The 238,087-nt window shown below is 43.2% G+C and overlaps 2 protein-coding genes and 1 pseudogene across 3 annotated transcripts in view; 2 read left to right on the top strand and 1 right to left on the bottom strand.

The window, feature by feature from the left end:
- Positions 1-11,777: 11,777 nt before the first annotated feature.
- LOC103283489 (lysosomal-associated transmembrane protein 4B-like) lies at positions 11,778-12,538 on the bottom strand (annotated as a pseudogene).
- A 27,455-nt stretch (positions 12,539-39,993) lies between these two features.
- CHN1 (chimerin 1) lies at positions 39,994-191,108 on the top strand. 2 transcript variants are annotated; one of them, XM_054723345.1, is made up of 14 exons: positions 39,994-40,238; positions 40,367-40,561; positions 78,099-78,137; positions 81,941-81,996; positions 83,890-83,921; positions 86,875-86,988; positions 115,330-115,618; positions 141,427-141,504; positions 165,045-165,129; positions 176,109-176,282; positions 177,047-177,124; positions 182,627-182,764; positions 188,885-188,990; positions 190,238-191,108. In XM_054723345.1, exons 2-14 carry the CDS (start codon positions 40,543-40,545, stop codon positions 190,407-190,409), a joined length of 1,380 nt encoding a protein of 459 aa, XP_054579320.1. In that variant the 5' UTR covers positions 39,994-40,238; positions 40,367-40,542; the 3' UTR covers positions 190,410-191,108. The 2 variants fall into 2 exon arrangements, with proteins under 2 accessions (XP_054579320.1, XP_008136758.2); XM_008138536.3 differs by lacking the exons at positions 39,994-40,238; positions 40,367-40,561; positions 78,099-78,137; ... (2 more) ...; positions 86,875-86,988; positions 115,330-115,618 and adding an exon at positions 118,343-118,421.
- Positions 191,109-223,954: 32,846 nt separating this feature from the next.
- The window catches only part of CHRNA1 (cholinergic receptor nicotinic alpha 1 subunit), an 18,032-nt gene continuing 3,899 nt past the window's right edge, over positions 223,955-238,087 (top strand). The window contains exons 1-6 of the mRNA XM_008138537.3: positions 223,955-224,088; positions 230,012-230,157; positions 230,264-230,308; positions 231,644-231,753; positions 234,254-234,449; positions 234,923-235,160. Coding sequence (XP_008136759.1) covers positions 224,046-224,088; positions 230,012-230,157; positions 230,264-230,308; positions 231,644-231,753; positions 234,254-234,449; positions 234,923-235,160 — 778 coding nt within the window. The 5' untranslated portion in view covers positions 223,955-224,045. The remainder of the gene's footprint in view (positions 224,089-230,011; positions 230,158-230,263; positions 230,309-231,643; positions 231,754-234,253; positions 234,450-234,922; positions 235,161-238,087) is intronic.

Here is a 238,087-nt window from a genome sequence, read left to right as displayed (position 1 = left end):
CGGCGGCCGCCCAGCGCCCGTCCCAGCCGCGCGGCCCTCGCGCGCCTGGTTCCGCGGGACGCGCGCACCGCGCACCGGACGGAGGCCCGGGCGCCCTTTCCGTGCACCTCCCGGCGGCGCTAGACTTCAGTAGAGTTGACTGAAATGAAGGGATTAAGAAGTACAAATTGAGAAGTTTGAAAAAGATGGCGGCAGAGGTTAAAGGCTGTTCTGTTGCCTCGCACCCAGCGAAATCGGAGGGGATGAGGTGTGGAGGCGCGTGGGTCTGGCTGGTGGCAAGGGAAAGGGGCTTTTGTTCCAAACCTAAGGGAGATTAGCTCTCCATCACCCTGAAACCCATCTTCTGGCGAACCCCGGGAGACCCAGATGCCTGCGGGGAGAGGCGGGACTCTTGCGGAGGTGCGCCCAGCAATCAGTGTTTGCTGCGCTGGAGTGCGGAACGAGGGGACTTAGATACATGGAAGGCAGAAGGACCAGACTCACAGCCATTGAGGCTCGCCGCACCATGGCCTGTTGGCGCCCTGAGACCCCGCCCCGCCCTGGGACCCGCCCCGCACGTTTTGAAGACCTGCCCTGCAAGTCTTGCAGGCACACCTGCGCCCCAAGCAACGGCTTATGCATGTGGGTGGCCTGCCCTCTGGCAGCGGACCAGATGATCTGCTGTTCTAGTCGGACTGCTCCAGGGCCACTCAGACAGGAGGAAGAAACTACAGTTTTTGCTGTAATCCTTGCTGAGTGCCTAAGGCAGTAGCTGATCTACACCCCATTGGAGACCCAGAAACGAGGGCATCTAGTGGTCTGTGGGAGATGACACCAGATTTCAACCACGTGCATAAGGGACACATTCAACGGGAATATTCAGTGAGCGCCAAAGCTTTGCTGCACCAAGACCCGGCCCATAAACGTGTCTCCTGCACAGCAACTCTTCCTTTATAGACAAAGAGAGCCCCCCCAGTGACACCAACAACAATCAAGACCTAACTATACAAAGGAGGACCAAGATGGAGGCATAGGGCGGAAGCCTGATTGTTGCCTACCACAACAACTTTGAGACTACGACAAGAGAGCAGAGCAGACACCATCCAAGACCACCATAGGGCTGGCTGAGTAGATGCTCTACAACTAGAATAAAAGAGGGGTATGTGGGATGATGCTGATGCCGGTGACACAAAGACCACACTTTAAGAACTACGGCTCAGGCGACATAAAAGAACTATGGCTCAGGCGATACAACAGCGGCCTGGAACGTGCTCGGCGCAGTTCCCCCGGCGGTCTCCGGCTGAGGGGACGGCTCCACTGGCAGCCAAACACGGACAGATGAGCCCCTATGAGACATGGGGTGGGAGACTCCGCGCTTGCTGACCTCTGAGTCCGTCAAGAATCTCAACGCCCCGGAAGCGGCCAGGTGCGCATGCTCGGCGACCGGCCACCGATGCAGACCCAAGGGCCGACGCAGCGACGCCAGACTGGCCCACCGCCATGCACCGGGTGCACCGGAGCTTCGCCGAGCCGCCGCCCGACAAGTTCTGCAGCAGCCATACTGGAGCTCTGGAAGGATGGCCAGGGGAATTGCTGAGGGGGGATTGACCGGCAGGAATTGGGATCGGGAAGATGGGGCCCCGCTGAGACCCAGGTGCGGGCGGGGTTGCGCGCCTCTGGGCTCGGGTGTGGTCACACGCCTCTGGGTATAAGTGAGGCCTCAAGTCCCTGGGTCTAGGTGAGGCCACATGCCCCTGGGTCCAGGTGAGGCCGGACTCCGGGTCCGGGTGAGGCCAAGAGCCCCTGGACCCGGATGACGCTGGATCCCGTGCCCGGGCGAGGCCAAGCGCCCCTGGGTCTGGGAGAGCCCACACACCCCTGGGTCCAGGCGAGACCATGTGTCCCTGGATCCGGGTGAGGCCGCGTGCACCTAGGCCCGGGTGAGCCCAAGTGGCCCTGGGTCTGGGAGAGGCCAAGCGTCCCTGGGTCCGGGTGAGACCATGTGTCCCTGGATCCGGATGAGGCCTCGTGCACCTAGGCCCGGGTGAGCCCAAGTGGCCCTGAGTCGGGGAGAGGCCAAGCGTCCCTGGGTCCGGGTGAGACCATGCGTCCCTGGATCCGGATGAGGCCTCGTGCACCTAGGCCCAGGTGAGCCCAAGTGGCCCTGGGTCTGGGAGAGGCCAAGCGTCCCTGGGTCCGGGTGAGACCATGTGTCCCTGGATCCGGGTGAGGCCTCGTGCACCTAGGCCCGGGTGAGCCCAAGTGGCCCTGGGTCTGGGAGAGGCCAAGCATCCCTGGGTCCGGGTGAGATCATGTGTCCCAGGATCCTGGTGAGGCCTCGTGCACCTAGGCCCGGGTGAGCCCAAGTGGCCCTGGGTCTGGGAGAGGCCAAGCGTCCCTGGGTCCGGGTGAGACCATGTGTCCCTGGATCCGGGTGAGGCCTCGTGCACCTAGGCCCGGGTGAGCCCAAGTGGCCCTGGGTCGGGGAGAGGCCAAGCGTCCCTGGGTCCGGGTGAGACCATGTGTCCCTGGATCCGGGTGAGGCCTCGTGCACCTAGGCCCGGGTGAGCCCAAGTGGCCCTGGGTCTGGGAGAGGCCAAGCATCCCTGGGTCCGGGTGAGACCATGTGACCCAGGATCCGGGTGAGGCCTCGTGCACCTAGGCCCGGGTGAGCCCAAGTGGCCCTGGGTCTGGGAGAGCCCACACACCCCTGGGTCCAGGCGAGACCATGTGTCCCTGGATCCGGGTGAGGCCGCGTACACCTAGGCCCGGGTGAGCCCAAGTGGCCCTGGGTCTGGGAGAGGCCAAGCGTCCCTGGGTCCAGGTGAGACCATGTGTCCCTGGATCCGGATGAGGCCTCGTGCACCTAGGCCCGGGTGAGCCCAAGTGGCCCTGGGTCTGGGAGAGGCCAAGCGTCCCTGGGTCCGGGTGAGACCATGCGTCCCTGGATCCGGATGAGGCCTCGTGCACCTAGGCCCGGGTGAGCCCAAGTGGCCCTGGGTCTGGGAGAGGCCAAGCGTCCCTGGGTCCGGGTGAGACCATGTGTCCCTGGATCCGGGTGAGGCCTCGTGCACCTAGGCCCGGGTGAGCCCAAGTGGCCCTGGGTCTGGGAGAGGCCAAGCGTCCCTGGGTCCGGGTGAGATCATGTGTCCCAGGATCCGGGTGAGGCCTCGTGCACCTAGGCCCGGGTGAGCCCAAGTGGCCCTGGGTCTGGGAGAGGCCAAGCGTCCCTGGGTCCGGGTGAGACCATGTGTCCCTGGATCCGGGTGAGGCCTCGTGCACCTAGGCCCGGGTGAGCCCAAGTGGCCCTGGGTCTGGGAGAGGCCAAGCATCCCTGGGTCCGGGTGAGACCATGTGTCCAAGGATCCGGGTGAGGCCTCGTGCACCTAGGCCCGGGTGAGCCCAAGTGGCCCTGGGTCTGGGAGAGCCCACACACCCCTGGGTCCAGGCGAGACCATGTGTCCCTGGATCCGGGTGAGGCCGCGTACACCTAGGCCCGGGTGAGCCCAAGTGGCCCTGGGTCTGGGAGAGGCCAAGCGTCCCTGGGTCCGGGTGAGACCATGTGTCCCTGGATCCGGGTGAGGCCTCGTGCACCTAGGCCCGGGTGAGCCCAAGTGGCCCTGGGTCTGGGAGAGGCCAAGCGTCCCTGGGTCCGGGTGAGACCATGCGTCCCTGGATCCGGATGAGGCCTCGTGCACCTAGGCCCGGGTGAGCCCAAGTGGCCCTGGGTCGGGGAGAGGCCAAGCGTCCCTGGGTCCGGGTGAGACCATGTGTCCCTGGATCCGGGTGAGGCCTCGTGCACCTAGGCCCGGGTGAGCCCAAGTGGCCCTGGGTCTGGGAGTGGCCAAGCATCCCTGGGTCCGGGTGAGACCATGTGTCCCAGGATCCGGGTGAGGCCTCGTGCACCTAGGCCCGGGTGAGCCCAAGTGGCCCTGGGTCTGGGAGAGGCCAAGCGTCCCTGGATCCGGATGAGGCCTCGTGCACCTAGGCCCGGGTGAGCCCAAGTGGCCCTGGGTCTGGGAGAGGCTAAGCATCCCTGGGTCCGGGTGAGACCATGTGTCCCTGGATCCGGGTGAGGCCTCGTGCACCTAGGCCCGGGTGAGCCCAAGTGGCCCTGGGTCTGGGAGAGGCCAAGCGTCCCTGGGTCCGGGTGAGACCATGTGTCCCTGGATCCGGGTGAGGCCTCGTGCACCTAGGCCCGGGTGAGCCCAAGTGGCCCTGGGTCTGGGAGAGGCCAAGCGTCCCTGGGTCCGGGTGAGACCATGCGTCCCTGGATCCGGATGAGGCCTCGTGCACCTAGGCCCGGGTGAGCCCAAGTGGCCCTGGGTCTGGGAGAGGCCAAGCGTCCCTGGGTCCGGGTGAGACCATGTGTCCCTGGATCCGGATGAGGCCTCGTGCACCTAGGCCCGGGTGAGGCCACGTGCCCCTGGGTCTGGGAGAGGCTAAGCGTCCCTGGGTCCGGGTGAGACCATGTGTCCCTGGATCCGGATGAGGCCTCGTGCACCTAGGCCCGGGTGAGTCCACGTGCCCCTGGGTCTGGGAGAGGCCAAGCGTCCCTGGGTACGGGTGAAGCCAGATCCTGGGTCCGGGTGAGGCCGTGCGCCCCTGGATCCATCCGGGTGAGGCTGGGTCCCAGGCCCGGGTGAGACCACGCGCCCCTTGGGTATGGGTGAGGCCACGTGCCCCTTAGTCCGGGTGACGCCGTGCCCCTGGGTTCGGCCGAGACCAAACCAGAGGGAGTCGGACCTCCGTTACCACCATTGGTCCACCATCCAGAGCTGAGGGGTCAGTGCTGACATGTACACATAAGGAACAATGGACATCGAAATTGGGTCTCAAAAGAACTGTTGGTCCAGGGGGAAGCTCGCTACAGATTGATTCATTTGCCTGTCAGCATAAATATTATTGCTCGTCTCACATTCAGTTCTTATTAGTATATATCTAGTGACATATGATCTCGTTCATCTAGAGGAAATGATGAACAACATAGACTGAGGAACAAGAACAGAACCAGAAGCAAGGAGGCATCGATCGGACTATCGGGCCTCAGAGGGAGGATAGGGGAGGGTAGGGGGAGGGTGGGGGGAGGGGGAGAGTTCAACCAAAGGACTTGTATGCATGCATATAAGCCTATCCAATGGTTAAGTTCAACAGGGGATTGGGGCATGCGTGGGGAGAGGGGTGGGATGGGAATGGGGGGATGAGGACAAATATGTGACACCTTAATCAATAAAGAAATTAAAAAAAAATAAAATAAAATAAACCCTTTTGCATTATCCATTATCATTGGTAGGATTGTAAATTGGTGCTGCTACTATGGAAAATAGTATGGAGGTTCCTCAAATAACTAAAAATAGGATGGCCATACAACCCAGCAATTCCACTTCTGAGCATTTATCCGAAGAAAACAAAAATACTAATTCAAAAAGTTATATGCACCCCTATGTTTATTGCTGCATTATTTACAATAGCCAAGATACTGTAGCAACCTAGGTGTCCATCTTTAGGTGAATGGGTAAAGAAGTGGTATACATACATACTGAAATATTATTAAACAATTAAAAGAATGAAATACTAATATTTGCAACAACATGGAAGAACCCAGAGGGTATTATGCTAAGTGAAACAAGTCAGAAAACAAATACTGTATGATTTATCTTATATCTGAAATGTAAAAAACAAAAAAAAAGCAAATGAGCAAAACAGAAAGGCACCTGTGTGCACGGCGCGGGGAGGTTAGGGGGGGATGGGTGAAAAGGTGAAAGGGAATAAGGAGTACAAACTTCCAGTTATAAAATAAGTCATGAGGATTTAATGTACAACAGGGAATATAATAATATAATAACCGTATGTTGACAAATAGTTAATAGACATAATGGTGACCACATTATAAGGTATATAAATGGAAACCTATATTGTACACATGAAATTAATATAGTGTATATCAATTATACTTGAATATTTTTAATATGTTTTTATTGATGTCAGAGAGAGGAAGGGAGAGAGAGAGAGAGAGAGAGAAACATCAATGAGAGAAACATCAATTGGCTGCCTTGAACCTGCAACCCAGGCATGTACACTGACCGGGAATTAAACGTGCAACTTCTGGTGCATGGGATGATGCCCAACCAACTGAGCCACTTCGGCTGGGCCTTAATAATAATAATTTTTAAAAGGACACAAAGAATAGAATAAGAAGTCCCTGCATATCTAATTGCAATTCCAAAAGAAAGGAAGTAAAAGAATGGGAGAGATTAATTCAAAGAAATAATGACTATTAGTTACTATAAATAAGACCTGAATTCTCAGATACAAGAAACAATTTACATAAAACTAAGCCTCTATCTAGACAACATCATGTTACTGTTTTAGAACACCAAAGACAAAGGATCTTAAAAGCAGAGAAAATAATAAAAAGTGACAACGGACTTAGAACAGGGGTCAGAGGAAAATGTAATAATATCTCCAAAGTCCTGGAGAAATGTTCATAACTGTTAACCCTGGATTATTATCTCTTAGTGTTTTTGAAAATTTCCATAGTACAAAAAGAGTGTATTTAAAAATTTGTAAACACTGATGGGAAAAATTATAGTCAACCCAAAATTCAGGTTTAGTCCTGTTTGGCCTTTGACATTCAAACCATTTAATGTCTTATTCTTTAGACCTTAGGAGCTAATGGCTTCTTCAACTCTGCCACTGTAGTCCCCTCCCACCTGGGCAGAAGGGACTGCTTCTCTGAGCTCCATACTTTAAAGAGTCCCTCTATCACTTGAGATCTGAGGCTCTCAGCCCTAACAGAGCACAACACAACCCATAACCAAATGATACCAATTCCCTTTATATTGGCAACTAGATAGACATTAAATTAAAATTGCAATAAAAATTGCAGTAAGTTTGATATTCATTAATTATTTTATTTTATGTTGTCATAGATTACCATTATGGTTCAATATAATGTTTTTTGAGAACAAAATTACTTTTTTATTTTTGCATTTATATAATTTTCCATTTTGATGAAATTATAATTTTGTATAGTTTGAATAATTAAATTTTCTTTTAACCCTTTATGTCACTACTGCCAAGAGATTTGGTCAGTACAGTTGGTGTATTACCTTCCTATTTCACAGATGAGGCAATGGCTGGCGAGTGCAGCGGCAGCGGTGGGAGCCTCTCCTGCCTCCACGGCAGTGCTAAGCATGTCCGACTGACAGCTTAGGCCCGCTCCCCACGGGCTCCTGGACATCCCCTGAGGGCTGCTGGACTGCGAGAGTGTGCAGGCCGGGCTGAGAGACCCCCCCTCAAGTGCACAAATCTCATGCACCGGGCTTCTAGTATATACATAAATGCTTTTATACCCTGATACCAGACCGCTAAAATGTTATATATAGGTAGGCCTATCCAGTAGCCCTCAATTCAAGGTGTTCTTTATTCCCTTTCATTTTGTGTGCAAACTAGCCAATTCTTATTCTAAACATTGCTTCTCAGTGTGCCAAAGTAAGGGGAAAACACAGAGAACTCTTGAGAGTCTCAAGCCAGCAATTCCAGAGATCGCAAGAAGAAGATATCATTGAATACTCCTTTCTTATGGAGGCCTCCCTAATGAGGTGCAACTATGTGTCTGCAAAAGTAAGAACTACATGCTACATACTACATTGAGCACTTTACATGTATTATCTCACTTAATCTTCACAACAAATGCACAAATCGGGTTCTATTTATTTCTTATGTTTTGTGAATTAAAACACTGAGGCTCTGAGCAGATAATCTTCTCAAGGGCACACAGTTAGAAAGTAACAGCTGGGATTCTGTAGTGGGGTAATGTTTTCATAGTGAACTATACAATTTCTATTTCTTTACCCTACCTCTCACTCGAACCATCAAGCAGGAATCGTTTTCTAGGTGCATGACCTACAGAGGAACAATTGAGATAGCATTTTAAAGCCCGTGGTACAAAAATAGTAATGAGAGGCCTGGCTTTCTACTGTAAGAACTAAGCACTTTAATGCAAAAAGGATTCTTGCTGTGCCTCCTAGCACTGAGAGGTAAGCTTGGAGAATTAATCACAAAGTGTACCAAGACCCATGGAGAAGAAAAAATGCAAAATGTGAATATAGGCCCTGCTTCCTGGGTTGGGGAGGAACTTAGAGGGCGTTGGGGGGATGAGTACTCAACACATGAGGGCCTGTTCCTTGACCCCCACTTTGAGGTCAACTTTATGATGCAAAGGAGTGACGATGACCAGCAGATAGGTTTGGAGAAATTCAAAGCAAACGGGGTTGTTGCTGCTTTCCAGCGCCTGGCAAAGAGAGCCGCAAGCGCCCTGGGGACGCCTTGTGTTTGCAATGGCGCTAAAGCAACCGGACCCCAGGAGGTGGCTTAGCCTGGACTAGACCGATGTTTAGATGAATGTGCCCCAGGGCAGCTTCGAAGAGGCCCAGACTCTCCAGAACGGGGCAGGAAATGGAGCTAAGGGCTCCTGGACCCCAAAGCAGGGGCACGGAAGTGCTGAGAAACTTGGCAGCCTGGAAGAGTTGGAGGGTCAGAACTAGGGTGTTTGAGAGGACCTGAGGCCGGACTCACCAACATCAGCGGCAGAAGCCGGTGTACAGTGACCAAAGGCCAGGGGGCCCTAGCACACCAGGGGGACAAGACCTCCGGGGGCACCAGCAAAGCAGGATGACAGCTTCCTCGTTGCTGTTATGTAATTGGAAATTCCCTCTGAGCCCAAACGTCATTTGGGAAGGAGCGGATGGAGGTGGCAAATCCCCTGAAAGATGGGCCGTCCTGCCAAAACAACAGCACTTGGGAACTTAGCAGAGACTGTGCTTAGGAGCGGGGACTTAGGGGAGGGGGAGGTGAGAGTCTAGGCGTGGAACTGTCAGGTCACGGAAAAGGCCCTCGTGCCACATGCCCTCCAGAGCTTTGTTTTTCCTGCTTGGTTCCTTGGTGTCCAACTTGCTGACCTTTTAAACGTATTTGTAACCAAGAAACCTGGCAGCTACCAAAAAAGGAGCTGAATGCTGGCTCTCGGCAGACAAGCAGGAGGTGTGCAGCGATCACCAGGAAAGCCGGCTCTTGCACAGCCAGGATCGGCAGCCCCCCGCAGGCCAGCCCGAGTGCTGGGCTGCAGAGCCTGCTGTGGCAGTGATGAGGTGTCCCCGGGATCTGGGGACAGGAGCTCAAGTCTCACAGAAGGGGAGAGTGGGCAGCAAGCACTAAAGTAGCCAGAAGAGCTCTAGCCGCCGTGGCTCAGTGGATAGAGCATCGATCGGCCTGCGGACTGAAGGATTGCAGGTTCGATTCTGGTCAAGGGCACATGCTTGGGTTGCGGGCTCGATCCCCAGTAGGGGGCATGCAGGAGGCAGCCAATCAATGATTCTCATCATTGATGTTTCTCTCTCTCTCTCTCTCTCTCTCCCTCTCCCTCCCTTCCTCTCTCCCTTTCCCTTCCTCTCTGAAATCAACAAAAATATATTAAAAATAAAAAAATAAAGTGGCCAGAAGAGACCAAGAACAGAAACTAGCTGAGGCTGATTAGCCGACAGGGTCACACTCCAGCACAGTGGGGAGCTGCCACTAGTTGTGTTACCCTGGGCACTTACTGCACTCTTGTCCCAGGAATATCTTCTCAAGGGTCCCTTTATCTCCTGCATTATTGCTCAGGAGTTAAAGTTGCAGGTGGCAGCATCGGAGTGGCCCAGCTGCCCGTGCTAACTCCCAGGGGATGGCGAGAGGGGTTACCTGTCTGCTTCAGGTGCTGTAGTGGGAGATCATTCCCCACCAAGACTTATGCAATGGAAGACTCTCCCAATCTTCTATAATAATAAAAGGGTAATATGCTAATTAGAACGGACATTCTTCTGGACGTCATTCCCGACAAAGCTGGGGCCAGAGGGAAGCCAGTGCTGGCAACCGGGGGAAGGAAGGCCTACTCTTGCATGAATTTCGTGCATCGGGCCTCTAGTGTAGAAATAACGTTCTGATGCTGGGTAATCAGAGGAACTAACAGCAACCCCCCCGCCCCCCCGACCTTAGCTAAACCAGTGCAATCACAGTATCAGAAACACTGGGTAGGTGGTGGAACCCAAAACGCCAAGGCCTGCCTCCCAGCCTGAAATGGTCTGGGACAGTGGTCGGCAAACCGCGGCTCGCGAGCCACATGCGGCTCTTTGGCCCCTTGAGTGTTCTAAAGCCACTTCTTCAAAACAGACTCTCCCAGGCCGAAAACCGACTTCTGCGCATGGGCCACGAAGTTTCCATCGCACTGTACGTGCTCGCCCGCACGTGGTATTTTGTGGAAGAGCCACACTCAAGGGGCCAAAGTGCGCATGTGGCTCGCGAGCCGCGGTTTGCCGACCACTGGTCTGGGAGATGAAGGAAAATGTCACGGAGGTAGGTAGGAATGCTTTTAAATGTGTTTCCATGTCCTCTGGGCAAGGGTGCGCTGCAAAATGCCTTGTAGGGAGTCCAGGTATCCCCTGCTTTTTGAAAGTTCATGTCACACCCCTTCTTTGCTAAAGACCACCATTTAGTACCTGTTTTCGTTAATGGGGAGGATTTTCACTTTTACAAAAGAGGCAAAAATTGCATTCAGCGTTTGTTCGCACCATGTCCTTATAGAGGCAGCAGCGCCCGGAGCAGCGAGAGCGGCACTGCTTTTACCGTATGTTAGTGTTATTGGATATGAGTCGGTAGGTTATGTAGGGGGGCTGGGAAGACTCCACATTTTTTTTTTCATATAAATTAATGGTAATTGCTTCTTCGCTTTACACCTAATTCAAAAGGTTTCATAGGAACCGCTCTGCTTTGGATGGGGGGAGGGGGCGGGGGGAGCTGTACTTGAATGAAAGTCACGGTTGACATAAGAGGCCCACGACGCTGAGGCAGCTCTGAACTCTGAGAACGGGGGGCGGGGGCGGCTCGGGGAGCTGAGTGCCTGCGCAGGCGGAGTGTGGACGCGGGGTCCACATGCCGGTGCAGTTTCCCTCCCACCTCTCTCTCCCTGAGCCTTCCCTGGGCAAGGCTCGGATTCCCCGCTGAGCGGGGAACAGCGAGAGTGGGCGCAGGTGCAAAGTCTAGAGTGGATTCTCCAGTAGGAGTGGGCAGGGGTGGTCCATGAGGGAGGCCGTCCTTGGTGCTTCGCGATGGGAAACTGGAAACAGGGTGACTGCTTTTTCATTTCTAGACATGTGAGCCCTGGCCAGCTGGGCTCAGTGGACAGAGTGTTGGCCTGTGGACGGAAGGGTCCTGGGTTCCATTCCTGTCAAGGGCACATGCCCCGGTTGTGGGTTCCATTCCCAGTGGGGGGCGTGCAGGAGGCAGCCGATCAATGATTCTCAGTGATATTTCTATCGCTCCCTTCCTCTCTGAAATCTATAAGGAAAAAAAATTAAAAAAAAAAAAAAAGACATATGAGGTACCTCAGGGCTGAGGCAGAGAATTTCTGTGGTTCTGAGGCACTTCACCCTTGTGGCCAGGCCAGAGGCGGACGCCTGCTAGAGGGGTGGCCCTGCAGGGCCCTTCTTGGTCCTGGGAGAGGTTTCCTCAGCAGGTCTGTTCTTTTTTGTTTGTTTCATTTTTATTTTATTTGATACTTTTGAAAGAGACAGAGGGAACAGAGAGGGGAAAATGTGACTAATCCCCCAACTTGGGGGCCTAGGGGTACAAAACCAGACTTCTCTGCCTCAAGGTCCATCCAGACTGCCGGGAGTTTCGGCGCCCAGGGAGTCCGGGGAAGCTAACCTATCACCGTGCTCTAGCTAAAGCATACGTTTAAAACTACAGAGGGCTGCAGCTTTTCAGTAACAAATCACTCGGAGAGGCATCTCAGAAGAGAAATGAAAGAACGAATGCCGTGATGTCTGCAAAGCCAAGCTCTGCTCAGCTCTGCCCACCGTGAGGCTCAGGCAGATACATAAGGGGGCGCTGGTCGCAGTGGCATCATCCTAGCGGGGTAGCAGCACCGTACTGTCATTGCTGGACTTTGGAGTTGTTCCTGCCGTCGATGTATCGGTAGCACTTCCAAACGCAGCTAATCAATAACCCTTGAAAGCCAAGACAATGCTGATCAGCAGAAGAACAATAAGGACCAAACAGGTAGAATCCACTGACAGGACATCCTCTTTGTAGGGAAAACAGGAGGCAGCTGTGCTATATACTCCCCGAATGGAGTTTGGATAAACAAGCACAGTGATGGCCACCAAGGCGCTCAGAGCAAAGTCAAAGATCGGGTAACAGAAGAGTGGGACCCTCCAGGCAGCACGTGGCTTGGATGCTCCGTCCGTAGCCATTGCACATGTCAGGATCATGAGAAGAGGAACTGCGATGGCAATGCACATGTTGGCAAAGTCACCTCCCAGGTCCGAACGTGAAAAGGGATGCTGATCGGGGTCCGCCAGGGCGCTCAACAGAATCAACAGCACCACGGCATTGACATTGACGGTCAGGAACGAGACTCCATAAGGAACGAGACTCCGAGCAGGATGGTGCCCGTGCGCACTTGGCAGCACAGGCAGCAGCTGTTGGAGGAGAACCGCGTCCAGGGTGCGACCATCTTCATCGCTCCCACCGTGGGCAGAGGCGCGAGCGCCGCTCAAGTTTGCAGGACCCTCAGCGCGCTGCTCCGGCCGCCGCGGGGGGCGGGGTGTGTGTGTGTGGGGGGAGGGGACGGGGGGGGCGGGGCGCGGGCTGCTGCTCCTCAGCCTCTCCGCTCCGGCTCCGGCCCAGGCCCAGCAGGTCTGTCTTGCTGCCTGCTTTCTGTCTTGCCCAAGGCTTGTAAGTACAGCCCAGATCAGCTGAGTGTTATCCCTGCTCCAGCTTGAGGGACAAGTACTGCCCCCCACCTGCTGCCACGGGTCACCTTAGGGCTCCCTGTGCCTTCGTGTCTCGGAGACATACCCAGGAGGGTGTAGAACAGGTTGAGGTTGTTGCTTGGGGACAAAGTCACTGCTAGACGAGGTCCATAAATCCCTTGGCAGTTGCTGCAGACGGGCCTCCTGTCTGTCGGACTGTGGGACGGCCCATCAGGGCAGGTTGGAGCTCACTGGTTAGAGAGCGATGCTACTGTGGCCAAGCTCCCTGGTCTCACCACCCTCATTCCCAGGGGCAAGCAAGCCCCGCCCCAACCAGCTTTCTTAGAAATACAATTTGGCTGTGATTAAAAAAATATAAAATAATCTAGGTTTAATTAAATTCAGTAGAATGCACAAGTCAAGTGCAGAACTTGAAGACTTTTTATTGGTTTATGCACCCGTGGATCCAGATATACATGTGATTAGAGGTGAGAGTCAATTCCCCACGATGCAGGTGGGGGTCATCTAAGACAGTGGTTCTCAAACTTTTGAATCATCACAATCATCTGGAGGTCTTGTCAAAACACATTGCTGCCCTAGCTGGTTTGGCTCAGTGGATAGAGCGTCAGCCTGTGGAACAAAGGGTCCCAGGTTCAATTCCAGTCAAAGGCACATGCCTCGGTTGCAGACTCCTCCCTGGGTCCTGTTAAGGGCTCCTGCAGGAGGCAACCAATCGATGTGTTCCTCTCACATTGATATTTCTCTCCGTCTTTCCCTCTCCCACTCTCTCTAAAAATCAATGGGAAAATGTCCTCCGATGAGGATTAAAAATAAATTAATCAAATACCAAAAAACAAAAAAAGCAATACTAAATTCTTTTTTAAAAAAAACTACAAAAAAAAAACACAACTCATTGCTGGGCCAAGGATTTGCATTCCTAACAAGTTCCCAGATGATTTGGCTTCTTCTCTTCAGGACCACACTTAGAGCTCCACCCCCTCCATCCAGGAACGTGTGCGTGTGTGTGTGCGTGTGTGTGTGTGTGTGTGTGTGTGTGTGTGTGTGTATCCACCTCACTCTCCCCACCCCACACACAAGGCGTATATAAAGAAGAAAAGCCCGGAGGAGAAACCAAGATGGCGGCATAGGTGAAACACCTAACCTGCAGCCGGGCACAACAATTTCAAAGGCACAACTAGAGGTCAGAACGGACATCGTCCAGAACCACAGGAGAGCTGGCGGACTGAAATGCCCACAGCTGGGGGTAAGGAGAAGGCCACGGGGACAATCGGGGGAGCCGTAAAAGCCTGAGGTATGGAGAAACTGGCGGAGACACGAGCACGCGCGCCTGCGGGGAGGATGGAGCCGGAGAGGAAGGGGCGGCTGACGGCCTGGCCGGCGTTCACTGGCAGGAAGGAGATAAAGGCTCCGGATTGCGCTGAGCGCCGGCTCCGACTGCACTGAGCGCCAGTTCCGGGCGAAACCCTGGGAAGCCAGGCGCAGGCTGGGGGAATGAATCTGGGCTGTGGGGCGCAGGCACAGAGGAGCGGCGGAAGGCAGAGCTCCAGAGGTGCGCACGGGAAGGGGCGCAAAGGACGGACTGTTGCCTGCGCCACTGAACTGCCCTAGCGGGAAGGAGACATAAGCTCAGGACCGTGCTGAACCCCAGTTCCGACTGCACTGAACCCCAGTTCCGGGCGAAACCCTGGGAAGCCAGGCGCACGCTGGGGGAATGAATTTGGGCTGTGGTGGCGGAGGCACAGAGAAGCGGCGGCTCCAGACGCGCGCACTGGAAGGTGCGCAGAGGACGGACTTTTGCCTGCGCCACTGGGTGGCCCTGCTGGGAAGGAGACAGGGACGCCAGACTGCGCTGAGACCCAGTTCCAACTACACTGAAGCCCAGTTCCAGGCGAGAATCTGGGAGTCCAGATTCATTAGGGGAGGGACTGGACTGTTTGGCAGTGGGCGAAACTCCAGGGCGCGTTTCTCTCAGAGGTGTTTGCAAGGAATACAGAGGGACACAGACGCAGGAGCCTCATAGGGCGGGGCTGACAGGAAGCCAAGGTTGTAGGCTCCACCCTGTAGCTCCGCCCCAGCCAAGCTGAGCAGAAGCTTTTTCCTGCTGAGTGCCTCAGGTAGTGGCTGACCCACACTACATTGGAGACCCAGAAGCGAGGGCATCTAGTGGTTGGTGGGAGATGACACCAGATTTCAATCACTTGCATAAGGGAGGCATTCTAGAGGCAGACTCAGTGAGCGCCAAGGCATTGCTGCATCAAGACCCGGCCCACAAACATGTCTCCTGCACAGCAACTCTTCCTATATAGACAAAGAGGGTCCTCACGGCCAATTGGCCTAGAGGACAATTCCTCCCAGTGACACCAACAACAATCAAGACTTAACTGTACAAAGGAGGACCAAGATGGAGACATAGGGCGGCAGCCTGATCGTTGCCTACCACAACAATATTGAGACTACGACGGGAGAGCAGAGCAGACACCAGCCAGAAAGACCGGGGGGCTGGCTGAGCAGATGCTCTACAACTAGAATAAAAGAAAGAGGTACGCAGGATGATGCTGATGCCGGTGACCCAAAGTCCACACTTTAAGAACTATGGCTCAGGCGACACAATGGCGGCCTGGAACGTGCTCGGCGCAGTTCCCCCGGCGGTCTCCGGCTGAGGGGACGGCTCCACTCGCTGCCGAGCACGGACAGACGAGCCCCTGGGAGACATGGGGAGGGAGACTCCGTGCTTGCTGACCTCCGAGTCCTTCAAGAATCTCAATGCCCCAAAGTGGCCAGGTGCGCACGCTCAGCGACTGGCCACCGTTGCAGACCCAAGGGCCGACGCAGCGACACCGGACCAGCCCACCGCCGGGCACCGGGCACACCAGAGCCTTGCCGAGCCCGCCGCCCAACGAGTTCTGCGGCAGCCGCCCTGGAGCTCTGAGAAAATGACCGAAGGAATTGCTGAGAGGGAATTGACCAACAGGAATTGGGATCAAGAAGACGAAACCCCGCTGAGACCCGAGTCCAGGCGAGCCTGCGAGCCTCTGGGCTCAGATGTGGTCACACGCCTCTGGGTCTAGGTGAGGCCTCACGCCCCTGGGTTTGGGTGAGGCCACGGGCCCCTGGGTCCAGGTGAAGCTGGATTCCGGGTTCGGGTGAGGCCATGTGCCCCTGGGTCCGGGCGAATCTGAACCCTGGGTCCGGGTGAGGCCGTGGGCCCCTGGATCCGGGTAAGGCTGGGTCCCGAGTACGGGTGAGGCCGTGAGCCCCTGGATCCGGGTGAGACCACGCGACCAGGGGTCTGAGAGAGGTAACGTGCCCCTGGGTCCGGGTGGCTTCGTGCACCTAGGTCCAGGTGAGGCCACGTGCCCCTGGGTCTGAGAGAGGACACGCACCCCTAGGTCCGGGCGAGACCATGTGTCTCTGGATCCGGGTGGGGCCTCGTGCACCTAGGTCCGGGTGGGGCCGCGTGCCCCTGGGTCTGGGGGAGGCCAGGCGTCCCTGGGTCCGGGTGAGACCGTGAGTCCCTGGATCCGGGTGAGGCCTTGTGCGCCTAGGCCCGGGTGAGGCCACGTGCCCCTGGGTCTGGGGGAGGCCAGGCGTCACTGGGTCCGGGTGAGACCGTGTGTCCCTGGATCCGGGTGAGGCCTCGTGCGCCTAGGCCCGGGTGAGGCCACGTGCCCCTGGGTCTGGGAGAGGCCAGGCGTCCCTGGGTCCGGGTGAGACCGTGTGTCCCTGGATCCGGGTGAGACCTCGTGCACCTAGGCATGGGTGAGGTCACGTGCCCCGGGGTCTGAGAGGCCAAGCGTCCCTGGGTCCGGGTGAGACCATGTGTCCCTGGATCCGGGTGAGGACGCGTGCACCTAGACCCGGGTGAGCCCAAGTGGCCCTGGGTCTGGGAGAGGCCAAGCGTCCCTGGGTCCGGGTGCGACCATGTGTCCCAGGAGCCGGATGAGGCCTCGTGCACCTAGGCCCGGGTGAGGCCACGTGCCCCTGGGTCTGGGAGAGGCCAAGCGTCCCTGGGTCCGGGTGAGACCATGTGTCCCTGGATCCGGATGAGGCCTCGTGCACCTAGGCCCGGGTGAGCCCAAGTGGCCCTGGGTCTGGGAGAGGCCAAGCGTCCCTGGGTCTGGGTGAGACCATGTGTCCCTGGATCCGGGTGAGGCCTCGTGCACCTAGGCCCGGGTGAGCCCAGGTGGCCCTGGGTCTGGGAGAGGCCAAGCGTCCCTGGATCCGGGTGAGACCATGTGTCCCTGGATCCGGGTGAGGCCTCGTGCACCTAGGCCCGGGTGAGCCCAGGTGGCCCTGGGTCTGGGAGAGGCCAAGCGTCCCTGGGTCCGGGTGAGACCATGTGTCCCAGGATCCGGGTGAGGCCTCGTGCACCTAGGCCCGGGTGAGCCCAAGTGGCCCTGGGTCTGGGAGAGGCCAAGCGTCCCTGGGTCCGGGTGAGACCATGTGTCCCTGGATCCGGGTGAGGCCTCGTGCACCTAGGCCCAGGTGAGGCCACGTGCCCCTGGGTCTGGGAGAGACCAAGCGTCCCTGGGTCCGGGTGAGACCATGCATCCCTGGATCCGGATGAGGCCTCGTGCACCTAGGCCCGGGTGAGCCCAAGTGGCCCTGGGTCTGGGAGAGGCCAAGCGTCCCTGGGTCCGGGTGAGACCATGTGTCCCAGGATCCAGGTGAGGCCTCGTGCACCTAGGCCCGGGTGAGCCCAAGTGGCCCTGGGTCTGGGAGAGGCCAAGCGTCCCTGGATCCGGGTGAGACCATGTGTCCCTGGATCTGGGTGAGGCCTCGTGCACCTAGGCCCGGGTGAGCCCAAGTGGCCCTGGGTCTGGGAGAGGCCAAGCGTCCCTGGGTCCGGGTGAGACCATGTGTCCCTGGATCCGGGTGAGGCCTCGTGCACCTAGGCCCGGGTGAGCCCAAGTGGCCCTGGGTCTGGGAGAGGCCAAGCGTCCCTGGGTCCGGGTGAGACCATGTGTCCCTGGATCCGGGTGAGGCCTCGTGCACCTAGGCCCGGGTGAGCCCAAGTGGCCCTGGGTCTGGGAGAGGCCAAGCGTCCCTGGGTCCGGGTGAGACCATGTGTCCCTGGATCTGGGTGAGGCCTCGTGCACCTAGGCCCGGGTGAGCCCAAGTGGCCCTGGGTCTGGGAGAGGCCAAGCGTCCCTGGGTCCGGGTGAGACCATGTGTCCCTGGATCCGGGTGAGGCCTCGTACACCTAGGCCCGGGTGAGCCCAAGTGGCCCTGGGTATGGGAGAGGCCAAGCGTCCCTGGGTCCGGGTGCGACCATGTGTCCCTGGATCCGGATGAGGCCTCGTGCACCTAGGCCCGGGTGAGCCCAAGTGCCCCTGGGTCTGGGAGAGGCCAAGCGTCCCTGGGTACGGGTGAAGCCAGATCCTGGGTCCGGGTGAGGCCGTGCGCCCCTGGATCCATCCGGGTGAGGCTGGGTCCCAGGCCCGGGTGAGACCACGCGCCCCTTGGGTATGGGTGAGGCCACGTGCCCCTTAGTCTGGGTGACGCCGTGCCCCTGGGTTCGGCCGAGACCAAACCAGAGGGAGTCGGACCTCCATTACCACCATTTGTCCACCATCCAGAGCTGAGGGGTCAGTGCTGACATGTACACATAAGGAACTACTGGACATTGAAATTGGGTCTCAAAAGAACTGTTGGTCCAGGGGGAAGCTCGCTACAGATTGATTCATTTGCCTGTCAGCATAACTATTATTGCTCGTCTCACATTCAGTTCTTATTAGTATATATCTAGTGACATATGATCTCGCTCATCTACGGGAAATGATGAACAACATAGACTGAGGAACAAGAACAGAACCAGAAGCAAGGAGGCATCGATCGGACTATCGGGCCTCAGAGGGAGGATAGGGGAGGGGAGGGGGAGGGTGGGGGGAGGGGGAGAGTTCAACCAAAGGACCTGTATGCATGCATATAAGCCTATCCAACAGTTAAGTTCAACAGGGGATTGGGGCATGCGTGGGGAGAGGGGTGGGATGGGAATGGGGGGATGAGGACAAATATGTGACACCTTAATCAATAAAGAAATTTAAAAAAAAAAAAAAAAAAAAAAAAAAAAAAAAAAAAAAGAAGAAAAGCCCATTAGCAGAACAATTGTAATTTATATGAAATAGCCAGGTACTTGGATGATGGTCTTTAAATTATGGCTTTCTGTTGTCTGACCCAGAACTCTTTGGTCAGTCTCTGTTTCCATCAAGGGGTCAACAAAGTTATAAGCAGATTGGGTCAGTACATTGGCTCTCTGAGACTACTTACGAGTGAATCAATCGGTACTGACTACTCAGAGCTCAAAAGAATCTGTATGCTTTTAAACACTGAAAGACTCTTATTTTTACAGTTAGAGAGGGGTATTGGTAAACTGCTTTGAGATCCTCAAAAGGAGATTAACCAGTGTTAAAATTTCAACTGAGTACATTTAAAGATCAATTTGGCTTTATTCAATGATTCATGACTCAGGCAGCAGATAGAAAGGAGTTCCCAGGAGCTACAGAAAAGGAAAGGTTTCTAAAGGCTGAGAGGAGACAGGAAAAGGAGGTTTATTAGCAAAGAGTGGATTGGTTCAGGCTTAGGTAACCTACCTATGGGGGATGGAAGAGGTTTTATTGGGGATTATCTCACTAGTGCTGACCAGGTAATTTCTGGTGGACGGTTAAGGTTACATTTCTGGGAGAGGGGCTGAAGATTGAGTTTAAATCACCAAATGGCCAATAATTTCATCAACCATGTTTACATAATTATACCTCCATAAAAACCTCCACGCCGGTGTTGACAGAGCTTCCGAGTTGATGAACACATGCAGGTGCTGGGAGGGTGGCACACCCAGAGAGGCATGGAATCCCTGAGCCCCTTCCACAACATTTATGCATCTCTTCCATGTGTCTGCTCCTGAGTTGTATCCTTTGTGATAAATCAACAATAGCATGCCCAGGTGGAGTGGTTCAGTGATTGAGCATCAACCTATGAACCAGGAGGGCACGGTTTGATTCCAGGCCAGGGCACATGCCCAGATTTGGGGCTTGATGCCCAGGGTGGGGCATGCAGGAGGCAGCCAATCTGTGGTTCTCTCTCATCTATGATGTTTTTCTCTCTCTCCCTCTCCCTTCCTCTCTGAAAAATATATATATATATATATTTCCAGTAAAGTGCTTTCCTGAGGTCTATGAGCCATTCTACCAAACCTGGAATCTGAGGAGGGAGTTATGGGAACTCCTGAGTGACAGCCGTTTTTGTTGGTCAGAAGCACAGGTGACAACCCAGGGCTTCTGACTGGGCAGTCTTATGGGACCTGCACTAACTCGGAGTCGTTAGGGACAAAATTGAATTGTAGATTACCCAGTTGGGAAGTGGGAGAATCGATTGGTGTGGGAAAAAGCCAACATATTTGGTGTCAGAAGTGTTGTTGAGTAACAACAGATAAAGCACATTTAATAAATGTAAAACTAACCATCTAGAATATGCATTTTTGTTTTTATATTCATTTTCTGAACCTAGAAAGTTTTTCATAACTTTCCATATATTCCAGATTATAGGCTGTTTTTCAGTGCAATTTGAATCTACAATGTATAAGAAATAGTTTTTAAATAATAGTCTTTCAATATACTATCGGTATATATATATATGTATGTGTGTGTATATATATGTATATACATACATATATATGAAGAATATACATACTTTGTGTAAAATATATATATTCTTTTTCAAAAGCAGCATGGAGGTGGAGTAGTATTTGCAACAAGAGAAAGGGTGTTTTTTGTGGGATTTTTTTTTAAAGAAAAGTTAAAACACTTTCGCTGTGGAGTAAACAGTAATTCTGGTCCCCCTGATTCATTTTCATTCCTTTGTGTTTATTTCGTGTGAGCTCTGCCAGCCAGCGGTGGTTCTGTAAGCAAATGTTCTGGCAACTCTTTCTTTAGAAAGAAATGCACTCGCAGATAGGATCTGCGCTGTCAGCCCTGTCTTCTGTGCCCTCAGGACTGAGAGGGAAGTGACCGAAATGAAACACAGCAATTAGATGAGTTCACATCTGACCTCATCTCAGCATCACACCAGGGCAGGGCCAGTGCCTTCTCCCGGTCCCTCTAAGGCTGTGGTGTGAGTCTGAGCAATAGTGAAAGTTGGCTCCACACTAACAGCCTGGGCACAGGCCTGAAGACAGGACCAGCTGCGAACAATCTGCCCTGGGAGGCAGCCTGGCTCTTTGCTCTCCCCCTGGGCCTTTAGGGCAAAAGGCAAACACTGCATGCAGCTGCTTCTACTTACCAAAAGTCGCAATTCGTTGGTCTGGTGTTTGGTTAACCTCCTTTATATCTAAACAAAATTTCCAAAAAGTAGTCACGTCATTTTAGAACGGGGAATGAAACAAAGCAGTCATGTATGATCCCTCCCTCCCACAGTTAGAATCCTTTGTTCATGTGTCCCTAAACTACGTTCACCTAGCTCCTCTGGGGGTCAGGGACATGCAGCTTTGCAAGGCAGCCCTCTCCATCACCAGACAGCCCTCGTGGGTCAAGAGCAAGTCCTTCCCCTGAGCCCCTGAATACACAGTCTAATCTTTAAATGTTTTATGATAGCCTTGCCATTCTACCAGCTCAAAATGAACTTGTGGTCAGCTCAGGGTCTGTCTTACATGAACTTCTGTTAAACCATCTTAGGTCCAATTATTTGAGCCAGAGTATGGGACTTAATAGGTGCCTGGTTAAAGAGTAAAAAGCTGATTCTCAGGGGAAGTAGGCCTTTTATTCAAGATCCCACAACTAATAACTGAGGTTTTAGCATATCAATTCTTGATAATACATCAATGTCTGTTTCAATATTTTTCAATTTATTTATTTATTTAATTTATTTATTTATTTATTTATTTATTTATTATTGATTTCAGAGAGGAAGGGAGAAGGAGAGAGAGATAGAAACATCAGTGATGAAAAAGAACCATTGATCGGCTGCCTCCTGCACGCCCCCTACTGGGGATCGAGCCCGCAACCTGGGCATGTGCCCTTGACTGGAATCAAACCCAGGGCCCTTCAGTCTATCCACTGAGCCAAACCAGCTAGGGCAAAGTCTTTTTCAATCTTGACTCCATCATCCAAAAAATTGTCAGCATCAAAACAAAGAAAAACAAAAATTAAAAAGCACTTCCATGTATCAGGCATTAAGTGCCTTTTAAAAATTAACTAATTTAACTGGTGAGTGTTGCTCAGTGGTTGAGTGTCAACCCATGAACTAAGGGGTCACAGGTTTGATTCCCGGTCAGCATGCATGCCCCAGTAGCAGGCGTGCAGGAGCCAGCTGATCAATGTATCTCTCTCATTGATGTTTCTATCTCTCTATCTCTCCCCTTCCTCTCTAAAATAAATAAAAACGTATTTTAAAAATAAATTAACTAATTTGATCCTCATGACAACTTTAGGTGGTAGGTCCCATTATCACCCACATTTTAGGATTGGAGAAACTGAGACATAGAAATTAACAACTTGCCCAAAGCCACAGAGTTGATAAAGGGCAGAGCTAGGATCCACACCCAGACAGTCTGGCTTCAAAACAGATGTGCTTGACCACTATGCCTCTCAAAGCAACCTTTCCAGTTTTCTGCCATCTACAGATTTATAAAAATGTCTTTGACTTTAAGAGTGTAGTTACTTTATTTACTCAGCACTTGCTGATTCCCCGGCCTTATGCTTGGCACTGGGTACGCATATACAGGGCAGACAAGGGGAAGGTTTGGTGCAGAGTAATTTCAATCATAAGTGACAGAAGCCTGGCTCAAACTAGACAAAGTCACAAGGGGGATTTATTGGCTCATATAGCCAAAGTGTAAGAGGAATCCATCTTGGTTTTGAGGCAATAGGATCTAGAGGCAAAGATGCTGTGGTTAGGGGGTGGGTGGGATTTGTTACCAGCAGAAGATGAGGGAAAGCCTGCCAGGCAGGGGTCAACAATAATTTTTAAATTATTAAAAATTTAAAAATGCATTTATCATCTGACCCGATCATTTTACTCCTAAATATTCACTCAGGAGGAATGGAAGTATGTGTGTAAAGACTTGTACGTGAATGTTTATAGAACTTTGTTCAGAATAGCCCCAAACTGGACACAAGTGAAATGCCACAATAAAAAAGGAGTGAACTATGATGCACTCAACAGCATGTGTGAATCTAAAATAATAATGCTGCATGGAAGAAGCCAGTCAAAAAAAGGCTACACAGACCATGACTCCATTTCTATAAAATTCTTCAAAACGACTGCTAATCTACAGTGACAGAAAGGAAACCCCTGGTGACAGAGGAAATCCGTGGTCTTCCCGGGGAGCAGCTAGAGGAAGGAACTACAAAAGAGAATAATAAAACTTCAGCGGATGATGGATATATTTACTACCTTGAGTGTGGTGATGGTTTCATGGGTACACTCAGATGTCTAATTATATAAAAGGGTACATTTTAAATATGCATAATTTGTCATATGTCAATTCTACTTCAGAAAATCTGTTTAACATGTTCTCTGCAGCCCAGCCGGCGTGGCTCAGTGGTTAAGTGTTGACCTGTGAACCCGGAGGTCACAGTTCAATTCTCGGTCAGGGCACATGCCTGGGTTGCGGGCTCAATCCCCAGTAGGGGGCGTGCAGGAGGCAGCTGATCAATGATTCTCTCTCATCATTGATGTTTTCTCTCTCTCTCTCCCTTCCTTTCTGAAATCAATAAAAATATATTTTTTAACAATAAATAAATAAAATGTTCTCTGCAGTCTCCACTATAGGCTTGGAATGGAGGTGATCTTCCTCCTCTCCAGTCTTCACTATTGGAGAAATTATGAAATGTGTGCCAGTTTCTTAGTGTGTCTTTGGTAAGTTCGTGTTTGAAGGTGTTGGCTCTAGTGGAGGTGGAATGCCTTGGGGGAATGCAGCATTTAGTTAGTTCATGGTTTCATACACCCAACACATCCCTTCACAGGAAACTGGTAAATGACTACATCAGAATGTTTATGTTTGTAGGAACATTCGAAATCACCAAGTTCAACAGGGACATGTAGTGAGTGAAAAAAAAAAAAATTGAGATTCAAAGAAATAATTTGCCTACAGTTATTTGAATGGTTTTTTTAAAAATCACGATATAATTAATTAATTTTAAAATTATCTTATTTGGCAAATGACAAGCCCCCTCAAAGTAAATTCTAACAGCAATCTTGCCCGATTTTTTGTGTGTTGGACTGGTTTCTGCTTCTTCAGTCAGCTCTGTGATTTATCTCATCTAGAGATACCCTCTCCCAAGGAAAAAGGGATGGGAAGGCTGTGGCGGGCGTTGGACTGCTGGTGCCTTTCTGAATTCAGCTGTTTCTCCACCAAAGGTCTGGACAGAATTCCTGGAACACGGTGGCCTGATGGTGGCACCCATCCTCATGTCAATGAACCACTGGGGAGAGTGATCATGTTTGGCTGATTCTATCCTGTGGCCTGTTTTTGTCATTGGTAAGAAACAACAAAACATATAACCAAGGGGAATTTCCAACAATCAGATAAACATTATTTAAACAGCAGTAGTCATCCAAGTCCTTGAAGCAATCTAAGATGTAAGACATCTGGTTCATTTCAATAGCAATTTTGGTACAAGCTCAACTTTTTCCTTCAAATTTGGGAACAATTTTTGCAATAAAAAATGAAATAAAACAAAGTGATATTTCTATGGTATACCTGACACAAAAATGAATTTCAGATGTATGGAGCACTTAAAACCATAAAAATGCTAGGATAAAATATAGATGGATATGGATTATACTTCTTTTATGGTATATGTTCAATGCATGCTCTCTATTCCCTTTAAGAGCTGCTCTTTCTCCACCATGCCCCCCTCAAGAGGAGCCCCCCCAGAGTTGTGTCTCTAATACTCCCTGGACAAAGTTTATTTGTTATTCATGCGGGGGGAGAGGGTTGCGGGGGGGGGGGGGGGCAGGTCAGAGAGGTAGGCCAGCTACTAGATGTGTGAATTAGCTTCTCTTTTCCATGAGTCAAAACTGGGGCACAGAGCTGCTAGTCCACTTGCCAGTGGTGCTGGAACTGGGGTGGCCACAGTGTGGATAAACAATTTATCAGAGGAGAATGAAGCAGATGTTTAGAGAAGCAGAGAGGAGAGGGCAGGTAAGCTGAGAGAAATGGGAATGATGCTTTGGTTCCAGGTAAAGCTTTGGTTCCTAGTTCCAGAATCTCAAGTGACCTGGTTAAATATCCTACCACTAGGTTCCAGTTTAAATCCCAAGTATTATAATAAATTTCCTTTTAATAAAGCCAGCTTCTATGTATGCAAATAAGAAAGCCTAGACTGAAGCAATAATCTTGGAAAAATACTTTCCAAGTATTATATCACAAGCAGAATCCCTAAAGGAAATATATATATACTAGAGGCCCAATGCACGAAATTTGTGCACAGGGATGTGTCCCTCAGCCCAGCCCGCACCCTTTCCAATCTGGGACCCCTCGAGGGATTTCCAACTGCCCATTTAGGCCCGATCCAAGGATCGGGCCTAAACGGGCAGTTGGACATCCCTCTCACAATCCTGGACTGCTGGCTCCCAACCGCTTGCTTGCCTGCCTGCCTGCCTGCCTGATTGCCCCTAACTGCTTCTGCCTGCCAGCCTGATCACCATCTAACCACTCCCCTGCCAGTCTGATCGACGCCTAATTGTTTCCCTGCCGGCCCGATTGCCCCTCCCCTGCAGGCCTGGTCACCCCCAACTGCCCTCCCCTGCTGACCTGGTCACCACTAACTGCCCTCCCTTGCCAGCCTGGTCACCCCTAACTGCCCTCCCTTGCCAGCCTGGTCACCCCTAACTGCCCTTCCCTGCAGGCCTGGGTCCCCCCTAACTGTCCTCCCCTCCAGGCCTGGTTGCCCCCAACTGCCCTTCCCTGCTGGCCTGGTCACCCCTAACTGCCCTCCCAAGCAGGCCTGGTCACTCCCAACTGCCCTCCTCTGCTGGCCGTCTTGTGGTGGCCATCTTGTGTCCACACGGGGGTGGCCATCTTGTGTCCACATGGGGGTGGCCATCTTGTGTGTTGGAGTGATGGTCAATTTGCATATTACCTCTTTATTATGTAGGATATATATATATATATATATATAGCCTCATAAAAATTAAAAATTTCTCTATTGAAAAAAAAAAGATAAGCAGGATTAAATTAAAAGAACAATTGGGGACAGAGAACTACATTTATATGACAGACAAAGAGCTGCATTCTTAATATCACTGAAAATTCATAACAAAAGGTAAATATGATAATAAAAACATCAGCAAAGGTCTTAAAATAGGCCGTTTCTAATAGGAGAAATACAAACAACCAATTTATATATAAAATGTTCAAGTGCAAAAGAAACCAAAATGAAATACACTTTTGGTCTAGCACAGTGATTTTCAACCTTTTTTGTCTCATGGCACACATAAACTAATTACTAAAATTCTGCATCACACCAAAAAATATATTTTTTTGCTGATTTGAAAAAAAAAAGGAGGGGGGGATAATTTTGATTTGTTTACACCAACAGCTATAGTTGTGTTGACTGTTGTCAATTTTTTATTTGACAATCTAAGGGGAAAGAAGTCAGTGCCCTTGACAGAATATTGCATCTTTTAAAAATTCTTGTGGCACACGGTTGAAAATCGCTGACAGGCAGTCTCCCAACTGTTTTCCTACCTCTAATTTTGCATTTACTATAGCCTTTTCTTAACAGAGCCACCAGAGGGCGCCTTTTGAACACATCAGAACGTGCCACTCTTCCTTTCCAGTACCTCTAATGGCTGTTCATCTGGTCCAGAGAAAGCCACAATCCCCAGGACCACACAGCAACCCCCATTACCTCACTAACTGCATCTTCTCCCACTCTCCCCCTTGCCCCCTGCACTCCAGCCTCCTGCCTGGTGGTTGAGCACACCAGGTGTGTTCCAGCCTCTAGAACTTGCTGTTCCCTCTGCCAAAAATGCTCTTCCCCCAAATAGTATCATGCCTTGTTCCTTACATCCTTCAAGTCTTCGCTGAAAAGTAACCCTCTCAGTGAGAGTTTCTTTAACCACTGTGCTTAAATCGATGTGCCTCTCCCCCTGCACTGCCTGCCTCCCTCCCCGCCCGTTTTATGTGTCTCCGTAGCACTTACCACCTCCTGGTACACAATGCAACTTAACTATTTTGTTAATTGTCTGTCTCTTCATACCTAGAATTCTAGCTCCATGAGGGCAGGGATTTATCCACAGCCCTTATTTAGTACATAGCCAGGCGCATAACGGGCACTCAATAAACATTTGTTGAGTGAATAAATTTTAAAAAGGGTAACATTAGTTTTGTGCAGAGTCTGGGAAATGGTTACTTTCATACGCTATTGATGAGAATGTAACTTGGTGCAATGTTTCTGCAGGATGATGTGGCAATAGGGATCAAGAGTCTTAAAAATGTGTATCTCTTGTGTAACCATTTTACTTCTAGAAATTTATATAAGAAAATGATACGTTATTTAAAATCCTTTTGGTTGCACAACACAAGAAGCCCCTTGTGCTAGCTTAAGTAATAATGGTGGAGTGATTTATTACAAGGATACATCATAAGCCATATTACAAAGGAAGAAAGGGAGAAGGCACTATGTGGGCATCTAGACATCTCTGCCTCACCCTCTGTCCTCGGTCAGGCTCCCCAGAAAATATGGAGACAGATTTGCATGCAGAACGTTCAGTAAGGAGGTGAGGAAAGGAGGATTGCACAGAGGGCAAGGTGGAACTGTGTTGCAGTTGTAACCAGTGCCACAGGCAATGCCATGGATTGTCCCATACTAAAGCCTTTGTACCCACATATCAACCAGTCGTTGGATGTAGGCTGCTCATGGAGAGGGTGTGTGACCTTGGTCCAAGCAGCTCCTTTAGTCCAAGTACAAATCCTGGGGAATTGCTGTTATGATCCATCAACAACAGACGTTCCAGCATCTGGGGGAACAGGTACCTCACTTCTGATGGGGAGAATCTGGGCAGCACACCAAGCATCTACTCTATCTACAGAACTTAAAGTCTGCATCCTTCCAGGCCTTAGAGTAATTGGAACCAGACACTTGGATGCAGTCAGGGCTCGCTCTCTCTCTCTCTCTCTCTCTCTTTCACTCTCTCTTTCTCTTTCTCTCTCCTCTCTCTTTTTTCTCTGCAACTCTTTCACTCTAGACCGTTTTTGTTTCTTATTCCATGTGGTCAAAGATTATTTCCAGCAGCCCCTAACTTAAACATGATGGTTTCACCCTCAGAGAAAGGGTAACTGAATGGCCTGGCGTGGGTCAGTGTTCATTCATGCACCTACCCCATGGCTGTGTTAGAGGGTAAAGTCATGTTGTAACCATTTGGATTTGAGGAGGCAGAGAAAAAAAATCTCAAATGTGAATAGTGGTCTTTTTTTTTTTTTTTTTTGGTAGTGGAAATAACAATGGTTTCTCTTTTTTCACATAGTTTTGTAATTGTTATATGTAGAAAAATATGTAAAAAAATAACATTTTTCTAATTACAAAAAGTCTTTAAAAGGGAAAAGCAGGCACCTGTCTGGCTGTATGCACATAAAGCGTCACTACCTATCGGGTATAGGAAGACTGTTTATATAAAATAGGATTTTCTCGGAACAGGTGTGAAAAAAAAATGTGGCTTGACTTAGCAAAGCTTATTTCACTGAACTGCAAACAAAGGAAACGTAGGAAAGCAGTTATAATTAACCTTCCTACATCTGGAGTCCTCTATCATGCCACTCTGCTGTAAGTACAAACCTTAAACAGACCTTCCATTTGCTCTGCCATGATCTAGGTAACTGGAGCAGGGCAGTGTAAAGCAGTGACCAGGATGTTACCAATATCCCAGGATGCTCCCCACTGGGAGGTCCAGCACATAGCAGCCTATTCGAAATCAGTGTGTTAGCTTTTATTTTACATTTTCATATTCAACTTACATTTGCTGAGTATCTTCATGCTGGAAAATATAAAGAAAACTACAATAGAACCCTACTCTTACTGAGCTAAGGATCCAGAATATAGAAAGGTAGAATGTGTGTGTGTGTGTGTGTTATTCACAAGGATATATATTCACAAACATATATTTTCACATATATTCAATTATAATAAAATGCAAAATGTATTTAGACCCATACTTGAATTTGAAGCACAGAGTTATCTGGTAGTTAAAAGAATGGGTTACTTCTGGGTGGGGTGACTTCATGTAGAATTGCATTTTAAATGATTGTTTTGGGACTTCAGCTGAGCAGAATCATTATATACTAGTGGCCTGGCGCATGAAATTTGTGCATGGCGGCAGGGGGAGATGTTCCTCAGCCCGGCCTGCACCCTCTCCAATCTGGCACCCCTCGAAGGATGTCCTACTGCTGGTTTACAGGGATTGGGCCTAAACTGGCAGTCGGACATCCCTCTGACAATCTGGGACTTCTGGCTCCAGCCGCTCACCTGCCTGCCTGCCTGATTGCCCCTAACCACTCTGCTTGCCGGCCTGCTCGCCCCCAACTACCCCCCGCCGCTGGCCTGCTCGCCCCCATCTTCCCTCCCCACTGGCCTGCTTGCCCCCAACTGCCCTTCTGCTGGCCTGCTCACTCCAAACTGCCTCACCCCTCGCTGTCCTGATCACCTCCAACTGACCCCCACTGATGGCCTGCTCACCCCCAACTGGCCCCCCTGCTGGTCTGCTTACCTCCAACCGCCCCTGCTGTCCCAACCTGGCCTGATCAACCCCCACAACCCAAGGTCCCAGACCCTTCTTTATTTCTTTTTTCTTTTTTTTTTTTTTTCAGTGCCTACTTGAGCAGAGGCCAGGGCCGGCTGGAAGCAAGTATCTAGGATTTATTTATCTTTTATAATTGAAACTTTGTAGCCTTGAATGGAGGCCAGGGCAGGCGGGAAGCTTGGCTTCCTCCATCGCCAGGGGCAACCCAAGCCTCCTGCTCAGCTCCAGCTCCGTGGCTGCTGCCATCTTGGTTGGGTTAATTTGCATACTTGCTCCTGATTGGCTGGTGGGTGTGCTTTGTGGGTGTCATGGAGTGATGGTTAATTTACATGTTTCTCTTTTATTAGTGTAGAAGATAGAGGGATAGTAAATATTTTTATTATATTTATTGGGGTGACATTGGTTAATAAAATAATATCGGTTTCAAGTGCATGTTTCTATGATACATGATCTGTATATTGCATTGTGTGCCCACCACCCACAATTAAGTCATCTTCTGTCACCATATATCTGGCCTCTTTACCATTTACTACCCTCCCAACCCCTTCCCTCTGGTAACCACCATACTATTGTCTGTGTCTATGAGTTTCAGTTTTATATCCCACAAATGAGTGAAGTCCCATTATGGCTCTTATTTTTTTCTGACTGACTTATTTTGGTTAGCATAATATTCTTAAGGTTTATCCATGTTGTCGCAAATGGCAGTATTTCATCTTTTCGTACGATTGAGTAGTATTCATTGTATGTATGTACCACAACTTTATCCAGTCCTCTACTGAAGGACACTTAGGTTGTCTCCATGTCTTGGCCACCTAAATATATATTTACTCTATCATTATATATATTTTCTTTTGTTTTAATCAAGCATCTGTATTAGCCTATCCCTATACTGCCACAGACTGTATAGGCTTGAAAACTAAAAGCAGGTCCTAAAGAAGAACTGGCATTAAGTATTTTCAATTAAATGAAACTCTGAGTCCCCAGTTTGCGGGAGGGAAAAGAAGGGCGGAGTTTGAAGGCCGGGATGGTTTGGAGAGAGGAGGAACTGTAGAATGCGGATGCTGTCAAGCCTGACTCCTTACTGTAAGCGATGCCTGGGGCTGACCCTGATTACAGTAAGACAAGCCAACACCCGTTTTTCCCTGAAGGAGATTGCATTGTAACAAGGGAAATGGAGAAATGATTAGCTATTTCTTTCCATGAAGTAGTGGGATAAAAATGTCTGTTGCATGATAGAAAGCCTTATGTTTCCCATCACAGTGGGGAGGGGGTGCTTTTTGGACTAAAGGGACAGCTTCAGTGGAAGGGACAAACTTAACCTAATGCGCCGAGGACTGGAAAAGGGCAGAGAACACAGAGGCAGGGCCAGGAGGAGTGAAAACCGGATATGAGAGCCTTTCTCATTCTGGGTGTTTTCTTCTTTTTGTTAGAAGTGGCCCTTGATTTCACCCTGTCCCTGGAGGTTATCTTTCTCTAATTCGCATTGTTCCTCGGAGGAAACACGGGAAACACAGGAAGACATACCCTAAGACAGCTTGTTTCCCTTCACTGCTCAGGAGGTATGAGCACGCACAACGTTTTTGAAGCCTAGGAATCGGGCTAACCCAAGCTCAGAGGACGAGGAGTGTTGACAAAGTCACTCATGGACACAACAGACACACAATGGGAAGCTGTTTATTCTACCTCAGATTGGAATTTTACAATCTGACACTCATCTGCTGATGAACCTATTATCTTTGGACCCCTTGTAAGTCCTGGGCGAGCCGTGTCTGGGCATTCTGGGGGCACGGAGAGTCCAATGAGAGGCACCTTCTAAAAACCCCTTTCCTTCTCCTCTTCCTCTCTCCACTGCTTGGCCAGCTGGCTCCCACCAGCCAGCATTATCCAAAGAGATCTGAGGGCAAGAGCTGCAGGTTAATGGTCTCCAAGAATTTTAAAAATTTAACCACACCCCAATTATATAATGTTTCTTTCCTTGGGCCTGCCCAAAACACATGTAAGAGATTTTTATCAAAGCACTTTGCAAAACTATTGAGTTCATAATAGATATGTTGGATAGACATGTTGTTTGCTTTATTAATTGGATTTTATCTCTTTGCGTAGCTTAGCTCCTGGCACATTGTCATTATCAATAAATGTTTTGTCAAGTGAATAAATGCTTAATTTCTAAACTGGATTCAAATTGGAGCATCAAACCTAAACTCAATTATTTAGTAACAAATAAATTAATTTGTTTTTCTTTTTGGTTAAAGTATTACATATGTGTCCTTATCCCCTCATTGCCCCCACCACCCCCACCCCCACTCATGCCCTCATGCCCCTGGTGTCTGTGTCCATTGGTTAGGCTTATATGCATGCATACAAGTCCTTTGGTTGATCTCTCCCCCTTACCCCCACCCTACCCTATCTTCCCTCTGAGGTTTGACAGTCTGATCGATCTGATCAATGCTTCTCTGTCTCTGGATCTGTTTTTGTTCATCAGTTTATGTTGTTCATTATATTCCACAAATGAGTGAGATCATGTGATATTTATCTTTCTTTGACTGGCTTATTTCGCTTAGCATAATGCTCTCCAGTTCCACTCAAGCTGTTGCAAATGGTAAGAGTTCCCTCTTTTTTACAGCAGCGTAGTATTCCATTGTGTAGATGTACCACCGTTTTTTAATCCACTCATCTGCTGATGGGCACTTAGGCTGTTTCCAAATCTTAGCTATGGTGAATTGTGCTGATATGAACATAGGGGTGCATATATCCTTTCTGATTGGTGTTTCTGGTTTCTTGGGATATATTCCTAGAAGTGGGATCACTGGGTCAAATGGGAGTTCCATTTTTAGTTTTTTGAGTAAACTCCATACTGTTCTCCACAGTGGCTGCACCAGTCTGCATTCCCACCAGCAGTGCACGAGGGTTCCTTTTTCTCCGCATCCTCGCCAGCACTTGTCGTTTGTTGATTTGTTGATGATAGCCATTCTGACAGGTGTGAGATGGTACCGCATTGATGTTTTGATTTGCTTCTCTTAGATGATTAGTGACTTTGAGCATGTTTTCATATGTCTCTTGGCCTTCCTTAGGTCCTCTTTCAAAAAGTATCTATTTAGGTCTGTTGCCCATCTTTTTATTGGGTTATCTTTCTTTTGTTAAGTTGTATGAGTTCCCTGTAAATGTTGGAGATTAAACCCTTATCAGTGATAACATTGGCAAATATGTTCTCCCATGCAGTGGGCTTTCTTGTTGTCTTGTTGATGGTTTCTTTTGCTGTACAGAAGCTTTTTATTTTGATGTAGTCCCACTTGTTTATTTTCTCTTTAGTTTCTATTGTCCTAAGAGCTGTATCAGTGAAGATATTGCTTCAGCATATTTCTGAGATTTTGCTGCCTGTGGATTCCTCTAATATTTTTATGGTTTCCTGTCTTATGTTTAAGTCCTTTATCCATTTTGATAAACTCGATTTCTTAATAGCAAAATATTTGTTTATGATATTGGGCTAATTTTTACATTAAAAGGTCCTCAATGAGCAAACTATATCAATGTAGTTGAATATGCCAATGATAAAAATGTGTCTGTGGCTAGACCTGTTTACAAAGAAAGGTGGTGTACTCTAGTTAATCAAGTACTGGAGTTGGGAATCGAAAGTCTTAGATTCTGAGGTCTACACCACCAGTTTGCTGTGAGGTTCAAGTGAGAATAGATACGCAAAGGACTTCAACATTCCTGGCACTCGTTTTAAACTGGGGACAACATTTATTAGAATTTTGTCTTGGCCATCTTTCTTACCATCTTACCTTACATAATGAATTCAAATTCCTAGTTGCCTTGAGTACGTGTAGAAAGATAGCAGGGTTGAGATAACATAATACACATCAATGTGACAGGTTGGCCTTCTACATACGTCCCCAACTTACACGTCCAGCCTCTCCTCCCATGAGTCCTTGTAACAGCCAAATCGTCCTACCTGACATTCTTCTCAGGACTTTCCACCTCTTTTCCTCGAGACTTGCTTTTCCCTCACTTAAACCCACCTCTCCCTTCCTGTGTTGACCTAATTTCGGTCCATACTCTAAGCACAGCTTCATCCCTTATGAAGCCTTTATCCATTTCATCAGCTGGAAATAATCTTTCTCTCCTCTGAATTTCCACAATATTTCATCGGTACCCCTCTTGTGGCCTTTGTCATTGTCCTGTTTATATCTTATCCCCAGGGGTTGCAAGTTCTTAAAAGATTTGATTACCTGTATGATTCATCTTTGAGTCCTTTGCCAGAATCTAGCACAATGCCTGGTATAACACAGGTACTCAGTTAATATTTGTTAATTGGATGAAGGATGGATGGATGAATTCCAGTTGGTGCATTGTCCTCAATGTCTGATATAAGATCTATTTTACCACAGTATACAAAGGAACTTTAGGAAAAATCCATCACAGAGTTAGACAGGGTTTGAGCCTAGATTGTGATTTTAAGCATAGACATATACCTCTCTCTTTTTCACTCTGTTATTTAATTAGAGATTGTGTAATTCTCACCCAGAGTTCACAGCTATTTTGCTGATTTATAACCCACAATGTAATGAACTCAAATAAGTCATCTTATCGTGGACACCCACATTAACCAGGAAAACCATGGCCATGTTAGGGAGATTTGACTTGTAGCCAAATCTCCTTATACCCCCTTGAAAACAAAATCTGGCAGGAATCCAACTGCTCAAGTCAAATAGACATTTAGCTCCACTGTGCATTAGTTATGCCCGATGACCTCAGAAAAACACACAAGCGGACATGCTGGCTCAGAGCACTGGAATATGATTGTAGTTCAGAACAAAAACGTACTTACGAGCAGCCATAATCTCTGTATTTTATCTACTGTGTATTTGAAAATGTATTTTAAGCCTATAAAAATTTCCAAAAGATCTGCTCTACTATTTACCAGGAAATAAAGTATTCTTTTAAATATGTAGTCAAAACAAATTAAAGACAGACCTTTTTACCCTTTCTTTTTTCTTAGCCACTCCAAACCAGAGGTCATTTTAACATGTCAAAGTAAATTCTATCAGAAAATTAAAAAAAAAAAAAAAAAGAACCTGTGGCTTTTAGAGGATTCTAAGCTAAGGTTTGTAGTAACCCCTGTGGTTCCATCACCTATTGAACTAAATTTTCCTCTTCAAGCTGAGCAATTAACAAAAAGTCTATTATCCTGGGTCAGGAATAGAAAACCTTTTCGTTCTGCTTTTGAATTCAATTTCTCTCTCTCTGTCTCTCTCTGTCTCTGTCTCTCTCTGTCTCTGTCTCTCTCTCTGTCTCTCCCTCCCTCTCTCTTTTTCTCTCCCCCTCTCTCACACACACATCTTCTACAAGCAGTTTCTTTTCACTCTGGAAGTGATATAAGGGCTGAGCAAGCACTGCTCAGCAGTATACAGTTTCTCAGTCATGTCAATTCCACGTCTGTGCCTGACCAGTCAGCAGCCACACCCCCTTTTAGCATGACTTTGGTGGGATTCTTTCCTGCCCTGTGTCAGCGAACTGAGAAGGTTTTCAATTCTTAAGTATTTTTCAAATTTTACTTCGTTTCTGAGATCCAAGATCACTCCTATGGATATAATTTAGGCACCCTCTGGTGGTCAACAGAACACCATGAAGTCTCCTCAACATTACCTTGGTAATTTAAGCTGAAAGGCCAATTTTATAGCTTATGACATAAATATTCTTTTTGTTTTCTTAAATGGTTTGATGGTCTAAATCTTTACGTTTAAGGCAAGTGCTGCCTCCAATCCCTGTATGTATATATGGCTTTGCCCTATGAAAGTGCTATTTATAAACCATGGAATGCCATGCAAATATCAGGTAAAGTATCCATTAAGAAAGCCTCAGATATAAGAGAGGGGGAAACTCACCTGGATTAAGTGTTTGAGGAAAACATTATCACAGAAACAAATCTACTCTAAATAACTTCACATTATGGACATAAATACTTCAACCAGTAATGTAAATATAGGATAGGGAGAATGTCACATATTGTGAATATTTTAAGTAAATAATTTTAACTTTAATCAGCATAGCTGAGGAATAGAAAATGTTGCTATCACATTAGCAGAAATATGCTTTGTAATTTTTTTCTTCAACAGCAAACTTCTGCACTATTTTGGGAACTGTGCTAATAGTACTGGGATTGCTAGTGTTCCAAGCTATGTTGACATGATAAAGTGCTATAACTTTAACTTGTTATTGTGAGGCAGAAACCACCTCATTAATTTCTACTTCATTCAAAGCTGAGGAACAAATCAATGTTTACCAATGGGAATGAATCTAAAGGAGTAACAGAAGAAAACAAAGCACTTGCCGTTAGTTTGAAATGAAGAAAGACATTTTATAGGGTTTTCAAGTTCTGTTTAGTCAACAAAACTTAAAAATGAGAAACCGTTTTAGTCAATTTAAAATGGATTTTTCAGTGCAGACTTTACATTTTGATCCTGTTAAACCTGAACAAAGGGTTGCTACCTATTCAATAAATATAATCTATTATATAAAAAGCCCGTGGTCGTCACGCCATCACGCCGTAACGACCGATCAGCAGGAGGCTGCATGCGCAGGGTGGGCGGGGCTGCGCGCACGGTGAGGTGCATGCAGGTGGGCGGGGACTTGGCTCTGGAGGACTTGACCGGAGGTGTGGGCGGGTTTCTGGGTCCCACCGTGGTGGCGGGTGTCTTTCTGGGTCCTGCCTCCTGTGGCGGCAGCGGTGGCTACGGGACTCTTTCTGGGTCCCGCCAAGCTGCGGGACTCTGGGTCCTGGGTCTCACATGATTTCGTGCGCTGGGCCCCTCGTGTATACTAATAAAAGGGTAATATGCTAATTAGGGTGGACATCCTTCCGGACAAAGCCGCAGTGGCTGTGAGGGCCAAGGTGTGGCTGTGAAGGGCCCAGGCTCAGGCCGGCAGTGGCGGCAGCAGCGGGGTAATGGGGGTGGCAACTTCCCCTGATCTACCAGGTCACCTCCCACAGAGGGAGGCCAGACTGCAGCTTAGGCTGAGGGCTGAGGCAGAGGCGGTTAGGGGCGATCAGGCTGGCAGGGGAGCAAGTTAGCGGTGATCAGGCCGGCAGGGGGGCAAGGTAGGGGCGATCAGGCTGGCAGGGGGGCAAGGTAGGTGTGATCAGGCTGGCAGGCAGAGGCAGTTAGCCTAAACTGGCAATCGGACATCCCCTGGGGGGTCCCAGTTTAGAGAGGGTGCAGGCTGGGCTGAGGGGACCCCCCCCCCATGCACAAATTTTGTGCACTGGGCCTCTAGTGTTAGTATAAGATACTGTAGATGAAATTGAAATTGCAGTATTAATGTTTTAATAAAATATGGCTTCCTTATTACACTAGGTATTTATGGAACTGTAAGGTATGACTCAGACTTACTAAATATACTAGCACTTTAAATATATTAAAGAGTCAAATAAAAATGCCTTGTTTTAGCCATAATCCAGTTAATTTAAATATTTTAAAATATCACAGCATGACAGCTAAATCTAAAAGGGACATTAGAGATAACTTAGTTGCATCCCTTCATTTTACAAATGAGGTGATAAGAACGAGAAGGAGGAAAACATTTGTCTAAAAATGTAACTAGTTGGTAACAGAGCCAACAAATCTGGCTCTTCTGGGTGCTTGTGTATCAAGCACAAAATGAAATTTTGAGTGAAAGATAAATGTTTTGAAAAGTCAATTAATGTGTCGCCTTTTCTTATAAACAATCTGAGGTACCACCCATAATAATCACCCCAAGTGGTTAAGGCCCTTCCTTACATTGTGTCTGTAGCCAAAAGGCTACTGCTGTATTTCCAGCTCAGTGAGAAAGGAAACACACTCTATTCCTCATCAGATAATACAGCATTATAAAAACCAATACTATTTTCTAGACATAGCGTTCTGATCAAGTATAGAAAGCATTTTGTTAGAGCATCAGACCGTTAGGAAGTCAATAGAAAGGAATCACTTGTGGAAAGCTAGAGGCTTGAAAAGGAAAACATGGCAACATTCAGCCCTATTGTTTCAAATAGTATCCTGAACATCCCCTGGATGTGTGTGTGTGTGTGTGTGTGCGTGCGTGTGTGTGTGTGTGTGTGTGTGTGTGTATGCGTGTGTGTGTGGTGTGCGAGTGCCAAGACTTGTGGCACTAGTAACCAAAGCTGCTCTAGTAACCAAAGCCTGGTACCATGGGGGTCGGGGTGAGACTGACTCCCTGACTCCTGCCCAGGATAACACCCCAGGGACACAGAAGGGATTCCCCCGGGGCGGGGGGCGCTGAGCTGCAGCTTTGGAGCTGTAGCACCCAAACTCTGATGCTCTGGCACCTCCTTTTAAGAGAGCTTAACAAAGAGGAGAGAAAAGCAGCCGCTTCTCTTAGCCTGATTGGACCCGTAGTTCTGAGAAGAGGGGCCTGCGAACAGACTCTTGGGACAAAATTCGGCTTTCCAAACTATAAGACCCAAACATACAAAAATGGCTGAGAATGAAATACCCTCCTTGCTACTCTGCTTCTATTACTAAACAGGTTTTTTCTTTTTAAATTCAAACCATGTACCCTCTACATTGGTGGGGAATGGAGAGTGGGGGAGGTGGCCTGAGGCAACAACAGATGCGTAAGATTTTCCTATTAAATTTGCCACTAACTGGTATACACATTTGGGGAAATCTTTTGATTGCTGGGCCCTCACTTTCCTTATCTGTAAATTAGGATAGTTTGGCCCCTTCTTGAAAATTCCATGCTTTTATGTGAAAGGAGAAGTGTTTACAATTTTTGATTATAAAGGCAAAAACTTTTGAGATTGCAAAGGGTCTATTGAGGGCTAAACTAAGGTCCCTGGGATAGTCTATAAATCCCCCTGAAATTGGGTGACGGTTTTTTGGTGAGTGTGTATATGTACATAAGCATTTTTCCAGGAAGAGGGACAGGACTGTCTTTTCATTAGAGCCTCCAAGGGAAAGTAGGTCCTTTGCCTTCCTTGGTTGAAGGGCACGGGTTGAGACAGTAAAGGGTTCTTTAGTTACTGATTTATCTGCTTGCAGAGCAGACCGGCAGCAATCTTTACACGGCTGTAAAATCTGTCCCACAAAGCCGTCTGGAGTTTCTCATTTATCTTCATGAGCTGTGCGTTTGTAATTTTTCACGGGCAGAAGGCTGTTCAAAATCAGGAGTCTTTTCATTAAAGATTTAAAATTCTGGGGATTTCAAGATTTATCTTGATAGTGGTGGCTAAAGGAGAGCCATTTTACTACATCAGAAAATTTCCAGCATGTAGTGCCCATTCATGTTGAATTATTTTACTATTTCTGTTAGTCTTGAGTTAACGGACATGAAACAAAAGGCTTGGCTCCTCCTTCCTTTTCCCTCTGATGTTTGAGTCAGCTGTGAAATGATGAATTAACAGTTGTTTCTATTTGAACAAGTCATTTATATAATATTCTTAAAAGTTGAAAACTAGAAAGAGAAGAGGAAAATGACACCAGGGAACCCGAGGAACTGAAGGAGGAAAGACGCACGTAGGAAGAAATAGGGACCAAAGAGAAAATCTGCATGATTAGATGCGGAAATAGTATCAACTCCCTAAGCGGAGACTCAAGTAAAAAGGAGAATTTTTTTAAAACGGGGAACGTAGATAGCAACCAGAGAATGCTGGATTTTTGAATACATTAAATGGGGGAAAAAAATCATAACCGAGCTTTTCAAGAACATCTTTTGGCTGATAATCTCAGGGCCTCCCATGGCTTCTCCTTAATTAAAGCAGAGTCAGAGGCCAGCGGAGAACATCACAGAAGAGAAGGATGTTGCCCGCGATTCTTAGATAAATGCGGAAGCTCAGGGGAACAACCTTTTGTGGCGACGGAGAAGTGCCCATTAGTGAGAAATGTGGCTGTTCCCCGAGACGGCATCAAAGCGCTCTAACGTAAAAGGAAGAAGACTAGGCTTGAACGTGGACCTTGTCACCATTTAGTTTATTTTAGGTAATCCCAGATGCTGCTTCCTCACGCAGGACAAGCTGGCCAGACCGCTCCCAGGGGCTCCTAAGTCCCAGCGGAGGGGACAGCGACCTGCAGCGCCCCGCGGTGGATCCAGGCTCCCGCCCGAGTCCTGCGGCTTCGGGTCACTCGCCCCAGACTCTGCGTTAACCCCGTGGGCGCCAGGGGAGAGACTGTCCTCACGCGACCCCGATCCCCAGGTGACCCTGGCTGGGTCCCCGTGTTCCCGGAGCACCTAGTGACTCTCCCTCTTTGGAGGAACAGCTCGGTGTTCCTCTCCTCTGCGCCTCCTCAAATCCCATTCATGGAAAAAAAAACAAAAAACAAAAAAACCCCTGGGATTTCAGCTCACACGCACCCCGCCCCGCCCCGCCCCGTCGGACTCCCGGAGGCCGCTCACCCGGCGGCGCGGGCCGCAGCTCCCGGCCCCGGGCTGGAGGGGCGCGCGCCCCCGACGGTCCCCCCCGCGCGCGCGCGCGCCCGTTGCCATGGGGACGCACGCAGCTCCGCCGCCCGGTGGGGAGGCGAGAGGGGGCGCAGCGGCCGATCCAGCGGGAGACGCTATCGCAAGATGGCGACTGCCAGGCCGCGGGATGCGGAGTGAGCGCGCCCCGCCGGGGGCTCTGCGAGGCTGCTCCTCTCCCCGCGCCGTCGCCCACCGCGGCGCCGCCTCCCCGCCTGCCCTACGCCGCGGCCCAGCCTCCCCGCCCGGCAGGTACCTCCCGCGCGCGCGCTCCGCTGGTGCACAGATGGCAGCGACAAGTGCCCGCTCGCCGAGGGCTAGCGGGTCTCCCCTGAGCCGGGGGCGTCCGACAATAACGCGTAAATAACTTTTTCTTGCAGCGGCCGCCTGCGTCCCGGCCTGCAGCCTCCCGGCGCGCCGGCGTCCGCCACGCCCCTCCGACTCCCGACTCCCTCCGAGGTGTGAGCGCCGCAGGCGGGTGCGGTGACCTCCGGGCGGCCTGGGAGAAGCGCGTGGACTGGCGGGCGGCAGCGAGCCGTCGGCGAGCGCCGTTACCATGGCCCTGACCCTGTTCGGTAAGTGCAGTCCTCGGCCCGCGCCGCCGCAGGTGGGCCGCGCCCCGCAGCTCGGGGGCGGGGGCCGGGGGCGCCCGGGGCGCGGACGGCGCGCGCGGTGTGGAGCGCGGGTCGCGGCTGGGAAGTTGGGGCGCCCGGGGCGCCGGGCTCGCTCCCTCGCGCCTCTCCCATTGTTCCCTTTGCAGGCAGGGCCGATGGGCGTGTGCTCCCCTGGCCAGTTCTGGTGCGGGGGGCTCTGAGGTCCTGGGTGTTTTGTAAACGGAAGGTTCCCTAAGATGCCAACTTGGGAGCGTCGTTGGCTGGTTGTTTCCAATCCTACGTTTCTCAAGTCGACAAATAAAGATCTTGGAAAGTTTATTTATTTTGAACAAGAGGTCTGTGCATCCTAACCTCTCAGGAATTGCCAAATGCATGTGTTGATTCCTGTTGGGTTTTGGGGGGGGATGAAAACTAGAGTAAGTGGTGAACGTATTCGTTAAAATTGAAAATGTTTGCTCTAACCTATGACAGCAGACAGAAGAAAGTTGGTTACTGGAAGTAAGTAATCTCGGGAGAATATCGTTGAGTGTTTCAGGAAAGAAATGTTATTTCTGTGATGTAATTACTGCAACACTATTGTTTGGGTGGTTAAGACTTCAAGGTGTTTTTTTTTTTTTTTTCCTTAGAAATGACAATGGGTTGGAAAGAAGGACTGAAAAGATACATTCCTTCCTTTTACAGAAACAGCTTATGGTACATATGTACCTTGCTCTCAGAAAACTCAATACATACAGTAGGTGAAAATTGGCATGTTCAAAGTATTCAGTTTTTCAAAGAAACAAAGTACATTGGTATGTAACTGATAGCTGCAAGAACAGTCTTAGTAAGTTACTCACAATATCAAGTTTCCAGTTACGTTTTAATAATGTCATTTGATCATGCATCACATACCACAAATGCCTTTTGATGTAAATACTTAAGAGTGAATTAATCTGCTGGAATCAAAGAGTTACTTTTATGTAACCATCTTATTTTAGGAATTAAATTTAGACCCAGAAAGGTTTGATCAAGGTTATATGGCCTTTTTGTGGCAAAACGGAGCCTAGAACACCATTTCCCAGTCTTCAATCGAGGGCTGTTTACGATGTCCAAATACCCACAGTACTAGAAGTGACATTTCTTACTTTGTGTTGGTTCCCCATAGGTGCTTTAAAGTATTCTTTTTTGTCTGAAAGAAATAACAAAAATCTCACTGTTTCCCAATACATTGTATCTAATCTGCATTGCTTACAAGCATTTTCCTTAAGTAGTGACTTTTTTGTTTGAAAAATGATAGAAGGTTTTACTCATAGTTATTTTCTTTTGAAGAAGCATTTATCTTACACTGTTGGTGCTAATACATAGCAGTAAATTTCTCTTCAAAACTATTTCTGACTAAATTTATTGTCCTTCCTAAAGAGATAGTCTGCATTTCCAAATTTGTTTTCAAAGGTTATGTTTACAAATTAACCACTTTTAGAATTCTCACATTCTTGGTGAGTAAAACAGATAAATTGAGGAGTATGTGATAAGGTTCCTAAAAGGATTCCTAAATTGTGAAATCTTTAACTCCTGAGTGGATGTAAGGAAAGAAAGAATATGGAATTTGATCTTTAGAAGACTGTATAAGAAGCCACCCTACCCTTAATGTGAAAAAGGTGTCTTTAAAAATTTTAATTTATCTTGTGAGAAAATATAATTTAGTTTACAAAATCCAGTTTGGTTACAATTTTTAAGAACATTCCTCTGTTATAAAGCAAACTACACCTGTGTGTAGAGGCTATTTTTCCAGTAATGATAGAGCAGCAGCTGCTCTCACAAATGTGGTTGCACTCCACTCATCAGTCATCTGAGATGCCTGTTAAAAATGTTGACTCCTTTTCCAAGAGACCAACAGCACCTGCCTTTCGGGGGGGGTGAGGGGGAGAGGGGACTTTAAAGGGACTCCCCTGTGATTCTTAGGCACACTTGAGTTTGAAAACCATTATATTAAAATTAAATACTGGATTTCCTCCAACTTGTCCAATTCAAAATTAGCTTTTGTATATGTTAAGAGCAGTCCTCAAGGGTTAGAAGAAGTGGATTTGGTCCACTAATTGGTCTCAATCCTAAATACCTCCTGTCCCTTTATATTTACTCTTAGTAACCAGTTTACAACAGAGGAGCAATGAGATAATCAAGTTCTGTGAGCGGGAGGTGAAGAGAAGGTAGGAACAAGAAACGAGGCAGGTGTGACTTCTCAATCATCAAAGGCAGACCTCAGTAGATTTCTGCCCGAGCCTCCCCACAGTAACCATTGTCAGGACCCCATGTTGTATGTCCTGTGTGTGCTAGTTGGTTAGCCCCGACTGCTGGGCTTGCTATACTAAAATACCATAGACAGGGTTGGTTAATATTTTTATTTTAATGTTGTAGGACCTCAGTAAAATAATTATCAAGTTAAGCTGAAGAGTGAAGAATGTCTTCTCTTCTGTACACTATTAATCACCTCCTTTATGCTTAAAAGGATATTTTTAATGCAAATTTCTGCCCTATTCTGTGATAGACCAGACTCTAATCTTTCCTGATTTTACAGTCTTATCTGGGAGTTGAAAATATGCATTTTTAAAGGTTCAGGAATTTTCCAAGAATTTTAATTCAATTTTCAGAACCCACCCTTCAGACATCAGCATTGATAATTTTTAAATCCTCATATAAAAAAATTACCTAAGTGTAGTTCATACTCTGGTCACTCACCTTGCTTATTCATTCAACAAGTATATATAGCGGTGTGCAAGAGACATGGTCCCTGTCTTAGAGTTTACCGTCCAGAATGTACCACTTGGACCTGACTACCTAATTCTATGCAAGCTTTGTTAGAACGTCCCTTGACAGAGAAGCACATGTTCTTTTAATAATTGCTGGGCTTGAAGGAAAGTCTCAGGTCATCTAATTTAGGACTTTTTAGCAGGTGTACTTGACAGAACATCCTGATTGGCCATCCTGTAGGCTCTAGTTGACAGCGTTGGGTGAAAAAGCATCCCCCAAGTCATCTCTTGGTATGAATTTCTGTCATTTATAACTAAGTGGGGCTGGTGTGCACAGCCAGGACCTAATGATGAGACTGGTAACTCAGTTACAGTTCAGCTGGGCTGGCTGAGCCCTCAATAACTCCCTTCTCTGTGGGGGTGGAATTGGCTCTGGGGTTGCCCGCTCTCCCCTTTTATCTTTTCCCTCTCATTACCATATAGTCACCATATCACTGCCACAGAGCACTGCTCATTCTTGAGATTTCACTGAAATGGCTTACCTTCTTTCCTCAGCCTCTTCTACTGCATGGAAATCTTGCATCGTGCCACTTCACGTGGCATCTCGCAGTACCCTGACACGCTGGCCTGTGGGCATCTTTATAGAGGTCCTTCGGATCCAGTGGCAGTGGTGTATTCTTTGAGATGCAGTTAGGAAATTTGCCGATTGCCCATGACTGTCCTGCTGCTAAAATTTATCTTAAGAAAGACAGGTCAGTTGCACACTTTCAGTATGACTGGCTTGACCCAAAGCTAATTTTATAGGAAATTCCCACTTGAGTACATCCTCTGCCGATATTTTTATTTTTCAGATGTTGCTCATCAAAGAGTATGAGAGGGAGTTACCTGAGCAGCAGGGTGGTCCAGTGGTGAGAGCCCAGCTACTTCCTAACATCGCCATTCTTATTTGCGTACTTGTTCATAGTCCTTCTTTTACTGGTCAAAAACTTAATACTTCAGATCTAAAAGTTTTCTTTTAATCGTTGGAGATTTGGGCCTATGTAAGAGAAATAAAAGAATTATAGTTGCTATAACTCTGATAGTCACCATCTGTGTACAAGGAATGCAGTTTTTTGAGTCACATCTGTTCTTGCAAGTAGCCATCCTATAGCAGCCCAATCTTTGAAGACAGAAGATAGTGATGTGTATAATTATAAAAAGTTGACATATTTGTTAAGAAAAGTTTCTTTTACATCAGCATTTCTCAACCGTTTTTAAAAAAATCACTGTCCACACGATGCCTTTTAGACATTTTCTCAGTTGTTCTCTCCATGAAACTTTAATATAACCAGAGATATACTGTATTATCTGTTTACGGACTGTGTGGTATATCTGCTTTAGGCATAAAAAGTAAGTTTGTGGTTTTTTTTTTACTCCGAAAAGTCAATCTTTGCTCCCTTGAGGGCATTGTTACCATTGAGAATGCATGTTTTATACTAATGTGAAGCTATCAGAAGAGAATTAGGCAGAAAAATATTTGGTCATGCTTTGTATGTCAGATAATAATAGTTCTGAAGGAATGACATTAGTATAATAAGTTACACATTTTTCATCAGATTGGTTTTACCTCAGTTACTGTCACCTTGAGAACAGCCATAACAAAGCGTTCCTGGTGTGAGGTTGGGTGTGTGCAGCTTTTCTCTAAGTCCCTCTAGTAATAATACCCTTTGATATGGGTAGTTGATGTTTTGTCATTCTTACATAAAGTATCGGCAACAGCACCTTTAAAAGACTTTATTACTTATCTGCAGTATATAAAACTAAATGAAGTTATTGAACTTCCTGTGCAAACGCAGGGCAAGACAAGTCCTGGAGCCTGGCATTACAACCAAGGTACCAGACATATGTCATTCTGATGTAGAAAATGGTTCCCATAAATTTTGATTTTTATTAATATAATTCTACTACCCTTAAGAACAGAATAGGAAGAAACTAGGAAAACAGGGTGGTGTGACCATATTTTACATTAAAAATCATATTAAAAAAAATGTCTGAGAAAATAAGGTACAGATATACATTTCTAATTTGGCTCCTTATTTTTAAAACCATACAGCTTGAATACTTTGTGAATATACTAAAAACCACTACATTGGATACTTTAAAAGGGTACATTTTTATGGTATGTGAATTCTCAATATAAGTTGTTATTAATTAAAAAAAAAATCACCAGGGTGGGGGCAGATTGATTAGAAGGAAAATTTACTTCATTTTAACTGTAAAAAAACAGAAAGTACTATTTTTAAGAGTGTTTTATATCTGGGAACCTTTAGGACTTTTCATGGTTTTAGAAAGATTTTTTTTCCTTTTATTTCCCAAGGAACAAAAAACAAAAGTGAAAATTGGTAGGTTAAAAATGCCTCTACGTCTTTTGAATTGTTTTAAATTTAGAAAAATAAGCACTTCTTGGAAAGTTAATTCGGACAATGGCGTGATCTGTGGGCGGAGGGAAGGTGAGTCAGGCGGCCTGTGGCCAGCTGCTGAGTGGTGTGGCAGGGGGCCACCTCATTGTGTTCCAGACGCTGCACGGAAGGCTGCTCCTTTCCCTTTCCACGCTGACTCTCACCTAGACGTCACTGGCCTGTATATTTCTAGGTGTAAAGCAAGCAGAAGAAGGATGCAGTCCAAGAAATATGTCTCTGCTTTGATAGATTTTTATGACCACAAACTTGACATTTCAGAAATTGAGTGGGGCCCCTTCCTTAAACTGCTAATCGTTCCTGATTTTCCCGTTTCTGCCCTTAGCACATATCTTCAGCTCGTGTAGTATGTGTGCCTATATATAGAACTTTGCGGTGGTTTTTTAGCTCCTTAATGTCAGTGAAATTAGTTTGTCAGAGATGTTTTTGGGATTTGAAGTGACTTGTGCCAGGTAGGACACATGACAGGCGAGTGGTGTAAATGTCTGTTTGAGGGGTATATAAACATCTAACAACCGAACTATTTCCCCTGCAGGCCTTCCCTGGTGAACGAATTGTACAGCATTATATTAACACTAAAGCATGATCTTCAGCATGTTACCTATGAGGAATAACATGCTAAATATATGTACTTGTCTTCATATAGTATGAAAGGATGATTTTAATTTATGAACTGAGGATCTTACACTAGTAAGGCAGGGCATGCATTTTGACTCAGAGAGCTACACTGAGGTAAAAGAAAATGGCAGAAGTATTTATTTAGAGGTTGGGGTACTACTAAGAGGGACCATAGTGGGTATAAAAGCACAGCATATAAGCACAGAACAGTATAAAAACATGGCACACTTGGGATTGGGGGAAGGAATAGATGAACCAGAGAGTGAGAGAAGGAAGTAAAAACAAGAAGTGTATACTGTTTCACAATTTTTCTGAAGAGTACCTCGGAGGCGTGGTATGTTTTTCTACTTAGCGATTTGTTTACTCATCTGTTCAATGAATTTTGGGTACCTAATATGTGCTGGGGATCTGTTAGTTCCTGTTGTCAAGGAATTTATGTCCATAGTGGAGGGAGACAGACGACTAAAAATGTGTAGTGCTATGAAGAAAAATAAAGCAGGGGGAAGGGGAAGGGGCCAGTTCTGTGGCAGAGTATTCAGTGACGACCGCACAGCTAATGTGAATTTTGAGGAGAAACTTGAAGGAAGTTAGGGAATGTGCTGGGCAGTTTTGAAAACTAGAAAGGGCAACATGGCGGGAGGGGAGTAAGCCAGGGAAAGTGGTAGGAGATGAGGACAGAGAGCTGCCTGGGGGATGGAGGAATATTGGGGTCACAGATGATATAACCAGGGCAGGGACTTCACAGCTGAGCCCTTACCTCAGTCTGAGTGAGATGGAAAGCTGGTGGAGGATACGTCCATAGCATGTGGAATTAATCCTTTCTCTGCCAGGAGTCGCCTCTATGTTCCCGTCTTGTTTTCCTCACGTGTAAACAGAGGCTGTTCCCTTTTCCCATTCACACAGAGATAAATGAGATCGTGTATATAAGGTCCTAATGCAGCGGTTGAAGATACATAGTAGCTAATATTGTCACTACCTGTTATTATAAATATTAACAAAGATCCAAGATACCAGCAGAGTTTCTCCATTTCTTTATTACACAAGTCCATGGGCTCACTTGGAAAAGTAGTCTGCGGTATTTCTCTTTATGTGTGTGGCTAAATACACGCCACGTCCCATCGTAGACTTTGTCTGAGAATGCTCTGGTGCAGACATAGTTCAGGGATATGCTGTGGAGACCAGACACACTTCTGCTAGTGCTGGACACTTGATACTTTCTGTTACATCTGAAAATGTGAAAAACACACTGGCTAACAGGCAGTGCTTACTTTTCCTTTGGGAGGTAATCCAAAATTAATCAGATCTAGCCCCTGCCCTCATGGCACTTACATATCAAGAACTGTATGCCCAATGTCTGGCACACAGCGGGTGCTCAGTCCAGGTTTATCGAGTAGATGAATGAATGAATCCATCAGTACACATGCAACAATGGACTGTCACTCCATCCATATACTTAGCCTGTGAATAACCTTGACTCAATTTAAACTTTTGTTTTCATTTACTTTTTTCCCTCCTTTGTTATTTTGGGTTATTCTTGTTTATTATGTTAAAGTCCATAATTGGGAATTTAAACCCGCCTCTTAGAAATTGTTTAGCCTAACAAGTCACTTCCCTACTTAAAATCCTCCAGCGAATCCCTATCACCATTAAGTCCAAATTCCTTAGCTTGCATATAAGGCTGTCAAGTCAGGACCCCCGCTTACCCGACTGGCCTCATCTCTTACTCTGTCCCCCTCAGAGGCTACTCTTCTGCCACACTGAACCACCTGTACGTGTCCAGAAGGGATTGTACTCAGTGTGCCTTTGGCACCGTCATTTCCCAAGCCCTCTTTGCCTCACTCACCACTACACGTCTTGGCAAACCTCAGCTTGAGCAGTCATCTCTTCTAAGTCATCTTGGTGAGTTCGTTATGCCTCTTCTGCATCCGTAGCGCCCTGCACACATTTCTGCCCTGCTACTTGTCATGTGGTGATTTAATTTGCACTCGGATGTCCAGTGTGACTCGACACGGTTAGCATTAGAATAAAGGAATCTAGAAAAAAGCAAGCGAGTGCAGAGGGTTAATGATTACTGTAGTTTATATTCCCCTGTCTTCCCATTTGGTGATTTCCTAACGGGAAAGCTATGGATGTCTTTGTATATTTAACAACTGCCAGTGTCTGATGCATACCAGCTCCTTGTAAACATTTGAATGAATTGATATTACAGTAGTTTACTATATTTCTTAAATTTTGGGGTTAATTTTAAGGCACAAATCCATATGATGCACTCCTTTGATTTTTTTCATTATTTTTATTCATTTGTTTGTCTTTTTTTTTAAAAAAAAAAATCAGTAAATGTGCATTATATCATCCCTTGCTTCCATATTCTAATATGGAGTCCCCAACTGGATGCTAACAAAGGCTTGAATAAATTGGAAATCTTTCTGGGAGCAGATTCTTTGAGGTTTAACTATAGTATTACTAACCACCAGCAGATGTTTCCAAATTATTTGGCATAATTAGATAACAAATTCCACTTCATTAAACTGTTGTTCCTTTTCGTTTCAGTGGTACAAAGGAATCACACATAAATTAGCTTGGTCTATTCATGTTTTACCCTCACAGTAGGGAACATAATCAAATTGAATGGCAATTCAATATGAAAATGGCCAACTTAACCTCTTAGAGGTTTGAAAATAAAAACAATATAATCTTTCTCTCATAATAATAAATTTGTGTGCTACATCAACATTCCTGTTAGTGTTTATGTTTATTAAGAGAGCAGATATAAATGACAGTTTAATCATTCATATTTTTAAATGGGTAAAAGAGTATTTGTATTTGTTACTTATTAATACCTCTCATTGTTCAAGAAAGAATTTGAGGTGGTTTTCAGAAAGATATAATTCAGAAGGATTGAAAGCAGTAAGCATGGGGTTCGTTTTTCTCTGTCATGTATCATTAGTTTCACCCTCTCCTTTGGGTCGTTTCCCTTAGGTCCCCGTCATGCTCTCCTATTCTGAGTGAGAAAGCCTTTCCTCAACTTTGGGACCCTCAGCACCAGCATGAGCTGTTGGTGGCCCTCCTCTTACCAGAGGTTTATTGAGAGAGCGTTGGAGATGCCCGCTCTCTAACCCTGGTCTACACCATCTCGTCCAGCCACGGTGCTGTGTCAGACTTACTTATGAGGCATTTGGGAATCTCATTCAGCTCTAGGGGAAAGAAAGGTAGGCAGCTATGAAAGAAAAGTGTTCGTGACACTTGTTAAAACAACAAGAAAGACTTTATTCAAGAAAATGTCAGTGCTGCTTCAAGAATTGACCTCCCTTTCTCACTTGGGAATATGTGGGCTTTCCACAGTGAGCACCCTGTGGATGGTTCCCAAGTCTCCATCTTCGGCCTCGCCCTCCCACACCCTCCAGATCTCCATCAGGGTTTCCTGCAGACACTTTGAACTCTATGTGTTCCCAGTCCTCTCTTCCTTTGCCTCTAATATCCAGTCAGCTGCTAAGTAACTTGCAGCTTGGTCTTTGCAATAGCTTCCATATGTCTTTCTCTCTATTTCCATCTCTTGCTCTGCCCTTACTTTCAGTTACTGCAATTCATACGCCTGCCCTCACCGCCCCCCCTCCCCCCCGCCTTACCCCCTGCCCTGCCCCTGCCACCCATCCAAAAGGAAGCTCTTCACCTTCTGAATTCTTTATCATTTTATCTGCAAATCTCCTGTGACATCCATCGGTATGTTCCTTTCACAGTAGTTATGTATCTTTATCATGTTTTTCTAGGCTGACGGTTTCGGTGAGGTAAGATTCATACTTTCTCATTTCTGTATGCCCGACTGTCCTTGGTGCAGTGCTTCACATGTAGTAGGTACTCAAAAACATTTAAGTGAATAAAATAGTTCTCAAACCATAGTATTTCTGCAGTTTAACAGTTCCAAAGGCAGAAATATAAAGCACTCTTTAATTTTTCTACAACTTTTTAATACTTTAACCAAGATAATAGTAGTTAACATATCTCAAAATTTCTCATATATTGTTTTTATTGCTTAATGATGCTATTTTCATTCTTTAAAGGAGGAGATACATATAGTCCTAAAATATCTATTACATTGGAATAGATCGCTTTTGTCAGCTTGACTTTTTTCAAAATTTCCCGCTGAAATTCTGATTGGATTTTACTGTTTCATATTCTGTAAGAGCCTCTTTGTCCTTCTTTCAACTTTCTAAGGAGAGGGGAAGGGACACTCAACAGCATCTGCAAGCACAGGGTTTGTTAATCCAGGTTGATTGGCTGGTCCCTTTGCCAGGTGTCTAGTATTCACCTGGAAACAAACTTCTTGTGAGACCGAGCTAAAGATAAGGAAAATACCGGTATGTCGTTTGTTATCCGAACTCTATTCTTTTAGACTTTTTCAGGCCACTAGCAGGGAGGTGGTGAAGGGAAGTCCTTCCTTGTTCAAGCTCACTTTCAGGCCTGGATGGGCTAGGCCAGTGGTCGGCAAACTCATTCGTCAACAGAGCCAAATATCAACAGTACAAAGATTGAAATTTCTTTTGAGAGCCAAATTTTTTAAACTTAAACTTCTTCTAATGCCACTTCTTCAAAATACACTCGCCCAGGCCGTGGTATTTTGTGGAAGAGCCACACTCAAGGGGCCAAAGAGCCGCATGTGGCTCGCGAGCCGCAGTTTGCTGACCACTGGCTAGGCAAGTTCATAGGGCATTTGCATATTACTCCTCAGTTTTAAAACTGTCCTATTAAGTGTTTTTAAAGTTGCTGAATAGAAGTCACTAAGCAGTGACCAAAAATCTCATGCCAAAGATTGTTTTCCAGAATGTGCTGAAACTCCAAAAGAAAGATGAAGTCAGTGCCTTATAGGACATTTCATGTATTGCTAATAATACTTCCTTTCACTGAGGAAAAAAAATTGATGAAATTGACTTTGCAATTCCTGTAAGTTGTTTTTGGTGATACTACCTATTTAAGTATTTGGTTAGCATTTGTTAATATTATCAGGTTTGGCCCTAGCCGGTTTGGCCTGTGGACCAAAGGGTCCTGGGTTCAATTCTGGTCAAGGGCACGTACTGTGGTTGCAGGCTCCTCCTCAGGCCTGAAGCCTGGTCAGGGTTCATGTAGGAGGCAACCAATCAATGTGTTTCTCTTACATCGATGTTTCTCTCTGTCTTTCCCTCTCTCTTCCACTCTCCTTAAAAATCAATAGAAAAAATATCCTCAGGTGAGGATTAAAAAAAACATTCTCAGGTTTGGATGTTATCTCTTAACTAGGGGCCCAGTGCACGAAATTTGTGCACTGCGGGGGGGGGGGGTCCCCTCAGCCCAGCCTGCCCTCTCTCACATACTGGGAGCCCTCAGGGGATGTCCTACTGACGGCTTAGGCCCGCTCGCTATGGGGAGCAGGCTTAAGCTGCAGTCTGGCCTCCCTTTGTGGGAGACGACTGGGCTGATCAGGGAAAGGCACCAGCTCCATCACCCCGCTGCTGCAGCCACTGCGTCACTGCAGCCACCAAGGTGTTTTCATCAACACGGACTCCAGTCCCTTCACCATGAAAAAATGACAACTTTCATTAGGCATTTTCACGATGTGTCTTTCATAGAATATGACATTTCTTTCTTTCTTTTTTTTTTTTTTTATTCTCACCTGAGGATATGTTTCCATTGATTTTTAGAGAATGTGGAAGAGAAAGGGAAAGACAGAGAAACATCAAAGTGAGTGGAACACTTTGATTGGTTGCCTCCTGCATGAGCCCTGACCTGGGCCCCAGCCAGGGAGGAGCCTGCAACTTAGGTACATGCCCTTGATCAGAATCGAACCCAGACCCTGTGGTTGACAAACCTAGGCATTATCCACTGAGCCAAACCGGCTAGGGCAGGTTATGACATTTCTTAGCCCTCCAGCAGCGGACCTTCTTTTTTTTCTCCAGGAGTGTGGTGGAAAGCCCTAGATCACCTTTTTGGATTCTTTACCCAAGTTACTAAGAATATTACCAGTGGCATACAGGAAGCTTAGCCAATGAGCGGTCAGAAATGGTGTTTCCTCTGTAGTTCACACCGATGGCCTCCAATCTCCGGCTCCGCCCCTAAAGCCTCAGAGACTGGGCAGGGGGCCTCCCCAGTTCCCTCCAATCGCCGGCTCCGCCCCTGCCAAGGCCTAAAGCCTCCGGCCCTGGGCAGGGGACCCCCAGCTGGCTCCGATCGCCTGGCTCCGCCCCCCAGCCAAGGCCGCAAGCCTCTGGCCTAGGCTCGCCTTGGACGCTGGGCAGGGGACCCCCAGCTCCCTCCGATCGCCTGGCTCCGCCCCCAGTCAAGGCCGCAAGCCTCTGGCTGAGGCTCGGGCCCTGGGCAGGGACCCCCAGCTGGCTCCGATCGCCTGGCTCCGCCCCCAGTCAAGGCCGCAAGCCTCTGGCCGAGGCTCGGGCCCTTGGCAGGGGACCCCCAGCTGGCTCCGATTGCCCGGCTCCGCCCCCTGCCAAGGCCAGCAAGGGCAGGTGGAAAGCTAGGCTTCCTGCATTGCTGGGGAAACCCAAGCCTCCCTCCTGCTCTCTGTGGTCGCAGCTATCTTGGTTGGGTTTATTTGCATATTTGCTCCTGATTGGCTGGTGGGCGTGGCTTGTGGATGTAGTGGAGGTACAGTCAATTTGCATATTACTCTTTTATTAGGATATCTGTGTGAAAAATATGTAGTTACAGTTGAGAGCCATAAAAACACAAAGCACAATTCATGTTTTTTCCCCTTTCATCATAATGTTTAAAAGTTAACTAGAGACTTCAGGTTATATTCCTTGAATGTGAAATGATTCTCAACTTGTCAGTTCACTCTTAGTTGAAGTTAAAAGGGTATTATTTCAAAACTAGAAGAAAAAGGAACACGATGGATTAATAAGACAGCACTAAAAAGGAAGGAGGAAACAAACGTGGCTATACACTGAGGACACTTGCAGGATACTTAGAAGCCTGTCATCCTGAGTTTTCCAGACAGATGGCTCTGTAGTTCTCTGGAGAGACACAAGCCTCTCTACACCACCCTCTCCCCTCATCTGCTGTTCTTAGGTCTCTCCAGACAGAGGAGCCCTTGCTCTCTCTTCTCTCTCTCTCTCTCTCTCTCTCTCTCTCTCTCTCTCTCTCTCTCTCCACAGAGGAGCCCTTGCTCTCTCTTATCTCTCTCTCTCTCTCTCTCTCTCTCTCTCTCTCTCGCGCGCGCGCGCACACATACACACACACGCCAACTTCAGGAAGGCTGGGAGGAAAGGAGCAGTGATTGCACTCACCGGTCTCAGGACTTGTTCCTTTGGGGTGACATCTCATTCAGCTCAAGCTAATCAAAATGTTTCTCCTTTCATCTTATTTTTCAACTATAATAATTGGCCTTAGGGAAAATAGAGGCATTTGAAAATTTAAAAAGGATTTTTTGGAAAGCATTTTAATTTAATGAAAAGTTGATAAAAGTCTTAACAGAAAATGTCCAACATTTTCAGGTCTTATAATAAGCTGTTTTCCATTACCAGGGGAAGAAGGAAAATTAATGTATATTAAGTGTATCAATATTAGATAATTTGCAAAAAAAAATCTGGCCCAAGGTAGGGTTTTTTGTGTGTTTTTTTTCATTTGAAATAAATATGCAGTTCTAATACGTTGCTTACATATATATTTTAGCTACATAACTAGATGGCAGGGTACAGTTTTAAATATTTAAACAGAAGGCTTATGGAAATACAATTAAAATGCACTTAACTAATAATCCCTAGATTTAGAGACCAAGAATTTATAATAGGTAAATTTTAGCTAAATTTTTTATTGAGAAAAATGCAGCAGCTTTAAATAATAAATACCATTAAGAAGCACTTTTTCAAACTTATGATTTTAAAGCCAGACTTAGAATTGGTAATATAAACGGGAATGAATGAAGTCTGCCATTTAAAACTCTCAAGTTCTGTATTTCAAATCTATTTTTAAAAATTACATCTATCTGCCCTGTCCGGTTTGGCTCAGTGTATAGGGCGGTCTGTGGACTCAAGGGTACCGGGTTTGATTCAGGTCAAGGGCACATGCCCAGGTTGTGGGCTCGATCCCCAGTGTGGGGCATGCAGGAGGCAGCCAATCAATGATTCCCTCTCATCATGGATGTTTCTATCTCTCTCTCCCTCTCCTTTCCTCTCTGAAATCAATAAAAATTAAAAAAAAAATTTTAAATTATCTAAAATTTTTTCCCAATTATAAAAATACATTGTTAATGCTGAAAACTTGGATGAACTGGTGCATTTAACACTGTATTTATTATTACTTTATATACTGTCTCTTTTTTAAAGAACTCAAAAGATGGAGTTTAATAGGCTTCACATTTTATTTTCCAACTAGAGGCCCTGTGCACAAAATTCGTGCATGGGAGGGAATCCCTCAGCCTGGCCTGCACCCTCTCCAATCCAGGACCCCTCGGGGGATGTCCAACTGCCTCTCACAATCCGGGACCACTGGCTCCTAACCGCTCACCTGCCTGCCTGCATGATAGCCCCTAACTGCTCTCCTACCAGCCTGATTGACCCTAACTGCTCCCTTGCTGGCCTGATCACCCCTAACCACTTCTGCATTGCCCCGCACCTGAGACCCAGGATTCCCTCCTCTGACCGGTCGCAGGCACCCGGGATCCAAGCTTCCCTCCCTCTGGCCTGCTGCAGGCACCCAGGACCCGGGCCGACTATGCCCGGATCAGCCGCACCTGCAGGCGCCTGGGACCGTGGGGTGGGCGACTTGTCCCTCTCTCGGGCTGCAGCCGTAGGCACTGGCACCCAGGAACACGGGGCGGGTGGCTTGTCCCTCTCCCAGACTGCAGGCGCAGCCGTTGGCCCCCGGGACCACGGGGCAGGCGGCTTGTCCCTCTCCTGGGTCACAGGTATAGGCACAGCCACTGACGCCCAGGACCACAAGGGCCGTGGGGTGTGCAGATTGTCCCTCTCCCAGGCTGCAGGCACAGCCACTGGTGCCCAGGACCACAGGGTGTGCGGCTTGTCCCTCTTCCGGGCCACAGGTGCAGGCGCAGCTGCTGGCACCCGGGACCATGGGGCATGCCGCTTGTCCCTCTCCCTGGCTGCAGCTCCAGCCGCTGACAACCAAGACCACGGGGCGGGAGGCTTGTCCCTCTCCTGGGCCGCAGCCTGGCTGGTCCCCATTCCTATCTCGCGAGCTCATTTGTGCCTGGCTGGTCCCCATTCCTCTCGCAAGCTCATTTTTGCCTGGCTGATCCCCATTCTTCTCTTCGCAGTGTTGAGTGTCTGAGCCGTTATGGCATGACGGTGTGAGGGTGTGATGACCATTTGCATATTAGCTCTTTATTATATAGGATACCTTATTATAAAAAGATTCCTTCAGAAAGCTGCTATAGAAAAATTGTCTGTCATATTGTTACCAGGTAACTAAATGCATGATGGTAGTTATGTTGTAAATCACTTTTTAAACTCTAATAAGAAAAACAAATCATTAATAACACTAGCAAAATTATTAAAATAGATGTGGGAGATTATAGAAATTTAAAATGCCATCAGATCTTAACCAACTTACTGGTATACTTGGCCACAGTAATGCTCTCCCTCATCTCCCCCAGTTATTTAGTTTTTATTCCCTCCCATAAAGTGAATGTCAAACCATATCTTCCAATCTGTGGTAAGCTTGGGTTTTCCCTTACAAAGCAGAAAGTTTTCTCAAAGTTCTGCATCTCAGAACATAGATTTTAAAAGATGAATATTCTGTAAACTTCAGTAGGCGTTGCTGCATCATCAACCAGTAGCAGAATTGGGACTAAGCACCCGTAAGTAGAGGATTGGGGAAGTATCCTTGAGCAATTGGCATTGCTCCCTGACATTGGAAGACGTGAGCTTGGTTGCAGTTATGCCCCCCTGCAAAAAAAAAAAAAAAGGTTCCAGGAGAAATAACCCTGAAGAAAAAATCAGGGAAGTTAGAAAGAAAAAAATATAAACTGACGGCCGAAACTTGGATGCCTACAATGAGCAGATAAGAAACATAGACAATAGGGAATGTTGAGGAATTTCCTAATTTTAAATGTTGGTAATTATTTGTGGCCTTAAAAAGCACTGTGTGGGCCAAAGAAAATACATCTTTTGGCTGGCAGGTGACGCAATTCCAGGCCACTGTGTACATTTAGAATATTAATATTTCTTCTTTAATATTATAAGAAAAATAAAATCATGCTATTTCTGAAGTCCAAAGAGAACCTTAAAAACATGACTCTGGGGGCATTTTCTTTCCTTTTAGTCTTTTATTTGTTATTGGTTTTTCATATTTATATGCTATGTACCTTAACCACTAACTCAAAACTTTTCCTTATAAGAGGCGCGCGCGCGCGCGCGCGCACACACACACACACACACACACACACACACATCTATGGATGTATGTACTTACTAGTTCCACTGAATTTTAGAGTTCTTGATGAATTTTTTAATTTAGTTTTTATAAACAAGAAAAGGCCTCTATTTTACAAGGCAGTGTTCTATGACTACTACACTACAAAGTTAGGATAATTATTCTAACTTCTCCACTGAGTAGATGCTTTTTTAATTCCTTTGGTATATATCTCTCCAGCTTAGCTCCTGAGAATGTCATAACAATCAAATGTGATGGTTTGGCTGTAAATATTTCCAGTGCTTTAGGAGAAGGATCGTACCTAAAATCCACAAATGCACTTCATTACAGCTATTGGTGTTTGGTCCCTGGAAAACTAACCTTTGGTGAATACTTTGATTTAAATTAAAGTAACATTTTGAATATTGAGAATATCATATTGAGTATTTATAATGGTTTACTCTGAAACTTCACTGAATAGAGTGAAAACATTTTCTAAGGAATCCACAAGATGGCGCTTGCTAACCTATTTCCTCTTTTTCCCTTAGCTTAAGAAAATGTGGTAATTTGAGAAGAAACATCTAAATATTTATGTATTTAAAATAATATTAAAGTTTACATTTCCAGAAAGCTTGACTCCTTAAAATTGATGAGGTTCTGTTTAACATTTTGAAAAGTGTTCATTTTTTAGTTTAGGAGCTAAGTCTTTATTGAACATTTTAAGGTTATTTTGAAAAAACGGGGGTTTGTTTAATACTAAGGACTGCCTCCGTTCATTCCAGTTGCCTTCAAACACTTACTTTAAAAGAATATATATGATTTATGAACATGTGGTCTATATGCATAGTTTCAGTACATCTTAAAATATTGACATTTATGAGGTCCCGGTGATTAGTAATTGTTCTAAAATAATTGTTATGTTTTCTATTTAAAAACATAATCTTTAATTATGAATGCGATTTAATAATTGGAACAGTAGTGAAGGGCAACTGGAACTTACCTAGTCATAACACAGTATACATTAGGCTTCCTTTTTTTTACCCCTGGCTATTTAGTGTTCAATTAGTACTGTTTTACGTGTGTACTCTGTACCTTAACACTGTTGTTTGTGAAGGGAATTATATGGAAAGTATGTTGAGATTGGTAAGGGAAGTTTTATATTTGTTTATTGTTTTGTGAAATCCTGCTCATAATTTCAGGGAAAAGAGCTATATTCATAAAAGACTGAAACAAAAAGTATATCCAGTAAAATTTAGAGCAAATTAGGCTTTGGTCTATAGCATTCTATAGGTCAGATTTTTCTCAGCCTCATCATAAAAGTGGTCAAGCAATAGAATCAAAGACATATAATGAATAAAAAGAGTAAAAGAAACCTCTTGAAAACTAAGTCAGACTCGAAATTTCTAAATTGAAGCTTATAACCCAGTATTTTAGATGGTTGTGAAAGCAGTCATTTTTTTCACCATTCTTCATGAAGGGTTGTGAAGAAATAACCTATTATATATGGAGACAGAGTCACCAAAGGTTTCTTTTATAGTGTGGACTGGCTGCTAAGTGCGTGTGTCCTGTGGGAAGGTTGCACATTGAAACCATTCCCTTGTTAGCTTGCCCTTTCCGATATCCAGGGTTTAGTGTTCGGTTTCATGTTGCCATAATTTTCATCATACCATTTTGCACAGGATCTCCTTTAAAAAGGCTTATAAAACAATCTCTTTAAAGCTCAATAATTTTCATTAAATTTATGTAAACATTGAATATAAGCTAAATTCGATTCTGAGCTATGACCTTTCTGGAGAAACATCCATCAGAGAAATGTAACATGGCAGCAGACGCGGGGATGTACACCCAGCACACAGGGCTGATTCATCCACTGGCATCTTTGCTCTGAGATCTTAGGATTTTATTTTTAAAGTACTTTGATTGTTTTTCCATTGGTAAACGAAGAGTATGGTTTCAAGTGGGCCAATTTTCAGGGCCCTCCCCCCTCCCCCGGAATTAAATTCTGAAAAGCTTCTGAAAATGAAGTGTTCTTTGTAGGTCTTTTCCTTCACATCTTTAGAAAATATAGGCATGTATGTCAAGGGAAGAAATTATCTTTTCAATTGGTTGACTGATTGCATGAGTTCGAAAGGTTAATTCTAGGCATTGATAAATTTTACTCATTTCTTCTTCTATCTCTAATTGTGGCATGCTAAATTTGTGTGGGGGACTTCCCTGAGATTTTTTGGCCCATAACAAGCACTATTTGAGATAGACATTACGCCTTCCTTACACTTGATCAGTAGAACTACTGACATTATACTAAGAACAGTGAAACTGTAAGGAGCCATATTTATTTATTCCCCAAGGGGTTTTCTTTTCATTTTTAAATTGTAACACAGAAAAAAAAAACACGATACATAGCTTATTTGAGTAAAATAACAAATAAGTAAATAAGTAAAATACAGAAGTCATTAGCTTAATGAATTATTAAAAAATGAACACGCCTTTGTGTGTCGCTACTAGTCAGACCAAGAAATAGAACATTACTAGCATCCTAGATAGCCTTCTTTGGGACCTCTTCTAATCTCTTATGTTTTTCTGCCTCCCCGAATTTTATCACTATCCTGTCTTCTAACTCTGTAGCTTAATTTTGCCTGTGCTTTTTTAAAACAGCTTTTCCCCCTCTCCCCCACCTTTTTAGTAGTGGTGATGAAATGCTTCTTTACAGTAGAGCAAACATGTCAAACTCAAAGGCTAACACGAGCCAAATAAACGAGGCATGCGGCCCACCGGATGCGAGTTTGACGTGCTTGCTTTAGTTGAATCCAGTTCTATTAAATCATATTACTTTACCTTTATTTTTGAGCATTTCTTTGTTGCTGGGAAAACATTTGCTACTAGCATATTTGCATTAGTCAAAAGTATACCAGTTATTTAAGTTTATGAGAAAACTGAATTTGATCTAATTATCAAATCGTAAAAATTTGAACTGTAAAAATTCATTTATTTTTATTATGATATAAGAATTTAAAATACCTTATTACAAATAAATAATTCTCTTATAGATTGATAAAGTTACATGGACATTGCTGTCATTTCTGTGTGCTTGATGTTGGTTTGAATCAGATAAGTCTTTCTTAATTTTCTAATGAATGACCTTTTGTTTTCCAATCTGTGGTTTTCAGCATCCTTGAGGGCATTCTAACAATGTTAGTACAGTAAAGCATGCAGATAGTATTTTCAACATAATGCTTGTTCACAGCTGCATGACATAAATTACTCAGTGGTTTTTGAATAACAAATAATGTTCTTATTAGAAAGCAGCATCAAGTCTGGAAGTAAACAAAGGAAGACTCCCTAAATCTTTAAAAACAAACATTATCTACCTTTTCATTTTGGTAAACCTATTGAATGACACCATTTCATGTGTTAAGTATTTTGGGCATTTGCACAACTTTCTGAGTCCTGAAGTTGAATTGGGGAAAAAAATAAGTGATATCTATTAAATAAGGGCACTTTAGACAATTCTGTAAAGTTTTTTTTACCTATGGTCAACTGAGGTTCAAAAACATTAAATGGAAAGTTTCAGAAATAAGCAATTCCCAAGTTTCAAATTGTGCATTGGTCTGAGTGGCGCAGGGAAATCTCTTATTGTCTCCCTCCCTCCCACCTGGGACATGGATCCTGTCTTTGTCCAGAATATCCACACTGTATACACCTCCCTCCCCCATTAGTCATTTAGTAGCTGTCTGAGTTATCAGATCAACTGTCACTCTATCACAGTGCTGTGTTCCAGTAACCCTTATTTTACTTTTATTACAGTATATTGTTGTAATTATTCTATTTTGTAATTAGAGACCTGGTGCACATATTAGAGGCCTGGTGCGCAGTGGGGTCCCTCGGCCTGCACACTCTCACAATACACAACCCCTCAGGGAATGTTGGACTGCCAGTTTCGGCCCGATCCCTGCAGGCCAGGCCGAGGGACCCTGCTGATGCACAAATCCGTGCACCAGGCCTCTAGTATGCATATAAGATCTTTGGTTAATCTCTTTCCACCATTCCCCTCCCCACTTCCCTCTGAGTTCCATGTTCCCATGCCTGTGCGTTGAGCATCTGCCCCCTGGTGGTCAGTGCGCATCATAGCTACCGGTTGAATGGTCGAAGGGTTGAATGGTCGAAGGGTTGAATGGTTGAAGGGTCAAACAGTTGGACAGTCACTTAGGCTTTTATATATATATATATATATATATATATTTTTATATATAATTGTTGTTAATCTCTTACTGTACCTAATTTATAAATTAAACTTTATCATACGTATGTATATTTAGGAAAAATCACAGTGTATGTTCGGGTTCGATACTACCTCCAGTTTCATGCATTCACTGGGGGTCTTGAAATGTATCCCCCATGGATAAAGGGGAGCTACTATATCTTGAGAAACTTCTAAGTATACTGTTTACATGATATTCCTCACTTCCCATTAGAGCTCATAAGAATGTATTGAGTTCTAGCTGTGTTTGTATAAGAGTTCTCTTGTACTGCTGTAAATTTTACATTTTTCATAAAGCTTTAACCAATAACTTTTTCCAATGTGCCCCTTGGTTTTTTCTTAATATGGTTTTATTGATTTCAGAGAGAGGAAGGAAGAGGGAGAGAGAGATAGAAGCATCAATGATGAGAGAGAATCATTGATTGGCTGCCTCATCTGTGACATCCTGGTTCATGGGTCAGTGCTCAACCACTGAGCCATACCGGCCAGGTGACCCATGCTTGATTTTATATACTATGTATATATATGAAATTGTCATACATACACACACACACACACACACACATACATATGTATATTGCCATATGTATAATTGTCATGTGCATGGGTACTGAAATCATAACAGATTAATGTTGGCTAGAATCAAATTGGACAACATTGGCTCCACATCAAATAACACTTTTTAAAAAATATATTTTTATTGATTTCAGAAAGAAAGGGAGAGGGAGAACAAGATAGAAACATCAATGATGAGAGGGAATCATTGATCAGCTGCCTCCTACATGTCCCACACTGGGGATCAAGCCCACAACCCCAGGGATGTGCCCTGACTGGGAATTGAACCGTGACTTCCTAGTTCATAGGTCGACACTCAACCACTGAGCCATACATTTTTTATCAAACTATTTGCTATTCACGCGATAGAAAATGCTCAGTAGCCCTGGCCAGTTTTTCTCAGTGGTTAGAGCATGGCCCTGCCCACCGAGGGTCGTGGGTTTGTGTCCTACCTCAATTACAGTTTCCAAGGCTCCAGTAGGGGCATGTGCGGGAGGCAACCAATCAATGTGTCTCTCTCATCTCGATGTTTATCTTTCTCTCTCCCCCTCCTCCCTCCCTCCCACTCTCTCTAGGAATCATTGGAAAAAAATATCCTGGGGTGAGGATTAAAACTAAATAAAAGAAAATGCTCCGTAGCTTAGGAAATGCTCATTGCAGATTGACAAAAAGGAATGTTATTCTGTAATGGCTTAGGCTATGGCATCTTACTGGTTCTGAATACTGTCTATGAAAATCTTACTAGTGATATTTACATTTCTTTCCATAGGAATTTCCTGACTATCAGGTACCTCAAGAATCAAGTTAAAAAAAAAAAAAAGACTTTTTTTTTTTTTTTTGCTAATAACAACAGCTAATCCATTTGTCCAATTGACTTCCCAAGGTCAGTCTCAACAATTAGTAAATTTTAGTAGAGTCAGATTTCCAAACCTACAGAGCCCACACTTGTGGCCACTACCCTGCACAGCAAAGCGAGTAGCACAAAGTGAGGCAAGTCCTCCTAGTCAGCACAGAAACACACCAGCCTGGCCCCAGTGTGTAATTCCTCTTCTTCCTGAGTACCCAGGGGTGACCACTCAGGTCTCTTCGTTATTTGGCTTTTTTGATGTGTTCATAGAAATATCCCAGAACATTGTTTCAGTCATTAGTTTTTCTGACCCCGATGGATATATTGTCATCCTCTGTTCCAGGTTTCTGTCCTTCCTAAAAAAATTGTGTTTTGTGACTGGGCCTCGAGCAGCCTAAGTTGATCCTTGCTGTCCTGCGAGAAAACCACAGTGCTCTGTGCGATTTAAAACATGAATAACTGTGTTTCATGTACATGTTTTCTGTTTTGTGATCTAGCCAAGTGTTGAGTCACTATAGTTCCGTACACCATATGTTGAAGCACAGGCTGTGCAGGAAGGAGGCAGGATGATTAGACAGCAGCCCACTCAGCTCTGGTAATGCCAGTGAGCATAGTCGTTGTCCACCATTCTCTTTCTGACCTTAGACTCTTACTCTGATGACCTCATGTAGAAGAATTTGTGGGTGAGGAACGAAAGGGTTCCAAGGCAAAACGCAGCGCCAAGGTAATCCTGTACCACTAATGAAGCTATGAAAGCCCTCATAATTTTCTTTTTATATTCACTGACATTATATAAGGTAGAAGACTATAGAAAGAAAATACAGTTATCATCATCCTTTGTATACCAGGAACTATTCAGGATCTTCATCCAAGATTTCAAGAATATGTTTATAAATTCATTTTTTTTCTCCTTGCTGCAGATATTATGCATAGGAAAGGGTTATATTTTTCTATTTCTTGTCTTCTGAACACACAGCTGTGTCAGAATTTTTCAAAACTTCTCTCTGATAGGGTTATTTCTCACAGTCTCAACACTGAACATATTACACCTAGGAAGACACTAGCCTGCCTTTGTGGCCTCCTGCCCTCCTAATAGAGTGAGACAGTTCCAAGATTTCACTTTCCGTTTTTCGCCCTAATTCCCATTGTTTGTCTGAAGACTGCATTGCTGACACTGTGACTGCTGCTCTGCCGCCCACTTGGCCTGCGTTTTTTTCTTCCTGATCCCAGATCACTCACTTTGTAATCATCCCTAAGTGATTCATCGTTTAAGAGTAAGTGGAAAATGTCAAGATGGTAGGAAGTATATTTGCATATTCTAGCAGGAATTTTAACTTAGGAAAATTTGAAGTTGGGAAGGGATTACTGTCCTTGACCTTTGGGCATGGGAACCAGAGAGTATCCTAAACATTTCATTAAAGATTATACTCAAGCTTGAGCTACAGGGAAACCAACAGTAGCAAAACAATTTTAATAGCATCATAAATGAGCCTCACCATAAGGATATCAGCTTGTTTATACTATCCTTGGGTCTTAAAGCTGAATAGATATCTCAGGATTTTTGCCCATTTTTCAGTCTAATGGAAGTTGTACTTGAATTATTTGTCTATGAAATAAACATCTACATTCTGTCCTGGCCTTCCTTCTGCTCACACGAACCTCCTTAGATTGTCTTTCTTCAATCCCCAACTCATTTGGCTTTATAAGGGGTTGGACAAAAGTAGGTTAACAGTTGTTTGTATGGAAAAGAATACATTAGTGAATAAATAATATAAGAATAAACTTGTGTGTTTCACATACTCACAACTGTAAACCTACTTTTGTCCACCCTGTGTTGGCTCCTTATTGTTTTGACATTTTTAAATGTAGTAATCTGGCTTTGCACTTCTTTGCCTTGTTTCTAACCTACATGCTTTTATTATATGTCCATAGTAGTTAGGAGCATAAGATTTGGAGTCAATTGATTTCCACTCAACTACTGCTGTGACTTTGAACACATGCCTTGATCTCTCTTAAGTACTAGTTTTCTCATCTGTAAAATGGGGTGATGGTAATAATACCAGCTTTATAAGGGTGTTGTGAGGCATAAATGAAATACTATCTAATAAAAGAGTAATATGTAAATTAACCATCACTCTGCTACACCCACAAGCCACGCCCATCAGCCAATCAGGAGCAAGTATGCAGATTAACCCAACCAAGATGGCTGCGGACACGGAGCGAGCAGGAGGCTTCAGTTTCCCCGGCAATGGAGAAAGCCAAGCTTTCCACACACCCTGGCCAGCCCAGGCCTCCACTCAAGGCTACAAAGTTTCAATTATGGAAGATAAATAAATCCCAGATACCAGGGCCTCTGCTTGGGTCGCCAGGGTGCGTGGCCGGCCTGCAAACCACCACAGTCCCCTCGCCCAGGCCGCCCCACGCCCCAAGGGAACCCCCAGCCTCATCCAGGACACCCTTCAGGGCAAACCAGCTGGCCCCCACCCGTGCACCAGGCCTCTATCCTATCTAATAAAAGAGTAATATGAAAATTGACCATCACTCCAACACACAAGATGGCTGCCCCCATGTGGACACAAGATGGCCACCACAAGATGGCCAGCAGGAAGGGCAGTTGGGAAGGACCAGGCCTGCAAGGGAGGGCAGTTGGGGATGATCAAGCCTGCAGGGGAGGGCAGTTAGGGGTGACCAGGCTGGCAGAGGAGGGAAGTTGGGGGCGACTGGGCCTGCAGGGAAGTTCAGTTGGGGGGACCCAGGCCTGCAGGGGAGAGCAGTTGAGGGGGACTAGGCCTGCAGGGGAGGGCAGTTAGGGGTGACCAGGCCTGCAGGGAGGGCAGTTAGGGGAAAACAGGCTGGCAGGGGAGCAGTTAGGCATCAATCAGGCTGGCAGGGGAGTGGTTAGGGGGTGATCAGGCTGGCAGGCAAAAGCGGTTAGGGGCAGTCAGGAAGGCAGGCAGGCGAGCAGTTGGGAGCCAGCAGTCCTGGATTGTGAGAGGGATGTCCAACTGCCCGTTTAGGCCCATTCCTACCGGGATCAGGCCTAAAAGGGCAGTCAGACATCCCTCGAGGGGTCCCAGATTGGAGAGGATGCAGGCTGGGCTGAGGGACACACCCCCTTGCACAGATTTTGTGCACCGGGCCTCTAGTAACTATAAAAGCACTTAATAAGAGTTCAGCACATTGTAAGTGGTCAGTGCAACAGAATTTACTGCTGTCTACTAGTTAATTGTTTTAGGCAGGTGTTTCTCAAAGTTTTGAATCTCAGAACCCATTTACACTCTTAGACATTGGGAACCTAAGGAGCATATGTTTATGTGAATTACATGTATTGCTGTTTCCTGTATTTAAAAATAAAATTAAGAAATTAAAAAATTATCAATTGGTTTAAAAATAACAATAATAAACCCATTACATGCTAGCATAAATAAATTTTATGAAAATAAGTATCTTTTTACAGTAGTGAGGAGATTGGCATTTTTTTTTGAATTTTTATAAACTCTTTAATGCCTAGCTTAAAGAAGAAAACACCTATCTTCAATCATCTGTTGTTATATATTGCTCTGATTGGAGTATATGAAGAAAATCTGGCTTGCATGCAGATATGTAGTTGGAAAAGAGGGAAGTATTTTAGTAATCTTTTCAAATAGTTGTGGATATTCTTTGATACTATATTAAAACTTGGTAAGCAGTGGTTTCTCACAGGTCAGTTGCTACGTAGATTCTGAAACCATATCAGAGGACATTTCGTACTACTACATTAAAATCCATTGGCCTATCTTAACTTTGACTGGATCTTTTACCCATACATGATTTTGTACCGTCATGCATTTGTCATTTCAAAAATACTAATTTATTGAGTTACGCAAATTTTCCAAATGTTATATAACATATTAACAAAACCCATTCTTTACTATCACTATCAATCTCATTGGAAATGTCCTTATGTATATTAACAAACTAGCTCATGGTGATGGGTACAAGTTTCCCCAAATTCTAATTTTCACTTGAAAACTTGAATTTTATGACTGGCAATAATTACTATCAGTTATTTTCCTTGACATGACAAGCACACTTTGTTCATTTTCAAGAAAATATCTACTAAATACCGAAGTCTGAATAGTCATAGTTTGTCAGTTATTCTTTGCAGTGAAATGGTGTTTATAAAATTGCAGCTAGTCCCACTGACAACTCGGTCTCACGCTTTTCCTCACATCACACTGTAGGATACAGCAGGTATGCCTAATGCACACTTCCCATTTTGTCACACTGCATATTAAAGAGGCATGTATGTATTCAAGGGTCAAGATATGATGAAAAGAATGCTTTTAAAACAGCTTCATCAAAGACATTCTAAGTGAAGTGGCGTTTTCCCTTTAAACCTTGAGTGTGTGGTGGTGAAGAATGTGACGACACTAATACAGTTGGTGCCACTGCACTGCTCTGTGCCGAAGCACTCCAGGTTCCCCCACCGCAGCTTTGCACCACCAGTGCAAACGTCAACACAGTGAAAAAGGCAAATGACGCCTTAGAACCGTGGTCGGCAAACTGCGGCTCGCGAGCCACATGCGGCTCTTTGGCCCCTTGAGTGTGGCTCTTCCACAAAATACCACGGCCTGGGCGAGTCTATTTTGAAGAAGTGGCGTTAGAAGAAGTTTAAGTTTAAAAAATTCGGCTCTCAAAAGAAATTTCAATCGTTGTACTGTTGGTATTTGGCTCTGTTGACTAATGAGTTTGCCGACCACTGCCTTAGAATAATCATGGAAATAGTTCTGAACTTGCGGATCCCAGGAAAGAGTCTCAGGATACACAAGCCACACAGTTGCCATTCTTGGCATTAAGGATGTAGCAGTGTGAAAAGCAGACAACAAAATCCCTGCCCTCATGAAGTTTACATTCTTGTGGGAAGAGACAAAATTAACAACCTAAGTTGGTAAAATGTTAGTATTTTAGATAGTGACAAGTGCTAAAGAAAAAAAGAACTACAATAACAACTCATGAGAACAGGGAATATGAATTGTCAGGGAAGGCCTCACCGAAAAAGTGATTTTTAATTTAAATTTTTAATTACATTTGACATTCAATATTATATTCGTTTTAGGTGTACAGCGAAGTGGTTAGATATACACTAGTATATAACATATGAAGTGACCCCTGCAATAAGTCTAGTTATCCACTTGGCACCATATAGTTATTACAATACTAGAGGCCCGGTGCATGAAATTCATGCACAGGTAGGGTCCCTAGGCCTGGCTGGCAATCAGGGCCAATTGGGGCTTCCGGTTGCTGGCCAGGGCCTCCCTTCCCTGGCTGCCGGCTGCTGGCCAGGGCCTTTCTTCTTTCCGTGCTGTTCCCTGGTGGTCAGTGCACGTCATAGCAACCGATTGAACTTCCAGTCTCCTTCTTGTCTCCCGAGGGGACACTTTGCATATTAGCCTTTTATATACAGTATGTAGATTATTGACTATATTCTCTATGCTGTACTTTACATCCCTGTGACTATATCATAACTACTAATTTGTACTTCTTAATCCCTTCACCTTTTTCACCCATCTCCCCAATCCCCCACTCATCTGGTAACCACTAGTTTGGAGAAAGGGACTTTTGAGTAAAGAACTGAAGGAGGTGAGGGAGCAATCACAGAGATACCTGGGGAAGAATATTCCAGTCCAAGGGAACAGCCAGGTGGAAGTGTTTCTTGTATATTTGATGAATGGCAAGGAGATGGAAGAGACTGGAGAAGAATGGTGAACGGGAGAGAAGTAGGGGATGAACTCCGCAGAGTGAGGGCAGGTCACTAAGGTCCTGTCGTTCAGCACTTCTGAAAAACCAGGTGCATACACATCACCTAGAAATCTTGTGACAATGCAGATTCACAGATGGGAGTTTGGTCCTGCAATTTACATTTCTAACAAATTGCCAGTTGATGTCAATATTGTGGTCCCTTTTGAATAGCAATATTATAGGCAGTTGTAGAGTTTGGCTTTTATTCTGAGTGACACAGGGAGCCATTGGAGAGGATATAGCAGAAGAGTGTCATGTTCTGACTTAATGTTTGAACATGATCAGCCATAAATATTAATAACATATTAGGTCTATAACTCCTTGTCCAAAACCCTGGGTAACAGATGTGTGTTACAATTCAGAATATTTCAGACTTTAGAAAGGTAATATATTTCTCAAATGTAGAGGATATTTTATAACACCTCAGTAGTCAGAGACATCACTCTAATCACACATTAATATTTCTGCAATGAAACAAATGAACAGTTACACTCTGTGGGGAAAAGTGAGACTGTAAACATTTCTCACATTTGTTCTGGTGAGCTTTCTGCCATCAAATTTAAAAATACTTTCAGGTTTTGGTCAGACCAGAGTTTGCTGCAAAATGAATTAGAAAAGTACTTTCACTTTGTAAAGCATTTGGATTTTAAAATTAAGGAAAGGTGGGCCTTTGTTACTATTATACTTTCAGTTAGCTGCTCCTCATGTCCCCAGACTGCCGCAAGTTCTCTCAGACAGGTAAGTCCCTTACCATGTGCATTTTAGGCCTTGTCGAATGCAACTGTCAGCGAGAGAGACCACAACCCCACTTCTTTCGTGCCCTGGGCTCTGCTTTCAAAGGAGGAAAATAGGTACCTATCAATTTGGAACACGAGTTCTCATTTCCAGAGAGTTTTTGTATCTTGGCAGCCTATACTGTCATGTGTGCAGACAAAGCACAGTTAATTAAAACATGCTGAGCATTTTATTATACCTTGGGACAGTCAGCATGTGCTTAGAATTATCCAACTGTGCTCATTTGCGGTAGATACAGTATTACTTCTCTGACTCTGCTTTCTTTCCTACAGCTGGGAGCTGCCTTATTCCACATTGGGCTCCACATTTTGTAATCTAAAGCAAACTTCTCTGTGTTCTTCAGAATCCACTTTTGTTTTTAAGTGATTGATTGGTTTTCCCAGAAAAGTCCAGTTTAAAAGAAGTGCTTTAGGAAATTATCATGATAAGATGAAGAAGGCTGTGATCTTTCCCATCTCAGTTAGCTGTGATTGTCAAAGTATAGTTCTCCCCGGGGGATTGGTTCCAGGATCCTCCCTGCCTCTACAGATGCCAAAATCTGGGGATGCCCAATTTCCTTCTGAAAATGGCATAAGATTTGCATATAACCTGTGCACATCCTCCCATATACTTTAAATCATCTCTAGATTATAATGTAATACAATGTAAATGTTATGTAAATAGTTGTTACACTGTATTGTTTAGGGAATAAAGACAAGAAAAAAGTCTGGACATATTTAGTGCAGAGCAACTATCTTAGGCCTAACTACATAGTACATGCCAGCAGCAATAACATTTAAAAGGTATTCTAGATCCACAATTGGTTGAATCTACAGATGCAGAGCCCACAGATACACAGAGCCAATGATATTAGTAAAAGGAGCATTATCTCTCTTTCCCCCAGAGAGTTTCATTTAAGAGTATATCCTATTTTCTAGGCATCTGTCCTTTCGATAAAGCTTGAAAACACTGATGTAAGGCAAGGCTTTAAAAGGTTGCTGTTTTAATGCTTGCTGACAAAATGGTATAACTACTTTCATCATTGGGAAATCCCAACTATTCTGTGAATTTGTATCAAAAATAATGTGCATTCTAATAAACATATTCTATTGCATACTCCTAAGCCTGAGAATATGGTGATAGATTCCTTTGCCAAGGGCAAGGATCCAAGTGAATCACTGCTACAAAACTGTGTTGGTGTATGGGAAATTCATGGGTTAGGAATAATTTCTCCCAGAGGATGAATAATAACAAGGAGAAAGACACTGTTTGCAACTTTTCCTTTAAGAAAAGAACAAGGAGGTATGATCTATACTGTGTCTACTGAAGGAGGTGAGGGCATTGCTAACAACTGAGTTACAGTTTTTAGGTAACTGAGTAGAAAGATCCCCAATAAAAGTATTGTTTTAGTTGATTATTTTCCAGAACTCATATTTATAAAAAGTAAAAGTTCCACATGGTTACATATTTCATATCTGTAACTTCAAGTGCTCTGGATGGTTAAAAGTCTGAATTGCTGGATTTGGAAAAAGTGTCCATCAGATATATTATTTTGTGTGTGTGTGTGTGATGAAGTGTATACACCACATGGTATATTCTTTCAAGAATGAAGTATAAGGGCTTCATAAAAAATTAATTTATTGCAGTTTAATTTTAGACATGTGAGATGCAGAGAAATCAACTGCCATTTTTGTGTTTGTGTGTTCTGTGTTTTGTGCTAGAGGGTCTTAGAAAATGCACCATGTTATCAAAGGTGAATTTTTTTTTACTTAACAAAATCCAAATGGGAGCCATTGGGAAATGAGATGTTATTGAGAGGCTTGACAGGAGCTAAATGTCTTCTAGAAGATCTGTTAGGCTCACTTAATCACATGTTATCTATCTGAGGACTTTATGTTAATATGCCAACATATTAGGATAAATATTATCAGAAATTGTCAAATCCTTTAAAGAAAAAACCTCAGATATGACTTGCCTAGAAGAAGAAATAGTATATTGGATAAGACTGTCAACAGAAACTTTGCAGGCCCGTAAGGATTGGCATGAAGTATCCAAAATGATGAAAAGCAAGGACCTACAACCAAGATTACTCTACCCAACAAAGCTATCACTTAGAATTGAAGGATAGGTAAAGAGTTTTCTAGACAAGAACAAGCTAAAGGAGTTCATCACCATCAACCAGTATTATAAGAAATGTTAAAGTGTCTTCTTTAAGAAAAAGAAGACAAATATATGAATAATAAATGGTCATAAATAGAATAAAATTTTACCATTTACAACAACAGGGATGGACCTAAAGGATATTATCCTAAGTGAGATAATGCAGTCAGAGAAAGAGAAATACCATATGATTTCACTTATATGTGGAGTCAAAGAACAATAAAAACAAACAAAATAGAAACAGACTCTTAGATAGAGAAAACAGACTGATGGTTGCCAGAGGGGAGAAAGTGCTTGGGGAAACTGGGTGAAAAAGGTGAAGGGAGTGAGAAGGATAGATTGGTAGCTACAAAATTATCATGGGGATGTAAAGTACAGCACAGGGGATATAGTCAATAATATTATAAATATGTATGGTGCCAGTTGGGTACTGGAAATATCAGAACATTTTGTAAAGTATATGATAGTCTAACCACTATGCTGTACACCTGAAGCTAATACAAAATTATATTGAATGTAAACTATAATTAAGAAAATTTAAAAAATATTTTTTTAAGAAAAGAAAAGAGTAGATTGGAAAATGACAGCCCTTACCTTTGAATAGAGTTGAATGACTGAGTTCCTGTGTTTAGCTTTTTGTTTCCAAGAGTACAGTGAAAAGATTTGAATAAGTAGAAGGATTTTGTTTGTGTATTCTGCTTGCTGGGTCTGCCAAGTTGGTTAGAGGAAACATTGCTTAGGTCTTTAATAAAGGCCAAGCTTGAGTTTAAAAAGAAGAGGTTTCCAAGTTTGGTTCACATTACATTTAGGAGGCTTTTTTGGCCCACGCTATGGGTCTGTGGCGAATAGTTGAGCACTGCATTTGCAAAATATTTGTTCTTGGAGCTCTTTGAAGGAGTTACATGTGAGCACTGTCGTTGCACAGTCTCAGAAGTTTTTCCCATATACTAACAGTTCTGGGTCATTATTCTCCAAAGAATAAAAAACAATTATCTTTGGTTTTAAAAATAGTTTATTTCTGTCAGAATTGTATCATGACACATCAGTTTTCAACTTGGAACAATTTTAAATGACTTTGTTTCATCCAAGGGTGAATTTTACTGACCTGATTTGGCCATGACTTTGCAGAGTGAATTTTAATTATTTTAGTTGAAATGCTTACTTTCCACGTTTTGGATCATTTTCTAGGAAAGAAGTTTAGTGAGGATATGAGGTATCTAGAAACCTAGCAAAGCTGTTTTTAATTGTTTCATCCTTACTTTAGCATTGTATATGTTATTATGAGCAATTGATTTTTTTTTTTGCTGTGAATTTTAATTTTCCAAGAAATATATTTCTTTTAGAGTAAAAAGTCAGTTCTCTTTGTGACTCTTTCAAATATTAACAATAGTAATTGTTTGGTATTTATTATGAGTGTTATGCCCTTGTTCTTTTAACGGATTACTCTGTAGTAAAATAGAGTTTTGTGGTCACAAGCATCTCATTATTTTGGCATGCCAGATTTGGTACAGAAACAGAAAAGCAACAGGTGGGGATTAATCATTAATGCTTTGCATTTTCTAATTAAAGCAGGACAGGGAAGCTCTTGACAGTTGGTTGGAAGGCAAGTCTGCATTTGAAGGAAGAAATGCTCTTTCTGTCAATAAGTGCCATTCTTTTTACTGAAATAAAAATGATTAATTTTCAAATCAGAGGTGATCTGAAACAAACATGCTGTAAAACATTAATCACATACTTTTTTAGTGTTCCTGGGTCTAAACCACATTTAAAATATAACCTAGGCCTTTTTGAGAAAATTCACCATAGTGTTAAAAAGTTATAAAAGCCTTTTTGGTTTTAGCCTAAAACAATAGCTTAAATTTAAGAGTCTAGTCTTTTCTAGAATGAACTATTTATTTTTTAAATGTAAAGTTAAGCAGCTTTAAACTTTACCAGAATATTGTTCTAAACCAAAAAATTTATAAGACATAACCATATAATGATACACAAAACTATGAAAACAAGGAACTTCTTTTGTTTTCAAAGGTCAGTCATTTTCAGTGACATCCATACATAAGCTGGTTGTAAACAAGTTCTAACTGGAGAGAGCAGTCATAAAATGTTTTAAGTTAATTTAAAAATTCAGAGCATTAGGGTATTTATACATACATTTAATCTTGTCAGTTAATTGAACACTTTGAGTACCTCCCAAATAGCCTTAATATTATAAAAATACTAGCAAAGATATTATCCTAGATATGTTTTATTAATGTTTTTTAAATTATTACCTAAAGGTATAGCTAAATATCTTGAGATTTTTAATATTTAAAAGAAAAATAAATGTCCTAAAATATTAATATTTAGACATAAGAGCAGCACAAAAGAAAATTATAGGCAAAAACTTTAACACCAAATCTTGTTTAAAATCTGTATCTTTGGGTTTATAAAAGCAAGAAAAATTGGAATCATTTTTTATAAAAACAAAATAGGTTAAAGTAAGATTCCTTTGACTCACAATTCTAGCAATTTAACCAAAAGTGAAAGAAATTGTTCTCTTTTCCATAATGAATGCTTGCCATTCAGCAGATTCATTTAGAACAGGGAGAAGAAGTAAATGAAGAGAGAATTCAAAGACTTTAGAACAAGCATGTCAAACTCAAAGGCTAACATGGGCCAAATAAATGAGGCATGCGGCCCATGGGCCGTGAGTTTTACATACTTGCTTTAGAAGAAGATGGTACTTTATGATATGCACATTTGCCACAAAGTTGTAGTTGATGTCTAAGGCTGGAAATATGATTTCTATTGTAGTCTATTTACTTTAAGAGCTAGTCAGAATAATTATAACTTCCTGTGGGGTTTGTTAAATGAGATTTTTTTTTTCCCATGTTTTTCTCTTCTTATACATAGTTAATATACAACAAGCGTGTCAAACTCAAAGGCTAACAGGGGCCAAATAAATGAGGCATATGTGGCTCGTAGGCCGTGAGTTTGACATGCTTGATGTACACCTTTTGTTTAATAGTGTTTTCTCCTTAGTACAAATGTAATATATTCATTGTATAATTTTCGAAAAACCTGCATAGATATGTAAGAAAAATATATATGATACATAACTTAATCCTCACAACAAATCTGTGTTACTGCTGTTCCCATTTTAGATATTTCTGTTACATTTTATAAAGAAAGGTTGGTGTTCCTCTAAGAAAACCCTGTCTAGGACTAGATACATAATTCCCCAGAGACAGGACTATGTCTTTCTCACTCACCTTCACCAACGTCAAAGCAATCTGCAGGAGGCCCTCAGTGCTCATAGGTATAGGGTTTGCACAGAGTTTGCAAAGAGTTAGGGCCAACTACAGAGTTAGAGAGCCAGTCCCAAGACTTCCCTCACTTTTAACAGCTACTGCAAATTGGAGGGGTTTCCCCCAAAGCAGCCTCATTTTTGATAATTTGCTAAAAGAACTCACAGAATTCACTAAACACTATTACACTGACAGTCATGATTTATTACAGGGAAAGGATGCAGACTGAGACCAGCCAAAGGAAGAAGCATGTAAGGCAGGGTCCAGGAGAAGTACAAAACTCGAAGCCTCCCTTGTTCTCTCTCCATGAAGTCAGGTGCATATTCTGACCACACGGATGTGTGACAATACTCATGGAGTATTTTATCTTTTTTAAATTGAATTTATTGGGGTGAAATTGATTAATTTACATAGGTTTCAGGGTGAAAACTATGAAGGGATTAAGCAAAAAAAAATCCTCATAGACAAACAATAGTATGGTGATTATGAGAGGGAAAGGGCTGTGGGTGGAGGTAGGAGAAGGTAAAAGGGAGAGAAATGGTGATGGAAGGAGACTTAACTTGGGGTGGTGAACACACAATGCAATTATACAGCTGATGTGTTATAGAATTGTACACATGAAGTATTTCAAACCAAAGAAGCTCTCCCAAGCCTTGAGTTCAGAGTTTTTATTGGAGCTTTATTATGTATTCATGGTTGATTGCCCAACTCGACTGATACCATGTGATCCAAAGCCCCCCTGGTTGCTCTCTGGCTAGCCTGAGGCCCACAGGCAAGTAAAATTACCTCTTAGGAGCTGAGGGTAAAACCAGACTCCTTAGGATGAGGTGACATTCTTTACTCCAGCCCCAGCCTGGTCGAGTGCCCTTCCCATTCCTGGCCACGCATGGTGTCTTCTACATGGCGGGTTAGGAGGTGCCTGGTCACTGCAGCTTATGCTGTTTGGACCCTGGAAAGGAAGCTGAGACGCACATGGAATATGGACAATTGCCAAGGGAGTGAATGTGCGTTCTGTTAATCCCTGAACCAGTTTAGGATAGCGTTCATGTCATGAGTGAAATCGTAAAATGACTTGAATGCTCACATCCAATTTTTTAGTATTTAAAATATATAATTGAGTTTATTAATATTTACTTAAGACAAATCTCAATATAATTAACCCCCCCAAACACACACACACACACACACGCACGCACACATGCACACGCACACACACATGCACACACACACACACACTGCATTAAAACCATATTTCATTCTAACTTTAGGTCATTACTAAGCAGGTTCACCTGAGTTGGCAGTTTTCTTAAATAATTGCTCTTTTATATGTAGTTAATCCTCATTATTCATGCTTCTATATTTGCAAATTTGCTAGCTTTTATTTGTAATTCTTAGATAAACACCTGTGACATTTTTGTGTTCATTTGCCAATGATCAGAGTGGCAGAATATTTGAGTTGCATGATCTGCATATTCCCAGCTGAGGTCAAACAAGGTGGCCCTCTGCCTTCTTTGTTTTAACTCTTACACTGTGAACAAGTGTCCTCTTCATAGTCTATTTAGTGTCACATTTTTTGCATTTTGTGGGTTTTTTATTGGTGATTTTGCTGTTCAAAATGGTCCCCAAGCATAGTGTCAAAGTGCTGTCTGTGATGTATCTTATGGAGAAAACATACGTGTTAGATAAACTTCATTGAGGCATGAGTTATAATGTTGGCTGTGAGTTCAGTGTTAATCAACAGTATATGCTATATATATATATATATGTGTATATATATATATATATATATATATATATATATATATATATATTTAATTTTTTTAAATTGATTTCAGAGAGGAAGGGAGAGGGAGAGAGAGAGAGAGATACATCAGTGATGAGAGAAAATCATTGATCGGCTGCCTCTTGCACGCCCCCTACTGGGGATTGAGCCCGCAACCTGGGCATGTGCCCCTGACCGGAATTGAACCTAAGACCTTTCAGTCCTCAGGCCAATGCTCTATTCACTGAGCCAAACCGGCTAGGGCACTAAATATATATTGTTAAACAGAAACACACAGAATATGAAGTAATACTAGGTGTACCAGTTAATAATGTGGATTTTGTAATCAAAGAAAGCACAATAATTTCAAGAGAAACATCAAAAGTACTTTATTCAAAGTAATGTCCATCGCTAGCTACACATTTCCCCTATCTTTCAGGTAATTTGTGGATACCGTCCCAATAGAACTTTTCTTGTTTTGAGGCAAGAGACCCAATTTTCCACTTCTTTGTATCTTTTGAAGTGCTGCTCAGAAAGTGCATGTGCCATCGATCGGAACAAGTGGTAATCTGAAGGAGCAAGGTCTGGTGAATACAGCGGGTGGGTGAATACTTCCCAGGCAAGATCTTTTAACGTGTCTTTAACTGGTTTTGAAGTATGTGATGATGCATTATCATGTAGCAAAATTACTTTGCCTTGTCTTCTGGCACATTCTGGTTATTTCACAAAGTGTTGTTTGGTTGATGAAAATATGGCCAGAGGCATGCAGGAACCTGACCTTATGTTTCTCCTAGGAGCAGTGGTTCAGTATTTAGTCATTCAATGCTTGAGGTGACTTTATAGAATATAACTACTGTGAATAATAAGAGTCAACTGCATTTGCTGCATTACTTTATTCCTTATTCATTTATTCAAGTAATATTTTATTTCTTCTTTAAGTATACATATTTGAACACTTCTACTCGGTGCCAAGCAACTTCTACATGACTTATACTTTCCCTTTTGTGTTCTTATGCCCAGTATTAGTAGTCTTGCATTTAAAGATTGGGAGTTGGGGGCTGAATGTTTTGAGACTATGAACATTTTTACTTTAGCTACATATGCTAGATTCAGACTTCTCAAGAAACTTTCTAGGAATTGTCTTGCCTTCTTAAAGGTCAGATTTTTTAGCATGAAATTTCTTAATGGGTTCATGTCAGATGCTAGCAGAGCCACACCTTCCCACACCAAAATGCTGCTACATGGGCTTGTAGGTGGAACTTATGACTGGCAGTATTATGCCTCAGTGATGCTTTACTGATTTGAAGCCAGACCAAACTGGCCCCTCTCCTTCTCTGATTCCCCCATCTTGCCCACATATTTGTATTTGCATCTCTTTCTACTGCCTCTTCACACTGTCTCCTACATCTGTACTCAAGCAGAGGGAGGGGAAATGGACTTGAAGAGCAGATGTTCACCTTATGGTCTTTGTGGCTCCCTAGATACATTCTCATCCATTGAAGTGTTTCTCATTTCCTGGCTTTGATTGTTCAGGATGTATGAGGACTAAGATCTGTACCTTACTGCTCTTCTCTCCTGATGTTAGGAAAACCAGTTATACTGGAATCCCCCAAATGTGATGGGGGGGAGGGCATATGGAAGTACATTTCTGACTACCTGTAAGTAATAAGTGCCAGCAGTAAAAATTAATCTTGATATTTTTGTGATAAGTAGTTAAATAAGTTGAGTGACTTTCTTTGAACATCTTTGAAACAGGACTTCAAGAAAATGAGGACCAAGGCTGAAAACACCACCTTTGAATATGCCTAGCAGAATGTGTAGGACAAATAGGCCTCAACAAATATATATTAAATTAATTAATGATTAAAATATCTCATTTAAAATATCAATGTTTGGTAATGTTGATGTTTATTCTTTTCAGATACAGATGAATATAGACCTCCTGTTTGGAAATCTTACTGTAAGTATACTAATAATCTTAAATTGGGTGGATTATAGTGCTTTATACGTAATATAAAAATACTAGGATCATTAGATAGGAAGGCATTCCATTTTGTGCCTCTTATTGAAAAATTAATTCGCAACAGGATTTTGGAATGGCAGAAGTAATTGTGGGGAAACAGGAGTGTTTCTACAGCCTGGACATGGTTTGCACGTGTGGAACGCATCTCATCCTCCTGAGCCTGCATAGAATTCCATATCACGGAACCTGAGACTGCTGGTTGACAGTGGCTGATAAACTCATGCAAGGGGAACCTAGCTAAGAATTCAAGCTGTTTAATTATTTATTCTCAGATCTTGATGCTTTATAGGACGAAGGACTCTATTAATGCATTAAATCAGGAAGCTATCTTGATAAAAAGAATGGATAAAAAGTGGCAAAAGAAAAGCAGTCTTTCTTTTTTTAGTAATTGTCTTCTCCAATATAAAAGAGAGGCATTTGAGTTCTGTATTGCTCTTTAAACTTTGCATTAGAATAAAAATTTCTTCAAGTCTAAGTTCTTAGTCTTTTATTTCCTCTTTCTTATTTCCTAGAAAATATTGTTTCATCAACTAAAAGATACTTTTAAAAAGTAGAAATAAGGTTAAATATAATCAATGAAGTTTTTAAAAAAATTCATGAATGGACTATTGCAAAAACCAGTACTGTACGCTTTTGTTTGTTGTCTATAGAGTTGAATAAGCAACCTAAGAAACCTTTCCTTTAAATATAGATTATTACCATCTTGTAGATGTTGAGTTATCCTAACTATTGATATTGGTATGTTTCTGAAATTTGCTAACTGAAGGAGCAGCAATTCAGTTTCTTGTTGGTTTTATATTCCCAGAACAATGGAGAGTTTTATTTTAATAGGTTGTTACTTTGGGCTAATTATAGTAAGCAAAATATGAACAATTTCTGAAATATTGCCATACATGCATTTTCCCGCACCCCTGCTGGTGCCTTTGGTTTCTGCCTTTGGTAGAATGTATAAAAATGACTAATGTTCTTTAATCTCCTAAAGGTTTTGTCTCATAATCTCATTGGCAGAAGCCTATTTAAAATTATTTTCTGCATTTTTGGTTTTCATTTTACCTTTGTTTCCTTGCTCTGACTTGTGCCTTACACATTTTTTTTATGTAAGATCATTTATGTAGCCTCAGACTGTTATTGAATCATGGTGGTGATTTTGTTCCCCCTAAAGAATATTGATTACTGTATGTAGTATATGCAATGTGTATTTTTTTCTATCTTCATATGTCCTACCGTAGCCACCATTTGTCTTTAAAAATGGCATATGTCTCTTTTTGGGGGTGAGAATATTGCTACTGAATTTTACAGTTTCTTTTAGTGACTTCAATGCCTGGGCTTCCCCCTCCATCATTTTAATAGTAGAAACAGGGAGGAAATTTAATTAGACTTTATCTCCTGGCCATCAAATGAAAAAACTTCATTCCACGTCAAGGAAATGTTATGATTAAACTGTGTTAAAACCAAGTGGAAAAGCCCATTTTAAAAGTAGGTCATATATATATATATATATATATATATATATATATATAATCTTGGTTAGAGTTGATCATTGACAATAAATTCTATGACATTATTTAGCACTGACAAACCATAATACATTCATCATTTTCTCTGTGATGTGAATTAAATTTTTGTAATTAAAAAAATTCTCAAAATGTTAATAAAATCTAAATGGATTGAAATTTTTAAAAAATGAGTTATGTCAGTCAATGTTAGGAGGGAAATGCAAAACAAACTATTCGGTGTTCTGGTTGTTAACTTCTAGTCTGTATTACATTTGTAAAACCAAAGGGGACAGTTAAATCTTAATGTCAGAAGTTGCAACTTGTTAAGGTGTTGTTGTTTTTTTGTTGTTTTTTTTACTTTCTGTCTCTAGCACGATGGGATTTGGATGGCTTTTTGCAGTGATATTATATAAGAAACATTTTCACTGTGATTTTGTAAGAAACTTATTTTACCTTTGCCTCTGTTTCGCTTCCCAGTGTGGTTTAGTTAAGCTTATGAAAATGTAATTTTAAAGCCTTACAAATACAAACTAATGGGAAAATAGAATTAGAAAGAAGTCTAAGTTGAGGATTCCCTTTAAATAAATACAATTTTATTGCTTATTGATAGGTATAGTAAAATATGGGCATCTAAAACTGTTTTAACGTGCTGTCTTTCTTAGGGATTTTTGCAACCAGGAAGAAAAGGCACAAGAATACATTTCTATGAGTAGAATTTCAGTCATTACTAATGAGGAAGGGCTTTGTTGATGTTTTGATTTTTAAACAATAAAGCTGTATCTTCTCTGTGCCTTTTCAGTGATAGCATTACCGGGGTCTGTTTGGGTGATGAACTCAAGATGCATTCTGGTGATCAAATAGTACTCCAAAGAAGTTTTGGTGTTACTGTCAGTCACATACATACAATCATAACTAATCATTGTTGAGTGTTTACTTTGTGCCAAGGACTGTTTTGTCTAACATATAGTAACTTATTTAATCCTTTCAGTAGGCTATGAAGTAGAAACTATTTTTATCCCCTTACTGAAATGAAGAAAACTGAAGCACAGTAGGCAGTGTTAGTGGCAGAGCCCAGTGTTCAACAACCCCCAGATGGTCTGGTCCAGGAGTTCACATTCTTGGACACAATGTTATATCGCCTTTACATGGCAATGCAGGACAGTGGTATGTGTCCATTCTCAGTATATATATTGTATGTAATAGACACACACATACATACATATAGTCTAATTATATGTGCGTGTATATGTAGTCTAATTGTGTGTACTTATATATGTTTCTGTATATGAATCAATTCAATCAGAGGTGAAGCCTACATAATGACATGTAATTAAAATCTGAGTCTTTATTATTTGACAATACCAGATGTCTGGGTAGTGTAATGTTATGTATGTATTTAAATACAATATTAACTTAAATTCAATTGAATGTGATTATATATGTTGAAATCGAAAATAAATTCCTTCCAAGCGATAAATTTAAACATACATAAACACACTTTCTCTAATAACCACACATTCTATTCTTTTTTAAAAAAATTTCAAATAAAAAAAGCCAAAGACAGTCTAGAAGATCATGGTATTGGTATAACTTTCACTGATCCATTTTTAAATACTCTAAAAATTATCCTTTCTTTGGCAAGTTATTTCAGTGCCCAATTTATTTATTTATTTATTTGCTTCATTTGCCCAAATTGAATAAGTGGCAGTAATGTTGGCTCAGAAGTTTTGTTTAAAGGGAGATTATAAAAAAATAAAAAAATAAAATTTTTTTAAAAAATATGAAAGATTATCTTTGAAGATAGAGGTTTGCATATAAATAGGGGAGAAAAACGGCATATCTAGCCTTTAAATTCTAATTTTAGTTTCAAGTGTGACATTTAATAATATACTTAAAAATACATAACCATTATTGGCTTGTATCGAGAAAAGCTTTAAGTAATGCAGCCACACAAAAAAAGGGGGGGGGGGGGAGGGGAATAAGTGACTCAGATTATGGAGAACAGAACCAGATATCCAGTGCTGAGTTTTTACAAGGCAGAAAGAAAACTTTGTGTTTTCTATTTGTGTTTGTTCCTGAGCTTTCACTAAATTTAGTTAGGTTTACTTTCTTTGCTTTGTTCATAAAAAGTAGGACTGTACCACAGTTTACTTGTGAACATAAAAAAGCAGACAGTTTGTGATCCCTAATATAGTCCGAAGTTCTACATAAGAGAAATGACATCTTTTACTTTCTTTCTTGTAGTGTATCAGCTGCAACAGGAAGCTCCCCATCCTAGAAGAATGACCTGTACTAATGAGGTGGGTGTAATGACACTGTTACAATGAAATGTTTTTCATTTATTTGTTTCCCAAACTTGGACCTTCTTCATTGGCTTGGTTATTTGTGGAATTAACCATTTACAGTAGTTGGCACCATAACATTGCAACTTGAATGCATTTTTCTTACTTGAAATAACTGTCATTTTTCTTACTTGAAATAACTGTTTAAGGGACGGTCTGGGAACACATTATAGAATATGACAGCATAGTTTTAAGTGATGCTAATCTTCATTTTGTACATACATTCTTCCATTTTTTGTTTTATTTTTTGCTTTTAAAACAAAGTTTGAAGGCATTATGGAATTATTATTAATTTTTCCATTAAAAAGATGTAAGTCATGATGTAAAAAATAAGCAAAGGCATAGTTCACAAAAAGAAGGACATATGACAATATATAGGAAAAGATGTTCAATTTCATTAATAATAGAAATGCAAATTAAAATACATAAATCATTGTTGCCTTTCAGAGTAGCAGAAGTTCAAAAGCTTAGAGTATACTTGGTTAGTAAGCCTCTGAGGACATAGACACTTATATACTGCTGATGGGAATGTGCCATGCTACAATTCAATGAGAATTTTGTAATGTCTCACTTCACTAACCTTTGACCCACTAGTCCAAGTTATAGGGATTTACCCTGATGAATTATCTATACAAATATGGAATAACATATGCTAAAGTTTTTAGTGTAGGACTGTTTATAGTAGAATATTAGAAAAAAAATCTAAATGTCTATAAGGAAGGTTTCTATGAGATGATATGGAATGATATAAAATGTATATACAGTATAGTAAGTATGGTCCCTTTTTAGTAATAAAGAAAATAACTCTGCCTGTGTGGTTCAATGGTTGAGCATCGACCTATGAACCAGGAGGTCATGGTTCAATTCCCAGTCAGAGTATATGCCTGGGTTGCAGGCTTGATCTCCAGTGGGGTGTACAGGAGGCAGCCAATCAATGATTCTATCTCATCACTGATGTTTTTATTTCTCCCTCTCTCTTCCTCTCTGAAATCAATAAAAAAAAAGAAAAGAAAAGAAAGAAAGAAAAAAATAAAGGTTATTTTTGTAAAAGAGAAACACAGAAAGGATTAGCCAGAGATTGGTAAAATGTTTACCCATAAGGAGTGGGTGAGGAGCAGTGTTGAGGGTATACAGATGGGAGTGAGACTTCTCTGAGGACATGTTTTTATATAGTTGTGACTTTTGAATTATGCAAATGTTTCACATATTCAAACAACAGATTTAAATAAAAATGATAAAATGATCAGAACTGAACATAAATGAACCTACCCTTCCAGATAGGACAATGCCTCACTCAGAAAATATTTAATTGAACCAGGCAAATACTCTCTTTCAGTCTACCCCACTACAAATTCCTTAGAAACTTTTCTGCTGGGCCTTTCTTTATCTCATAGCCCACACACACTGCCATGAAAAGCTAGGGGAGATTAATTGGGGAGGTTATGGCCCCAGTGGGAGAACAAAGGGGCAAGATTATGTCGAGATGTTAACAGAAGGGGGAATGTGGAGTAACCAGGAAGGAAAGTCACAGTCTCTTCTGACAAATTGTGGCATTAAGGTCTTAGGTGTTTTATTTTACTTTTTGGATAAAGTGATGTAAATATTTTTTCAGATTTATAAAGTCCTAGAAATGAAAAGATAATTTAGTCCAACTCTTTTTACATATGAAATATTTTATAAATAAGGGACTGGTCGTGAGAGGCAGTTAGTCTGCTGGTAGAACTGGAACTCCAGACTCTGATTTTTCTTTTTCTTAATATTTGCTTTAATTTGTCACATACACAAAATGTTGAGTAATGTTTTGGACATTTGCATTAGCACAAATATCTTTCTTTTTTATTTTTCCAATAGGTAGAAAACAGACCAAAGTATTATGGAAGAGAGTAAGTATGGATTATCAGAAAACATTTTATAGATTGGAATATGTAAGAGAGACAGTTAAATGGGTGCTTTTAATAAAAATTAAGGAGGTATTCAAGTTTGGATGACTGAAATTATTTTTCTGATTATAAATGTAGTTATTCTAATTGGTGAAAACATAGAAAATAAAGACAAGTACAGAGAAGGAAGTAACATGGGGAAATGTATGCAAGAATGTTAAAATAAAGCCATGTAAGTAAATAAATAGTTCTAGATGTATATGAGGGAAACATTTATATTTGTGTTATATACACACACGTGTGTGTTGGGATATGGGTTGTTTAGTCTGTATTTATACTTTTCTTTATTTTTTAATTTTCTTCTAAAATTTCTATAAGTAAATATATGCCACCTAGAAATAATTATTAGCATTTTGAAGTATTACCTTCTAAAAATCTATTTTTCTAATTGATTTTACAAAATGGAGATATGCTTATAATTTTTGTAGCCTTATTTTTTTCATTTAATATTAATAATGAACATTTTTCTATTTTATGAAAAATGTCATAAATTTAAAATCCTTAATTTTTCTAAATATTAAAAAAAGGAAATATAGATAGCCCTTTGGGGAAAAGAATAAAAATCACCTATTATCTCATCATTCCCCAAATAAATCATTTGTTTTTTAAGACTTAATATCATACCAAATAATGTATATGGCAAGTGTTTGGAAATTGTTTAAAATTCTGTTTAAGTTTTCAAGACTCTTGTGAATAGAACATAGGCACTTATGAGTTTGGGGAGCCACTGGTGTTCTTTATGGTTGTACCATAATTTAGTTATTTCTCTGCTTTTGGCATTTAGGTTGCATATGAGTTATGCAATCATATGTTGCATAATGATGTTTCTGTCAGTGATGGATCACATATACAACAGTGGTACACCATGTACAACCTATATGTGTAGTAGGCTATACCGTCTAGGTTTGTGTCAGGCACTTTATGATGAAATCACCTAAAATGTGTTTTTCAGAATGTATCTCTGTCGTTTAGTGGTACATGACTGTATTATTAATGGTAACACCACAGGAAGCATCTTAGTGCATACAGCTTTTATGGGGTGGAAATTTTGGGTCAAGTGTTATGAATAGTTTTAAGGGGTTGTTAATCCTAAGCTGAGGATATTTTTTCCATTGTTTTTTTTCAGAGAGTGGAAAGGATGGGGGGTGGAGGGAGAGAGAGAGAGAGAGAGAGAGAGAGAGAGAGAGAGAGAAACATCTATGTGAGAGAGATGTGGGAGAGCCACATCAACTGGTTGCCTCACACAGGTGCCCCCACTGGGGCCAGGGAGGGAACCCGCAACCCAGGTACATGCCATCGACCTGGAATCAGACCTGAAACCCTCTGGTGTGGAGGCTAATGCTCTAACCACTGCCCCACACTGGCCAGGGCTATTTTAAGATTTTTAAAATACCATTGTCAAGTTTTGTTACAAAATTTGTTTTCTTGATGTCATTCTTCTTTATTATTATTATTTTTTAAATATATTTTTTTATTGATTTCAGAGAGAGGAAGTGAGAGGGAGAGATAGAAATATCAATGATGAGAGAGAATCATTGATCACTGCCTCCTGCACGTCCCTTACTAGGGATTGGGCCTGCAACCCTGGCATGTGCCCTGACAGGGAATTGAACCTGGTTCCTGGGTTGACGCTCAACCACTGAGGCATACTGGCCAGGCGAATGTTATGCTTCTTTAAATTGAGTTTTTTAAACAAATAGATATTAAATTTTACTGAATTATTAATTGATGACAGATAAACTTAAAATAAACATATCCATATGCTAATCTAAAGGTAGGGATAGGTTACCATCTTCTTGCTCCAGCAGAGTCAGGGTGGACCTGGTTCTGAAAGATTGAGGAATTTGTGAAGATCAGAAATTCCAAGCCATTGCTAAAACTAGCTGTTTTGTCATGATTTGAACATACCTATCATGGACTGTTTTAAGATTTAAATTGAGACTTATCATTTCCATGAGAAAAATCTCTAAAAAGTTGCCGCTTGCACCTAATAAGATTTCTAAATTATTAAGGTGTCATTTCAGAGCCTTTAAAATATATTATTCCAAATTATTCCAAATTCAAGAAACTGTTGTTTTGTTTTACCAGTAAAAGCTGCAAAGTTTCGGTACAGCAATAACTCAGTTCTATTATTTTGAGTTACTAAAAGGACATAATGTATGTTCTTTGTAATTTGTAAATCCCATACAAGTGTAAGGTGATTTTATATTTTTAATATTAATCATCAGTCACCATTGGCATAGTTTTCTTTTTCAGTGTTTTAGTTCTGAGTGTTATAGATGAATCTACTGTGTTTGTGTAAAGAGTGTGTTTATTCTTCTTCCCCCTTTTTTCTCTGTTAATCAAAAATAGGTTTTAGCAGGGAATGAAAGCGAGTATTACAGTTCATTGCTTTTGGCTTGAGAACCAGTGATGCAGATTATGCACATTATTGGACAATCATGCCAATTAAGGGCAACACAGGGTCCTGGAAAATTGCCAACATAGACTCTGAGCCAAAATTTTGAGAAATGTTATTATTATGAAGAAAGGAAATGGGACACATTTCTGTATATTTTTCATCATGTCCATGTGGTCAGACCAGCTGCATAAGAAGGGCATGTTTGCTCAAGAGAGGTGGTTGGTCTTCCTTTGGATGAATGTGGATTTTGGTTTTGTAATTGTTAAATGGATTGGGTAGCGGCTTTGGTGCTGTTTTATCACCACAGAGAAGCTGGCCAGGGGCCAGGCCCAGGGTAACACAAGCATAGTTAAACTCTGTTGAGTTTATAATCCCCTTTGAGTATATGGCAGTACTTGATCTCGAAAACAACAGGGAAAGGTGGGGATTTTGTTTTGTCTTGTTGCATTGAGAAAGTGGAAGACATGCAGTTTCTGAATTGACTTTGTTTCTCAGGTTCCATGGCAGGATCTCCCGGGAAGCCGCAGACCAGCTCCTGAGTGTGGCTGAGGGGAGCTACCTCATTCGGGAGAGCCAGCGCCAGCCAGGAACCTACACTTTGGCTTTAAGGTTGGTCGAGGACCTGTAATTATAACTATGCTTCATTTAAAACCCTCTTAATAGAGGGCTTTAAATTTTAAAAGCATCCAGCACGTAATTGAATTGGTTCTTGTTTTCTTGGGACCTAATTACCATTTTAATAGCTTTGAGGCCCTTAAAAAATTCCTCATGAATGGTAGCACTCACTAATTAAGAATTGAAGAACTTTTAAAGCATTTTTATTGTAGCTGCTTTCTTGCATTTCATTGTGGGTTCTCTCCCATCTGTCCTGCTGTGTCAGCTCCATCTATTTCTTGAATGAGAAAAGGAACTAAGAGAAAAGATCTTTGTAACTCATAAAATTAAAGCCACTGTCATTTCTCTTAGGTTGGCTTTTGGTTGAAGCAGTTTTTCTTGGGAGCTCTTGGCTCTTTCCTATCAGCTGAACTTTTTCAGCATTTTGTCTGTTCTTAACTTATAGTACCGTGCCCAGAAACAAGTATTTCCATTAACCCTGCAATACAGAACAGAAATATAATAGCATGCTTTTCCTTGGGTTTACCTCATGCCAGGCCTCTAACCTCGTTTCATCTTCACAACTCCAGGATTTATGGATTGTTACCTTTTCCACTTTACTTATAAGGAAACAGAGGAACTAGAGGCTGAGTAACTTGGCCAGGGTCATACATTTAATAATTCATGTAGCTGCTATTTGAAACCTGTTAATCTGGTCTGCATTGCTGCCTCTCCAAAGGCTTGGAATAATTACCCATTGTCTTTGTCCATTCATCATTTATTCATCCATTCTCCGGAAAAGCCTTAAAAATAGAAACTTTCTGCCCTGGCTCAGTGGTTGAAGCATTGGCCCGAGCACCAAAGGGTGATAGGTTTGATTCCCAGTCAAGGGAACATACCTGGATTTCGGGTTCACTGCCCGTCCCTCCCACCCCCCAGGGTGTGTGCAGGAAGCAACTGATCTATGTGTCTCTCACATCAATGTTTCTATCTTCCTCCTCTTCCCTCCTTTACTCTCTCCCTTCCAGTCTCTCTGAAAAGCAATGAAAAAAAATCTTCTGGTGAGGATTAAAAAGAAAGAAAGAAACTTTCTAAGAAAGAGGTCAAAGAAATGAAGTTTCTTTCTATGGCCACAAAGAGAGAATAGAAAGGTTATGTTATTGCTCAGGACTCTAATATGACATTCTAACTTGGTCACTTATGCCTGTGTGAGTGATCAGGGACTGCTCTTATTCCCACCCATCAGATTTAATATAAATCTTTCTGACAAAAAGAATGTTATAATTCAGTATTATTTCATACTGAATGCCGAATTAATTGCATACTTGGAAAACAGAACTTGTTATAGGACTTCATGGAAATTTGCTTTTGATGACAAATGATAAAGTGTAAGTCCCCATTAATTATTTAATTATATTGTGGGGGTTTTTTGGGTTTAAATTATGGCATACAGGGGGGAAATCTGGGCTGGGAATTCAAAGACCTCTTTGTGTTGCCACTGAATGAACTAGAAGACCGATAGGGGGCCGACCACAGAACTCCTTACAGTCAGTTTCTTCATCTTTCTGCTCCTCACATTTTACAGTTTTAGGATCTACATCACATTCCCAAAAAGTCTGGTCATCTGAGGGTGTGAGGTAATAAGCCTTGATGTCAAGGTTAGGGGATCTGAAGAAGGAAGAAGGAGGTACAGTGAGAGCAGACATAGAAATCTCCCCTTTGTTGCCGTCTTCTTACCTGCCCCCGAGGTCACATAGTAAGTTACAGAACTGGAATTTGAACTCAGTTTTGCCTCATTGCCAAGTTTCCATATCTTCCATCATGCCGTATTGCCTCTCAGAACATGCTGTCAAGCAGTTTTCCCTTAATGACACCAGCAGCCACTGGAGGGCCAAGGATTTCGTTTGGAGAAAAGTAGCACCCACATCTTCCAAGCTCTTCCTCATTTCCTCCCCCTCACTTTGTCTCATGCTCCCTATGCCTATGTTATCTAATAGTGAGGAGGACTTTTTCTTCTTGCTCATCCCACATAACCAAACCTAACAATTTTTTATTTCTTGAGTTTTTTTTCCCCCCTTAAAGTTCCCTCTCCTTTTCAACTGCAAGCCCCTTCCTGGACTAGTTCAATAACTGCCTAAGAAATCTTCCTGTATCCAGTCTTGTCCCTCTATCTTCCACAGTATTGTAAATGCCCATCAATCTTAAAATCTGATGCAGTGATCAGCAAGGTTGTAGTGTTGGGTAGGGCAAAAGGTTTCAAAGATCACACCTCCCCCCCATCACTGACATCTCTCCCATACTTATGGAGGCCTAACCCTAACCCTTCACTGATGATCTTTGAGATCATGTGAAGTATTACTCAGGGGAGTACGTGTTATGTATGTGCTGTCACATCACCAGTTTTCTGCAGTGAGAAAGGAGATCTCATTCCATAGCTGGAAGGTATTCTGCAGTTGAAATTTACTCGCCTCTTCACCATCTTCTCCCATATTCCATCTCAGCCTGAATTTCAGGCCAGGCTTTGTCTGGCTTTTTTGCCTTTGCACATGTTGACCCCTTGGTTCAGGTAAAATGACTGTTGCTCAGTGAAAGGGAGTATACAGACAGACATTTACATGGTTGCAGTGTGTAACTAAAGATGCTAGGCTAGGCATCAGAAAATAGTACCTTATGAAGAATGAGATGTTTGTTTCAAAGTGCCTTTGGGATTTTCTGTATGTTTTTGACAACATTTGGATTAGCTGTAGTTTAATGAGATATGGCAAATACAGTTATGTGTAAGCTTAAGATAATTTAAGAAGTTTGAAAACATTTTTTTATCATTTTCATAGTTTTAAAACTAATTCTTTACAAAATATTTTGTCATGTAATTTTTCTCACTAAGAAGAAAATATTACGTTCACTGTTGTGCATGTGGAGTGACAAATGAAAAGGGATAGGACTAGTGCATGTTTTCTGTGATCTTTTATTAAATGTTAAGTATATACCAAAGAATAACTTATAAGAAACATAAAAATTATTAAATATCGTGATTATAACTGTTACGTGGCCAGCATGTATTTTAAGAAGCAGCCATTGCCTTTGGAGTCTCCTGTGTACTGTGTATTCCTCCCCCGTCCCCCCTACTTCTTCCTGTTACTCGCACTGCAGCCTTAGCTGATGATTAGTCCCTGGTCTTCTTTATAAATTTGTATCCCCACACAGTACATTGTTTTGGACTTAAAATAAATGGAACATGTAGAATGTATTCTTCATTCTTTTTTCACTTAACATTATGTTCCTGCGATATATCCTTACTGTAGAACATGGCTATAGTTTATTTATTTTCACTGCTGTATAATAATCCATTGAATAATTATACTATAATTTTAGCTGCTTGACCTTATTGTGTATATTTAACCTCTTTGAGCTTTAGTTTCCTGTTTGTAAAATGAAACCTTTAAGAGTCTTTAATTAGCAGCATCCCACTTTCAAGAATCAAATTATCTTCAATTGAGAAGCCTTCAGCTCCAAGTGTTATCTGATACTCAAAAGCAAACTCTTCCTGCTTAAATAATACATTATTTAAGGTAATATTTCACATAATGAGAAATTCAGAAATGCAAAAGCATGGATGATCATTATCCCAGTGATGTTATGGAGGACTTGTGATCTTTCCATTTCTGGCCATTCACAGTATCAGCTCCTGTCTAAGGCTGATTTTCCTTGTGGTCAGAGGTGGCTGCAGGGGCAGAGTTGTGTGCTTCCTTCTATATGCTCTGTTCTCTCGTGCAGTATGCATCCTTCCCTTCAGGTTGATCGAGCCAGCGTTGGTCTCCCTTTTCCAACCTGGACCAGTGGGCCAGTAACAACCTGCAGGGAAATGCATGCACTGATTCTTTGTCCAACCAAAGACTTCATAAGTAACAAGAACAAAATATTTTGGGGGACCTGGGAAATGGAGTCAGCTTCTACTGGAAGATAAGGCTTTGGGAGGAGGTCTGGATGAATACATTCTGGTTTTCTTTTCTTGTTTTAAAAGAAGGAAGAAGGTTGGTGTGTGTGTGTGTGTGTGTGTGTGTGTGTGTGTGTGTGGCGGGGGGGTGCGCGTCGAAGTGGAGAATGTGTACAGTTATACTATACAGCATAGTAGGTATTCATTAAAGTAATTTCCATGCTAGACAATGAGGATCAATCCATGGTATAATTCTTCAAATATTTTAGTCTGATCAACTTCTTATTAAAGTAGCATATCCAGTTTTGTAAATAATAAGAAAATGTGGTATGAGTTCCATAGAAAGTCAGGTACATGAAGCCAGACACCAAAGTTTTATAAATTCTGTTTGGTGATGTTGTTTTGCCTATAGTATTTTCAAAATCTGATTTAAAATATTTTTCAATCTGACTTAAAATAATTTAATATTTTAAAGATGACATGGAAAGCCTAATTATGTTAATATTTTTAGCACAGTGAAATAAATCCATTTTAGTATTGACTAATATATTCCTTAAAATATTTATCCCTGGTATGTCACTGACATGTGTCAAGGCCTTTCATAGAAATCAGGGTCTTGATCTTCATTATTAAATTGGGAAATTAACATAATCTCCCAGATAACTGCATCATCAAAAATAGCATTTATTGAGCTTCTGTATTCTGCCAGGGACTGACCATCCAGATGGGTCAAGGAAGAAGGCCTTTAAGCTACTTCTTAAAAGTAGAGTAGAGAGTAGAAGTTTGCCAGATAGAAGGATAGGATGTGATGAAAATTAGCATTTTGGGAAGAACAAACAGCCAAGGCCGGAATATATAGAACAGCATAGAACATTTGGTGTATGGCAGGTTGCTGGGGTTTGGGAATACAGGAAGTGTGCCGGGAAAGCCTGGTATTTCATGCTTAAGAATTTGGACTTTATCTGTGGGCCATGGGAGTCAATGAAAACTTCTTTAGATGAGAGTGATGATTACATTTATAATTTAGAACTATCATTGTAGGAGCAATACGAATGAATGGAGCCCTGCCAGTGTTTTTAAGTGGTTAGAGCATCAGCCCATGCACTGAAGGGTCATGGGTTTGATTACTGGTCAAGGGCACATACCTGGGTTGCAGGTTTGATCCCCACCCCCAGTTGGGGTGCATGCTGGAGGCAACCAATGGATGTTTCTCTCTCACATCAATGTCTCTCTCTACCCCCCTCCTCTCAACTTCCCTCCCTCTCTACCTCCCTCCCTCCCTCTCTCTCCCTCTCTCCCCCTCCCCGCCCTCCCATTCTCCCCTTTCCCTCCTTCCCTTTCTTTCACTCTTTCTAGAAAATCAAGAGAAATATATCCTCAGGTGAGGATTAACAGCAACAAAAGAGAATGAATGGAGAGGGTGGTGGGAACTAAGTGGTACCAGAATTACTTAGATAATTAATTTAGTAAGCAGTTTTTTTTTGGCTATGGAGAACTGATCTTTCAAAGGGTTTCTAGATATCTTATAGATTTTAAAGGGTTCACTTTGAGGAGAAATGTTAGCTTAAAATTTGGCAATTTCTGTTGAGTCTGATTCATTTTACCTACTCTAAATTGGGAGAAGAAAAAGATGACAAGTGCAGGAGTCAATACTCCCAAATCCTGTATCTGGATATTCCAGGACAGAACTGGACATAGTCCAGGGAATGCTTTACCCACGGTGCTTGCACTCTCCTTGGTTTTAGGATGGCCAACCATCATAAGAATTATTTGGAAAAAATTTAGATAATGGAGAACAAATAATAATTTAAAAACTGAAAAAGCATAGTGTAACTCTGTGTTTGGACATATTTATTGTATGTCTGTTAAAAATATATTGTTAAATTCTAAAATATACATAGCCTAAGTTAATCTGAAAAATAAAATTCATTATAGAGGTCATTATGTATATTATTGTACTACTTACATAAAATTAGGTATCTATTGGGTATACTAGGTATATGTAAATAGAGAGATGTCAAAAGAATGATCACCAAAATGTTCATAGTGTTCATCTCTGAATGATGAATTTAAAGGTGATTTTTATTTCTTTGTAGCTTTCTGAGTGCCTGATTTGTTTGTTTGTTTTTTTTACAATGCATGTATAGATTTATTACAGTCGATCAAAGAAAATCAATAGGGCTATCTTCATTTTGAGAAGTATTTAAGACACTAACTGCATTCTTTAAGCAAAGTGGAAGATAAAACTTCCTATATCTCTGAAGATCTGACTCTAAGTGGAATGTATTAACTTATTTATTTATTTATTTTTAATATATTTTATTGATTTTTTACAGAGAGGAAGGGAGAGGGATAGAGAGTTAGAAACATCGATGAGAGAGAAACATCGATCAGCTGCCCCCCTGCACACCCCCCACTGGGGATGTGCCCGCAGCCAAGGTACATGCCCTTGACCGGACTCGAACCTGGGACCCTTGAGTCCGCAGGCCGACGCTCTATCCACTGAGCCAAACCAGTTTCGGCTGTATTAACTTATTTAAATAACTGTTCAGAATTGAAGAATTGGTCAGCCTTGGGGGCTATAGAGAGGGCAGTCATATGTTGATATAACTATACTGCATTTCCTAAAATCATTTGATCATGAGACCCTCTTTTCATGGAACCCCTCTGGAACACACTTTGAGAAATATTCCATTAAACATTTGATTTGCACAGTTTCTCTTTCTCTAGATTTCATGCACCAAGCAACCTTCTAATTAAGGCTTTCCATGTGTTCTACATGGAGAGAAAACTTAAAATATGTAAGTAGAGTATTAGGGGCTTTTGAGTTATTTCTCATTTTCAAGTTAACACATTAGAATTAAATGCTGCGGTTCAGGGAGAAAAGAAGGGGGAACAAATCTACGAGGTTTCTTCTATTTGGTAAGTTAAGAGAGACATCCTGCCGGCCAGTGTGCCTCAGTGATTGAATGTTCACCCATGCACCAGGAGGTCATGGTTTGATTCTTGGTCAGGGCACATGCCCAGGTTTTGGCATCCCCACCAATTAATGATTCTCTTTTGTCGATGTTTCTCTCTCCCTATCTCTCTCTCTCTCTCTTTCTCTCTCTCTCTCTCTGAAATCAATAAAAGAAAAAGAGACATCCTTCCCATTTTTTTCACACCTTTTTTTGATAAATAAGCTCCAAAGACTTCCTACTAAAGTGTTAAATTGATAGATAAAATTTAAGGGCTTATTGCCTCATTGATTTTTTTTCTTATTTCTGATTTTATTTTACTGAACCAGAAAAGATTTATTTCCTATTTAAAGAGTGTTCTGAAACATCTACCTATGGCACCCAAGCACCTTTTTTTATGTATTAAAAAATTGCAGGCTTGGCTTTGCATGCTATGAACACTTACCTCTTTTTTTTTTTAAACCTTTTTATTTTTATTTAGTTATAAATAACATGCCAACTTACCCATTTAAAGTGTACAGTTCAGTGGTTTTTAGAGCATTCAGAAAGTTATGCAACAAAGTCCATTTTAGAACATTTAATCACCCTGGAAAGAAACTCCATACCCATTTGCAGTCACTTCCTATTTCTCCCAACCCTCCTAGCCTCAGGGAACCATCAGCCTACTTTTGTCTCTGCAGAGTTATGCATCCTGGCTATTTCATACAAATGGAATCATATATATGTGTTCTTTTGTGACTGCCTTCTTTCCATTAGTATGTTTTTTAGGTTCAATCATGTTGCTGAATGTATCACTACTTCACTCCTTTTTATTAACGAATATTTAAATAATGTTCCAACATTTGCCTGTATGCCCATTTTGTTTATTCATTAGTTGATGGACATTTGGATTGTTTCCACTTTTTGGCTATTATGAATAATGTTGCTATTATAAATAATGCTACTCACAAGTTTTTGTGTGGACATACGTTTTTATTTCCCTTGTATATATACCTAGGAGTGAAAATGCTGGATCACATTGCAACTTTGTTTGACATTTTGAGGAACTGCCAAGTTTTTTTCCAAAGCATTTTAACCATTTTATAGTCCCACCAGCATTACAGTATATGATGGTTCCAGTTTCTCCTCCTCACCAGACCTTACTATGTCTTTGATTTCAACAGTGCATGTGACATCCTAGTGGGTGTGAAGTGGTATCTCATTGTGATTTTGAATTGCACCTTACTCTTGAATGGTACTTCATTTTTCAAATATTTACGCTCAATATCATTTTTATATACTGCTATCTATTCAAACTTCAGTTTCATCTCAAAAGTATGCATACAGAGCAATCGATTTAAAGCAACAGTAGATGAATCAAAAAAGTTGATTTATTATTATTATTTTTTTTGCATTTTAAAGGCACAGCATAAGGCAGATTCCATTAAGCATTTCATTTAGGGTGGAGTTGAGTTTCAAATACATTTGGGGGCTAATCAATAGGAACTTTGATCTGAGAGAGTTAACTGACTCAGTGGTTATCTACCTACTTTGCAAAGGGAATCTGGAATCTGACTTATAGACCTACTTGAAGGTACAGTAGAAAATATACCAGGTTCTCTTAACAGGTCCTGTTACTTGGTAACAAGATACAGCCCTAGAATGCATTGATAATGTGCCTCCTTCCCTGTGAATGATTTGTTACACCCAAATATTTTTTAATGGATTTAACCATTTTACAAATGTAATAATAGTTAACATTTACTGTATCAGGCACTGTGGTAAATACTTTATGTGAATTATCTTTCAGTATTTTCCAATACTTTTTCATAATTGGCATGCATTGAAAATTATATATAAGGAGATAAATGCACGAGGCTGATTAAGGCCAAGTATGACTGGCTGAAGGACTTAAGCATCTAACATTCCCGACCTCTGTAAAGGCTGGACAGGTTTGATATCTTGTAATCTGTGTCCTCGGTGGCATCTAGGTTGGAAAACTCAGTTTTAGCTGTAAAAGAAGCTTAAGTTGTATAGACTATATTTTTTGCATTTTACAGATAAGACCAAGAATTAACTTGCTTAAGAACAAAGAGCTAAGATATGGAGACTATAAGTTATTAAAATGAAAAACATCCTAAATCATAATAAAACTAGAGATCCAGTGCACAAATTTGTGCACGGGTGGGGTCCCTTTGGGTGGCCGGTGGAGATGGGCCCCAGCTCACACCCCCAGCCTCCCAGCCCTGCAGCCCCGCCTGGCACCCCGCCTTGGCCTAGCGCCACCCCGTCACCTGCTCCACCATCCCGCCTGTGAGGCAGTTTATCAGGGCCAGCCTTCTCGCTGCTGCCGCCGCTGCTGGTTGCCGTCTGTGGAGCGATTGGGCCCCTGCTTGCACCTGCCTTGACCTGGTGCCGCCCACTCACCTGCTCCACCATTCCACTGTGGTCCTGCTCTTGTCGGGGCCCATCAGGGCCGGCAGTGCCTCCACTGCCGTCCGTCCGCTGCCAGCATCGCGTCACCTGCCATGTTCCGCGCTGCCCCCTGGTGGTCAGCGCACATCATAGCGAGCGGTCGAACGACCACCTGAGGGGACAGTTTGCATATTAGGCTTTTATTATATAGGATATGCAGTACTTTACATAAGGAATGTGAGATAAGAGTAAACTCAGCTTTTAAATCAATGAGTTTTTAATAATGATTTTAACATGACTAACACATAACCATTTTTATAAAATACATACACCTATGTTTAAAGTCTTTAAGGATGAGGTTTACTCAACTAATTCTCAAGGAATAACTTTTCACCACTACCCCCAAAAGAGAAAAAGCCAAATCAGATATATATACTGTTCGGTTATTTAGCCTAAAATTCCATTATAAAATCATTTGGTGATAATTTGTACTTATAAAAATAATTTTGTAGTGAGTTTGGGTGACAGCAATGATAATTATGAAGATAATAGCATATTTACATCCATGTAATTTATTACATCTCTTTGATTATGAAAACACATGGATATGTTAAAAAATTTCAAGTAAGAGAAGCATATATAATAAATTATATTACTTTCCCACTACATACTCCTAGTTCCACTTCCTAGAGATAATGCCATTTATAATTATTTGATTGTCCTTCCAGATATTGGCCATATATAAAATATACATATATTTTAATGGCATGTATGTCTATTGTATTTTATTTTAGGTGATAATTGCTAGAGGTTGGCTAACCATAGCAGCAAAGATAATCTCTAGTGTTTGCAGGAGTTCACCCTATTGTCTCCCTGATGATGTAGCTATGTAATGAGCTGCTGATGCCTGACAGAAGCCATCAGTACTTCATTTAGCTTCAGCTGATGGTTGGTAGTTCAAGAACATGTTGAGCTGCATCCTGTGAGTTTAGCTTCCATTCCTATGATGGGGGTTGATGATTGGTGATAGAATATACAACAAGATGATAAAATGGGGCTCCTCTGTGATATAAGTGCAATTGTGATTTAATTTATTGTGGCTTGGAGTTTAGAATGCTGGTATGATTCGATTAATTGAGGGAATTCCTGTGAGAATGTTATATTTACTCTTTACTGCTCTGAAATTTTAGAATGAAGAAACTATTGCTGCTGTATTAGAAAATAATAAAATGCATTGAAATTTAAAAAATGTAAATTTGCTAGTGATTGGGGAAAAAACCAACAGTTTTTAATTGAATCTCAGAATATTTGGTTGATTTTTAAAGTGAACTCAGCCAGAATTCCTGGGTAAAGTCAGCGAATTACAGTGTATTGGTAAAGGCGCTTTCACATTTTTACAATGTGAACATTGGATGAAAGCTTTTCCACGTTTAGGAAGAAGGATCAAAAGTAACTGGGGAAGGATTATGCTGCTGGTAGGCGTTGACGTGTAATGTACTTGGTGTTCTTTGATCTGATAGCTCATGATAGGTTTAGTTGGTTACCATGGTTTCGTTTCATTTCCTGCAAACCTTCTTGTTGTGCTATTTGGAATAAGTGGAAAATAATGTTCTGCAGAAAAATTTTTGAAAAAGGGTTTCTGCTTCTCTTAGTTAAGATTATGCATTACTCTTTGGGAAATTTTCTGGATATAAGAGTATGTGAATAACACATGTGTTGACAATTGAATTTAGTAGTCCTGCAATATTAGGATTGTTATTGATAAAAAGGATAGCATAATTTACTTCAAAATGTAATACCATGTCATCAGTGCCATAAGCTTTTTTAAAATATTGGTATAATCCAGTTTATATGAAGGATCCTTAGGTCAAGTATGCTTTAATAAAACAAACTGTCGAAAGTAATTGATATGTCACAGTAGGGAGTGGATAGTTTAATATAAGGCACTCCTTACTTGAATAAAATAGATGTGTTTCTGAAAATGGTTGCAATTTGAAATGTAAATGCGCAAGAGTTCATAGCTGTTTTAAAAGATTATTTAGTTTTTTCCTAACATATATACAACACAGAAAACATTTAATGTAGAAAGCTGAAGGGAAAGCAAAACAATCACCTATAATCGTACTACCTAAAGACAGCAAGCACCGTAAGCATTGAAGTGTGACTCTCATACTTTCCTGGGTTAAAGAGATGGCTCCATACCAAGTATCCTTTCTATGGTATACTTTTAAAATTAGCTATATATCATGAATATTTTCCATGTCAGTAAATATGTGGAAAGTTTGCTATTTGAATTAATTCTTTGTAAGGTAAAGTTTTACATTGTAAATTAAAAACTCTGGTTTTCACTTACTATATTTACTTATTTAAATTTAGGCCCATCATAAACTTTTGTTTTTTATTACAATGTACAATATAGAAACTGTAAAATGCAGAAATGTAGGAAAAAGAAATATATTACCAGTCTCATTGGCCACAAAGTAAATACACATATACACAAATATTTTGGCAACAAGGTTTTATTGTGGTTTCTTTTCTTTTTTTTTTTTTTTTCTTGGAGGAAGGGATGGGGGGAGAGAGAGAGGGAAACATTGTTATAAGAGAGAAACATCAATCAGTTGCCTCCTGTACATGTCCTGACCAGGGATGGAACCTGCAACCTGGATATGTGCCCTGAGCCCACCTCCTTTTGGTGTATGGGGCTATGGACCAACTAACTGAGCCACGCCAGCCAGGGCTTGTTACTTTGTGTGTGTGTGTGTGTGTGTGTGTGTGTGTGTGTGTGTGTACACACACACACACACACACACACACACACACTGAGTGGCCAGATTATTATGATCTCTGAACGCATAATAATCTGGCCACTTGGTGTATATCCTGTATAATACAAGGCTAATATGCAAATTGTCCCCTTGACCAGGAGTTCGACCAGCAGGCAGGCCGGCCAACTGCCAATGTTTCCTCCCCCTGGCCAGGCTGGCTGGACCCCACCCATGCATGAATTCATGCACCGGGCCTCTAATATATATATAGAGAGAGAGTGGCCAGATTATTATGCATTCAGAGATCATAATAATCTGGCCAGTCAGTATGTGTGTGTGTGTGTGTATATATTCTTGGCCACAATCAAGTGTAGTAAAAAAAAATTATAATGATACTCTTCTGGGTGCTGGGGATACAAGGATGAATAAACAGTCAAGATCCCTGGCCATATGGAGTTTATCAGGGAGTGAGAGGATTAGACTGTAATGAGACTGTCCCATATATAGAGTTAAAACTGAGACAAGTGCTATGGAGGGAAAAATGGACAGTTTCATATATATTCTATATAATAAAAGGCAAATATGCAAATAGACCGAACTGAAGAATAACCGAACAGTGGTCGCTATGACATGTGCTGACCACCAGGGGCATGTGCAGAGCATGGCGGAATTCGGCTGCAGCGGGATGCAGGAGAGCGCAGGGCATCAGACCAAGGCAGGGCGCTGGTCACTGTCATCGGAATGAGCCTCTGGTGGTTACTGAAAATTCCTTGCTCCTGTGTGCCGCAGTCCTGCCTGGCACTCGCACCTGCTGCCAGCGCCGGCCCCGCTCACACCCGCTGCTGGCGCCCGGCACTGGTCACATTCGCTTGACACCGTCAGCGGGTGTGAGCAGTGGCTTCCAGCCTCAATCGCCCCTGAGGGCTTCTCCACCTCCCCTTGCTCCTAAGGGGTGTTTGGGGCAGTAGCCGCCGCTCGCACCCACTGATGGCGCCGGCCCCAATCACTCCGTGCCATCAGCGGGTGCGAGTGGGGCTGGTATCCTCAGCGTGAGGGAGCGGCAGCAGCAGGAGCTGGGCTGCCGGCAAACATGGGACTGGGGGCTGTGGCGGGAGGGGCCGGGCGGGGGTGCAGAGGATGGGCCGAGACCCACCCCTGTGCCCACCGCAGCCTTGTGGCCCACAGTTACTTTCAAGGTGCACGAATTTGTGCACTAGGCCCCTAGTATATGGATAATTATAGTAGAATTTTTCAAATTTCTGAAACCTGCCACGGATAGAGAGGTTTTCTTATCCGAAGAGATGTACCGGTATTTGGATTTGCTAAGGAAAGGGTAGTCATGGGAGTTCCCTTGTACATAAGTCACTTTTCCCATGCTGCTTTCAAGATTCTTTCTTTGACTTTTGACAGTTTGATTATGTGTCTCGGTATGGACCTCTCTCAGTTCACCCTGGTTGAAGTTCTTTGAGCTTATTGAATTTGGGTGTCAGTTTCTTTCCTCTGATTTGGGATGTTTTCAAGCCATTGTTTCTTCAGATAAGCTCTCTGTCCCTTCCTCTCATCTGCTAGGAGTTTCACTTTCCTTCCTTCATTCTTCTTTTCGTGGCTCTGTCTCAATAATTTGAAATGCCTTTTTTTCAATTTTGTTGAGTCTTCTGCTTGGTCAGGTCTGATGTTTAATATTTTTAATCGCTGTATTAATGAGCTTCAAATTTTGTTTTGTTCTTTTCTATCATTTCTATCTCTTTGTTGATCCTTTGGTTTTGTTCATGCATCATTTTCCTGATTTCATTTAGTTGTCTGTGTTCTGTTTCAGATAATTGAAATCCTTTAAGAAATTATTTTGAATTTTTTGTCAGGTCATTAATAGATCTGTTCCTCTGGGGTTGGTTTCTGGAGATTAGGCCGTGTTTCCCTGGTTCTTCATGATTTTATTTTATTTTATTGCTGAGTTTTATGCATTTTTAAAAACAGCCACTTATCCAAGTTTTTATAGGCTGACTTCATACAGAGGAAAACCTTCACTAATCAGCCCAGGTAAAGATTTGGGGGGCCAGGTAAAGATTTGGGGGGTGTTATGTGATTTCTCTGGGCTTGTGTGTTTGTGATTTGCCCATTAGAGTGGTTGCCAGTTTGTCCTAATCTCTTATACCGTCTGGTGTCTGTGGTACTGCAGGTTCCTTTTTACTCCCCTGGTTCTCAGTAGCCCCATAGGATCCAAAGTATGCCAGCTCCCTGTAAGCTCCCCAGATCAAGCAAGACAGATACCAGTCCCCTGGGCAGCTTTCTGCAAAGCTGGGCACATGTCCCACTCTTCTCCGTCCCTCATGAGGGAGAAGTAACACGTTGTGCACCTCCTCCTGATTAATAAATCTGATTGCACCAAATCAAGCCAACGTTTTTCTGGGGCACCCAGGCTCTCTGCTGTTGCTGCGAGCTGCCCTGCTTTCCCTTGCTTTCAGCACCCCCCAGCACTCAAACTGCCAGCTCCATTAGCACTCTAAATTAGGCAAGATGGTAACCAGTTCTTTGGGCAGCCCTCCGAAAAGCCAGAATTTTAGACACACGTTCCACTGTTCTCCCTGCCCCTCCTGCCAACACCCAGAGAGAAGCCACAAACCAAGCTGAGCTATGCTGACTTGAGGAAGGGGCAGTCGTGGATAAAATAAAACAGCTCTTCTCTCCTGTTTCAGTGTAGTTGTTCTTGGCGTTGTGCTTTCCTGGGGTGCTACAATTTCTTAAATGGTTTCTGAAGATCTCATACAAGAATTTTGGTCCATATATTATTGCTAATTCAGTGTCTTTAAGGGGAACAGGGACTGGGACTTCCTATTCCTCCATCTTGCTCTTGTATAGTATTTTTTATACACATGACCCTTATCAAATATACTGACTGGTTTGTCCTCCCTCCCACCCCTCCTTAAATTGTCCGGTGTACCCTGAGTCTAGGAGAACAGGTCTCTTATGAATATCTCATGTTGTCCTCAAGTTAAAATAGCTGCCCTGTGGCTCTTGTCATTGTTCTGAGGGAGTGTTCCTCCCTCCTCCTGATGCCCATCTGCTCCTTTCAGACAATTGTGTTAGCTTTTGGCTCTGCTTCTGCTTTCAGTGGTGGTCATTCTGCAAGCTACAGATTAACTCCTCTTGCTAGGTCTTTCAGAATTTTTCCTAAGGGTTGGAATAGATGTTTTCTGCCAGATTTTAAAGCTTGCTAAGAAATCTATCCACAATTTGGCATTTTTATTTTCAGGGATGGTACTTCCTCTTCAAGCTTTATACTTGGTTCTCTCTCTACTGAATATATTTCTGCCTGGTACTGATCATATGGTCATTCATTTCTTTTCTGAAAAAATCTCCACATATTCCCTGAGTATACCTAGGAACAAGGTATCAGTAATACTCTATTTACATGGCTGTCTGTCCTTATAAATGAATTGAGGTATTCCAGGGTAGGAATTAAGTCTTATCTTGGTTTCCTTGAACCTCATGCAGTGCTTGACATATAGTATATTGGGCTTATTTAATAAAATTGCATTGTCAGATTTAGAATTTTTCCCTATGATATAGTCCTTTCCCTATATAAGGAACTAAAAAAGCCATTTTCCCCATTCTATTTATTGCTCTTATCTAAGGATCTCTTAAGTGGACAGATATTTATGAGTGCTTTGTTGTGTTACTCTAAAAGATACATAACCCAATTATTGGACTTTTAATGACTTTTTTGGCCCTGTGGTTCTAAATATAAATAAGTACATATGGTTGTAGTTCAGAACATGGCTTTGCAATCAGACAGACAGTCCTGAATTCAAATCTATTTCCAGCACTTTCTGAATGACTCAAAAATATTAAATAGAATTATTAAGATGAACACACACAGATATATTATAAGCTTTTTACTTATTACCCAACAAATGCCAACTCTGGCTTTTCTGATCATTCTTTTTTTCCAACTAACAGATTGATTATATATGATGCCTAATGTCTTCTTTAGAGACAAGAAGCTACATAAAAATAACCCCAGAAACAGGCCCTGGCCGGGTAGCTTAGTTATTTAGTGCTGCCCCTATACACCAAGGTTGTGGGTTCATTTCCTGGTCAAGGTACATAGAAGAATCAACCAATGAATACATTAATAAATGGAACAACAAATTGATGTTTCTCTCTTAGTCTCTCTCTCTCTCTCCCTCCTGCCATCCCTTCCTCCCTTCCCATCTCTCTCTGAAAAAAATTAGTTTATTACTTTTCATAGCTTGAAATCCTGATCTGGTTGTATTTAAAATCTGATGAGAACAGTATCTATTAGTTTAAAGTAAGTCTTTATATTAGAAACCAAGACAACTAAACACACAGGAATATATGCTGTAGAATTCCATTTATATAAAATGGTAGAAAATTATAGTGATAGGAAGTGTTTGGATAGGACAAGGGGCAGAAGAATAGGGTGTAAAAGGACATGAGGCTACTTTGGGGGGTGTTGGAAATGTTCTGAATTTTGACTTTGAAAGTAGCAAATTAGAAGTTGATTTTAGTAATATAGTTAGATTCAAGTACTATCAGTTCAATAATTGGGGACAATGTAGATCAGGGAGAGACAACTCAAAGCCTGTAGCAACCTCTGGGATAGTTCTGTATTCAGACACTAAAATTTTAGTAGTAGTATATTCATGATAATGAACCTGAGTCTTCAGGTTGAAATTGTGGTTTGTATATGATTCTGAGAATTGTGCAGTATATACAGAAATGATTAAATAAAAGCATTTTGTTTAAAGGCATTAAATAGCAATCTGGAAGATAAGTATATGAAGGTATGTATTTGTTTTTGTAGTACACACCACTTGTGTACATGTGTAGAACTCTGCAGGGACTCACACACATATATAGCTCCATGCTTTTGTAGACGTTAGTGGCTTTTTATCTTTAAGTAGTAGACTCATGAAAATAAGATTTTATAAGCTTTTAGTGGGGCTGATCACCAACTCTTAAATAAGCCACATCTGTTAATTATACAAATAAATTGACCATCTCTGGACCTAACCTGGTTTTGCGAAGATTGTAATGTGTTTTACAATACTTTTTATAACTAAACATATATTTACTTATTGACTGGGCATAATACTTAATATTGTTTCTCTGATTTAATGAAAACAGAGGATAGCAGAAGTTACTAAAATTGATTCACTATATTAGAAAAGTTGTTTTTCATTTACTGCCAATTGTAATTATACAAGTAGAAAGCAGTTTCATGCTATACATTTCATCACACGAAGAGCATTACGGTTCTGTATGTGACAAATACTATATCATAATTATTGCTTTTTAAAAAATTACACCCAACAAAAGCCTAGTAATCTCAATTTTGGAAGGATTTTGTTATTCACATGTAGTTTTTTTTAGAGTACTTTTTATTGTTATATTTAGGTGGCCAATTTAGAGGAAAGTATTAATGAAGTCTTTAATCTATTCAACAGCCATTTACTTAAGGCCTAATATGTGCCCAGCACTGTGCCAGTCTCTAGTGCTTTTAACAGTGAAACTAATAACTGATTCTTAAGCGCTCAGGGCTTGCTAGAGTGTTTGGACTTGTTCTTATAGGCAGTAGTGAACCATTAACAATTTTCAAGAGGGAAAAGGATGTCATAGGCTCTCTCTTGGAATAAACTCCAGTGTATGTAAGCAGAATGGGTGCAGTTTGCATAGATTCAGAAAGGTCAATCCTATCTAGTAAAAGAGCAATATGCAAATTGACCATCACTCCAACACACAAGATGGCCATCCCCATGTGGTCAAAGATGGCCGCCCCCATGTGGACACAAGATGGCCACCACAAGGGAGGGCAGTTGGGGGGGGAATCAAGCCTTCAGGGGAGGGCAGTTGGGGGGGACCAGGCCTGCAGGGGAGGGAAGTTGGAGGGGGATCCAGGCCTGCAGGGGAGGGCAGTTGGGGACAACCAGGCTGGCAAGGGAGGGCAGTTGTGGATTACCGGGCCAGCAGGGGAGGGCAGTTGTGGGTTACCGGGCCAGCAGGGGAGGGCAGTTGGGGGTGATCAGGCTGGCAGGGGAGGGCAGTTAGGGGCAATTGGGCTGGCAGGGGAGCAGTTAGGCATCGATCAGGCTGGCAGGGGAGTGGTTAGGGGGTGATCAGGCTGGCAGGCCTAAACGGGCAGTCAGGTCTAGGAAATCTCGAGGTTTCCCAGATTGGAGAGGGTGCAGGCTGGGCTGAAGGACAACCCCCCCCCCCCCCCGCATGAATTTTATGCACCAGGCCTCTAGTCAGTAAATAACAGTTTAAGTATAAAGGGAGATTGAAGAATCTCATATAATTGTGAAAGTTTGGTAGGGTTGACTATGTGGGTGGTGGTAAAGGAATGGTTTGCTGAAGGGGAAGAAGATCTGAGAGGGTTGGTAAGTTTGGTTGGGGACCTGTTGAATTGGCAGTGCTGAGGAAGGCCTTGGAGAAGGGTGTACATAAACACATGTTGGGCTGGGAGGCCTTCCAGGGAAAGACCATAGAGCAGTCCTCTCAATGGAGAAAAAGAACCATTTTACTTTAAATAGTGAATTGAATTTTTTTATTTTCTTTTTTTTAGCCTACCTATTTTACTGTTGAGGAACTTGGACCTCTTCAGTTGCTGCATCTATAATGTAAGGGGATTGGATTAGATTGGCATTTCTCAAACTTTACACCACATAGGAATCACCTTGGGATCTTGTTAGCAAGGCAGATTCTGAACCTGAAGGTCTGGGGGGTGGGACCCAGGGGCCTGGATTTCCAACAAACATTACCAAATTTATATATATACTAGAGGCCCGGTGCATGAAATTTGTGCATGGGTAGGGTCCCTAGGCCTATCTGGTGATCAGGGCCGATCAGGGCCTTCCGGCTGCTGGTCAGGGCCTTCCTTCATTTCACGCTGCCTCCTGGTGGTCGGTGCACATCATCGTGAGTGGTCAAACTCCTGGTCAAACACCTGAGGGGACAATTTGCATATTAGACTTTTATTATATAGGACTAGGGGCTCGGTGCACGAAATTTGTGCACTGAGGGTCAGGGGTCCCTCTCACATACTGGGAGCCCTCAGGGGATGTCCTACTGACGGCTTAGGCCAGCGCCCCACGGGGAGCAGGCCTAAGCCGCAGTCTGGCCTCCCTTTGTGGGAGGCAACCGGGCTGATCAGGGGAAGGCACCAGCCCCATCACCCCGCGGTTGCAACCACTGCCAGTCACAGCAGCCACCAAGTGTTTTCATCAACATGGACTCCAGTCCCTTCACCAAGAAAAAATGACAACTTTCTTAAGGAATTTTCAAGATGTGTCTTTCATAGGATATGCATTTCTTTCTTTATTTTTTATCCTCAGTGAGGATATTTTTTCCATTGACTTTTAGAGAATGTGGAAGAGAAAGGAAAAGACAGAGAGAAACATCAAAGTGAGAAGAACACTTTGATTGGTTGCCTCCTGCATGAGCCCTGATCTGGGCCCCGGCCAGGGAGGAGCCTGCAACCTAGGTACATGCCCTTGATCAGAATCGAACCCAGACCCTGCTGTCTGCAGGCCCAGGCATTATCCACTGAGTCAAACCGGCTAGGGCAGAATATGACATTTCTTAGCCCTCCAGCAGTGGACCTTCATTTTTTCCTCCAGAAGTGTGGTGGAAAAACCCTAGATCACCTTTTTGGATTCTTATTACCCAAGTTACTAAGAATATTACCAGTGGCATACAGGGAGCTTAGCCAATGAGCGGTCAGAAAAGGTGTTTCCTCTATAGTTCACACCAATCGAGGGCTGGGCCCTGCCCAGGCCTAAAGCCTCTGGCCAAAGCTTTAGGCCTGGGCAGGCCCCTCCAGCTCCCTCTGATCACCGGCTCAACCCTGCCCAGGCCTGCCCAGACTGAAAGCCTCTTGGGCAGGAGCGGAAACCCAGCTCCCTGCGATCAATTGCAGGGGGTCCCCTCCTGCCCAAAAGCAGACCCCCAGCTCCCTGTACAGGCGATCAATCACAGGGCGTCCGCTGGTGCACCAGGCCGAAGCAACCCCCAGCTCCCTGCGATCGATTGCAGGGGGTCTGCTCCGGCACCAGGCCAAAACCCTCCACTGGAGGGACAGTGGTGCATATAAAGCCTCCACCGGAGGCTTTTGGCCTGGGGCCGGAGCAGACACCCAGCTCCCTGTCATCAATCGCAGGGGGTCTGCTCATGCACCAGGCCAAAAGCCTCCGCCAGGGGTTTTCAGCCTGGTGCCGAAGCGGACCCCAGCTCCCTGCAATCCGTTGCAGGGAATACACTCAGGGTGCCTATGTATGCAGATTAACTGCCATCTTGGTTGGGTTTATTTGCATACTCGCTCTGATTGGCTGGTGGGCATGGCTTGGCTGATTGGCGTGGCTCGTGGGCGTGGCTTGTGTAGCGGAGTGATGGTTAATTTGCATATTACTCTTTTATTAGAGAGGATATTTAAAAACAAATTTATATTCTTAAGTTCTGTAGTATAACACATCTGTAGGGATTCTGTTTCTGATTGATTTTCTTCTAGACTAAGGCTATTGACTGTCGTTTGGAAACTCCATTCTTTGCTTTTTTAAAAAAAAATAGATTTATTGTAAAATAAAACATACAGAAAAGTATATAAAATATGTATATTTTAAAATGTATTACATTTAAAATATGTAAACTATATAATGCCTACTACATCAAGATATAATAATAGTTAGAAATTTCCCGTTTCCCTTTCTTATCATTATCTCTACTTTCCACATTACCATTAACCACTCTACTCACGTTATAGTTATTTTTTAAATGTTTTTTTATAGTCTTACCATACATATATACATTCATATATAATGCTGTTGGTTTTTGCCTGCCTTTATACTTTATATATTTGAGTGACACTGTATGTATTCTTTTGTATTTTGTTCTTTTTTTTTTTTACATTTAAAAAATTTATCCATGTTGTTGAATGTATGTTTTCCTTGCTGTATAGTATTTTCTTGCTGTACAATATTTCATTGTATTAGGGTTCTCTAGAGAAGCAGAACCAATAGGATAGTGTGTATGTATATATATGTATGTTTGTATATCTATACTAATAGAAAGGTAATATGCTAATTAGACTGGGAGACCTGTCATCTTCCTACCGTCCAATTTCCTTCCGGACAAAGCCATGGTGGTGGGGGCTGAGGCAGAGATGGTTAGGGGCCATCAGGCTGGCAGGGGAGGGCAGTTGTGGGCCATCAGGCTGTCAGGGGAGGGCAGTTGGGGGCCATCAGGCTGGCACGGGAGGGAAGTGGGGGCCATCAGGCTGGCACAGGAGGGCAGTTGGGGGCCATCAGGCTGGCAGGGGAGCAGTTAGGTGGCGATCAAGCTGGTAGGCAGGCAAGTCGGACATCCCCCGAGCGGTCCCAGATGGAGAGGGTGCAGGCCGGGCTGCGGGATGCTCTCCCGCTCCCCCAGTGCATGAATTTTGTGCATGGGTGGGGGTCCCTCAGCCTGGCCGGCTGGAGGAAGAGACCACGGGAGGTTGGCCAGCTGGTGGGGAGGGACCGCGGGAGGTTGGCTGTGGGAGTGAACTGACCCCCAGTGGGCAGCTCCTGCATTGAGCATCTGCCCTCTGGTGGTCAGTGTGCATCATAGCAACCAGTGGTTTGGTCATCGGTCGCTTAGGCTTTTATATATATATATATTTTTTTTTATATATTTTTTTTTATATATTTTTATATTATATATATAATATGTTTATAAACATCTCAAAAGGGATTTATTACTAGGAATTGGGTCACATGATTGTGGAGTCTGGCAAGTCCAAATCTGTAGTGTGAGTTGGTAGACTCAAGACCCAGAAGAGCCAGTGGTGCATATAAAGTCCAAAGTCCTGGATAATTCCCTCTTGTTCAGTGAGGTCAGTCTTTTTGTTTTGTTTAGCCCTTCAGTGGACTGGGTGAGGTCCACCCAATTAGGGAGAGCATCAGCTTGACCCAGCGTTCACTGATTTCAATGTTAATGTCATCTGAAGCACCCTCCAAGTTCACATATAAAATTAACCAGCACAGTATGTATATCACTTTTTTTTTTTTTAAACTGGGAATTTATATGATTTCTAGGTTTTGAACATTGCTGCTTGCTCTGTGTGTGTGTGTGTGTGTGTGTGTGTGTGTGTGTGTGTGTGTCCCCTAGTGTGCATAATCACTCATACTGTTTGGGACATTACCCAGGATTGCTGGGTCACAGGGTATGCATTTATTCAACTTTACTAGATAATCTAAAACCTTGCTGTAAAGCAGTATACCAGGTATTGATTACATTAGAGATTCTCTTGCTTCTGCTTGGTGTTGTCAGACTTGTTAAATGTTGCCATTCTGAGGATTTAACTTGCATTTACTGGACTACTGATTGTGCACCTTTTCATGTTTACCCTCTTGGTGTGGGTATATTTTTGTTTTCTGTATATGTTAGTGTTCTTCAGTAATTTCTTTAATTATCTCTTTGATTTCTTATCCTTCTGTTTTCTCTTTCCAGAATTCCTATTATTTAAATGTTGGACTACCTGGATTATCTTATTTTTTTCTCTCTTATTTTTCATCTTCTTGTCTTTTTTCTCTTCTTCAGTATTTTCTCAACTTTATTTTTATTCTTTTAAGATTTTCATTTATGACACAATTTCTTTTTTCTAATTATTTTTCTATTTATTCTATATGTATGTCTTTTTTACAGTATCCTAATGTTTCTTGCTAAATCCTTAAGAATAGATATGGGAAATATTCTACCTCTGTTCTGGTGAGCATGCTGATAATGAAATGTTTTTCATCTCCTTGCATGGTTTGTTTCCTTTAGCTTGTTTTCTTTTTCTTTGTCCTTCATGAGGGAGATTTTTCTTATATGTCAAGTGGTCCTTGGCTAATGGCTCATATTTAAATTCATTTGGCACTAAAAAGCTGACCAGCAGTTCTGAGAGCTTGAGAGAAGCCTGCCAAGTATAATGTGATGTCTCTATTTTCAAGCCTTTCACTCTCTTATCAGGAAAATACAGGCCTTCTGAGAACCTGGGGGGGAAGAAAGACTGAGGTCTCAGTCTTTAGCATTTAAAACTTTCACTTAGTTTTCAGGGTTGTACGTCTGCCTTCAACTTTTCCCCATGTTCCTCCACTCAGCTCTTCTTCTTTTAGCCTACATAGAAAACAGGACTAAGTTTTCCACCAGAGGGGGGATGGGGCGGCACGGGCACAGGGTTGGGGAGGGTGGGGGAATACCTAACTGCTTCTTAAACAGACTTCAGCCAATCCTTCTGTATCAGTGCCAGAGCCTCCTGGTACCATTTTGGAGGTGCAGGTAGGCACGTGGGTTTGTTTCTTTCCTGAGATGATTTATCCCACCAAGGGACTGTTGTCATGAGTTCACATATTTTAATACTTTTGCCCACTTTACCATCCAAAAGTAAATAGCAATATAGACAAAAGTATCCTACTAACAGGTTTAGATATAGAAAATATTTAAAAATTGTATATAGCTATGTTCTATCTTCCTTAGCCTGTCTTAGTGTTTAAGTGAATGCCTCATCATATTCTTGTCTCTGTTTTTTAAAAGTTTATCTTTATTGTTGAAAATATTACAGATGTCCCTTTGTTTTTTTCTCCCCATTGACCCCCTCCACCCTGCACCCTCCCCTCCCAAGCCTTCACCACAATCATGTCTACGTCCAAGGGCTATGCATATATGCATATAATTTCCCCAGTTAATCTCTCCCTCCATTCCCATCTTGTCTCAGTTTTAACCTTCCTTCTGAGGGTATGTTTATGATTAGATGAATTTATGAGATATTTGTATTTCACTATTAGATTAGTTTCTTTGACTCTGATAAACAATACACAAATATATATTATAAATAGAATTGTTTGTGGGTTGGTTTCTGGAAATAGTTCTAACATTTTATTGTTAACTTAGACAAGTGTGTTGTATATGTTTTGTTTTCTGTTTGTTAACAGAAAACATCTGTTAGCTTGGAGCTTTCCTTTGAAGAGATACTTCCAAATATTTTGGCCCAAATCAGAACTAATTCTTGGTTTTAGAAAAAGTAAAGTATAACCCCAAAGGCTATTCTTTATACATATTTTTTATCACTTTGTACCTCTAAGAACAAATTTTAAAAAAATATTTTTAATTGTTGGTAGTATGACAGATATCTCCCATGAAAATTTTCCCATAGATTTTTTTTATGATTATAATTTACTTGCTAAAAAATAGAAAGGATGGTATTAAGGGTTTTGTTCACTTTTTAAAGCTGGATGTTAGAATTATATATTTTGAAATTCATCTGAATGCAACTGGGCACAGCATTAAACAGTTCTTTAAAACATGAAAACCAAGACCCGGAACCCTGGAGAAAAGACATTCTTTCTAGAAAGTGGTAATTATGTGCAACAGTAGCAGTTCAAAGCAGATTATCCCAATCTCTCTCTCTCTCTCTCTCTCTCTCTCTCTCTCTCTCTCTCTCTCTCTCTCTCTCTATTTAACATTTGGGATGGTTATCTTGTTGAACTTTATCTGGGTGAGAGTTGGCCTGTACACTTTCAAACATACTCACCAAAGAATAAACAGCTATTTAAAAAGCAAGGGCAGAGGCAGATAATAAATATAAGAAAAATGAAAAGAAAAATTTCCTATAAAAGTGGAGAGAAAGTGGTTTAGCTTTAAACAGTTTTTACAAATCAGTGCTCTGTAATCCAGAGTTCAGCATTGTCACTAGACCATTTAACATGTCCCACTTTCAAAATGAGTATATTTACTGACCTTTCTCCTTTAAATTCAGAGACCTAACTCCCAAGGCACATTGGCAAGGTTCTCCTTGCTTCTCTCCTCCTCCCCTTTGCACTGTGTTGTAGTCCACTCTGTTGAACCAAGTAGTATACACGCTTTTTCAGGAACACCCAGAAGAAAAATTCGCAAAGAGCTCTTGCCTTTTTTTTTTTTTTTACTGTAAAATCAATCAGTGCAGAGATGTTCCTATACAACCAGTGTTACCAGTTATTTATTGGACCCCTTCAATGCATATTTACTAAGCATCTTTTTTGTTTTACTTTGTTTGCTAACTCATTCTGTCACTCTCTGCAGTGGCCTAAGCCAACAGAGGAGGAGAAAAGGGATCACCATTCATTGAACATACTATATACTTAGCTTTTACTTAAACATTCTTATGCAATCCTCACAACCATAGGGGTAGGGTGATATATTATTCCTATTTTCAAGCTGCAGAATCTGAAAAATGATTTTCCCCAAATCACCCAGCTAAGAAGTGACAGGTCCAAGATTTAACATTAATCTGTCTGATGCCAAAGCCTAAGGTTTTCTACTAACCCCCAGGACTTGCCTGTCCTTGGCCTAACCCTGTTTCAAGACTGCAAGGGTGCTTTTGCATTTGGACATAAGCAGTAGCTCTCAGATCTTACGTAAGCTTAGGTGTGTGCGCGCTTATTAAGAGATCTTATTAAGCAGTGAGTTTCTTGATTTTCAGTGTGAGGGAGATAGTGGATTCACGTGGTTTTATGAATCACTGTATAGAAATAACTTTTCTATATGAGAATAAAGTTATATCCATTTTTAAATTGCTTTTTATAAACCAATCCAAACATTAACTTTTAAAATTTCAGCATCTCATCTTGTCTTTGTATTAATTAACTTGTTTTTGTTTATCTATTTCCCATTGATATTATCAAGGAAATAGAAACTTTATTATGAACTAACTAATATTTAATATCGATCCTGGTGTTTTGTTAACTGTTTGTAGAATAAATGACAACTGTGAGTGGTAAACTTCTGTAAGGGAGGATTCTTTCTTTGCCTTTAGATTGGGCATCTCCCTTTTATGGCTCTCTCTTGTAGAATAGACACAGCCATTCACCACCTCACTCAAAGATTTTCTATCATGACTTTCAGATCAGGGAAGGGGAGGAGTCTCTATCTGTCTGCACTGTGGTGTTAATCTTTATGTAACTTCCAAAGTAAAAGAGAGGACAGTACAGAGTAGGCAAAATAAAGTGTGTGGTTCCTTTAGTAAAAGTAATACAATTTTTCTTTTACAAAATCATAATTTTAAAATGGACATTCATATTTTTGTCCTTTGAAGTTAAGTTTTAATCAACCTATATTGTAAGTTCTTTATTAGTTATCTGATCAGCTCCCTTAAGATTGGAAGTCTGATGGGTCTGAAAGTCAAGAGCTCTAGTGTGGGCTGAGGAGGAATTGGGAATCGTGCATGGGGTCTCTTGAAGTCACTATGAGAATGAGAAAAGTCAGACTTCTTAGTCTTTTTCATCCAATAATCTAGAGGTAGACAGAAAATCCTCTTCTTGGATGGATTAGAAGTAGCCCCCTTGTCAAGTATCAGGAAGTCACCCAAACTTCTCCTCTTGCAGTCTAACCATTCCAACCCAGGTGAGGCCAGCTTCCCTCTGTCCTGTGCCCCCAGACCTCTCAGATTTCAGGAGACAGTTGAGTGATAAACGCCTCTGCCATGGCTTGGATAGTCTTTATTTTAAAGTGCTGAACCCACTGTGGAAATGCCCCTTGAAAATCATAAGCCCCTACAGGAGTAAGATGGTCTGAAATGGGAAGGGATTTCACGTTAAACAATGTTGTGTTTATTGGTTTAAGAACTTATAAAAGCTATATTGTAGCTTTCCATGTTGATTTCTCAATAACAGATATTATACATTGACAAAGAGGAAATAATAAAGCAGCATATTAAACTGTAAAAACAATTTTATATTTAACTTTGGTGTAGAAGTTTTACCTTCTAATTTTTTAGACTTACATTATAATGAAAATTTACTTGGGCGAAATAATCTTTAACATTAGAGGAAAATGGAGAATGGGAAAGTAGAATTATATGGGTCATTCACTTGAGTGTGAATCAAATTTAATTGCTTCTAAAGAACCAAAAAGTGAATAAATTTTATTTTAGAGAAAGGGCCAGCCTGGATAGAATGTTGGGTTTTAGATTAAATAATTATTAAAGTCTAGTTTGAACTACAGAAACAGATACCTCAGGACATTGTAAATAATGATTTTGTTAATTTTTTAAAGGACACATTAAAAGGAAAATCTTAAGTTTCTAACGCCTGTCCTTCTGGAATAAAACCTATACCAGAATAATATTTTGCATAAGTTTGTAGTTCTATTTAAATACTTTATCTTAGTATCAAACAGGGTGTGATTTTAGTACTTTAGTTTACCTCTGTTCTGTGTATTTTTAACAGTGAAATTAAATGTATTCTTGACGATTTGTTTAGTTTTTATTTTTAATTCCGTTCACTCAGGGCTATCGTTGGGAGACCACGTTGCTAGTCCTTGGTGCCTTTTGGCATCAGCTTTTATTACAGTCAGTGCACATTCTTGCCTTTGTCTTGCAAGGACACTGGTGTTAGTCATGCCAAGTTGGATCCATTTCTGAGGTGTGCTGCAGGAAGCAAAATACTGAAATTATCATAAAACTAAACCATTCTTCTCCGGATTTTAAAATATGTAATCACAACGTAACTCAGAAGTGAGAACAGAATTTCTAGAGTCCAATAGTTTTTTACTTATTTGCCATATATCGGGTATCTCAAAATGTATACATATACTTCGAATAATTATAAAGGCAGTGTTTATGAAAATGTCTCATTTTCATTTAATAGCTACCAGCTGTTGCAAACATTTCTTGCCCAGACTCACCAAGCAGACACAAGAAAATGACTTTGTAAAAGGGAGGAGCAAGCCCATGACCTTTGGCTAGGAATAGCAAAAGTGTGTTTCTGTTGTCATCCTGTCCCCTGTGTGACAGGTTCTGTAATCACTTCTACTTTAAATGAAGGCTGGCATCATGCTCAGGTGTGCTCTAAATGGAGCTTTCCCATCAAAAGACATTAATGCTGGTGTCTAAAGTACATTGAATATTTTTGTTGATCAACATGAAGAGAACATGTTAATATAGAAATTTCATGTATTATGGAGTTGACCAATTGAATATTGAATGTGTTTGAATAGGATAGGAGGTTTATTTTCCTGTTTTTCTTATTAGCATACTGAAGTGGCTTAAAAGATAAATAAGAACAAATTTTTCCTTCTAGGGTGGGCATATTTTTGGATAGTTATCCCTAGTCATTGGGGATTCACTCTTTGTGTTCAAAAGTTTAATTTTCTATATTCCAGATGATTCATAGAGATTAGCCATAGTTCATTTTACAAACAAAGCCACACAGACAAATAGTGTGTGTGTTTTCTTTCAGAAAGAATTTACGTGGTTACTTTTCTTAAAAACATCTTTCCCATTTCATTGAGGCAGATTTGGAAGTCAAACCAGAAACTTCAGGCTCTACTACGATGGAAAGCACTTCGTTGGGGAGAAGCGCTTTGAGTCCATCCACGATCTGGTGACTGATGGATTGATTACTCTCTATATTGAAACCAAGGCAGCAGAATACATTGCCAAGATGACGATAAACCCAATATATGAGCACATAGGATACACAACCTTAAACAGAGAGCCAGCATACCAAAAACATATGCCAGTCCTGAAAGAGACACATGATGATAAAGATTCTACAGGCCAGGATGGGGTGTCAGAAAAAAGGGTAAGCTACCATGAAACCACACTTTATCTTCTTCTCTTTGGGGTCCTTATGAGAAAGTCACTACTGCCAGCAGAGATGGACTGCTCCACAGTGCTTTGAAAGGATATGTGTTTTCCTTAATGTCTGGTTTCAGTGGTCCTGAGCTTTGCATATATCTAATTCATATTTAGTTAAAATATTTCAGGTGTATTTTTGTACTCCTATTTATTTCCTATTTTATCAGTTTCACAGTTTTAAAAATATTTCCTAGTAAAAAAGTTCAGGGGTTTTGTTCAGAAGCATAACTTATGGTCAAGAAAAGATAGCTATATTACATAAGAGATTGATTGTTTTTTATTTCCCTTAAAGATAATTCCCCATAGAAATAGTTCTGTTATTTATAAAAGTGATATATATCCATATTTTAAAAATACATTATTAAATTAAGTTTATTAATAACTAATACTATTTTGATAATCAGGAGGATTTATTTCATTGTGGACTCTTAGGAAATAATTGAATCAGGAAGATTTACTTTTATTAATTATAAGAGCATTTCAGTTTTCATTTTTTAATTATAATGTATTTAAGGTTAACATCAGAGGTTTTCATTCCTTGACACTAAGATTATTTCACTTTAAAAATTGTCCCTGGTCTTCCCTCCATTACAAGAAAAAGGGTGAATTTCCTGATGTTTTATATCAGGGATGGGGAACGTACGGCCTGAGGGCCGTGTAAAGCCTGAGAAACCATTTTGTCTGGCCCTGCCAAGGCATTAAGGATGAGGCTAATTTTTAAGTTGATAATTTTGTATGGCCTTCGAATGATGTTATAAATATCCAAATGCCCCTTGGCATAAAAAAGGTTCTTCAACCCTATTTTATATTGAGTGGGATTTAGTTGGGGGAATTTTTATGTATTTTTATTGGAATCATGTTAATTTGATATATTTTTGAGAATCTTCAGTTGCTATGTTAAAGAAATGTAGTATTGTGAGCTTGGATTCTGTCATGAAATAGATTTATGCGCAGATTTTTCTATTTTACCAGTTGAGTGAATCTCAGCAAGTTACTTAACTTTCGTGTGCTTTGATGTACTTATATGTAAAGTTGTAATAATAATAATAAAGTTGTAAGGATTGATTGAAGGAGATAGTATGTGTAAAATAATCAAACAGTGCTAGGCACATAGTAAGCACTCAATATGAATTTGGTGATAAGATTAGTATTATAACAACCTCAAGGCAGCATCATAAAATACTTCGTTATCTTGGAGTATTTAGATACAGAATGGAAATTTAAAATGTTCATTTTCAGTCCAAATTTTAGTTTCTGGCAGGTCTTAGAGTAGCATTTTGTGGCTACAGAGAAACAAACATCTTAAATTATAGACTATAGAAAATTTGTAGAAAATGGTTTTTAATTTACCCATATTTGTTAGGAACCACAAATCTTTTTGGGAAGTGACCAGAATTTAGAATCCTAAGTGCATGCTATATTTAATTTTCTTTTCACTCTCTAGTTCCCATTTTCTCACTTTGTTTTTTCCCCATTCATGACATTTTTCAATAATGCTTATATTTAGACTAGAGGCCCAGTGCACGAAATTCGTGCACGGTGGTGGAGGGGAGTGTCCCTCAGCCCAGTCTGCACCCTCTCCAGTCTCGGAACCCTAGAGGGATGTCGGGCCTAAACGGGCAGTCGGACATCCCTCTCACAATCCGGGACTGCTGGCTCCCAACTGCTCGCCTGCCTGCCTTCCTGACTGCCCCTAACCGCTTCTGCCTGCCAGCCTGATCACCCCCTAACCACTCCCCTGCCAGTCTGATTGATGCCTAACTGCTCCCCTGCCAGCCTGTTTGCCCCTAACTGCCCTCCCCTGCAGGCCTGGTCCCCCCCGCAACTGCTCTCTCCTGCAGGCCTGGGTCCCTCCCAACTGCCCTTCCCTGCAGGCCTGGTCGCCCCCAACTTCCCTCCTCTGCTGGCTTGGTCACCCCTAACTGCCCTCCCCTGCAGGCTTGATTGCTCCCAACTGCTCTCCCTTACAGGCCTGGTCCCTCCCAACTGCCCTCCCCTGCTTGCCATCTTGTGGTGGCCATCTTGTGTCCACATGGGGGCAGCCATCTTTGACCACATGGGGGCAGCCATCTTGTGTGTTGGAGTGATGGTCAATCTGCATATTACTCTTTTATTAGATAGGCTATCTAATACTGTTATTACATTTTATGCAGATGTGCTTGAATATTCTAAGTGAACATTTGTGAAATATTAAAAAAATATATACATGTGAGTCTTTCAAAGTTGACCAGCCTACTAATAACCTTTGCAAATGTGTTCTCCATATACTTTTTCATCATCAAGGAACTTAATCTAAAAACACTTAGCTGTTTAACATTGGGCTAGTCACTTAACTTCTTGGGACCTGGGCAATCCCTTCCACACAGTGAAAATAATATTCATAAGTAGCAAGAGTCTGAGGGAGAGAGTGCCTAGAAGACCCTTTTAGCTCTAGCATTCGCGGTTCCCCATGTATTCTGGCCACAATGTCACATTACCTGGGTTTTCTCCTGCTGATGGCCAGTGATAGCTACATAAAGTGAAATGGTTGGCACTGGAAAATACCTGTCTCCAGTAGTACATAATTAAGAATCAGTTTTAAAAAATACCCTTTGCTTTAAACTGCATGCATCTTAAATCTAGTTGGCTCAAAATCTACTTACTCAAAAATAGATTTATTTTATTTACAGGTGTCATCCAACAGGACAGGGATGATGACCTGTTCAACAGCTTGAAACACTGATTCCCTGTCAGAGTGGATGACATTTGTAAGTAAAGACAATCACGTTTAACTGATTTAAGTACCTATTGACACAAGTATAGTTTAATAAATATTTCACTGGGTCCTGAATAGCTAAAGCCCCTCTTGTTCATGACTCCTTTTCCTCAGAGGCAAGAAGTGTTGCTTTGCAGGAGTTCGTGTGCTGTGGTGGAAAGGACACTAGTGTTAGAATATAGAGCTGAGTTCTACTAGTAGTTCTACAGGAATTGACTGTATGTGTCGCTTTGGGCATGCTCTTCGGTGAGACTGCATTTCCCCACCTTTCATAGGAGGGCTCTGGACTAGGTGATCCCCAGTATGGCTCCTACAGTGTGTGATCCTCAAGGAGTGCAGGTGGTGTAAGGGCGATGACACAGTACCCGAAAGAGCACGTTAGTGTGGGCTTGAAAGGAGACGTCTGTTTTTAGCTTGCATTAAGTTAAAAAAAAATTTTTTTTTTTGCTTAGTTCAGGTTAGGATTACTCAAGTCATTTTAATAGACTTTCTAAATTCAGAGTTTTGTTCTTGCAAAATGGCTTTTTGCCCTTCATGTAAAAGATTTGTTTCCAGACTACTTAATGCTGTAAAAATAAATATTTCTTTAGGAATAAGGATAACCAAAAATTTAAGTTTATAAATTCATTAACTTCAGGGATAAATTAAAATCATATACAATTGTTTTTCTTGGAATAATCTATGTCTTTAAAATCTACAAAACTTGTACATGAGAGAAACGTTTCTGAATTTGTTGAATAGAGAAAGTTATGTATTAGCTTCATATGTAATCATAACCAAGCTTGTGTATTCTTCTGAGTCACACGGTTCTAAATTAAGGAAGCTTTTTGAGGGGGAAGGATTTCCATAATTTCTATCTGCAGCGTGCACAGGGGTGTTTAGCTGAAACTATTATTTAAAACAGAACTATTTGATATCATTTGGACATGATATTTTAATTAGCATGTATTTAATGTTAATAGTGAATACCCTTTGTCTCTTGTAGGTAAAGCCCTCTCCCCATACCTTTGCCTAATTAATGAATATAACAGATGCTTTTTAAACTTTTATTTTTCAATTACAGTTAGCATTCAATATTATTTTGTATTTCAGATGTACAGCAGGGTGGTTAGGCAATTATATACTTTACCAAGTGTTGCCCCCAGAACCACCTGGCACCTACACAATTATTACAATATTATTGACTATATTCTCTATGTGTTACACATGCTTTTATTTAGGAGCAGTGTTCATAGTTACTGCGAAGGGTTTGATTTTGTTTCATTTTTAAAATAATATATATATATATGTGTGTATATGTGTGTGTGTGTGTGTGTATATATATATATATATATATGTATATATATGATTAAACTCATAGTGATATTGGATTATAAACCAGTGTTTTTAATATTTCACTTTTAGTTTCATATAAAAATATTTTAAGCTTTTAAGCTAAATTTTTCTCTCTCTATGACTGAATACTTAAATAGCAATGGATCTTTAACATTTGATCTTGTTTAAGACTCAAAACTGTCTGCCCTCTGGTCATAGTGAGCAGTTGAGTGGACTTAGCATATCATAAGCATATTATGCTTTGATTGGTTGAATGGACGACCGGACACTTAGCATATTAGGCTTTTATTATATAGGATTATCTCTTATGTACCCAACCATTCTTTTCCACACCCCACACCCCCCAAACAATCAAGGTTTTCATTGGGCATCATCTTGGAACAGCTCTGGATAGTTGTCTTATGACTTAGTGATATCACTCTAAGCATGTTGTTAACCTCCCTGGACCTGAGTTGTAAAATGAAGGACTCAGTTTTCCTAGATGACATTCAGGTCCCTTCTAGCTGTCACGATTCACTACCCATAAGTTTTCTTTGTTAATTCTCAAGAGGTTTTCAGACATAAGATTCTGTACTTCTGAGAACTTACTATTCAAAGAGGTAGAACAGGCTGCAAACATTTAAGTATAGTCTTGGCTCTGCTTCTTACTAGGATTGAATCTTTGAACCAGTTACATAATTTTCTTTAGTCTCAGGAAATGGAAGGCTCTTCTAGCTTTTCAGTGTACATTTCTAAGGGTTGGAAAACTACAAATAATAACAGAAATAACTACAATTATTAAGCCTCCATATGTCAGAAAATATACTCGGTACTTTATCAGATTATCTACTTTAATCTTTATAGCATACTTTTGAGGGTAGGTATTATAATAACATGGGTATCTTTGGGGGACATAGGTTTATGGTAAGTTACCTAGGGATTCTTGGGGTGTGTTTTAATAGTGTATCCTTTATTTTAAAAAATCAGAAGACAGCCAGACCCTATTACCAAATGCCCCTCCCTTCACGTTATCATAAAAACTAAACATTAGACTCTGCTAATATTTAGACTACGTGGATCACTGTATTTTGAGTAATTGGATTACTCCAAAGGGAGAGGTTAAAACATCCTGGAACTTGTCCAAAGGAAGTTGCAGAATGGTTCCAATGGGGCATGTCACTCTAGAACTGCAACTCTTCAGTTTTAAAAATAAACTCTTATTTGACGATTGAATTTTTTAATATTAAAAAAAAGAAACAGCCTCACTGGTTTAGCTCAGTGGCTAGACCGTCAGCCTGAGAATGAAGGGTACCCGGTTCAATTCCAGTCAAGGGCACATGCCCAGTTTGCGGGCTCGATCCCCAGTGTGGGTCATGCAAGAGGCAGCCGATTAATGATTCTCTCATCAATGATGTTTCTCTCTCTCTCTCCCTCTCCTTTCCTCTCTGAAATTATTGAGAAAAAAAAAAGAAAAATTTTCCTGATGTACTGTGCCAAGTGCTACCCTCCCTTCTTTACCTTTAAGTACCACATAAATTTCCAAATTCAATTGGTGCTCCTTTCACTGTAAAACAACAACAACAAAGGATTTATAATTACATGATAGTGTAAATGATATAAATGTGCAAAGCTGTCAATAATTCAACATGTGAATTTAAATAGCAGTATACTTAGTAGAATGAGATCTGGATAAATTTCTTTAAAGTTTAAATAACATAATTCGGCTATGTATTAGTATAATATGTTGGTAACTAAGATTTATAATATAATAAAGAATGTCACATTATATTTAAGATAAATCAGCACACTTTTACGCTTTCAAAGTTGACTGAAATTCAGGTTGACATCTTCAGGTTTTCACCAGTTCAATCTAAGGGCTTATTAGCATTTCATTATCAAAGTTGAAGCTTATGTAGCTCTTTGAAACTAACAAGAGACATCTGAATTAGTTATCTCTTAAATAAACAATATTTTTTTGAAGGCAGTTGAAGTGTTTTTCAGATCAATACTCTAGAGACTATATGTAAAACATACTGTAGCGAGTTTATCATCATTTAGAAGCAAAAAAGAGAGAGAAATGAAGCAAACAACAACAAAACCCTTTCAGTGATTTAATACAGTTTGACAGTTTATCATTTTCCATAGTGTCTCTCAGAAGCCGGGAAACCAATAACATGAATAAGGATTTGCATTTATAGCAACAAAAGAAAAAAGATATTGCTAATGGTAGTACGTTTGAAAAATAAAATAATGAAGAAAATGAAAACAGTAACTTAATGTAAATAAACTTTGTGGACATTCTAAAATAGGCAGTCATAAATACTTTTTGATTAAAGAGCCAAATTGGATCAGTGTTCTCACCAGTGAAGTTTTATGTTTAGGAGAGACACCTGCAGAAATTTGATTCAGTGGAATCAGCATGAGGCCCAGACATAGATTAATATATTTGCCTTTTTATATATGTGTGTGTGTCGGGGGAGAGAGAAGGGGAGGGCTGTTGCACAGTAAATGTTACAATTAATGGATTAGTGATTCTCAAACTTTTTGGACTCAGAACCCCTTAACAATTAAAAAATATTTGAAGACCTCAAAGAGCTTTTACTTATGTGGGTTATATCTATTGATACTATATTGGAAATTAGAACAGATTTTTAAAAGTATCTGTTAATTCATTTAAAAAATTATAAAACCATTACATGTTAGTATCTTAAGAATAATCCTATATAATAAAAGCCTAGTATGCCAAGTGTCCGGCTGTCTGGTTGGCCAGTCAACCAATCAAAGCTTAATATGCTAATGATATGCTAAGGTCACTCAACCACTCGCTATGACGTGCACTGACCACCAGGGGCAGACGCTCCAACCAGTAGGTTAGCTTGATGCTGGGGTCTGGCTGATTGGGACTGAGCGAGACGGGCCGGACACACCCTGGAGCCCTCCCGCGGTCCCTCTCCGGCTGGCCAACCTCCCACATCCCTCCCTGGTCCTGATCATGCACCAGTGGGGTCCCTCTGCCTGGCCTGCACCCTCTCACAATACGGGTTCCTCGGGGGATGTCAAGAGCCAGTTTCGGCCTAATCCTGCAGGCCAGGCTGAGGGACCCCACTGGTGCATGAATTTGTGCACCGGGCCTCTAGTGCTATTATAATGTTTTATGAAACAAATTTAGTTAGAAGAGTGGCATTTTTCACATTTCTGTAAATCTCTTTAATGTATGTCTTACTACTATGAAAACAATTCAATTATCCTAAGTGTGTCTGCATTTGATCTGTGGTTACATGTTAATTTGAAGTATGTGAAGAAAATTTGACCTCATATAAATATGCTTTTGGAAAGAGAGGAGTATTTTTTAATATATTTTATTGATTTTTTACCGTGAGGAAGGGAGAGGGAGAGAGAGTTAGAAACATTGATGAGAGAGAAACATCAATCAGCTGCCTCCTGTATACCCCCTATTGGGGATGTGCCCGCAACCGAGGTACATGCCCTTGACCGGAATCGAACCTGGGACCCTTGAGTTTGCAGGCTGATGCTCTATCCATTGAGCCAAACCGGTTAGGGCAAGAGAGGAGTATTTTAATAACATTTTCAGATAACTGTATATTCTTCTTTGATATCACACAAAAACTGGGTAAGTGGCAGTTTCCTGAAGGTTACTTGCAATGTGGAATCTGAAACCCTATCAATAAGCATTTCTTATTCTGTTACACTTAGTCCACTGGTCTATTTTGAACCCTGAATGAATCTTTCAACTGTTCATGGTTCTGTAACATCATGCTTTGGTCATTTGGAAAATATTGGTTCACTGCGTTATGTAGGTCTTCAAACATGGACACATTTCTTTATAAGATATAAAAAAAAGATCACACTTGTTAATATCATTTGATGTCATCAGAAAAGTAATATAAGGACTGGAAAGCTTTTAGGTTCAAAGTGGCAGATACAGCATGTCCAAACTTCTTATTTTCACTTGAAAATTTGAATTTTATCATTGACTCGAAGTAGTTTTCCATGAGATGGCAGGCTCACTTTGTTCATTTTTGAGCAAATGCCAAGTTTGAATAACCAAAATTTATGTTAGTCGTTTTTCCAAGTAAAAAATGATATTCTGTGGAAAAAAGCACCTAGCTCATCTAGCAACTCAATATTTTTCCTCAAGAAAACTGTCCCTAAAAGAAACCCAGATACCTTTTACATCATTTGGTATGAGGCTCTTTCTCTTTTGGAGAGTTTTCAATGTGGGGGTGTAAAACTCTAAATTTAACTTAAGCAGAAAAAAAACAGGAGACAGAGGGAGAAAAAATTACCGAAATATGTGACCTATAGTAGCTAATTTAGTAAGCTATCATTTATTAAAATCAGTACCATTGGTGTAAAATAATGCATTAAATTCTATATTTTGTGTCCCAAAGAATGGGTTATTTTAAGAATGGAAACAACGAAGAAACATTATTCAACTGATGCCATGGTTTGATATTTCTAACAGAGAAAAACATAATGAAAGCATCCACTTAAAAAACTGCAGCTGATCCTGCAAGAGGAGATATTTTAGGCAAGTTATTTTTTTAACATCAAGCTTCTTATTTTAATGTCTTCCTTATTAAGACATGCATTTGAAAATAATTTTATCTTGCAATTTTATAACAAGTTATGGGTTGCAGTTCTTAGGAAGAAAAATCATCGAACTTGAAACTAGGTTTACTAATGGTGGATACAGCCAAAATTTCCTTTCTTCTAACATTTTCTTGCAACCACCATTACAGATTATTTTTATTCATCCATAAACTTTCATGGCACTTTGCACTATTCCTCCAATAATAATTGTTTTGGTCCTGTGTACGAGTTTAAAGCACAATGATTCAACAATCTTTAGAAGCAAAATTGCAGTTTATGAAGCCCAGGCACCCTTGGTCTTTCAGGAGGCACTGGTTCTCTTAACAGAACAAACGTTTTCAAATCAGTCTCATCCTTTAGTCAACTGTGTTGCTAACATACCGATGTTATCACAGTTTTTCTCGCTAACATGTTTTCAGTTCATATCTGCATACATTTTGGCTATTAAATGAGGGAACTATTTAAAATGCCCTTCTTCCTTGCACCTCTGGCCAGCCATTACTTTGTAAAAACCAAGTTATAGGATACTTTAAAGAATAGCCATTCTAAGAAAACTAGAGGACCAGTGCACGAAACTCATGCACGGGTGGGGTCCCTAGGCCTGGCCGGTGATCAGGGCCGATCAGGTTTCCTGCTTCCCCGCCTCCTCCTTCCCTCGCCGCCTGCACATGCCACTGTGTGTTTCCCCTCCTCCTCCCCTCATTGCCCTTGTCCACTGCCGCCCACCATCAGTTCCCCATCCCAGCCCGGGCGATTGGGGCCTGCTGGCCAGCGGAGGCATGGGGGAGGGACCCAGGAGGTTGGCCGCTGCCCGAGGAGGGAGCTGGCCCTCAGCTCCACTGGGAAAGGGACTGTGCCCACTGCCACCCACCCCCAGTTCCCCATCCCAACCTGGGGGCTCGGTCCCAATCAGGCAATCGGCGCCTGCCAGGAGGGTAGCTGGCAGGCCCCATCGGCGATCATTCTGGTTGTTCCGTTGTAACGGTCGCTGAGGTTTTTATATATATAGATGGCCATTTCCTTTGCATTACATCTATCCTGATAGTATTTTTAGGGCAGGAGGGTGGAATCATTCAGAAAGGCATTCATCTATGTGTGAAGAATTCAGTGAGGCTTACATATATTCTATGGATTGGTGTGCTCATTCTTGCAAGATTCAGCACCTACTTCGTGCTGGGTGGTAAAACCGATATGCTAATGACAGTAGTATCAGTATCATCACCACCACTTATCTTTGAGAGCTCTGTGCATGCTAAGTATTGAAAATATATGCTTATATACATTTCAGACATTCTACGTACGTTATCTCATCCTATCCTTCCAACCACCCTTTGAGGTAGGTACTGTCATTATTCTAATTTACAGATGAAGAAACTGAGACTTTTTCTAAGACTCCATAACTAGTAAGTAGAGCTGATATTCTTTAACAGATAGTCTTTTAACCACTTAACTATAGGTAACACTGAACTTTAAATTTTTAAAATTATTTTAAATCTTTATGGAAGGGGTGGTTAAGCAGATTGAGGAGAAAGGCTTATCATCAGCAGTTCCCTTCTGCATTGTTTCTGATAAAAGAACTCTATACAGTGGTCAGCACACTACCTGTGGTTTGGGCATTTTGAAGACTTCTGAAGTATTCGAAGAAGAGAGAGAGCTGGGATGGAGAGATGTACAGAAGTCACCAGTTATAGTCTCAGTAGGACCATGAGAGGAGGAAGTGCTAGGAAGGAGGGCATGGACATAGATTTCATGAATAAATTTAACCTTTGTTAGAAAATGAGACTATTAGAATTAAAATAGGATGGAAAAAATACATTACCCATCTAATACATATCCCAAATATAATTAATTCATTAAGTGTGTGTGTGTGTATTTGTTTAATATCTGATCCTTGTGAAAATAGCATAGGGCTCTATTATCTGCTATTTGTCACAGTTTCACTAATGCCTGGAACATGGTAGACACTAAATAAACAATTTATTGAATGAAAACTATTTAGGAGAGCCTTGTACTGTATATACAGATAGTCCCCAACTTACTATGATTCGACTTACCAATTTTTCAACCTTATGATGGTACAAAAGTGATACCCATTCAACTATTTTGCTTTTCACTTTCAGTACAGTATTCAATAAATTACATGAGATAGTCAACACTTTCTTATAAAATAGGCTTTGTGTTATATTATTTTGCCCAACTATAGTCTAATGTAAGTGTTCTGAGTAAGTTTAAGGTAGGCTAAATTATGTATGCTAAATGCATTTCAACATAATATTTTCAGTTTACCATGGGTTTATCAGGATGTAACCCCATTGTAAGTCAAGGAGTATCTGTTTATACTTTGACCACTTCTCTATTTTCATTTAATGAAATTTGTGATTATTTACACTTTCTCAGGCCACATGTCCAAAACCCAAAATCCTTATTTTTTGTACTATATTACTTTAAAGATAAAATGTAGCCCAGCTGGCATTGCTCAGTGGTTGAGCATCAACCTATGATCCAGGAGGTCAGGGTTTGATTCCCGGTCAGGGTACATGCCTGGGTTGTGGGCTCGATCCCCAGTGTGGGGCGTGCTGATCAATGATTCTCTCTCATCATTGATGTTTCTCTCTCTCTCTCCCCCTGAAATCAATAAAAATATATATTAAAAAAATAAAGATAAAATATATCCTAATTATGTAATTCTCCTGCATTGGCCATTCTGGAATATCTGTTGTAAGTATAATACTTAGTTAATTGTTTACCCATGAGATTGGAATGGCTTTCTGCCTTGTAAATTATGTATGTCTGTTTGGTGAATTTTAAAGGAAAGCTTAATTACCTATTTCTGAAGACAGCCTAAGTCGTTGCTCAAGAGACTACTCTCTCAATTCATTGGTTTGGAGGGTAGTTTTGTTTATTTGTTTTTATTTAAAGAACAGGGAAAGCCAGCACAAAAACAAAAACCAACAAGGCAGGCAGCTCAGTAACTCTCTTTAAAGCTCTGATAGACGGTGACAAAGGGTCTGCCTGTATCTAAGTATGAGCAACCTATCACTTTACCTACCACCATCAAAGCAAGGAAAAAGGCTTTTGAAAATGCCAGAAATTAATTACTAAAGGTGACTTGACTTCTTTGTATGTTGTAAACAATTTGTCAGACTTAGAACTTAATTGGGGGTGGTCATTTTCAGCTGTAAATGTTTCTGCTGGGTGATGGATCTGGGTCTTTGTGGCCCTGGTTCTTACATAAGGCAAGAGTCAGTCTTGTCACATGTTGAGTGTTCATATGCCAAATCCAGGGAAGCACAGAGGAATGGATAGAGGATAGGATTTGAAGTCAGGGGGCCTGTGTTTCCATCATGACTCCTTTGCTTACCAATTTATCTTTTCCTGAGCAAATGCCTTAACGTCGCTGAATCTTCTTTCTGAAAACAGGAATGGGGGGTTACTGTGTGACAAAGAGCTTTGTAGAATCTAAAATTCTGCATAAGTGGTACCGATTTGGGGGCAGTGTAAGAGGTGGGCCTGGTTTTTTATTGTTCTTTTAGCTAAATAGGAAGAAGAATACAGTAAGGTTCTGGTGAAGTAGGTCTAGAACAGTATTATTAAGGCAGTTAATTTACGGATTACTTCTTGCTGTGCAACCTGGTGATAGAATCTGGCCTACTGCTGGTAGGGCTCTAAGTGTGCCTCACCCATGCCCGCTCTCTGGAATCTAAGAGTATGCATTTCCAGCTGCTCAGCAGGGATATGCTAAATCTAAAGATAATATGGCACATCTTCCTAGAGCACCAGTTGTACTCAGTGGTAATTAATTGACACATTTTTTGTATTAAACATTTTATATGGTTGCATTATGGAGAGCTTAGAGAGCTACCCCAGATCCCTCACACCCTATTCACATTTGGTTGTTCTTGGGAACATTTTGGTGGAAAGGGTAGTAAAACACTAGCCTAAGCTGGCCTGATAACCTTAAATAACATTTGACTTTATCAATGTAAGGTCTGTAAATCATCTCCCATTAACCTACCCTTTGTGGAGGAGGAAAACAGGGTGAACCCCTCAATATATTAAAATGTCACTGAATTATCCTTTCATCTTTTCTTCTTCCTCCTATAGGAAGTTGATTGCAGCCTGCCTTTTTGTGTCTTGTTTTCTAATGTTCTATTTATCTGTGGGCCTGGTCCGGATGCCTCAAATTGCTCTTCAGATGTTGAGTTCCATATGGGACACAGTATATATGTGAATCTAATCATCTTATATGTGAAGGAGAGCATTCAAGTTGGGGGTTATTAATGTTTTCTCTTAATTTCATTAAGATCCTTTGAACTAACAGAAATTTCATGAAATGAAATACTATGGACATGTTATATAAAGTTTATTTTAGAAAATGCCCAGATGCGGTTATTTTTGTTTTCATTATCTTGATGTAAACCATGCTGTATAGCAGCATCATTACAAAGGAAAGACAAGTTAATGTCTAGCAGTGAGGTGAACTATCAACACATCTGTGAATTATGCTCAGGCTTACACTTCTCGAGGTAGTTGTTATACACGTTAAGTCTTTTATTTGAGGCCATTATTGGCATTTTCAAGTAAAGAAATAGATTTTCAAAAGTATGAACTTCACAGGTATACTTCATACCATTAGCCAAAAGTTATCTTGAGACTTAAAAAATGAATATTAAAATAAATTACAATTGGAATATTCTAATTAAACTACACATATAGGAAGTAAGCTTTTATAACTTACATCAAGAAAGTCAGTAACAGGTTCTTATAAAAATCCAAATCACATAGATTTCATCTCAGCCTAATAAACAGAAGTCACTAACAAAAACTAAAAATATAGGCCCTCGCTTTTATTATGACACACTGTTGTGCTTCTGTTAGATTGGTGATTGTAAAATGTTCACTGGGCTGCAGTGACTTGAATAACCTCATGTGGCAGTTTAAAATCTGAAAATACTCCTCCTAATGCCAATCTGAGTCTGCTTTTTAGTTGTAGTCCATATATATATTACAGCTCAAGGCTTTTTGAAAAAGTGAAAACATTTATGATGCAAGAGTTTTATACTAGATTTTAAGTCCCTAATTGTTGATAAAGTATTAGAGCTTCTTTAATTTTATCTCATATATTGGTGCAGCACAATAATGTTTCTTTATTGTCACAGGTAATAGGTAAGAAAACTTTGGGTAAAATAAAAGCCAAAATGTTAATGACACATTTCTATACAGATCCCCTCAAGTTTAGTTAGGGGGTAAAAATGAGAAATTCCCCTGGAGGCCAATTTCAGCTTTTCATTAGGAAGAACTAAGAAAAAATGTTATCACCACCATACAATCATCACTGCCAGTGGCCCAAAACTGGCGAGTGTTAGACTAGAATACTTTAATTTACTCTTATGTATCTTTATATATATTACATGTATGTATTAACTTGTGGTTACATAATTTGAGAGAGGAAAACATCTACCATTTATTTTATTATATCTCATTATATAAACTGTTATCAGTACATTGGGACCATAATCTAGTATTCTTTAAGAACTTGTAAAAAAAAATAAGACTATCTTATGAATTAATTTTAAGATCACTACCTAAGATATTTGAACAGAGATGCGAAAAATCATAGTAAGGAGACACCTGGAAACGGAGACTTGAAGATGTAGAAGTTGCTTATGCGCATCTAAGTAAGCACTGACTTAAATGGACATTCGAATACTAGAGATCATTAGCAAGGCCATACTGATTGTAGAGGATTCAGCAGGTGTCTGATCTCTGTGCATTAACTAATCAGTTCCTCAAACCCACTCCACTTGTTCTGATTCCATTCTTCCTAATGGGTTTTTTTTCCAGTGTAGGTGTGCTACCAAAAAAGAAAATGATGGTCATCCACTTTATATCTTACATCTCAGTATAAACTAGGCAACCTTCATTCTCCTTTTACCTCTCAGTTTTATGATCTTGGTGTTATAATGCCAGTCTCCCTTTGAGAAATAGATGTGATCTCCTTGGGCTGACAAAGTCAGTTTCTGAGCCTACTAGACTGAGCACTAGACAGAAGTCCATACACAGTAAATTAGCCAGAGCTACCTTGTGGGGACTGACTGGAGATGGCCACGATGGCCTTTCCCACGTAAGCACACCAATCTTGACAGCTTTCTTTTTCTTTTTGAATTTCTCTTAGAAATGGAGAAGACCATGAATTCATTTGGTCCAGCTGGGACTTAGGAAAGTTCACTGGCTTGGCTGGTATCAGTCAGAAGCAGGCTCGGAAACCAGGCTGTGTGCCAGCCACCTCACCCCCCTCTCTGAGCCTGATTTTCTTGTGCAGAGGGCACAAAGCTCCCTCAAAACTGTCCCTTGGAGAACTGGATCATTTCTGTTGTTTCTTGAGAGAACAGGAATGCAGGGCTGTACATTTTTTGTTTGCATTGTTTTCAAATGTCTTATGTTTATAAGGGGACATGTTAACCTGTGCAGAGTTTGGTAGTGTCTGTAGTGTAATTTAAATTTATTCTGCACTGAAATGAATGCCTTAATGTTCCTTATTGTTATCTGTTTAGATGGATATTAAGTTAATAATAGAGGAGCGATGTAATGAAGATTGAGTTAGGAATTACGAGGTGACTGATGCCAGTAGCATAAAAATTTAGACCCCTGGCAAGATGTAAGAGCTTCCTGTGCAACATAAAAAGTTACTTATCCCCATATAATTTAAGGAATTTATAGAGTTCTGTGTAGAAGTCTCTAATGTTTGACTTTAAATGGATTTGGAAATTTTTGATTAAATGATGAATCTGGTAGATACTGTAAATTCAGACGTAAGCAGTACTAAAATAGCTAGTGATCTGAAGGTGGGGGGGGGGGGTTTAGAGGTGGTTTGCTAGGATATAAATGATCCAGAAATTTATTCACATGATAGCCTTTAATATTGTATGTTGACAATAGATAGTGTGAGGCAGGATAGTCTAGAGCAGTGGTCGGCAAACCGCGGCTCGTGAGCCACATGCGGCTCTTTGGCCCTTTGAGTGTGGCTCTTCGACAAAAGACCACATGCGGGCGCGCATGTACAGTGTGATTGAAACTTCGTGGCCCATATGCAGAAGTCGGTTTTCAGCCTGGGCGAGTCTATTTTGAAGAAGTGGTGTTAGAACACTCAAGGCGCCAAAGAGCCGCATGTGGCTCACAAGCCGTGGTTTGCCGACCAATGGTCTAGAGGAAAGACACAGAACTTGAAGTCACGTAGCCTGGGGGTCAAATCCTGTTCTCACCACATAGTAGTTAGGTGACTTTGAACAAGGCACTTAATCTCTCTGAGCTTCTGTTTCTTTGTCATTGAGGTGAACATACAGGAGCCATGTCAGTATCAAGGATTGCCAAAGTTGGGTCTAAGACAGGCCAAAGATTCCCAGTCAAAATAAAAAGCTAAATACTGATGGTGTTTCCAGCAAGAATGATTTTGTGGGATATGTGCCTGCCCCCACCCAGTTTAGCCATTTCTTTCTATTTTATAGAACCAGAATCTGAGGGGCTATATCCCCAAACATCTTCGTTTTATCTCCTACTCATTAAAGGGTAGCAGAAACAGCTTCCAGGCTTTGCAGATAAAACAACAACAAAAAATAGGAATTCAGATCACAGACGCCTCTTCCTGACAATGACCTTGAGCAAGTCACTTTGTGTTTCATCATCTATAAAATGTCCATTATACAACGTAGTCCCAGAATTGTTGTGACTATTAAGTAGGACAACAATATGAAGCATCAGACATTGTTCCTGGACTCTTAACAAAGATAGTCTCCTTTCCTTTCCACTTTCCGCACCGCCCCCCCCCCTCCACCCAGCTCCCTCAACTAACATACATGTCATTATATGCCTTTTAAAAGGTAAGATTAGAGCCTTGACTGGTTTGGCTCAGTGGATAGAGCGTCGGCCTGGGGACTGAAGGGTCCCAGGTTGGATTCCAGTCAAGGGCATGTACCTTGGTTGCAGGCACATCCCCAGTAGGAGGTGTGCAGGAGGCAGCTGATCTACGTTTCTCTCTCATGGTGTTTCTAACTCTATCCCTCTCTCTTCCTCTCTGTAAAAAATCAATATAATATATTTAAAAAACAAACAAACAAAAAAAGGTAAGATTAGAACTAGAATCTGAGAAATTTGGTAGGGAACATAATATAAAAGGTAGGGCAGGAGTTTCTAATCATGTTTGTATGGTGTAGACCAAAAGCAGATTGTTCTACAAACTCTTGGAGGGCAGAAACCTGTTTTAACACTACACAGCATACCCTGCCACTGATATTTGGTATGGCACCCCTGTAATGCTATCATTTAGTGTGTGCTCACTGTCTTCCTACGGTATTTTCCTCTGTTATGTGTCATTCCCTTTAAACTGTCCAGTAACCTTCTGGGTAGGTATTATTATTCATAATATGTAGATGAGGTAACCAGGACACCAAGCAAATCTCCCAAGGTCAGGATTCAAACATCAATATGTCTGATTTCAAGTCCCATCTTTTTTATTATTATAAAAACACACTGCCCCCCAATAAAATAGCTGCCTTCATTTGGTCTTATTCTTTTAACCAAGTATGTATTAAACCTTTATTTGTGCCAGCTACTGTGCAAGATTCAAGGTTTATATTTAAGATATATAAGACCCAATTCTATATAAACTAGATGTCCAGTGCATGAAATTTGTGCACGGGGGGTGGGGGTCCCCCACAGCCCAGCCTGCACTCTCTCCAATCCAGGACCCCTTGGGGGATGTCGGACTGCTGATTTAGGCCTGATCCCAGGGATCGGCCCTAAACTGGCAGTTGGACATCCCTCTCGCAATCTGGGACCGCTGGCTCCTAACTGCTCACATGCCTGCCTGCCTGATCGCCCCTAACTGCCCCCCCCCCCTGCCAGCCTGATCACCCCTAACCACTTCTGTCTGCCAGCCTGATCGTTCCTAACTGCCCCCATGCTGACCTGGTCACCCCTTACTGCCCCCCCCCTGCTGGCCTGGTCACCCCCAACTGCCCCCCTGCTGGCCTGGTCACCCCTAACTGCCACCCCCACCAGCCTGATTGCCCCTTACTGCCCCCCCTACCAGCCTGGTTGCTCCCAGCTGTCCCCCCCCCCCACACACACACACACACACCAGCCTGGTCGCCCCACGCAGCCTCCTGTTCAGTTGTTTGGTCGTCTCTCACTAACCACCCTGCCGGCCTTGTCGGCCCATGTAGCCTGCTGTTTGGTCGTTACTGTTACTGTGACGGCATCCTGGACAATTTGCATATTCCTCTATTAGTATAGATAGCTAGCTACACAGTTTCACTGTGATATGAGGTAGGGTGTGATGTCTCATAATAAATGTACAAGTGAAGGGCTCTGAGGTTCACTGATGGGCAAGATCCATCTAATTGGTACAAGTCATCAAAGGCTTCATGGAGGAGGGAGTATTTGAATGGAGCTTAGAGGGCTATATTGTCTACTGCATGTACTGTGTGCTAAACCTGAGATCTAGAGATCTTAGTTACAATCACTTTTCTTACTATCCACTGTTACTTGTTGTTTGCTCTGGTTTACCATCCATTGCTACTCTTCAAAACTGAAAAGAAAATAACTAGAGAAATCACCTTGAATAGAACAGAGAGAAGAAAACAACTACCCTCAAACTCCAGGTTCCTCATTTGGAGATAGCATAGTGTTGAAGAGCTCAGCTCTTGTCCACTGCCTACTAGCTATGCAGTTTTGGGAAGTTAACTTCCATAGGCCTCGGTTCTTTCAACTATAAAATGAGGATAAAATATATACCTCAGAGGCATTTTCTGTGGACTTAATGGAATTCTACATGTAAAGTGTTTAACTGGGTGCCTGGGTCATAAGTACTTAATAATCAAATGATAACCATAATTAAAATGTACTATAACTCTAATACATATATATATATATGGATGAGTGGTATACATTTGTCTGGAACAGCAGAACATTAATGTTGGTTCTGAATTTTAGAGTTAGTGGCTCTTACGACTTGAGAGCTCTTCAGCAAAATTAATGCAGAAATGCACTTGCAGTTATTGAAGGCATAATGGTGACCAAACCCCAGCCATTTGAGGGTAGCCAAGCGCTTTTTACTGAAGTTGCTCTTTATTTCCTTACCTACCCTAGGTAGCTGCCCAAGTTGTAGTTAATCCAGTTTTTCTTGATTAGGTAGAAAAAGTGTTCAGGAAGGACAGTGTGACTCGGCAGAACCTACAACAGACTTTGCCTCTCAATGACAAATGTTCACTTTTACCCACCATGAATTTTCTGGATGACTACCACTAATATTTGTGTGCTTTTAGTTTCTTACAGCTGAAATACTGGGCCCTAGATCAGAAATACTCAGAAAAAAAAGAAAAAGAAAGCTACCTGGATCATATGAATGATTGTTTTCTTTAGCTTAGTAGCTTAAACATTGTGTTAAACACTGTGGGGAAAAAATTACTGTTAAAATTGCCTTTGGAGTCTGTTTTTATCTGGTGCCTACTGGGAATCAGGTAACTCCCCTTTAGGTTGTACATGACCGGAGAATCGGTTGGCCTTTATATTTTTAGTCATCACATGAGCATCCAGGTCTAAGCTGAAGAGTAATTTAGGTTAGGCAAGGAAAAATGTTTCCATTGTATTTCCTCTTGGAACGGGAGCACTTTTTGTCTCTTATTAATCATATAAGAGTATAAATTTATGGAAATGAAATATCTGTAGATATAAATATTAATCTCTGCCTTTAGTTATTTAGAACTGTTTTTAATAGAACAAACCATTTTAAAAGAAGGGACTATATAGACTCAAGTAAATAAAAAAATTGGGGGGATGTTGAGAAAATAATTTATTCAATATATCCAGTATTTGGCATGGTTTAAGGACCATTTTATGCCCTAATTAAATGAGAATCTGCATTGGGCACATAACTTCTACAGATTATGAAATTTGAGGTAAATTGTTTGCACTAAGCAAATGGACTGAATTCATATAAATGTAGAGTTTTAGCTTCTCTAAATACAGTGATTATTAGAATCATAATGGGTTAAATTTAATTACATAGTATGAGGAAACAGATGGGAGATGGTTAGGGATCCAGTATGAGAAAACAAGCTTCTTGTAGCACCTTAGTATAGATTTTTTTTATTAAATGGAGGTGGCTTTGTGTCTATTACCCAGCTACTCCCACTTTCTTTATTAAAAAAATTATTTCAAAAAAACTTTTTAATGATTTAGTTTTAATTTATTTTTAATTATACTTGACATACAATTTTATATTAGTTTCAGATATACAACAGTGATTCAACATTTATATACTAGTACCTTATGAAGTGATCACCACATGCATCTAGTAACCATCTGTCACCATACTTGTTATTGCCTATATTCCTTATGCTGTACATTATATCCTCATGATATTTTATACCTGGAAGTTTGTACTTCTTAATCCCCTGCCCCTTTTCTGCCCATCATCTCACCACCCTCCCCTTTGGCAACCATCAGTTTCTTCTCTGTATCTATGACTTTGTTTCTGTTTTGACTTGTTCATTTGTTTTTTGTTTTTTTAGATCGCACATATAAGTGAAATCATACAGTATTTGTCTTGTCTGTTTAACTTATTTCATTTAACATAATACTCTTTAAGTCCATCCATGTTGTCGCAAATGGCAAAATGAATTCTTTTTTATGGTTGAGCAATATTCCATCATACATATACATATGGGTGTCCCAAAAATGTATATACACACTTTGAATAATTATTACAGTAATTATTAATTGCAGTGGGTTAAATCTGAAAAGAAAGAAACATCAGTTGAGCTGTCAGCTGTTAAAGTGTGTATATATTTTTTGGGGGGACACCCTATTTCCTTACCACCCCCATCCCCAATCATCTTTATCCATTTATCTATCAGTAGATACGTAGGTTGCTTCCAGAGCTTGGCTATTTTAAACAATGCTGCAATGAACATAGGGGAACATATTGTCTTTTTAATTATTGTTTTCATTTTCTTCAGATAACTACCCAGAAGTAGAATTGCTGGGTGGAACATAGTCTTATTTCTAATGTTTTGGGAAATTACATACTGTTTTCTGTAGTGGTTGCACTGGTTTACAATCCCAACAGTGCACAAGGATGTTCTCCACATCCTTGCAAACACTTGTTTGTTGTCTTTTGATAACAGCCATTTTGACAGGTGTGAGGTGATATCTCATTGTGGTTTTGATTTGCATTTTCCTGTTGATTGCTGTTTCCTATTGAACATCTTTTCATGTGTCTGTTGGCCATCTGTTTGTCTTTAAATATCTATTCAGGTCCTCTGCCCATTTTTAATGGAATTAGTTTTTTTATATTGAATTTTATAGATTTTAAATATATTTTAGATATTAAACCCATAACAGATATCATTTGCAAATATCTTCTCCCATTCAGTAGGTTGCCTTTTCATTCTGTTGATGGTTTCTTTCACTGTATAATAGCTTTTTAGTCAGATGTAGTGTCATTTATTTTTGTTTTTGTTACCTTGGCCTGAGGAGACATTAAAAAAATATCATTGCCCTAGCTGTGGTTTGGCTCAGTGGATAAATTGCTGGCTTGCGGGCTGAAGGGTTCTGGTCAAGGGCACATGCCTGGGTTGTGGGCTCGATGCCTGCCCAGTGTGGAGCGTGCAGGAGGCAGCTGATCAATGATTCTTTCTCATCATTGATGTTTCTATCTCTCTCTCTCCCTTCCTCTCTGAAATCAATAAAAACATATTTTAAAAATCACTAAGACCAATGTCAAAGAGTTTGCTGCCTGTTTTTTTGTGTTTTTTTTAATAGGAGTTTTATGATTTCAGGTCTTACATTTAAATCTTTAATCCATTTTGAGTTTATATTTGTATATAGTGGCCTAATTTCTTTCTTTTTTAAATCTTTATTGTTCAGATTATTACAGATGTTCCTCTTTTCCCCCCCCATAGCTCCCCTCCACCCAGTTCCCACCCCACCCCAGGCTCTCGGCACCCCACTGTCCACATCCATAGGTATTGCATACATGTATATAAGATCTTTGTCCCATCTCTTCCCGCACCTCCTCCCCCACCAAGAATTGTCAGTCCGCTCCATTTCCATGCCCCTGATTCTATTACATTCACCAGTTTATTCTGTTCATCAGATTTTTTCTTCATTTGATTTTTAGATTCACTTATTGATAGATATGTATTTGTTGTCACTTTGTTGTTCATAATTTTTTATCTTTACCTTTTTCTTCTTCTTCCTCTTCTTAAAGAATACCCTTCAGCATTTCATATAATACTGGTTTGGTGGTGATGAATGCCTTTAGCTTTTTCTTGTCTGTGAAGCTCTTTATCTGACCTTCAATTCTAAATGATAGCTTTGCTGGGTAGAGTAATCTTGATTGTAGATTACTGTTGCTATTCATTGTAGCAAGAGTTGTAGTTCTTGCTATTCATCACTTTGAATATTTCTTGCCTGCATAATTTCTGTTGAGAAATCAGCTGACAGTCATATGGGTACTCCCTTGTAGGTAACTAACTGTTTTTCTCTTACTGCTTTTAAGATTCTTTGTCTTTTGCCCTTGACATTTTAATTATGATGTGTCTTGGTGTGGTCCTCTTTGGATTCCTCTTGTTTGGGGTTCTCTGCACTTCCTGGACTTGTAAGTCTATTTCTTTCACCAGGTAGGGGAAGTTTTCTGTCATTATTTCTTCAAATAGGTTTTCAATATCTTGCTCTCTTTCTTCTTCTGGCACCCCCATAATTCGGATGTTGGTACACTTGAAGTTGTCCTAGAGGCTCCTTACAATATCTTCATATTTTTGGATTCTTTTTTCTTTTTGCTTTTCCGGTTGGATGTTTATTGCTTCCCCGTATTTCAAATATTTTACTTGATTCTTAGGATCCTCTACTCTACTGTTGGATCTCTGTATATTATTCTTTATTTCAGTCAGTGTATGCTTAATTTCTGACTGATCCTTTTACATTTTTTTTGGCATTCTAAGATCCTTGAAGGTCTCACTAAGTTCCTCTGAGGTTTCTAGAAGATTCTTGAGTAACCTTATAACTGTGTTTTGAACTCCATATCCAGTAGTTTGCTTTCTTCCATTTCTGACACATTTCTTTGTCTCCGCATTTTGGCTGTTTCCCTGTGTTTGTTTCTATGTATTGGGTAGCTGCTAAGTCTCCTTGAGTTGATAGAGTGGTCTTGTATAGTAGGTATCCTATAGGCCCAGTGGCTCAGCCTCCCCAGTCACCTGAGGTGGACACTCTTGGTGCACCCCTTTGTGGGCTGTGTGCACAGTCTTGTTGTAGTTAAGCCTTGATTGCTGTTGGTATCACTGGGAGGAATTGACCTCCAGGCCAATTGACTGTGAGGACCAGATGTGTCTACAGTGGAAGAGCTGCTGTACAGGAGACACCCTTATGGGGCAGGACTTGCTGCAGTGGGGCTTTGGTGCTCACTGAGTCTGCCCCTTGAGTGTGTCACTTATGGAAGTGAAGAGTTGTAATCGGTTATGGTCTCACACTGACCACTGGGTAAACTGGCTCTTGGATCTCAAAGAAGGTGCAAAGTCAGCCACTGCCTGGGGCCACCCAGCAGGAGCTTCAGAAAGATCAGCAGATTCCTCCTCTTTGTATGGGATTTGGAAGTGCCCAGACGAGGTCCAGCTGGGAGGCAAGGCAGGCTGCTGGCCTTGGGCCTTCTTTAGATAGCTTTGGGGCTCCCTGACCCAGATGCAGTTTGACAGGTTTTAGGCTAGGAAAGGACAGGCCATTCATATGCAAAAGCCGCTGCACACAGCTTGGGTGGAGTTGTAAATTGGGTGGGGTGGGGTCTCAGGGAATCTCCAGGGCAGAGCAAACAGAAATGGCTGCCAGTCAGCCCTGCACAGGGGAGGTCCCGGTGCAAGAACAATGACCATTGCGCACCTCCATCCGGAAGAAAGCCGCCCCTGCGTTCCTGCCTGATGCCAGACAGTCCAGTTTCTCCCCGTATGTGTCTGGGTCCCCCAAAGTCTCACCCAGCACTGGAGCTCAGAGCAAGCGGAATCTTGTATCTCCCTCCCCATCAAAAAAGCGGCACACCTGGGTGCCAGCCCGTTCCACACCTCTGTACCTCCTACCAATCTCAATGCGCTTTCATCTTTACCTCTCTAGTTGTGGTACTTCCACTCAGCCAGGTTTCCCACGGTTCTGGATGATAGTTGTTTTGTATTTTAGTTGTAATTTTGATATGGTTGTGGGAGGCAGCAAGTACAGGTGTTTACCTATGTTGCCATCTTGGTTCTTCCCTGGCCTAATTTCGTTTTCTTTTTGCATGTATCTGTCCAGTTTTCCCAGCACCATTTATTGAAGAGACTGTCTTTTCCCCATTGTATATTCTTGCCTCCTTTGTTACAGATTAGTTGACCATATACGCATGGGTTTATTTCTAAACTCTCTCTTCCATTTCATTAACCTATTTGCCTGTTTTTGTATCAGTATCATACAGCTTTGATTACTATAGCTTTGTAGTATAGATTGAAATCAGGGAGCATGTAACCTCCAGTTTTGTTCTTTTTTCTCAAGATTGCTTTAGCTATTCAGGGTCTTTTGTAGTTCCATATAAATATTAGGATTAATTGTTCTAGTTCTGTGAAAAATGCCATTGGTATTTTGATAGGGATTGCATTGAATCTATAGATTGCTTTGGGTAGTATGGGCATTTTAACAATATTAATTCTTCCAATCCATGAGCACCCCCAGTTCTACATCAGCAAACATCCAAGGGTCCTTCCTATAAGCACAGTTACACTACATCCCATTGTGGCCTGGCCTCAGGTTCTTTGAATAATGAATGTTGAGACTAAGGATAAACATATGGTTAGATCTATTTAAGTGTAGACCAACAGCAGAAGCACTCATAGTAAGGAGACAAAACTCACCACTTCAGGGTGCTAACAATATTATATGCATGCTCCTTGTTTTACGTGAAAATAGTATGATACCTAGTTAAACTCCTCTTTTATCAAAATATTTGTCAGCTTTTTCTCATCTTCAGTAAAATTTGGTTTTAGTTAACTAACCTCAGTCTATAATTATGCACAAAGAAGGATATGGAAAGCATTTACCTGGCAGTGGTACATTCTTTTTAAAACCTGGTTGCTGTGTGTTACTTTTTTTTTTTTTGCTTTCAATAGGTAACAATATATTCCATTTTGTAATGAGGCATGACTCAGTCATTGCTCATTGTCTTCCCACTGTGGGGGTTTTTTTGTTTTGTTTTGTTTTCGTTGAGCAAGCAAGAAAATCTTGCATGAGAGGAGGGAGAAACAGAGTGAGTTGAGGAATACAAAACTTAAATACTGTTGCTTGATTTTCATTGGTTATCTCCTTTCTTACGGTGACCAGTCTAATCCAGCCTTCCTTGTCAAATCCCTCCCCTCCCCCACCCTCTGTTCAGGGTTGCACAGAGTATCTGTTTCTAGAAACTGATTGCAGGCAGTATGTAGGCATCTTTCATTCAGAATGGACGTTAATATATTCAGTAGGGAAGAAAGCTTTTAGAAATGTACCATTTGTCAAAATTGGATGGCTTTTAAAAAGGGACAGAGAGATGCTGAATGTTTCGTATGTTAGCATCGACTCTTTCTGTTCAGACTCAAGTTTTCAGAAGCTTAAATATAGAGCCCTTTAAAAAAAAAAAAGGAAGAAAGAAGAATTTTTCTGGTTAGTCGACCTCTTTTTAAGAAGTGCTTCATCATCCTCCTCCACCTCTCTGTGATGTTTCTCTGCAGCTCTCTGTAGGTTAGGGTTCTGTGCTGGCTGGCAGAATGCTCATTTGTTAGCTGAATAGAGTCCATCGACAGACATAGATTAATATAGGTTTTATTTCTTTCCTGTGAATTCCAAAAATGCCATCCAAAGAGTCTTGGTCGGGTAGGAAAACTAACAGAGCTGCAGCTCGCAAATCAAAACAAGAGGGCCGTCAGCAAGATTTATTGATAGCAGCCTTGGGAATGAAACTGGGTTCTCAAAAGTCGTCTGTGACAATCTGGCAACCTCTGAAACTCTTTGCTTATTCACAGTTGACATCACTTGTTAGAAGAGCAACTCTGAAAGAAAACGAGCAAATTCCAAAATATGAAAAGGTTCACAATTTCAAGGTAAGAATATTTTTTAACCTTTTCTTATAAGAAAGAAAATGCACGTTATTTGAATTACACAATATTAAAGGAATATCTGCTGATGTTTTTTTAACACTAGGATGACTGAACTAAAACGTTCTTGCTATTTTAAGAATGAAGATGTGTTATGCTTTTAAACAGAAAAAAACTAATAGAATCCAACCCCGCTTTCTCTAATGCTGATTTAGTATTCTGTTTACTCTGTGTGTTTCAGTGGTAAAAGTATTGACTGATATTTGAAAGGTCTCATTTAATGATTTTGGCGTTATTTTTATTTGTGATATAAATATGTCTAACTATCTTTTTTTGGGTTTTTTGTGAGAGGATTAGATCTTATCTCTGTTCGTTTGTGGTTAAAAGCTTTGGCTATAAGAGTCATTAAAAGAGTCATGTGCTGTTGCATCTGGATTGAGCAGATGGTCTGCATTTCCCATAGTTTCTGTCTTTCCTCCTCCGTTAGTTAATTGGCCGTGATATAAGGAGACTGACCACCATGGGAATGTTGATGCTGCTGACACGAGCAGCTTCTCTTTAGTTTCTGAGTGTTTGTTCTCACCTTGTGTATGTGTAGTTCTAAATTATTGTTAATGTGTTTTACCAACTATACTTTAATCATCTTTCGTCAAAATGATATGTGTGATTCAAGCTGTGTGTAGATCTTGCTTCTACTTATAGCGTGACATTCGGACTTGAAATTCAGTCCTTTGCAACCTAATTTGAAGGACTTACAGTGTGAGGCCATGCATGAGACCCAGTTACACTTAATGGATGAATGGATGCACTGGCATTTCTATAGTAACTTCCCAGTAGTTAAACAACTTTAAGCTGAAGTTCTTGAGACATAAATATTTTTAGGTTGGGAAAATTTCATAGTTTTGATGTTGGGAGTGTATAGTTTCAAAAGATGATAAAGCTGGAAACCCCATTCTTCCATTTGTTTATTAATTTATTCAGCAGATATAATGCACCATTATCTGTAGTTAGAAACTTTATTCCAAATTTGCCATTCATCCTGATTTATAACACCGGCATTTATTTTACTTAAATGCTAAATACAAAACTCGCAATATGCTGTTTTTTTCATAGTGAGGAATAGACTTTTATGATATTCAGACCATTTGGGGTTACAGGATAAATTCCAGAATGTATGGGATATGTAAAGATTGCTAATATTTCAAGATAAACCAAATAGCATTTTCTTCTCCTTTAATCTTAAGACCTTGCCTTTCAGCCAGTATCTTTGATTTAAAATGAAACTGAGACCATTTAGTATGTGTATCAGGTCTCAACCACATCTTCCATTTATGAACCTAAATAGCACATAAAGGTTACTAGGCCTCAGTTTCTTCTTGCATGATATAGAACTTGTTCTTACAGGATATTGATCAGGAAAATGATCCCAAATAAATCCTTTGGCAAATACAAAGTTTATGTGTTGTTTCATGCTTAGGAACCTAAATGACAATAGTTCTTAAGCAGGAAACTAATCATACTATTTAGAAATAGCTGAGATTTTAAAATATACAATATTTCCAAAGATGTACCCTCTGGTGTGTTCAGCAGGAACAGATTGACCTATTAAGGATCCATTTCACTGCTAAGTCAAGTTCATTGTACATGCTTTCTGTCAGTATTGGTTAAAGACAAAGAGTAGGTCTTTTCAAGGATTTGCATGAGCAAGAAAATATTCTAAATATTCTCTATATTTTGGTTGCATTTCCAGTAATTTCTCTATTTTAATTTAGCACATGGCTTTAATGAGGAAATTTTGTACAGCCAGAAAGTGCTGACTCTGGGGCCAATTGTGACTCTTAGCTTGGTACTCAAACTGTTTTAAAGATATTTGTCTTAAAGAAAGAAAAAAAAAAAAGCAGAAGCCTGCTTTTTTCTCTGGACCTAAAATATTAAAAGCAGCTTAAGCATACTGTTTAAAAAAAAAACAAACATGCTCAGGAAAGAACTTGTGTTAGATAGTGAGTTGCATTACATATTTTTTTAGAGCTGCTAATAAGGTCAGAAGTCTCAGAACTTGACTCTTTCCATTGAAATTACTCTTTGTTATTTAAAAATGTTTCTGTAGGGTGGCATCATTAAAGAGTGTGGGGGGCGGAAGGGGGTTCCATACTTGGCTTCCAAGAACATCCCCAAAAGAACTCAGCCTCTGGCAGCAGTTCTCTCCCACACAAACGTTCACTTAGAAGGTCACTGCTGTGATATGTAAGTGTATACAGTGCGGAGATTTATTGTGGGAAAAACCCTGAGCATTTACATAATAATTGTTCACGCAGCCTTGCCATTGATTGTTTCCTGTGTTGGTAAAGTGTATTCTGCCTCACCACAAGCCCACTCACCAAAGCCTCATTTCAGTGTGGTTTTCTTTTTTGCTTCTTGAACTGCCTTGTTATGTAATGCTGCTCTGTGGTGAACAGCTGCCCAACCTTATTTCAGAGAGTGAAGCCAAGAGTGTCTTATACCTTTGGTGAAATCCAAAAAAAAAAAAAAAAATCAACTGGGCCTAACTCCAGACAGGTGTTTGTTTTTTTAAGGGAATAGAAACAAAACAGGAACACTTCCCATTTTGCTGTGTTATGTAACATAGTCTTTTGCCCCCTTATTGTTACTTAATAAGGATTTGACAAAGAATTGATCACAAGAAAGATCATTATCTCTTTTGGGGGAGGGTCATCATTTTAAAAATCAATGTACCACTTAAAAAAATGATTAATCTGTAAGATGTCAACATAACTTTATAATTTTAACTGTCTCCTGGATCAGCCTGTCATAAGAACTGCCCCCATCCTAACACAAGAACAAGAGAGCAAGCTAATTTCTGGAGCAGACCTTAAACTAAACAAGAAACTTCTGACATTAAAAGGAAGACACAGGCACCCCACCAGCAGTGAGTGTACCCTCGTAGGAGGCTCTCTGCATAGAATGATAGCTACATCCCAGCTTGCCCTCAGGAGCTTGCTCATTATTTGTATGACCTTGGCAGATGACTTCATCTCTCTAAGCCTCTGATTCTGCATCAGAAAAAGTGAGTGCTGGGAATGTGTGGGACATGGTGGTAGTCACTATTTTTGTTATTACAAATTACCCCTAAATCCGTACCATGACTGTTTTCTTGCTCAGTTATAGCGGTCATGATGCAGTTGAGAACTCTGGCATGATTGTGGGGGCCAAAGACAGTTCTTGCTTCTTTCTTAGCTCTCAGGCAGCTTAGTTATGTAAGAGCAGTTGCATTTTCCTGCCTCACAGAATACAGTGAAATCCTCCATATTTCTTTTACTCCCTCCAAATGAAAGTATTCTATGTTTTACTTGGTATGTTTAATTCAGATAGTTCTATAAAATAAAATCAAGATTGCATATGATTACACCACCACCAGAAACCTGGCTACTTAGGCAAATTAAACAATTAAAAAGCAAACAGCATGAAGAACTTTAGTGAGTAGATACTTAAAAATCTTGAAGATAGTCTGAAGTGGTGACTGGTTGGTTTTAGAGTTTCAGATACTTGCATTCTGCATATAAATTAGATTGTAACATAATAGATTTAATGTTGCCCAGATAATATGCAAGCAATGAATCCTGAGATGTGAATTGATACTGCAATTAAAACACTCTAACATGAACCATGTAATATTTATTTATTTGTTTGTTTTAGAGTGGAAGGGAGGGCTAGAAACATCAATGATGAGAGTCATTGATAGGCTGCCTCCTGCACGCCGCCTACTGGGGATGGAGCCTGCAACTTGGGCATGTGCCCCTGACCGGAACTGAACCCCGGACCCTTCAGTCCTCAAGTTGACACTCTATCCAAGTGCAGAACCTTGTAATATTTAGTAAAATTACTGACTCAAGACCACTGGGATAAAGCAATAATAGTGAACCCGTCAATCCTGGCCCACAGACCAGACATTGTGTGGTTTGGAAACTGAGGGGTAGGGATGACCAGCACTCCTGCTCAAAGTGGCCTTTTCTTCTGAGGATACAGACAAATGCAAGCCCTGTGGTTTTCATTTGGTTCACATTTAAGAATGATTACAAAACGAACCAACAAATAAACAGCTAGATGCAGCATGACATTTAGAGTTAAATTATCTATAAGTTCTTTTATACCTTGAAAATTCTCTGATTCAATTATAATGAGAAGCATTTGATTTGTTAATATATTGTCTTCCATTACTAAAATTTTATTAAGGCCCATATAGAAACCAACTTTTAATACTGATTTTTAAAAGAATAAAAATAAACTACATATGAAAGAATATTTTTTACAACTAGTTATATTAGCAGTCAGTGAAGTGTCAGATTCAAGGACTGAACCTCCCTCCTCCTATCTCCATCTTCCTTCTCCTGTCCCCCACATCTAGTAAAATGCCTTATCTATGCTCAGAAAGCACCCATTAAATGACATGACATGACATGGGGGACCTTGGTGGTTATTTTGAAACCACTTCTCATGGCAGCTGGAAATTTCAAAACAAAAGTAGATTCTTCTAATCTTAAGACCTGTGTTGTTCTAAATGGTTTTAAAAAATCAAATTGTTTTTAAAAATCAAATTGATGTGAATTTTTTTAATGAAATAAAACCCCAAATATCATGTTATCTTATATTTGATGAGAGTATCTGTGTTCACATTTTAAGTGCTTAGAAGTTTCAGTATTGTTTTGAATTAAGAGTAATATAAAATGAGTTAAGTGTAATATGGCAAAATAGAAAAGGCAACCTGGACTGTCTCATTGTTAAGCTTCAGCAATAAGGTCACTCATCTTTGCTTCTCCTGTGTATATAAACATGAGTGCCCCAAATTAACATTTCAATAGTTATGTGTGTGTGCGCGTATACACAGGCACTACTCCTGATTCGTAATGTGGGTATCTTGCAAGAAAAGATAAAAATAAAGATTAGTGCAGAGGGGGATTATTTCTGCCTAGGGCAGTCAGACTTGTAGAAGGCTGACTGGGTAAGATCATCTATAAAGTCTCTGTGGGCATTGTGTTTCTGCTGCTCTCGGATAGAATACTTAGCAGATGTGTGGAAGCCAGAAGTAATGAACACGCACTAGTCTGCCTCTGCTGCTGAGGACCCCCCCACAGACTCAGAATGCACTTTCATCCAGGTCTCCATGCTACCCCGCAGCACTGCGGCCCTCAACCCTGTCTGTCCTTATGGTTCGTAACTCTGGCTGGGGAACGGGCTATAACCCTTCGAGTGCAAATCTAGATTATTAAGATCATTGGGAAGGTTACTGCCTGCCATTAATAATCCAAAAAGAAACATGTCACAAGTTTCTTGTTGGTTGGTACATAGTTGCTTACGCTTCTTCACAGACATTTTATGGGACTAGAGAATTTTAAGATGCTATACTTAACTCAAGAAAAACCCATGATTTTATGGATTGGAAGCATTAATATGGTCACTATACCCAACGTGATCTACAAATTCAATGCAATTTTTATCAAAATCCCAGTGACATTCTTCACAGAAATAGAAAAGACAATCCTAAAATTCATATGGAATCACAAAAGACCCCAAATAGCCAAAGCAATCTTAAGCAAGAACAAAGCTATAGTAATTAAAAGTGTTAAAGCAGACATATGGACCAATGGAACAGAACAGAAAGCCCAGAAAAAAGAGTCCATGCATCTACAGTCAACTCATCTACAGCAAGATTGCCAAGAATAGTAAATGGGGAACAGTAGTCTCCTCAATGAATGATATGGGAAAACCAGATATCCACATGCAAAAGAATGAAATTGGTCCCTTATCTCACAACATATACAAAAAAATCAGTTCAACATTGGATTAAACACTTAAATATAAGCCCTGGAACAATAGAAAGAAAACAGGAAGAAAGCTTTTTTTAAAAAAATCTTTATTGTTAAAAGTATTACAGAGGTCCTCCTTTTTCCCCCATTGACCTCTTCCAGCCCGTCCCGTCAGGAAGAAGCTTCTTGACACTGGTCTGGGCAATGTGTTTTTGGATGACACCAAAGCACAAGCAACAACAGCAAACAAGACAGGTGGGACTATATCAAACTAAAAAGCTTTGTACAGCAAAGGAAACAACAGAGCGAAAAGGAAACTTAAGGAATAGGAGAAAATACAGGCAAACCATATATCCGATAAGGGAAGGGGTTTATGTCCAAAATATATAAGGAACTCATACAACTCAGTAGCAAAAACCAAATAACCCAATTTTAAAATGGGCAAAGGACATGAATAGACATTTCTCAAAAGAAGATTATATAGTGGCAGATGCTCAATATCACTAATCAACAGCTGTTAGAATGGCTATTTTTAAAAAAGACAAAAAAATACCAAGTGTTGATGAGGATGTGGAGAGAAGGGAATCCTTGAATACTGTTGGTGCAAATGTAAATTGGTATATCAATTATGAAAACAGTATGGAAGTTCCTCGGAAAATTAAAAACATAGCTACCTTGTGATCCAGCATTAGGTTGCCTTTTAACGCTGCTGATTGTTTCCTTTGCTGTGCAGAAAATGTATCATTACACGGAGCCTGCATGTCTGTTTTTGCTTTTGTTGCTTTAAAATTTGGAGAGAGATTTGGAAGTTTGTTTTTCTCTACTTGGAGGCTGTTAGTGGAATTTATTGGGTGTCCTATTCCTTTTGTGGAATTAAAAAAAACAAACTAAAAAGATTATCGAGTAGTTTAAATTTGGGGAGAGATTTACAAATTTGTCCTTCTCACTAGGTGGCTGTTAGTAAAACATATTAAGTGTACTATTTCTTTTATGTAATTAAAAACCAAATAATTAAAAGCAAGCCTGCACCAGGAGATCACCGGTTCCATTCCCAGTCAGGGCACATGCCCAGCTTTCGGACTATATCCCCAACAGGAGGTGTGCAGGAGGCAGCTGATCAATGTTTCTATCTCCCTCTCCCTCTAGTATTACAAAAAACAACAACAAAGAAGAAATCTGAGGCCAGCCTTTGAAATTAAGATGTAGGGTTGCTACTTTTAAACACCTTAAGACGAACACACAATTTCAGAAAGTCACTTCTTCCAAAATTCTGTTTTTTTAATACTTTAGTTTTTGTATCCACACAATAATCTAACCCTCAAGGATTTTTTTTTTCTTACATTTGGGACATGTTGGTACTTTTATAGTTACTTGTATCACATATCCATTCTCCCCTTCCAGATTTAACTGAGGAGGAAGTCTTAATTCTATCCTGCTCATTCTGTAAGTTAATGGGAGAGATGCATATGTAATATTTCATATCTCTATTTTTCAAAACCTTAATTGACAAATTATACTATCATACTTCATTGTCTTTGTGACTCACTATGTCAAAATTCCTCAGTGGACAGAGTCTTAACTTAGGATTGAAGCCTACTGTAACTTCAATAAGATTGCCAAAGCATGTGCCTAAAAAATATGTACATGTCATAATATCCTACCTCAGTTATTGTTTATGTTGCCAAGTTCCCTATTATCTGAGTATACTTATCATTAGTCAGCATTCATTATTTGTATATAATAATACATGACACAAAAATATCATTGCCTTCATCAAAGAGCCCAAAGAGAAGAGAGATATCAATATACAAAAAGGAAGCGGAATGTAAGTCTAAGAAAGATGTATTAAAGAGAATATATGCAAATATTGGTTTTTCTTTCTTAAATATTTTACCACAGTAATGATGTTATCTGGGAAAACCACCGCAAATTATTTTTCTGATAAACACCAGTAGTTTTCTTTCCCAGGTTTACTCTTCTTAAATTATCTTAAGATTCTCCTGGTTACAAAATAGGAAAGCTAGAAAAGGAAGGGGAAATAGCCCAATAGTGTCGCACTTCTGGATAACATAGTCAGCTGCTTATTTTCTGTATTTTATATTCTTTGAGGAGCAAAAATAGAACTTGGGTGTGTTTTTAAAAGTGTTATCCAGATGTAAAAATTAAAAAGAAAATAATATATCCACTTTTAGGTCATGGGAATGAGAGGCTTCTTGTTATGTTAGGTGATAGCCCCACAGTCTGCTGTATTAGAAATGACATTTTGGCTGTCAGTGTGAATGGATTTGCCCAAATCGGGCCTAAACTGTCAGGCTCACTCCTTCTCTTTTGTAGAATTCCCTTTGGAGTCCCAGCTCTCACATGTGCCACACCCTAATCACTGCTTGCGGCTCTGCCCCACAAGCTTGGATAGTGCCCTTGTTCATAAGGAGAAGGGCCATCTCTAGGAAGCATGTGATTTTGCTTTGATGGCTGTTATTACAGCTCATTTCTCCAAAATTGTATGACATTGCTTCAGTGTGTCTGTTTAAATCCTCCATTTGGAACCCATGACTGATATTTACCATTTGATGGAACAGATAGGAGACTTTCCATTTCAAGTGCTGGAAAGCCAAACCCATGCTCTCTGAGGCAAAAGGGAAGTTATAGGAAAAGTCTGGTGTTAGTTGACTCAGAAGCTTAATAATGCCAACAGAACTCTGTCTCCAAGCTCCATCTTCATTTTTAGGCTCCTACTGCTGACAAGGTGCTGGTAGAGATTCCATGTCTGTATACTGCAGATGCTAGTCAGCTGCAATAAGAGACTGAGCAAAGGGTCTGGGCCTGGCAGGCATTCACTTAATTATCTTACACTAGAGGCCCAGTGCACGATTTTCGGGGGAGTCCCTCAGCCCAGCCTGCGCCCTCTTCAGTCCAGGAGCCCTTGGGGGATGTCTGACTGACGGCTTAGGCCCACTCCCTGCCGGCAGTCGGGCATCCTTAGCACTGCCTCGAAGGCGGGAGAGGCTCCTGTCACCACCGCTGCACTCACTAGCCGTGAGCCTGGCTTCTGGCTGAGCTGCGCTCCCCCTGTGGGAGCGTACAGACCCCCAGGGGGCAGCTCCTGCATTGAGCGGATGCTCCCTGGTGGTCAGTGTGCGTCATAGCGACTGGTCGTTCCACTGTTCAGTTGATTTGCATATTAGCCTTTTATTATATAGGATGCCCTTCTCTGAACCGGTAGTTCTAGTTTCAGGAGAACAGAATGTGCTTATTGGCTTAGATCTAGGTCACATACTCTCCCCTGGAACTGGGGATAGGGTCAGTTCCATACGTTTCACATAGATTCAGGACTGTTATTCAAAAATAAGAAATGCCCACTACATAAAATGACAAATGAAATCACCAGTTACAAGATCCTAGTGTACAACCTACCAAATACAACAGTGTTAATGTAACACTTTGCTGGGATGTGCGTGTAGAGCACAGTGACAAAGGAATTCTAAAGCAGCTCAGCCTATATCCGGGACATTGAGAATTGCTGAGTAAGTGAACATTATTTTATACATGTAGAAACTGAAGCCTAGAGAAATCAAAGGTTCAAGCTCACATAAAACATTAGTTTTAGAAACAAGAATATAATCTGAACTTCCACTTTTGGCTACCATAGAGGAAATAGATACACCTTCCCATCTTAAATAAATAGCACACCAGAAAAAGCATGTAAAACAGTAGTCAGACATTGAACAACAGATACTGAAAGAAGGAACACAAACAATATGACTCTTAAGATTGCTCTTGATTCCTACCTACAGGGAGTTTCCAGGCCACAGCAAAATGGAGGGGGAATCGAAGGAAAGCCCAGAGGTCTAGCTAAGTTGAGGACACAGAGATTGGTGTTTGGTGAGGCAAAGTAGCTAAGATTTGTGGGACAGAGTACTGAGGGACAAAGCTCTGGAATCTTTTTCAGTCTTTGAGTACTTACCTACACATGCATGAGAGGAAACCATCAGAAAGCAGTAGGCTGAATAATTATGAGATTCACCCAGGGCTGGAGAATACTTTTGCCCACCAGTAGGGGTGGAAAGACATCATAATATATGAGGAATTGTACTAAAGGGGCATCTTAGTAGCATAACTAAATTAGCATAGGCCAGAGGCTGCAGTGAGGAAAGAAATAGAAGCTATTTAAAATGATCCAAATGAAATCTCCAGAAATGAAAAATATATCTAAAATGAAAATACACTGGGTGGACTTCTAGGAATATATTCTAAGAAACTCGAAGCACCAATCAGAAAGGATGTATGCACCCCTATGTTCATAGCAGCACAATTTACAATAGCTAAGATCTGGAAACAGCCCAAGTGCCCATCAGTAAATGAGTGGATAAAAAAAGCTGTGGTACATTTGTACCAGGGAATATTATGCAGCAGTAAATAAGGATCCTTACCCTTTGAAATAGCATGGAGGGACCTGGAGGGTATCATGCTAAGTGAAATAATTCAGTCAGAGAAAGACAAGTATCACATGAGCACACACATATGTGGAATCTAACAAAATAAACTGATGAACAGAGTGGATCCAGAGACATGGAAGCATGGAACAAAGTGTGGAAGCTCAGGGGGGAGGTAATCAGCCAAAGACCTGTGTGCATATATGCATGGGCCATGGACACAGACAATAGGGTGCTGAAGGCCTGGGGCAGGGGTGGGCTGGAGGGGGTGAGTGGGGGAAAAGGGGACAGATGTAATACTTTCAATAATAAAGAATTATTTTTAAAAACAACATACACTGGTGGTATTAACAGCATGTTAGGCACCACAGAAGAAAACATTAGTGAACCAGCAGGCATATAGCAAATATCCAAAATGAAGGACAGAAAGAATGTTTTTAAAAAAATGAGCACAGCATCAGTGATCAGTGGGACAGTATCAAACAATGAAGCTTAAGTGTAATTGGAGTCAAAAGGAGCAGTGATGGGGGGCCAGGGAACAAAACAGTTATTTGAAGGTTCAGTCATGTATCAGTTAATGATGGGGATATGATCTGCTAAATGAATCATTAGGCATTTTCATTTTTGTAGAAGTATCATAGAGTACTCTTACACAAACCTAGCTGGTATGGCCTACCACACACCCCACACTACATGGTATATATATATATAGCCTATTGCTCCTAAGGCTGCAAACCTGTATAGCATGTTACTGTACTACATACCTTAGGCAATTCTAACAGAAGAAGAACTTTTGTGTAGCTAACTATATCTGAACACAGAAAAGGTACAGTAAAAGTACAGTATATAAAAGTGTGTGTGCACACATTGGGGAATCGGGAGGGCTCTGGAGGGAGGTGCCTTTGGAGAGAGAGAGATGTCAGGAGGAGGGAAAGAGGAGGAGGAAGGGAGAGCAGAGGTCAAAAGAGATCCAGAGAGATAAAGCTTGAGACAAGAAATAACAAAAGCAAGGAGAGGGAGGAACAGGGCTGGGAGGAAAGAGAGAGAAAGAGAAACAGAGAGGCCCTGATGGTTTGGCTCAGTGGTCAGAGCATTGGCCCTCAAACTGAAGGTTGAGGTTCGATTCCTGTCAAGGGCACGTACCTCAGTTGCAGGCTCAATCCCTGATGTGTCTCTCTCACATCGTTGTTTCTCTGTCTCTCCCCCTCCCTTCTACTCTCTCTAAATATCAATAGAAAAAAAAATATCCTTGGGAGAGGATTAACAAAAACATAAAAGAGAAACAGAGGAAAAGAACGTGAGATTGTGCGCACACATGTAAGCAGGTACAAGGCAGTTGCCCAGCATTGCTGAGCCTCCTCATCTATTTAAACCAACGCGAGCTAGCAGTAAATTCAACATCATAGTTGGGTCCAGCATTTTTTTCCAAAATTGCAAACAAACGTTTTGCTTATAATCCATCATAATTTTAAAGGACCACCATCGTATATGCGCCTCAGCCTGAAAAGTGAAGTTGTTCATCCCTCACATATATAACAAAATGAATTTATAGAGGACATCTCTAGGATTTAGATATTAAACGTGTCCAGTTTCTCTTAAATTTTATTTTCACATTTCAGCTTCTTAATGTGTTTATAGTTTTATGGTTTTACAGGACTTTAAGTTTGCACACACAAGAATACAGTGAACAATTTTTTAAAGAAGAGAAATTACTTTTATACTATTGTTTTCTGTATTAACATCTTTAAAAATAATTTCAATGTAGGAAAAATACGTAAACAGAAGAAACAAATTATTTGCCTTTTCCACTGGTACTCCTACAAAGTTTTTTGTTTGTTTTTTTTAAAGTTGGGGAGAGGAGAATATGTATTACATACAGATGAATAAAGAATGACAGCAGAGCCCTAGCCAGTTTGGTTCAGTGGATAGAGCATTGGCCTGCAGACTGAAGGGTCCCAGGTTCAATTCCGGTCAAGGGTTTGTACCTTGGTTGCGGGCACATCCCCAGTAGGGGGTGTGTAGGAGGCAGCTGATTGATGTTTCTCTCTCTCAACAATGTTTCTAGCTCTCTATCCCTCTCCCTTCCTCTCTGTAAAAAATCAATAAAATATATATATTTTTAAAAAGAATGACAGCAGAATTCTCATCAGAAACTATGCAAAACAATGGAATGACATCTTTAAAGTACTCAACAACAACAACAAATGCCAACCTGGAATTCTATATCCAGCAAAACATCTTTTAAAAATGAAGACAAAATAAAAATGTTTTTAAAAAAAAGCTGAGTGAAAATATCACCAGGAGACCCATAGTACTAGAATACTAAGGGAAGTTCTTCAGGCAGAGGGAAATCATACCAGATGGAAATTTAGATCTATACAAAAGAATAAAAATGCCGGAAATGGTGAACATGTGGGTAAGTGTTAAATTTGTGTTTTCTTCATTTTAGTGCCATTAAAGGATAATTGACTGTTTAAAACAAAAATAGGGATGCATTATATAGTTATACAAGTAAAATATATGACAACAATAGCATAAAATATGGGGTTGGGAGAGTGCAAGTATACTAAGATGCTATACCTGTACCTGCAGTGGTATAATATTATTTGAAAGTAGACTGTTAAGTTAAAGATATATATTGTAGACTTTAAAGCAAACTTTAAAAAATAATAGTTATAAGTTAATAGTGGAAACAAAATGGATTCATAAAATCTATGCAATTTATTCAAAAGTATGCAAGAAAGAGAAAAAGGAATAAAGAACAAATGGAATAGTATATAGGAAACAAAAGTAAGATAGCAGGCTTAAACCCAGTCATACTGATAGTTATATTATATGGAAATGTCCAAACACCCCATTAAAGGCAGAGGTTGTCAGATTGGATAAAGAGGCAATATCCAACTAATTGCTACCCATAAGGAACCTATTTTAAATATAAATACACAGAGAAGCAAAAAGAATAAGGTATAGAATTACCAGGCAATACTTCAAAGAAAATTAGAGTGGCTATATTTATATTAAATGCAGTTTTTAGACAAGAAATAATGGGAATAAAATTCATCAAGAAGACATAACAATTTAAAATTTACATGCACCTAATAATAAAGATTTAAATTACATAAATCAACAACTGAATTGAAAAGTGAAATAGATAATCCATAATTATAGATGGAGAGTTCCTACTTTTCTCCCAATGGTAGAACAAATAGACAAATAGAGTAGAAAATTATTAAGAATACAGAAGCCTTAAACAACAGTATCAACCAATTTGACTTAATTGGTATTTATATAATACTAGAAGCCTGGTGCATGAATTTGTGCACGGGTGGGGTCCAGCTGGCCCGCCCCAATGGGGGCCCATTGGGCGGGGCGGGGGGGGGGGCATGGGTGGTTGGCCAGCCGGCCCCGCCCCCGATTGGAATGTTGAGGGCCAATTGGGGGCCAGGCCGGCTGAAGGGGGGGAGACAATTGGGGCCCAGATCAGGCCGGTTGGCTGCCACAGTGCGTGTCATAGCCACCAGTCGTTCTGGTCATTCTGGTTGCTGGGCTCTTATATATACTATAGATTCTCAGCAACAGCAGAATATACATACTATTCAAGTGAACATGGAAGATTCACCAAGACAGTTTTTCAGGCCATAAAACAAGTATCAATAAATGTAAAAGGACTGAAATCATACAAATCATAATCTCTCACCACAACAGAATTAATTTCAAAATCAATAACAGATATCTGAAAAACTTCCCACATATTTAGAAATTAAGCAACTTACTGCTGAATAACTTCATGGATTAAAGAAATTGCAAGGAACATTAAAAAATGCATCATATCAAGATTCGTGGAATGTGGCCACAGTAATATATATGGTGAAATCTTTACCATTAAAATGCTTATTTTAGGAGAAGAAAGAAAAGGTCTTCAAAGAGCTAAGCTTTATCTTAAGAATAAAAAACAAGACGACCCAATTAAACCAAGCAACAGAAGGATGGAAATGCTAAAGATAAGAGCAGCGATCAATAAAATAGAAACAATAGAGAAAATCTGGATCTCTTTTACTAGAGCTTTAAGAGGGTTTTTTAAGCTACATAGTTTCATAATTTCTTGTGCATTTTAGTCAAACCTTTTTCCTGATATATTATAGGAATACTTCCATTCATAACATAATATGTTAAAAGATTACACTTCTTTAGAGGACAGATTTAAAACCAGGACAAAGAGAAATTAAAACCTGGTTGTGTGGAAATGTCAATATTAGTACCTACTTGGCTTTAAGGAATCATGGGTCAGAGATCATGTGGTCTGGTCTGAGCCTGTTGTCTCTCAGTGTTCAGTTTAGTATGTGAAACATGGGTACAGACTGTCACTGAGCTGTGGATTGTACCCTGGTTCTTACTGCATAACCAAGTGAATTCATTTATTTTATTTTGCTATTACACCCCCATACTAAAACTTTAGGAGAATTGATTTACTGTATTGATATTGTACTACTCATATTTCAGTGCAAATTTATTCAACTAGTGAAACTAAACTTTCAATGTAGAAGTGTTTAGGTTATGGCATTCGACATTTTAAAACTTTAACCATGATTCACTTTAGAGGTAAAGTTCTCAGAGGTCCTTTAACAACAACAAAAAAATTGCTTCTGAAACTTATTTTTTTGAAAGTCTAAACATTATGAGTTTCCTAATACTTTAAACACTCATATATTGAAATGCAACTGTTTTTGCATTGTTGGTTATATTTATGGTTATAGTATTTAATATACAATCTGTACCTTGTAATGTGATCAGAATAAATAAAAGGAATGCCTTGAGAACTTCCATTTTTCCACTGCGTGATTCCTGGGTTTCAGGCAGATGGCTGTGTGTCAGGGGCCACTCTTGTGTGTATGTTGGCACCAGAACCTAAGTGTTCTAGCACAGCGGTCGCCAACCCATGGTCCGTGAGGTCCGAAAGGTTGGCGACCGCTGTTCTAGCAAGTTCACGTGTCTGCACCACATTAACCCAGCTGTCACTTTAGAGATATTTCTCCCTCACAGGCGAGGAATGGGGATAGGGACGGAGGGGATAGGGACATCCTTAACACATTAAGCGCCCAGTCAGTCATCGGTGACTGACACTAACTATACTTTCTGTCCGGAAGACAAAATAGGCTGGGCGCTTAACATGTTAAGGAAACCATAAGGAAATGTAAATGCAGTATTACAGTGAATGGGGTGTAGGCTTGGAATTGGTAATTATTTTTTCTGTACATGTTTACTTAAGGTACTGTTTTATACACCAGTCCTTTGTTAAGTACCCCCTCCCCACCTTTTGTTTGAGGGAATCCCTACACAGCTTTATATATTTGTTCCTAATGATCATAGCCAATGTTAAGCATTCTCTTCTCATGGTTTAATAGTATAATCAAAATACTTTGACTGAAGTGGCAAAATTAGTACCAAAATTCTAAATTCCAAATCCTTTGGATCAAAATTAAGCCATCTTGGTGAGACTAAAATTGGATACTTAAAAGATAATTCTGATTGCCCTAAAGATAAAATGGGGAAAAAAGGGAAAATGCCTTTCCTGCCCAGCTGTCTGCCTACCTACATTTCTTTTTTTTTTTTTTTTTTTTGGTTTTGATCATCTGTTCTCTCCCTTCCTCGCCCAATACCATGCTGCAGAACTGACTCATCAGAGCCTCCGGAATGAAGAGCGGCAGCCGAACCTCATTCCCACCTTCCCAGGCAAAATTTCGTTTCCCCTAATGTTCTTATCACCTCCATCCTGATCTGCATTTGCGTCTGCAGCAGGCTTTGCAGGCAGTCTCTTTGGCTGTTTGTGTTCATGCTTATTTCCAGAGGTAGTGTTATGGAAGGGAGAACGAGAAGGGCTGGTTTTTTTTCTCTTTCCACAGCATGCATTTCCTTTCCCCTGTTTGTTCCTGACGTTCAAGCTGGAGATGTGAATGTCAGGAACATGATGGGAAGCAGACGCCAGGGTTTTGGTCGGTACAACAGTAGTTCCAGTTGAGAGGGGCTTCAGTGTTTACGAGGGTCAGTGCCCAGGGGGCACACACTCTTGGCCTGTGCCACGGGGCCCCTCATTAGTCCACCCGTCTCCCTCCCTGTCTGTCCCTCTCAGCCTGGCTCCAGCCAGTGCCTTCTCTGTGACAGACTCGGGGTCCACTAATGAAGCTAGTCTTTCATCTCTTTCTAAGGTGATTAACTTGAAAGGAGTCCTTCTTGGGTGAAAAGCAATCTCAATGTCATGGTAACAAAGTTGTCTTTTCTCCGGTTGCAAAAGAGAAGAGTGCTTTAAAAGTCCTTGCTATGCCCTTTGTTCATGAAGGTATGATTCATGCCAGGTACTCTGTCACTGACGCACCAGAATCTTTGGAGGTGGCCCAGGAAAGATGGCAGTGGCCAACTCACAAGGTTGCTTGGCTCTCAGGACCACCCCTGACCTCACTGATACTGTTTTATGCTGAAGCCGATGGCTCTTTTGTATTACCTCACCAAAACAGCCTCCCTAAAGAAATCCTTTTTCAGTAAATTGATCGAATGATTTGTTTAAATGACTCCAAGGAAGACGTAGTGGTGTTTCTAAAGGAAGCCATGGCTCCCGCCTATAAAGCAGTGCATGTTATTAAGGTGGTACAGTAAACAGCAGAAACAGGCAGCTTGTGAGAAACAGACTAGTGAATGTCATAGGATAAAGTAAGATGCTATTAATACCTCAGTCATCACAAGAATATGCCCATTAGCCTCAACTATCAGAAACACAGGCAAGAAGTCAGAAGTTTGTTTTTGTGTGTGTGTTTTTTAAAAAGATCTCACTTCTGTGTGGAATCTAATGAACAAAATAAACTGATGAACAAAGTAGAAACAGAGGCATGGATACATGGAACAGACTGACCGCTGTCAGAAGGGAGGGGTGGGGGGACTGGATGAAAGAAGGTCCAGGGATTAGCCAAAGAACATGCATGCAGAAACCACAGACACAGACAGCAGTGTGGTGATGGCTGGAGGGAGGGGGGGTAGGGGTTGGATGGAGGTGGCAAAGGGGTGAAGTTTTTTAAAAAAGGCCTTCAAGAGGAAGATTTTCCTGATTTACATCCAGTGCTAGCAAAGTTCTCATCAGATTTCCTCATTCACACTAAGAATCATTGAATGGAAAAGAGAGAAGGGAATGAGGAAGAAAGAGAAAGAGCCGACAGCCTTGGAGAAGTAGAGACAGGAAAACTAAGATACAAACATGAAAACATACAAGTCGAGAGCCATTTAGAATAAAAATTCTATTTAAAATGACACATGGAAAGTGTTCCTTAACGAGCGCCTGCTGGTTGTGTGGTTATGAAGACATCAGTGATTTCATGCCCTGAACGCGGACCAGCTGCAGGTCACCACGGGCTGTCTGTTGCATTGTGGGGCATTCCAAGCAGGAGTCTCTCATAGTCACAGGCTTTGGCCGGAGCCCTGAGCCCCTGGAGACCACTCCAGACCTCCTTTCTCCCAGATGCCTCCCTGGTTCTTTCTTAGCATCCTCCCAAGCAGAAAGAATCTCCAAGGTGCAATTTCTGATCTTCTAATTGTTATATTTTGAATGCCAGTTACGTTCTGATTTCGTCATTTTAAGACAGGTAATCAAAATACAACCATGAATACTAAACAAAGGTGTCGGCAGGCGTCGGTGCCCTGAGCCTCCTCTGCGGGAGCAGCACCTGCTTCCATGGTGCTGGCACAGCAGGGCAGCCCAAGAGCTCTTCTCCGTGTAGAATGTGCCCGATTGATTTTTTAAGAGACCTTTTTCTGAATTGGCAAATATGTGATATAAACATCACCGATTATGTAAGACTACATGCAGAATGAAATAGTTAAAGCTCGACTTTAGCACAGTCACCCTTTTAATAACAAAGTATTTGTCACTTTTTCTTGAATGCACTTGACACTGTTACAGTATGACTTAGTGCCCCTCAGGAAGGAAACTTGCTTCCAAGCTCAGCCAGCCTGTCTCTGAATTTCTGGCACATTCCAGCTCCTGTTCCTCACTTCCCCCAGCTCCTCATTTGCTTAGTAACTGAACCGACGTGCTAACGCATGGAGACTACAGACTAGGAACTTCCTTAGCTTTCAGGCCTCTAGGCCCCCCGCACTCCTCCACAGCCATCCTCTCTCCTCTTCCTCTTTTTTGAGCTCAGAGAAGGGGGAAAGTAACTTTCCTCTAATTCAGAGCCAATCCCTCTGCCCTGGGTCCCATCGCCCTTTGATGCCTTCAGAAACCTTACTCCCTGAGGTAGTTACCTCCTCTTTCCCAGGAATCTTCAATCAGCCATTCCCTTCCCTCCAATGGTATTATTCACAAACACGTAAGTGATGGCATATTCAAAGAGGAAGAGGATATTGGCTAGGAATGCATTGTAGGTTTCTCCCTTTAAATACACTGCAGAAATGCTCTACTGACAGCTTCCCTCCCAGACTGCTCCTCTACTCTTGTTCCTTCTGTTAATGCCATCACCCCTCGCCCGCTCCCAGTCACCAGCCTGAAACCCTAACTGTTAGCCCAGGTGCTTCCCATCTCCAAACCCTGTTGGTTCTGCCTCCCAAAAAACTCTTCATCCCTTTCTCTTGATCACCACTGCCTAAGTGCAGATCCGTGTCATCTATCCCCTGGACCACTGCCGTAGCATCCTCCGCAATCTGTCTTCTTCCAGCCTGTCCCCCTTCCTTGACGGTGTCGCTCCCCTTAAATATCATCAGTGGCCTTGCATTGCTCACTAGGCAGAGTATACATCTGTAGCAGTGATGGCGAACCTATGACACGCGTGTCAGCACTGACACGCGTAGCCATTTCTGGTGACACGCGACCGCTGAGGCGGCCGCATGCCGAGGATAAAACATTTGCTGCTCCTGAGGATGAAACATTTGCGAAATAATGTTTTTTCCTCAAAGTGACACACTACCCGAGTTATGCTCCGTTTTTTGGCGAAGTTTGACACACCAAGCTCAAAAGGTTGCCCATCACTGATCTGTAGACATGGACAAGGCCCTGTCTGCCGCCCATCTCCTGCCATGCCAGTCATTTCCACGCCCACCCTTCCTTGGAATTCTCTAAACATATTGCTCCGCTCATTCTTTGTGCCTTTGATCTCCCCGCCTTTCCTATGTGCCAGCAGGGACACCCCATGGGTCACCTGGCTGACCCTACTCAAGCCTGAGGAGCGCCCCTCCCCCCCTTCCTTCACACTTGGTAGGCGCTGTCAGCAGAGCATTTTTGCAGCGTATTTAAAGGGAGAAACCTACAACGCATTCCTTGAGCCAATATCCTTTTTATCTTTGTATGTGTCATCACTGTAAGTGTTCATGAATAATAAAAATAATTAATGCAGTCTCTGTTTGGATGACCTCTAAGGAAATAAAAAAGAGAAAAAGGCTGCAATATTCAGTTTTTTGCTAATGCCATCCAGTCATGGAGCCATAGAGGTCACAAAACAAAATTTAAGAAATATGAATTTTAGATACAAAAATTCAAAAGGGAATTTAGGTGAACCCTATTGTACAAATAGAAGCTTCGTAAGCTTCTGGTATTTTGGTGCTAATTTGTAGAACAGTTTCTTGGAGAGCTATGTAAGCAGCTTTCCAAAAAAATTAAAAACAACAATAAAACCATCCCCAAATTGCTCAGGATACCTTTATAAAAAGCTGTCCAAGAAGGAAGTGTGTAAATAATTTCCTGAAGATTGCTTTCTGAGATAATTGTATGATCATTTAATTAGAGGACACTGGGCCTGCTTGGACAGTTACACCCTTCAGGAAGTGGAATACGAAGAAATGTGCCAAGATTTGCAAAATGCCACATTCACTCTTTCTTCTGTGAAGGTGAGGTAGAGAATTAGTTCTATCATAACATCTCAGTGCTATTTGCAAGAGCCCTTTATAAAGTAAGTTCACGTGATCTACTTTGTGCTCTCATTGTAACATTAAGACCCTTAATCATGAGTTAACGGGCAGGTACAGAAGTGGGGCTTCCAGTCCCTTCTTATTAACCTTACCAAGTTAGGTGAGACTGGACTACCCTGAGATCTGGCAACTGAGAAGCCAGTTTGCATCCCAAAGACTTTCCTAAAAATAACCTCACAGTTCTATAGCTATTTATATAAGATTCTCTAACCTTTTTTATGAGTCAGAGCTATCTATGTCACTCATTCTCTTCAGAGTGAAGCAGGGTTGCATAGTTCATCCAGTTTCATTCACTCAGAGGAACATGGACCAACACAAGGACATCCCAGTCTATCTGAATGTTGATCTTGGACTCTGCTTCAGGAACTCCAGGAAATACTTTCAATTTGCAGACTCTGAGCATCATTAACAATCCAGAAGCAACTGTGTCTGCATTCCTGACGCTTTCCCATCAAAGACATAAAAGGGATTGTGCCTTCTTTCCAAAATCAACACGATGCTTAGTACTCAAGCTCACTTGGCAATAACCAGAGTTACGAGCACATACCTGCTTGGAATGAACCCCAGGTTACCCACTGCAGCCATATATGGGTAGTTTTCCAGGAGTAGTATTTTGAAATCTGATAGACCATATTTCATTGATTCTAATATGTACTTTTGTTTCATTTTAACACCTCAGAATTGGCATTTTTGTCTTATAATCAGTGGCTTGTCATAATTTTATTGACACAGTTTTTCTAAATGGAATATACAGGGTAGGACAAAAGTAGATTTATAGTTGTGAGTGTGCAAAAGTTTATTCTTGTATTATTATTTATTAATGTATTATTTTTCCATATGAACTGTAAACCAACTTTTGCTCCACTTACATTTACTATAAGTCTTATGTTCAGTAGCATCTTAAGTTTGAAGAAATGATTATATATATATATAAATTGCCTTGGTTTCTAAGACCTATTTGATACATAAATAGAAGAGCAGTAAAAATGACCATTTTAGCTGTGAATTTCATTATTAGCAATAGCTGTTTCAGCAGATATTTATGTTGGAATCAAATAGTCACACTCTGATATTCACGCTCTTGTATTACTGTTTTTCTGCAGGAAGAAATCATATATATATATAAGAAATTATCTCAAGTAAATGTAATTTGATACAGCTCAGTGGCTTCCTTGTTCCCTCTCCCTTTAAAAAACAAACGAACACACAAAACTTATTTCTTGAGTGCATTTTCAGCCAATATTTGCTCAGAAATCTTATCGTGTTACTAATAATATTCATTTTTTTCTATTCTCTGTTTGGGGTTTGGATTCATTACTTTCCTATTTGACCAATACTTTTTCACCTGAGTTAAGGTAGAATGCCTTCTCTTTCCTGTACATACTAGGTGTACCAGTTACTAATGCGGATTTTTTTTCAATAGATGGAGTTACACATATGTTGATATATATGCGATTTGATATGTATGCTATTTTGTTGTATTGACAGCAAGTTTCAAAACTTCATATGTCAAATTTGCTGAAGGTATTAACATCATAGATACTTTTACGCTTAAAAATGTCGAATTTTGTGGTAAGAAAAGAGCATTTGAGGGAAGTTTTAATTCATTACTTTATTTTGAAGAAAATGTTATCATATACTTCGGGAAGCTTATGGTGAACATGCTCCATCTCAAGATACTTGTGAACGCTGGTTTAAATGCTTTAAAAGTGATGATTTCAATGTGAAAGACAAAAAAAATCCAGGTCAACTAAAAAAGTTTGAAGACCAACAATTACAAACATTATTGGATGAAGATGCATGTCAAACTAAAAAACAACTTACAGAAAGATTTAACGTTGCTCAGCAAACAATTTCCGATCATTTACAAGCAATGGGAAAGATTTTAAAGGGAGGAAAATGGGTGCCACATCAACTGAACGAAAAACAAATGGAAAACCACAAAGTCATCAGTAAAATGTTGCTTCAATGGCATGAAAGTCTTTTTTGCATTGAATTGTGACTGGTGATGAAAAGTAGATTTATTTTGAGAATCCCAAACGCACAAAATCATGGGTTGATCCAGGCCAACCATCAACATCAACTGCAAGGCCAAATTGCTTCAGAAAGAAGACAATGCTCTGTGTTTGGTGGGATCAAGAAGGTGTGGTGTATTATGAACTTCTAAAACCAGGTGAAACCATTAATACTGATTTTGTTGTTGGTAGCTAGGATAGGATTGCATAAATGGGGGGGAGAACAAATAATCAATTTAAACCACGCTTTCATCGTGAAATGACCAGAATGTGCCAGAAGACACGGCAAAGTAATTTTGCTTCGTGATAATGCACCATCACACACTTCAAAACCAGTTAAGGACACGTTAAAAGATCTTGCCTGGGAAGTATTAACCCACCCGCCATATACACCAGACCTTGCTCCTTCAGATCACCACTTGTTCCGATCGCTGGCACATGCACTTCCTGAGCAGCACTTCAAAACGTATGAAGAAGTGGAAAATTGGGTCTCTGAATGATTTGCCTCAAAACAAGAAAAGTTCTATTGGGACAGTATCCACAAATTACCTGAAAGATGGGGAAATGTGTAGCTAGAGATGCACATTACTTTGAATAAAGCACTTTTGATGTTTCTCTTGAAACTATCCGGTTTTCTTTGATTACAAAATCCGCATTATTAACCGGTAGTAAAAACCTATAGGTGTCTTAGCCCTGGAATCCTTTCTTCTTTGGGTTCCTTCCTTAGGGATAAAGGACTCAAATGTAGTGTAACCTTTATGAGCTGGAATGGTTCCTGAGTAATCCCTGTGCTAAAACACGGTTCCTGACTGACAGTAGTTCCTAAAATACATTCAGTCTCTTTGCTAACATAGTATCAAATAGTTTTGAACAGAAATTGGCACTTTATGCTGATTCAGTCGTGACCAGTCACTAAGTATCACCTTCAACATCTGTGGCCCTCACTGTGGTCATAGGGGACAGAAGGTGGATCACCCGGCAAAACCCTTCTCAGGACTCAGACGTGCTGTGCATTGCTCCTCCCCCTCCTCCTGCCTGCCACAGTGCTCAGAGAATGCCAGCATAACACGTAAATGGGGCTGCTCACTATGAAGGGAACAGTTGCAAAACTCCAATGTAGAAATTATTTTCAAAAGTAAATTGCAGAATATTGGTGTGATTTACCACCATGTATAAGACAAAGAGGAAAGAAATTTTAACTGCTTGTCAGTTTGACTCAACTAAGGCTTTGCGGAATGTGACCATATCATGTCCCTTGAGTACTAACCTTGGCTCGTGTGTGTGTCAGCTCTTTACAGGAAACGGCCTCCTCACTCGCTTTTCCCTCTGGCCACTTTGTCGCTACTCTCTTTCAGGTCCACACGTTCAGAGGGCCACACTGGTGTGAGTACTGTGCCAACTTCATGTGGGGTCTCATTGCTCAGGGAGTGAAATGTGCAGGTAAGAGCTCTTCCCTCTCACCGTACTGAGTAAGGAGTCAGGAGGAGGGCGTTGAGGAGATTTGCTGTTATGCACAATGGGCTGGACCCTGGTTTGCCCTTAACACACATGCAGTAGTCTGGATTTTCAGGCAGCCACTTTGGAAATTGATATTTTATCTGCCCTTAACCTTGTACTTAATGAACAACAGACTAGGGATCTGGTATTAGTCAGCTTGTTCAAAAAGTCTGATAAAAGGAGATACAAGTAAGGCAGTTATATTTAACTGTTGTCTTTGATGTTGCAGGAACTAAATTTATAAAAATGATTTTTTTTAAAACAGTATACAGGGACCTATGATTGTTGCCTTGGAAACTGAATTTTAAAGATAAGTTGTTAAGCTGGATTGTCCTTACTAAATTTTTGTGAAATCGAGTTGAAGCTTTAGAAATCTGAATTTATCTTCGAAGAGGGTTACCAAATTCTGAAAAACCACTTAGTCACTAGTATTTTGTGATATTTTAAAATTTTGAATATGCCAAATCTTTTTATAAAGCATAACCACAGTATTTTTAGATTTAAATTTAGAAACTTTTAAGATTTGCACATAAAGAAATAACCATGCTTTATGAAAGAAGTAGTTATTCACACCATGTGAAATTCATTTGTATATAACAACCATACAGAGTATTGGTCATTGATTCAAACTGCTCTAAATTCTAACATAACCACTTAAATTTTAAATACATAGTGTTTGGTCATATAAGTTTCTTTCTGCTATTTAAATTGTAAAACTGAAAACTGCCTTCTTACATGTCGCTTAGCATGAAGATTAACATTAAAAGTGTATACTAAGAGTAAAGTAGTTTAAAATTATAGCTATAATAATCCTGTCAAATCTATCACTGTAAAAACCTACATTTCTTTTGTGGCCTGATTTTTAATGTAATCTTTTATGTTATGTGCAGAAACTTCTAGGGTATGATTTTCCTTATTTCTAAATTGCATTTTTGTTGAATAACAGGTGCAATATGCATTGCATGTGAATGTCCCAAATCACCCTCCTTTTAGTTATTATCACTAAGGCATGAAAAAGTCCCAGGCATCCATCACTAGCCAGATGCTTACAGGACCCGCCACAAGGAGGGAGAAGACCGCCCACATGTTGACTTTGACCTGTGCAGAGGTGTCCACTAAGGAGAGGCTCAGCTCAATCCCGTCTAACTCCTCCCTCAGGCAGGAGGGTGACAGCCCCAGAGAGTAAATAAAAATAATTATCATCCTGGCCAGTGGTTACCCAGGGTCGGGGTGAGGAAATACCAGTGGGAAGGCTGTTTTTGAGCCTTTGAACTGGAAAGGAACACAGTGGAACATAAAGTGTTGATGAAGTGGTGGTGTTAAGAACATCGGCACTGCTGTGGTTTTTCAAAGGCAAATGGAATATTCTTTCCACCTGTTCAAGGAACGCTGGTCTCAATAAGCCTGGATTGCCTTTATGACACAGCCTTGACCAGCTGAGACTTGCAACAGTTTCCTAAACACTCTATGACTGTCACTAACTTCAGAAGCCCTTTTACTGGCATGTGTCTTCTTTACGGTTTGAAAGGGTGAAGGCCATTACATGAGAATTCTGAGTCAGCTGTTAGAAGAGAATAGGTACACACATGAATAATCTTTAGCAATAGGCTACATTCCCAAATCATGTTTGAAAGAAATGTTTGAACACTTATGATCGTAATAATATGAAGAAAAGGAGAAAGAAAATGAGTCACTCCATCCCACAGCCACCTGCATTAATAGCCCTCACCTCTTGTTATGAGTCAAGGGGCAGGAATGGAAAGAAAAGCCTTGATTTTTCATTTTATGTTACATCTTGTGCTTAGAAGCATTAGTCTGTGTGATTTGGACCATGTTGATGTGTAATATAAGAACAAGTCAGCTTGTTTTTTAAAGTGGGGATGGTTGGGATTTCAATTAGTTCTGATTTCCATGACAACTAATTACATTTGGATTGACAGTTGGGATTCTTAGATATAAAGTGGCTCATCCTGACCTTTGAGCCATCACTTTATTTGAAACAGAATGCACAGAATTAAGAATTTAAAGAGCCAGAGAAAAGTAACTGGTAGGCTGAACAGTGGCTCCCCAAAGATTTCTACTTCCTAATCCTCAGATCCTGTGAATATGTTACCTTTTGTGGCAAAAGGGGCTCTGATGAAGTTAAGGATTTTGAGACGGTAGAGTGTCAGGATTGTCAGGTGGGCCCAGTGTAACCATTAGAAGAGGGAGGCAGACGAGGCAGAGACAGAGAAAAGATGTAAGGACAGAAGCAGAGGTCAGAGAGAGAGGAGCCATGCCTCTGGTTTAGCTGGAGGAAGGGGGCCGGAGCCAAGGAATGCAGGCCTCGAGAAGCTGGAAAAGGCAAAGGAAAGAAACAGTTTCTCCCCGAGAGCTTCCAGAAGGAGCACAGGCCCGCCAACACTTTGCTTCCAGCCCAGTGAAGCTGATTTTGGACTTGTAACCTCCAGAACTGTAAGATGAGAAACTCACGTTAATCCACAAAGTTTGTGATAATTTGTTATAGCAGCAATAGGAAACTAATGCACTAGCTACTGAACATTAAAGATATCACTTCCAAAAAAAAAATGGCAGCTTACTCCTGTCGGAAAAGAGATGTATTTATTGCTTTTGATCTCTAAGACAGCCTGCTTCATTCCGGTTTCTTTTTTCAAACTCCACCAAGGAAGGCAGACTTGTCAGGAATTGTTTTTAAAATATGTTTTTATTGAGCTCAGAGAGAGAGAGAGAGAGAGAGAGAGAGACAGAAACATTAATGATGAGAGAGAATCATTGATTGGCTGCCTCCTGCACACCCCACACTGGAGATCGAGCCTGCAACCTGGGCATGTATCCTGACCGGGACTTGAACCATGACCTCCTGGTTTATAGGTTGATACAACCACTGAGCCACGCTGGCCAGGCAAAGACTTTTTTAAAGGAATGTTGGCCAAAAGCAGTGATTTTGTATCCCACCTGCCCCCTCTTTTTTTTTTTTTTTTTTTAAACAGCATATAAAATGTTGGGTGGTGGTGCAATCAACAGACTGGAAAAGTTGCTGTAGGAATCAGACTGAATCCAACTAATAGGAGGCTTGCTGCTATGCACTGCACTGCACAGCCGACGAGGACAAGTGAGGGAGCAGCAGGGATAATCATGAGAACACCAGTCATGATCTTTTCCAACCCCTTTAGCACAAGGTCCCATAGTAGGGACCTCTACCAACATCTCCCTTCCCTTCTTTACAGTGAGCAAAATGATGTTACAGGAGAGGATCAACTGCATCTTGGCAGTGGTGCTCCTCCTACTAAAATTCTTATGATCGAAGTAGACGAACGTTAAAAGTAAAGTTCAAAGGATTGTCAGTGCTCAGATAGAATAGTTTCCCAAAGCACTTTTCCCTTCTTTATGAAATGTAAGCTTATAGATCTATTATCCTATATAATAAAAGCCTAATATGCAAATCAACCGAACGGCAGAACGACCGGTCTCTGTGATGCACACTGACCACCAGGGGGCAGATGCTCAATGCAGGGACTGCCCCCAGCCCGCAGGCCCCAGGCCAGCTAAGGCGGGTGCCAGCAGGGCACCCCTACCCCCCGATCGTCCCGCAATCGGCCCTGATCGCCGGCCAGGCCTAGGGACCCTACCCATTCACGATTTTTGTGCACCAGGCCTCTAGTTATTATATAATCATTGACATAGCCAAACATTCCTGCCACTTAAAAGACTTTCCACCAGCATTCCTGAATTGCTTTCATTTTAGTCTTACCAGAATATTATAAGAAATTAGCCAGATAATTTTGTTCTCAAGACATATCAACTTAGCATTGGTTACTTATTAAAATGACTTTATTCTTCCAGTGTGTTATCATTACTGCCAGCACCCAAGGGAAATAGCAGCAGTTTTTTTCCTAATAATTAAATGTATTTATTGCTTCAAATATGCAAGCATTTAACTTCTAGGCTGAAGAAGGGAAGTAGAAGTAATGTTGTTTATTTTAATTACTATTCTGATTGACTATACCTAAAAAAATTATGTTTGTCCTTGTAAGCCAGCAAGAAACTCATTGGACTTGCTTAAAACTTTCATGTAGCCCCTTTTAATCAAAGGTAGTATTTTCACAAATATCCCAAAGAACAAGGTATCTGCCTTAGTTTTGCTTATGGGATTTCTAATGTAAATTAGAAATAGGTTATCCCCACTTCTCCTACATGCAAGGTGGATGAGGGTTGACAACTAAGAAATGTTTAAAAATAGAGCTTTTACTTGCAGTTATTTAAAATATGAACAGTCATGTAATAGAAAGAATAATTATGTTTACTTTCAAAACACATTAACATTACCCCTTAATGCTATCAATAGAATATAAATAATAGCAGCTATTTATTTCAAAAAGTATATTTCTGTGCTTTCTAAATAAAGGATACATTACATTTTTAGGGTAATCAAGCCCAAGAAAATTGGAGTATCCTAAAGTTAGCAGTCTAAGTAATACCAATAGTTTATTAATAAAGGACAGAATAAAATGTGATTTGAATTTCTTATTCTTCCTTTCATGTGTTTATTCTATGCTTATTAACTTGAATAATTGGGAGGGGAAATGTGGTTTAATTGTAATATAAAAATAACCCACCAAACCAAGAGATGCGGCAAATGAAATGATCTTTTATGGACTTTTTTTTTTTTTTTTTTTTCATTTATAGTGTAGATCTTCCCTGGGAGAAATAGAACTATATAAGAGTTATATGACTTTAATAAATAAGTATGAAAACCAAATAAAGTCTTAATGGCAAACCGAAAATTGATATACTGCTGGTCCTTGAAGCAGCAATTTTCAGAGCAAGCTCATAGCTAGTATATGGCACTGTGAACTTCAGGGTATAAAGATGCTTTGCTTTAATGACTTTACCCTATCCCTTCGTCTTCTGAAGGACTTCTTATCCAATCCTGCCAAAAATGTGGCCTTTGACATTTATTTATAAAATTTAGCACAATATATTGTTCCATGGTTTAATTTTACTCAAGTGGAAGAAAGAATATCAGTTTTAAAACATTTTCCTCACACTAGGTGGTTTGGCTCAGTGGATAGCATCAGCCTGCGGACTGAAGGGTCCCGGGTTCGATTCCGGTCAAGTGCATATGCCTGGTTGCAGGCTTGGTCCCTAGTGGGGAGCGTGCAGGAGGCAGCCAATCAATGATTCTCTCTCATCATTGATGTTTCTATCTCTCCCTCTCCCTTCCTCTCTGAATCAATAAAAAAATATATTTTTTAAAAACTTTCCAACTTTCCTCTCCCCTAAGTCTAAGCTTAGTCATCAGTTTATCCAGTTTTCACCCAGGCACAAATTATTGGGCCATTAGAGAAAAATTATGTGGGCACTAGAAAAGCCCACAACCCATAAATGCCAACAAGCACCGACAAAGACTAATCCCAAGAAAAGCTTGCTCTTCCTAGCCAAAGCCCTGCGAAAAGGGCAGCCCGTCCAGACAGAAATCTTAGGATTCTGATGTTTAAAATGGGAGATAACTTCAAACATTCAAAGGGGAAAATATCAGATCATTAATGCCACAGGCTGGGAATCAGGAAGCCAGCGTTGAAATCTCAGTTCTACGGCTTTGTGGCTGAGTAACTTTTATTGTCTTTCTTAAATAACATTGGGTTAGGTTGTTACATACAGCCCTTCCTACTGGATCTGTGGCTTCTGTGTATATACTTAAACAGTATGAGGCACATCAACATAATTATTAGATTTGGAAGCTTTGCTGACTTTTATACCTTGAAAATACTATGTAAGAGTTTTTCCATTTCTGGACAAGATGAATAAATATGTTTCATTTTGTTCCTTAAAATAATAATAACAAAATCCCGTGAGCAAGATATACACAGCAACTATCAGAAGACTCTGAGGGTTGAGAAAAGAAGGAAGACTGACTAGGGATCTCCGGACTCAAGGAACCCGGCAGTGAGTTGCCTCCTGGTGTTTAGGGTTTGGTTTTGGTTTTTAACCTCCTATGTATTCCAGCCGGGGCACTAGAGAAACCCCTAACCCATAATTGCCAACAGACATCAGCAAAAAGTAATCCCAAGGAAAGCCTACTCATCCTAGCCTAAACCCTGGGAAAAGCATAGTTCAGTGGGACAGAAATCTTTTAGTCGCACCTACCGTTCTCCAGGTGAACACCATGAAAAAGCCACATTGCTGCCCCTCCCCATTGGATGTGCAGCAGCAGTCTGCGTAGAACCCTCTTTTCTACCCCACCCTGCAATAGCAAGGGTGCGTTTCTTTCCTGTGTGTGAGTGGAGCCCTGTTTTCCATCACTATATTGCAGGAAGAAAGTGGTACCCCTCCTTGATCGAGCTTGTGGGTGGACCCTGGCTTTCATCCCCACCCACTTCTACAGTAGAAGCAGTACCCTCTTAGCCCAAGTCTGTGGGCAGAGCCCTGCCTTCATCCCTCACCTGCTTTAATGAGATGACTGAGAACATAATCAAAACTCTGTCCACTGTGCCCACCCTGCAGTTCCACACAGCATAGCACTCCTCAGCCAGATTTGTGGGCAAACGCCAACTTCCATGCCCTCCCTGCAGTAAGTAGGAGGTGGTGGCCCTCCCTCTTCCCCAGAATGTGGGGTAGAGTCCTGCCATTTGAGTGGCATATAAGTGGGTAGGCAAAATAACACTGCAAAAGCATTACAAAGGCTTTGTAACCTAGGTTGACTTTTGAACCATGGCCTACCAAAGTAAGCCAGGATGTAGGCCAGACTGTACACTCTAAATCTAAACAGTTTACCTGCCTGCTAATCTTGAAGATTTCAATAGGAACCAAAGTCTTGTAACACTCAAAAAATCCAGAATATAGTTCAAAATTATACTTTATACCACGAACCAGGTAAATCTCAACTCAGATGGGGAAAAAAAAAAAAGACAGTTAACAGATTTTGAGATGGCATAGATGTTGGAATTGTCAGACAAGGAAAACAGCTATCACAAGAATGCTCCAACAAGCAATTAAAAATACCCTTGAAACAAATGAAAAAAAATAGAAAATATCATAAAGTAAATAAAATTATAAAACATAACTAAATGGAAATTTTAGAACTGAAAAGTCATTAAACTCATGAATGGACTCAGTAGCAGAGTGGGGATGACAGAGGAAAGAATCAATGAACTTGTAGATCAATAGAAATTATCCAATTCAAACGAGAGAAAATAGATCTTACAAAGTGAACTGAGACCTATGAGACAATAACAGAAGATTTAACTTGTGTGTTGGAGTCCCAGAAGAGGACAAAGAGTCAGAAAAAATATTTGAAAATTAGTGGCTGAAAACTCTCCAAATTTGCTAAGAGCAGCTAGAGAAAAATGATGTACTTACATGGAGATACTTTTATGTTAATAAAATGTACTAAGAACAGTGTAAATGAGGAAGAACTAAAACCCCAAATATCCAGGTCCTTTTCAGGACCTGGTATTCATATCTACAAACAGAAAGGCCCTAGAGTTCCACTTAACTTCTGACCATAAGCTGGTTATGACAATGCCATATAACAATCTGAGATACCTCATGTGAGAAGCTTCTCAAAATGTTTCAGAAATAGTTAAGTAAATACTTATAATTTACTTACATGTAAGCACTTTATATGTATTAACCTAATAGATAAAAATTGATCTAATAATGGATAAATACTATTATTCCTATTTTATATACCTGCTACACAGAAAAGTTAGGTAACTCACTCAAAATTGCACAACTGATAGATTCTAGATCTAACTCTTAAGTTTCAGAAGTTATACAAAATAGTAAAATGTTCAGGGGAAACAGGTCTTTTAAACGGTCATTTTGCCATTGATTTGCCTTATATTGAATCAGAACTCTTATTCATAGATATAAAGAGGAATTTGGAATTTCAATCATGTATTCATTTGGACGTTATTTAACTATACAGAATGGTGTTGCATCATTTCTTCAGATAGTACAGATTGAGCTCTTTGCTCTAGAAGCCTTTACGTATTCAAAGAAGAAGCTGTTCTTTAGCAATGTTCATGTCTGGGCACTGTTACCACTGGCCGTGCCGTCTCCAGTGTTGCCCACTTGCACACATGTGCACACTCAGCTTCCCGCTGCATCTCGCCTGTCTTTGCACATGTAAGTGCTCAGTAAATATGAATTCCTCCCATAGTCACCACAGACCTTAGGTTCTTATTTGTTGGCAGTATCTATATATTTAATGAAAGAAAATTTCATTGTAAGTTTTGGCTAATTTTCCTTGTCTGTTCATGGTTACTACTATATATAACTAGATTGCAGCATTACTAAAAGTCATATTAATCATCTGATCACCAGCATTTGTCAAACATTTTATAATATGCAAAGCACCTGAATGCATTGGTTTATTAATTCTCATAACAATTCCATGAGGTCAATGTTATGCTCCCCTTTCTGCCAGAACAGCAAGCAAAACTAAAGCATGTTCAAGGACCATAGACAGTTGTCACGGCATTGTATAAATATCAGTGTTTTTATTAAGACCTGGTTATAAACAATATATACCCCACTTTGTTCAGATTTACACGATGTCAGCATCAGGTTTTCATTAACTTAAAAACAAATGGATTATGTTTTGAAAACATAAAAATGACTTTTATTTCAAACTAGAGGCCGCCCTCGCAATCCGGGACCCCTTGGGGGATATCGACTACTGATTTCTGCCCTGTCCCCACAGGCCAGGCCGAGGGACCCCACCAGTGCACGAATCCATGCACCAGGCCTCTAGTATCCATATAAGATCTTTGGTTAATCTCTTCCTCCCCTCCCCACTCCCTCCTTCCCTCAGATTCATCAGTCTGTTCTATGTTTCCATGCTTGTGTGTTGAGCGTCTGCCCCCTGGTGGTCAGTGCGCATCACAGCTACCGGTCAAATGGTCACTTAGGCTTTTATATGTATATATAGATTATTCAGGTATGGTTTATCACTCTTCAGTCTAATTTAATAACATATTCATTTTCCTCTCTATTCTTCCTGTTTAAAATAAATATTAACTAGAAAATATTTGGGTTCTAGCATCGTAGAAGTTACAATCCAGTAAAACTACAGAGCAAAGGAATAATTTCAGTAGAGTCAATATAGTGTAGTGTTACAATCACAGACTCTAGAATCATCGTAGGCTTGAATCTCAGCTCCCTACAGAGTAAACACATGACCTTAGGTGAATTACTTAACACCCTTGTGCTCAGTTTTGTCAGGTTTATAAAATGATAAGAATAATAGTATCCATTTCATAGAGTTTTGTGAGTTTAAATGGAATCCTACCTAATAAAAAGTTAATATGCAAATTGACCGTACCATCGACACACCCACAAGCCACGCCCACAAGCCAATCAGAGCAAGTATGCAAATTAACCCAATCAAGATGGCTACAGCCACAGAGAACAAGGTTTCCCAGGTAACAGAGCAAGCCAAGCTTTCCGCAAGCTGTTGCAGGCCTAAGCCTCCACTCAAGCTACAAAGTTTCAATTATAGAAGGGAAACAAATTCAAACAGAAATGGTGGCAGAACGGAGCTTGAGAGAGTAAGCCAGGGTTGCCGGCGGTAACAGGGGAAGCAAAGCTTTCCACACACCCTGTCTGGGCCCAGCCTCTGCTTAAGGCTACAAAGTTTCAATTATAGAAGGTGAATTAACTGCCACAGAAATGGCTGCCGGCGGCAGAGGGAGCAGCAGGCTTGGCTCCGCTCCAGGCTACAAAGTTTCAATTGTAGAAGGAAAATAAATTCCAGATACCAGGGCCTCCGCTTGGGTTGCCAGGGGGCGTGGCTGGCCTGCAAACCACCACAGGCCCCTCGCTCAGGCCGCCCCACGCCCCAAGGGAACCCCCACCCTGATCTGGGACACCCTTCAGGGCAAACCAGCTGGCCCCTACTCCTGCATCAGGCCTCTATCCTATCTAATAAAAGAGTAATATGCAGATTGACCATCACTCCAACACACAATATGTCTGCCCCCATGTGGTCAAAGATCCTGCCCCCATGTGGACACAAGATGGCCAGCAGGAGAGGGCAGTTGGGAGGCACCCGGCCTGCAAGGGAGGGCAGTTGAGAGGGACCAGGCTTGCAAGGGAGGGCAGTTGGAGGTGATCAACACTGCAGGAGAGGGCAGTTAGGGGTGACCAGGCCGGCAGAGGAGGGAAGTTGGGGGCAAACAGGCTGGCAGGGGAGCAGTTAAGCATCAACCAGGCTGGCAGCGGAGTGGTTAGGGGGTGATCAGGCTGGCAGGCAGAAGTGGTTAGGGGCAATCAGGAAGGCAGGCAGGCAAGTAGTTGGGAGCCAGCAGTCCTGGATTGTGAGTGGGACATCCGACTCCCTGTTAATCAGGCAGTCGGACATCCCTTGAGGGGTCCCAGATTGGAGAGGGTACAGGCTGGGCTGAGGGACAACCCCCCTCCGTGCACGAATTTCGTGCACCGGGCTTCTAGTAATAAATATAAAGCACTTGGAATAGTGTTTGGCATTAGTAAGCTAGAGATGATAATAGTAATAAATAATAACTCGCTATTTTTAGATATTAAAATGCAGTTATATTCCACATTAAGTATATTTTTATGTAACTTGAAATAAATGGATAAAATTTTAGTTGGCTAATTGGCATAATATTACATTTTATAGATATTTAATTAAACACTTACTCATTTGGTTTGGGTTGGGTTGGTATTCTCCTGAGATCATAATAGCAAATAAATGATAAAGCCTGAGCTAGAAGTTTGGTCTTCTGACTTAAAACTCAAAAAGTTTTGTAAGAGAAGAGATGGGAAAAATAGGGTCTGCTGGGAGCTAGTTCCCTTTTAAACCTAGTTCAAGCTGGAATGTCTTTTGCTAAAATAGTTCAGAATGCTCAAAACTCGAAAACAATAATGAATTTTTTCTTTCTTCATTCTTTTTTTAGATTGTGGTTTGAATGTTCATAAGCAGTGTTCCAAGATGGTCCCAAATGACTGTAAGCCAGACTTGAAACATGTCAAGAAGGTGTATAGCTGTGACCTCACAACACTTGTGAAAGCCCACATCACCAAGCGGCCGATGGTGGTGGACATGTGCATCAGGGAAATTGAATCTAGAGGTGAGGCGCTGCCCGAGCGGTTCAGAGCGATTGTAATTCACGGGGTGCGAGTCCTAAGGCTATTTTGGGTGCCTCGTTGCACAACCCCGTTGTCTTGTGAAGTTTAGGGGAAATGATTTCAGATGGCAAATGATCTGAAAGTCTGAGAGGAGTTACTCTAACAAATAATTAAACAGCTTCATTTCAAGATACATTAGGTACATTTAACCAGTTATAGGAAATATGCCTAAAAGTCTGTTTATGGATGATGTTTCCATAAATGTCTCAAAGTTGACATGTAGATACCATTCATTGTTCCGTTTTTTGGTGTGTGTTATTTCTTGGGTCTGAGAAGCAAAGGTGTAATGCTCTATTAAAACTATCCCAGGCCCAAAACCAGAGCTGCACCCTAATTATTCTTTCTCACTTGGGAAAAATTGCCGTGGGCCTATTAATATAGTTTATCTTAGTCTTCTGTTATGTAAAAGAATTTATGGTATAATTAGGGTGAGGAATTATTTCCCTTAAGACTTCACATCTTTGATCTAATTAGACACAGTGATGAGCCAGATTACAAATATCCAGGTGGCAGCAGGTCAGAGCTAAAGAACTGTCAGTGAAATGGTTTTATTTCAGGAGGAAAAGGTGAAGAGGTTTCTAAACATGTATATTTATCATTCTCTCCGACACATTACTTCCTCAGCCTGAAGTATGGCAAGAAGTTAAAATTTGAAGAAAAGGCATGATTTTAAAGAAACTGATGAGCTCCTTTGCTTTATTCACAGGTCTTAACTCTGAAGGACTGTACCGAGTGTCAGGATTTAGTGATCTCATTGAAGATGTCAAGATGGCTTTTGACAGAGGTATGTTCTTCAGCCTGTTCATTAACTCAGGGCAATAATACTCTTTGCCAAAAACGCACAATACCTTACGTTATTCTTTGCATTATTTTTCTGAACCATTGATGCTTGTTATATCAAATAAAAAGACTTAGATTTTGATTTTTAAAATTATTTTTTTCGGTTGTATTAAACTGTTACATTTCATGGTGGGGAAAAAAGCATAAAACTTAGCTACATTACCTGTATTTCAATATCCTAGGCTGGTTCTAAGTTCACTAAAATATATGCCAAGCAATTTAATTTACCAAAAAACATGGGGACAATGGGAGAGGGGATCTAAGTGATTGCAGATCTCAGATTTCCCAGTCTGAGTGGCCCTTCTAACTGCCTCCCTGCATCCTCATCACCAGCTCTGACTGAGGGAGACCCAGGTCCTGACCCTTGTGTGGGGACAAGAAGCTCTGAGGAGCGGAGCGAGCCACCTTCTGGCATAGGACCCACCCCACTGTGGGAGGAGGGGCCCAGCCAAGGAAGAGCTCAGTCGCCTATTGTCTTTAACATTTACATTTAGATTTGTTCCTGAGGGTCTCCATTTTGTCTTTAAGTACTGGAATAAGGTGGTACCAAAGAAGACCTGTCACCATGAATGCAGGGAGTGAAACAAAAAGAGCCTCTGTCCTGTGCAAGAACATATTTCTAGTCCCATTGCCCTCCGCTCCCATCACACAGCTCTTACACCCACACAGGCAGAAGACAAAAATAAATTTAAGTATTATTGCCCATCTGACATGAGGAAATCTAGGCCAGCCCAACAGTTTGATAAAGTCAAAGATGATGAAGCGAAGTAACAGTATGCTAAATCCACATAAGCATCAAGAAGAGTCCCGAATCAGTGCCCAATTGAAGGTTAAAGAGGCTTTTTTTTTCCCTCTAGAAGGTAGCATGTCCGTCTCCAGCCACTGGCCAGGGTTCTCCAACTCACACTGACAAAGAAACTGAATGTTTCCACGGGGCCCAGAAAGCAAATAAATCGCAGCAGTTTTCTCTCATTAAAAATACAAGACAGCCTTTTTGTGCTCTGAAAACACCGACAACAGATTTGGAAAAGCTTGAAGAGCTCCCCTTGGCTCCGTATTGCCACACCCTCGACCACCCAGCTGAGCACTTTGGGAGGCTTACAGCCCTGAAATAATGAGTTCCGAGGGGGAAAGGGCAGGATCCATAGAATGCTAGGATGAACTCATTCAGTTCTAAGTAAAAAGGCAGAATTTGGAAAATCTCCCCTCACTTAGGAGATGGTCACTGAATGGAGCACGAATTACGCTGAGGTCAGCACATGCCATTGTAGCCTTCCCATGCTTTATCTCCCAGTGGAACAGCAAGTATCTCTGTGCCCAGGACAGGGAGAGGTCCGTGGGAAGGTCAGAGCAAACAAAAAACCCTGAGCCTTCCTCCAGGGAGACCCCCGCAGGAGAGCCCCTGTCTGAAGAGTCAGGGCCGACAGTAATAAAGCAGGCAGGGATAGTCTGTGCTGCGTCCACGCCCTAGAATGTAGTATCCAGAAATCAAATTACAGAATGCATTTATATTACTTTAAAATAGATGTAAGAGAATATATAGATGCTTTTCAAAAAGCAGGTTTTAAAGGAACCAGTTTGAGAATAGTATGCATAGCGAGTCCCAGAGTATTAATATTTTAGGCTCCTAGCTTTTTAAAATCTACTTTCCCATGATTCATTAATTCAAAAACACTTAAGTAACAGCTACTGTGTGCCAGGCACCACGTTCTTTACTTTAGATACAGCAGTTAACTATGTATACTTGGTCCTTGCATTCATGGCGGGCTCACATCCTACCTAATAATTCCTACCTAATAATAGACAAATATGCAAATTGACCATACCTCCAACACACCCACAAGCCATGCCCACAAGCCACACCCACCATCCAATCAGAGCGAGCATGCAAATTAACCCAAACCAAGATGGCTACAGCCACAGAGAGCAAGGTTTCCTAGGTAACAGAGGAAGCCAAGCTTTCCGCCTGCCCTTGCCAGGCCTAGGCCTCCACTCAAGCTACAGAGTTTCAATTATAGAAGGTAAACAAATTCAAACAAATGGCAGCAGAATGGAGCTTGAGAGAGCAGGCCAGGGTTGCTGCCGGCAACAGGGGAAGCAAAGCTTTCCGCACACCCTGGCCAGGCCCACCCGCTTAAGGCAACAAAGTTTCAATTATAACCCCAACACAAATGGCTGCTGGCCTCAGAGGGAGCCCCAGGCTTGGCTCCGCTCCAGGCTACAAAATTTCAATTGTAGAAGGAAAATAAATTCCAGATACCAGGGCCTCCGCTTGGGTTGCCAGGGGGCGTGGCCGGCCTGCAAACCACCACAGGCCCCTTGCTCAGGCCGCCCCATGCCCCAAGGGAACCCCCACCTGATCCGGGACACCCTTCAGGGCAAACCAGCTGGCCCCCACCCGTGCATCAGGCCTCTATCCTATCTAATAAAAGAGTAATATGCAGATTGATCATCACTGCAACACACAATATAGCTGCCCCCGTGTGGTCAAAGATCCTGCCCCAAGTGGACACAAGATGGCCACCACAAGATGGCCAGCAGGAGAGGGCAGTTGGGAGGCACCCAGCCTGCAAGGGAGGGCAGTTGAGAGGGACCAGGCCTGCAAGGGAGGGCAGTTGGAGGTGATCAACCCTGCAGGAGAGGGCAATTAGGGGTGACCAGGCCGGCAGAGGAGGGAAGTTGGGGGCAAACAGGCTGGCAGCAGAGTGGTTAGGGGGTGATCAGGCTGGCGGGCAGAAGCGGTTAGGGGCAATCAGGAAGGCAGGCAGGCAAGCAGTTGGGAGCCAGCAGTCCTGGATTGTGAGAGGGATGTCCACCTGCCCGTTTAGGCCCGTTCCCGGTGGGATCGGGCCTAAACGGGCAGTTGGACATCCCTTGAGGGGTCCCATATTGGAGAGGGTACAGGCTGGGCTGAGGGACAACCCCCCTCCATGCACGAATTTCATGCACCGGGCCTCTAGTTAAATAATAATCACACAATGGCTATTGATTTTTATTTTAATAGACGCCATAAAGGAAAATATTAATAACTGGGGAATTAATCTAGTCTGTTAGGGTTAGGGGGATGCTGGAGACCAGAACAGGCTTTCCCAAAGAAGAAATGTTTATGCTCACGTTGAAAGGATGGGTAGGCGCTGGCTGTATGTTGATTGGGTAGCAAAGAAACAGGCTGTGTGAAGTCCCTGACAGCATCGGAGTCTGTGCAAAGGCCCTGAGGTTGACCTGTCAAGGCACTGAAAGGTGCTGTGGCTTAGAGAGGAGTAAGTGAAAGGAGAGTGGACTGAGATGCAATGAACACAATATTTTACCATAGAAAGAATTGTCTGAGTGGTAGAAGATTCTCAGACCAACCTCCAAATTCTGGTCAACACTATCAGGTAGCTGAACTATAAAAATTGTGACTTTACTTTCCAAACCAAAAATGGTACTTTAGCCAATAATGATGGAGGATATTTGAAATCTGGATTCTCATAGAAAAATACAGAAGAAAATGAAACTATTTTTCTGAGTAAAAATTGACAAGTCATTTTTCTACATTCCCATTGTGCTTGCATCCCTTTCTGCAGATCCTTAGGCCCAGCACCTACATGCTTCCCCCGGCCGCCCCGTGAAGCATTCATGGCAGGCTCACTTTAAATAATTGCCTTCCTTCCAGGAGGCACTCTATCCCAGTTTGTACTGCCCCTACATTTTATTCCATCCCAAGTGTGAGAGATGGACACTGGTGATCTCATTGACACTCATGCGAGTGTCAAACAGGCCAAGGTATTTGCATTTTAAAAGAGGCTGCTTTAAAAATAAATGAATAAATAAATAGCCTTTAGAGTAGTTTTAGGTTCACCAAAAAAATGGAGCAGAGATTTCCCATGTAATCCCTCCTCTCATGCTCTGGCCCAAGATGTTAATATTCCCCTATTAACATCTTGCATTAGTACAATATATTTGTTAGTTTGTGCACCAATATTGACACATTAACTAGAGTCAATAGTTTATATCAGGGTTCACTGTTTACATTGCACAGTTCTGTGGGTTTTGACAGATGTGTGAAGTCATGTGTCTACCATCCCGGTATCACACAGAACGTTCACTCTCATAAAAACCCCTGTGCTGTACACTTCATCCCTCCCTCCTGCCCCGAGCCCCTGCACCCACTGATCTTACCATAGTTTTGCCTTTCCCAGAATGTCCTATAGTTGGACCCACAGAGGACATAGCCTTTCCAGACTGACTTCTTTTACTTTCTTACTGTATTTAAAATTCCTCTGTGTCTTCCTTGGCTCAAGAGCTCATTTCTTTTCATAGCTGAAAAGTATTCCACTGTCTGGGTGTACCTCAATTTATTCACCTATTAAAAAGACATCTTGGTTGCTTGCAGTTTTTTGACAGTTGTGAGTAAAGCTGCTATAAACCCTTGTGTCAGGGTTTTGGGTGGACGCAGGTTTTCCGCTCCTTTGGGTAAAAAGCAAGGACACCGTTGCTGGATTCGGTGGTAAGAGTATGTTTAGTTTAGTGAGAAACTGCCTATCCTCCACAGTGACTGTTCCCTTTTGCATTGTCCTCGGCAGTGACTGAGAGTTCCTGTCACTCCACATCCTCGCGGGCCTTGGGCGTTATCAGGGTTCTAAATTGTAGCTGTCCTGATAGGTGTGTGGTGAAGAGGCTGCTGTGTAATCCATAGAAATCTCTCATAAACCAAACAGAGCAAAGAAAGCCAGCATAGGCTCTAGCTCAGAGTGGATGCAAATTAAATCTTTAGTAGATGAAAATTCAGGTGTTTTAACCAAGTAAAGTATTAAATGCCAGGGGACTTGGGGAGGCCGCCCTGAAGGAAGGTAGCTTTGCTTGGGAGTTGAGGGGCCCAGCGCCTCTAAAAGTCCCTCCACTTTGTAATGCCTTCTGTTCTTGTTGTTTCAACATTTTATGGTTCTGTTTTGTTTTGTTTGTTTTACTCTCTTCTCACCATCTCCTTTACCCCCTCGGACTCAGGCAAGCTCCAAACTTCTGTGTGGGACCCTGGGGTGGTACAAAAGCACAAAGACTAGAGACCTTTGGTGCTAGGGGTCTTCTGTAAGTTAAGAGTGCCTCTGTTGTCACTTTCCACATTCTCTGTGTTTATTTTAAAAAGGAAAGCAGCAATCCCATATTAGTCCCCTGGGAATTCTCAAGCAGCCATGAAATTAAAAAAAAATATTTCTTTTGACCCGAGTTCTCTTCTGATTTTCACTTCATAAGTAACGTGGAAAAGTAACTTTAGAATAGAAAACTCAAAAAATAGATTTCGCTTTTCACAGAGTATTGATCATTTCTATAACCTAGCACACTGAAGCTGATGTTAAAAATGGGAGCATTGCTCATCCTTAAAAACTGTACACAGAAATACGTCATTTATAAAAACAGTGCTGTGGATCCAAATATTTACTTTTCTTTCTTTTAACATCCTTCAAAGATGGAGAGAAAGCAGATATTTCTGTGAACGTATATGAAGATATCAACATCATCACTGGTGCACTGAAACTCTACTTCAGGGACTTACCGATTCCACTCATCACGTATGATGCCTACCCCAAGTTCATAGAGTCCGCCAGTAAGTATGCAGGCACGCACCCCAACACCCTGACAGCCTGCCTCTCCTGGGTCACCCCTCCTCCCGGGGTTCTCTGCTGGGTATCTTGAATGTATTTCATTAAATATCCTCCTCACCCTCTCTATGGTTATATATATGCTCACAAGAATTTGAACTGTTCTCCAACACGGGTGACTTATAACATCTACCACCAGAAGCTTCCTGGTAACGGGCTAGCTAACGCTCATTCTCCAAAGGAAGGCTTCTACCAGTGCCCCTGAGATACGGACCGTACTTTGTAAAATAAAATAAAAATAACTGGAAAAATAAAACTAAAAAAACAAGATCAACTACTTTGTTGTTAGGTTCAGCGAGCACAAAAATCACCGTCAGATTTCAATAAAAGTTTCTAAATTCTCCCTCCCAGTTCCCATGTTCACTCTGTGATGGGCCATTAGCAGTGTGTAAGCTGGCACTGGTCCACAGATCCCACTTTAAGGAGTACTGGTTTATGTAAGAAGTTGTTTTTTAAGTTCTAGTCAAGATGAAAATGAGGAAAAGCAAAGGCTCATTTGCGAAATTCTGTTTATAGTACAAAAAAAATAATACCTATAATTCATGCTCCATTTTTTTGAAGGGAATTCTGAACAGATTTTAACTGTCGGCATTACCATGTTTTAAGAAAAGATAGGCTATTTCTGTCGTTTGCTTGTCTCTCTTAAAAGCCACATGTCTTGATCTTTAAATATAACTTCCTTGGTAACACTGATTTGCTCTTTGACTTTGAGATTTCATGAAGCACAAACTTTACTTGTTTTAATTTTTAGTTTCCCCTTCAGAGCATTTGTTGAGAATTCTTGTGGTTTGTGGAGCCTTCATTTCTTGCGGGTCAGCTCAGCTCTCATGTAGAGAACAGCCATGAGAATTGCCCTGATTTTTACAGATTTTCTGAGCCTGAAAGGCCCTAGATCTCTCCCGTAGGAATTTAACTCTTCTCATTTTGGGCTGGGTTTATTGCTGAGGTTCTTGTTTCGTGGGGCAGGCGTTGCTTCCCATAAAGAGTGGTCAGATTGGCATTGATGTGGAAAACACTGGACACACACCTCCCAAAGGGGTGCTCAGTCACCCCACAGTTTGCTGTGATGCCCAGGACAACGCGGGGGGCTCAGCTAGATGGTGTTCCTGTCCCCGTGTTGCTTGGGACAAAACTACAACTTGGCTTCTGAGCCTGACCCACGGCAGCCAATTAGCAGAGAACAATGCAGTGATGGAAACCCAGATTCCGAACGCTACACACTGCCTCAGCTACGTGGAAGAAAAAGCCAAGCCTCGCTTACTGGATTTCAAGGCCTTGAGCCCCGCACTCCCAAATACCTCACCTTCTTTCCCCACACCCACCCTGGTGGCTCAGGAAAATCTCCCTCTTTATGCTTCCAAACCATTCGTCATTGTTCTGGGACTTGTGTCTGAAACAGACCTGTCCAAAAGCAGCAAGCCCCCGCTCACCCCTCAGAGAGCCCGCGAAAGCACAGCATAATAGACTTGCCTAAATCGACTATTTTCATGTGTGATATCCATGACAACAGAAACCCTAGCAGAGCACATATATACAACATAAATGTGTATTGTGCATGTTCGGTGTTGATATAATTATTTGTGGAACATTGTGTCCTGTACCTGTCTTTTTTAGGAGTAGAACGTGTCATTCTTTAGACGCATAGATACAGCCGTTCTCCTATCTGTATAGGCAGGTATGGAAGATAAGAAAAACTCAGATTTATAGAGCAGTACTAGGTGCCAGGCATTATGCTCAATACTTTACATCCATGATATTTTATTTTATCTTTTAATTGATTTTAGAAATAGAAGAAGGGGGAGAAAGAGAGAAACATCGATTTGTTGTTCCACTTATTCATGCATTCATTGGTTGACTCTTTTATGTGCCCTGACCGGAGATCAAACCCTCACCCTTGGTGTATTTGGGATGACACTCTAACCCACTGAGCTACCCAGCCAGGGCCCATGGTATTATTTTATAAAGAAGATGTTTTAGGATATAAGTAAACTGTCCAAGTCCTATCACTGGAAGAGGTGGCAGCGGTGTTCAAACCCACATCTCTAACATCAAAGCCCTCGCTCTCTCCGGTCTGCGTGCTGCCTGGGTCGCCTGATAGAGTAGGGGGCAGAGCCTTGCACAGAGGACAGGAGCCCCTTCGGAAAGAAGGACACAGTTAGCTGACCTTTCCGGATGCACGTGCTCTTGGACTTTTTTTTTTTTATCTCTGGCCCCTAAAAATCCTTGGGCCATGTTCTTTAGGTCTCGGGTATCTCTGGCATTTAGTAGCATCCCTTCCCAACAAAAAGTCATAGTTCATATTAAAGCTTCTTCCTGCAAAAGCTGTTTGAGCTCTGCTGTTGCAGCCTTCTTTGGAGAACTCCCGCTGGTTGAAAGCCGGAGGGGAGTGGCTGCAGAAAGTGATAAAGGCGGCAGAGGAGGCCAGGCATCCCACCGAAAGGCTTGACGTTCTGCACAGTCCCCTGCATGCTCCCTTAGGAACCACCTGGAAGTCTTGGTCTCCCCAGCACTTTTCTGCTCACTTCCTCCCCCTGCCCCCCCACCCATTAAGCAATCTCTGCAGTACAGCAGGAAGGCCTGGAACAGGTGCTTCCCCGGGGCCGCTCCTCAGCCCAGCTTCCACACATGCGCACCGCTCGGCCAGCGCTGAGCCCTGGAGTACTGGACCTGGAACGCTTCCCCTGGCCAAGGGTCCAACAGCAATGTTCCCAGATCCTAGAGAAGCTGCATGACTCGGTGTGTAACCGGGAGTGACTCGGATAAACTCAGGAACGAAGCCCAGGCTTCTGGTTCCCGAGCAGCGTGAACGTCCCGAAGAGGAGCCTGGGAGTCAGAGCCCGCTCTGCCCAGATTCCCCGCTTCTGCTCGGCTACGTTTATTCTTGTACTTGAGATTCTCTCTAAAGAATGTAACATTTAAAAAGAGCTTTCAACTAGATCTTGGTCCAGGTTCAGAGTGCTTATTTCCTGCCCCCCCCCCCCCAGTGTTGTATTTCCAGATCCTTCCAGACCTCCCTCAAATGCCATCTCTCTCTCTCCTGTCCCCCTGCCTCGGCCAACTTTCTCCTCTGTGTTCATGTCAGGCTCGCCTGGACACCCGTCAGAGCGTCTTCCCTCCGGTCAGAGGTTATGCTCATTCTTGTCCTCCCTTCTAGACTGCAGCCCCTTCCAGGCAGTTCTCTTGCTCATGTTCATTTCCCCACAGCGCCCGTGTAGCTCCTTGCTGACATAATAGATGCTCCATGAATATTTGTTCAATGAGTAAACATAATTTTATAATTGAGAACCACAGAATCTTAGTTTTTACATACTCTAAGGAGTCATGTAACTAGACTTTCTTTTTTAAATACCCAGTAACCCCAGAATCATTTGTCCAGGCAGCCAGTCCACTGGTGACAGATTCCACAGTCTTAGAGCCCCACGGTGCACAACAGAGCTCTGCCCGCTTCTAGCTCCCTCCCCTTGGCAGTGGTCCTGGTATCCCCCTTGTCCATGTGCAAGCCTTCCATATATTCAAAGCAGGATTGGTGGTTATCACCTCTGAATGCATTTCATTTGTCTATCTCCCTCTTAAATGACGCTGTGATCTTCCTAGAGCTAAAGGTTTTCCTCAAAGTGGAAAAGAGAAGTGAATTCCAGAGTAAGTCTCTGTCAACTTGATATCAGTGTATTCAAGTGCATTTTGTCATGTTCCCAGGTTTCTAGCTCCAATCTGGACCTCTCCCTGAGCAGCAGGTTAATCCAAGGCAGCAGTTCATTTGCAGGTCTGAAAGGCATCTCAGATGTCTTCCTCTTCCCCACGAAGCCTCCTCCGCCCAGATCTTTCCTACCTCAGTTAACGGTGGGTCCATCCTCCCCATTACCTAAGCCCCAAACTGGGCTCATTCTTGATTTTCTCTCTCATGCATCCCTCATCAGTAACTCCTATGGACTCGACCTTTAAAATATTCCTGGAATCCAGCAATTTCTTATCACCTTCCCTGCTACCACCTGGTCTAAGCCAGTGTCACACCTCACCTGGATTTTTGCAGTTATTACTGGAATGACCTTTCTGCTTTTACTCTTGCCCCTCCCATCATCTGTTTCCCATGTGGCAGCCAGAGGGAGATACTATGAAAAAGGTATGTCAGGTATGACTTTCCCATTTCTCTCAGTAAATTCTAACCTTTCGAGGCTCCTCCTCTCCTAGGACCCTTTTTGCTCACTCTACTGTGGCCACACTTGGCTCCTTGCTTTTCCTCAAACATCACCAGCCTTCTCTCCCTCAGGATCTTTGCTTGACTGTTCCTCTGCCTGGAACCACCGTCCCCAGATCTATCTCTATGTGCTTCGTCCCCCCACTGCCTCGGTCCATCCTGACCACACCATGTGTAATTACACCCCCCCCCCCAGCACATCCAATGTCTTTTCCATAGCGCTTGCCTCCTTCTAATACAGTGTAAGCTAAAAGATACATATGCTTATTTATTGTCAGTCACCCTCCAGTAGGGAAAGTGAGCTCTCCATGAACCGGGAATTTTGTTTGTTTCCATCCCACCAACACTGCCCTTAACTTCACACCATCTCAAGATTCTCCCTACACGGACTACGTGTGGACGTTAAAGGAAAACTAAACTACTCCTTTTTCAATTTTCAGAATAGTGTAGCTTCCAATTACTTAAAGGTTTCTATAGTAAATGGAATTTCTTCTCTTAATTTTAGAAATTAAGTGATGGAATTTCAGTATCTGGAATTGCTGTTATTAAGTGGCACTGTTTAAAGGCCTCCAGGTTCAGAGACCATGCATTTTTTATCCTGGTAAATGTCAAATAATACATTCTTCATCCCTAAGAAATGAACCAGAAGCTCTGGGGAAGCTTTGGGCAGAAATTGCGAAATGGCCAAAGTTTCTTTGAATTAAAAAGCTTCAGTCACTGTTTACATTCTGAAATTTATCAGATCTGCTCTGCCAACACTGAGAACCTTTCATGTCATTCCAGTTTTTACCCGACTCCAGCACATTGCCTCTGAGTTGGTTTATTTTATTAAATCTGAAAGCCTGGGATTCTTGTGTCCTGACTGTCAGGTTCTGATTGGATGTGGCCTTCCAGCGTCTCACAGCTGCTGTTCTGATTTGGGTCCCTTGGCAACTGCCCTGAAACCAAACATTTAAAGGCACCCCATCTCCATGATGTTTGGGTAGATGCAGGAAATGTGCTAAATGAGAGCACGGAATTCCAAAGATGTCTCTTGCTTCTGATTCCGGAAATAATTATTGTAATGCGATCTGTAACCTCACAGGAGTGTGCTGGTGTTTTGGCCAACACAGCAGAACTAAAACATGCACATGAAGATGTGCCCCTGCAAGTTTACACCTTTCACACCTTTGAAAGAGTCCCATTTATTTGACGGGCCCTGTTGTCACTCAGAACATGTGGCATTGCTTCAGAGTCTGCATGTGGCTTCTGAATCTCCTAAGTAGTAGAGTATCTTTGTGCTTTGAGGGCAGATTTAACTATTTTAGATAACACATAGTAATTTAAAACTAAATCTAATCAATAAAAGAAGTAAACATTAGATTATATATTTCTTGGTTGAAAAAGAAAAAAGCTTAAATATTAACAGGGGATGCAGGGGCAAAGGGATGGCATAGTTTCTATACTGTTGCTTTCTGAAAGGAGGTTTTCAAAATATTTTGAACAATGCAGCATTCCTTAAATATGTTTGTAATGTTCTGAGATGACCTCACTTGGGTGTGTAAGTTATTATTTGTATGTAGATATGTGTCTGAATTTTCCATAGTTACATCCTATATATCCAATGGCCAGTTTTCATAGTTACCAGACTCAAGACTTTCAAGTGAAAAAACTGGGTGGTCTCCCCAAAAGTCCAAGTAAATGGTATTGTCACATTGAAACTAAGCCTTTGGAAATCTGAGGCTTGAACCTTAAAAATACTTTCCAAGGCAAGGATCTGTGAGAAAGCATTTCTTACCAGTTTTAAAACAGAATAGAATGAAATGAACCACTTATACCAGTTGTCTATTAACGTTTTCCTCCTTCGTATTCATTCAACTCGCTCCTTTAGAAATTATGGATCCTGATGAGCAATTAGAGACCCTTCATGAGGCACTGAAACTGCTGCCGCCCGCTCACTGCGAGACCCTCCGGTACCTCATGGCGCATCTGAAGAGGCAAGTCAGACTACAATGCTTAACTTGTGCTGCATCCACATTTTAAGAATGAAATGAAACCAAATGTGCAAGAAAGGACAAGTGATCCATTGAATGAATAAACACAAGCTCTGTTGTCTTGTGTGGAATTGCACAAGTTAAGAAGGAATGCTAAAAATATTCTGCACTACAAAGCTGAACACACACTTGATTCTAACAGGAATGTATTTACGATTGCACTAGGTGTTGGCAAATATGTTAGAAATACTAGTATCCTGCCAAGGACATGCATTCATTTCTATGGAAAGGGAAAGGTTGTAGCTGTAGAGACACTAGCATTAGCATAATAAAGAGCAAAGCAACCCACAAGAAGGATCATTCTTCTTCTTTCTCTAAAACAGGCACTTCAGACTTGGTGCTGGGATTGTAGATATTGGATTGATGTTGCCAGCACTAAATATTGCTGTAAAAAAAAACGATGGAGTAAAGTAAGGGGTAAAGGAGGAATGGAAAATGAAATATTTTGTTACTCTGGTTTAATGTGTTACAGTGATTGATGATGATGGAGCTTTATTTCCCTGCTCAGTCACCGTCAATCTCTACCAGCTGAAGCAATGTTTTCAAAATTATATGACCAGTATTTAGTGGTTTTAGGGTTTTGAAATATAAGACCAATCAGCAACAAAAAAGATAGCAGAACTTGACATCTATGTTGTATGCCTTTAGGCATGAGTTATCCAGAAATGAATACTTAATTCATGCTGCTTTTAATATTTACACGTTTCTCCTCTTTAAAAGCACCATGAGTTAAAACTTTGATGTCATTTGCTTACAGCTTCACTTGTAAATTCAAGTTTGCTTCATATATGGATGCAGTTAAGTACTCCACACAGAAGAAATAACTCTCAAATTGTAGTCTCTGTGCCTTCAGCGTAGCAGTAAAAAATATAAACACTTACTCTCTCTGACAAGGTTGCTTATGCTGAGCCATCTCCTATCAATGTCACAACCACTCTCTCCCTAACACTTGCAAAAATAATCTATAGGAAACCAGATAGCCAAAGAGGAGGGAGGGAGGGCTGAGGGAACCATCAGGACGACCCAGTTCCTTCTCTGCTATTTCAGACATCCCTGCAGCTCAGGCTGTGGCCAGAGAATCCACAAATAGAACCGAACCCACACACACCTTGTTTTTTATTTTGTTCCAAAGCACAGTGAAGAACCGCGTGGCTTACACAAAATCGTCCTCCTTTGCTTGTATTTTTCAGAGTGACCCTCCATGAAAAGGAGAACCTTATGAATGCAGAAAACCTTGGGATTGTTTTCGGCCCCACCCTTATGAGATCTCCGGAACTAGACGCCATGGCTGCACTGAACGATATCCGGTATCAGAGACTGGTGGTAGAGCTGCTCATCAAAAATGAAGACATTTTATTTTAGATTTTTAGTCTGAGAGGAAAAAGAAGTGTTTTACAGATGAAGGAATGTTTTATAGTAATTTAATTGGCTCTCCTAGCTGCATTATTCCTTGGTTAGCAGTTTGGGCATATAACCAGTTTAAAATGAAGGAACTTTCCATTGTTTTTGTAGCACCGCTCAGCTGTCCTTGTAAAACAGTGACCATACGCTTTCCAGTTCTAGTAACCCTGGGTGTGTATCATGTTAAGAGAAACTCAGGCTATTGCATGATTAGCCCCGTTTGGCAAGGGGACCCATACAAAGGAGACAGCAGCCTGCACCGCTCTCCGTCCTGGGTAGTCTGTGGTTGTAATTCAGCATGTTTCGCAGAGTGAACCTGTCATGACTTCGCTTGGGTTCTGTCGTTGGTGTCTGGCGCTTTCATAAACATGCACATCAATGGACAGAACAGCACCTCTGGCCGCTGCCCTGCCATAGACTAGAACATATGCCTACTTTTCGCCAATGCTTTATTTCCGGGTTCTCTTCGTTCTTCTCAGACATAGTACTTTCTTTCCAGCAAAAAAGCAAAATGTTTTCAGATTTGTTACTTTAGTAAATGATCCATGCCAATAAAAAAATACAACGCAGAGCATTTTCTGTTAAATTATTGGGTTTTAGTTGTAATTTTGTGTTTTTATCTGGCATGCATTTATTAATTTATTAAATTTTGCTTTTAGAAATTAAAAATATTGATAGCTTGCTTTTTTCCCCACGATTAGAAATATTTGGGAAAATGTGTTATGCCACTTGTGTAACACAGTAAGCCCTCTCACCTCTTGTTTACTATTGAAAATTTTATATTGAGTTCCTAAAATAATAATTTAAAACTGCTTAGAATTAGGACACCCGTTCATTGGATTCATTTTTCTTCTTGCATACGGTGACAGAAATCTAGACTATTTTCCCAACTGGAGCTGGGGGCACAGGCAGGAGTTCCTTCTAGAACCATGAGAAGAAAAAAGGCTCACTAGAAAGAGTGGCTTTCCAAACACTTGCTTTGTTGGATGTGCGTGGTGTTGACATGTAACTGAGAGGATAGGCTGCCTGAGATGAGTCCCAGGCAGCAACCTGCCAGCAGGGGAAGGTGGGCTGCAGGAACCAGGGCGTGAGCCTCACCCTCGCAGTGGCCACCCCTGCGGCTCTGAGCAAATGACCCTCCAAGTCTGTTTCCCTGTCAACCAAGCGAGCGCCCTTTCAGAACTACAATTCTGTCCTGCTTTAAAAGTAAAAGAAGTACAAAACATTTTCATTTTTACCATTTCAGTCCTTGCCACTTTCAAGACTATCTCAAAGATCATGGGAACTGCAGCACTGTGGATTTTTCCATATTTCTGCCCCTAGGCTACAGTAGGGCGTTAGTAGGTGTTTTAATATTTATATTCAGAAAGCTGGTTATTCAGGAGATAGTCTGACCCAGCTTCCTTCTTAACCACAGTCCCCTACGAATAATGTCATTACACCAGGCAACATCAGACACACAAATGAATCAAGTACAGAGATTCGTTTTCTGTAACTAATTTTCTTTAAAACGGAGAGCACTGAAAGTCACTATGCAGGAAGGCAGTGCTTGGAAATAGAGAAATCTGACCATGTGTCTGTGTTCCTGGGTTAGGTGAACCGAATGAATTTCTACATGCTCATGGCTGAAGTTCTTTTTGAACAGAGTCCTTTTAAAGGGGAAATTCAGTAAGGAAATTTGTCAAGAAATCTGCTTCATCAGAATGTAATTACCTTGTTCTTTTCCTAAAAGGAATAGCTGTGATTGACTCTGGAGTAGGTACTTATCAGAACCAACGGTTTACCTGGAGCAGAAGCCATGCCTGATCAGAGCAGACATTAAGCACATGTTCAGGTAACACCCTGAGCAATGTCCGGATAGGTGACTGCTTATCAGGTCTGTGAACAAGGACACTTGGTATATTTTTTGTTTGTTTAATAGGAACTGCATCTTTAAGTTATTTTATTCAATTTATTGGGGTGATACTGGTTCATAGAGTTATATAGGTTTCAGGTATACAGTTCTATAACACATCATCTGCATATTGTATTGTGTGTTCACCACCAAAGTCAAGTCTCCTCCCGTCACCATTTATCCCCCGTTCGCTCTTCTACCTGCCCAGCCCCCTTTCCCTCTGGTATGATTTAAACTGATGGATGGGTGTGTGGTTCATCCCCTCGGGACATGCAGATTCAAATCACAGCTATGTCATCTGTGAGCACTTCTGGACTGTTGGGTGACACTCCCTGAAATGAAGAAACTCCCTCCGGGAGGCTCTTACTCAGTAACTAACCTGAGTCTTTCATACGCATCTTCCTGTGACTAATGGGAGATGTCTTAGATCAGGACCTTTTAATGAGGCGGCAGAGGTGTCATTTTTTCCACCACAGTCAGCAGGGGGGACCACTGCACCTCTCGGTGATTGCCGCAGACTCACATGCTGCAGGTGCTCCGCCTGAATGGAAAGTCTGTCTTCCCAATGTTCTACCCATAGTTTTAAAGAAACAACTGAGAAATCAAAGATTTTCCCTTCTTTACATTTTCTATTAGTTTTTAATGCTAATTAGTTACACCAAGGAAGTCTCCTTCACTGAATTGAGATTTCAGATGTCTCTTAAGTGGAAAAACGTATATGTATCTAAATGTTTCTGCTTACTTGATGAGCTCAAGTAGAAGGCCTCTGGATGAATTAGGTTCAGGGTTCCAACACTATTCATCTTAACAAAATGTTTTAGAATTTACAGCCCCAAAGCTGATTAGGTATATTGGTAAGTCCATTCAAAGAGCAAAAAGAATTTTTTTAAATGCATGTTGGAAGCAGGACACCCAGAACTCTTCTCCCGACTGTATATTTTTGTCCTCAGGAGGCTAAGTTCTTGTGGAACTCTTCAAACATATTTGTAACTTGACTAGGAGCCCAGTGCACAAATTCGTGCACATTGAAAGGAACTGTGGGCTGCAGTGGGCAGAGGGGCAGGTCTCAGCCCATCCTCCATGTCCCCGCTTGGCCCCTCCTGCCATGGCCCCTGGTCCCCTGTCTGCAGGCAGCCCTGCTCCTGCCAGCCCTGCTTGCACCCACTGACAGCACAGAGCGATTGGGGCCAGCACCAGCAACAGGTGCGAGTGGGGCTGGCACCTTCAGCGGGTGTGAGCGGTGGCTGCTGCCCCAATCGCCCCTCAGGAGCAGGGGGAGGTGGAGAAGCCCTCAGGGGCAATCAGGGCTGGCAGCTGCCACTCGCACCTGCTGATGGCACCGAGCTATAGGGAGCGGCGCCAGGCGTCGACAGCAGGTATGAGCAGCGGCTCCAGTGCTGGCAGCGGGTACGAGTGGGGCTAGCACCAGCAGCAGGTGCGAATGCCGGGCAGGAGCAAAGAATTTTCAGTAACCACCAGAGGCTCGCCCCGATGACAGCGACCGGCGCCCTGCCTTGGTCTGGTACCCCCGCTCACCTGCTCCACCATCCCGCCGCAGCCAACATCCACCATGTTCCATGCTCTGCCGCCTGCTGCCCACGCCCACCATGTTCTGCGCACGTTCCCTGGTGGTCAGTGCACGTCATAGCAACTGGTTCGGTTCCACCATTCCGTCTATTTGCATATTAGCCTTTTATTATATAGGACTAGAGGCCCGGTGCACGAAATTCATGCCTGGGGGGGGGGGGGGGGTCCTTCAGCCCAGCCTGTGCCCTCTCCAATCCTCAGGAGGTGTCCGATAGCCTGTTTAGGCCCAATCCCTGCCTAAACCGGCTGTTGGACATCCCTCTTGCAATCTGGGACCGCTGGCTTCTAACTGCTCACCTGCCTGCCTGCTTGATTGCCCCTAACCACTCTGCCTGCCTGCCTGGCTGCCCCTAACTGTCCTCCCCTGCCAGCCTGGTCGCCCCTAACTGCCTCTGCCTCGGCCCCTGCCACCGTGGCTTTGTCCGGAAGGATGTCCGGAAGGATGTCTGGAAGATGTCCAGTCTAATTAGCATATTACCCTTTTATTAGTATAGATTGGCTGTAACAGCCACATGGCATTCACATTTGCCTATTAGTGTTAAGTGAAAGACATCCTTTTATGAGCAGGGGTAATAGTGATCCTTACATACATCATTACTGCACATCACATTTCCACTGAACATCTGGGCAGTTCTGACCTGTGATTGGCATGCATTATGGTGGAATGTAGGGAGGTCTAAGAAGAATGTAACATCATCAGGGATCTGTCCTCTTCCCTAATCTTTAGACAAGTAGTTCTCACTTGGATTCTCTCTCCAAATCAAGCCCAGACCTGCGTCCCTGGGTATCTGCATCCTCATGCCTCACCCATTTCCTGCCTGCACCCCATGGGCCAGGCACTGTGCTAAGCCTGGAAACAAGACCAGCTCTAGTTCCCAAGGAACTTACTGGCCCAATCTGGCCCAGTCAAACTTGAATGTTCTCCTTTTTTCCATGGAGCATTCTCTTTCCTATGGGCCTCATCCTACACATCAATGGAAAGCTACAACAAAACAGCATGGGTGTACTTGCCCTTCTTTGGGGAAATGTGAGCTCCCAAAGCCACACTCTTACAGTTCCATGTGATACTTTTAAGGGACTAGAAACATTTATTTGACCAATAAGAAAAAGAGGTATACAATGAAAATGACTTAAATCATATCCCAACTATGTGCCCAGTGTGAGCTTATTTGGAAGCATCAGAAGATGACTTGCTGCCTGTCCCTGAGGGTGTGCTCTCTGGAATGGGACCTCAGAGTGTGAAGAGCCTGTGTCACCCTCAGCCGTGGGTTCACTAGCCCCTCGTTTCCCTCCTTCGCATGAGGCCGGGCAACGTTGCTATCAGCCCGCTGAAGCCAGGTGCACCAATCTCACGTTGGCCAGGCCCACGCACAGTTGGTGGTCACTCTGGAACAAGAAATGGTCTCAACCTGACAGCTCAGAGTCTCCCATTTATCTAAAACAGACTGACAATCTCTACATTTCTTAAATAGTGATGTTGGGGGAGACTGAAGTAGTTGTTGTCCCCTGGTTTCGTATAGTCAAGGATTTACATTATAACTAACCCACCAAAGACGAATTAGCAATTTTATTGAGGTTGTTGGTTTCAACACGTTTTTCTTACTAAAGTCATTGGACCTCTCAGCAAATGCTTCAGTAATTTTTGAAGTAAAATTATTTCACTTAGATATGCGTATCACACAGGGATCTCGCATCAATTGCTATTTCACAGATTGAAACCAAAAGTCGAGAGAGCCAAGTTAAAAATTATGATTCATCACCATGTGTTGTAAGGAAAACCCTGATTTATGAGCTTTATTGTTCTCCACTGAAGAGATTACATTTTAATACAGTCTTTTAGTCATAACATATTTCACAGTGGAAACGTTTTCCATCGAGTAGCACAAAACAACACAGGAAGTGTAAGCCCGTGTTGCTGACCTTGTGTTTGGAGCTCTGGTGAGCACGTGGACGTGTTGGGGATTACTGTTGTTCGGATACAGCCCGATTACATTGTAGCAGGAAACACCAGCACGTGAAGCTAAGATATCTAGTGTTTGGTTTTGCTAGTTATGAAACATACTACTTAACTGCCCATGTCACTGTGGTAACACAAAAAGCAGAGGAAGTCATGTTTAGAGATTAAGATGGCGCACTGAAGGAAATTAGCCGAAAGGGCTTTCTAGACAATAAAATGATGTAAACTTGGGATGGTCGGAAATATAAAAACCTTTTGGTTTTCCCTGTATTGGACCAGTGAGTTTCCTCCGATGTGTGAAAGAGGAACCACCTACAAAACAGCAGCTACATCTGGGGCACAAGCCGGGGCTGGTCCAGCAAAAAAATCAAGGCTGGCCTGATATTGGGGTGCTTCTCCATGTGAGTGGGCATTTTCCTAAGATAGTTTTTAATTCTTACCAAAGAAAATTTATAACAGGAGTAATTTGTTCCAGTATTTTTAAAATGACATCCCAACTATATGAGACAGGAGTTGGCTTGGGGATACAAAGGTTAAGTTCAATTACATCAATGTCACAAGATTCTAGGAACACGATGACATCAAAAACATTAACTGTGGGCTGTGGGGATATGTTCAAACTTCTAGAGCTTCTAGAATATGTTCAAACTTCAGTTCTTATCTTAAAATAGACTGTTTCTGGTTGTTTTATGTAAGCCTCATGGTAACCACAAAGCAAAACCTGTAGTAGATACACCAACAATAAAGAGAAAAGAATCTAAGACAATCACAAAATCGCAAAGGAAGAGAGGAAGAGCAGGAGCAGAGGAACCACCTACAAAACAGCAGAAAACAACTAAAATGGCAACAAGTACACACCTATCAATACTTACTTTAAATGCTATGGACTAAATTCTCCAACTGAAAGACATAGAGTGGCTGGGTGGATAAAAAAAACAAGACCCATCTATATACTGCCTACAAGAGACTCAATGCAGATATGAGGACACGGACTGAAAGCGAAGGGACAGAAAAAAGCACTCCATGGAAATGGAAACCAAAAGAAAACTGGGATAGCTATACTTATATCAGACAAAATAGACTTGAACACAAAGACTTCAATGAGAGACAAGGATGGGCACCACACCATGACAAAGGGTCAATCCCATGAGAGGATATGACATTTGTAAATATTTATGCACCTAACACAGGACCCACAAATATATAAAGCAAATATTAACAGACCTAAAGGAAGAAATAACAATAAAATAATAGCATTGCACCTTAATACCCCACTTTCACAAAAGAATGGATCATCCGGATGAAACATCCGTAAGGAAACATGAGCTCTAAACGTTTAGACCAAAAGAACTTCAGACAGAGAGAGGTACACCTCGTGTTATTGTGTTTCACTTTGCTGGGCTTCACAGATGTTGCATTTTTTACAAACCGAGGGCAAGACCTTCCACCAGCAAAAAGCTCACACTCATTTTACTGTGGGGGTCTGGAACTGACCTAAAAATATCTAGGAGGTCTGCCTCCCTGTACAGGACGTTCCACCCCATCAACAGAATGTGCATTCTTCTCGAGCACATGGACATTCTCCAGGATAAGTCATGTGAGGCCACAAAACAAGGCAATAAACCATAGCATCTTTCCTGACCACAATGGTATGAAACTAGAAATCAATTATAAAACAAAAATTCACAAATCTGTGGATATTAAGCAACATGCTACCAAACAATCAATTTGACTAACAAGTATGCCAACCACTGACGTAGGGCCCAGTGGGCCAACCACTGACCTAGGGCCCCACTGCAGGCAAATCAAACGCTCTGGGGGCGAGGCTTAAAATCAATGGGCCAAGGAACTTAAAAGAGAAATTAAAAAGTACTCTGCCTGGATCGTGTGGCTCAGTTGATTGAGCATCGTCCCATGTACCAGGAGGTTGCCAGTTCAATTCCCCGTCAGGGCACATACCCGGCTTTCAGGCTGGCTCCCAGTAAGGGGCATGCAGGAGGCAGCCAATCAATATTTCTCACGGATGTTTCTCTCTCTCCCATTCCCTTCCTCTCTCTGAAATCAATAAAAACATTTTTTTAAAAAATACCCTGAGGCAAATAAAAATGAAAATACAATATACCAAAATGTACGGGATGCACCAGGTCTAGGAACGGAAGCAGTTGTGGGTCCGCACCAGATGATGGCATTAAAAGTAGCTCAAAACGTAGGGGCTCCCGGCTCTCAGCCCATTGGTGGCCTGCTTCTCTGATTCCACCCTGCTGCAGCCCAGAGCAGCAGTGAGCCGGTTTTCAGACTTTAGCATCTTTTAGAATCACCTGGAGAGCCCAACTCCAGTTACTGCATTAGAAGCTCTAGGGCAGGGCCAAAATTTTGCATTTCTAATAAGCTCACAGGTGCAGCTGCTGGTCCCAGAATCACACTCTGGGATCTAAGGTACATTAGCATCATTTAAGGCCGTGGTCGGCAAACTGAGGCTCGTGAGCCACACGCGGCTCTTTGGCCCCTTGAGAGTGGCTCTTCCACAAAATACCACGGCCTGGGCGAGTCTATTTTGAAGAAGTGGCGTTAGAAGAAGTTTAAGTTTAAAAAATGTGGCTCTCAAAAGAAATTTCAATTGTTGTACTGTTGATATTTGGCTCTGTTGACTAATGAGTTTGCCAACCACTGAGCTAGGGCCCCACTGCAGGCCAATCAAACGCTCTGGGGGCGAGGCTTGGGCTATCAGCTCCCCGGGTGTGCAGACTTCATTTCTTGTTGGTATGTTCAAATGTATCTGGGATTTGTTTTAATCAGGTGTGATATACACGCAGACGTGGGAAGATTGTCATGAAGGAGTCATAGTCATACATCTTTAGAAACAGGAGGCACCGCACGCCATGCAGGGCCAGACCAGGGTCAGTCAGGAGGCAGACTGGGAGAGGGCAGGCATGGCCCAGAGCCTTTATTGGGGTTTTGCAGGGAAGGAATGGGTGAGGCAGAGTAGGTTCCTTGAGTCAGTTAGGATTCAATAGTTTGAATAATCTCAGCAGGCTCTGGCCCTGGGGTGACAGGAGGGGGGATACTGGCTTGGTGTGTGAGTTTGATAAAGGAGACAGTGGGGGTGTGGGCGCTGGGAGGTGGGTTTGTAGGTCACAGGTGTGCCTGCAGGAGAGTCCTGCGCCATCTCTAGGAGTTAGCTGGCCCTGGGAGCGGCGGCCTCGCCAGGATCAAGGCCCCAAATGCCAGAGCAACAGGAATTCGGAAAATAAGAAAACACGGTCTAGTCTGTACAGTTGGCTACCTCTGCTTCCCTGCTGAACCTCGTCTCCTAGTTTCTAACCCCAGTCTGACTCTGTCCTCAATACTCTCTTCTCTTACTGCAACTTTATTCGAAATTGCGTAGCTTAACCTAAATTTGCTGTCAAATCAGGAAAGGGAGATGGGTTCTAGTGCGAACCATGCTCAATCATTTCAAGAAAATTCTGTATTTCCCAGACTGCATTTGAGGAGACTGGCATGCCACAAAATGATAGAAATAAAATTTTTCTGAAAATTATGACAGCTGCTTCAACCTAACACAGCCAGAGGCCTACGAACCAAGACCCTTTGTGTCCACATGACTTCACTGTTTGTTCCAAGAAAGAGAAGACCATTCCAGGAATTTACCTGAGGCAAGACTGCTCACCTGGCAAACAGCTTGCTTGTCAAGCAGCTCACCTCTGAAGACTCCCTTCAAAACCCTTGAATATTCACAGTCTTTACCTGCTTTATTGCACTGCTTAAAAGACACATCTTAGCACTTGAGCCGACCTGCCCCCCCCTCCTCCCCCCCTCTCCTCCCCCCCTCTCCTACCCACCCCCCCAAAGCCTTTCAAAATCCTCCTCTGACTTCCCATTTGACCCACTCCTCGCTGCTGTGGGCTCTCCCTGCTGCCTTGGGTTCTGATTCACTTGGCTTTGTGTGATTAGCAAACCACCTGGTAATACCTTGGGGATCTTGGTGTATTTATTAGCCCAGTGGTCGGCAAACTCATTAGTCAACAGAGCCAAATATCAACAGTACAACGATTGAAATTTCTTTTGAGAGCCAAATTTTTTAAACTTAAACTTCTTCTAACGCCACTTCTTCAAAATAGACTCGCCCAGGCCGTGGTATTTTGTGGAAGAGCCACACTCACGGGGCCAAAGAGCCGCATGTGGCTTGCGAGCCGCAGTTTGCCGACCACGGTATTAGGAAATTACTTCAGGAACAGAGGGCTCTCTAGTCAAGTGGGCTTGGGAAATACTATCCACCAGTTTCACCAAAATCCATACAAAGATTGCAATCGTGTCCGCCTAATAAAGCTTCTGATAAGTTCTGCATTAAAAAACAACAAAACTTTATGAGATTAAACAAACTGGAAGCTCATTCATGGGAAGCCTTGTTTTTCTGCAGGCTTACTAACTTCTCTAAGAAAAATGTCCCCCTCAGCACCAGTTTTTAAACCTCTAAGGTCATGAATGATCCATGAGGAGTTAAGGACTGCTGGCATGTGAAGCACAACTCGGACGTCCTGGCGAGAGCAGGCACCGGGCTTCTCCACACGGAAGTGTCCTCACCCCACCGTCCGAGCCTGAGGAGGGGAGTTTCCACATCATTAATGGCTCCTGCAAGACTGATGAGGGGGGGCTTATTGGAATCCACCCGTCTGTCTGCAGAAGGCCAGTCACTGAGGCACCCCAAGCCAGGCACCCCACCCACTGTGGGGCAGGAGGCAGCAGGACCCTCTCGCCCTGGATTCCCAGAGCCACCGACCAGGTGCGTACTGCCTGGCGCTGCACTTTGCACAGAATGAGCCTCTGTGAATGTGACCCGGACAACAATTCCTGTTCCTGGACGTGCCGCTGACAGATCAGAGGAAATCCCCATCTCGCCCCTCCAAGGCCTCCTCAGAGACGGGGTCAGGGCAGCTAACTTCCCCATTGTTTCCATTCTGGAAACACCCTGGTGTTGGCCCAGATCTGGGAGAAGAAATAAATTATCAGAGAATTTCAGGATCCAATGCATTGCCCGTGAATTACGTGACCAGGCAAAGGAGAACGTCGGTCTAATGAAATCAAGGTTATTCAAGTTACCAAAGAGCATGTTGCCAGTGCATTCCTTAACATATCCTCATTAAAAATTAATCAACATTAATATTACATTAATTAATTAATCACACACACACACACACACCCCCATGCTGCTTCTCTGGCTTACTGCTAGCATCTCGCTTGTACAGCTGTCCTTCTGCAGAGGTTAGCCAGAGGTTTTCATCCTGCAAAATCCATACTGCTCCAGGTTAACTGAGCTGATATGGCATTATAACAATTTTTTCCTCGCCTACACCCCATGAACCACTCACTGTTCTTTCTTCTAACTTTGTGATGGGGGAAGCGAAGGGTTAAGTGAAGGTCATTCTCAGGGAGCTGGGGATTTCTCACAAGGAGTAAATGCCCAACAGGCCCGCCTTGCTCTCAGTGGGTGTTGAGAGCCTGCGGGGGGAGGGGGTGGCTGTGCTGAGAGATCAGCTTTAGCCCAAGATGCAGAGAGACTCAGCCTGGTAGGAACGCTTCCCCTCCCCCATTTGTACCCGCTCAAGGGCAAGGAAAAGCACAAAGGGAAACACCCCGTTATCCGCCCACAGCAGGGATAGTTGCTTTCTTTCATGTGTGTCTTCCTTGAACCAAAAGCCTGGCCTGATGAAGCATAATCCGGAGGACAAGCATACCAAGTTCTCCGAGTGCCTGTGGCTTTCTGCTATGTTATGGGGAAAAGGACTGGAATTTTAAAACAACACTTTCTAATTATAAAAACTGCATTGCAGGAGAGATGAAGAGTGTGCTGCCCAGCCCACGGCTCAGGGCCCTGAAACAGCAAACTTGCAAGCTTTCTTTTCTGCCCACAACCCCCTGCGAAGCTCTCTGCGCCTCAGCAGGGGGAGGCGGCTGCCAGGATAGGTGGGCCTCGGGCCACTCCCACGGGCGGGCGGGCTCCTCACAGGTCAGCCGTTCTGCGTGCCTACGAAAACGAAAACGGTGCTGAGAACACACTTTCCAAAGACATGCTCGCTCTGAAAGGTCAGAGGGCAAGGCCACATGGAGACTCTATAGAGGGTCTTGCTATCTGTTCAAGGGAATGAAGCATTAAGGATCGGAGTTCTTCTAGTTACCAGGGCTGATTTTCTGGTCAGTGCTCATAACTTTTTTTTTTTTTTTAATCCTTCCCCGAGGATATTTTTTCCACTGATTTCTAGAGAGAGTGGAAGGGAGAGAGGTGAGGAGAGGAGAGAGAAACATCAAGGTGACCCTTTGGTCTGAAGGCCAATGCTTGCACATTGAGAAAAACGAGGAGGGCAGTGCTTGGGACTTTTGAAATCCAGCCAATAACAGCACTCCGAACCCCTGAGTAGGCCTCAGGGTCTTGCATTCCTGCAGGGTGATGGCTTGCCCCCGAGTTCCCTGCCTCTCAGTGACTTCCAGGAAGAGCTGGTCCCTGCCCCCGGGTAGATGGGTCTCCAGAAAGTTCCTCACAGACCGGAACAGAGCCCTCAGCCATCAACCCCGGGGCCAGAGAGCTACCTCGGGGTGGTGTCATCTGGGCCCCATGTGTTTGCTGGGAGGGGCTGAAGAGCTGAGGCTTGGAAACAAGTGGGTGACCTCAGAGAGATGCGTGGTCGAGGCGGAATCTGGTTGCCATGGGGACGTGAGGTTTCTGCTCAAGCTGTTTGAGAAGCAAATTTCCCATCATGTATATGTAAACATATTGCAGCATCTTTAGCTTTTAAATTCATGTCCTTTCCACACAGCAGCCAGCGGGCTCACCCTAAGAGAACTGTGGCAGGTAACTTCCCGGGGGCAGCCTTGCAGGGAGGTGGGCTTCAGCCTTGGTTGCTGAGTGCAGGAAGGAGAGGGCGGGCAGCTGGGCAAGCAGCAGCCAGGTCTCCCGCTCACCTGGCCGGGCACCTACCTCCTAGGTTGCACGGGGCCAACAGTGGGAGAAGCTCCAGAGATAGGCCCCGGACAGCATTTTCTTCTCCTTCAATGAGGACTTTCTACCTTGTTTTCTGTCCTTCCTGCTGTTCAGTAAACGACTCCACAGCCCTGTCTCTCTCCTCCAGCTCAACACGCAGGAACACTTTTTGAGCTTTTGTCAGCGTGGACTGCTAGAACAAATCACCATAGACTGGGTGGCTTACACAACAAACATTTCTTTCCCACATTTCTGGAGGCTGGAAGACCAGGATGGAAATGCCAGCAGATGTGGGTGTGGTGAGTACACCTGCTCGCTGGCTCACCTTGGTCGCCGGCCTGTCTCCGCACTCCCGTCTCTGAGAGCTGTAATCCCACCCAGAAGGCTCCGAACTCATGACCTCATGACCTCATTGCCTTCCACAGGCCTCACCTCCGAACACCTTTACTTTGGGGATTAGGGTTTTAAACACATGAAATCTGAGGGGACACATTCAGTCTATAACAGCCCTGTGGACTTCTTTCCTGGTGTGTGGTAAAATATATATAACAAAAGTTACCATTTTAGTGTGCCATTCAGTGGCATTAAGTACATTCACAGGTTATGCGACCATCACCACTCTATTTCTAGAACGTCTTCATCATGCCAAACAGAAGCCCCGTTCCCACCTCCCCGAGGTCTCTGGTAACCCTATCCTACTTTCCATCCCCAGGAATGTGTGTATCTAAGGACCTCATTTAAAAGGAATCATGCAATACTTGCCCTTTTTGTCTCATTTGACATAATGTGATCAAGGTTCATGCATGTTAGAGCATGAATCAGTATTTCATCAGAGGCTGAATATTGTATGTATATATTTATCCATTCATCTGCGGATGGACCCTTGGGCTGTTTTCACCTTTTGGCTACCTCGAACAATGCTGCTATGAACATGGGTGTACAGGTGTCTGTTTGCGTCCCTTCAGTTCTTTGGGGTATATACCCAGGAGTGGAATTGCGGGACCATATGGTAATTCCATTTTTAACTTTTTGAAGAGCCGTCGTGCTGTTTTCCACAGTGAGCCTCTGTGGACTTTGGATCACTGGGTTTCCTGGGCAGACGAGGATGATTTTCTACTGGAGTTTGGCAGTGAGCATCATTGTATTTGTTTCATGCTCTTATGTTTCTCTGAGGTTTTCTGCATGTCATCTTAGTTCAATGGTCCTCTATTAACTGTTTAGGCTACAATGTGTCTGGGGGCAGCAGATTGATAATCTATTGATTGACTGATAGACTTAGACCAGTGGTCGGCAAACTGCGGCTCGAGAGCCACATGCGGCTCTTTGGCCCCTTGAGTGTGGCTCTTCCACAAAATACCACAGCCTGGGCAAGTCTATTTTGAAGAAGTGGCGTTAGAAGAAGTTTAAGTTTAAAAAATTTGGCTCTCAAAAGAAATTTCAACCGTTGTACTGTTGATATTTGGCTCTGTTGACTAATGAGTTTGCCGACCACTGACCTAGACTAGCAACAAGGTGGGGGTGGGGGTGGGGGGAGGGGAGAAACTCATCCTCCCATTTTTCAAACCCTCCTGAGCCACCCTGTCCATCCAGCAATTCTGGGTTTCCACCACTCTCCCACGGGGACCAGGGCGTCTGGTCAGGCTGGCCTCTTGGGCCTCCCCCAACACTCCATGATTTCCTGCCACCAGCCACCATTCTTTCCTTTATCACAACACCCTTTCCCACTCCCCACGCCCACTTCTGTCTCCACCCAACCCCTCCCTCTCAGGACCAGCAGAGGCAAACCGCACCACACACGCCTCCACGGAGCTCCTTCTCCTAAAACATCCCGGGCCCTGGAGTCTCTCTAGTCTGGTCCAGTGTTTTCACTGCTATTTCCAATGTTTTGTTTTCTTGGGAGCAGCACACGCCCCACCCGACCCCCACCAGCATCTGGTACAAGGCTAAGCTCACAGGAGAACTTGGTAAATAAGGACATATTGATTTACATCCCTGGTCAGAGACTTGGACAAAAGATCCAATGGCGGTCCCTGAAGTAAAGGAAAACCTACGGTCAACAGAAGAGGCCACTTCTAGGTGCGGAGGCTGAAGACCCTCCACTACATTTCCCTTTTTTCTTTTTAATACTTTATTGTGAAATGTAACATACATTCTGAGAAGCGTGTGAAATGTTCAGAAGAAGATTCCCAAGCACCCGGCCCCTCTACCCTGTGAAACCCCGGCTGGCTCTGACTCCTTCCTTCCCCCTGGGGTAACTGTATCCCAAATTTTATAATTTTTTTTTTTTACTTTTTTCATATTTTTATCACTTTCATATGCATCCCTTAAAATTCTGGTTTAGTTTTGTTTTTGAACTTTGCACAAAAGAAACAATTCTGTACATACTCTTCTTGGATTTGCTTCATTCATTCAGCTTCATGTGTGAGTTACCTGGCTGTAGTTATCTCACCTTCACAGACATACAACCTCCCACTGGATGAGCAGAGCCCAGTTTCTTGGGGGCATGTGTGCTGTGGATGTTGAGGGACAGAAAGCTGTTGCCAGGTCGGGGCAACTGGGAAACCACTCCCAGGATCATCCCTACCCATCTCCAGAAGCGGAGCGTTTGCCGAGCAGGACTGCCAGGTCCTAGTGTCTGCACACCTTCCCCTCCGCTGGCAATGAACGCAACCTGTTCTCCCAGGTGGTCGGGCCGTCTCACTCTCACCTCAGGTGAGAACGTGCCTGTGGCTCTCCAGCTCTCTGACCCTCAGAAAACACTACCAATCCATGTGCAAGGACAGCGCCTGTTTACTCCACTGGAGCCAAAAAACGTTCAACAGACACGTCCTTGACCTTAGCAACCTCCAAACCCAAAGGCACTTGGAGATCCTTCACAGGAGCCCCTACCCCTGTTTTAGGGTGGCGAGGGGTCCGGGGGAGAGGGGAGGAAGACACACGGTGCAGGGGCAGCAGGGACCCAGGGGCCTGTCACCGTCACCCTGGCGCTGTGAACCAGTGCCCTGGCCAGCAGCATAAAACGAACATCAAAGGCTCAGGATGCCACTGGCTGTGGGTTTGAATAGAGCCCAGGTGTTGCCTACAGACTCCCTCTCTGCTGCCTGCTGAGCTGCACCTGCCCTGACCGGGGCCTCAGCGCGCAGCCTGGTGTAACCTGGGGAGCAGGGCCCTGTGGTCAGTCTTGCTCGGCCTTGCCAGCCGGGAGCGCTGGCTCGGGCTCTGTGACTTGGGGCCACCCCTGGCATAGAGCAGAGATCCCTACTAGTCTCTAAAAATGCACCTTATTATTATACGTTTCCAGCAATCGAGTAAGTACAAGGAGAAGCACAAACAAAGGCATTTATTTGAAATCTCGCCACCCAGAAATAACCATCACAAAGATTTGGGCAACATCATTCTAGATATCCGTGCCAATATACAGATGGAAGGGTAGATGGAAGGGGGAGAAGGTGGATGGTGGGTGGACGGAGAGGTGAATGGACACACAAGTTAAACATATAACTTTAGGAAAAATCCTACTACTGTCCATGTTGTTTGAAAATAAAAATGTATTCTCTTTACAAACTAATATTTACTGACTTCTTCCTCTAGTTACAAGAGTAATATATTCTCAATGCAGAAATGTGGACATCACAGAGCATCAAGTTCATCTGCATCCCACCACAGAAGATTGCTCTGAGCATATCTGCATGCATGTGCACATACAATGCAGTACTCATGTACCAGCAATGTCTTCATCAGAAGCACAGCAACGCCCCACTCCCACCCAGCTCCCACGGCTCCCTCTTAGCTGTTCATGCTGCCCAGGGGCCAAGGACTCTGGCAATGCCAGCCTCCAGATGCCAGGCTGGGCCAACTCACAAAGACTGGCCCGCATAGGGCTCCATAACAACCAAACCTCACCCTTTCCAACAAGCCGCCAAAAGGAAAATTGGACCAGCCTTCCCTCGTCAAATGGTAGGTGGCGGCATTTTTTCTCAGCACCTGAAGCAAAACAAAGCCAACCCTGAGCAGTAGGCATGGTCGTAAGCAGCATATAGATCAGCATAGCTCAATCCACAGGAAAGATCAATGGCAACACTTTTTAAATAGTAACTAACACTGTAACCAGAACCTTATGGGGGCAATACACTCCATGACCGCTCTCAGAGTTCACACACCGCAAAGCGGAGGGCTTTGGCGACTGTGCACCCAGACCAGGGGTGGCAGCCCCTTGCATGGTTCCCAAAGAGCACAGGACAAGCCAAACGCTGAGACCAGGGATCTCGTCTCCACAGCTACAGGGCCTGGAACCAAACTTTAAAACAAACCATTTAGGAACTAGAAACAATAAGTAAAACTCCTCTTACGTCTGTCCCTAGAGCTGACTGGAGGCATTGCTTCTCCCCTCAGAAGTGAGTTGGCCTTGTGCCCCCACCGCCATCTCCTCGGCCAACACTCAGCCCAGGAGTCGTGTGGGCCTGTGTCTGGCCCGAGGCTCTCGTGAGAGGCTGTACCAGCGCTTTGGAAGCCAGACCCAAAGCTGTTCAGCGCCTTCCCCATGCTGCAGAGAAGCGGGGCTGCGTCTGGGTGGTCCTGAGGCCTTCTGGGGATTACTCCCATCCCCAACCCCTCCTTCCTCACTCAACCCAATCCCCCTGGTGCCCCTTGTCATCCAAGAGCCTCATGTATCCCCACACGCAGAGCACCCCCCACTGAAGGCCCTTCCCACCCACCCCTTCTCTCGCATCAAAATATCACCACCAACGCCCATTCTCAGAACTGTCCCAGCCTCAGTCGTCCACCGGCCAGCTCTGTGGAGGGGACTGAGCTCTCCATACCCCACAGTTCCCAGGTAACAGGACGGCATTTCGACGGGGCCCTTCTGAACACAATGCTGAACTCCAAAACGTGCCCCACACCCAAAGCTACTGCCCTGAGCCTGGCTGCCGGGCTCTGCATGGAGCATGCCAGCTGGGGGCCCTCGGAGCACACTGTGCAGGGGCCACACCCGCCCTCCAGGCCTGAGACCAACCGCAGGCCGAAGAGTTGGGGGAAGGGAAGAGAGAGGGCACCTCTCCATTGCTGCCGCAGCCCTCTGTGGGGGCCCGGAGCTCGCTGGCTCTGTTCATGTAGCCACAGCACCAGCTGGGGAGCTTGCTCCATCTCTCCCTGTCGCCCATGCCGCCGCCTCCTCTCACCTAAAACGGGAGGAGAGGGGGAGGGAAGTTTTCCTTCTGTGCTGAATTTATCCCCCTGCAGACGGGCTGCAGAAGCCGGGAGCAGAGAAACACAAGTCCTGTTGTAATCTTTCCAACCCCCCCCCAGGGCCCCCGGCCCACTCCTTTTCCTTCCTACCTTGTGGGGGGGAGGAACTCTGGCTCCTACGGTCCATCCCGCACCCGAAGGGCCGTCTCCTGGCTCATGGAGCTTCTCCTGCTCCCCGTGGAGCCTCAGGCCCCAGCTGCGGTGCCTTCCGTTTATTGGCACCGAGAATTTCAACAGGTGCTTAGTGTCTGCTACCCTGTGCTCCCCTTTGCCTAGGTCCGTGGTCAGCAAACTGCGGCTCGCGAGCCACATGCGGCTCTTTGGCCCCTTGAGTGTGGCTCTTCCGCAAAATACCACGGCCTGGGCGAGTCTATTTTGAAGAAGTGGCGTTAGAAGAAGTTTAAGTTTAAAAAATTTGGCTCTCAAAAGAAATTTCAATCGTTGTCCTGTTGATATAGGCCCTAGGTCACTGCAGGCGCACCTGGTGTTATTGGGCTTCACTTTATTGAACTTCACAGGTGTTGCGTGTGTTTTTCACAAGACTCTCCACCAACAAAAACATTGTGACTTGCTTTATGGTGATACTCGCTTTATGGTGATACTCGCTTTATGGTGATACTCGCTTTATGACCAGCAATATCTCCGAGTTATGCCCGTAGTTGACCCTGAGTTCCACCCGCCCCCTGTAAATTTTCTCTGGGGCAAAGGCACGTTTGATTTTGCCTGTCTCCCCCTCTCTCACCATGGAGGTGCTAAGGAGAGAGAAATGGCACCTGCCTGAGAAGGAGAAGGGAAGGGCCTGGATGCCCACCAAGCAGACTCTCAGGCTTGGACGCAAGGTGACTGGGTGGAGGGACAGGATCAGTGAACCCCGGAGGGTCAGATGTCAGATGTCATCTCCTTTCATCCTCATGAAAGCTCATTGGCGATGAAAGAGCAATCGGTAGTTTCCCTGCTGGGAGTGGGGAGAATTGACATCAAAACTGAGGCCTATGGGTGCTTATCCCCTTGCAGGGTGCAGGCGTGGTTGCCCTTGACCGCTTAGGGCCCCGGACTTCAGGGAGGAGCCGGCGCCGGTGCGGTGAGGCGGGAGGGGAAGAATTGAGGCGGAGGGTGGGGCCCGGTGTCTGCAGGCCCCAGGCAGCTGTTCCAGCCGCCACGGTGGGGCAGCCGAGCTGTGATGCCCAGCGATCACCAGCAGGGGGTGCAGAGTCCCTGCAGGACAGGGCTCTGGTGTGATTTTGCATGTGGGCCTGGCTGGGGCACAACTCAGGCCTCTGTTTCCCAAGCTTGCTCCCCAGCCCACCCTTAATTCTGACCATCTTATAGCCACTCAGTACACCCCTTTTCTGTTCGAATCAGCATTGGGTGACTGTGGTTTACAGGTGAGAGCCTCAGTGCTGATGCCCCAGGGACTTCCACCCGACTGCTCCCCACATGCGCTCTGACTGCCGAGCACCCCACATGTCAAATGAAAAGGAGGAATGCTCTTAGGCCAGCAGCAACCCTGCAACCCCGCCACCCCCCCAACCTCATCCCCCCATTGCTGCGCTTCCTCCACTCGTGGGCCATCCTGCTGGTCAGTGGCATAGATTGAGGGGTAGGTAACGTCCTAAAGGCACCTGAAGACATCGGGAACCCCGTAAAGTGTGATGTCCTGGGAAGCCCAGCGCCAGCCTCCTTCCCGCGCGGCTTCGGACCTGCTGGTTCAAGCCCAGCTGCTCTAGTCACAGGTGGTTTCTAAATGGGACTTCTACTGGCAGCAGCAAGGTGCACTGCGCTCCACTGCAGCGATCAATCACCACCGTGGTCCCATTATAACAGCAATCTGAAAACTAGGCAAGCATTTCTTTTTATGTTTGCCTGTTGACGTGGGTGTTTTTCTCTCTGCACACGCTTTTAGCGCCCGCCTGCCAACGTTAATTATTTAAAGTGGGGTGTGGGGGGCAGAGCACCCTCCGTGCCCTTGAAATGACTGGTTCGCTTCTGCTCTCAGGAGAGTCAGAATATAGGATTCCTTCGTCCTTGGGAGAAGGGTCAAATACCAGGAATCAAAGGGTTTCTAAATCCACTCAGACTGTGGGAGTTGTGGAGGGGACCAAGGGGCTGCCCTTGCATGAAGACCTGGATGAGTTCTTCTGAACATCTCCGGCCTCAATACCACTGAGGCGCCCCGCCCAGGGGCCCAGAGCAGGCGGAAGCGGTCTCTAACTGCATCCTCGAAGGCCGTGCGGTTCACCTACAAAGGGGCTCTGAGCCCTACCCGGTTTGGCTCAGTGGATAGAGCGTCGGCCTGCGGACTGAAAGGTCTGGGGTTCGATTCCAGTCAAGGGCATGTACCTTGGTTGCCGGCTCATCCCCAGTAGGAGATGTGCAGGAGGCAGCTGATGGATGTTTCTCTCTCATCGATGTTTCTAACTCTCTATCCCTCTCTCCCTTCTTCTCTGTAAAAAATCAATAAAATATATATATTTAAAAAAAAAAGGGGGGGGGGCGCTGAAATCAGTGCCACATGTGGGCTCCTCCGGGCGCCAGTTCCCTGTGGCCCCCGGGGTCCCACCTTCCTGGTGACATCCAGATGTGTCACCACACGCCGGGTCTGACCAGCTGTAGGACGTGCTGTTTCCATGTTCCCAGGATTCATTCGGGTTCACTCGGCTGCTAATTGGGTTTGTAACTGGCAGTGGACACTGCAAAAAGCTTTTGTAGTCAATTACGTTCTGCTGGAACACACAGGAAGGGCTGTCCTGCCAGGGCTGAGCTGGTCCCTCCCTTAATGAACTGCCCCTGACGAAGGCACGAAGGACACTGTGGTCCCTGAGTACCGTCTCTGCCGGCTGCTGTTGAACAAGCAGCTGAGCTCGATCTGGGCACCGAGCGAGCTGTCTTTCCTGCCCTTTCAATTCACCTGCTTCGGTGGTTCACGGCTGAAGGCGATCAGGAGCGTCAGAGCCACTTGTACCAGGTCAAAGTCACCCTCATGGCCATGAAAGGCACAAACGCTCCTCCTGCAGCTTAGCGACCCGGGGCTGGGCTTCACTGCACCACGGCCAGGAAATGTGCACTTAGCGTCAGCACGACCCTCCTCACGGCCACAGGGCACACACCTGGGGGAAGAGACGTAGCACTCTTCCTGCAGGGCTTTTCCCTGGTCCGGGACAAACCAGTCTTCAGATGCTTTAACATCCTGAGTAGGGGCGGGAGTGATGCTCACGGTGTCTCAGGGAAAAGACGGCGCCTTTACAGAAGGACCAGCCGGCCGGCCGTGGCCGCAGGAAGGGCGCGCGGCCTCGGGGAAACAGCGAGGCCTTGGCTTTTTGCCCCTTAGGGTCTGGATGGGTCAACTTCTGCCACATTTTTAGAATACTGGGGGTTTCCAAACCTCTGCCCCCGGACTGGAGTCACTTCCTATTCACCGGGAAATGGAAAGCTCCACGTGACTGGCTCAAGAAATAGGCCCCCGGGGCCGGGAGCGGCTGGGAGGAAGGGGGTTCCCTCTGGGGCGTGGGGCTCCCTCTGGGCCGTGGGAGCCCCCGTGAGAGTGACCGTGGGGAGAGGTGGCTTCAGTCCCAGGCGGCGGTGGGAGTGAGCGAGGCTGTGGTCAGTCCGTGGTGAGCAGGGTTCCATGGAGGGTGGGCAGCACCCATGTGGGCCGTGCCAGCCCAGCCCAGGCCTGAGGTCGGTCTGCCCTGTTTGCCTCCAGGATCCCATGACCAGCCTATAAATGTGATCCAATGTGGTCCAACCACTCCTGCAATGGGAACTGAAATTGCACATTTCCTGCCTTTCATCTGGACGTGCTGGGGATGCATATGTCAAAATAACCTAACCGCAGTGCCGTCACGGGGGCAAGGGGCAGCGCCGGGCCCCGGGGGACGCAGGGGGGGCTCTGAGAGTCTGGCAGAGAGGCCTGCGGGCTGCAGTAGAGAAGAGCCTGGGGCTGCTGGACCAGCACCCTCTGCCCAGGCCAGGGCATGTGAGTCCCGCTGGCCGGGACAGGGATGCTGCTCAGACAAGGTGCACGGCCGGCCCAGGAGGGCACATGAGCTGCGGCTGATCAAGCAGATGCCTAATTCTGGGTTATCTCTGGGTGGCGCTGGGAAAGCACCCTGAGAAATGCTATTCTTAGCTGGAGAGCATGGGCCCTCCCTTCATCTCCTGCCAGGGTGGGTTTTTGGAGAAGAGCCTGGCTTTGAAAAGGCAAATTCAGAGAGCATGAAGCCAGACCATGAACATGCCGAGCTAACTTTAGGGGAAGGGGGAGTTTGAAACTTATTATTTTTTTTATTTATTTCAGGATATAGTAAATATGGGGATGGTCACGGGTCTTCGTTGAGCCAAGGCTACCTGGTTTGCTGAGTTTTCTCCTTAATCCCAATTTGCTTTCTCTCTCCAGTTCCCCGCCCTGCCCCACATCTTCACCATATCCCCCCACCACACACACACACACACACACACACACACACACACACACACGCAGCAGGTTTTCCTTCAGCCTCTCGCCCTCGAAGGCATGGCTCTTTCTCCCGATACCAGGCCCCGGGTAAGGATTCAGGTCACACTCCCGGGGGTGTCTCCCTAGGGTCTCTTACAACAACATCGCTTCCTAGAACCTGTTTCTGGTTCTTCCTTAGAATTAGCCAACCCATTGTCCTTGTTTTCTTTTCTCTTCTTTTTAAATATTTTTTTAAAATTTATTTGAGAGAGGAAGAGAGAGAGGGAAAGAAACATCAGTGATGAGAGAGAATCGTTGATCAGCTGCCTCCTGCACTCCCCACACTGGGGATAGAGCCTGCATGTGCCCTGACTGGGAATCGAACCATGACCTTCTGGTTCATGTGTTGATGCTCAACCACCGAGCCACACCGGCCGGGCTGTCCTTGTTTTCTTAGTTTAGTTCCTCTGAGTCTTTCTTCACCCTTCCTGAGCCATATGGCAGAAGGCAGATGATCTGTCTCCATCTCAAGAATGAATTTCCGTCTGCAGAGTATCAGTCCTCATGCACATGGTACCAGAGAGAGCTGCGGGTTAGGACAAAAAGGGATATACACACCCTGTCCTCAGTGTTTGTCACAGAGCCAGACCCTGGAAACACGTTCTTAAGGTGACAGTTCTGATAAATGTCAACCAACATGCAAATGAACCTCCAGAATAGAAGCGAGCACAGAAGCACAATCCTCCAAATCTGCTAATTATTCTTCTCTTGGAAACAGAAGTCAAAGATCAGTCTCCGGAAAATCATATTTTTAAGAGGAGAGGCTGAACCTGAGAAGGGTCAGGCCCCTCCACCTTAATACAGACGTGAAAGTTGGGCCTGGAACTGGTCTGGCTGGAACCAGACTATCACATTCAGATCTCCCTCCAGTTAGTGACTACCATGGGGTGGTTCTTTCCACCCCAATGTTTCCTGAAAGGCCTCGGGCAGGAGGCAGGGAAAAGGCCAGGTCATGAGACAGCAGCTGTTTGTCCAGGACAAAGAGGCCTGGTCATCCTCAGACCCCTCCAGCCACTGTGGTCTCCTGCTCACAGAGGCTTCTCTTGCCCGCCAGCGCTCCCTGAGTTTCTGTCATTTCTCCCATAAGAGGCTGGAGCTGGGGCAGCGTGTGCTGCTGTGCAAGTCACCACAATGAAGTCAAAGTGGCCGCCAGCCCTGGCCGGGTGGGTAGCTCAGCGGCTTAGAGCATCATCCCCATGCACCATAGGTTGTGGGTTTGATCCCCAGTCAGGGCACATACAAGAATAGACCAATAGATGCATAAATAAGTGGAACAACAAATTGTTCTCTCTCTCTCTCTCTCTCTCTCTCTCTCTCTCTCTCTCTCTCCTTCTCTCTCTTCCCCTCCATCCCTCCCTCCACCTCTCTTTCTAAAATAAAAAAAATTTTTAAAGTGGCCCCTGGACCCTACATCCTATTCTCTGAGCTCAGGCTCCCTGCATCAGCCAAGCTGGCTTTATCTTTCTGGACATGAAACAAGCAACATAAAGTTGCATTTCACCAAAACAACTTCAAATACTTCTGAAAACAATTTTACGGGGGGGGGGGGGGGGGGGGGGGCGGAGAAAAGGACCAGTCCCCACAAAATTGGCACAACCATATTGTCAGCCCATTAAGAAAGGGAGCTGGTTTGATTCCTCTGCCATTTTGTACGGACTGGGAGGAGGGGATGCAGGCATCGCACAGCTACGAGGCCGGATGTGTGAAACCCAATGGAATTCCCCCTGCTTGCAGCAGGGCCCGCGCCTCAGACAAGCATTATTCCAATGTGGGATAGGCGTTCACATGTGGGCTGTCTCCTCCGTTTTGCACGGATGAACCTCAGAGTTCCACTTCTCCAACGTGTCTGCTGGGGGCGCTCTCCTGGCCGGGGAAGATGAATGGATCCCCCAGGGGCCACAGACAGCACCTTATATCTCCGACATTTGTATTTGTTTTCACAGAAAAATCCGGCTTTCAATTCTTCATTAGTTGAACCCAGCTTGCAGTCCCAGTAGTGAACCACCTGGATGGGGGTCAAGGGCGGGAACTCTCTCGCAGGCTAGGACTGGGCCCAGCAAGGCTGTGCTACCGGCAGTGGGCAGGCTGGTGAGGGGTGGAGGGTGTTAGGATGTACTACCCTTGGCCTCTCCTGTTTGGACATGCTTTCTGAACTATATTATTATAAGTTGTTTTCATAGCTTGAAGCAAAGGGCCTGCAACTGCAGAGTTTAAGATACACCCCCCAGCTGACTCGGGCGCTCCCCTCTGCCTGACCGAGCTGTGCGCCCACCAGCCATCCTGCTATCTCCCGAGGACGTCCTGTTGTCCAGGCAGCTCCCCCAGCCCCTGTGTAAGCGAACATAAACACTCCTCGGGGCTGACACAACACACTGGCCTCAGCCCACTGCGGGGGATGTAATAAAATCTCTTCAACGCTCACAGTGTCTCTGGGCCTGGCTCCTGTTGGTACGGACTCACAGGGGGGACCCTTAAAGGATGCCACAGGGTAGTCCCCATCAAAGGTCGGGACTTGGGCACCCGGAGTTGGGAGGTGCCGTGGCCAGGTCTGGGAGAGTAACGGGGAGAGTCCTTACAGTGTCATCGGGCCTCGGGGTCCTGCCCAGTGCAGGCGTAGCTGAGGTGCGAGGAAGCGGCCTCTGGCTCTGCCCTTGTTCAGCTCCTCCAGGTTTTCCAGGATCTTACCTAACAGGACAGGTTCTGCTCCCTCGGGTTGGGGGTTTCCTTTCCTTCCAATCGTCCTCAGAGTTCCTGTCCGGTGACCGAGGACTTTGACGAGAGACGGGAGCAGGAGGCGTTGGGCTGCCCACCTGGAGGAGCAGGTGGGGCCAGGGCCCATCACTCCCAGGACAAATGTCTTCATATTTTCCCCTCAGCATCACTCCTTGGTTTCTGGCTGTAACTCTGACAGCTGAACACAATTCTTGGTCTGCGAGTTGTTAGTCTATCACTGTAAGCATTGGCCAACATTTGGATTTTAGTCATAACATAGTTAATGCATAATTTTGCTTGCTTCACAGCATATTAAATGAAGAATTGGCAGCACATTAAGTAAAAGTTTAAATTGATTAATGTTTTGTCCCTCCAAGTCTTTAAGCAAATACACCGTGTCTGGCCCGGGGCTCCAGGCAGGGCTGCCCACAGGCCCAGGGCTGTGACAACACTGTTAGTGCCGCTGGTGCCCTGAGCCAGGGCACAGAGAAGAGACACACGGATGCTGGCAACTCAAATATACCAAATGGTGGCCACGTAATAGGCTAATGTACTTACAATTAAAAAGACTAATGAAATAGTACTTGACTAGAACTCAGTCTCGGCTAGCTGATCTTTAAAAGCCTAGCTAGGTAATTATGGAGCTGACACGCATGTCTTAATTTGTTGTAAGGCCTCGATAACAAAAGAAGGTAAATTTCCATAAACATTTAAGCACATCTGTTCTCTTTAACACCGAACTGCTCAGTAATTCTGTCAGGTATGTGGTAACATAGTAGGCCCATCTTTAATCTGTAACTAGCCAAGTGGTCCCACGGCCAATTGACGCAATACTTAGGAAAATGAGACTGTAGACAAGATTCAGGGTGATCACTGCACTTGGCAAATGTACCATGCGTATCGCGGGCTTTCCCGAAAGAAACCCTCCCGTGCTGTTATGACAATAGGTTTTTGGCCTAACCTAGAGCATGCTTGTACTAGTCTCATGTGCAGAATCCTCGTAGGATAGTCCACTGACATATCCGAAACTCTCACTGAATCTCCTTTGATCTTGGCCAGATTTTCACCCCAAAGTATTGAGAAGGCTTTACTCGCATTGGAAAAGACCAAAGGCTGGCCCCAATATTACTAGCTCTTTACATTTTGGCCACTTTTCAGCCAGAGGGGTGTGTGGGTCTTCGTTAGAATAATGCACCGATGTTTGGTGGACAACTAACACCCTTGTCTTCAAGGTCGGGGAGGGGAGAAGGGAGATGCGATTAAAATTCCAACAATATCTTTTGATTTCCTGTATATGTCTTCTGCTTTATGGACTCTGGGAGCCCTGCCCAGCTTTGCTCTTTGGCACTTTTTCAGGTGAACGGGTTATTGCTCATCATGTTTCACTGTGTAATGAACACAGTCACTATTCAGCGAGAGCAGAGATTTCCAGGCTCTGGACAGTTGCTGATCTGACTTGATTTCTTGCACCAAGGCAAATCATTCTATGGAAAGACAATTTTTAAAATTCTGTTGCAAAAAATGCAGGAGAGGTGAAAAGTAATATTTAAGTAACCTCTTTGGCAATGCCATTGTTGCTTTGAGAAACATAATTAAAAAAACAAACATATAAAAAATAATAATAAAATAAAAACAAACATAAATTTTAAATTAGCTGTCTTTGCTGAGCTCAAAATTATAAAATACTACATTAGTGAAAGATTTTTTTCTGAAGTGAGATCTTTATTAATTTTACATTTTATAATTTCTGTCCCTGTGTCAACAGTAGAACATTCTTGATTCAAGTGAAGACAAATTAAAAGTTATTTAGGGAACACAATGAATAACATTGTTTAACAGCACCTCTCAGAATAGAAGCTCAAGCAGCAGACAACATGGAAGTTGCAAAGGTTTCATGATTTTGGCTCCTCCAATCACAACCAACATAAACCCAGGACCCCACATGGTCCAGGTGTGGCACTGGTCCAGACCTGCAGAAAAATATAATTGGGAACAAATCAAATCTTTTCTGTCTCTTGAGAAAGTGCCAAAGCTCCTTAAAAATACTCTTTGGTCTCTGTCAGCCTCCATCTCTCTCTCCTGATTCCCCGAAGGGCTCCAGACCCGCCCAAGGCTTTTCTCTCTCCCTCTTGTCTCCACCTCAGTCCTCAGGTCTTCATGTGTCATCAACGTGGCCTCCAGATTGTATTCTCCAGACTCTGCATGAGCAAGAAAAGTTCAAAACACACTCCGATAGCAGCTAAGGAAGGAATAGGTCATGTCTGAGTCTGCGGCAGATTCACTGTTCCTGATTTCTGTCTCCAGAGAAGCTGGTTGCAGAAGAATTTTGCCATCAAAGCATTTCCTGGATTAATCAAGTGGTTAGAGCCTGGAGCTGCAGGGCCAAGGCCTTGCTTTCAGTTCCTGTCAGCTTTACTGTGTCTCAGAGTCAAGTTCACACTTACTTCTACCCGAGTCAGCAGGGGCAGGAGGTACCTGAGGCCATACACCCTGTGAGAGGATTCTCAGAATTTTTTCTCCTTATGCCGTGTGTGTGTGTGTGTGTGTGTGTGTGTGTGTGTGTGTGTGTAGTAGTGTGTGTGTGTGTAGTAGTAGTAGTATTTCACTTTATATACCTTTATTTTTTTAAATCTAAGTGCAGTTGGTCTATACTATAGAGTCTATAGGAAGTGAGGATGGGAGGCAAGAAGTACCACCCTTTCAGCCACAGGTCCCCGTTCCGCCTTCCCTTCTCTGTGGCCCCCTCTGAGGGCTCCTAGGAGTGCAGTTTGGCCCTAGAGTGTAGTGGACAGAGGCCATATTTGGAATCAGAACATCAGACCGTGGCCGTGGTGAGCTCTGCTACTTATGACCTACATGAGCTCAGACACATTACTCCAGCACCTGCCCCACTGCATTGCTGCCACATGAATGGTGGGCAGTGGGGCCGCAGCGAACGGTGACTTCCTCCCTACCCTTATCTCAAGGGGGCAGAGGAAGGGGCAGAGCTGGGTGGGGCCAATGCATCTCTGCCCCTGAAACAAATCCCGGCACCAGCGTGGGGAGGACCCAGGGTGGGCAGCCACCTGTTTTGTATGCAATCAGAAGCATTTATGTAACCCAGTGATTACAGATCCAATGATTACTACAAAGTATCAGCCTGAACTGCAAGGAAATGAATTTAGGTTGGAAAAAAAAGAAGCAGCAAAACTGGCCATTTCAGAAGGAGTGAGACAATGACCAAGGCAGGTCGGCTGGTGTGATGATAAAATCTCAGAGCCTGAGGAGGGCCAGATGCTCCAATGAATTTCGTTTGGCTCCGAGCTGTCTGCTCAGAGTCCCTCGGACCTGGAAACGCTGAGAAGTGGAAAAGCAGAGTTGGACTCTCTCAGGGGCTATAAGCTTCTTTATTCCTTACTCTTCTGAGGGGTCCCTGGGAATGGCCCCAAGCAGCCTGACTCCCGGGAAGGAACCTGCTGGCTGGCCTGCAGGGCCTTTTCTGGTGGACAGAGCCCTGACAGGCCCTGGGGACAATAGGTGTTGTCCCAGCCCCAGAGACCCTTGCACAGGGCCCCTGAAGCGCCACGGCCACTTTAATAACCGTCTGTTGCCACCTGCTGGACACTGGGAGAAAGTGCTCAGTGGGGGAACCAGGAGCGTTAGGCAAAGGGTAGCTGCATCAAAATATAGAGTTAGTCGGAGTTTTTCTTCAAAGAACCATTGGGAGGACCCACAATAACTTCATGAATTAAGCCACACGTGAAGGGGGACTTTTATAAAAGCAGTACTCGTCATTCATGCAGTATATACTTAGTCAATTACAACCCCCCTTGAAGCTATGTACCAGGTGCCCTGACAGCACTGTGCGTGGTTGATAGTCACACCTCATTCTGTGCCCAAATGGCATTATCCAGCGTGAATGTCCACCTTGTCCTCTGAATTAAGATTTCCGTTCATTCATTCACTCACGAACAGTTACTGACTGCGTGCCTGCTGCAACAGGCTCAGGCTGGAAAGCTGAGGAGACGGCAGTGAGCAAAAGCAGGTGCCGAGTCTGCAGGCACTGGTTTCCATCTAGGGGGCGAGACTGACACTAAGCACATAATCACACAAATAAATGCACCCGTGCACAACTGTGATGTGCATTATGGGAAAATATATTGCAATAAGGCCTGGCCTAAATGAGTTTGATCGATTCTAAAACGGAGGTTTGGGCTATTTGATATGCATTACAATGATTTAAAATGTTTTAATTCTTTGACCCAGTACTTCCACTTTTAAGAGCTTATCTGAAGGGAACAATCATAAAATTGGACTGATTTATATAGGATATCTATTACATGATTGTTTATAAAAGTAAAAATAAAATAAGAGATAAACAGGAAACATTCAAATGTCCAGTAATAAAGGGTTGGTTAAACAAATTATGGTACACTCAAAAAATAAAATATTCTGCAGCCACTAAAAATGAAAATAGAGCCACATAGAGACATATGTATTATATATTTTGCAAGTTATATAAAACTATTATAGTAAATCCCATTTATGAAAATACTTTATGATGGTTTTCTTTTAGATCCTTATTACATAATCAATTTTTTATTGTTATGGTTGGATCATTATAATAATCATGCAAATATACTGATATTTTTATTATCTAAAAAAAACAGAAAATAAAAACCTCAATTAACTTCTCTTGACCCTACTTCCCCCACCCACTATCACCTCATTTCTTCATTACCCTTTGCAGTAAAACCCCTTTAATTTCTCCCCTCTCACACCTACCCAGGCTGGTTTTGTACATGTCAAGGTGACCAGTGGCCTTCATGTTGCTAAGCCCATAGTCATGTCTGTCCTCCTCTCACGGGCTCCATCAGAAGCTTTAACACAGCGGCCACTCCCATTTCCTTGTAGGACTTCTTCGCTGGCTTCCGGAAGTCCACCCTCTCCTACTCTCCTCCTGCCTCATTGCTTCCTCCTCAGTCTTTGCTACATCCTCCTCTTCTTCCCAGTTTTTTAGTGTTAGTTCTCTTCTCTGCCTATGCAGTCCTTTGACCTTATCCAGCGGTGCCTTTCAGCACCGTCTACCCTAACCTATATCTTTTTCCTAAACTCCTGACTCAGAAACGCAACTGCCTACTCTGATTTCGAATATACATCTCAAACCCATCATGTCCCTAACAGAACTCATGCCTACCCCCCACCCTCATTAAACCTGCTTCGTTCACTTGTTGGCACCTAAATCTTTCCTGATGCTCAAGCCAAACCCAGGAAACCATCTTTAAACATCATCCTGTCTCTCTCCTACCCAGGTCCAATCCTTCAGAAAGTCCTCTGGGCCCTCGTGTCAGAATATATTCCCAAATCCAACTGCTCCTCATCACCTTCACTGCAACCGCTCTGGTCCAGTCCACCACCTGGATTGCTGCAGTAGCGCCTCACGTGTCTCCCCCACAGCCTCTGTCACCACCCGAGTCAGAGCTGCCTTACAACATATGTCTGATCATATCACTCCTCTGCTCCAAACCCTGGAGGCTTCCCCTCTCACACAGAGTAAAAGCCTACAAGGTGTGTGGCCCCTCTTCCCCTGGCCGTCTCCCCACCACCCTCTCTGCCAGCCTGGCCGGCTTCCTTGCTATGTCTTGAGCACACCAGGCCCATTCACCTTTGAATACACATGCTGTTCACTCTGCCTGGAAGGCTCACCCCGTAGATCTCTGCACCTCCTTCAAGTATTTGTTCAGATACTTGCATTGTGAAAGGATTCCCCCCATACATTCATTTATTAAACACTTTTATTCATTGAGTATTGCTCCATTTGTTCTCAATGGAGCCGACCCCTCTCCAGCTGTCCTGGTCCCCCTCACCTGCTCTACTTTTTCTTTTTTCCATAGTATTTTTACCTGTGAAGATCCCCTGCCCGGACAATGGGAGAAATTTTGTCTAGATTTGACTTCCCCAGAAGCAGACACTGTCCGGAGTTTATCTGAGAGGTGACCTGTGGGGAAAGTAAGGCGGAGGGGAGAAGGAAGCTGATAAAGGGAGGGTGTCAAGTCACTTCCACCGCAGGCAACAGGGACTCAGTCCCACACGTGTTCAGCACGTGTGCCTCAGGTACCCCATCACAGGTGTGAGGAGGCTGGGGCACGTTTCCTCCTCGGTGGCTGAGGGCTGCTTCTGGGGGCATTCACTCCCTTGCACTTCCAGCGTGTCCCATGTGTTCCTACCGCCAGAAGGGGAAGAACAGAGGACTGCAGGAGTGGGCAGAGCAGTGTCCTCTGAGCAGAGGTGAAAGCCATGGGGGTGTGGGTGGACCCTGAGAGGGGCTGCAGTGGGGCCTCGATTAGACCCTGATTTTGCTCTCTGGGGGGATCTCCCTTGTTGCTCTCTGGCTCGTGGCTATGCCTCCTGGGAGGCTCTTCCTTATCCATGCACCTCCATGGCCACAATGGGGAGGGTGCCCTCTTGGGAGTCTGTGCAGAGGTTGTGGCCTGATTTCTGCAGATGCATATTTGGGGTGCCCAAGAACTGCTTTAAGGCTTGAACAACCCAAGTTTTTGTAGTCTGGGTTCATGAACTCTTCGGCAATACGAGTCCTTCAAATGCTTAGTCAGCTCCTAAAGTATGTGCAGTCATTCCATGTGCCAGTTATCGAGCTTCGTAACGTTTGCATTGTAACCTCTATGCCTCCCCTTCACCTTAAAGGCAACCATCTGGAAGCCCTCTGGGGAACACGGGCTTGAGTGTGAAGCACCCGCCCTGCTCTCGGCTGCCTCGGGGAAACTACCCGTTTAGTGAGAGTTCTTAGCGGGCTTGTGTCGCTCGAAGCCCTCTTGCTGTCATCACTCTTTGGGATTCAAAACAGAAGGCTCCAGATTTCTGGACTCATCCTATTCCTTTTCTTTTCTGCTCTTGAACCAGCCACCTCTTTCCTCTTGTCCCGACGCACTCAACAAAGCCAATAAGAATCAGCACGTACTAACTTTGGATTTCCCAACCTCCCCTCCTGGAGCCGCAGGCCCAGTAACACTTTGCTCACTAGGTAACCTCGGAACAATTTTATTAAGTAATCTGCTATTATGGGTCTTCATCTTTTAGGCCTCCAACATCCATTTTCTTGCCTTCCTCTGCAGTGCTACATATCTTAGGGTTTATTCTTTTTTCCTCCATGGACTTCTAGAGAGAGAGAGAGAGGGAGGAGGAAACAGAGAGAGAAACATCGATGTGAGAGAGACACGTGCCCTTGACTGGGAATTGAACTGGCACAATGGGGTGCCCTCCTCCATGAAGTCACTCAAGTTCTAGATGTCACAAGTGAATTCCCCTTCAACACATGGGTGCCAAGTTTGCCCGGGGGGGGGGGGGAGGTGGGGGGGTAGGTGTCATGTTCGCTCCCGGCTGTCAGAGATGCGAAGAGCATGGACAGAAGAGCTCTGGCGGGAGGTTTGAGTCTCATAAGACGTCTTCTCACATGTCATTTTCTAGAACTCAGTCGCACGCGTCCATCAGATGCCAGGGGCGGGGCGTGCTGGGATGGGGGGGGGTGTGGCTCCTGGTTGCAGTCACAGTGCTGTGCTATGTGGAAGGGAGACAACCAATTTTTTGAGTGGAAAGTTAGCTGATCTCCCACAATTTTAAACAGAAAAGTGAAGAATGTGAACTTTCAGCTCTGTCCTCTGACCTCCCAGCCCTTGGACTCGCTGAAAAGGGGGGTTTGTCAGGAATTGGGTTTGAGGTGAGGGGCAGGAAGAAGAGAAGGAGCAAGCAGGGTATCTTTTCACAACAACTTCCTCCCTGTTTTGGTAAAAAAAAAAAAAAAAAAATCCCTCTCAGGCTGAGCAATTACTAACTGCTGGCTTTCAGGATTTTACTTTTTAAACAAAGGAGTTGGAAAGCTGAACCACTCTGCCCTTTGCTCCCGCGTGAGAGTGGGCAGAGGACTGGATGGAAGGGAGTGGGAACCTGGAACTAGAGCTTAAGCAGCAGGACGCTTTGCCATTATTACTGCTCCGTGAACCCCCGTGTGGGGGGGCAGTTCGCTCCCCCGGATGGCCCGCGGTGGGCAGGCGCTGCCTGCTGCAGAGGGGCCGGAGCAGCCGCTCCGGGAGCCAGCGAAGCCAGTTTTATGGAAGAGGCCTTCTCTGTTCAAAACCAAATCCAATCAAGCCTTGGCTCTCTAGCTGCAGACTCAGTACCAACCGCGCTCTTCTCAAACTCGCGTTGTCACAGAGCCCGGGGCCCTCTCAGCCTAGCGCGAACCGGAGCGAATGGGCTTCCCGTGAGCAGAACCGGACGCCGGGGACTTAGGAGGATCGGGTCTGACACACGGCTGACTATCTGCTCAGACCAGTGACCCTAATAAGCCCATCCGCAGAGCTGAGGCTCTGGTTTTCGCAAAAGGGAGAGAGAGGGCTGCCCACCATTCAGAATACGGCTTTCCCTGCTGCAAGTTGTTCTTTTTTGAAATTAAGATCTGACTCACGGTGCATTTCAAACACAGTGCAGTTCACACTCACCTTGCCCGGGGTACAGCAACCGTGTCAAGTGCGGCTCTGTCCTGGTGTGAGGCCCTCGGCCCCGCCCTGGGCTCCAGGCTCTGCCAGCCCAGCTGTCCCTGCCCGAACAGGTGGTGTAAAACAATAGCTCCCGGCGGAGGGCCGGCCGGACCCTCCAGCCGCCAAGCGTCCATCCAGCCAGACTCCTGCAAGCAGCCGGGTCGCCAGCCTCCACCAGCCCGGCCAGCGCCCACACCCATGGAGCCGCGGCCGCTCCTCCTGCTCCTCGGCCTCTGCTCAGGTAAGTGCCGGTTTTGGGGGGCTCTCCTCTGAGGCCGACGCACTAGACGCCCCCAAACCAGAGCCTGGCTTCTTGGGTGGGATCACAGGATGGCAGGCTCCAGCAGCCCCAGGCGGCTGTCAGTCTCTCACCCTGGTCCACTTGATTGGGTTTGGGGATAAAGACTTTTAGTTTGTGTTAATCCGGTTAAACTGGGAGCGGCTGGGCCAAAGGCTACAAAGGGGACAGGCGCCTCTCCCTCCATCGGTGCCCGGCCCCCACGCGCCCCTGTGAGCAGATTCACCACCACCTCTGCCTGCCCAGAGCTGCGTTCACACTTGAACAACCACAGGGACTTGGAGGGACGACTTACAACGGCAGACAATAGGTTCACAAGCCCTGTGATTGCTCCTGGAGAACTCTGAACGCGGAGAGGCTTGATTGACAGCTCCAGGTGCCGGGGGAGAGAGCCCTATTCATAACTGTAAGCAAAGGCTCCCCGTGAGCTGAGATACTGCGTAACTTTTTAAACTTCTGAAGTTAAAAAGAAAAAGGAAGTTCATGCAAAGGCTTTCTTGCCTACGTTATTTTGGAAGTACATTACTATATGTAGGTGCGGGTTTGAAATGAAACCGTGAAACCTAGCACAGCCCTTGACCTTCATTCATCTCTGGAATGTGTCACAACACAGCAGCTGAAACGCTATCCTGAATCCCAAACTTCCGGCAGAGGAAGCTAGAGGTTTGCTGATTGCTTCACGTCAAAGCTTCCTGGTGACATCATCCCAACCGAGAGGCCAGGCAGCGGGCACGCCGTGATTTCTCTTCTCTAATGTTGCTCTGACAACACAGGCCTCCGGGCAAGAGAGGTGGAGAGCGTTGTTATGAACGTTTTTCAATAGCAGAGCTGAGGGAAATAGCCTAAACTCTAATAAATTCAGATACATTATATCCTGTGGGATTTGGACTTGATCCAACCAAAGCTGCCTGGTGGTGGCGGTGGTATGTGTCTGTGTGTGTCTGTGTGTTTCTGTGTGTGTGTGTGTGTGTGTGTGTGTGTGTGTGTGTGTGTTCGCAAACACTACACACAGTGAAAATTCTTAAGTTACATGCTTATGTATAAAAATCCTTAGGAGATCTCTCAGGATATCAAAAGCCTCCAAAGATGCATGTTTAGCTACTTTAAAAGGCATGTGATATGTATTTAAATCAACCCTAGAATTTGCTGGTGTCAATTCACATGAGTGAATGCAGAGCTGGATGAGGCATTCCACCATCTTTGATTTTGTATTAGGGAAACAGGCTGAAAGGCATGAACTGACCTGCCCAAAGTCACTTAATTTATAAATCTCGGAATGTGATCATTTATAGACTGCATGGGTTATGTGCACAGTCAGAAAACAGCCTGAAATGTCAAAGGTGGCAAACTATCTCGGCACCAGGCTGAGATAAGCAGTGCTTACCCAAGGTGACTAGTAACAGTACCGAATTCCCTTGTCTAACCCAGTGGGCATCAAGACACACATTGGACCAGTGTGATACAAAAAACACATTGAGGTCATGTTGGGCTTCCCTGTTTAGAATCAGTCCTTTGTGGGCAAAATTCTCATCATATCGGGGATACATTTTCCTGTGTAAGCATACATAATGATCTCTGTTCTATTTAAATAGCTTTTTTAAAAAAAGATTTCCTTTTTAAAAATATGTGTTTTTTTTTTTATTTATTTCAGAGAGAGGAAAGGAGACGGAGAGAGGGATAGAAACATCAATGATGAGAGAAAATCATTGATCTGTTGCCTCTTGCACGCGCCACACTGGGGATCCAGCCTGCAACCCAGGCATGTGCCCTGACTGGGAATCAAACCTTGACCTCCTGACTCCTGGGTTGATGCTCGACCCCTGAGCCACACTGGCCCAGCTCTATAGCGTTTTTTATTACAACTTTTCCTCTCTTCCATCTCGAGAATCCCAGCTACTTTATTGCCACCTCTCTTATAGCATGTTACTTTCCAGTTTGTTCAGTTATTTATGTAAGTGACAAATGGCCATCACCATGAGGGTAGGAAGACAGGATTTATGTCTGATTCACTTCTGATTATCTCAAAGCTCCTAACACAATGCTTTGCACACAGTAAATGTGCAACAAATATTTGATAAATGAATTTAGGTTACCGCGGTCTGAATGAGGATGCTTTTGCTGAAACGGGACATTACTTACTTGTTTTTCTGTAGGGTTACTGATTTACACCCTACCTTTTAAGGAAAGTATTTGCTGTGACTTATCGGCTTCATGAGGAGTTGGTCCCATTCTCCAGACCGTGCTGGAGTCAGGAACAGAATCATAGATTCTGACCTCAAGTTTTCTATCACTCCACCCTGTTTTGAGGAGGAAAGAGGGACACAATGCTAATGAGCCTAATCTAAGAAATGGAGACTCGGAAATTCCTGAGAAATTCACTAAGGAAGGAGCAAGGGCCTTGTGATTGGCCGGGTGGGAGAGGAGGAAATGGGTGTCACTGGCATGCTGAGCGTCCTGTCTCCGGTCCTGCCCTCTCCCTGGTGGGCCATAGGGTTGGCCTGCATAGTTTTCCTGCTACATAATGCCAACCATCTGCTCTATCTGTTGCTTTTAGTATGTTCTTCCTGCCAAACCGGAATAAACCACCACTTGAAAATAAGCAGCCCAGGGCAGTGCCAAAGCAATAGCATCACATTCGGGGGCCAAGGCACTGAGTGGCCCATGCCGGTCCCCTCCTCCTGTGTGCTGAGCGGGGCCCGGGATAGACAGGCAAGAGGGACGGAGGATCACTGTGTCCCAGGGGCTTAACGGGGTGACTGCAAACCCTGAGTCTCCGGACAGCATGCGGTTGGAGAGTCCTCGGATGCAGGAGGTTTGGGGGAGAGGCCATGTGAAAGCTCTGCATAGACCCTTTGGAGTGTGCAGAACTGGGGAACGAGGCAGGCTGGGCCCGGGGTTCCCCACGGAGACTCCAGGGAGGTCGTAACGAAGAGTTTCAGCTGCACTGAGTGGAAAGGACACATGACCTAATTTAGGGGGGAGGGGAAGAGTGTGCTCCTGATGTCAGACTGCCCCATTCACAGTCCCGCCTCTAACCAGCTGGGAACCATGCACACTGACCAGCTGTCTGCACCTCAGTTTCCTCATTTGTAAAACAGGGTGAAGACGTACTCATAGGCCTGCTATAAGGACTTGGTAAGCCAATACAAGACAGGGCCTTTAATAAAGCTCCTGGACTAATTAAAGTACACTCTTGGGGGATAAGAATGTTTCAGCAACATCGGTTATTTCCAGCTGAATCCAAGTACTGGCTGAGAAAGCGTGGCTGAGAGCATGGGCTCTGGGCTTGAACACTCGCTCCACCACTTATGGAATCTGGGCAAGTACTTCACCTCTCTGTGCCTCAACTTCCCCATCTGTAAAGTGAGGACAAAAATAGCACCTACCACACCCCATTATGAGGCTAGAAAGAGTTAGTATGTATAAAGTGTGTAGAAGAGTGGCACATACGTTAGATATGTCAGTTATTTTTATTAATAAAAATAGAAAAAGTAATTACTTTCTATTTTATTTCATTGACAAACTCTTCAAACGTAATATCCAGGGAGAAAAATAATGACCTGTCTTCGCGGTAGTAGGCTAACACGACTGGGGAAAAGAGAGCATCTCTTTCATTCCATTTTTAAAGCTGCCTTGGCCCAGGGAGAAGGTATGGGGGTTTCAGCAATAACCAGCGGAAAGGGGAGCTCTGGTTACATGAATCAAGGCAAACGGATTGTGTGTCTGCTTCCTCTCCCAGCCCTGAACAGGCAGAACCCCATCCACCCTCGGCTTGAGTTACAACGATCCTTCACAAGGCATTAGCTGGAATCTGGAACACTTTTTCTCGTTGGGATAATATTGAGCAGTTTCCAAGACAGCCACCATAATGTTCAGAGTTAGTGCAGGAGCACAAGGCAGAGTGACAGGCGCTAATCCCAGCTCTGCCCCAGCCCGGTGACCTTGCACAGGTCGGCCAACCTCTGAGTCTCAGCCTGCCTGCCTGTCTGCCTGCCTCCCCGGAAGCTGGTGAGGACCACATAACATTGGCCATAAAAGGGCTCTGAGCCCCAAGAGTATTGATGATACTGCTCTTCATCCTGAAAAAAGATGCAGTAAAGATTTCTTAGAGCCAAAACCGGTTTGGCTCAGTGGATAGAGCGTCGGTCTGCAGACTGAAAGGTCCCAGGTTTGATTCCGGTCAAGGGCATGTACATTGGTTGCGGGCACATCCCCGGTGGGGGATGTGCAGGAGGCAGCTAGTCGATGTTTCTCTCTCATCGATGTTTCTAGCTCTCTATCCCTCTCCCTTCCTCTCTGTAAAAAACCAATAAAATATATTAAAAAAAAAAAAAAAAAGATTTCTTAGAGTCACTCATGCTCCAAATCGGAGCCCCAAACCCAGGTTGGCAAAACAGTTTTCACTCTGTCTTAACAACTCAATTGGGAGATGTACCCACCAGCAGTATTTTTTTTAATAATGGTAAAATACACATGGTATAAAATTTACCATAGTAAAATACACATTACATAAAATTACCACTTTAAAGTGAACTATTTAGTGGCATTACGTACATTTAAGATGTTACGCAACCATCACCACTGTCTAGTTTCAGGACTTTTTCACCCCAAAAGGAAACCCCGCACCCGTGAGCAGTCTCTCCCCAGGCCCCTGTCCCTCCAGGCCCTGGTAACCACTAATTTCTATGCCGGACATCTATAGTAATAACAGCGTAATACGCAAATCAACCGAACGGCCGAACAGTGGAACAACCATCCGGACGACCTTCTGGACAAAGCCAGGGCTGCGAGGGCCAAGGCCGCTGGGGCTGTGAGGGCCAAGCCCCTTGCACAAATTTCGTGCACCAGGCCTCTAGTCTATAATAATAAAAGCGTAATATGCAAATCAACCGAATGGCCAAACAGTGGAACAACCATCGGGACGACCTTCTCGACAAAGCCGGGGCTAGGAGGGCCGAGCCCCTTGCACAAATTTCGTGCATCGGGCCTCTAGTTTCATATAAATGGGACCATGCAATATGTGCTCTCTTGTGTCTGTTTTATTTCATGTAGCATAATGTTTTCAAGGTTAATCCATGTTGTAGCATGTATCAATACTTCATTCCTTTTTCTGGCTGAATAATAGTCCACTTGCATGGTTAAACCACAATTTGTCCACCCACTTACCGAGTGGTGGGCACTTGGGTTGTTCCTATCTTTTAACTATTGTATATACTGCTGCTATGAACATTCAGGTACAAGATTTTGTATAAAACAAATCTTTTGAGATATACCCAGAAGTGAAATTGGTACGTCGTATGCTAATTCCATATACCTTGTGTGAGGAACCACCAAAATGTTTCCCACGGTGATGGCACCATTTTATACCCTCGTCAGCAACATCTCCGGGTTCCTGTTTCTCCACTGTGTGACCGACAAGTGTCATTTCCAACTTTGCTGACTATGGCCACCCTCATGGGTGTGACCCAGCATTAACTGTTGGCTGCCCCTAGCATCTGAGGCCAGCCAGCTCGAGATTTCATTACGCCAGGACCAGACTCCGAAATACTGAGACTGGCTTTTGTGGGGACCCTTCTTCCTGCGTGTACATGTTCCTAGCAAAGATGATGCGGCCAGCCGCTGGATTTAGGAATGCCATCCTGTCCAAAGGGCAGGTGCCATGCTAACCTGGCACGCCCCACGGAGAAGGGACCGCACCAGCAGCTGTGCCTGGACAGGACGGTAGGCAACACTGGCTGCACGTGGGAGCCCTTCGGCCAGGGGGCCTGCGTGCCTTCATTCGCTGGTCACGCCTCAGGTACTCGTGTTAGTGTCCGTGGGGGTGGGGAGCAGAGTCTGACAGCGTGCATGCCATTTGCTTCCTCAGCTGGCCTGGTCCTGGGCTCTGAGCACGAGACCCGTCTGGTGGCAAAGCTGTTTGAACAATATAACAGGGCGGTGCGGCCAGTGGAGGACCACCGCCAGGCCGTGGAGGTCACCGTGGGCCTGCAGCTGATACAGCTCATCAACGTGGTGAGTCAGAGTGCCCGGGCTCCCACGGCAACCCCCCCCCTCCCCGAGCATCCTCCCCTCAGCTCCCCCCTGCGCCCCCTAAACCTGGGCCTTGTCTTTTTTTCAGGATGAAGTAAATCAGATCGTGACAACCAATGTTCGGCTCAAACAGGTAATTCAGCTAGATAATTGCATTTCTTAAGCCTGAAATTTAACCTGGGCCCAGAGTAAATCAATTTGGGTAAAAAGGGGTATATATCAAAATGTTAAAGTAAATATTTTGGGGTGGTGGGATTATGGATCACATGTGTTGGTGTGTGCTTGTTTTTAACGTTGTGCTTTTTCTGGGTGTATTCGTTTGCTAGGGCTGCTATAACAAAACCACAAACTGGGTGGCTCAAACAACAGAGATATATTGTCTCGCAGTTCCTGAGGTCAAGGTGTCGATAGGATGGGTTTCTTCTACGGGCGGTGAGGGAGAATCTGCTTCCGCCCTCCCTCCTTTGCTTACAGTTGGCCGTTTTCATGTTCACATGGCATTCTTCCTGAATATGTATCCATCTGCAAATGCGCCCTTCTTCTTCTTTTTTTTTTTTTTAATTGGCCACCTTTGCCTCTTTAGGCAGATCTGTGTGGGTTTTTTTTTTTAAATAAATATATTTTTTATTGATTTCAGAGAGTAAGGGAGAGGGAGAGAGAGAAACATCAATGATGACAGGGAATCATGATTGGCTGCCTCCTGCACGCCCCCTACTGGGGTTCGAGCCTGAAACCCAGGCATCTGCCCTTGATGGGAATCGAACCCGGCACCCTTCAGTCTGCAGGCCGATGCTCTATCCACTGAGCCAAACCGGCTAGGGCCAAACACGCCCTTCTTAAAAGAACACCACTCGTATCGGGTGGGGCCCACCTTAGTGACCTCATTTTCACTTCATTACCTCTGTAAAGACCCTCTCTCCTAATAAGGTCATATTCTGAGGTACCAGAGATTAGGACTTCAACACTGAATATTGGGGAGATGTAATTCCATCCATAACATTGTGTTATCCAAAGTTGCCTCATTGGGCATATATTACTTTTATACTATAGGAAGAATTGTACTTGTAAAAAATGATGCTGCCTTCTTAAGGAAAATGTTCACAATAGGGTCATTCTCCGTTCGTGATGGGCATTTGTGGCATGATAGATCTGCCATCACCTAGTGGTGAGACTTGGAGGTACCTCTGCTTTCCCAACTGTAAAATGGGGTCAAAGACCACTCTTACGTTCCAGGATTATTGTGAGAACTAAACCATCGATATCAGTAACATGATTATAACTGTGCCCGAATGTAGCCAATCAGTGCGTTAGCTGGTGTTGTTAGGCTGAATTCTGAATCAAACCTTTCTTACCATAGCACAGTTTCTGTCGCTATCTGAATTGTCATGCCCATCAGAGCTCTTGATAACCCTAGATTGTTTTTAAAAGGTGTTTAGCTTTCTAATCAGTTAAAACTCTTCATTTCTAGCAATGGGTGGATTCCAACCTAAAATGGAATCCAGACGACTATGGCGGCGTGAAAAAGATTCACATTCCCTCCGAAAAGATCTGGCGCCCAGACTTGGTTCTCTATAACAAGTAAGCGAGACAGACGGGTGGGTGGGGAGGGGCCTTTCTGGGGAGGGGAGCCAATGCCCTAATAGAAGGCTACCTCTTGGTGCTTCAGGAACCCAGAGCCAAGCTGACATGCTAGGGGCCATATGGCGTCTCATGTTATGAAGAGAAACAATTATCCGAATCAAATTGAATCAGGGTTGTGGGTGAGGGACATTTAATCCCTGAAAGCTCCTGCAGGGTGCATGGCAACTGTCCAAGGAACCCAAACCTCCTATAATTGAGTTCCTTGGAATGAAATGTCCTTCCTACCGATAGGTCTGGACCTTCTGAGGCTGTTGTTCGTCATACCCTTGTGGCATCCCAAGATGCCATGCCGCTGATGGCCCAGGGTGCCCATGTGGCCCACCCATAGGCTCTGTGACAGACTGCATGCCATGAAGTTAAATGTGATTCAAGGCACTCTGCTTTCATGACATGCTCATCATCACACTTTCACTGGCCAGGGAATGTGCATTTCAAAGTGCTTCTGTCCCAGGCAGAGCACACAGCACTGGCCTGGAGGACTTGCACCTGATTCCACAGCACGTTTGGGGCGAGAGGCTGTGTGTGCTGCAGACTTACCAGGGAAGGTGGCCACGGCTAGTGAATGGAAATGATACCCTGTATGGCTGACCACCCCTACATTGATGTTCTCCCTGCGTATTTTCCAGTTATAACTGGGATTCGAGCTTGATCCAGATTATACAATCATTTGTGTGAACTTTTCAGACAAGTATGCTCATTGTTGGTTAAGTTTCTCTTCCAGTAAGAATGTGAGCGAGGTGATGAACTCCTCTGGTCTTGTTACCAAGCTTGTTCAGGGACACCTGTTGTGGGGAGAACCCTGTCGACCGGCTTAGAGGGAGAGACTTAGGAGATCCTGTGGCCTCTGCTCCTTTGAAAGGCCCAATAGCGCAGTTTTCTGGAGAGAGCCCACCTCCATCCCGAGGAAAATTCAATGGGAAGAAAAACCTCCTGATTTATGTCCCTGAAAGTTCATCAGGGCAGACCCAGCCACCTGTTTACCCCTGCGCCCTGCCCTTGGCCAAGGCCTGGACACAGGCTGTTTGCAGGACCAGCGGACTGCTCACAGAACAAGGCCTGCAGAAGTGGCCTTTTGTTATTTTTAATCTCTACCATGTTGGATGTTTTTGAACAAGAAATTAGTGCCAACATCTGAAAATTTGGAAATATCACATCAAAACCCAGGCTTTTAGCCTCTCTAGAAAACACCAACATTCAAGAATATGGAAACTTTGGGTTTAAAAATGTATTTTTAGCTTCTAAAGAAAAATCTAAATATCTGGCCACACTGGGCCTTTGCTCCCATCAGGACAACACAGGCAGAGATGAGTGGCACCTTCGTCAGAGGTGAGAGAGGATATCCCTTCACACAACCTCACCTCTCCCTCCTTCCTCGCCTGCCTGGCCCTGGAGGCATCTGAGTGTGTGATCTCACCCTACTGAGTCCTAAATAGTTCTCAGAAAGGTATTGGACACCTTCCTTAACCTGCTTGTCACAGTAATGAGCCACTGGATGTGTTCTTATTTAACACTAGAGGCCTGGTGCACAAATTCATACGTGGGTGGGGTCCCTCGGCCTGGCTGCGATTGGGGCCAATGGGGGGCCAGCAGGCTAGGGGGAAGGATTGTAGGAGGTTGGCCAGTCAGGGGGAGGGACCGTGGAAGGTTGGCCAGCTGCTCCCCTCCCCCAATTGGGACCGATGGAGGGGTGCAGCCGGCCATGGGAGGTTGGCTGTGGGAGCGCACTGACCACCAGGGGGCAGTTCCTGCATTCAGCTCTGCCCCTGGTAGTCAGTGCGCATCATAGCAACCGGTCGACTGGTGGTTCAGTCATTCAGTCCTTCGGTCGCTTAGGCTTTTTTTTTTTTTTTTTTTTTAATATATTTTATTGATTTTTTACAGAGAGGAAGAGAGAGGGATAGAGAGCTAGAAACATCGATGAGAAAGAAACATCGATCAGCTGCCTCTTGCACAGCCCCCACTGGGGATGTGCCCGCAACCAAGGTACATGCCCTTGACCGGAATCGAACCCGGGACCCTTGAGTCCGCAGGCCGATGCTCTATCCACTGAGCCAAACCGGTTTCGGCCGCTTAGGCTTTTATATATATATATAGATTCCTAGGTTTTCCCCAGTTCACTTTCAAAGTATAGAGGGAGGGGATAGATGGAGATGATTACCAATACTAGAAAGCACTGACAAGAAAAAGATCTGGGATGCAGTGGGTCAACGTTACCTGATATTTCTTTAAAACCAGATTCCCAGATTCTTCCCCAGGTAATCTGATTCATGCTTAGATGGTGCCCAGGAATCTGTCTTTTAACATGCACCCCAGAGATTCCTGTTATCAGTCAAATTTGGGAAACACTGACACAGACAAGAAGCGACACTGCCTGAAAGACAGCTTCTATAATTAACGCCCGAGTAATTAACTGGTCTCCCCTTTTGTCCCACTGTAGTGCAGATGGTGACTTTGCCATCGTCAAGTTCACCAAAGTGCTCCTGGACTACACTGGCCACATCACGTGGACACCTCCAGCCATCTTCAAAAGCTACTGTGAGATCATCGTCACCCACTTTCCCTTTGATGAGCAGAACTGCAGCATGAAGCTGGGCACCTGGACCTACGATGGCTCCGTGGTGGCCATCAACCCGGTAGGTGGTGACCTCGTGTGCTGAGGTTGGGCTCAGGTGAAGCATGATTCAGGTCTTCAGCTCTGCCCTTCGTGATCAGAGGCTCTCAGCACCATTGAGAGCCCGGGGGACCATCTAGATGGCTCTCAATTGATGGGTGAAGTTCTGGAGGTGCTGCCCATGAGAATCACCTGGACGCTAAAATGAAGTCCCAAGAATATGTATCTAATCCACCTGGGATGGGGCTAGGGCACCAATATGTTTTCAAGCTCCTAGGTGACTTGAATGTATAACCAACTTGGAGAATTCCGGTAGTTCCAACACCCTCATTTGATAGGAAAGGAACCTGAGACCTAAAAGTGGAAGTGGCCCAGGGTCCCACCTGGGTATGGACTGGCGCTGGGATCTGTGGCCTTGTCACAGGTCATTGCGAAACCCTGGCCCTCCTTGGGGCGACATGGCTGGGTTTTCAGAGTTTTATTTCATCTTCTCAGGAAAGCGACAAGCCAGACCTGAGCAACTTCATGGAGAGTGGGGAGTGGGTGATCAAGGAGTCCCGGGGCTGGAAGCACTGGGTGTTCTACGCCTGCTGCCCCTCCACCCCCTACCTGGACATCACCTACCACTTCGTCATGCAGCGCCTGCCCCTCTACTTCATCGTCAACGTCATCATTCCCTGCCTGCTCTTCTCCTTCCTGACCGGCCTGGTGTTCTACCTGCCCACAGACTCAGGTGGGTGCCGTTGCCATGGCTGTGGCTGCTGATGCTAACAGATCTTGTGCTGCTGTTTTGGGAAAAGCCAGAAATAATTATAGGCTAATAAAAAAAACACAGCAGGCAGAGCCAAATCATCATCCCTCAGAGGGCACGCTTACTGAGTGGCCATGTGCCGTGGTGAGAGCACTGTGGGTGGAGCTCACAGCGGGAGCAGACTGCAGAGCAGGCAGAGAGCTGAACGAGACCCTAAAGATGCACATACATAGCTCAGTCTACTTAAAGGAGATAATCACCAATACCTACTTGTTGAATACCTACTGTGTGCTGGGTAAGGCGTGGATCACAGACATGTCTCATGCCATTTCCCCTGGGCAGTCACTTGCTCTTTACTAACCAATCAGGTCTTTCCCTCTTGTTCTCACTGCTGGCCACTTGAAAATAGCTTTTGCCTATATTTTTCACATGTCAGCCCACACAGCCTACCTCCCACTGAGTCAGCACATCTCACCAAACAACAGCAATGGACAGAAAACAGGAATAGGGTCTCTATACATCTGCCAGCAGGTCCCTAATCATAAACAATTCATGACTGACAAGTGTGTATGTGTGTGTGTGTGTGGTGGGGGGAATGGTACAGACAGTCCTTAAACTTATGACTTATGACAAGTCAAATTTTATCAAAATGACAAGGGGAAAAAAACTCACAAAAGTCTAAATCCAACTTTCCAACAAGGAGAGAAAAAAAAAAAAGACTATGCATTCACTCATTCAACATACAGTACTTGCTGAACAACGGTTAGGCAGTAGGAATACAGTGGAAAATAAGGCAGAATTCGCCCCTACAGAATCTATGTTCTAGTGATTGTACTTAGTTTTAAACAAATGATCACACACAAATATTTTTTCAACTTTCCAATCAAATGAAGCTTCTTAAAGTGAAGAGAGAAAGCAATAGTCAGGCAATATGGAAACTACTCACAGTTTCTATACATGATTTATGCTTGGAAAGTATTTTTTAACAGTGAGATGCTTGATGAATGTTAACTATTATTATTATTATCACTATTATTAATCAAGAAATGGGTTGTAAATTGATCAGTATTTCATATTTATAATTCTGTCTTCTTTTTCACTTTTAAAGGCTTTCCTCCTCACTAGGTAGAATTCCACTCACAAGGTAGACTGATAACTTCTTGTTTGCACCTTCTCTGTATCCTGCATACACTCCTAGCATCTGGAAGCATTCTGTGTGTGTGTGGGAGGGGGTAGGGGGGGCCAGGGGGAGCTCCATACTGGAAAGCAGGATAACACGGGGGTTCCCAGGACACACACAGCAAAACCAGCCTGAGGAAGCCCCTCCCAATGGCTCTCCACTGCACCTAAGGTGGTGGCCCCCACAAAAGCATCCCAATGCCCTTCAGCCCTGCCCTTCTTGCTTGCCATACTTGCCTAACCAAGACTGCAACAGGGAATTGTTCACCCTGGGATGGCAGGGCCTGGAGAAAAGAGGTGGGGCAGGGCACTCCCTGGTCCCTTCATATGAAAACAAAACAAAACAAAACAATCATCCTCTTTAGATGCAAGTCAATGGTGTGAAATCGTTGCTTTCGTTTTCTCAGTTTGGGTCTTACCCTTGCTCTCATAATGAGAAAATTATACATGAACCTCTGGCTGCCCACCCACCTGCAGGGTGATGAGCAGGCCAGGCTGCGGTTCCGTGTTGTGAGGTTGAGGACGTTCTGCTACAGATGGGAGAACTGCCACCCGGGTCTAGCATGTACCTTGGTTCCCTGGGCTCCACCAAGAAGTGGAATTCTGGGACAGGAGATGAAGCCGCCGTTTCCTGCCTGGTGGCCTCTAATGAAAACACCTGCCACGTGCCAGTGTCTGCAGAGTTAAGGTGCCAAGGTCTCACAGGAGGTTCTACCCAAAATATGTCCCCAGGATGACGCTTTGAGAAATGCCTGTCACATTCCTCTCACCCGAGGGTTTCAGTGGTGTCTTGGTCTGAGAGAGCAGCCATAGCAAAGGACACAGACTGGGGAGCTTCAGAAACAGACATTTACGGTCTCACAGCTCTGGAAGCTGGAAGTCCGAGATCAAGGTATCAGCCGGGGTGGTTTCCTCCAGGGACTCTCTCCTTGGCTCACAGATGCCTGTCTCCTCCTTGTGTCCTCACCTGTTCTTTCCTCTCTGTGTGTATCTGTGTCCTTTTTAGGAGGACACCAGTCGTGTTGGATGAGGACCCACCCTGAGACCTCATCTCTATATATAAAAGGCTAATATGCTAAGTGTCCAACCATCTGACCTGTCGCTATGACGTGCACTGACCACCAGGGGCCAGGTGCTCAATGCAGGAGCTTCCAAGCTGCAGTGACTTGGCAGCTGCAGTTCTCGGGTGACACACCCCAAACCCAGAAAGGAGGGAGCCCGATTCCTTGAGGGGCTGCTCGATTCCACCTTTGGCCACGGGTTATGTTGTTGCTGGGGCCCTGTTGGCCCCGAATCTGGTTTACTGCACACTTGTGTTTGCGTTCCACACCCTGTACGACAGCAACTTTGCAGAGTGCCCTCTCACACTCCGGGACCCCTCGGGGGATGTCGGAGAGCTGGTTTTGGCCCAATATCTGTGGGCCAGGCCAAGGGACCCCACCTGACGGAGAGACCCTGCTTACTCCGCAGGTGCCCTTTGAACCGGCGCCACCCCAGGTGGGGCCAGCCGGGGAGGACCGTGGGAGGTTGGCTCCAGGGCATGTCTGGCCTGTCTTACCCAGTCCCACCCCACCAACCACCTTCTAATTAATTTCCTTTCAATGTGCACGAATCTGTGCACCGGGTCACCAGTTTTAATTTAATCACCTCTTCAAAGGCCCCATCTCCAAGCAGTCACTGAGTGGTGGTGAGGCTTAGGGCTTCAACATATAAATCTGAGAGGAGCAACA

This window comes from Eptesicus fuscus, chromosome 11 (assembly GCF_027574615.1).
Source record: "Eptesicus fuscus isolate TK198812 chromosome 11, DD_ASM_mEF_20220401, whole genome shotgun sequence".
Classification (NCBI taxonomy): Eukaryota; Metazoa; Chordata; class Mammalia; order Chiroptera; family Vespertilionidae; genus Eptesicus; species Eptesicus fuscus.
This window is presented reverse-complemented; position numbering and strand designations above follow the sequence as displayed.

Bases quoted from the DNA above. Each gene is read 5' to 3' on its own strand.
- CHN1 (XM_054723345.1), top strand. The intron at 115,619-141,426 runs GTAAGCTACCAT...GCTTATTCACAG, and splicing joins ATGGGGTGTCAGAAAAAAGG to TTGACATCACTTGTTAGAAG. The intron at 141,505-165,044 runs GTAAGAATATTT...ACTCTCTTTCAG, and splicing joins AAAAGGTTCACAATTTCAAG to GTCCACACGTTCAGAGGGCC.